General features: G+C 36.5%; 3 protein-coding genes, 1 long non-coding RNA gene and 1 pseudogene across 7 annotated transcripts in view; 3 read left to right on the top strand and 2 right to left on the bottom strand.

The window, feature by feature from the left end:
* Positions 1–32,965, bottom strand: part of PRKACB (protein kinase cAMP-activated catalytic subunit beta) — a 104,823-nt gene extending 71,858 nt beyond the window's left edge. Inside the window, exon 1 of one of the 3 annotated variants that reach the window (XM_019715233.3) lies at positions 32,778–32,965. In XM_019715233.3, the coding sequence (XP_019570792.1) occupies positions 32,778–32,823 (46 nt within the window). In that variant the 5' untranslated portion in view covers positions 32,824–32,965. The remainder of the gene's footprint in view (positions 1–32,777) is intronic. The other 2 variants (XM_019715236.3, XM_019715232.3) reach the window with 2 other exon arrangements.
* On the top strand, positions 32,822–33,827 carry LOC148755702 (uncharacterized). Its single transcript, XM_088789785.1, has 3 exons — positions 32,822–32,845; positions 32,892–33,466; positions 33,588–33,827. Exons 1-2 carry the CDS (start codon positions 32,822–32,824, stop codon positions 33,381–33,383), a joined length of 516 nt encoding a protein of 171 aa, XP_088645911.1. The 3' UTR covers positions 33,384–33,466; positions 33,588–33,827.
* Positions 33,828–62,227: 28,400 nt separating this feature from the next.
* On the top strand, positions 62,228–63,021 carry LOC109436566 (nuclear factor erythroid 2-related factor 2 pseudogene; annotated as a pseudogene).
* Positions 63,022–76,425: 13,404 nt separating this feature from the next.
* On the top strand, positions 76,426–196,869 carry TTLL7 (tubulin tyrosine ligase like 7). Of its 2 annotated transcripts, XM_074335041.2 has the most exons (21): positions 76,426–76,685; positions 120,054–120,262; positions 120,475–120,606; positions 123,236–123,357; positions 124,225–124,292; positions 128,488–128,646; positions 132,914–133,130; positions 137,701–137,865; positions 142,812–142,970; positions 147,717–147,811; positions 153,119–153,266; positions 153,352–153,425; positions 154,590–154,725; positions 159,519–159,605; positions 163,752–163,944; positions 167,586–167,791; positions 168,821–168,955; positions 170,841–170,921; positions 175,873–176,033; positions 182,885–183,058; positions 194,573–196,869. In XM_074335041.2, exons 2-21 carry the CDS (start codon positions 120,238–120,240, stop codon positions 194,691–194,693), a joined length of 2,658 nt encoding a protein of 885 aa, XP_074191142.1. In that variant the 5' UTR covers positions 76,426–76,685; positions 120,054–120,237; the 3' UTR covers positions 194,694–196,869. The 2 variants fall into 2 exon arrangements, with proteins under 2 accessions (XP_074191142.1, XP_074191143.1); XM_074335042.2 differs by lacking the exon at positions 76,426–76,685 and having other exon boundaries at positions 120,127–120,262; positions 120,483–120,606; positions 194,573–194,839.
* Positions 196,870–231,300: 34,431 nt separating this feature from the next.
* LOC148755701 (uncharacterized) lies at positions 231,301–271,680 on the bottom strand. Its single transcript, XR_016018652.1, has 3 exons — positions 271,567–271,680; positions 268,785–268,989; positions 231,301–236,059 (listed from the first exon to the last, which is right to left on the bottom strand). It is a non-coding gene; the product is annotated as an uncharacterized LOC148755701 (long non-coding RNA).
* Between the last annotated feature and the right edge of the window lie 16,678 nt (positions 271,681–288,358).

Below are 288,358 nucleotides of genomic sequence, written 5' to 3'. Positions count from 1 at the left end.
ACTATGACTCTGGATTTGCCTGTCTTTCCAGATTTTAGGTTGGTAGATGCTTTTGTAAGACGAGGAGTAATGGTTTCTAGGTTTATTTTATGTCAGAATTGAAACCAGAAGTCTCTTTCCTGTTTTTTATTCCTGTTTCCCATTTCCTGCCTTTTTGTGGATTATTTGAATATCTGTATATTTGTATAGTTGGGTTTTATTTTTTGTTGGTGTTATTCTAGAGATTATAACATACATACTTCACTAACTTGCTTGATAAATATCCAGGATCAAAAGATATAGGGGAAAAAATGTTGAAAGTTGTATTATCTTGGCTAATTATCCATTTAATCACTGACTAATGATAGGAATGTTAATATTGAACAAAACTGCAAGTACTTTCTTTGTAATTTATTTTTTATTGAGGTAACTGGTTAATAAAATTATATAAATTTCAGGTGTGTGTTATAGTTCAATAACTGTATACTCTATTATATTCTTACCACCAAAAGTCTAGTTTCCATCCATTACCATATATTTGACCCCTCGACCCATTTCCCCCTCCCTCCACCTATCTTCCCCTTCGGTAACCACCATTCTGTCATCTGTATCTATGAGTTCTTGTTGTGTTGTGTTTGTTCATGTTAGTTTTTTGCTTTATATTCCATATATAAGTGAAACTACAAGGTTTTTGTCCTTTTCTTTGAATATTGATATATGAAGACTTACTACAGCTTGCCATTTTATCTTTTGTTTTTATTGCTCTGTAACTTGTTTCTTTTCCCTGTTTCTGTTTGCTATTTTAGTTGGTGGTTCTTTATGATATTTTTCTGTTTCCTCTTTATTTTTGTTTTGTTTCTCAGCTCTAGATGTTTGCTTTGTGGCTACCATGAGGTTTGTATAAAATGTCTCATAGATAAAATAGTCATTTTTCTTCTGATAGCATCTTATCTTTACTTGCCTATACAAGTTGTTTTTCCTTCTCTCCTTTTATGTTTTTGTTGTCACAAATTATCCCTTTTAGGTTGTGTGTTCATTATCAAATTGAAGGAGCTATAGTTTTCAACGCTTTTTCCCCCTTTAACCTTTATCTTATAATTGTTTAACACCCTATTCTGAGATCAAGTTGCATTTTCCGTTTTTGTTTCCTAAGCAAAGTTTTGTGTACTTTTATCTTTTTTATTTCAGGTAGAAAGCTCCTTTCAACATTTCTTGTAATAAAATTCTTTCGTAGTAAAGTCTATTAGCTTTTGTCTGGGAAACCCTTATTTCTCCTTCATATCTAAGTAGTAACTTTGCTAAAAAGTTCTTGGCTGGTAGTTTCTACCTTTCAATATTTTGAATATATCATTCCATTCTCTCCTGGCCTGTAGAGTTTCTGCTGAGAAATCTGATCACCTGATGGGGTTTCCTTTATAGATTACTATCTTTTTTTTCCTGGCTGCCTTGAGAATTCTTTATCATTAACTTCTGACAGTTAACATAATGTGCGTCGGAGAAGGTCTTTTTGCACTGAGATAATTAGGTGTTCTGTTAGCTTCTTCTACATGTACTCGTATGTCCATCTCCTTCCTCAGATTTAGTGAGTTCTTGTCAATTATTTCTTTGGATAGGCTCTCTGTTCCCTTCCCCTTCTGTTCTCTTTCTGGGATACCCATTATCCTTATATTGCACTTATTAATGGAGTCAGATACTTCTCATCCAGTTCACCGTTTTTGTTTGTTTGTTTTTTAAATCTTACTTCTCTCTCCTCTTTCACCTGAATGTTTTCTAATTTCCTATCTTCAAGCTCACTAATTCTCTCTTCCATATGGTCTGCTCTTGTTTCCAATGCTTTCTAATGCATCCTTCATCTCATTTACTGAGTCCTTCAGTTCCAGAATTTCTGTTTGGTTTTCTATAGTTTCAATCTCTTCAGTAAAGTACTCCTTTTGTTCATTAATTTTATTCTTGAGCTTATTGGACTGCTTTTCTGAGTTTTCTTCTATCTCACTGAGTTTCTTTATAACTGCTTTTTTGAATTCTCTATCATTTAGATCACAATCTTCCATGACTTTGAGTTTGGTTTCTGGAGAACTATTTCTTTTTCCCCCGTGTTACCTCGGTTGTTCATGCTGCTTGATGGGTTGTTTCTCTGCCGGTACATTTGCAGTAGTGAGCACTTTTCTTATTTAGGTACCATTTTGATTTTAACAGTTCAGAAGGTTGATAATTGCAGTGTTTTGTTTTCCAGTAGATGGTGCTATAGTGCAAGGTTTTGTTTTCTCTTACTCTGGGGTCATGGGGAGAGGGGGCACCACTATGGTTTGGGAGTCACTGCCTGGGTGACCAGGACAGTGGGTTCCCCTGCTATGTCTGGGTTGTCTAGTGTCAAAGTACAACTGCAGTGGTGGGAGAATGTGACAGGTGGGAACGAAGCAGGGTTCATAAGCCAGCTATGCTGCTAGTTGGTTCCCTATGGCGCTGATGCAGCTGTGCTGTGGCTGGGGTGCCATAGATGTTTCTCCTGTAGTCTGGCTTTCTTCCAGTGATGTGACCACTATGTCAATCAGGGGAAGGAGACAGATTCTTGGATGCTGATGCTGCTGCTTCCCCTTCCCCTCCACTGGGCTGTGGTATGGGACTCCTCCACCACTAGCACATTCACTAGGGTTGCTGGCTTATCTGTCGCAACTAGGGAACCAGGGCAGTGTGAACCATCCCTGTCCTTCTCTCCTCCTGCTCCCCTATGAATTGCAACACTCCCACTTTCCAGATGCACTGTTGTGTGGATCCCTCTGGCATCCTGGTATGTTGAGCAGAGGAACCTTTGTAGGGTTACAGATGACCAACTAATTTGTAGATTTAAGGGGAGACACAGAGGGGTTGTTTCCTTTTGCCTAAGGCTGACATCACTCCAATATCATTTTCTTAAAACAGTTCTGAATAGATAATTTGATGAGAATATTGTAGATGGGAAGAACTGTGGAAACTGGGATTCAAACTAGTTACTTCTGTGACTTAACTAGCTCCTTGCACACTGAGTATTTTAAAGAACTTAGGATTTATTATGTTTATTAATAGATGAGTTTATGACACTTTTTAAGTAATCAGTTACTTCTATAACTCTTGGTTTCCACTTCTGCAAAACAAGGTCATTAATACCTCTCCTGACTATATTACTGATTTTAGGTGTGACTCAAATAATATGACATATGTGAAATTGCTTTATAAATTGTAAATATTATAGAAATGCAGACTGTATTACATTAATAAATCTGATTAATTACTATATGGCTATTATGTATTTAAATCAGATTAAAGAAAATCAAAGTATACTTCAGTATCATTTTTTAAAAGTCTAAACAGTGGAAGCATCCAAACATCTAAATTGTTCAAATAAGATTTTTAAAATCTGCTCTGTTGTAATATTTGAGTGTGTCTATGAGAAAGTGATGGGTATGCCATAATAGTCAATTTGCACACAAATTGCACATGCAATTTGGACATAACACTACAGATCTGAATGGACAGTTCCAGTGACATCTAGGCAAATTTCTCCTAAAATATGAAAGGTGTCAGTTCTCTGTGTCCAATACTGTATAATACAACTTGTATGCCAAAACACTTTTTAAAACTGTGCTTTTTAGCAGGAAGGTACCTATATTATAGAATAATTTTAATGAAAAATAGTTGAGATTCTGAACAGTCTTGGTAAAGTATTTTTTGCATAATGCAAAATTTTGCAAATCAGTTGTCTAATGGGAATAAAAAATTCCCATTCAACATATATTTATCTTTAATATATAATTTTATGATATAAGAATAGAATATATGAAATTTTATTCAAAACCTAAAATGTATTCACTGAAAGTACTTTTAAAACAAACTGGCAAATCTCCAGAGAGGAAAATAGTCAATACAGACAATTAAATGTGTTATTAAAATAACTTTTCAAAAGTCAGACTCCAACAGGGAACAAAAACTAAATTTGGTGTGTATAGTTATCAAACATAAGAAAAACAAAAAGAAATAAAACCACAATACTCTCATTTATATTATAATCAGACACAGTAAACTAGTTCAGTAATATATGGGGAATAAACATTTATGGGAAATGATTGATTGTTCTGAACTCATGCAACTTACCTAATTAAATGCAACTATTAGTAATATTAGCATGTAACGTAACTTTACTCTTTTCTGGAAAGGTAGTTTTGTTTGTTTGTTTTTTAATAATGATACAATTGAATATACCTCCTGCAGAGTTTCATAGGACAGCATTTTTGTTTTCAGTTTTTATTCTTCCTCCCAGCAAATAAAAGCTTTAGAATACTTAGTTGTATTTCTTATACGTATTTTTAAGGAATAGGAGAAAATTAGCTAAGGATATGTTTAAACCACTGATGCACCTGTTTTCAATTTTTGATAGATCACTATTTTCTAACTGTTAAACATAGCCGTTTATTCTACTCTTTGGTTTTTCTCCTTTACATATCTTCATCTCATGTACATATGTACACATTCTATATTATAGTTCAGGTAACATATACAGTGGAATTTATTCCATTTCTTTACATTCACTCAAATAGGACATACTGGTCATGTCTTGCACCAGTGAGATTTTACCAGTGAATATTTCATTCCTTGGAAGAATGGCGTATATTTCCAGAAATGAATTAGCTTTATTATCTTTTCAGAAAATTTTCTGTTGTTAGTGTAATGCGCTCATTTAGAAGCTTGAGTTAAGTAAGTTCCAAAGAACTTAACATACTCCAACGTGCATTTTTACCTAATTAACAAAGAAATAGAGAACATACAACCACCCACAAATATATACTGAGAATATGTAATGTTCAAGCATTGACTTACAGAGAATGTAAAATAATTATGTAAACATAATTACCCAAGAAATTTATAAGTTAAGTATAAATTTAAAAATTTATAAGTAAAATCTAGTAATATTTACCGTATGTAACTCAAGATTTATATGACAAAATTAAATACATAACTGTAGAATAGAAGCAATTTTTTCTATATACGTTTGTGGCTTGAGATAACAAAATAACCCCTCTGATACACTAACCCAAACACGTTAGTGAATACTTGTCACTATACCAAAAAATCCAAATACTTGATCTATATGGACGACATCACAGGAGGTATAAAATCAAAATTTGACCATTTTAGAATGTCAACATCCTTGACTATTAGTATTTCTTAGGGGACTTTAAAGGACTAAAGGGATTTTAAAGTACCAAAAGACCATAGAGAGAAGAAAGGGGAGTTCAGTGTATACTAGATATTGAGGAAAATGAAATTAAATATGTAAAAATTGAGGAGGGTTTTGGAGGATAGGTATAATTTAGATAGACCAGAAGATGTAACAAGGGCAATTCAAGAAGCTAAAACTGTATGAATGGAGGCGTGTAGGTAAAAATAAATATGACGTGCTCTATTCTCCCCATTCACTCTTCCTTCTCAGATTAAGAAATAGGAAGAAGGAAATAAGAGAAGATATGACAGAAAGTAACTTGTAGGGAGAGGGCTACTTTATATAGGGTGGTCTACAAATATCTGAGAAATGTGACTTTTCTTTGAGTTGCCAAGACCTGAAACATAAAAAGGAACAAGTCGGGGACTAATGGAAGAAGAATATACCAGGCAGAAGGAATAATGAATTAAAGACTCTGAGAGAGGAAGGAGGCAGAAACAATATGACTGCTGGGCAGAGAATGGATTGGGAAATGGTCTGCATAGGTTGAGGGTAAGAGTGGAAGCAGGGAAAACAGTTGAGACTACTGCACCAGTCCAGGCAAGAGATGGTGGCCACTTGAACAGAGATTGTGGTGGGAGAGAGAAAAATGGAAAAATTTCATATATATTTTGGAGAAACAGGAAGATTTGCTGATATATTTAATCTAGAGAATGAACAAAAAGAAGTTATCAAAAATAATACCTATGTTTTTGGCTTGAACATCTGGGTAAATAATGATATCAATTGAGGGAAGGGGGAAGAAAGAAGAGGTCGGAAGCATGTTGTCATAAAGGCCTATTTATCAGACGTCAAAAGGGAGATTTCTAAAAGCGCGTTGGATATGAGTCTGGAATACATCATTACATTCTAAATTGTATTTTAATCATATGCATATCTGTTATCAACTGTTTTACATTTCTTGTCCAAGAGAAGAAAGAATGGCTTAAATTTATTTTGACTATTAAATGAATCCTCCTCTCAACGGTGACTGAGTCTGATATGAAAACCACAGGTCACAGTCTGTGACTTCCTTTTCTTTCCAAACTCCCACTGTCTTAGTTCGACTCTCATCATATTTGTCATATTAGTAAAACACAATCGTATTTCTAAAACACAATCCTATGCCATTCCAAAGAATGACTTCCAAACGACTTCCCCTGGCCTACAAAGTCCAAACCCTCCGCAGTCACCATGGGCCTTTGCCAACCTTAAACAAGCCTCCATTTAGCACCATTTCACCAATTTATAACTCAATAATAATACAAACTTAACTGCCATTTTTTTAGTACAACGTGCTCGTTATTAACTCTATGCCTTTTTACATACACTTCCTGCTTTGGTTCAAAACCATACTTGAAAGTTAGACAATGTATTCGTGATCGGCAGAATGTCCCCTGCCCCCATTTGTTCCACCTATTCCCTGGAACCTGTAAATATGCTATAATACACAGCTAAAAGGATTTTACAGATATAATTAAGGTTACTAATTAATGACCTTAAAATAGATTCTTGTGGATTATCTAGGTGTGCCCAATCTAATCACATTAGCTCTTCAAAACAGGGAACTTTCTCCAGGTTGAAGCAGAAGAGATCCAGGGCAAAAGTTCTCAGTTTCCAAGCATGAAAAAGATTCAGCACCCATTGCTGGTTCTGAGATACTACAGCCCCCGTGCAAGGACCAGTGAGAGGCCTCCAGGAGCTTAGGGCAGCCCTCAGATGACAGCCAGTAAGGAAACAGAGACTTCAGTCCTATAACCACAACAAAATGGATTCTGCCATAAATATGAATGATGTTGGAAGTAGATTCTTCCACAGAAACTACAGGTAAGAGCCGTTCAGAATTCTGACCTGCAGAATATGTGACAATAAAGGGGTGCTGTTTTAAACCACTAAATTTATGGTAGTTTGTTATGGAAGTAATAGAAAAATAATACAAGTCTTAAACGTAAGATGACAGGGGTGGGAAAAGTGGCACTATTTTCAAAGTACTAAAGTTTATGAAATATGAAATTTCTAATCATGGTTGGCCAATGCACACTCTCTCTGTAGCTCTTATAGCCCTTTATGTAAATAACAACTTTCTCATTGAATTATTTATTGACTCACTAGCCAAGATTATGGCCAGATAGCACAATGTTGAAATCTCCATGGAGGGACTTTCTAAATATCTGAAACAGATGTGAAGAAGATGGAACATATCCCTTCCACTCCCACGGCCACTACACAAATGGAGTCACTCCTTTCACTCACATAAGAATCCTCACCAGTGCAGATAAGGGCAAGCTCCAGGCCTCAGGTATCTGACTGTCAGAATGGTAGGTCTAGTTCCACAGAACAGGGAGGTGAACACAGGGGGCTATAGGCTCAGACAGCAACATTGCAAGTGCCCACCGAGAAAAGTACAGTTGACCATTATCCAGAATTATCATGACGGAAGCCTGGTCTTCCCCACTAAAATACAAATGCTTGAAAACCTCATTCTTCAGATGATGTCTGACAAAGCATTCTGGGTATGAAAGGCAATACCCAGAAAGGTTGATATGAAAGGTTGTTTCCTCAAAACAACCTACCTTGAAGATGAGTGTTATTATCTCATTTTTCCAGAGGCCAGAGGCACAGAGAGGTAAAATATGTTGTAAAAGGTCACAAAATTGTAATATTCTATATTCTATTTTAATTCCTTCTGCCTACCTCCCCCAAGAAGTGTATCATACCTGTTTGAAAGGAATTACATTTTCAAGTTTTAAGCTTTTACCAAAATCTTTTTCCAATAAATGAAAATACACTGAAGAGTCACAAAACCAAGGACATAAGGTACTAAGATTTCACTAACATACATATGGTTTCTCCTTTTATTTTAGAGCTCTAAAAAGTGATTGTTGAACCCAACATTAGTTTCTCTGTAAGAACTCAGCAGTGATTTCAGTAACTTGCATTTCTATATCACTCTCCAAATAATGTACATATCGTGACTGTAATAGCTAAAAAATATGATATAGTTTTAATATCAAGTAATATCTGAAAAAACTGTAGTATTGTGGAAAAGCCAAATGTAGTTATAACTACATAACTGTTGGACGAAACAGCCCCACACATTATCAATGTGGTATCCTATTCAATAAACACTAACACATTTTAGAACTAAGAAATAAATATGAGCCCAAGGTACTAACAATACATGATAGATTAAACTGACCCCATTTGAAATCTCCCAGGCCTAAAAATAAATGATCTGGTGTCAGCCACGACAGGGACAGTTAGATACTTAGTTCATACCAGCGTAAGATATGGAGTGAGCCAGAAGGTGGCAGAATGGGTCCATTTAGGCTTCACATACAAATCCAGAAATATCTTTTATTATCATTACCTTAGGTTTCAGCAGTATACAAAAACTCCCACAATTTTACATCCATACACAAATAAGAATTTTATGCACTAGAGATATGCAAGAGCATTATTTCATATGTACAAATGAAATTATAAATGGCTATTAGCCATTTTTAAGTTTTGTTGAGATATAATTTATATGTCATAAAATTAACCAGTTTTAAGTGTACAATTCAATGTAATTTTTTAAAGTAAATGTACAGAATTATGGGATTACCACCACTACTTAATTTTAGGACATTTCCCATCACCCCAAAAGGAACCTCATGCCCATGTGCAGTCCCTCTCGATTCCCACCACTAGCCTTGGCAAATACTGCTCTACTTTCCGTCTCTACAGATATTCTTTTTCATATAAGTGAAATGCAACATGTGGTCTTTTGTGTCTCACTTCTTCCACTTAGCATAAAGTTTTTGAGATTCATCCATGTCATAGCATGTATCAATACTTTGTCATTTTTTATTATTGAAAGGTATTCCGTTGTATGGATATGCACATTCTGTTTAACCAGTTGAGTTGTTTCCATTTTATGGCTATTGTGAATAATGCTGCTCTAAACATAGCAAGTACAAGTTGTTGTATGGACATATATTTTTATTTCTCTTGGATAAATTTCTAGGACTAGAACTGCTGAGTACAATAATTTAATGCTTCACAATTTGAGAAATTACCAAAATGTTTCCAAAGTGGCTGCACCATTTTACATTTCCACCAGCAATGTATGAGTTCAAATTTCTTCACATCCTCGCCAACACCTGTGTTTTGTTTTTTTTTAATACGTAATTGTTTTTGTACATGTTAAATGTTTCTATTCAGAAGATACCTAAAATTTCTTGGGAAGTCTTGGGTCACAGTTTATATCCATTTTCAGTTTTAATAGATACAACCAAATCATCTCAGGGGTGACTATCCCAATTTACACTCAATATGCTTGCCATACATGATATTATGTGACATTCATCTTTGCTAACCTGGTGAATGTAAAAAGACATTTCATATTAAATCACAGTTCATTGATTACTAATGAAATAAAATACATTTTCATATGTCAATTGATCATCTGAATTTCATCTTTAGTAATTTATCTATTCATATTTTTTACTATATTTTTCTTTCCTTCTCATTTATCTTTGTTCACCTATAAAATATTTTTTTATTCTGGATATTAATCCCATCAATTTTATGCTTCCTGTCAATCTCTTTTCTTAAGGAATTTGGAGCACTGTCTTTTCAGAGTTCTGTGTAAAAACATTTGTCCAAACTACCAATTAGAGTTCTATGAGCCTTCATTCCTATGCGTAAAAGCTTAACTATCCATCTTGAGATTACTTTTCATTGGTTTCCTAGGAGCCCTATGAAACATGCATACAAGTACGACCTCTAGCTGCCTCTCCTGGGAGGACATGTGAACTAGGCTCCCCTTCAAGGATATGTACCAGTCAGGTTCTTGGTTGTAAAGCTGTAAAACAAAAACTGATGTTAGTTAATTTAAGCAGAAAAGGAATTTATTAGATGGGTAAATTATAAAATGGTTAGGAAGACTGGAGAACCAGGTTAAGGCAGAACCAAAGGAGGCAAGCCACAGTTGAGAAGCAATCCACTTAGGACACTGTTGTAAAATGGACACTCACTTCCAACGCTGATAACAATGCCACCAATGGATATTTATTCCTACACCAATATAGTCTCAATTCTACAAAATAATCTCCATTTGATGTTGTGTCTTTGAGCCAAGTTCACAAGACCTACTTGCAATATTAGTTTCTCATTAAGACATTGCTTCTAATAAAGCAACTAAACCCAGTGCATAAAATTGAAGTACGTAGTTGCAGTTATCTCCAGGGACATAATTAGTCTTCTCTACTACCCAGAGAGTATTTTGATGGCTATATTCCCAATCTTATATTAGGAATAAATAAAAAATCAAAATTATAAGCACCAGTTAGCACATCATTCTATAGGGTCAATAATATTTAGATATATCTAAGTTGTTATGGTTATATTTAAAAGAAGTATCTCTCTGAAAAGCATTTCAGATCTATCCTCTTTTGCCTATCAAGAAACTATTCATTTATTTATTATTTCCTGAGGGCCTAATATGTGCCAAGCACAGTACTATACGCTAGATTTCAATGAAGAGGAAAAAGACATTATAATTCAGTGGGAAAGACTGTACTATTAACAAAAGCAGCACGATTCTATGAAAACATATAAGAGGAGAACTTAATCTAGTGTGGGGAGATCAGAGAGCAATTTCCTGAAGACGTAATGACTGACATGAAATGTAAAGGATGTCATGAAGGGTTAATTAGACAAAGGGAGAAGAGATAAAGAGATTTCCAGACAGTCAACATTATGGATACAGGACTTATGAAAGAAAAGTATGGGGTGAATTTGAAAAATTATACCTTAAAAAGAAGCACACTTACCAAGTAAAATATGATAAAGAAATTGCTAATTATATATGTATACTATTTATATTCCAGGTTAATTCCTTTGAGATGTTTCTATAATAATGAAATAATGGAAGAAGAGATCATGTACAGTAAATCTTCTATACTAATAGAAAATATTACTATAGATAACCCCAAGCAGGAAACAGCAAAATCCTTTTTAGCTTTGAATTAACCCAATATATTTTTCCCATTGTAAACTGATTTGTTTTGCTCAAACTAAAAAAAAACACGTTAATTTGTGCTATCTTAGTAAACATTAGCTAGCAGTACAGAATGAACCATTTTGTATTTGGGGCACACTTCTAAATACCACAACTTTGGGTGTTCAAGTCAGCAACAATTCCAATGCAATCATAATAGCAATATTTTATTGTGTCTTAGAAAGTACTATAAAGAGTTATAGGAAGGAAATCAAACAAGATAAAAGGGCCAAATCATGACAGGCCATATATGCCATGCTAAGAATAATTCTATTCTATATGCAATGGAGCACAATAAAAACATTTTAAGCAGGAAGTAATTAGATCAGATTTGAGAGACGGTTAAAAAAATTGAAGGTAGAGAGACTGGCTATGCAAGCTTGGAAAGAAATGATAAAGACACGAACTTGGAAAGAAATGATAAAGACACGAACTAAGCTAGAAGCAGTAACATTAAAAATGAGGGCACAAATCATTGATAAGACCCAATCACCAATGAGAGGTAGGGATAAGAAAAATGAAAAAATCTAGGATGACTCCCAGATTTCTGGCTTCTATGTCTAGAAAGTTCCTCATTTTCACCAAAAAAGGGGATGCAGATTTAGGGAAAAGACAATTTCCTCAATTTTACTTTCAAAAGAACACATCCGGTATAAGTTAGATATGGCTGAAGAACAGAAGAGAGGAATGTGTTGGTACAAAGATGAGAAACACAGGAATAGGAAGTAGTGGCAGCTGAAGTAAATGAGTGGATGCCTCATTTGGGAAGAGTCGGAAAGCTCTATTATAAATAAAAAAGCTCATAAACAAAAACAACTCTAGGATCACTGATGACACTTGCCAGAACAGGTAGGGATAAAAATCAAAGAGAATTTGACGTGTAAACAGAAAAGTAAGAAAGTGGAAGCTGTGAAATTAGCCTATTAATTGAGAAGTTTGGTTTTGAAGGGAATTTGAGAAAAAGAAAATGATAGCATAGATTAAGTTTACGTTTTCATATTATTTTCCAAATGGAAAAAATCTGAATATACATATAATGTGTGTATATATGTATACACAGGTTATATACCCTGTTTCCTCAAAAATAAGACCTAATCAGACAATCAGCTCTAATGAGTCTTTTGGAGGAAAAATTAATATAAGACCCGGTATTATTATATTATATTTATTATATTATATTATATTATATTATATTATATTATATTATATTATATTATATTATATTATATTATATTATAGACCGGGTCTTATATTATAGTAAAATAAGACCGGGTCTTATATTAATTTTTGCTCCAATAGACATATTAGAGCTGATTGTCTGACTACGTCTTATTTTCGGGGAAACATGGTATATACACATGAGGTCTGACAATTAAGTTCAGGAACATGTTGCAATGATGTTGCTAATCTTTCCTGATATCAGAGGGATTATTCATTATGAATTTGTACCAGCTGGACAAAGAGTTAACCAAATTTACTCCTTGGAAGTGCTGAAAAGGCTGCGTGAAAAAGTCAGGCGACCTTTACTTTTAACCCAGAATTCATGGCTCTTGCATCACGACAATGCACCAGCTCACAAAGCACTGTCTGTGAGGGAGTTTTTAGCCAGTAAACAAAACACTGTATTGGAGCAGTGATTTCTAATCACTCCTACTCACCTGATCTTGCCCCCAAGACTTCTTTCCTTACCCGAAGACAAAGGAAATATTGAAAGGAAGACATTTTGAAGACCTTCAGGACATCAATGGTAATATGACAACAGCTCTGATAGCCATTCCAGAAAAGGAATTCCAAAATTTCTTTGAAGGGTGGACTAGGCGCTGGCATCAGTGCATAGCTTCCCAAGGGGAGTGCTCTGAAGGTGACCATAGTGATATTCAGCAATGAGGTATGCAGCACTTTTTCTAGGATGAATTCGTGAACTTAATTGTCAGAAGACAGTAGAATGGAAGAATTGAAAATATGAATAGACCTTTAAAAGCACGATATCAAAGACAAAAACTGTAAAATAAAAATTTGATTTCATAAAAACAAATTTTTGTAAAATTTAAAGATAAATAGGAAAAGTTTGTAACCTATATAGCCAGGAAAGGGTTAATAATGGTAACAAATAAAGGCATTCACAAATATTTCAACAGAATATAAGCACAGGATGAGAACAAGTTATTCATTAAAAATACAAAATTACCAATGAACATAATGTTAACTTTGCTGGAAATAAAATTAAATTTAAAATATGACATGCTGTCTTTTGCCAACAACTAACGTTATAAAAGTTATCACTCATTCTTGTAATGTTTCAGTGAAATGGACACTCATGTTATTTGTACAATTATGTGCATGGGAAATGTGTATGAGAAATCTTAAAAAATAAATCAACAAGAATATTAATCTCAACACTTAATATTTTTTCAAAAAAAGAATGAAAACAAAAATGCCCAACGATAGCAGCTGCCTTTTAAAAAAAGATAACACATATCTATACAATGGAACACTATGTAGTTATAAAAAAAATGTTGCAACATCCACGAAAATGACTAAAGCAAAAAAGGAAGGAAAAACCAAAAGTTGGTGAGAATGTGGAACAGCTCTTATACAGCGCTGGTAATAATGCAAATAGGCATAACCCCTTTAGAAAAGTATTTGGCCATATTTATTAAATTTGAATGTCCACAACTAGATATACTCTCAGTAGGAATGCATATGTATATTCACCAAAATACATGTAACAGAATGTTTATGGCAGCACCATTGATAATACCCCCAAATGGAAAATGATCACATCCCAACAACAGAATCGATAAACTGTAATATATTCAAACAATAGAATACTAGAGAAAATGGACAATTCCCAACTACACTCAACAATAAGGATGAATTCTACAAACTATCAGGCAAAACAAAGCAGACACAAAAGAGCACATACTATATGATTACATTTATAAAACAGGCAAAACTAGTCAATACTATTGGGAGCAGAGAGAATGGTTACCACTGAAGTAGAGTTAAAAAATCAGTTCTTACGTATTATTTTAATAAATTTAACATAATGGATGTTAATGTAAAAAGAATTATCCCACAGAATATTTGACTATATGTAAAAATTCAAACATAAAAATGGAAAAAAAAAATCAAAGTATAAGTCAGTATGTTAATATGGATGGCAGGTTAGAATAACGATCAAAAGTACAGACTCTAAATTCAAGACTCCCTGGATTTGAATCCCAGTTATGTGAGCTTGGGCAAATTACTTAACTGCTTCAGTTTCTTCACCTGCAAATGGGATTCATAAAAGTACAGACCTCACTGGGTTATGAAGTAGATTAAATAAACCAGAGTAAGCATTTATAATAGTGTCTGGCACATAGTAATAAGCACTATACTATCATCATTATAATCCCATTTTTTGTTAAAACTCACCCACAGTATTTTTTAAAGGGCTACATAGTAGTCTCATCTTATCCACGGGGGATAAGTGCCAAGACCCCCAGTGGCTGCCTGAAACCATGGATAGTACCGAACCCTATATGTACTAAGGTTTCTCCTATACACACATCCATTTTTATTTAAAGGAAGCATTTTCCGGCTTATCCAAATTGCCAGCATCACTACCCTTGTGCTTTGGAACCATTATTAAATAAAATAAGGGTTACTTGAACACAAGCACTGTGATATGGAAACAGTTTGGTAACTGAGATGGCTACTAAGTGACTAACGGGCAGGGAGCATATGCAGTGTGGACACAGAGAACAAAGGGATGATTCATGACCCTGGAGGGACGGAGCTGGACAGCGTGGAGATTTCATCACACTACTCAGAACGGTGCATGATTTAAAACTCATGAATTGTTTATTTCTAGAATTTTCCATTTAATATTATTGGAATGCAGTTGACCATGGGTAACTGAAACCATGGAAAGCAAAACTGCAGATAAGGGGGGACTACTGTATTGAAGAAAAAATGCTACTGACAGTGGTTATCTTTGAAGGGTGGAATTTGGCTTGAGATTTTTTTTTCTTTTTCTAATACATAAGTAATGATAAGTGGAAATTTTCTTTCACTCTCTTAATAGTTATAGGAAAATTCATTTGTTGCAAAAAAATGCTTTGATAAACTCACTCTAGGTTAAAAAAAAAAGCCAAGTGTCAGTACCTCAATGTTACATTCTGTTAGGTTCTCTGTGAAAGGGAGAAGTTTCTCTGCGTATTAAGGAAATGGGAAGGAACTGGATGTTCCAGAAGAAAATATCCAGAAGGGAGAAGTGACCAGGGTAATTCTGTTCTAGTGAATAGTCCAGAAAGACCTCTAATCAATAGTGCAATCAAAAGGAACTTTGAGAAAAAAATTGAACATCTCATGAAGACTAAGTTGTTTTACCTTTTGGTATATTATATAAATCATTCTGAATTTCTTTTAAGAAATTTTCAGTCAGTTGTACTTTGTTAATTAAATGCTTTCATGTGAGGGATTTCTCTTACAAAATGCTCAGAGAAGGTCCCACTTGAGATTTCTTTAAATAGTGCCCAGCTGTATGTCACATGCTAACCATAACTGGGCAACTATTATAGGCAAGTTGCTAGGGAATAAACCTGCATTACATGAAAAACCTACAGGTGCAGACAGGTTTGCTAATGATGGAAAAGGGGTTCCAGAGGATCCTCTGGAAAGAACGGGGACGTAGGCAGGTAAAAATATGAATGAAGACAATGGTTCTTCCTATCTCTGTGAAGTTGGGCAAGTGACAGAATTTCTCTGTATTTCAGCTCCTTCATTTGTGTTTCAGTTGTCTATTGCTATGTAACAAATACCAAAACTTACAGTTAAAACAATAACTGTATTTTGCTCACAATTCTGTGGTTCAAGTATTTAGACAAAGTACAGTAGGAATTGCTCATCTCTGTCTGCAGGAGTGAGGGCCGAGCTGGGTGGCACAAGCAGCTGGAGGATGGCTGGAATAGCCCGACTGCAGCACATATCTGGCATCTCAGGTCCCCCTGTTGGCTGAGTCACTCACTCATCTGGCTTCAGTTGAAGGCTGGGCTGACTGACTAAAAAGGCCTAGGAAAGCTTCATTCACTTGTCTAGTGCCAAGTGCTGCTATTTCATGCAGCCAATCTCTCTCACTCTTGCTCTCTTGTCTGATTTTTTTCTTTCCAAGTGGCCAGTTGGGCTTCTAACAGCATGCTAGAATAGTCAAACTTCTTACATAGCACTGGCTTCTACGAGAGCAGAGGCTCTCAGCCCTCTCAAGAGCATAAGCCTGGTATTGATCCAGAATCACATGCACTGTATTTTATTGGTTAAACAATCACGAACCCAGCCCAGATTCAAAGGGGCAAAGAAATCAACTATGCCTCTGAATGAAAAGAGTAGTTAACTCTGGAGCCTTCTCTGCTCTATCAGTCTACTCTCTGGCCACATATGATTTACACTCCTCTATTTTCAAAATACTTGTATACTCAATCCCTCCCAAGACTCCCAAAATTCTCATCCCATTATAATATTGGCTCAAAGTCCAAGACCGAATCTGAATCAGGTGCAGATGTAAATGGGGATCCTCAGATCCAGTTTCTCGGATGCAGCTCCTCGGCTATGATTCTTTTGATCTGAAGACCAGTGAACTAAGATTAAGTTATCTACACAACACACACCCAATATACAGTGGTGAAGCAAGAAGAGGAGGACTGCAATGGGAGAAATTCAAAACAGGAGAAAACAACAGGCACATAATAGTCATAGGTCAATAGCAATTCTGAAATCCAGTTGGGAACAAGTCACCAGTTCCTTGATTAGCCCCGGGAGTGGTTCTCCAAGTCTCTTAGCTCGACTTCCTGGCCCCTTGACTGCATCTCTGAGTCAGTCTTCATTTTCCGTAAGAAATGGCCTCTATTTAGAACTGAATAGCTTCTCAGCCTGCTTCCTTCCATAGGGGTTGAAGGCGCAGAGGGTTTTTTTTTTTTTCATTACAAACTCTCTGCCCCTTTCAATCTAAGTGATACAATTCCTTTTAAAACTCTGTGGGTTTCTTATTATCAAATTATAATCAACTCCAATAGACAAAAGCCACATTCACATTTTTTTTCTGAGAAACCGTTCTCTATCCTGGGCCTCATGTAAGCCTGCAATGGGACAATGTCTTTATTTCTAGAAACCCAAACTGTCTAATTGAGAGGGTCTGTGAGGCACACACTTAAGATTTTTATAAGCCTTTTAGTCTAGTTGAAGGTCTATGACATATTACTTTAAATTTTCTATGTCTTAATAATAGATTTTACAGCATTTTACATTTTATTTATCACAAGAGGATAAAAAGGTAGACACAAATAAGTATTCTATGTATCTATGTATCTATCTATCAGAGAATTCTCTTTCATTAAACAATTATCTCATCAATTTTATAGGCTTATTTAATAAATTTCTGACAGAAACCCATGTTCAATTCCTGTTAGAATTTCAGTGAATTTGGAAAGAGATTCTGTAGTGTGTAACTCCCTTGCCACGTAAAAAGTGCTAAATTTTATGTTCACAGTAACTAGTCTCAGCATAGGTTTTCTGGTTTCATCATTTCTGTACTTTTCATGTTTTATTTTTAAAGATTTTATTGAGGAAGGGGAACAGGACCTTATTGGGGAACAGTGTACACTTCTGGGACTTTTTGCCAAGTCAAGTTTTTGTCCTTTCAATCTTAGTTATGGAGGGCGCAGCTCAGCTCCAGGTCCACTTGCCATTGTTAGTTGCAGGGGGCACAGCCCACCATCCCTTGCGGTAGTTGAACCAGCAACCTTGTGGTTGAGCGGACGCTCTCCAACGAACTGAGCCATCCGGGAGCTCAGTGGCAGCTCAGCTCAAGGTGCCGTGTTCAATCTTAGTTGTAGGGGGCGAAGCCCACCGTCCCTTGCGTGACTCGAGGAGATGAACTGGCAACCTTGTGGTTGAGAGCCCTCTGGCCCATGTGGGGGAATCGAACCGGCAGCCTTCGGAGTTAGGAGCATGGAACTCTAACCGCCTGAGCCACCGGGGTAGCCCTGTACTTTTTATTTTGAGGCTTGTGCTTATTTTAAATTTTTTACTTTACATGCAATATGGTTTATGTATCTTCTGTGGTGGGGGAGTGGAGTTGAGGTAGTAGGAGTGATCAATAAATAAATGAAGGTTGAAAATAAAATAGAAGTTTCCATTCCTGGCTTGGGGAAAAAAACACTCCCCCACCCCCACCCCATCCCACATCTTAGGGGTTAAAAAAAAAGTTGTCTGTGATGATCAGTTTTATGTGCCAACTTGGCTAGTGTATGGTCTCCAGTTATTCAAACACTAATGTAGGTTTTGCTATGAAGGTATTTTGTAGATGTGATTAAAGTTCATATTCAGTTTACTTCAAGTAGAGAATCTGGGTGGGTCTGATGCAATCAGTTGAAAGGCCTTACAAGCATAACTGAAGCTTCCCTAAAGAAATTCAGCCTGGGAACTGTAGCTTCAGCCCGTGCCCCAGAGTTCCTGCTTGCCCTTCCTAATGGCCTGCCCTGTGAATTTTGGACGTGTCTAACCAGACCCCACAAATTGATGTCTATTCCTTGCACTATATCTCTTAATATATATCCTACTGATGCTGTTTCTCTGGTGCAACCCTGACTGATATACTGCCTTATAGGATAATGAGTTTACCATCACTGGAAAGATTATTATGAAAGAGATGCATAAATGAAAAAAAACATTTACAAGTTTTTAGAAAAGTAGCCAATATGGCATGCGGTTAAGAACACAGACTTTAGAATCAAACTGCCTAGGTTCAAATCCCTGCTTTACTGCTTACTAACCATATGGCTTTGGACAAGTTACTTAACCTCTCCGTGCCTATTTTTCTCTTGTATAAAATAAAAGCAATCATAGTTTCTACCGCAAAAGGTTATGAAGTTAAATGAGGTATTATACGTGTAGTACTGACAGCAGTGCCTGGCACATAGGCTAAGTAATATTCTAAAAAGGTGACAAGTATGTAGACAAATCTTCTAAGGGCCCTTTGGCTTCTAGGCCAGCTTCAAATTCCAAATTTTTAAAAGAAAATTACCATCAGCATTTTAGGGGAGCAGTATAACATAGTGATTATGAAGGCCTAGAATCAGATCAACTAAGCTACATCACACAAAGCTCTGCCAATTAACTACCTGTGTGACCTTTTTTAACTATTCTAAGCCTTAGCTTTCTTACTAGAAAAAATGATGACAATAATAATATCTATTACATAGGGTTATTGTGAGAGAGATATACGCTGTTTTATGTAATTTTTAAAAGTTTTGAAGGATAACTCTAAAATTTCTCCCTGAATTCTTCCATCTTTTTATTCTGGGTGATCCTGAGGTTATAAATATAAATCTTCTCCTTATAATCTAACATTATTCCAGTACATTAATTTACTGTTTCTAGTTGTCCATTGACTGGAACTTCACACTCAATAAAAAAATGTGCCCAATCTATATAAACAGTGGTTAAGGATTTACCTTAAAACATTATAGTTACTACATATTGATCATCTAGGTCCAAGAGAAACACCTCATACACAATTTCTAAGTCTCACAACTCAGCATTCTCTCGCCATTTTGCAGATCATTGGCTACACACCATTAGATAAAAACTGATGCCATTTAAATACATTTAACATACTGTCTTTTTATCTGAAAATTACATTGTTAAAATCAAAATTTTAAGTACTTCGCTAAGATTTTTAATAAAAGTTTTAAACAGGCATTATAACATGTACATATTTCTTATATTTAACACCACGCATAAAATTGGGCCACTTGTAGTTCATTTAATATATATGTCCATTTAATATCTATATACTCTAATCTTTCTAATTTAATATCTATATTCATTTGATATGTATATCCCCACCTTACCCTACCTTAGACACTCACTTCAAAAATAGTACCCTAGACCCATTTCATTCTATCCTGTCTCTGATCACCACCTATCTTTCTTTTTAGCTCACTCCCTTTAGTACCGCTGGACCAGCTGTATCTTCAGACCTTACCAAGACCTCCAATCAGTTTTACTATACTTCATACCCTAATTCCTTTTTACTCCTTAAAAAGTATAAATTCAAAGGTCAAGCATTATAATCACCTCCTTGCATACACTTTCAGTCAGTTGCCCCTCTCTCATTTTAACATTTTTTTTATGTTTTTATGTTGTTACACACTGAAGTACTTATAGGCAGACCATAACTTTCAAACAAGTTGTATTCTAAAAGTTGAACTGCATTAAGTGTAGGTTATGTTCTCTGCATGATGAATGTAAGTAGCTATAACATAGGAAGGGAAAAAAAGAATACTTTCTCCTTTTTAAAGAAATCCTGGCCTCAGGCTTTACCACACATTTAAATTAATTACCTGCCTGGCAACCAAAGGCAACTGAAATGGCCACATTCACAGGCCAGTTCACTTTAGTAGGTGAGAGATGAAAAAGGGGGAAGGAAGAGACTGTAGAGTCAAAACTCAAAACTGAAAGTTCAAGATAATTGAGTTCACATTTGTATCACAAATGACAAGAAGACAGGTTAACATAAAAGAGAAGAACACACAATAGCATAAGGTTCCTAGGAAAGCAGGAGGGGATGGGGTCCAAAGTAATGGTAGACGGACTGGCCTTGCAGAGAAAGATGTAGAATGTGGTGGATTTTAAAACATGTCAAAAACTTTGAACTTCCATCAAAGGGTGGAATCTAATTCATCTTCTTTCAAATATGGACTCACCTAAATGACTCACTTCTAATGAACAGAATGCAGGAGAAGTGACACTGCTCGTCGGCTGAGACTAGGTCTTGAAAGGTGATACAACTTCCACCTGGCTCTGTCCTTTCCTCTCCCTTAGCACTCAGCCACCATGCTATAAGAAAGTACAAGCCACACATCGAGGCCATGTGCCGGTGTCCCACGTAAAGTTCGCACTATCCACACATAGCACAACAGGAGACACATGAATGATCAAGTCTCCAGGTGGTTCTAGGCCTCAGCCTTTGAGCTGAGCTAGTTGTTGTTGAACAGAACAGAGATGAGATGTCCTTGTATACAGCCTCTGCCCAAATTGCACCTTCCTAAGCAAAACAAATATTACCACTGTTTTAAGCCACTAAATGTAGGAGTGATGTGTGATGTAACAATAGATAAATGGAACAAATAATCTCTATTGTAAGAGAATAACAAGATGAGCTAAGTTAAAATACAAAATATGTGGATGTTTGACAAAGAAGTTGAAGGGTTCTTATCTGATATATTTTTGTTTTCCTTGTGAAATATGAGGCATAATCATCACTGAGAATGAGAGATAATGGGGAGTTCAGAATTATAAAGAGAAGAGAATGAAACAGAAATTGTGAAGAATGGGAGACAGACTGAATCGGATAAATGTGGTAGAATTGTCAGGTCATGTTGCCAGCCCATCTGAGGCTGACTTCATAGCGCCCTTCTATGTGGCTTTCTCCAGCAGTGCTTAGCTCTGGGCTGAAAGCACTGAGAAATCAGATAGTTGAGTTTATCAGTTATATTTTTGTCAGAAAGATGTGATAAAAAGACAAAAGTGTAAAGGATTTTAGGAACTGTGTAATCTAAACTGGTTAAGAAGGAAAATAAAGGGAGAGGGCTGATGGATGAATAGATGAGAGGATCTGACACCGAATGATCAAAATGGGAATATTTAAAAAGCAAGCAAAAAGGAGAGGACATTGTAATCAGAGAATGGCATGCCTTCATTGATGATTCTTGAGCAGTTAACAAAGACGGCAAGGTTCTTCGTCAGACTGTTTATCTGCACTGACATAGAAAGAAGGGGACAGAAGATAACTGTGGTTGAGGAACTGAGACGCACTGGTAATGGATGGGTCATCCACATAGAATTTGAAGCCACCTGTGATGAATACAGGGCTCACAGTGTAGAGAAAGACTGAGCCAGGTGCTACAGTTTTTGGTGAATAAAGAGAAGTACGCAATCGATTGGTAAATGACAGCAACAGAATGGGGAACGTCCCGCTGAATGGTACAGCCTTGTCTTGGTCTGGTCAGGCTGATATAACAAAATACCACAGACTGCATGGCTTATAAACAACCAAAAGGTATTTCTCACAGTTCTGAAGAGTGGAAGTTTAAGATCACGGGATTAGCGGACATGGTGTCTGGTGAAAGCCCACCTTCTCACTGACAGTCATCTTCTCACTGTACCTCACATGGTGGGAGGGGCAGGGAACTCATTCAGGCCTCTTTTATATGGACACTAATCCCATTCCTGAGGGCTCTGCCCTAATCATGACCTAATCACCTCTCAAAGGTCTCCTTTGTAATACTATCACCTTGAGGGTTAGGGTTTCAACCTACGAATTTTGGGGAGACACAAATATTCAGACCATAGCAGGCCTCAAAAGAGCAGGAATTTTTCAAGAGGTTGGTAGCATAATAGTTTCCCTAATCCAATGTCTTCCTACCTGAAGCCTGAGATCAGTCTCTCCCTACCAATTAAAAGTGATATAATTTTGATATACAAATGTCGAATAAATGATGTGCTAAGAAGAGAGGAAAAGAGGTATCCTCTTACCAACTAAATCAACTACTGTACCCAAATAGTCAATATATTACAGAGAAATTACCTGCCAACTGAGGGGGAAGAGGAGTAAACATTTCTAAAATAGGCTTGAATTTTTTATATCATTTAACTATCCATGATTTCAGCTTCCACTATGAGCCAGGAATTATGCCAAATTCTAGAGATTAAAACACTAAACAAGATAGATATTGTCAAATATGTTAATGCATCAGTCATCATTGTGAATTCTCAATTAGTGCGTATTTCTTTTTAAAAGAGTCCCAAATTTGATTCAGAAACTCATCTGCAAAGCTATAGAGCATTCCTGAATCTAATTTACATTACAACCAAAAAGTAAAAAACCAAACTATTACTATAGGAAACATTCTATACTACACCTCTTACAAAGTTCTCATTTACTTATCTAAATCTTCCACTAGACTATGAGCTACATAATGACAACTCTTTATCTCCCACTGCCCAGAATTTAAAAAAAATAAATGAATGAATTATAACAGATTAAAATATAAAATGTTAAGCTATACCTCCACATCAGGGGCGAGAATTTATCATTTGCATTACAGTAACAAACTACAATATTATCAAGAAAAAGATTTATTGGTTAATATTGATGATTCTTTTGGTAGCTGTAAAATCTGAAGGGGTGACAAAACCTAAAAAAAGTAAAAGAGCATTAAGTTTTTCTAGCAATTGCTAAAGATACTATCTGAATTTATAAGTACAAATATTTTTACCTTTAATACAAATGATTGCAAAATCAGTTAAATACATTTATTTTCTAAGCCTAGTTTATCAAGGTTTGACTGTACTTCCTTTTATTTGCTCTACAACCAGCTTTTATAAAAGTTTTGAGATTAGCCCATGGATTCTAGTTTTTCAAATTTAAGGGAACAATGCTATATTTTCTGTCTTGATACTACTTGATGTATACACTTCAATCATGCAGCTCTAATCTTTCTAAATTGAAGAGTTTTGTTGATTTTTTTTTTAGTTTATCCTCATACGATAGATCTTCCATTCTTACTTCTATTACCTGCCCTTGATCTTAACTTTCTCTGGATCTGCCATATACAAAATATCACAACTACACATAGTGTGCTAGGGGTTTCACATTAAAAGTAGACCACAGCCTCATTATCAGTCCCTTAACCACGTTGTCTCCTATCCCCTTCTTGTCATGTCATTTCAGACAGACATTCTTACCAAGAGCCTTGCCGTATTTGTTAACTGCTCAAGAATCATTTATTTCCAATACACTCTCCTGTTGACCAACATTCAGATAGTCCCTTTATCTGTAGTAGAACATGAGAACATGACAGTATCTTCAAAGATCAATACAGTGATTCATAAATTCGTTTTTCAGGTCAAAATGCAGAGACTATCATTCTTTAGGTACAGATAAAACATTTCCTTAGATAATTACCTTATATTTGCTCACATTGGGACTCATTTCTACCTACATTATTTTGTGAGAACCTTCTATAATTTATGCCCGAGTCTTGCTCCTTTTCAAATCTATATTCTTTCATTTCATAAATACTCATATATTGGAATCACTTGATTATAAAGGTGGAAGAGACCACAGACTCATTATCAAATCCATCTTTCTCAATTTCACAGCATAGCTTGGAGATATTAAAACACGTGTCCAAAGTGAAGTAACAGAATGTATTAGGAAACAGAATTTAGATTTTTCTTACTCTAAGTTCATGTTCTTTTTATTAAATTATATCTTAACTTATTAATATCTATTTTTAAACACTCCAGCGGAAGAAAACTGATATTTATTCAATACATGTTAATATTATATTTTACATGTTCTTTCCACTATACCACATGACTATAAAGCTCAATAGGTTACAGGATGCATACTTGAATTATGATTGTAATATTTTACCTGACTTTAAATTATTTTGTGTCTTTAAAAGTTATAATGTTCTCATCAGTGCATTTAGTAGGTATAATTCCTAATTTATAGATATTATAAATATTGTCAGATATTATAGTTCTATAGTTTCTAAACATCTGTCCTTAAAAAGGAGGAACAAAATGAGGATGAAATGTGGAAAAGACCCGTTGACCATCCAAGATCATTCCTGCCCCCACCCCTCTTGGCCAGGAGAATAAAAGACCATCCACATATAAAACAACCAGATAAAATTTCTCAGAAATGTCACAGGTACCCCAAGTTTAATATGCCCCCCCAAATCTGCTCTTCCGCTTGTATTTATTTCTGACTCCATTATTGGCATCACAACCCATCCACGAAATGCAGAAGGTAAAAACTTGGGAGTCGTTCCCAATTCCTCCTTTTCCTCATTCCCCACATGCTATCAGTAAAGTACAGTCTGCTCAGTTTTCCAAATTTCTCACATTTCAGATCCTTTCCTGCATCCCTACCTCTAGCACTTTGATTCATAACCTCAAAGCCCCTCATGAGGGAGTCTTCTAATTGATCTTCCTGCCTCCACTCCACTTGTTCCATGGTGACTCACCTTCACATTACCACCAAAGTCACCTCTCTAAAACCCAAATTGTATCTCTCCCTTATTTCAAAGTCTGTAACAGCTCTCTAATGTTTATAGGGTAAAATACACTCTTTCTTTTATATTATATGGCCTCTATCCATATCTTCAGTCTCATCTTTTATTATACAGTCTTCTCTCTTCCCTATAACTAACCCCATCTTCTATCATTTAGCCATAATGGACAACTTATTTCCTTTTCCTGAATATGCCATGTTGTTTCACACCTTTGCATCTTTGCTCACTCTGTGCCACCTCTACCCAGAACCCCTTTCCACTGTAATCCTGCTGTTGAACATTTACCATTTCCAGTGCTCACTTCAGAGCTTACCTCCTCTTTGAATCTCACCTTCCCACCCCAATGTAAATGACCATACTTTCCATTGGTTCCCCCACTGAACTTCCATGAAAATATTTGTAAGTTTTTTGTTTTCTGGTTTGTTTGTTTTTTGCCATTAATTTGTTAACATGTCTGTCTCCCTCTTCTGGAAAACAGACACTCTGGAGCAGGTACTGTGTCCTGTTTAATCTTTAGTTTCAAAGTCTTGCTTAGAGTCAGTCGTTTAGAAGCTCAAGTATGTGGAGGAATGAATGAACAAATAAAGAAAAGAACCATATAGGATACTCTTGAAGGAATATATTTTTAATTAAGATAAAATGCTCAAAATTATATGGTACTGACCTGGGTATATTTATCACCCATAAATTCCACATTTTTTTATTTAACACAATTTTTTTCATTAAAAACTTAAAATTTACTTCCCCCGAGGAAATCTGGTCACATAGATGTACTAATATTTATTATCACCTAGATATAGAGAGAATTTTTTGTAAATTATATTAGGTTCGTGCAAAATTGCAGTTTTTGCAATTATTTTTAACCTTTTAAACCGCAATTACTTTTGCACCAACCTAATAATTGTTTTATTAATTTAATGGCATATCAAAATGATTTATGGTCAACTCCTGACTATCTGACAGGATCTTAACAACTATCCTGGCTTATGTGGGATCTTTACACGTGCTGCTTCTGCCACTCAGCCATGGCTCACTTTTCTAAGCTGCTCTCATGCCTCTAATTATCCTGCTACTGAAAATGAAAAGCAACAATCTGTCTTTATCTAAGTGGAGAACACTGACCAGGAGAATAAGAAAAATGGTTCCTGAACATGAGATAATTTTATAAAGTAGATAATATGCACAAATGAATCACAGAATCACAAAACTGGATGACATAACATGTCTTTATCATCTAAATAGTGTTTCTGTTTGTCTTGACTTTCTTTTTTTCCTTTTTCTTATTTTTTAACCCTAGGAAGACTATTCCTAAGTAGTTCTGTCAGTCCACTGAATTGGAACAAATATCTCAAATATCAGCTACTGATTTTCCTTTAAAATAAAAGTCTGTAATTAAAGATATGAGTAAGATATGAGATCACTAAATTTGCTTCTAATCAATATTTAAATCTATAAAAATTTTCAATAAGAATATATTCACTGAGATTCAGTATTAAAAGCTACAAAATTTTAATTCTAGTAGCACCTAATAAATTAACTTTGTAGTTAACTTTACAGATTACATACAAATTCCCAAACTATAATCATCTATTCACTAAGTTTACAAACGCTTATTCAGAGAAAATGCTGAAGAAATAAGTTAATTCTTAGCTGGAAAAGATAAATCCAGCATTTTGTTGATCTACACACATTTGTGAGGATCCACAAATTCCCAAGATGTTGGGAAGATGAATTGGAATTTTTATGGAAAGACAGCTAGTATGTTCTACATCCGTGCTGTCCAACATACCAAGTACTCATAGCCACACGTGTGTTAAAACTTCAGTTCCTCAGTTGCCCTGGTCACATTTCCAGTGCTCGACGGCCACATGCAGCTAGTGTGAACCACATTAGACACCGCAGGTAGGAACAGCTCCATCACGGCAGAAAGGATGATTGCACAGTGCTATTCTACACCATGGCTAAAACGCTAATTTCTAAATACTTTAAAAATGTCAATACAAGTTCAAATAGTAATTTTTTGGTTGGCATACATTTACGGATGAGAAGACATAAATAAATACAAATAGTAACAAAGACTTTAAGATATAAAATTAACTTTATATGGCTTAATTTGAAATTATACCATATTGAATCTGAAAAGTAATTTAATATGGTTTTTTAAATATTAAAAATTCAAAGTAATTTAATCCCTCTTCCTCTTTGTACAGATGAGAAAACTGAATCCAGAGAAAGGTACAATAAAAAAATGAGTCTCACTGAAGATATTTAATATATCCAAATAAAGTCACTACTGAAAACAACCAACATTTTCTATAATTCATAATAAACTGAAATGAAGTAAAGTATAAGCTATGTGTCTTAGAATCAGCTTTTCCACTGGATACAGAAGCTGTTTAGCACAGTGGTTAGGATTTCAGGTTCTGGGGTTAGGCTGCCTTGGTTCAAATGTTGCTTCTTGACTTACCAACTATGTAACCTCAGGCAAGTCATCTCGGCTCTCTGAGCCTCCATTTCCTCAACCATATAGTGGAGAAATAACTCAACTACTCATAGGGTTGAAAAGATTAAGTGAAATAATTCATGCAAAGCACATAGGGAACCTAGCACATAGTAAGCCTTCAAAAAACGTAGTTGTTATGAAACTCGCATTTTGGTTGAACCTAGTCTCCTGGTGACTTTCTTTGATTAATTTCTATTCACCTTAAGTTCTTAAGACAGAGAGATACTCTGGGAAACATGCAAAGATCGTTACATAAACCCTAGGTTACATGGTGGCTCTACTACTTGCAGTCATGAGAGAATCTGCATCCAAAACACTTCACCCACAGGCCTTAACACCTTTGCCATGAGAGTGTAATAATACAAAGCTCCACAGGCAACCTGTGGGGTCTACATTTTTTTTAATGAAATAAATAAAACTCCTCCCAGGTTAAAATAAGTGGCATGTGTTTTTCTTGTTGGTGACTGTGGCTAATTAAACAGTGAGAGATTGGATAAGTAAAACAGTTTTGAATGACAAGAATTTAAAACTTCTCAGAGAATTATATACTCATAACTTCTAAAACTTTATGCTTTTGTGTGTTAGCTGAAGTTTAAATAACTACATTTAAATTTTAAAATGCATATTTTTAGAGTAATTTTTTAAAAATACACAAAACAAGTATGTAATGGTAAGTTATTCTTTCATTAAGTTTTAAGACATATCAATACAAATTCCTAGTTCACTATAGTACAATAGGTACCTAACTTAACGCTGTCTCCAGAAACTGTGGAAATGAGAATGGAATCTCCCTAGCTTACAAGTCTTACCCCAGAAAGTGTTTAATTTTAAGAGCAGAGGAATAGGTTTCAATAGAGTACAACATAAGCACCAGATGGTCAAAGCCAACCAGGATCCTTCTCAAATATCTTTATGCGCAGCTTCATTCTTCTGGAATATTTTTAGAACTAAATTCCAGGGTCACCTGTATAAGACATGGTCCAAAACAAACCTCAAATCTCAACCAACCTGATATTTTTAAATCAGCTTTTCAAATCATTTTCCTATTGGTAGTTTTTAGAATTCTAACTTCACTTTCCACAATGTTAGCACTAGTACTGTATTTCGCTTTCCAGTTAACTTTTATATGTATATTTTCTCTCTTACACTAAATAGTAAATTCCTTGAGTTTTTATTCACAGGGTCTTCAACTGAAACTAATACACTTGGTAGACATTTTGAAAATATATGTATTAATTGATTATTTAGTGATACAGAATGGAGTCAGGGCACCAGAATCTATTTCTTACTGTGATATCACTATTAGTATGATCTCAACTCCAGCTTCTTCAGAGATCAGGCTCTTTGGCTTTGAAGTGTAATCATTCCAGCGATTACTTACATTTCTAAAACTTTATGCTTTATGTGTCTATCTGCTGAAGTTTAAATAATTACATTCAAATTGTGAAAAGCATATATTTTCAAGAGTAATTTTTTAAAAAAATACACAGAACAGTTAGATATATAATAGTAAAGCTGTTCTTTCATTAAGTTTTAAGATAGTCAATAACATTTCTTTGTTCACTACAGAACAGCAGCAGCAGTGCCTGATAACATTGCTCCAAATAAAAATTACAAACTGACCAACATGTGACATTTCAAATAACTGTCCCCATGAGACATTATTTGCTATGTTTTTTTTTTTCACCACTTTCAAGATTTATTCAAACTACCATAATGACCTTCAGTTTCCATTAATAAACTTACATAAAAAGTTGGCAAACATCCTTAAGAAGTAGGCTGTCACTAACAAAGCTTAGGAAGGAATTTATTCACAGGAATAATTTAAGTATATTTAGATAAACATTTAAAGCTTCCACTCTGTTTTCTATAAATATTCCAAGGTTATCCCATAAATATGAGCTTCAAATTAATACTGTCTAGGGGAGAATTGGTTTGGTAACTTAATAAGAAACAACAGAAATACAGTAGTTCCCCCTTAGCCATGGCAGATACATTCTCAAGACCCCCGGTAGATGCCCAAAACCATGTATACTACTGAGCCCTACATATACTATTTTTTTCCTATGTACCGTGTTTTCCCAAAAATAAGACTGAGCAGGACAATCAGCTCTAATGCGTCTTCTGGAGCAAAAATTAATATAAGACCCCGTCTTATGTTATAATATATTATAGTAAAATAAGACTGGGTCTTGTATTAATTTTTGCTCCAAAAGACGCATTAGAACTGATTGTCCGGCTAGGTCTTATTTTTGGGAAACATGGTATACATACCTACGATAAAGTTTAATTGATAAAGTAGACATACAGTAAGAGATTAACAATAGTCACTAATAATGAAATCGAACACTTATAACAATATACTGTAATAAAAGTTTTGTGAATGTAGTCTCTCTCTGTCAAAATATCTTATTGTACCATACACACCCTTCTCTTCTTGTGATGATGTGAGACGATACAATGCTTATGTGAAGAGATGCAGTGAGGTGAGTGACACAGGCATTGGGACATAGTGCTAGGCTACTATAACGGTTATTTGAACACAAGCACTGTGATACCATTGACAGTAGACCTGATAACCAAGATGGCAACTAAGTGACCAATGGGCAGGTAATGAATACACTGGACAAAGGAATAGTTCATGTCCTGGGTGGGATAAAGTGAGATGGCACGAAATTTCATCATAGTACTCAGAACGGCACAAATTTCAAACTTATGAATTGTTTATTTCTGGAATTTTCCATTTAATATTTTCAGAATGTGACTGACCAGGGTAACTGAAACCACAGAAAGCAAAATTATGGATAAGGGGGAAGTACTGTAGATCACAGCTGAGTCTATTATCATTATTAAAAATATAAACACTGTATAGGCCAGCACTTGCTAATAAAAATCACTGATATGATTCAATTACTAAGCACACTTTTTGTAATACAAGTAACACATGTTTTAGCTTAAATTAATATAGCTTTAAATTAAAAGGGAAAATAACGCATCAGGAACAAATAATTCTTTTCACTTTCTATATTCTTTATACTTTCTATACATTTAGTTACTACATTTGTGCAATTTTAAAAAACAAAGATAACAAAGTTCTACCTCTACATTGGTTTTTTTAAATCTCCATATCACATAATAAGGTGTTTCTTGATGATTTGCATGATAGTACATCCAACTTTTCTGTAACTCCTGAAAATTAACACCAAAACCTTACTTGTGAAACATAAAGCATTTAATCTGATCTCACTACTCATATTAAACAAAATGAATGACTAAATCTTTCCAAATCAATTCTGCTTTAATACAGAAAAAGAGTTATTTCCTTCATGCTAAATTACAAAATTGGCCTAAAACATGTTACAAACATAGAAGCATTTAGAGATACTATTTACACAAACTAGAAAAAATCTTCAGACATTCCCTCAAGTGTGCTGTGATGTAATTTACTCATGGTGCTATAACAAATACCATTTGTTACTTGGTCAGTCTGAATTTTAAAATCTGAAATGAATCTGACAAAGGCAAACCATTTATTTATTTTTTTATACAACAATCCTGATACATATATAAAGGGCAACCAAAGTTTTGCCACCCCAAAATGTGCCTTTTGGGATATTGATTCTAAACTGGTTACTAAGAAACAAAAGACTCAGAAAAAAGATCTTTGGCCCTCCGGCTTTATCTGCCTAAAGGTATTCAGATAGAAAAACCTGCTTAAAGGAAGGAAGCATCATAATATAAACTAAATGTGACAGACAGGGAGAAAAGCCTGTTTCTTAGACTTCCCTCTCTGCCCTGTTGTTTCTGGGTGGCCCAGCAGGAATTTGTTTACCACCTTTGCTTTTTTTTTTTATCTACCTGTAAGTAACCTACTTTTCCTTTGAAATCCCAGACCTCTGCCCCTTTCTCTTTTATCCAAAATGGCATATAAACCTCAACTGCCCAATGCATCTTTAGGTCTCTCATCTTATGGCACCCCCAAATGTAGATCCATAACAAATTTTGGAGATTTTCTCCTGTTACTCTGTCTCATGTGAATTTATTAGCAGTTAGAACTCAGAAATTGGGAGGAAAACTTTTTTTCACCCCCACTAAATATATAGATGGATGGATGATGGATGGATGGATATTCGTATAGCCCTGTTTTGTGTAAAGTGTGCTGTGCCTGCACTTTCAGCTCTCAGAAGAAATCCACCGTTTTCTGTAAGCTCTTCAACTCCGAGTGACCTTTAAGTTTTACAGAGATTGTAGCAGATTCTTGAAACTCTTAAGAAAAGGCAAGTCTGCCTTGTTTTCTTTCTCTAATGGATAAAGTTGCTGTTGAGTCTTATCGTACTTTCCATTCCTGATCTGAAGAGGGAGGATCTCTAAAACATAGTTGCCCACTCAGGATTAACCTCACCTGCGGGGAGCTAGACTAGCAGCCTTCACCTTGTGATAAGGTTTGGTTGCAACCGTGATGGAGGGAAAAGAGCCAATTCTGCCCACAGCACTACCTGTAGCTCCCAAAGAAGTGGCTGGGGGGTGGGGAGGGAGCAGAAAGGGTTGGGATGGTACAAGGGACTTCTTTATCCCGACCATATTTGGGGAAGTGTTTCAGAATGTGTGAGTCCCCCTCGCTCTAGTGAGACAGGGACTCGCGAGGACCGCACTTTTCCCTCCTCTCTCCATCCGGCCCTTCGCGCTCAGCCCTCAGACCGGAGCTGGGGGCAGGGAGGTGGAGGAGGAAGGCAGCTGGTCCCCAGGGCCCCTTCCAGCAGCAGCTCCCTGCGGCTGCTGCGAGGCCTGGACCATGCCCGCAGCCTTAGGGCACCGACCCGGAGGGAAGCTCGGTGCCCCGCCCCGGCCCCCCCTGCGGGTCCCAGGACCCGGCCCTTGACTCACCGCTCTCCATCTCGCTGCCTTTCTTGGCGGTCGCCGCGTTCCCCATGACTGGGCGATGGAAAGAAGGGGTCAGGGAGGGAAATCGGGGCTGGGGCCGTCCCCGCCGCTCCAAAGGCTGAGGCAACTCCCGCTTCTGCACCGGTCAGAGCGGTGAGTGTTCCCGGTGCTGATGCCCAGAGTACCGGCGGGAAGACGGGGCCGACTCTGAGTGCGGGGCTTCAGCGAACTCCTCCGGCCGGGCGGCAGCCGCGGCGGCGAGCAGACACTCCCCCTTCCCCGGCCCCGCCCTCCCCACGCGCCCCCGCGCGCCCCGCCAGGGTCCGGGTCCCTCTCCGCCGGCGGGCGCGCGCACCGGAAGTGACGTACAGGCCCGGGCCTCGGAGGGCCGACCGTGGGGGATCGGCCTGGGGAAGGTGGACCCGGGTGGCCCGGACAAGCCAGTCCGCAGCCCGCCGAGCCGGATGTTGTCGCCGGGGTTGGTGTTCGGAGGCCCGTCCCCGAGATGTGGGTGGCGACGGGAGAACCGTTAGCTCTGAACAACGCGTAGCCTGGCGTCGCCAGAGTCCTGGAGCGGAGCCGCCCGAGGCCAGGCAGGGGTTCGGGTAGCTTCGTGCCCTTCGTCGCGGCGGCTCCTCGTTCGCAGGCTGCCTGCTACACACAGCCCGTGCTGCAGAGAACCGCACCGTCAGGTAGATCACTTGGCGAGGGGACATCCCCCGTTCTCGCCTCTGGGCCATTAGGACTGGTCAGCATCAGCCGCGGAAATAACCCCGTCCCTACGGTGATCAGGATCCTCTCGTCACCTTGCAGATTCAGGTATTCGCCGAGTTCACCACGTTGTCCTCCCGGTTCTTCGGCAACAGCCACAAGCCTTTCGATGTTTTCCGTGCAGCCTTAGCTCGCGGTGGTTTGGAGGGATTGGTCTCGCAGGTTTTGTCAGACATCTCTGGCGGAGATGAAGGAAAATGCTATTTCTGCAGGATGTCTATTATGTTGCATGGTTTGTAGCTTTCTGTGTCGATATCAAAATAAATGCATTCCCAATTGGTAGTTGCGTTTTTATTAATATATATCTTAGAGCACTTAAATTTGCGAATAGCTGTACGTATTGGGTTATTTATGTGGCATTCTAGTGTTTGTTGTTGTTGCATGTTCCTTTGAACTTTGCGCTGTATTTATTCCAAATTTAGTGTAGAAAGATTTCAACTTCCCGAGTGGTAGGGGCCACATAAATTTATTTTGTATCCCCAAGGCAGTACATGTCTAATGGATACCTGTTGACTTGAAAGTAAGCCAAGGAAATTTCTCAGAATTTAAAAAATATATATCTTTCATTACTGATAAAAATGGAGTGGCAATGTAGAAGTTTGTCAGTAAGCTTTTCCTGCCATTTCTTATTACCAGTTCTGTTAAATCATTTTAACAGACATTTATATCACGTGCTGTATTCCAAGTTCGATACTCACTTGATCCTCAAGAACCCTATAAGACATGTTGATTTAATATCATTGTTTTACTTAAGAGCAAACTGAGGCACAGAGAATTTAGGCATCTTACCCAAAGTTACGTAGCTGTTATCTGGGGATAGCAGGATTTGAACCTAGGTAGTGGGGTTCCACAGTCTGACCTTTTGTCCATCATGTTGCTCAAAAGCCTGTGGATGTGGTGGTAAACTTCTTTATCCCTATCTGAAATCCCATTGACTTGAAAAGATACATGCACAATAAGTTTACTTCTTGAAGAAATTCATTATATTTTTTTCTAGGTTTCTATTAAATCCAAATAATATGAAAGTAATAGAAGAAAGGATTTGGACTAGATATTATGAGATTTTGTGTTAGCATGCAACAGTGTTGCAACACTGAGGCACTCCTCCTTTCAATCACATTTAGTTTTGTTTTGTGGATGTGACAATTTGCCCTGCATATATATAGAAAGTTCAGTAAATAGCATTAGGCCAGATACCGTGTTTCCCCGAAAATAAGACCTAGCCAGACCATCAGCTCTAATGCGTCTTTTGGAGCAAAAATTAATATAAGACCCAGTCTTATTTTACTGTAATATAAGACTGGGTATAATGTAATGTAATATAATACCAGTCTTATTTTAATTTTTGCTCCAAAAGACACATTAGAGCTGATGGTCCGGCTAGGTCTTATTTTCGGGGAAACATGGTATATACCAAATTAAAGACAACTTTTTGATATACTCTGTTCTAGATGGTATCATAATAGGATCGTGGAATACTCATACTTTACATATTTGGGTGAGTTTTAAAATGTATGCCTTTTTAGAGACCAGCTTTAATAATAAAATAGTGGTTATATGCATAATTTGTCCCTTAACATAATTTTGAATTCTAGGTGTCTCATAAGAGGGCAGCCATCTGTTTAGTAAATCATTAATTTGCAAAGGAGACAATGATTACAGAGTTAGATACGTAATAACCACATCCTGGAAAATCAATAAGCAAAATATTCAGCTTTACAAAATTTTTCCCTTTCTCAATTTAACTTTATCGTTGGTTAAGAAAGTAAATTGTTAATCAAGAAGAAGTTGATCAACCATTGGAAATATTTTGCTTTTTTCTTATGCTATTATTTGTTTCTTACATTAGTTTATCACTGCTGCTCTGATAAAAATATTTTAAAGAGTATAGTTTCATAAATAGTTTTTAATTAACATTCACATTTAGTTGTAATTATATAAAAGTTCCTTTTCCATTATTAGAAAAAAGTTCTCTATAGGAATTATTTTTTTATGTAGCATCTAAAAGACTGTTTCAAGTATTTTATTTTATTTTTTTTTTACATTATAGAAGAGGCAGACATTTCATTAACTGTCTAGTTATGCCTGAATGATTGCAGATTGGAGCTTGCATGAAGCAATTGCTATCCTTTGCCACTAATAACTTTGCTATAACCTAGACATGTACAAAGATAGAACTATACCTTTTTTCCCTAGGAAAGCAGATGCAGTAAAAAGAGTGTCATACAGAGAAAAGACTTTGAGTCCCCTTCCATGTAATATTTTACCTAATAACATGCAGCACTATTTAGCAGGGGAAAACTGTACCCGTGGTAGTTTCTTTGAAAATAATCATCCTTATATTTTTTAGTACTTTATAAACGTAGTTTCACATGCCATTTTTTTTATCTGATCCCCACAACAAACTACATAAACAAAACAACATTACATTAGCTCCATTTTACAAATGAATAAAACAAGAAATTCAAAGAAGTGAAGTAACAAAGCCAAGGTCACGCAAATGGTAAGTGGCAGAGCACTAGATTATATGCCACCTCTGTGATACCAGTGTAATCTCAATTCTCCTTAAGAGTAGGTTCTATTATCCCCATTTTGCAGATGAGAAAATTAGGGTTTAAGAACAGCCTCTCCTTCTAGAGTCAGCTCTTCACTCGAGCTAGAAAGTGGGGAAAAAAGTAAATTATTATTTATTTGTAGTTTTTACTTGTATTATCAACTTGATTTCCAAGTCCTTTTAAAGTAAAGCACCCTCAAAAAACCTCTGTATGTCAGAAATACTTGGTTTTCATTTACCATCACTAGGACAGATAAGCTGGGATTGAAAATTATTGGTAAATGTGACCAGGTGATTTTGTTTTTATGTTGTAATATACATCAAATAAGTACAAGTGAGAATTTATTTAACAATCATAAGATGATTTTGAATGACAACTAGTAAGTTACATACTCTAATATTTCATTACTGTACTGTATTGCATGCCCTAAACCAAATGATACCACATTAAATATTAGACAAAGGGCAGAATAATACTTCTGAAATGAGGAAGTAATTTTATAGGTAATAAATTACAAATATGATAATTGTTCAAATCATTCTAGAACAATACAAAGTTTTCTTATTGGGAATAATTCTGATCCCTTTGTTCAATAACAAATATTACCTGAAGTTCGGTATTCATCTTTTTGGGTATTCCCTTACAGATGAGGAGACTAAAATAGTTGACTGTGGTTCAGTAATCTGCTCAAAGTCAACAAAAACGAGCAATTCTACCAGAGCAGAATTGTAGCGTATCCCTTGCATAGTGACTGGAATACAAACTGAAAACATTAAGGGAAAAAAAGGCAAAATATTGGAGGGAGAACAAAACCAACATTTTTTTCCTTTCTTAGTATGTAATACACTTTCTGAGAAAAGGTATATGTCTGTTTTGGATATTCTGATTTTATTAGTGTGTTTTATCAAAACTATGGCTGACTTTCTGCTATTTCAATTTTGTGCTATGCATTCTTTGACAGTAATTGTAGATCAAAAATAACACCCAAATTTACAAAACATTTGCTTGTTCATGAAATCAAACAGATAGGGCAAGAGCTTTCATGAAAACTCTGCTTTGATAATTGAATTTCATCTCTGACCAAGGTGTATCTGGCCCACTAAATTAAAATTATTTTCATGTTAATGATAGTGAAAAACCAGAGTGGTTAGAAAGGGTTTGAGCTTTGTAGTAAAAAAAAATCTGAGTGCATGTTATGGTATGGTTACTATGTCTGATCTTCACATAAATTATGCAATTTCCTTTGGCCCTAGTTTTCCAAGATGTGAAGTTATATGGATTAAATTAAACCACCTATGAAAAGCACCTAGGATAATTTTTGTTATATAATAGGCAATAAATGTAACCCTGTGCCCCAACCCCAATAATATTCAGTGTTTTCTTGTATTTATGTTTCAACAACAATCATTGAACAATCATTGAACATGTAATCATTTGATTACAACAAATTTAATGAATTCCTACTATGTGCAAAGCATGATGGAGGTACAAAGATGAATAAAATCTATTCTCTGCCCTCAAGTAGTTTTTGTGTAAGGCAAGATGGACATGTAAGTAAGTAATTATGTAAAATAAAATTCACTTTGTATTATAGTATAAATATAAACAAATCACTGAGGAAACGTAAAGGGAAGTGCTGCTAAATCATTAACCATATAGAGAATTTACATTAGATTTTGTGGTTAAACGGGTGGGGAATATCCTTGAGAATTAAGACCAGGATGAGCGGAGGCTTGCATGACAATTTTCCAAAGATCATACCAGTTTAGATGTTATAGAAAGATGGTATGAGAGTTGCAAACTTCCCACTGGAAATTAAGCTATTATCACTATATCTACTGTATCCAGAGTGATGTCTAGAAAAAAAGTAGGTGCTCAATAAATATTTGTTGCATGAGTAAATAAGTGAATGGTAGTTTCAGACTAGATCATGTTAATGTAAAGGAAATCGTAACGTGCCGTTTAAAAAATATGGACTTTGTTCGCTATGCAATAGAGAACCATTGAAGATATTTAAAGAAAGGAGTAATATAATCCCACATTTTATTTAAGCTAACTTTGATAGCAGTGTGATTAATGTAATGGATGAACAGATTGGCAGCAAGCAGACCTGTAAGGTAGCTGTTGTGATAGAAGAATAACGTGAAGTTATTTAGTATTAATAGTACAGCAGCAGTGGAAGAGAAAAGAAAGGAAGCATGTGAGACATTTGAATATAAGATCAATAGGATTTCTTAACTATTAGGGTTCTTCAGCATAATACAAATGTTAGATGCCCAATTCAAACTGGCTTAAGAAAAAATAAGCAGAATTTATAGGGTCGAAGAACTGGAAAGTCGAGAATGGATATGACATTATGCTTAGATAGATCCAAGAGTTCAAGGCAATATACCTTCACCTATCCACCATAATTCCATTTATACATTGTTCTGGCAGACAGCCTCTCTCCACGTGACAGATTTACGAGTATATACTCCCACTTAGCGACTTAAAGCAGTGCCTTCTTTCCCAATATCCATATATTACAAATATATGTATTGGTTCTGTAGGGGTCACAAGAGCATTCCTATGAAGACAGGAAGCTGGCTATTGTGATTGACATGGAATAAGAGAAGTGCAATTTTGTAGAAGAAATTTTCATGCAGGGTAGACAAAAAAGAATAGATGCTCAATACAGTGAAAATAATCAATTTTCCATCCTGGATGAATCGATAACCTTGGGAATGAAGGAGAGGAAACTAGCTTCTTAATTAATGAGAGATTTGTGGCTTGGGTCATACAGAGTTTGAGCAGATAGTGTGACATCTATATGGGGATGATGAATGGGCAAATGTAGAGTTAGATCAATACGGGAGTTGTGAATACAGTATAAAGATGAGAGTCAAAGCCACAGCTCTAAATGAAATCTCACAAAGAGAAAAATGCAAAGAAAAGGCAGCTAACAATGGACAGTTATAGAACAGAAGAAAGGAGTCCTAAAAGAAACCTGGAGTGGTCAGACAAGTTGAAAGAGAACCAGGAAATGCAATCACAGAGATCAAGAAAGAAAGAGGAGTATCAATTTGATTGATTGCATGCTAGAAATTAACTCTAGCTAATATAAGCAAAACAAATTTACTGGCAGAATATATAGATGCTTGTGGAAAGGAAAAGAATGCTGAAGAACCAGGCTTGGCACACTCAGGAATCAGGAAGCTCCAAAAAGTGAAAATAGTGGTTGCTGCATGACATTTCCCATGAACTAGCCAATGGAACAACAACAGCATTCATAATATTTTCAGTCTTGTTTCTTATCCCACAATTCAGTTTCTAAGGAGAGAACTCAATTGGCCTACCTTGGTTTAAGTTTCTACTTCTTATCCAGTAGAAGGCAACTGATGAGCAGTTTCATGAGACTCATTAATCGAGAAGCAGAAATTTCCCAGTACGAAAAAAAGATGAGAAAAGTCAAACACTCAATAAAACAACAATATTCACTACAGAGGATTTATTTAACAGTGTTAATAAAGACTAGTATTTCTCCACAGTGAGCTGTAATGGACTACCCCTCTCCCCTCCAAAACATGTGGTGGACTTTGTCATAAAATCATAGATTTTTTTGTTGTTAATTAAATCTTCCAGAATATTATGTTACCTGATGCGGTGGAATAATGAGTTTAGCAAGATTATGTGATACCAGGTCATTTTAAAATAAATTGTATTTTTGTATTTCAGTAAGAAACAATTAGAAATTGAAATTTTAAAAATACAATTTACAATAGCATAAAATATATGAAGTACTTAAGAATAAATCTGACAAAAGACGTGCAAGACCTATAAACTGAAACCTATAAAACATTTCTATAAGAAGTTAATGAAGAACTAAATAAATGGAGAGATACACTGTTCATGGATCAGAACATTAAGTTTTGTTAAGATGTCAATTTCCCTAAAATTCCTCTATAGATTCAATACAATCCCAAGCAAAATAGTAGCAGTTTTGTTTTTTTTCTAAAATTGACAAACTGATCTTAAAATCCATATGGAAATGCAGAGGACTTGGAATAGATAACACAACTTTCAAAAAGAAGAACCAAATTGGGAGACTTTATACTACTTGAGTGAAAGATTTATTATAAAACTACAGTATATCAAGGTTCTCCAGAGAAACAGAACTAATAGGATATAGATATAGATATCATATATATAGATATAGATATAGATATAGATATATCTATATATCTCTCTATATATATATGAGGAGATTTATTATAGGAATTGTCTCACACAGTTGTGGAGGCTGAGAAGTCCCACAATAGCTGTCAGCAAGCTGGAGAAACCAGGGAAGCTGGTGGTATAATTCAGTCTGAGTCTGAAGGCCTGAGAACCAAGGGAGCCAATGTGGTGTAAGTCCCAGAGCTCCAAGGCCCCAAAACCAGGAGCTTTGTCATCTGAAAGCAGGAGAAAAACGGATGTCCCAACTCAAGAAAAGAGAATTCACCCTTCCTCCACCTTTTTGTTCTATTCCAGCCCTCTACAGATTGGATGGTGCCCACCCACACTGGTGAGGGTAAGCAGATATTCTTCATTCAGTCCACTTGTTCAAATGCTAATCTCTTCTGGAAACATTCTAACAGGCATCCCTTAGCCCAATGAAATTGAAACATAAAATCAACTATCATAAACAGTAATCAACAGAATGTGCTGTTAGTATACAGATAGACAAGTAGATCAGTGGGACAGAATAGAGAATCCAGAAAGAGAACTATACATATATTTTCCACTGATAATCTTGACGAAGGTGCGAAAAGGTAAAATTACGTATTCAGTGAAGAAAGGTAGTCTTTAAACAAATGGTTCTGCACCACTTAGATATCTGTATTAAAAAAGAACTTTGATCCATGTCACACTATATAGAAAAATTAACTCAAAATGTGTCATATATCTAAATGTAAACAAAACAGCATTTTCTTGTTAGATTTTGTTACTAATTTCTAGTATTGTTGCATTGCTGTCACAGTACATCGTCTATTATTTCACTCTCTGAATTTGTTTAGATGGACTTTATGGCCAGTTATATCAAATTTTCTACATGTTACAAGTCTGCCTTAAAAGAACTCTTCCATAACAAGTAAGAAATCAGTTCCGTGGCAGTGTCTCCTACTGTCTGCCCTAAGTTATTAAGCTCCCTCATTCATGGATTCCTCATTGCCTTAGTAATAAAGTATCCTCGGAGCTCTTCCAGGAAATTGAGTCATGTGGTGGGTTCTCCAGTCTCACATTAAATATGTGTTCAAAATTCTCTCACCTGGAGCCTTCTGAGTTTGTCTTATTCCAAAGCATTTTTAGTATCCCTACCTTAATGTAGGCGTCGTCATGTCCAAGCTCAACATGCCATCTCAACCCATATTAGGACTGACTGGCTTTAGGAATGCTTGCCAGAAGATTGACTTACAAGGCATACGAGGATATTCCCCATGTAAATAAAATTTCTTCTACCCAGTCTTATAGTTCCCCACCTCTACGATCACCAATCTACTGCCACAGGTGCTGCCTTAGTTCCTGCAAGTACTTTTTAACCAGGACCTGAAATCCCTTTTGTGTATAAGGTGCAGTCAATTCTTGTTGTGTGAGGTAGTTATGTTCTATAAAGTCACGGAACCATTACTCCTAGGGTAGATACAGGGTTAGATTCCTGCTAGCCTTGGTTCACAACATTTTCCTTAACTGATCAATACACAATCTTGTTTTATGTGTGTTGCTATTTAAAGACACCTTATATAATATATATGGTTCATTCATTAATATTGTGTAACTCATAACTGAATGAAGCTAATCAAACACACACATTGTCTCCATAAGGCACATCACAGCTTCTTGTACTCAGGAACACCAGACAGCATTTCAGAGTTATCTTTGGGTGTCCTTTGAAATAGTAACATCACCAAGATAAATAACAATGTGAACAACATGGCGCTAGATAGACTGGAAAAAGAACACTCATATAAAGTACATATGAGCTGAAACAAGAAGGCAGAATGTATGTAGCCTTGCTCAGCCTCACCTGGGTATCTGTACGATAAGCCGCCCCAGTTTTATGCAGCTATGCATATGTCATGCGGGGCAGCCTGCAGGGACTCTGGTCCCGCTCCCCACATAAGAACGCAGGACATGGTGAGGCCAAAAAGGAACACCCACGGAGCCATAGGTAGGGGAGTCATACCACTATAGTCTCACTGGAGGCTGGATTCATACAATGTGCGACTTGCTGTCCGCTTTCTGCCAAACAACCGACTCTCTCCTCGACTTCCCTCGACTCCCCTCGACTCGACTCCCCAATGTAGCTGCGACAGTTATATTAGTGGCCAATGGCTCAAGGGCCACAGCTGACGGCCAACTAGCCACAGCTGATGGCCATCTACTACCCGAGCCAGCACCTTTCCACATGAGGCCGAGAGCCTGGAAACTGCTCTGTGGGGCTCTGTTCCCATAGCATATGACTACAAATACTCATGAAATTGCTGTGGGTATTGATTTGGGGGTCACAAATAAATTTTAGCAAGTAGGTGGATTCACAAATATAGGGTCCATGAATAATCAGGACAGACTGTATTTCCTTCTCAAGCAGGGACTACGCCTCCCTGTTCAAGGCGATGAGAAGTGGAAAAGCTAGATTTTGAAGATGACAAACATTACCTTTGAGGCACACGTCTCAGGTGAGGTTCTTGCAAGATTTTTAGCTAAGGGGAGACAGCTGTCTTCTAACAAGGTGCAGGGATCTGTTCTGTTCAGAGTATCCTGGTGATATTAGTTTCAGACTTGCCTATGGGTCTTAGGATTCCATCCTCTTCCTGTTAAGGCCATCTTAGACATTCCATCTTTATCACAGCACTGACATTCTTACAAACAGATCTTGAGTCTAGTTTTTTAATAGGAGACCAGGATCACCTTAAACACTACTAGTAAGTCACAAAAATATGGATTATTAGATGAATAACTGAAGCTTGTTTGTTTCTCTTCAAGGCTTCTAAAAGAGTTAACAAAAGTCAGTCAAGTCGATCGCAACTCTACAATCCTTATAATTGCTATTGTCCCCATTCCTTTCAAATCCCATAGCTATCCTAGAACCCAATGTTTATCTTTCATCTTCACCCATCCCAATTCTAATTCACCACTGATAAGAGAATAGCCAACAAAATTCTAAAATGAAAAGCAATAAGAGGTAACTACCTTTCATTATCAGCTGTTAAAATATATTTTAAAGATAAGGTGAGTGTTGTTGGCGTCATGATGTTATATGACATCCCTCATTTTTATCCCCCCACGACAACAAATGTTTTGGTGTCCATCCACTAATAAAAATGCCTTTGTGGGGACTGTGGGATCTAGCACCATTCTCCAAGTGACCCAGAAGGAGTCTTTCCCACCTGTGCATCAGGTAATAGGTAGACAGACCTCAGTCCTGGCTTTGGACACTGAACTGGCTTTTGTCCATGAACCAGCTCCAGCTACTCTTGACCTCTCTCCAAGAAGCTGATTTGGACAATCACTCAAGGACAAGTGAGCCTTTGTTGAAGACCAGGTTTCTGGAAGAGAATACCCAGCACTCCATTAGAGCAAAAAATGTGTAAGTTTGAACACATTGGAGTGAGTAAGAGGAACAGTTTGACTTTATCTTATCTCTCAAGGCAGCACAGGTTAGGGCCAAGAGAGCTCTTCCTAGGCCCATGATTTCTCCTGTGGGGTAAGGGGAAATATAGGCCCAGCTATATTGGCGGTGCCAAAGAGGCTCATTTCTCTCTTGTCCCATCCAGAGTACTAAGTGGAAAGCTCTATGACTGAGAAGTGGAATGAGTTGGAAAGCAGCACATACCCTGTTTCTCTGAAAATAAGACCGAGTTAGAGAATCAGCTCTAATGCATCTTTTGGAGCAAAAATTAATATAAGACCTGGTATTATATTATATTATATTATATTATATTATATTATATTATATTATATTATTATATTATATTATATTATATTATATTATATTATATTATATTACACCTGGTCTTATAGTAAAATAAGACTGGATCTTATATTAATTTTTGCTCTAAAAGACTCATTATAGCTGATTGTCCATCTAGGTCTTATTTTGGGGGAAACATGGTAGAAACTTTGGAGGGCAAACAAGGATCCTACTAACTGCTTGGTGGACCCCATCAAGAAGCCCATCCATGAACCTGTGGGAAAGCCCCACTGATGGATCTCCCCAGTTGGCCCATGGACAACCCTAGCGCCTTGTGTGCCTCACCCACAAACACACCCACTAGGTGGCCAGCACTTTGCATGTGCTGCCAAAGGCGACACACCTGAATGAAGATTCATTCAAGTGACAGCAAGCTTTAGAAGATGACAGGTGAACATGCATAGAAATCAGGCCCAACTCTGCAGAACAGCGAGAGACCACAAACTTGAGCTGTACTACCACCTTTAGAAAAACAGAAGAGAGGCTGTCTGCACTTAGCCTGGTGCTTGTAGCACCTAAGAAGGGCATACAAGCTCAAGGATTCTGCCACAAGAGGGGGCAAGAAGCATGGAGCAACTATATCCATAGAAGATCTGAGAAAGACTCAGAATCCTAGCAGGGCTGATGGAGAGTACTTTTCTCACTGAAGGAAGTTAGTAAAGATTGAATGAGGTGCTGATACTTCAAATGCAAAACTCCAATGGACATGAAAAATCAAGGAAACATGACACCATCAAAGGACCACAATCTTTCAGTAGCCAAATCCAAACCCAAAGACATGGAGAGCTACAATTTACCTAATAAAGAAATCAAAATAGCTCTTTAAAGGAAACTCAATGAACCACAAGAAAATACAGAAAGACAATTCAACAGAATCAGGAAAACAATACACAAACAAAAGGTGAAGTTTAATAAAGAGGTAGAAATCATACAAAAAAACCCAAACAAATTCTGGAGATGAAGAACTCAATGAATGAACAGGAAAAAATGCAATAGAGAGCACCAACAACAGACTTGATAAAGGAAAGAACTGGTGAGATTGAAGACAGGAACTTAGAATTATCCAGTCAGGAGAACAAAGAAAAAAGAATGAAAAAGAGTGAAGAAAGCCTACCTGATCTATAGGATACCATCAAAAGGGCTAATTTGTGAATCATTGGAGTTCCAGGAGGAGAATAGAAGGGGGCAGAAAACTTGTTTAAAGAAAGAATGCTGAGAACTTCCCAAATCTGAGGAAAGATTTGAATATCCAAATTTATGAAGCTTATATATAAGTAACAAAAAAAAAATCAATTTAAAGAAATCCTTTCCAAGATACATTATTATAAAAGTGTCAAAAATCAAAGACAAAGAGAGAATCTTGAGAGCAGCAAGAGAAAAAGAAAACCTTGTAACTTTCAAGGGAACCCACATCAAGACCTTCAGCAGATTTCTCTGCAGAAACTTTACATGCCAGAAGAGTGTGGGATAATATATATTCAAAATGCTGAAAGAAAAAAACTGTCAACCATGGATGCTTTACCTGGCTAACCCAGCCTTCAGAAATAATGGATAAAGACTTTCCCAGACAAATGAAATCTGAGTGAATTCCGTACTACTAGACCTGCCTTACAAGAAATACTAAAAGGAGTTCTTCAAGCTAAAATGAAAGGATGCTAATTAGTAACATGAAAACATTTGGAAATATACGGTACACTGCTAAAGATAAGTATATAACCAAATACAGAATACTCCAATACCATACTATAGTGGTGTATTAACTCAAGTACCCAGTGGATGCCTGAAACCATGGATAATACTGAGCCCTATATATGCTGTTTTTTCCCCATATGTACAAACCTATGATAAAATCATATTTTAGGCTTAGTAAGAGATTAATAATAACTAATAATAAAATAGAACAATTATAACAATATACTGTAATAAAAGTTATGTGAAGGAAGTCTCTCTGAAAATATCTTATTGCATTGTACTCATCTTTTCACTTAAAGGAAGCACTTTACGGCTTCTCTTTGGCATATCCGAATTACCAGCATCACTATTCTTGCATTTTGGGGCCATTATTAAATAAAATAAGAGTTACTTGAACACAAACACTGTGATACCGCAACAGGAAAGGAATGATTCACTTCCTGAGTGGGACGGAGATTACATCACATTATTCGGAACAGCGTGCAATTTAAAACTTATGAATTGTTTATCTCTGGAATTTTCCATTTCATATTTTCCAACCATGGTTGACAATGGGTAATCTACTACAAATAAAAGGCGACTACTGTACAGCTAGAGTTTTAGTAGATATTATATCAAGAAATAACTTGTCATAATAAGAAAATTGATAATACTGTTCAATACAAAATTTATCTTACATTCCAAATAAGATAGGTTAAGTGACCTTTCTTTCTGGTCTAAATCATTGGCTAGGTCAAAGTTTTATATTTATTTACCATGGCTCAGAATTTGAAGGACTCTTCTCAAAAATGTCTTCTTTAACTTAAGCCAGGTCACTACAGTAAAGGCAAGAAATTTCTAAGCATATTATGTCACTTTCTTGCTTAATTACTTTTAGTGATTTCTCACTGTTTATAAACTCCAAACTCCATAATCTTCAGTTCAGCTGCACAGGAATTAGTCTTTGGTGCTCCACGGAGAAGATTCAAGAATGATGTTTTGAAACGGCCGGGGGCCATCATTATATACCAGGTACTTTCAGTGCAGAGAGCAACCTGATTGAAGATTCAATAAGCAGAACTACCTGAGACTGGAGTGCAAAACATGGGCTAGAATATAGAAGCTAAGTTGGGTGGTGTTAAATTCTAGAGGAAATATATGGCTTTTATTATGACTTTTAGTTGGATTGGTCTGATATTTAGAGACTATTTTATAGACTCTAGAAAGGGAAATATGATTGAAAAATTCTCCTTTCGGAGTGTGGTTCACACTATACTGTGCAGGTTAGGTTGCCCCAGCAACTGTACTATCTCTTTAAGGTTTCCAATTTAATAAAGTAAATCGGAAACACTAGAAATTATTTGTGGTTGATTTAATTGCACATATCTATTCCTTTTATACTGCAGTTCTGATGAAAATGAGAAGGCTCATATATATATATAGTCTCAGCAAGAAAACTCGCAGAATATGATGGTGAACAATCAATATAATGTCTTCCTGGATCCATGCCCTTGTGTCCTTTTTAAACATTTTCTCTGAAGCTTTAAAATAAGAATCAAGATTGATTTTTCACTCTTCTTGAAGTGTGTGTGTGTGTGTGTGTGAGAGAGAGAGAGAGAGAGAGAGCGAGAGAGAGAGATACTAAATTTTAAGAACAATTACAAGGGCAAGAAAGGTTTTACTTTTTGGCCTTGGTTAGCCTAGGTTCTGATTAGGAAAAATGCATTTGAAACTCTCATTGCACTATTATATTAGCTAATAATATGACAACTTGCATTTTTTGTAATACTCTCAAATGCTATGATATAATAATGAAAAAATAGTTTCACTGGAAGTAAAATTGCTATATTCCTGGGGCTTAACAAGGTCAGGAGTTCTCTTCAATTAAAGACATGAAATATTTATCAGAAAGAAGATCCAGAGGGAGTTTTGTGATGGCTTCAAAACACTAGTTCTGATTTCTGAACTCTAAGCTTATTATTCTTTTTTATTTTAGAAAAATAAATTAACAAAGTAATTGAGTTAAATAGTTTATCTTGTTCTTCTAAAAATCAAAAAATATCATTTTTTTCTTTAGGGACTAAAGATTTGGCCCAGATAGTTGTGAAAAACAGAAAAATATCTCTGGGCTTCAAATAAGAGGATCTGAATAAATCCCAAATTCACGACTAACCCTCACTTCCCTCATCAATAAAATTGCTGAAATTAGTGCCGACTTCGTGGTGTTGCTGTGACGATCAAAATGGGATGAATCATGCAAAGTACTTAGCACAGTATATGATACAAATTAAACATTAAATAAAAATGTTAGTTACTTCTTGCCAGCGTTGTTGCCGCATCTTTTGTACCAGACAGCGTGCATTCAGAGAAGAAAAACTTCTATGAGATATATAGAATAAGAAGTTTGTTGTATGGGTTAGACCTTACACAAACGTAGAAGCTAGTCAAGAAGTCTATGCCAGACTTTGTGGCCTTTGTGCTCGGTATGGGGCCTGAAGTCACTGTAGGTTACTTGGCCTGGCAGGTGAAGAGAGCTGATGAAAACTGGGAGAGAGCAAGAACAAACTAGAACTTGCAATGATGAACGGAAGCCTGGAGAACAAACTGGATTTCATGAGGATGCTGGAACCTCAGTGGTGTGAGGGACCTGCTAAAGAAGCCGGTGTTCTTTGCCGTGGCGTTTCACATATCTATTGCCCAGGACACTCGGAAGAGTTGTGGGGAGAGCTGGAGAAGCTGCAGGCCCTGTGGTATCCCACACCCACCAGGTTAACTAGAATATCAGCAGCAAGTATGAGCTGCCACACTGCCCAGCACTGTACACTCAACTTCAGAACACAAACATAGCAGCATTAACATGTTTTCCACCATACTAATTTTGAACAAATTTCTCTTGGAGCCAACGCCAACCTGAGACTACACAGGACAGGGGATTACGAGAAACGTAGATCCAGCGTAGCTAAGCTGAAACAGTAAAAAGCCACCATAGTTCATCTCCTGTCAACTTGACATCTGTACACACTTCTTTATACTTCATGGTCAAGTAAAGATGGGAGCAAAATCATGCTTCTACCTAACATGCAGATATCTCTATCCCAAATCATGCAAACCCTCTCTCCAAAGAAAATACAAATTCTCCTTACACATTTTGGATCATGTCCATTCCTCTTCAAGCTGAATCAAACACATTGTGGGTATCCTCTAACTTAAATTCTGAGATATTAGCCTATTATTAATACATTTATGTTAGATAATAGGAGACTAGGAGAGGGTGAACGATTGGTTAAAATATACACAAACATTCACATCAATATAATGAAGAAGTATTCAAAATTATTAGTGTTTGTTTCTACAACTGGTTATAAGTTATAGTTGTATCTATAAATCACCTTTTGTACCCATTTGTCTTGTTCAACAAGTACCTTGGCTGGTCATGATTCCTTCTTTGGTGGGTGATTCCAACTTTCATTCCTGAAGGGTCTGGTCATTAGCAGCCTTGCCTTTATTGGGTTGTAGTTTTCCATTGACTTATTTAAAACAGCTTTGTTGAGGTATAATTTGCATGCCATAGATTTCACTCATTTTCTGTGTATGATTCAAGTTTAGATAATTTCCATCATCCCAAAGAGATTCCTCACGTCCCTTTGGAAACAAACGCTATTCCCACCCTTAGAGCCAGGCAACGACTAATCTACTTTCTGACTCTATAGATTTTCCTTTTCTGGACACTTCATATAAACAAAATGATAAAATATGTGATGTTTTGCATCTGGCTTTTGAAAAGTGGCATAATGCTTTTCAGAGCCATCCATGTTATAGTGAATGTCATTAGTTCTTTCCTTTGACTTTAACTTATATCACAGTACATGAAAGTATTAAGAGTTGCTCTCCTGTGATGTTCTGAATTCCAGACATTCTTCCTTGCCCCATTGTAGAGTAACAACACAGTGTCCCCTTCATAGTCAAATCAATCACCCCAGTAATTCATTTAACTCTCTTTGTTGATTTACTTGCAAAACAAACCCCAAGCAGGCAGGAGACAGTCTCAACTTCTAGTTTAGTGGAACTATTCCTGTGCCCCTTGATGGAAATATGCTACCACTGGGAACTAAGAACACTAGACCAGCAGAGCCCAAAGTCATGGACACTAGAAGCAATAATTTTCATAGAGGATCACAAAGGAAAACGCCTGTGTCAAATGGGAAAATATGCAATGCTATATATATATATTTGTCAAAATATCCTCCATTTTTTGAGCCATGTAGAAAAGTTAGCAAAAGCTCTACAATTAAAAACCATGACTATATATGTAGCTCCAATTTGCCGAGTCTGTTTGCATGCCGTTGTCAACTCTGATAAATTCACCTGGTAGAGGTGTAATGGCCGCATGGGCCCAGGAGCTCTGAGTTGATTGGAAAGCACTGTTCCCTTTGCACAATAACAGAGTCACAAGGCAAACAAAGATGTTACTTAAAATTTTTGTGTATTATTTGTGATTTTTGCATTAATTTTGATTTTTAAAAAATATTACATCAAAATATTTATCTTGACTACTAAATTTTTTGGCACTGCCTTAAATTTTGCACCCTAGATGAGTGTTTCACTCATCTCATCCTAATTCTGGACCTGATTAGAGGTAATATTGAGGGGAAACATTTCCATTTCAACTAATTGAGACCTATAAATTCTTAGAAATGAGAAAGACAGCCTCATTTAATGGGTCACTGATTTCGAACATATACTGCATCCTGTAGGACATTGCCTCGGGCTTGCAAGGTGTTGTTATCTAGCTGATGCTTTTAACTGAATCTTCAAAGGACTATTCCACCATTCTATCAGGCCAGCTACTTCAGGGTGATGGAGTACATGGTAAAACCAGTGAGTTCCATGTGGCCCATTGCCGCCCTTTACTTGCTATAAAATGAGCTCAATTGTGAGAAGTTCTATTGTATGAAATATGACAGTGGTGGCTGTGGCAGAAGCATTGTAGGCAGAGAAGGCAAATCCACATCCAGAGTGAGTGTCTATTACAGTGAGAACAAAATGCTCCATCTCCCATGATGGAAACAAGTAATATAATCAATCAGGAGGTTCTCTGATCCCTCTGGGGACTGGTCCCATTTTGGGGCTCAGTGTTGGTTTCTGCTGTTGGTAGGTTACTTAGCGAGATCAGCCTTAGTGATTAGAAGTTCATGTTGATAAGCAAATACGTAATCTCCATTCCTGCTGCCTTGGCTAGTTTGTCATGATTGCATTGTGTAAGGATGATGTGGCTAGGGAATGAGGTTGACTGATGGCCACAGAATTGGTCATCATGTCCACTTGATTATGAAAAGCTTTTCCCGCTAAGCTTGTTCTTCGATGAACACTTAACCTGGGACCAAATATCTTGACTTTCAGAGACATCTATCCACGTACCTCTTCTCCAGAGATCCTTGTCTTCAGTTCTCCAGTTGTGTTCCTACCAATTCTCTGACCTTCCAGCCAAACCATTAGCCACTTTCCATGATTTCCACTTCTGGTATTCCAGGAAAAATGAACAACCAGATACACTGGTTAAAGTTCTGCCCACTGGAAGGATTCCCCTTCAAGTCCACCCAATGTGAGGCTACAGTTCTGCAGTTGTCCCCTGTCTACTTTTGTCTAGTGTCAGCATATCATACAGAACCACATGTAAATCAAACTCCTTTTTCCCTAAGTAAACTGACTATGGAACACCCCATAAGAGGAAGGAAGAACTATAGCAGGAAGAAGAGCCATGGGTTTATGGGTTACTGGCTCATGCAACTCAGTTGTACTTTAAGGACCTTCTCAAGATCAGTCTCATATATACCATATATATCACTTCGACTTTATGACAGAGTGCTATTGTGCACGCCCAACATTATGACTTGGTAGATTAGACAACACTCAGTTCACGACAGGCAGCTGAGTTAGTATATTACTTTATGGACTCTGGTAAGTCAGTATTCCATCTCTGCTAGGGCCCAGTAACAAACCAGATGTTGTTTCTTGGAAGAAGCATAGTTATACGCCAAGAGTGGCATAACGTTGCTCCAAAATCTTAAATGTCTGCCCTGTAATTCATTTATAGGTACCTGTCAAAAACTCCATGCGGTAGCCCTGTCCACTACATACACTTTAAGCACCATCACCTCTGCTGCGTCAGATGAGCTAAGTGGCAGAGCAGATTGCATGGCAGCCTGACATATTCGAGTCTTCATTTCTTCTGCACCCCACTCAAAATTGGCAACTTTTCCAATTACACAGTTAAAAAGTCAGAATAGCATACCCAGATGAGTATATGTATTACCATTCAAATCCAAAGAAGCCCACTGTTATACTCCTTTATTAGTAGTGAGGGGACCAGATTCACCTTGGAAGGGAGAGCTTAATACGTCCCAGGCCATTGAAACCCTAGCAATTCATTGAAGAATCGGCCTCTGAATTTTGGGGAATTTATATCCCATCACTTGACATTCATTCATCTGACCAAAATGTCTACAAGGATTTCTGCTTTCTGCATACCAGGCCAATCATCATGATATCATGAATGAAATGGACCACAGCAATGTCCTATGGAAAGCAGAGGCAATTAAGGTCCCTGAGGGCTAGGTGTTGGCCTTGGCTGAAGAGTTGCTATAACCTTCAGGTAGGAGCATGAAGGTATATTGCTGGCCCTACTACCTGAAAAGAAACTGTTTCTGATGGTTTTACTAACAGGTTTAGGGAATAAAAGCCTATGCTCGTTTAAAAACTTGCGTACAAGATACACAAGTTTTATACTAGCAAAAAAAAAAAAAAAAAAAACTTTACATGCAACAGGAGCTTCAAATGAAGTTCACACCTGATTAAATTTAGAATAACCTTGTGTCATTTTCTAAGGTACATCTGTCTTCTGCATGTGTCATGTCATTCCTATGCTTAAAAAGCTTCAATGTCTCCCCGAGCCTGCAGGACAAAATCTGAAATCCTTAGCCTCACATATAAGAAACGCCTCATGTTATTTTTTTCATGTTTTCTTTCAAGAGTTTTAAGGCTTTTTTTCTTATTTAGTGAATTGACTCTATTTTGAATATATTTTTGCATGTGGGGTAGGTAAATATATAATTTTTTTTCATGTGAGTAGCAAATTTTTTCAATATTTATTGAATAGTCTATCATTTCACCAATAACTTGTTATTCCACCCTTGCCACATACCAAAATTTCATTGGTGCATCTGTTTCTGAGTTTTTCATTTGGTTCCATATATCTGTACTTTAATACCTATAATTTTATTAAAAGTCTTGATGACTGGCAGCATGTGTTCTATTTGCTTTTTAATCTTTTACTTTTCTATCCAATTTATAATCAGCTTGCTAAATTCTGTTGAAATGCTTGTTGGAATTAGATTGCAATTTCACTGTATTTACAGATTGAATTGGAGGATAACTGATATTTTCAAAATATTGAATCTGTCTATCCATGAGCGTGGTATCTTTCTTTATGTATTTGGTCCTTAAGTTTTATAACTTTCGCCATAAAAACTTGCACAATTTTTGTTATATTTTTCCTGGTACTACATGGGTTTTATTGCTACTATATAAAATTTTAGGAGTATTACACAGGAGTATAAGAAAATTTCTATTATTTATTGATAAACTTTAAATGTTTAAAATCACAGTCTAAGTTGTAAGTTCACTAAAAAGTTGAAAAAAATTTATTTTATGCAGTATGTTTATGTGTTTAAAGCAGATACTTGGTGTATCTTCCACATCAGGTCAGTTTATCATATTTACCACATTTCTATTATTTGGGAATTCTTTTTCTTTTCTTGAAATTATTTTCTTTGCTCCTAAATTCACCATCCACTGGCCTAGGATTCATTGCCTCAGTTGCAAGGAAAATAATGTTCTACACAAAGAAGTTTATAGAAATGTTAAGTGGAATTTGTTATACACTCAGCAGGCATCACAGTCTGAAACTAAAGAGCTTTTGATTAGCAAGGGCTAGGCCTTCAGAGGAAAGTTATTTTGTTTTGATTTCTAAAAAGATTTGGCTTGGATTATCAAGCCAGAGCCTACAGGACTAGAGCAAAAATATTATAAAAAATAAATGTTGAGTAGGGCATAATACAGACTATGACATTAGTTCCTCACATGAAGCACAGAAAATAACTGATAAAGAGTCAGTGTATCTACAAGAGAGTCATTACAGCAGGATGCAAGGGAACCTAACAGCAGAAGGTAGACCATCCAAAACAGGAGACCAGATGGAGGGTTTAGCTGAGTTTCAAAGAATCAGCAAGCCTGTGAGAGCCAAGATGATGCCTGGAGTAATTATCCAGTCCTACTTATTCTCAGACATCAAACAATAAGCTACATCATTGGTGGGGGAGGCAAGGAAGAACCAGAGGGCATCAAGAGAACCAGACACCCCTCTTCCACTATTATGATAATGGCTAACATTTATTGAGCATTTGCTATGTACTAGAACCTGTTCTAAGCATTCACATGTTATATTTAATTTAAGTCTAATGACCTATGCTATTGGTAATGTGATTATCTCTATTTTAAAGATGATGCAATGAGGTACAGAAAATTTAAGGTCACGTGGCTAGAATTTGATAGAATCAGAATCTTATTTTTTGTATCCAGACACTACTGAAGGGAGAAATGTGAGGAGAAAATCCTTAAGAGGGATGAAAAGCTAGATGGGGGTTTGAATTTGAAACTGACTGATTTTACATCCTGAAGAAAATTACTCCATGTAGTCAGGCTTCTCCAGAGAAACAGAGCATGTATGTGCATGCACACACACACACACACACACACACACACACACACACACTTCATTATTTATTTATTTATTTATTTATTATAAAAAATTGGATTATGCAATTATGAAAGCTGAGACGTTCTGCTGTCTTCAAGTTGGAGACACAGGAAAGCAGGTGGTGTAGATCCAGCCTGAGTCCAAAGGCCTGAAAACCAAGAGTCAATGATATAAATCCCAGTCCAAAGGCAGGAAAAGATGGATGTTGTAGTTCATACAGTCAGGTATAGAGAGCAAATTCTCTCTTACCCTGCCTTTTGTTCTATGTGCTTCCAACAGATTGGATGGGGCCCACCCACACTGGGGAGGGCAATCTGGTTTACTCAGTCTACCAATTCAAATGTTAATCTTATCTATATACACCCTCACAGACACAAGAAGAAATAATGTTTTACCAGTTATCTGGGCATCCTTAACCCGGTCAAGTTGAGACATAAAATTAACCATCATAAGTTTACTCCTTTCCAACTTGACACCTATACACATAGCCTTAAACTATAATCTCCAAAGACAACATAAAGTCATAATTCCACCTACCATGATATAGCTATCCTACATACTGAAAATGCACTGACCCAGAAAGACATAAAGTCCATGAGTGACATTTACTCTTCTCCTCAATATTCCATGACTTAAATACTATTACGTCATATTAACAATACTTAAACATTATGATAATAAGTCTATACATCTTATGTCACTTGATAAGAGAATAAGAGAGCAAGGAATATAAAGATATTTGCTTAACATATATATTAATACACTATTATTTATAACAAAATAAGGAGGAATACTCATTATAGCCCTCATTTCTTTAACTAGTCACATGGTTGTAGCTGTTATTTATACCTAACTTTTCCCACTACCCATTCTGCATTCTCTTGTCTTCCGAAAGCAGCTCAGCTGGCTATAGTTCTTTACCTGGTAAAATGACCCAAAGCTTCTTTCCTGAAGATTTGGTCCATTATTCCTGCCTGGATTGGATTCTTGTAGTTTTCCATTGACCTTAATTGCAGGACAGGGCAATACTAAAAGACATCCTAAGGTATCTCTTGTATCCAGAAGTACTATTCCTTACTTCCACTGTGGAGTTGAAGTCCAATTTCCCCTTGGTACTCAGGATCAGTCACCTCAGCCAGCACAGTAACTCCCTTCTTTGCCTGTTATTTCAGAGGCATGAGGAGCTACAGTGGCCTACAAAAAATTTAAGCTGCAGTCTTAACTTTCAGTTCAATAGAATCATTGTTGTGCCTCCTGGTAGAAGCATTACGCCCATTGGAATTAAGATCTCTAGGCCAGCAGAGCATAAGGTTATGAGTACAGGAAGTGAAAACTTTGGCTAGTGAGTCACTAAGGGTAATAGTGAGTCATGCCATTCTCATTTTCATCCCCTGATTCCTGGGCCCATGAATCCTAGATAAGGGAGAAACAGCACCACATATTGGATAAATATATACAGCCTTCTGGAGAACCTTGCCCCAGCCTGTAAAGTATTGCCACCTAGCCGGCACCGTAACTGAATTTTTAAAATGCCATTTCACTGTACTATCAAACCAGCTGCTTCAGGGGTGGGGAACACGGTAAGACCTGTAAATTCCATGAGCCTGGGCCCATGACTGTCCTTCTGCTGTGAAGTGAGTTCCTTGATCAGAAGCAACGCTGTGTGGAATATCATTGCTGACGGATAAGGCACTTTGTACATCCACAGATGGTAGATTTGGGGGAGCATTGAGGGCAAGGGAGGCAAATCTGTATCCAGAGTAAGTGTCTATTTCAGTATGAACAAAATGCTACCCTTTCCAGGATGGAAGTGGTTCAATGTAATCAATCTGCCTCCAGGTGGCTGACTGAGCACCCTGGGGAATAGTGCCATATTGGGAGCTGGTGTTAGTCTCTGCTGTTAGCAGATGTGGCTCTCAGCAGCGGTGGTAGCTTGGTGAGCCTTGGTAAGTGGAAGCCCGTGTTGCTGAGCTTATGCATAACCGTCATTTCTGCTACTGTGGTCACTTTGCTCATGAGCCTATTCGGTGATGACAGGGGTGGCTGGGGAAAGAGACTGATAGCCACAGAATGAGTCATTATATTCACTTGATTTTTAAAATCCTCCTCTCTGAGCATTTACATGGGGGCACAAATACACAAATATCTCTGCGTTTTTAGCCCATTCAGAGAGGTCTATCTACAGATCTCTTCCCCAAATTTCCTTTTCACCAATTTTCCATATCCCTGACCATCCAGCCAAACCATTGGCCAGAGCCCATGAATCAGTATATAATCCCATATTTGGTTATTTCTCCTTCCAAACAAAGTGAAGAACCAGGTGCACTGCCCAAAATTTGGCCCGGGGAGGATTGTCCTTCAGCACTGTCCTTCAGGGATGTGCCAGAGATGGGGCTGTAGTGCTGCAGCAGCTTTTGGGTGGTGTGTGTATATTGCGCAGAACCATCTATAAACCAGGCCTGAGTTGTCTCTTCCTCCATCGACTAATGACAGGGAACTGGACATGAGGCCACAGGTACAGACTGTAAGAGAGAACAATGTAGCAGGAGTGGGGCTCATGGGCATTTGGGCTACTTCTTCATGTTATTTGTGCCTTCAGGCTCTGCATAGGCCCAATCACATATATGCTACTCCCATTTGATTACTCCCAATTTTATGGCTTGGTATGTCCGATAACACCCAGTTCATGAAGGGCAGTTCAGGTCACCTAGTAACTTGAGGGCCCATGGTTAAACGTTCAGTGTCTATTAAAGCCTAGTACCAGCCCTAGAGCTATTTCTCAAAAGGAGAGTGGCTAACAGTGGAGAATAGCAGGGCTTTATTACAAAGTTTTAAGGACCTGTGCTTTGATTCACCTATAGGGACCTATCTGCCAAAGGCTCCAAACAGCATTCCTATCTATCACTAACACTTTCAGCACCACTGACCCTTCAGTATCATATGGCCCAGATGGCAGAACAGCTCATACACCTGACTGGACCTGTCGCAGAGTCTTGTCCTGTTCTGGGCCCCTCTCCAATTGAACAGCTTTTCAGGCCACTCAGTAAAGGGACCAAAGTAACACACCCAGGTGAGAACTGTTGCCTTCAAAATTCAGAGTCCTACTACCGTGTTTCCCCGAAAATAAGACCTAACCAGAAAATAAGCCCTAGCATGATTTTTCAGGATGACATCCCCTGAACATAAGCCCTAATGCATCTTTTGGAGCAAAAATTAATATAAGACCCAGTCTTAGTTTCAGGGAAACACAGTAGGTATGTGACTCTTTTTTGGTTGTAGTAGCAGCTAGATGCAACAACTTACTCTTTACTTTAGAAGGGATATCCCGGCTTGCCCTATACTGTTGAACCTCTAGAAATTTCACTGAAGCAGAAGGACCCTGCGTTTTTGTTGGACTTATTTCCCACTGTCTGGCACACAAATATCTTACCAACAAGTCTAGAGCAGTAGCTACTTATTGTTCACTAGGTTCAATTAGCAAAATGTCCCCAGTGTAACGGACTAGTGTGATATCATGTGGAAGGGAAGGGCAACCAAGATCCCTGTCAACTCAATTATAACACAGGGTGGAGAGTTGATATACTCAGAAGGTAGGACAGTGAAGGTGTATTGCTGGTCTTGACAGCTGAAAGCAAACTGCGTCTGATGGGCCTTATTGATAGGGATGGAGAAAAAGGCATTTTCAGATGAATAGCTGCATGTCAGGTACCAGGGGATGTATTAATTTGCGTTCTCCCTGTTTCTTCACATGGCTTTCCCTGTATTTCAGTGATGAGGAATTTAAATCATGGCCTATAAAAAACATTTGGCTAGAAACATTTGAATGATCTGGAAAGAATTAGCCTAGAGGAGAGCAGACAAAGGAAGAGGAGAGAGAAGCATAGGGTCACAGAGTAGAATTAAAACCACAGGCTATACGAAGCTAAGGGAAAACAAATTCCACTAAACGTAAGGAGGAATTTTCTAACACATAAGGCTGTCTCAAAATGAAATAGACTAACTTGGAAAGGAACGAGTTTCTAACCACTAGAGCTGTTTAAGCATAAGTTTGTCAGGGATATTATATAGAATATCCAAGTGCCATACAGGAAATCAGGCCAAATGACATTAAGGTCCCTCGCAATCCTGAGACATTTGATAGTCATTGTCCCCACTTTGAATTTTGAAGATATGCAATAAGAGTCTACCATGGTGCATATGGAAACCAACCAAAGATGCTTAAATGATTATGTATGAGAACGTGTAAATAATCCACATGGTGGAGTATGGAGCCAGAAAATATCAAAGCCCCAGTTGTAACAGTCCACTTTTGCTAGATATGCCGGAGTTACAAACAATCCAAAAATCTTGGTGCCTTCCTACAACAAAGGTTTCTTTCTTACTCTTATTACATACTAGCTGAAGATTGACAAAAATTCTGAACCACATCCCCTTATCTTGGTGTCTATGATGAGAAAGAAATCTGTCTCTAGACATAGATGGAACTGTGAAACCACATGAAGGCTCTGAAAGCGGCTTAGAATTGGCATCGCCATTTCCACTTCATTTCATTGGTCACAGCAAGACATCAAAAGGGCAGGAAGGATAGCCCTGAAAGCGAGGAAATATTTTGACTATATTTGAGCATACTATATCAAGTCATGTAGTCATGGTTTGAAATTTAACAATTCCACGCAGTGAAATAAATGACTTCTAGGGAGTAAGAAAAACCTTTTTATATGTAGCATTTATTTTAGAAATGCATTTTCTTAACAAAAGACAGAGCAATCTGAATAACTACTACCTACTTCACTACAGAAAGAGGAAATGAATCTCCCCGTCATTCACAACAGGTTTTTTTGCAGAGTTGCAGGAAAAAGGGATACCGTTATATTTCTTCATTGCCTGTGAAGAAACATATAGGGATATAAATATCCATGGCTCCTTAAATATAGTTGATAAAGGCTTTGTGCTTTAAAAGTAGAATTTTGAATAATTAATCACAAAGAAAGAGACTTCTCTGTAAGTTCATGCCCAGAACTGCTTGGATGGTGGGAGTTTTGACCCTGTTTCACGTGGGGACTGTGCAGCTGGGGGACTGAGGAGCTGGTGGTAGAATTGACCAGAATGAAAGAGATAAGAAGAGGGAAGATTTCCAAGGCTCTTTCATTTCAAACTAAGAGCATATCACACTAAGAGTCTAGACTGACTTTGAAGGCTATGGAGAATTAATGAAGATTTTTAAGCAAGGAAGAGGCAAAATTGATTATATTCATATTATTAAAACAAAACCACTCAGACAACAACATGGAGGATGGATTAGAAATGGGACAGAATTTGAGGCAGGACTATTAGAATTAATGTTAGCTAGAAGTGAACGGTCCTGAACCTAGGCTAGGAGCAGTAGTAATAGAAAAGTAAGAACAAATGGAAAACTATTATAGAAATAAAAAGAATAGGCCTTGGTGACTGATTGGATGAGAAGTCTGAATGAGAAGGAGAACTCCAATGATGACCACATTTTGGGCTTGGTGCAGCTGGGCAAATATTGTGAAGTAGTTTAGAAATGCAGATTTAAGTATTAGTTGCTACATTCTAAATTTGTAACCTTGAGCAAGTTATTTTATCTTCTTGAGTCTCCATTTCCTCATCCATAAAATTGAGCTGATAATGATATTTTCATCATATTGTGAGAAGTTACATACTATTACCAGTGTCAGATTCAGAGATCCTCTAACGCACTTTAGAGATTGGGGACATGTTAAAATAGGCCAGTCGGCCATCCAGACTGCTATCTTATTAATACTGTGTTGCCGGAATGCACAGGCCACATGGAGAACAGAGCATTAATGTCTCTAGTCTTGCTGCAAAATGGATATACTATACTTAAAAATGCTTATACAAGAAAGTTAAACACCTTTTCTTTCATGTTGCCACTGTGTCAATTCTGGTTTGCCTCACATATATTAATCTTGCATGACTTCTTTTCTCTCTCTAGTTCCTTACCAGATGTCTTTGAACATGAGCATTCACCCACCTCCAGGTTTAGTAGATGAAGTACTCAGAATTAGTATAGATCTTACACATTCACTAGGGAGAAATGGTGACACATTTTGGGATTAAATGGTTTGTTTAATAGAAAAGGAAATTGCATACAAAGCAGGCAGTAAAATTTAAAATTTTGGATCAACTATGACTATAAACCCCAATACTTTAGTGGGGAATCAAGCATTGATATCAGTCTCCCAGCTGTCGCCAGGAATCCTGCAATTGGTAATGTAGTCCTGCGTTGCACCAGAAATTTCTAGTTTGCAGACTAGCAAGCAATCTCTTGTTTATCAGAGACGTCAAAGATGGAGCTTCATAAAACTTTCCTGGGCTTTTGCTCCCATCCTTCCTCACCAAATGGGAGGAGGAGAAGGGAAGAAAGAAAGGACTGGGGAAGGAGCAAGGAGCAAGACCTTTCCTGGGGAGCTCTAGCATGTGTTCCATAGCCCAGCACGCTGATATTGGACCAGCAGCCACGCAATTGCTGCTATCTCAGTGAGATGCGGATTTGATTGACATAATTTGTATCAAAATATAAATCTATGGTAAGTCATGACACGTATAATTTTAACAGTTATAAAAGAATATGAGTTGGCAAAACAGAAGAAACTTAAAAAGGAATGACAAAAACAACCCCATGAGGGGCAAGAGAAAGGTTTTTTTTGGCTCAGTTACGACTAGATACTGAGTTTCCCCGAAAATAAGACCAGATCTTATATTAATTTTTGCTCCGAAAGACACATTAGGGCTTATGTTCAGGGGATGTCATCCTGAAAAATCATGCTAGGGCTTATTTTCTGGTTAGGTCTTATTTTCGGGGAAACACGGTAAGAGAAGGTTGTATTCCTCCCAAGTCAAAGAGCAGCATACTCTCCCAGCTGCTCCCACACCTCTGCGGGCAGATGTTCCAATTTGTAAGACAATGAGGTGTCTGCAGCTGTGTTTCCATCCCTTTTTCATGATGCTTCTAGCTTCCTTGACAGAGTATTCTCCATTACTCCAAATCAGGCTCAATTGCCTGAAGCTTCTGTGTTTCTATCAGCCTTGGCTTATACAGTGTAATGTACGGTGATAGGATAGGATCAGACAGGATAATTATAATCATACAGCAGAATATGATTATGTTTGGGAGGAGGTATGAGTTGCTCCAAAATTAGTGTCTTAACGTTTGAAATGACAAGCTGGATCACACCAGCAATGCTCCTAGTCCAGAATCTACACTGATGAGAAATTGACAACAGTTACCATTTCTATACATCAATCTCTTCATTGGAAAAAGAAGTAGGTAACTATAACCTAAATTTTCTGGATTTTGAGGATTCCTTTGCTAGCATCCTCCCCACGAAAACCCCAATCACCTGACAGACAACTCTTTAAATTAAATAATAATAAATTTGAATTTGTTATAAAAAGTGATAATAAAGTAAAAAGTAATGTGGTGATTAATTTATTCTCTCTTCAGTTCAGTACGAAGAATAGCATCCCCTTCTTAGCTACTTTCAGCCAATCTCTTTCTAAAATGCTAAATTATATTGACATTGATATCATTAGTAATATTGCTATTTCTGATCTATCACTTTATAAAGTTTGCAGCCAAAACTACCACCCAAACTAGTGCAATTTGATGATTCTGACGCTTGGCATTTCATTGAACACAAGTCAGAGCGTCGCATGGCATGACAAGAACACTCAGGGGAATCCTCCATCTATGGAGACACACCACATGGCTTCACTGAATCCGAAATGGAATAGACAGACAGAGGCCCTGGAAAGACCACCAGGGTGGTCCTCAGACACAGCAATCAAATCTTCTGGGGACTTACAGCATCTCATCTCATGATCTTGGGGCAAAGCACTCTAGTTAGTGATGTTGGAATGTAAACGCATGAAAAAAAGAATTGCCTGTAAATCCTGTCATAATAAACCCACTCACAAAAGATAAACATTCAAGCTTCCTGTAATCTCATTTCACAAGAGATGAGCTAAGGGCAAAAGCTCTCCATATCCCTTTCCCTGTAGAATAAATCATTAATCTCCCCATTAATTACTTCAATAAAAGGATGTCAAAGGAGCAATTCAACAAGACTCAACTTGCATTAATTTGAGATATACATATATATTGGAGGGGTAAAGATAAAGTGGTGGCTCAGAATTAGAAAAGAAAACTGGAAAATGCAATAGAACGAGCAAGATCTGAATCACTGCAAAGATGAATTTTAAAATTTGCTCATGAACAAGGGAAAAAAGACAAGAGCTTCTATCACTAAAAATCTTATGTCTTGAGGCCTTCAGTTATGATACACCATGGAGATGGAAAACTTTATTCTCCTAGTTAACACTCACTTCAGCAAACCGGAGATGACAATGTATCGTTTGTTCCCCAAAGTAGGAAGCTAGCCAGACATTAAGAAAAACTAGAATTGGGAGGATTTTGCCTTTTCTGAACTAGTTTTGTTTGTATTGTTATAATAAAGCTCCTACTGTGAGGTGCAATGCAGAATCAGGCACCTGGGATTTGCTTTAATCAAGTATGGTAAGTGGCAGACACAAATGGTTGCTATGAAGGAAGTTTACACTTACAGATCCCTAGAGAGAGAAGACACAGCAAACCCCGCAGGGCCAAATGGGTAATGCCAAGGTTGGTCAGGAGGCAAAGGGAGAGGGGGATATGAAGGCAAGAACCTTTATTGTGGTTTCTGGAGGAAGGAACAGGTGAGGCAGAGTAAGAAGGTTTAGGATTAGATCGTTTGAATAATTTCAGCAATCTGTGGAACATAGATGCTAGTTGTCTGATACCTGGTCCTGAGGTCATTAGGGCAGGTTAATAGTGTCCCTGAGTGTGAGAGCCCATTAGAGGAAGTGGTTGAAGGTGTGGGCTCTGGATTGGTCGGCTGCATATGAAAGACATACTGGTACCATATTTCCCTGAAAATAAAACTGGGTCTTATATTAAGTTTTGCTCCAAAAGATGCATTAGGGCGTATGTTCAGGGGATGTCCTCCTGAAAAATCATGCTCGGGCTTATATTCCGGTTAGATCTTACTTTTGGGGAAACATGGTAGGTAAATTGCTTGCTATCTCTAGGAATTAGCTGTTCCTAGGGAAATCCTTCCAGGTTCAGCGAGGCCCCAGATGCCAAAGCATCAGAATACAGAAGCTAGAAAACATGGTTATTACACAGAAATTACACGTTATTTTACACGTGGTTATAACACGTGGTTATTACACGTCACACTTCATAACTGACTCTGAAAAAAAAAATACAGCCAAAACTTCATATTGAAAATATACAAAACTCTGAAAAACGTTGAAGTTCTCATCAGTATGTAGAAGCCATAGTTTCATTTTTACTGCCAATTTACTTTCTTTAGTACTATTTGGAGTAGTTCCCATATAAGTGTAAATACTGCAAAAGTTTTTATTTATGCTTTTCTTATTTCTTTTATTACATTCACAAATTTATATAATGGTACGTTTTCTGGCTAAATGCAAATTATAACTGCTATGTACTTAAAAAATATATACTATATGAACAGAAAATGGCATTTTTATATTAAATTGTTTAACTTTGGCAAAACAAACAAACAAACAAATAAAAAACAATAAAAAAAACCCCTCAAAAACCTGACACAAGTAAAAAAAAAAAATCATGACTGTTTATTTTTAAAAGATCATATTTCCAGGTCTTAAGGTGACTGTTCAAATATGGCTCAGAAATAAATGTCATTCTGTCAGGAATATACAACCTCTCATACAATCAGATGTGTCTAGGGATAATAAAGCAGTGTCCTTTGTTGGGTCCTCCTCTTCTTCTAGACCTCTTAAGTTTGGAAGGCCTTAGGCTCAGTCCTTGGACCTTTTCTGCTTCTGTCAGTATCCACTCTCTTAGTACTCTCAGGTAGACTCATAGCTTTCAATCTCATCTATATGTTTGTAACTCCCAATTTTATTTCTCAAGGCCAGAAATCTCTTCCAAATTCCAAACGCATACATCTAACTTTCTACTTCACTGCTCCACTTAGATATTTATAAACATCTCAAGCTTAACACATCTGAAAATGGAACTTGTTATTGCCTCTCCAATCCTCCGCCCCACACTACTACCAAACTTTTGACTCCAATATGCTTCCACAGATCAGTTAATGCATCGCCATTCCTTATTTTCAATTAGTCAGGATGAATAGGGCTTCTTGACTCCTCTCTTCCTCTCATATCCACATTCAATCCATAAGCAAATCCTTCTGGAGAGTCCTGTCCAGCTTTCACAGCTCATTTTTTTTTTTTTTTTTCCTGTTGCAAGTTTGGGAGTCTGACAGTTGTTCCAAATGTCAAATAGTTAAAAGTTGATTTAGTCAGAGTTCATAGCCTTTTTGGCAATATAATTTCCTCACAAATATAGATGGGGCTCATGATCTATTTCTCTGCTGAAATTCCTCCTCAGGTTATGTATGTTCTCCAACTTTTACATTTGATCTTTTAAAATATTAATTATAATTATTTTAAAGATTCTGTCTGATAGTTGCATCATCTGGGTCATTTACGAGTCTATTTCTGTTGATTATTTTATCTTCTCTCAGTAGGTTGTTTTATTCTTGCTTTTTGTTCTCAATTTTATATTGACTACTGGACATGACATATAGGATAGGAAAGACTAAGGTACATAGTGTTTGTTCCTGGATATGGCATCTCTTCTTCTGTGGGACCATTCATGTGGATTTGAGTCAATATAGTCAGGAATTGAGCTGGATTTGGGTATCATTTTTGCTTTTGTTATCTTCACTGTACTATAGGCTTCAAATTCTTTCAGCAGTTGAACTCCTTGGGTTTGGGGAGGGAGACAGAGTGCTAAAGGGTTTCTCTCATTGTTTCTGCTCCTCCCTCAGCTTTCAGACTGCCCACAATCTTGCCCTTCCCCCAATAGTAGAATGCTGTTGTGGGGGGATTCTCTGTTGTCCTGTTCCAGTCTCATTCTTTGGCAGGCCAACACAACTGGGCCTTGGAGGCGAAGCTTTCTCAATATGTCTACACATCCTACCAGTGGCATTGGTCTTGTGCAGGAGTTTCTTGCCTTTCCCTAAGTGGCAGTTTTTCCTCCTCTCCTCCAGAAACTTCTACTCCTTCCTTAAATGTAATCAATCTTTGCCTCTACCCTGTAGGCAAGAGGGTTTGCCTCCCCTCCCCACAATGATTGAAGGCTTTTGCTTAAATGGAGAGAAGAAAACAGGGAAGTAAATAAAGCCTTGTGTCCATCCTCTAACAGCTTCCCATTACTTCCTCACACCTGCATTAGTGAGGTGGCTCTCAGATCTCCTGCCTTGTCCCCAGTCTTTCTGTGAGTACCCTGTGTAGGGCCATGAGAAAAAGCTGGAGGGTGAGAGCAATTTCCCATCGTTTTGGGGATGTTCAACTATCCTACACTGATGCATCATCCCACATGTGTCTTTAATTTTTTTTTTAACGTTAGCTCCTTTTTTTTTTTTTTACCCACTTACGTTGTGGCCACAGGTTTTCCCTACTCTGTCATGGGTCAAAAAGTTCATCAGTTCCATCTCTTTTTGAAAGAGCATGTCTCTCTTTGGAATTCAGATCACTCAGTTGCTTTGTGATCTCAGCTCTCTGAAATGATCCAGGAAAGTTATGATTTTGTAGATTAATTACCTCTTTTCTCATTATTAGTTTTAGTGTGATAATCTTTATAACTTTGTACATTCTAAGTGGAAGCTGAAGTATTATATTCTTCAGTTTTAAGTAGTAGAAATTAATTCTGGCTAATTTAAGCAGAAGAAAAACATATTAATACTGGGGAATTAACAAAATCCACAGGAAAGGTAAAAAACCAAGTTCAAATTAGACAAGAACCAGGGCAACTCCAATGGTCCATGCAAAAAGGACAACTTATCCATCTTGTTAGGGTATGTTTACTGGAAAGAATGAATTCCAACTGTCCTAGATTCTCAAGATTCAAAGTGTTGGGAGAATTTCAGATTGTTCATTTTAGTCCTCATGCTTATCTCTTGGTTTTATGAAGACACTGTGGTTATACAAATAGAAGATAAGAATGCACCAAAGTAAGGGTTATATCACTGGAAAAGGATGAATGGATTCTGGGAGGGCAAGAAAAACAATTTTCCACTATGCCTATAGATGTTGTTGATTTACTGATTACAATTGCTATAATCAAGATTTCATTCATTTGTTTGCTCAACACACATTTATTGGTTATTTGTTCTGTGCAAGGCAATGCTTTTGTTGGAATTACAGGCAAATAACCACAAAATAAGAAATGCTTTATGAATTAAATTATTAATTTTGTGACATGTTTAACTCTGTTTTGGTTGCTTCCATGTTTTTGGTTTTATTCTTGAATATTTAGATAACCATAAGCATCTAAAATGCTAATCTATTTTGTTCTGGCAGTGAGTTATAAGGGAAGAGTAGACAATAAAACTAGGGAACCTATTTTTACTCACTAAAAACGCAAAAATCATCATGTGAATTATTATATGATACTTAAGAAAAGAGATAGAATAGCCTTTGGAAGATAAATGCTCTGTCTAGTATCAAAAATACTTTTGAAATCTTTGTACAATTAGATGAATTACAATAATTTTTATGCATATTTTGAGAGTTTTATGGGATCTGTTAGTCTTGGCAGTGACTTAAGACAAATAAGCAAGGTCAGAGGCAATACATAAATATGTTTGATAGAATTATTTCTTGTGAGTCAGATTTTTATTCCTTGTTCTTCTACGGAAATTACTCTTCTTGCAATCTGAGAGTGGGTGAAATGGCTTGCAAGTTTAATTTTGCATTATTTGCTTGGCAAATGAAATGGGTATCCCTAAGAAATTGGCCTGGTTAATAAAATGTTCTAAGTCTGGGATACTTGCGTCCACAAATGGTATCGAATATACTATTAATAACTTCTCCTCCTTAATGAGGCAATAGAGTGGAACGGTAAGGACGAGAGCTCAAGAATCAGGAAGACCTAGATTTAGACAAACTTGGATTTAAGTCTCACTCTGGCAATTTCTAGCTTTGCAACACGGGAAACTATTTACTACCTTTAAATTTTCAGTTTCGTCATGTATAAGACGGGAATAATATGATCTCTTCATAGGATTTATATAAGAATTAAAAATGAAGTATTTAGTGTAGTGCATTTACTTACAAAAATGTCAATAAAAAAATAACTATTATTATTAGCTCTCTTACCATAATAATCTACCAGGCTCGTCACCTCTCTGGATTGTGTAGGTTGAATTATTTACATTTTTTTTTTCTGGAGATCAACTTGATAAACTTGAAATCCTGTTATTAAAATATTGATTTACCATAATTATCAATCAGAAATGTTATAGTCTCTCTTAAAATTACCTGATGTACAAGATATAATTATGAAAAGGAAGGTATCTGTCATTGGGAGGAACAAACAGAAAACCTTAAGCCACACCCTTGACAGAGTGAATAAATGGGGTTGGATTGGATAGGAACGACCATGTTCCTTCTGTAAAACACATCACTCATGTGTGGGAACCTCGCACAAGACTGAAGATAACTCTTTGTGCTTGTGGACCTGACAAGTTTGTGGTCCCTCAAATCCAATTATAAAATCAAAAAGCCATAATCAGTAGGACAAATATTTGAGGGTTTTTATTTTTTAATCTGCTTTGTTGACTATTTATTTTGAACCATTTCTTCCTTAAGTGACAGAGGAATGACACTGTGGGTTATAAGCTGGATGAACTAGACTTTAGTCCTTACACTTTAGTCTCTAGCAGATGGTCCTATGACTCAGTTTCCTTTTCTGTCAAACTGATAAGAAAATTATTTCCTTAAACTTCAGCATCTGTTGGAAAACGGAAACACAGTAATTATAGCAATTACTATTCCTACTGTCTTTCCCCATATTTTCTAGTTTTTTCCCCCACCTACTTGTGACGTACCCTGGAATTCCACTCTGCATGTTCCTCAGTTATTTCAGGGAGAGAAATGGGGATGGTAGAGAGTTGCCTGAGAATTTAGGATGCCCAGTTATCATAAAGAATTTGCCATTTTCCTTCCCTTTTGTTTGAGCTTCTAAAAATCAGAGTCTGTTGCTGCCTCTGGTGCCACTTTTACCCAGTTTGCTGGTATTGCTGATGCTTGTGGTAAGTTAGTGTCCTCTGGTTCCAGCTGAAATTAGGAAAACAAATAAGCAGCAACAAACCCCACATTAAACAAAACTAAACACATCTTTGTCATGAAGGTCCCAAATGTTACTGTTTTGTGTGTTCAATGTCTTCCTGAGTTTCCAGTAAAACAGGTTTAAGTTTTTCTTGAGGCCTCACATTCCTAGGACTTGAACCTGAGAGCTGGGCTAGAGGACAATGTGAGCAAAAGATATCAAACTGTACTCAAATTCTGCACAGAGGCATGGTTACTGAGACAAGCTTGTGTGCTTGACTTTTTCTTTTTTTTTTTTTGCCTTAGGAGGAATTCGTTTTTACCAGGAAAATCTTCAGTTCCTCATTGGATATATTCTTGGCAGACATTAGTTTTCCAGACAAGGCCTAACCAAGCTTCAAAGCATGGACTACCTAGGCTCAGACAGGAACCCCTAGCTTCATTGTCCTTTATGTGTCCTTTTTATAATATGAAAATAGGTGTTAAGACATGTGATAATGACTAAAACAGACAGTGTGTCTCTACGCAGGTGGAGCCTGCAAAATGGATAGATAACTCAGATCAGATACCCACTTCTCCTGTGTCAACATCTCAGTATCACCTAAGAACTCCAGAACCATCATCCAGTTCCAGGGAAAATGAGGACAGATCTGGAATTGACTGAGGTGAAATCTTTACTAACTAATGAAGTGAGAGACTTAAATGAAAGTTAATTCAAGTTATAGAAAAATGCAGTTTAGGCCTAAGGGAGATTTTAGTCATATGTTACCATGAACACAGCTCCCTTTTCTTTTATCCTCAGCTGTAAGCTATCTGCCTCTCAAAAGCCTAATGGCTGCTAGCTTTTTCATGGGCAGCTGATAGAAGTGAGGTCTCAGGCTCTGATGGGGTTCTAGCACAGGGAAATTAGTTCAGTGCTGTTTCCCTTATGGGATGGGCAAAAAACATCATCAGGGAACTAGTGAGGACTAAAAGCAGTAGATTTGGGCAATGCTGGGAGGTCAGAGATCTGTGGATCTCCAGACAGAAGACAATGTTGGCTCAGATCTTCTTGCCCTCACAACTCTAAGAAAGAGCTACACAGAAAGACGGATCTCCCTGTTCCCTAGGCTATGGAAGTACCAGGAGACCTGAGAGCAGCAGCAGGGTCTGGCAGACTCTGCTTTAAATTACAGGCGACGGTAAGTAGAGATAGCTTCATATTTCATGGTCTGTGAGATTCCTGGTCATTTAGCATCTGAGCACCAGTGAGCTGATATAGGAAAATAACCCAGGCAATAGCTAAGAGAAGAGCAGTCATCAGAACAAACATGCCACTGATAGAGTGCAGCTGTAGGAGACAGTGACATTTTGAATTGAGATTTAAGACCAGCATAAAAAACATTTTTCCTGAAATTGAAAACATAGCTTCCAAAATAAAATAAAAAAGAAATCAAGAGAAGAATTGAAGAAGATAGTCTCTATTGAAATCTGAACCAGTGGTCTGAAAAATCAAGTGCTAAGAAATATCTTAAAGCATAAGGAAACAAAAAATGAACCTGAGAAGGAAATGGAAGTCAGGTCCAAGGGACGTAATTTGTATGAAATTTCAAAGGGAAGAGAAAGAACAAATGTAAATTAAACTATAATTCAAACAATCAGAAAAAAATTCCTTACTTTAATACCTAAGTCTGATAAAACTCCTGAATGCTAAGGATATAAAGGAAAATACCACAAGTTTCCAAGCATTTATGAACAAATTATCTACAAAGGAAAAGATATCAGACTTGCATCAGACTTCTTATTTGCAACAATGAAAGCTGGAAGCAAGAATGAAGTTCTATTCACAGATTACTTTCAGAATAGAACCACAACCAAATAATTCAATACCTGGACAAGATATCATTTACCCCTTAGCACGAAAGAAAGATATTTGAAAATATATGAGAAAAAGTTTACTACTTATTTACTTCATCAGAGAAAATCCACAAGAAAAGGCTTTAACCAAGTAACACATAGACGAGGATAGAAATCTCAAGATGGAAAAAGATGAGGAGAGAAGTATAACTGAACTGTAGGAAAGAAAGAATGTGGAAAGAGGAAAGTATTCCAAAAAGCTTGTCTTATTCAACTGGAAGAGGAGAAACGGGAAATATAAGATCTTGGTAAGGAAAATAATAGTATCTTGCATTTATATTATAGTCCAGTGATAATACTTGAGAGCAAGGGAAAGGAAGATAACCATTAATGAAAAGAAAAAGAAAAAAACAGTAGAACTTGCAAATAAACAAGGGTGAATGAGTGAAATTTGATGAGATTGGCAAACATAAGATAAAGGTAAAGGGGAAAACAGCATGGAATGATGCATGAGTAAAAATAAAATGGAAAGAATAATGTCAAGTATATCAGGCATTATGTAAAAACATGATTTGACAAACATTCTCTTATTAAAAAAGACTTAGATTTATTTTTTTTAAAGAGCAGATTTTTGCTCTCTGCAAAATACACAGTTAAAATACAGTAAAATAAAAGAACAACCAAAGGAAAAAAAAACTCAACAAAACAAAACAATGAAATTGCATAGAAACACAGCAAGAGGGACAATATTAATAGCAAATAATGTAGAACAGAATGTTAAAAGCTCTAAATAGGATAAGGACAGACATTGTGAACTGGTTAAAAGCACTGTTTTTAGTAAACTAAATAAGAAACTAAATGCACAAACAATACTTTTAGGACTAGAAGGGGACATTTTATTTAAATTAAAAAAAGAAAAGGAATGGAAAGTTCCAGTCAAGATGGTGGAGCAGGTAATTGCTGTGCTCACGTCATCCCAGGACCACATTAGAGTTACTACTAAACTGCAGAACAACCATCATTGAGAACCTCCTGAAGTCTAACTGAACAGAAGACCTATAACTAAGGACATATACTTTATGCTAAAACAATAGGGACCAGTAAATCTGAACTCAGAAGAAAATACATTGCCCTTAATTATGAATTCAGGAAGAACAAGAACAACAAAAACAAAAGAAAAGAAACTTTGAAAAGAAAATTAAGTGATAAGTGTTGAAATTATTAAAATAGATAAAATAGCAGAAAAGAACAATGAATTCAAAGATTGATTCTTTAAAAGACCAATAAAACAGATAAGTATACTGTGAGACTGACTGATGAGGACAGGAGAATGAAATCAAAATTAGACAAGATTAATCATGTGAATGTAGGAAAATGATTAAAAGAATTCTAAATAAATATTAAAGGCAACTCTGGAAAGTACCTTAAAAAAAAAAAAAACCTACAAGAAACAAATGCTTTCCTAGAAAATACATATACATTATCACAAATGACACAGACTTAGTGAAAACTTGAATAGACCAATTATTATAGCAGAGATTGGAGAAGTGATTAATGATCTCCTATTGAAAAAGGCAGAAGGCAGATTGATTCACAGTTGAATTTTTAATCTAACCATTAAAAAATAGAAAATTTCAATATTATTTAAACCATTGTGGGTCTTAGAAAAAGATAGAAATTTCTTGAGTTAGTTTTACGAAGCCAGAATACCTCAAATACGGAAGCCAAAGAAGGAATGCAACAACAACAACAATTAAAAGTGCAGGCCAATTTCACCTATGACTGTAAATGCCAAATGTTTAAATAATATATTAGAGGATATTGTAGAGAAGTGAATCAAAAGAATAATATGCCATGACAAAACAGGCTGTATGAGAGGAATGAAAGGGCGGTTCAATTCCAGGAAGTCTATCTACATATTGATTACATTAAAAATTAAAGGGAAAATAACCTGACCATTATCAATAGTAGTAAAAAGACATCAGATAAAGGTCAAGCAACCAATCCAAGGGAAGCTCAAAGCAAAATAGGAACAGAAGGAAATTACTTATATAATAAAGAAAAACCTACCAACAAACATTATCTTAAACAGCAAAAATTAAATCTTTCCCTTAAAACCAGGACTCAGACAGGCAACACTATAATCATATTATTTGTGATTCTAGCAAATGTAAATATAATAACTGATATAAATAATGGAAAAAGAGGTCAAGTTCCTGATGCCAGTGATATGTTTTCTTAGAAAACCTAAGAAACTCTCATGAAAAAAACAAGTAATAAGAAAATTTGTTGTATTGGATGAATACAAAATGAATTACAGAAATACAAGTCTCTCTCTATTCAGGCAAAAGCACCAGAAAATGGAATGGAAAGAACATTTCATTCAAAAGACAAATGATAGAAAATAATTTGGTATATATTCATCAGAAAGGTGCAGAACATATATGAATAAAATTATAAAAACATACCTGACAAGGGAATTACAAGACAAACTATGAACAAACGGAAAAGTCTGTTATCATCTTGGGTGGAATGTTACTATTATAAATGGCAATTTTTCAAAAATTAATGCATACATTTAATTCTGTCCTAATTAGACTCTTAATATCACTGCCGAAATAAGGTTTAACAATCATCCTAAATTTAACAATTATCTCCCCTCCCCCCAGTCTCCCTCATTATGACAGAAAATCCTCAGCTGTGTCTCCCAGGTGCTCAGAAACAATTCCACTCATGTTCTACTGCTCTACACTCTTTGTCAAGTTATCTTGACCCGGTATTGGTCACCAGTGTCCTTTATGAGAATAGGCCTTTGCTGGGCAGAGCCCTTCTGTATTGGTGGCAAAGCTGCACAGAGGTCTGTGGCATACTGGGTGAGAGAATGGCCCGCTCTCCAACTCTGTGCTCTACTTTGTCACCAGGGCCCAAAGTAATATTTCTTAGATCCTAAATACCACAAAGTCATTTGTGAAAAGGATTTCTCAGTTTCTGGCTCTTTCTTACCCAAAGGGCTCAAAACCACTGGAAAACTTTGTGGGAGAGCAGGGAATATAGGCACCACAGCACTCCCTCCATTGCTTTTGACAGTTTTTCAAGGCCACTGGCACAAAATTTCCCTTTCCTTCATTCAGAAACATACGCTCCAGTAATGTCAACTTATACATATAGACAGATGGCTAGAGATGTCACCAGTCCATCAAGTTTATAACTGATAAGGTTCTAAATCACAATTTGGTCTCAGGTGGACCACCTAAGACCTCATCCTCTTTTTTTTTCCCAAGTCAAGTTGTTGTCCTTTCAATCTCAGTTGTGGAGGGTGCTATTCAGCTTCAAGTTGTTGTTCTTCCAGTCTTAGTTGTGGAGGGCACAGCTCAGCTCCAGGTCCAGTTGCCTTTGCTAGTTGCAGGGGGCGCAGCCCACCATCCCTTGCGGGAGTCGAACTGGCAACCTTGTGGTTGAGAGGACACGCTCCAACCAACAACTAAGCCATCCGGGAGGCAGCTCAGCTCAAGGTGCCGTGTTCAATTTTAGTTGCAGGGGGGCGCTGCCCACCACCCCTTGCGGGAGTCGAGGGATTGAACTGGCAACCTTGTGGTTGAGAGCCCACTGGCCCACGTGGAAATCAAACCGGCAGCCTTCGGAGTTAGGAGCATGGAGCTCCAACCACCTGAGCCACCGGGCCGGCCCCTCATCCTCTTTTTTTATATCCCTGTCAAACAGACAGAAAATACTAATCGCAAAGGTATCTTGTCTCCTCCAGTTCTGTTCCTTCATTGTCTCTTTTTTAAAAGGAAATAACTGTGCATGGAGAGAAGAATCACACATTTCTGAAGCTGAGGCCCTCCTGGCCCCAAGTCGCAGCTGCCTGGCTTCACTGGGCATCAAGTGCCCAGGCTCATCAGCAACATGGAGCTCTGGGGATTTCTGCCGGGATGGTACTGATGTGTGAGTATTTATTTAAGAAGGTAACATAATAACAATGACACAACATAAGGTAACAATTTCATTTTATTCCTTATTTCTCAAAAAGCTTCCTTAAGATGGTGTGAGATTTAAGGCCCTGTTACTTCTCTAAACTCTGCTAAGGTATATGACATTAGGTCCATTTAAAAACTCTGAAATTGGAAGAGTAATAGTAGAAAATATATTATAGTAATAATAGTTTAAGTGTAGTATGAAGTGCAATATAGTGTAAATGATAGTGAAAAACGATGAACAAATAGGTAATGAAGAGTTCCTCCTCACCCTCAAATGACTCTAACAGTACATTTCTGACATTGATGTTGCTAAGCTAATTCTGGGGGAAGTTCCAGCATCTTCTTTCTGATCCCTATTCTTAACCTAAGGGTGGTGATGTCCATCTTAGATACTTAAGGATCCCTTTCTCCACCATGAAACCTAGTTTTCACAAAGGGAGTTTAAACAAAAAGGAAGGCTAAACATTCAAGAAATACTCAAGTGCCAATCATGGACGTGATAAGGCTTAGGTGTATGTTTTCCAGAGGCTTTCTAGATGAAAGACACTTGTCAAAAACTCCAGGTTGCATTGCCTACTGGGCCACTCATAATCTGAGATGTGAATCCACTACAAATCTCTGAGACCAGTTTCTTTCTCTCTAAAAAAAAAATAAATAAATAAAGCAACAATAAACAATATTACCAATTTCACAGGAGGTTTTAAAACAATAAATAAAGGAATAAAACTGGAAATACTCTCAGTACAGTGTTTACTCCATAGTAGGTGCTCAGTTTATGTTAAAATTATATTAATTTACTCAAAAGAGCACTAAACCTGTATGGAGAGAAAATGACTTTTAAAGGAGAAATTTCATATTGTTTGGGAGGCATTTGGAGGTTTTTTTGTTGTTTTGTTTTTCCGCTCTTAAATTACATGCCCTTTTTTTCACCCGTTCTATAATGAAAACTATACATTTGTCTCCATCTCCATCATGGTCTGAAATTAACCTGTGTCGCCTGGGCCGGGGACCACAAAAGTGCTTTCACAAATATCTAAGGGATGATAGCGTGGGAACTTCTCTCCAGGTGTATAAAGTTCATTTCATGTGAGGACACGATTCCATCCCCATTCCCAAGACACTAATCTGTGAAATGGTGAAACAATGAACGTCAAATATTTTTCAATTTCTTTGATAATCTTTTATAGATCTGTATGTTAAAATGGTTTCCTAAATCTACATTTTCCAAACTACTGTGGTTCAGCGTTTTCAGAGCTGTAACGCTGTGATTCCAAATTGTCTCTCATTTCCCGGTATCTACCAAGGATGGGGACCACTTGATTTTATTTTCTAACTTTCAAGCTGGCCTTGGATACCCTTTTATTCTTTACTCCACAAAGATGCTGGTATAAAACATCTGAGGAGTCCCTTCAAGGACTCAGGGAGCCCCGCTGATATGTGGTAAGACTTGCACCATGAACTGGCGCCATAGGGCTCCACGATGGAACAGGAGGTGGCACGAAGCCAGGGCGCAGGCCAGCACCCTTTAGCATCTCCTTAGGCAGGGACACCGCCCAGGCGACACCGCCCAGGCGCTCCAGTTGCTAAGTCTTCTGTTTGCCGCGTTCTAAAGGAGCTTCGAGCCGGACCATGGCAAACCGGGAGGGGGGGTGCCTGGAGAAGCCAAAGGACTGTCTTCAGTCAACAGCCAGAAAAAGCAGTTGCTCCTCAACTGGTACCCGCTGTCCCCAAGCGCTGCCAGAGCAGAGGGTGCTCAGGATTCCCCTGGTCCTTGGTTCCTCCCAACTGTCGTCGCCCCGACGCGGGCTCTGCCCCAGCTCCGCTCCGCACGTCGCGCACCCCCGGTCGCAGCCCGCGAATGGTCTAGCCCGTCGGTAGCCGCCACCCCCTTAGGCAGCGACAGCTGCTCCAGCTGCTGGGGGTCGAGCGCCAGAGCCTAAGCGTTGGCTGCTGCGGGCGGTGGGTGGGCGGAGGGGAGCACCGGACCACCGGCTCAGGCTGCGACCGGGGGCGGCCTCCCGCGGGAAACCGGGACGCGCGGGAGCCGCGGAGACACCGCTTTCAGCGGGGAGGCGAGGACCCGGCTGGGCTTGTCTCACTCGGGTGAGTACCTGCTGCCCTGATCCTCCCCGAGTCCCTCTCACGTCCCCACGTCCTCGAGGTCTCGGCCCCCACCCGGGACGGTCACTGCTCTGCGGACTCTGTGCCCCGCGGGAGCATCAGTACGGGGAGCTGCTGCTGTTAGTGCTAATGATTCAGCATCATTCGTGCCCCAGAGGTTTGGGCAGAGTGGGGGAGGGAAGGGGACGAGGTCAATTACTGCGCTCTCACCTCAGTTTCTAGGCTCCAGGTGAACCCCCCTGCGGGTGGGATCTGGTGGCGTGAACAGGGAGGCTCCCTACTGGCTTGTTCTGAAATTCCGTCCTTTTCCCACAGCCTGGTACAAACCTCCGTGAGTGTGCAGTGCAGTCTTCACAAAGTGTGTCAGATTAGTGTCTTTTTCACACATGTGAGTGAAGTCTAGGGCCGTTGTCCATACCTGTGTTTCTCTACGTTTTGCCCTATTGGCTGTCTAATTCATGCCATCATCCACTTAATTTTACATTGCATAGCATTCCCCCATGTATGAGAAAGATGCTGTATCAAAGTTGTTGTGTATTCAGAACATGTGGGTTTTGATTGGTCCTGACATAGGAGGAAAAGATTTAAGGTAGGGAAATAACACTTTCAGAGCCTAGGCATATATGTGGAAGGTGAGGAGCAGGGAAGTTAAATAATGTGCTCAAGGTCACAGAACAGGAATCTGAATACAAGTCTCCCTGACCCTAAAGCCCATGGACATTTCACTGTATTAAGAAGTTTTTTTTTAATCTAAGTGTACATATATATAGTCTATTAAACATAGAATTGATTTTCATAGGAGAATCTCAAACAACAGCAACAACCTATAAACTTCCTGTATGTGGAATTATTGTTCTTTTAGTATTAAAGTAAGAGCATGCTTTGAATTATGTGAAAACAACAACAGCAACATATTTTCCAAGAAAGCATACGCCAAAAGATAATACTATCTAGACAACACTGCATAGGAGAGCCAGGTCATAACAGGAGATGTCCAACACATTTTTGGCAGTGATACATGGTGGATGCTCAAGTGTTGGACAAATCAGGAAAGTTAAAAAAAAATCTGGATATCTTTTTCTTTTTTAAACTTTAGGAAAACAATTGCAGTAAAAACAGTTATCTAGTTCATGGGGTGTGTGACTGAACTGTTTTTATGGGGTTGTCACTCCATTATAAGGTGACAGATAAACCGAGACTGATAATTGTTTGATTCATTACAGTTCTGTGATTTGGCATAGCAGATGATTAATTCAATTTTACAGACTAAGGAACTGAAATACAGAAAAGGTTTAAGATCACATACTTGTAAGTGGTAGAATCTGGATAAGCATTGACGCTTAAAAAAAGTATGTGTGTTGTAGCAAAATGTAGTTCTGTAGAGTGGGAAACTGAATTGATTTGTTTTTGCCCTGCCCTTCAGAGTCAACAATTATATGGACCTTGTGTGCTCCTTTTGCGAAAATAATGGAAGCGAACTCTTGTTAATGTCTCAGGAGGCAGGTTGCTATAGTACAAATTGCACATTGTCTCTAAGTACTGGAATAGTATTTGATGGCAGACAGGGATATAGTCATCTTAGCTCATGGTTTCTAAGTTACTGAACCATTTGCAGTGGAGAATTCTTCTTCTGTAAGTTAATGGAGATATTGACAGACTAAAGCCCACTGCCTAAATCAAGCCGTAAAATGTAGGCACACATTTATGTTTGTTGTTCAGACAATACCGTGAGAGAAGTAGGGTCTTGTGATGAGTCTTAAGTTTGATTCTGAGGAAGTCATTTCTTTTTGTTTTTCACATGACTGAATCTTGGTGGGGCATCTTGCAGTCCAATCTGTTTAATCTCAAGGGGGACGGCAGAACTGGTATGAACGAGTAGGCAAAAAGACAACACCATTGCTATTTTTCTCTTTTTAAAAGAAAGTGCATGTCCTAGGGATGGAAGGTTAGTAGGAACATTTTAAAACAGGCAACACATTTTATTTAGATAACATCACTGAGAGTGTGTATTTAATACCAAGTTGGCTTTAGATCTCTCTCTCTCTCTCTCTCTCTTTCTCTCTCTCTCTCTCTCTCTCTCTCTCTCTCACTGTATTTGTTCAGTGAGTACTGTCTATGGACCATCTAAATTCTCGACTTCAAGGAACTTAAGTCTAGCTGGGGAGATACTTACTTACACATGAATAATTAACAAAATAATTAGAATTGGCCTAATACCAGAAAAAGGTGGTGCAAACTTAAGTGCTATCTCAATGCCTTAAGAAGAAGGAAAAATTGTGGAGGCTGGGGTCATCAGAGGTTCAGGAAAGTAGTCATGGATGGAAGTGAATTAAATAACAGAGATGGGAAGGATTTCGGTAGGCAAAAAGAAAGCCTGACAAAGAGGTTCAGCTGAGAAGTACACATACACTGTTTGGATACATGGTGGCAAATTACAAAGAACCTTGAATATCAGGCAGTGAAATCTGTTCCTTATCTGGTAATCATAGGGAACTAGTGTAGGTTTCTAAGTAGGCCAAGTTTCTCTTTGGCTCCTTTTGCTCATATTCTCCATATTACTTGCTCGAAGTGCTCTTCCAGAAAATGGAATATATCCTGAATACTGATATTAAAAGGACTAGTTTTCAACTAAACCGAGAAAAAGTTTTTATGCAAGTAAAACTTTTTCCAAGAAGTTTGCCTTTTTAAAAGCTTTCCCTCTCCATTATAGAATTATGAACAATTTGGAAATTATAAAACTATAAAAAGGAAAAAAATCCTTACTAAAGTCAGCCATGATTAATATTTTGATGTGTTTTCTTACACTGTTTTTCATGCATAATTTTAATAATGTTCTGTATATTACCTTTTACATATTTTTACTTTAAATTTTATAAAATTAATTTTCACTTACACTTGGACAGTGAACATTTAAAATGCCTACATAATTTTTACAATGGTTTGATCTACCATAATTTCCCAATCATTGCTCATTCTCATTCTATTATTATTGATAGTAGTAAATGAAACTGTGAAAAACATGTTTACTCACAAGCTCTTTTCTGTATCTTAAAATGAGTTCCTTAGAATAGAGTCTCAGAAATAAAATTTCTGGGTTAACAGGTATGAGTTCTTAGTTTGACTTTTTTTTTCTTGGGACATAATTGACAAATAACATATTAGTTTGAGGTGTGAAATCGAGCGAGTCAAAAGAGACTATGTACCCACCCATGTGTGCCGTGAGTCTCTGAGAACTACTGACACCGGGGCTTTGCAGTGGAGAAAGATTGGCTATTTTATTATGAATGGAGCCATCCAGGAGACCGGGAAGCTAATGCTTACAAGCCCAAACTCCTGGATGATTTACAGACAAAAGATTTTATAGAACAAAAATCATGACTAATCATAAATAAGGGGCTCAGTGTCCTGGGCTGTACTGATTGGTCACTTCTTATACAAGCTTCAGCAATATGATTTATTCAGCTCCTGGCGGCAGCCTGTCCTGGTCCTACGTGACTATGGCCAGGTGGAGAGAGAGGTCTGTAAGACATCTTGGGATTGTGAGTCAGTGACCTTATCTTAAGGGCAGAAAGAAAAGAACAGCGCTATATGTTTAACGCTTAACAGGTTACATTCTTCTGTTATCTTAAGCAGAGTACACTTTCTAAGCTTGCTTTAGAGGCAGGCCTACAGGCCCTAGGACATGACTACATTCCAGTGAAGCTGTGATTCTTAAGGGCTAATTTAATGAAGTTAACTATTAATAAAAGCTAAATTCTAATATACCTGGTCTGTTATGATTTGCTGTTGGTTTCAGGTATACAACATAATTATTCTATACTTGTATATATTGCAAAATGATCACCACAATAAGTCTAGTTAACATTCGTCACCACACATGCTCTGTTTCCCTGAAAATAAAACCTAGCCGGACAATCAGCTTTAATGCGTCTTTTGGAGCAAAAATTAATATAAGACCCAGTATTATATTATATTACATTACATTATATTACCTTACATTGTATTATATAAGACCTGGTCTTATGTTATAGTAAAATAAGACCGGGTCTTATATTAATTTTTGCTCCAAAAGACGCATTAGAGCTGATTGTCTGGCTAGGTCTTATTTTCGAGGAAACACGGTAGTTGTAAAATAGATTTTTCTTGTGATGCTTAGTTTGACTATTTTATGCCAGTTTTGACACTCTGCTCGATTCTGTATGTTCTCTTTGGAACATTTACATATTAAGCATAGGATGGTTGCATACTAATAATACTCAATCTAGTTTACTCTTTCAGGCCCCCTCTTCTGTTGAGGAAAAAGACTCCCTAAGACTGAGAAAAAGACTGGGAGAAAGGCAGGCAATTGGGGCCACTGAGGAGAGAAGATGTAAATAAAGTTGGAGAACAGGTTTGGTGAGTGAGCAAGAGTTTACAGTCAGAGAAGGGACATGCGTGCTAGACTACTTTCTGGTCCTAATCTTGTATTTGGACCCTTCCTTCTTTCAATATCTGTCTCTTGCAAACTTCAGCTTCTTCCGTCCTCCTGCATCAGATTCCCAGGTCTCCAGCGTCAGTATCCTGTCAGTGCAACGCATATGAACTCAGTCTTGCCCGCTAATTTGGAGAATCCACATAGGTGAGGACAGGCATTCCAGACCTCCCAGTTCTCAACAGAGGTCCTGGTTACAAGGTACAAGAATGTGTGACGGATGGTGAAGACTCCCCTCCCACACCCCATGCGTGTGACTGGAGAGGTCCTTTGAGAACAGCAGTCTCTGGAGACACGTAACATTCCCAATGTCCCCTCCAGGCATTTAGATACTCCCCTCTCCTTATTCACAATATCCTCCATCCGAGGAAATTCCTCTCATGGAGGAGAGAGACTGTGCCTCAGTTTCCCCCACCAGTTGTAGGGACACATAGTTCTATCTCCTCAGACAAGCACATTGGCCAGGTCCCTGACAGGCTTCCCCAGCATCTCACCTGAGCTTCCTCCTGGTCCAGCCCCCACCCTCCTTGGAAAGCCATTGAGGCAGAGAGGCCATTCACTCTCTGAGGACTGCTGGAAGGGGAGTCGGGATATGAACATGTCTTGAGGTCATGAGTAGGGAGTAGAGAGACAGGCTCTTATATGATGTAGTCCTGGGAAAACTGAAAGGAAACAATAGAAACTGAAGCATCGCATGACAAACAGATAAGAGGCCCCCCCCTCCCCCCTTTTCAGGACCTGACAGATAATTTCTGGTGGAAGCTGGACACTGAGGTAGGCAGAGTATTTTGGACAGAATTTGTCCTGTGCTTAGTTGGGCCTATTAGTTAAAGCAGTTTGCTTAATTCAGCTTTTAGAAGGTGGTCAATCTATTTCTATTCCTCTTAGGCATTATATGTCAAAATTGAACTGGGCTTAACCAGTGGTTTCTCTAGGGTTAAGTTAAAATTGAAAACTTTGTATAGGCTTGCCTATTGATTCTCCGCTATCTCTTATTTCCCTTAGTTCCCATTTGACATTTATCTGCTAACATACTCCTGCCCAAGATACATATCATAGTGGACAAAGCCAAGGTGTTGGGATTGTTTAGGCTTTGGGAATGTGATAAATACATATTTCCCTTTTTTCTTTCACTTTTTATTTGCAAGCAAGTGCTTGGCCTCTGTGTCTTTGACTACTTTGAAGGTTTGGAGTTAAGTGTCATGTGATCACTGGGGGTCTTTGGGGCTGAGAACTCTTTCATTTTGAAATTGATGATGTCCTTGGGCCACTGGGTGAACTGAATTATCCGCATTGCTTGACTTTTCTAAATTGGTTATGGCACCCAAGCTTTCAGACTTCTGTGTTCTTTTTGTTTCCCTGCCTTGTGAAATGGAACATTATGTTTCTCAAAGGACTATTTTGAACATTTCTCTCTTTTACCCACTACTTGGCAAAGTCTGAACTGGTGCCACATCTAATTTAATAAGATGTTTGTAGCTTGTTTTTATAAAAATTCTCCTCTCTTTATTAGTGTATTTGCAGTGAAGTTGACTTTCTTAAGTAAATTGAGCATTTGTAGGTTTGGAAGATGGATCAGTAGTGATCCAGGCAGCAGCTTCAAGCTTATTTCAAAGCTCTTGGTTGATTAGAATTTTGGAGCGGCTTAGGTATACCTCTCATTTAAGGTACTAAATCTTTCTTCTTTTTTTTTGTAAGAGAAGTGGTGTCACTTAAAATTTATTTGTGTAAAATCTGCTTTAATTGATGTTCTCATACTAGGTTTGATTGACTTTGTAATATGAATGGTCATACACAGGGAGATTGGTAGGAAGAGTTAGCAACTGTCTATTTGCTTTGGATCATTGCATTTGATAGGAAATGTAATTTTGTTACCACCACTATCATTTAAAATCCTTTTCTTCAAGGTACTTGATAAATAAAATCTGTAACGATGTGTGACATTCATAGTGATTGCTGAAAAATCAGGACAATAATTTTAGCACACGTCTCAGTTTATATTTAGAATCAGTCAGTCTGCAGTTACCCAGCAAATATGTGGTAGCTGCTCTGTGGAGAGGAAAGAGTAATTGAACACTTGCCATAATCAGTTTTATGTACATGAAACCAGATGGGGGCATTTTCATTTAGCTTTAGGTTTGATCACGTCCAAGATGGTCATATTTAGTTACTTAGCACTCCTCAATCTAGAATGCTAAAGATTGGCAGATATTTCCTCCATTTTAATACTGAAAAATCAAGCCGGAGAGAGAGGGGGGAAAAAAGAAAACAGGCAAAATTTACATGAAGGATCGTAGTAGGATTAGAAACTGGTCTATAGAAACTACACCTCTTAGAAACTAATTTTGACACTAGAAGCTGGTATTTACTGTTTTATGTAAACAAGAGGGTAATCTTTATTAACTTATTGGATAGTTTTGATGGTTTGACTTATTTTAGGATATTTGAGGAAAAAACTAACTTGTCAAATTTACTGAATACTTTTTCCTAATCTCTGACATCTACTTTTAGTCCACATTTGCTTCATCCTTGGTCAACATACACATATTTCAACACATTATTTTTGAGAAATTGAAACAGGATATTTCTGGAACTTGCTACTAAACGAAATAGACATATTAAATATTAAGGAAAGTTTAAAGGGAGGAACCCTGGCTTCTTAAAATCAAACAGACGCTATATTTGTCGAAAAGCTTTTTCACTTGTCAAAAATCAATGCCAAATGAGCATTTCGGGCAGAAAGTAAAGTTTGCTGCTACATATGCACAATTACAACTTTTTCTTCTAGTTAATATTTTGTAGTACTGGTTATTTTTTTGTATAATTTTTTATTGTGTTAAAAGACACATAACACGAAATTATAATGTTAACCATTTTTAAGGGTACAGTTCAGTAGTGTTAAATATATACACATTGTTGTGAAGCAGACCTATAGAACATTCAGATTTTGCAAATCTGAAATATTTCATTTTCTTTGGAGCGAACTGTAAATGATACTGCATTTTAAATTTCTGTTTCCATTTCTTTGTTTTCATATAGAAATGTAATTAGTTTCTGTGTTGATCTTGTATCTTGAAACCTTACTGAATTCACATTTTGGATCTAGGATTACAGCGCCTTGGAGTTTTTGGTGTTTTTTTTTTTTTTTTCTTCATAGACAGTCATGAGATTTTTTTCTGTTTTATGCATAAACAGTAATGTCTTCTGCAAATTGAGACAGTTTTATTTCTTTGTTTTCAATGCATATGCTTTCAATTTATTCTCTTCGCCTTGTTGCAACAGCAAGAACTTTTAGTATTATGTCAAATAAGAACAGTGAGAGTAGATAGCCTTGCCTTGATCCGAGTCGTAGAGGAAAATTACTCGGTGTTTTACTATTAAGTATGATGCTAGCTGTAGGTTTTTTGTCGATGTTCTTTGTTAAGTTGAGGAGGTTCCCTCTCTATTCCTAGCACACTGAGACTTTTTATCCTGAATAGATGTCAAATTACATCAAATGCTTTTTCTCTATCAATTGATATGGACATATGATTTTTTTTTTTAAAGATTTTATTGGGGAAGGGGAACAGGACTTTGTTGGGGAACACTGTGTACTTCCAGGCCTTTTTTTCCAAGTCAAGTTGTTGTCCTTTCAGTCTCAGTTGTGGAGGGTGCTGTTCAGCTTCAAGTTGTTGTTCTTTCAGTCTTAGTTGTGGAGGGCATAGCTTAGCTCCAGGTCCAGTTGCTGTTGCTAGTTGCAGGGGGCACAGCCCACCATCCCTTGCGGGAGTCGAACCAGCAACGTTGTGGTTGAGAGGATGCGCTCCAACCAACTGAGCCATCTGGGACCTCAGTGGCAGCTCAGCTCAAGGTGCCATGTTCAATCTTAGTTGCAGGGGGCGCTGCCCACCATCCCTTGTGGGACTCAAGGAATTGAACTGGCAACCTTGTGGTTGAGAGCCCGCGCTCCAACCAACTGAGCCATCCGGGAGGCAGCTCAGCTCAAGGTGCCGTGTTCAACCTTAGTTGCAGGGGGCAGAGCCCACCATCCCTTGGGGGACTCGAGGAGTTGAACTGGCAACCTTGTGGTTGAGAGCCCACTGGCCCATGTGGGAATCGAACCGGCAGCCTTTGAACCGGCAGCCTTTGAAGCCGGCCCCTGGACATATGATTTTTTATTAGCCTGTTGTGCATTGATTAATTTTTGAACAGCAACAACATTGTTCCTCTTAGGCAACTGGTTTGTTTTTCTCATGGATGAGCTTTTCCATTAAGCATTAAACTTTCTGTGTTTCCCTCTTTGCCTGGAAGATAGAAAACTCGGTATTAAATGTGGGACCAGCCCTAATAGACATACAGGATTTCAGAACATGGGTTTTGTAAGCTAATGTCTCCCCTAGCTCACATCATCTTTTTTTTTTTCTTACTGATATTCTCAGATTATTTTTCATCTCATTTTAGCTATTTAACAAAATCTTCTGAAAACTCACCAAGGTGTACATTTTACCATGTATGTAAATTATACCTCGATAAAGTACTGGGGAAAAGTACAAAAGAAAAGCCATCGTTAATAATCAAAATCAAAGGACAGTAATTAAAAGATTTCCTGTACTCTCTTAGAGTCAAATCCTGACCAATCGTTCTGCATTACTTCATCCTTGGATAAGTCATCACTGAGTTAATAATATTATTCTATGTATTATAATTTATAACTTAAAATATAGTTATGGGTCTATAGACATAGAACCCAGAGTGAAATTTCTGTTATAGTTTCATTTAAAGTGGCTTCAGTATAGTGTAATGTAAAATGTCCTCAACATCCTTACAGTGAAATTCAACAGACCTTGTTTGGCTGTTTTTCATAGTGTTCTTCAATATCGGCCCATGGTGTGACTCTGTGTCCTTGGGGGAAATAACCTCTGAAGATTTTGATTATTTTCTTCTCTAGCATCAGAATAATATTTGCCTTGAGAGCAGATTATAGTATGTGCTCAATAAATGATTCTTCTTCTTCTTAAAGCAGTTCTGTTCAGGTGGTTGTTACCAGCATCGTGGGGTGACCCAGGTGTATAGCTCTCTGATGACCTGGAGTGATCCCGGGAGGGATGTTACAGTATCTCAATGACACTCTGCTATCTTTTATGTCGCAATTCTTTCATACATATTTTTCATACCTGAGATTTATGAAGGGTAATTTGTTTAAGATTTTATTTCCTGGAAATTACCTGCTATTACTTGTTTTCAGTTAGGTAAAGAATCCTATGATTTGAGAGTCTGCTGGGCTGAGTGATAGGAGGACTTTATCAAATATATGTATCAAAGAGAGGGCCAGGGCACCTCTGCACTACAGTGGGCTGAAGAAATGACCTAGACATGCTTTAAATCTTCCCCCAAATCAATTTTGCGTTTGTTCAAATACACAGAAGAGTGGGTGATGGAAGTTTCAAACTTATGGCATGAAATGTAGCTCCAAGTGCCCATTTCAGCTAGTGCAGTATTATGTACAAATAAAAGAGATGGAGCTACCACTTCCACCTCTGTTACCAGACCAATATATTTTTTCTAGAGTGTGTTTTAAACTATCTGTTAAGTCTCTATCAAGGGAAACTTAAAAAAAAAAAAAATGTTGGGGTTTGGTAAAATCTCACTGTCAAAGTTGAAATAGGCCCAGGATGTTTTTGAACAGAAGAGTAAAATTAGTTTGTAGTCATTCTGAGCATTCTGAGCCTACTAAGGTTTGCTGCCTTAGTAGTCTCCTCCAGTCAGCTGCCAGAACCATGTAATGGGTGTTTGATTTTTTTTTTGTTTTTGTTAATTTTTTTTAATTAAAGTTTATTGGGGTGACAATTGTTAGTAAAGTTACATAGATTTCAGGTGTACAATTCTGTATTACATCATCTATAAATCCCATTGTGTGTTCACCACCCAGAGTCAGTTCTCCTTCCATCACCACATATTTGATCCCCTTTACCCTCATCTACCACCCCCTTTCCCCCTTACCCTCTGGTAACCACTAAACTATTGTCTGTGTCTATGAGTTTTTGTTTCTCATCTGTTTGTCTTGTTCTTTTGTTGTTTTTGGTTTATATACCACATATCAGTGAAATCATATGGTTCTCTGCTTTTTCTGTCTGACTTATTTTGCTTAGCATTATAATCTCAAGATCCGTCCATGTTGTTCCAAATGGGGTGTTTGAGTTTTAAAAAAATCTCTTGAGTCTTCGTTAGAGTAGAATTTTCTTTCATTAGTAATCCCTTGAGAATTTGCCTTAAGCACGTCCTACAATCTGCACACATTTTTCACATCATTAAAAGCCTCTGGGGCTATACATGGAGGACTAACTGAGGCTTTCTGTGGTATCTGATCGCAGGCTACTGAAGCTAGTGTATGGTTTCATCTCTGTGTTGAGGGCTCACAAGAGAAAGAACCCAGACGTTTCCTATCCAAACTAATTCAATGAGGTCATGCTCTTAGGTTTGAAGTAAATTAGGTGCTTTTAATATGTGTTAAACTAATGAATGAATTAGAGTCAAATTTATATCCTAGCCCCCAGAAGTGTCTTGAAATAATATGCAACTAATTTGATAATAACATAGCCAAATACCTTTCGTATCAGAAATTTCCATTTTCATCGCTGCCAGATTAGAGTTTCCAGGTTTAAATGAATGCTCATTTATTTATAATATATACATTTTATCATTTAATTATTAATTATTAATTATTAATATACATTATTATATTGTGTGTTATAATAATATGTAAACTATAATTCATAGTTACATCTCCTTCTCCAAATACCAAAACACCTCTTGCTTTATTGGAACGCCTTCTGGTATAATTTTGACTTAAACTGATCCTTTAAAAATGAATTATAAAATGAGTTACAAAAATCAGTTATGAAGCTATTTAAATTTTAAATACTAGATTTTTGCCACCTAATTTATTAGTCTTGCTTCCATAGTTGAGATTAGTAATTTCTCACAGGAAAACTAGACGAGTGTTTGATTTTTGGCAAAGAGCATTTCTTTCTCCATAACATGTAGAATCTTCGGTGTGCCATTCTAGAGGGTGATTGAGTCGTCTTCCTTTCTTTCTCTCTGTCTTTCTTCCTATGACTGTCACTTATGTTTCATTTGAGTTTGGGATAGGCTTCTGGTATAGGGTCCCTTTGTTAGGCTGTATCCTCTAGTTGTGGGTACTTGTTTGCCAGCTAAACGGATTGGGAATATGAGGGAAAAAAGCCTCTCTGGTTCCTCGGGTCCCCTGGGTACATCTGTGACTCCATCTCCCTTCCTGACTGGAGTCTCCATCATTTTCCCTGATGGTCCACGTCAGCAGCTGCCTCAGATTCTGTGATAGGTGAAGGGTTGTTATTTTAACTCTGCGATGTTTAGTTATGTATGTGCTAGGTGAGATAGATGTTATGTAAAACCCAATGGACTAAAATGAGGAAAATAGGAAATACTTTGTTTGGTTATAGGCTACCTGGAGGGATTATCTTCAAAGTACAAACTATTCAGCATAGTATAGGTGAAATAGTCACAGAGGCCTTGTTAATGGAATTAAATGAACAAGGAAGACATTGCTGTCTTCTAAAAAATACCTAAATTGTCCAGTTTTGGGACCACAGTATGGCTTTGCAAATTATTACTGGCACTGTCCCCTGCTGGTTCTTTTTCTGGACTAAAAGAACCACGTTTAAATTGAAATTCATCTGGAGCAAACTGAGTTTTGTCTATTCCAGTCCTTCTGACTGTGCTCCAAGAGGAACTATTTGGCACATGACCAGTTTTTTTCCCTCTTTGGACATCCTCAGTGCTGTAGATGCTGCAGCCTGTTTTTCCCGAGATGAATCAGCAATGCCGTCTGCCAGTCCGCTCCAGCTACGGTTGGCTCTTGGCTCTGACAGTTGGGCCGGTAGTGGTCAGTGAGACTGCATAAATAGAAGATCATAAAGTCATTTAATATGAGCCCAAAACTTGAAACCAAAAAATGGTATGCGATTTTGACATTTTAAGATTGTATAAGTTTGTAACTAGGAAATTTGAAGGTTCACGTTGCAGGCGTGAAGACTGGCAGAATTTTTCACATGGATTCCCGAAATAGATTTTTATGGAGCATGATCTCTGGCATGCTTTCAATTTTAATTCTCATTCCTGTGCTATTACAGTTTAAAATTGCTTTCTTCTAAGGCTAAATAATTTTAGTTCTATTTCAAATTTATATATCAGTAAGTAACTGATACTTACTATATAATATCTGTTAAAGGTGTTACTTAGATTACTGTGATAATATTGGACTTTTGTCTGGTTAGGGATATAAGATTAAAACCGTATATTTGTAGATATACGTATACGTATGTGTATATAATATATATTTTTAAAAGACTTTTTTAGTCCCAGTAGTTCAGTAAAGTTAAGAAATGGGAAAGACATGATAAAATGCCTTTATTTATGAATATAGACGATGAAAAGAGTTTGATGGTGTTGAGATCAAGAGAATAAATGGTTACTTCTTCCCTTTTGACTGGTGTTTTAGCAAAAATGTTTTTTTTTTCCCCATTAGCATTCATAAAATGGAAACTAACCACAATTTATTTAGTGTATTTTATTTGGTAAGTGTTCAACAAATATATTTAGTTAAAAGCTAGTATGGGAACAGGAATAGGAAGAGTCAATTTAGTATTAAAATAGAAAGACTAGGCTCGTATAACCAATCAGTGTAGGCTAATCCAGAGAGCTACTTTCAAAGTTTATTTTCCCTCTCCTTTGATGTAATCTTTGGCAAAGCAGAGCATCATTCAGACCTGGTGTAGAGAAAGTAGATATTAAAGTAACTCTAATGGTATTTGTGATCATTCAGAAAAGTGGAAAATGTGATTCATTCTTAATTTAGATTTTGTATCACTAAAATTTCGTGAGTAAAATAATGGAGAGCTGCTGTATCCAATTAAAAAATTTAATTTCCACCATGTATCAGGCTCTGTGTTTGGTTCACATTGCTCAGAGAGACACTGCCCATTCTAATAAAGAACTTTAAAGTAGATGCTTTAAAAATACAATCCAATGTGGTAGACACTGTAATAGTGGTGATGCACGCGAAGGACAGTTAATTCTGCCGAGGAGGTAGAAGGAAAGACCGGACGGCTCAGCTGAGCTTGAAAGCTGGGTAGAGACAGAAAACCTCACAGGATTAGAGAAAAACACAAGTAAGTGTGTGCAAATTAGAATATGAATGACATTTTCAGGGTTGTCTTTTTAATCTCATGCTTTTATCTCTAGTTAGAATATGTTTCAGACATATTTGGTTGTAACTCATGGTAAGAAATATGATTTATTTCTTGTCATAGTATATACACACACACACAGGAATAAAACTTTCAAATCTCAATGCTTAACAGTTAATACTTTTCCTACTACATGCAATGCCTCCTGGCACTATTATTATTTTCATCTAATTTATTCTATCATTTCATGTAAAAATGCTTATTCAGTCTCACTAACTTGATTTCGTTACCCTACTAGGTCATGGTCTGTATTTAAAAAGAAAACAAACAAAAACCTGTACTAGAGCTCAGGATTCGCAGTGAAGTCCCTTTCATAACCAATGTGCATATTTGCAAAGAAACTGTTTGTCTCTTAGCAGGGTTTCAAGATTATAACAAACATACTGATCACTCTAGCATATTTGCAGTTCAGAAGGCAACATGGTATATAGTGTGCAAAGGTTTTGAGAGTTGGACAGACTTGTCCAAGTCTTTGACAAGTTACTGAATCTGAATCTGTTTGCTCATCTGTAAAATAGACTTACTAAAACAATCTATTCGGACTAAATGAAATAACACATCTACTTAAACAGTGGTTCTCAAACTTGGCTGTACATTTAAATCACATGGGAGCTTTAACAAATTTATGTGTTTAGGCTGCATCCCATACTAATTAAATTGGAATGCTTGGGGCTGGGGACCCAGGCGTTTCTTTTTTCTTTTCTCTTTTTTTTTTTCCTTTCTGAAACTTTATACTCCTTAAATGCCAAATCTCTATATCCCTCACTCCAGCCCCTGGCAACCACCATTCCTCTCTCTGTTTCTACTTGTTTAAATATTTTAGATTCCTCATAATTGTATCATGCAATATTTTCTTATATGACTGGCTTATTTCATTTACTATAATGTCCTTAAAGTTCATCCCTATTGTCACATATGGCAGAATTTCCTTCTTTTATTTAAAGCTGAATAACATTCCATTGTATGTATACACCACATTTTCTTCATCAAGTCATCTATCGATGGACATTTAGATTTACACATCTTGGCTATTGTGGATAATGCTGCAATGAACATGCAAATATCTCTTTGTAATCCTGATTTCAATTGTTTGGGTAAATACCCAGAAGTGGGATTGCTGGATCATGGGGTAGTTCTCTTTTTAATTTTTTGAGGAACCTCTGTGGTGTTTTTCATAGGGGCTGCACCATTTTATGTTCCGACCAACAGTATGCAAGGATTTCAATTTCTCCTCATCCTCACTAACACTTATCTTTTTCTTTTATATAGTAGCAATTCTAAGTGATATCTCATTGTGTTTTTGATTTGTATTTCTCTGATAACTAGTGATATTCAGCATCTTTTCATATACCTGTTGGTCATTTGCAAGCCCTCTTTGGAGAAATATCTATTCAAGTTTTTTTGCCCATTTTTACACTGGTTTATTTGTTTTCTTGTTATTGAATTGAAGGAGTTCCTTATATATTTTGGATATTAACTCTTTGTCATATATACGGTTTGCAAATATTTTCCCCCACTCTGTAGGTTGTCTTTTCACTCTTTTGATTGTTTCATTTGCTCTGCAGAAGCTTTTTAGTTTGATGTAGTCTCACTTGTCTATCTTTACTTTTGTTGCCTCCGCTTTTGGTGTCATATCTAAGAAATCATTGCTAACACCACTCTCATGAAGCATCTCCCTTATATTTTCTTCTAGGAGTTTTATACTTTCAGGTCTTACTTTAAGTCTTCAATCCATTTTGAGTTGATTCTTTTGCATGTGATATAAGATAAGAATATCTTTTATTCTTTTGCATGTGGATATCCAGTTTTCCCAGCACCACTTGTTGAAGAGACTGTCCTTTTCCCATTGCTATTCCTGGGACCCTTGTGGAAGATCAGTTGACCATATTTACTTTGATTTATTTCTGGGCTGTCTCTTGTTCTAGTGGTCTATATGTCTATCCTTTTGCCAATATTATACTATTTTAATTACTGTAACTTAGTAGTATATTTTGAAATCATGAAGTGTGATGCGTTCAGCTTTCTTCTTTTTTAAAAATTGTTGGACTTTTTGGGGACCTTTGTAGTTCCATATGAATTTCGGAATTTTCTTTTCTATTTTTATAAAAAATACCTTTGGGGTTTTGATAGGGGTTGCACTGAATATGTAAATCATTTTGGGTAGTATGGACAGTTTAACAATATTAAGTCTTTCAATCCATGAACATGGGATGTCTTTCCATTTATTTGTGTCTTCTTTAGTTTCTTTTATCAATGTTAATATTTTTTTAGTATACAAGTTTCTCACGTCCTTAGTTAAATGTATTCCTAGATATTTTACAGGCATCAGTATTTTTAAACTCCTTTGGTGCAGTCTGTGTTGAAACACCTGCTTGTAAAGCCTGTAGAACAATGTGTGGAACATCATAGGCATTTGATACATGTCTGATTCCTTTGATTAATAATATCAACAGTAATGTATAGCCAACTCTTTTGTGGTGCTTACTATGTTTTAAGCATTTTGCTAAATAAATACTTTTCATGTCATTCAGAAAATACTGTGCTTTGTTTTTATTATTATTCTGTCAAATGATAGAATAACACGACTGAGATGAAAAGGGCGAACACTGCTTATGAGAGAGGAAAATGGCTACATTTAATCATTAGGAGGTTAGTTACCATGTAATTATTTCAGTGAATTAGAGGAATTGGCTTTCATTGAACAGCCTCACGAATATAGTTTGAAAACTTTAAAAAAAATTTTGGATTCTGTTTTATACCTTAAACAATGACTTTACAGGGCAGGTCTTAACAGATCACGTTGACACAGATAAATACCTCAAACACATACAATTCTAATTGCAGCAGAAATATATTGATGTTATGTGCTAGATTGTATCTGGTATATATTTTCTAGATAGTGCAAAACGTGAGCCTTAACCTACAAATGCTTCTGCCATATTATCATTCACTTGACATCCAAATCTGTTAGGCTTAAGTTCATGATGACAAGAACATTTTTATTAACAATGTCTACATTTTTTCCTATATTAAATAGATATATTTAGTAGTTTTCTGGTATGCTTTTTGCTATTGTTGTTTGTTTTGATTTTGGTCTTGGAAAGCTTATTTATTATAATTATTTTTCAGTATGAGTTTTCCAGAATAATTGCTTTAACAAGAACATCCAAATGAATGACTTATTTCAAATATATAATTTATTAGTTTTCTTCCCATTTAATTAAGAATTTACTCATTCTTGTTAAAATATTTAGTTTCTAATAACAGCTTCTATAACGGGACTGAGAAAGCATTCTTTTTCCATCGAGGTATGTTTTCCTTATACTTAGTACATGTTTGAAATGAACATTTTCCCCGTGTCAAGAAAATGGTTTCTTAAATTGCTACATCAACTTAGATGAAATGCATGCTTATCTTACTTTTTCCTTCGTGCATTTTCTTTCAACCTATTTAATTATTAAAATAATTGTAGGATAACTTTACTTTTAAATTCAAATGAGTTAATAGAGGTTAAGGCTCTTAGAATAGAACCTTAATACATGTTTCTCATTGTCCACTGCTGTGACTTACAAAAATGCCTAACGCAAATGTATATTATGGTAGAGTTAGGTATTTGCAAAAGAAATGAAAGAATTTTAGAATTTTAAGTTTTGTGACTGGATAAGAGTTTGTATTTCTGCCTGTCAGTGCACCTAAAAATGAAATTCTTGATATGCCAAGTGGCATTGTATGTTCAAAATTGAAATTAGATATTTAACATTGAAGTGTCTGATTTTAGAAGGAAAAATGAGCTTTCTGAGGTGTTACAGATAACTTAGTTTAAAAAGCTTTTATTAAGGATGTTAAGAAAATTGAAGAATCGGGAGCCTAAAGAAGTGCTTAATCCTTTTTTAGCCTTTCTAGACACAAGGTTACATTCACTCAATAACAATAGAACTATTTTTTGGGGGGGAAGTATTAGTAGAGAATGGAGGAATATTTTCTGAATGTAGATTTTAAATGGATTATTTGTTTCCAAAGCATTCCAATATGATAAAACCCATTCTGGGAATAATCCACTTGGATTAGATTCTGCAATTTGTGGGAAGTATCTAAACTATTGAGTTGAATCTTATGAAGACTGATAATGTGTTGTCAGTATGATTATTTGCCATGTGGTCTCATTCTGCTGTATTCATTCTCAAATTATTTCCTTTGGCATTATAAAATTGTAAGAGTCTTGTGATTGAAAAATTAAATGTAGAATGTGTCACACAGATAGGTTTTAGGACAGCATTGTAAGAGGCTGTGTGATTTACTTAGGTTAATGACTAAGCATATTTTGTAGAGGCTAATGAAATCATACGTTCCTATGTGACTGAAAACACTGGCTTGATTTTGCTAGGAAGGAAAATTTAACTCTCAATCCTGCCTCCCATCCTCTTTCTTTTGCTTTTCTCCTTTATTCATATCTTCCTTCTTTCTTCCATTTCCTTGTGAAAAATTAAATCCATCCTTTTGACAGACTTCCATATAAAATATGTTATACAATGCATTTTTTTTCCATTCTAGATTTCTTTTCATTAAAGTGATTGAGATGTGTTAAAATGATGTTAATTAAAACCAAGTCAGGGCATTGTTGGTCCTTAGCATGTAACTATGTGTTGTTTAAGGCACTGTGCTATGTCATCCCATCACCTTTATTGACTTTTTAAGATACTGCTCATAGAGAGGTTACTGTAGAGGTCAGTCATGGTTGGAGCGATTTGGTAAATCTGAATGTGGATAGCAATACAGAGCCAAATTTGGGGGTTGGCTGCAGGGAAGTAAAGATATCAAGTTTTAAAAAAGCAATGAACTTGGTGTTGGACCTGGGTTCTAGCTTTAGCTGGTACTTAATGTGGCCTCAGACACGTCAACAAACTTCTTAAATCTCAGTGTCTTCATTCGTCAAATGAAAAAGCAGTCCTATTAAATTGACCTTATAGTGTTACTAAGAGTAAAAGAATTTAGAGTGTGAATGCCAAAGTAAAATTGCTCTTTGTGTGCGTGGTAGGATACTGGTCTCACCAATTACAACAATGTAACTTCATCTGTTCATCTGTAAAATGGGAATGATGATGTTGACAATGTCACAGCGGTTTTTGTAAACATTATATGAAATAATCTCCATAAAGCATTTAACATCGTATTCGTCACAGGGCAAATATTCATTCACTCATTCCACAAGTATTTGTCAAGTGCCTACCATGTCCCAGGTGCTTTTCTAGGTGCTTTTGGGATACACCCGTGAGCATAACCAAACGTAGTCCCTGTTCTTTGCAAGTTTATAGGCCAGTGAGAGAGATTTCATTAAAAATGTATAATTACTATGATGTGAAAGAAAGGTACCCAAGCTTTGAGGGCACTGTCAGAGAAGGTGGGCTCTAACTAGACAAAAGTGAGGGAGAGAAGAGGGGGGACTTCAGTCAGAAAGCATAGCATGTATAAAGTCTGTGGAGTGGGAATATACAGTGGGAGGTTTCGGCACAGACAGTGAAAGGGAAGGTGGCTCAGAATCAGGCTGGAAACACAGGCACGCTCATAGGCATTTGTATGTGTTCGGGGTCCCATCAGAGAAGCAGAACCACTAAGAGTGATGTGGGATAAGATATTTATTACCATAGGGATTAGAAGAAGTCTACAGAGGGCTTATATCTCTCTTTGCGTCTGGTGGTAGCTCAGCAGGGTTGGCAATCAGAAAGCACAACTGGACATGCACTAGAACCCACTAGGACAAATTGGGACCCACAAGAGCACGCTGGAGCCTGTGTCTGACTCTTGCCTCCTCCAGTCTTGATGGCGTCAGTGACTTCCAGGAAGAGCCGGCATTTTTTGCCACAGAACTGCACAAGTCCATGGCCCAGGGAGGTTAGATGGCCAGGATCCTGGGAGGCTGAAGAAGATCTGGCAGGAGCTGGAGGCTCAGGTGCTGCCTTGTGCAACGAGGGGAGCAAGCAGACTAGCATCAACACGTACAGGCCGCGACAGTACATGTCCCCTATGCTGACCATCAGAGTGTAAGAGCCACAGCTTTCCTTCTGCCTTCAAAGTTGCGTGCAGACTTCTGTTGTGGCCAACTCTAACCTGAAACCATGCAGGGAAGCGATTTCTAGGAAAGATCGTTAGCTAAATTGACTAGCACCCCAGGTTGTTTCTGGCTATGAGTGGGCTTTTGGATTTCATCAGATGAGCATTTAAAAGCCATCAAAGGGGTTTAAGCCAACGAGGGTGGTGGGGGCAAGGGAAACAGGAGAGGAACAGGAGAACATTTGTGATCAGATTTGCATTTGGGAATCTGCATTGTAGAAAATGGATGGCAGGGGACTAAGCGTGGATATCAGTAGATCTATTAGGAACCTAGTGTAGTGGCCCAAATGAGAGATTAATGGTGGCTGGGGCTAGATGTGGAGGTGAAGGGGATAGAAACAAGTGGATGGGGTCCAGAAATATTCAAAGATGAAGGAAAAAGAACTTGGGGATGGAATTGCTAGGGGTTGGGGGACAGGAAGATGCCGAGATTATGAGTTTGCTTTGGCTGTTTTGAGTTTGCAGTTGTATTGAGAATATACAGATGGAAATGTTCAGTAGCAGTATGCTATTAATATTAGTTATTGATATAGTGGTAGGAGCATCCGTAGTAGTTGTTAATATTGTTATAATATCGTTGACTTACTTTCTGGATGCCTGAAACATTTCTGGTTTATTTATGAATACTCAGGGCACTGCTCGTTCCCTGGCATAGAATAGGATTAATTATTTTTATATCCTTCCCTTACGTTCCCTATATGTTGGCATAATCACACATTTTCTACTCTTTTTCTAGGGCTAACCCCTCTACTTTTGTTCATTTTGATCTCCTTCTGTCTCCTAGAGGACCATCATTAAGGGGTCAGTAGACTTTTCTGTATAAAGTCAGATAGTTTCTATTGCAACTTTTCAATCCTATCTTTTTAGGACAAAAGCAGCCCTAGACAATACATAAACAAATGGAAGGTAGCTACATTCAATTAAATCTTTATTTACAAAACAGGCAGTGGCTTGGATTTGGCCTGTGGGCTGTAGTTGGACTCTTATGCCTAGTGTACTAGGTATTTCATTTTTTTTTTTTATTTTTAGTTGTTTTTAATTCACTGGCTCTCAGATATATTCCAGTTTTTTCTAGCATATCCCTCCCACACCCCATCCTCGCCATCAAAAAACCTTTTGTTTAGTTCTTCTTTCCTCTAAGCTATGATGCCATCATTCTTTTCACATTACTTCTTGAAGGTCATGTCTTCCTGCTTTTATCTAGTAAACCCTTAATAATCTGACTTTACCTGTTGCTGTCTCAAAAATAATTATAACCTCCACTCTTCTAAGTAAGATGACTGCTTCTTGATCTTTTTCTTTTTTGATCTTTCCTTCTGTAGTATTTATAGGATCGCTTGTACTATAACTTTTAAATACTATACCATGGTCTCCCTTTGACGTCAGGGACCCTGGAGTCGCCTCCTTCTATGTCTGATGGTTATATGTCACTACCTTTTAAAAAACTGAGGCAACACGCACACAAATGTCTATAACATATATAATGTAAATGGAACAAATCTTAAGGGTACAGCTTGATGGATTTTTAAGTGTGCATACTTGTGTAGGCATCGCCCAGATCGAGATACAGAACACTTCCAGCATCCCAGAAGGTTCCCTCATGACTGTTCTCAATCAATTACTCCCGATCCTGCTAAGAGGTAGCCTTTATTCTGACTTCTAATACTTCAGATTTAGTTTTTCCTGTTCTGGAACATCATATAAATGAAATCATACATAATATATGGGCATACACTTTTGTGCCAAGCTTTTTTCACTGATCATTATGCTGTGGTTGTGGTAGCGTAGCTGTAGTTCATTCTTTTTTTATTGTTGTGTAGTTTTCCATGGTATGAATATAGTACAATTTATTCATTCTACTTTTAGTTGGTATTCATTGTTAGTTGTTTCTGGTTTTGGGCTCTCATTACTGAAACTATTTGAACATTCTTGTAAAAGTCTTTTGGTAGCCTTATGGCTTTATTGGAATTGTTGAAGTTTTGAGATAGAAAATACCACTGTTTGAAATGTCTAAAGGAAAAGCTTTCAAAGTATAGATCTGGAGTTTTTATGGAGAGTTAGGAACTAGAGGTAGACAGTCTAAGTCCCTTTTTCCCATCATCCCCTCCACCACCTTTTTTTTTGTCTGCCTCTTACCTTTTACTTTTAGAGTGGGTAGGGCTGTTTATGAGTTTTTACAGGGCAGGGGGACTGGAGAGGGCAGTTTAAGAGATAACAGGCATCAAAACTTTAACAGCAAGGACTTAACTAAGGACTGTCTGCCAAGAACTCGAAGGTAAATCTGAATGGGCTCTAATAAAATTGCAGGGTCCAGATAAAGCTTTCAAGGATGGGGTACAGAAAAAAGAGCCTAGAAAACTCAAGCAAGTTAAGTGATGTTGACAGAGAATGAAGGGTTTCATCAGTGTGGCTTTGAGGCATATTCTGTAGATGTGAACCACACATGACTTTATCAGTTCCATCAAAATCGCTTCAAAAAAAAAAACACCACAAAAAACACACAGCAATCTAAGTAAATATAGATACCTGCTCTCCAAATACAAGTAAACAATATTAGCAAGTATAGTGTACTTGCTGTGCGGTATCAAATCTCCTCGCATCGCCCACCAAAACAGATTGCCATTCCCAAATCCTTCATGTAGAAACTGGATTCCTGGCCTTGAGTCACTGCTGATATTTTAACTTGGTTTTTGTATGATAGCTGGGGATGACAGGTGGTCTGTTGGTTGAATTTAAAGACCATGTTTGGAATGGAGCCATCATCAGGTAAGTGATAATTGAAATCTCGGACACAAATAATGTAATTTAGGGATAGCTGTTGAGTAGATGCCCTCAGTGTCCTCCCCGTATCCCTGACACCTTACCACTTCTTATATTCTCCCTACTTCCAACTGCCTACCAGTATCTGCTTTTCTTTCTCCAAGGGCTTTCAAGGATTTTTCTGGAAGCCATGGGCTTAGAGGCCTCTTGCCTTTCCAGGCCCGCTTACCCCCATTTAATCTCCCCCCCGACCCCAGGAGCTCTGGAAGTGCTATGGAATTAATACCCACCCCACACCTACAGCAGCTCTCAACCAGTGATTGATCCCTGGCTTGGTTCATTCTGAAGCCCTTGTGTTTAACGCTGGTTCCCAGAGTTTCCTAGTGGATGAAGCTCCAGCTGCCCCAGTGTAGCTGACTTTACAACACACACTTAATTGGCTGTCTTCCCTTCCTTGTCTACTTCCCTGCTCCCCTACCAGTGTTTTCTGCATTTCCCAAAATAAACCACTTGTATTTGAATCCTCATATTAGACTTTGTTTCTGAGGAATCCAAATCTAAGACAGATCTCTTGGATAATACCTGCAACTATAAAACGGAGAGAGGAAGGACGGCATTTTTTTTTTTTTTTTTTTTTTTTGGTTAGCAAATATTTTAATTTTCAACTGCTTCCTGAAATTTCTATTTGGATGTGCAGTTGATAATCTGAAACCTGACCAAACTGAAATCAGAACTTAAAATTGAACAGTGTTCCTACATTGATTAGGAACAGAAGATTTTTCAGATTTTATCTGTGTGCTTTCTTTCTGTTCATATCTAAAGGGAAATTTTTTTATAAATGAATTCAATTTGCACTGGTGTTTCTAATTTCCTCTGATTTGGGGTGTGAATAGCACCTCACACAAATATAACTTGTACTGTAACTTCACCACTAGCCATTTTTATTTGATGATCTAAGACTTGGCTTGAATTCCTGGAATCTGGGGTTGATTAGTTTACATTTTGATTTACTCTAGAAGTTTTCACCTCAGAGGTAGGTTAGCAAATATTACAAGAACCAGAATAAACACAAAATGTGGTCATTCAAAATCAAAATCCTGTGTAATGCTTAGGAATCAGTTTCTTTCGGAAGTAGCCAATTTTATAGATTATTGTAAGAGGTTTTTATTAATATTGTATAGTGAAATTCTTTCTGGCATATGATTCATAATTGATGGTTTTCATAATTTTGCTTTAAAATATTCTGAAGTTTCAAAAAACAAATGCAATATGACATATAAAGCCGATGGATAGTGAAGATAATAACCCAATGGAGGTATATTTATTTAGGTTTAATAAATTAAAGCAAGTCTTCTGCAATTTTATCATTCATTCATTCATGGTAAAATGAATGATATTATTTAATTTATTGTGAATCATTCATAGTCTTGCTCAAATAATTATGTGCTTCCCACCCCAGTAAAAATTCTTCATTCTTCAGTTTTGAAGACCACACAATAACCCATTGTTTGCCTATATCATAATTTGCTTAATTTCTTTATTAAATACATTTCAGTTATTTTCAGTTACAGGTATTAATAGTGGCTTGATGTACATTCCTGTTCACAAATATGCCTCAGTATTTTGGATGACTTTATTAAGATTGATTTCTAGAAGTGGAGTTACCAAGTCAAGAGCATAAACACCTTTACAGAGTTTAGGCTTTTGCTACACTTTCTATTAATAATTGCTTTCTAGAATATTTTCTTTAGTGAGACAAAAAAAAAATTCGGCTACCTTAAAATAAATAGACAAATAAATTGTTTTGTTTGATTTCAGTTGTAGGGATTTTAATTTACTGTGCTCAGTCTTTTAATGTTAGTAATACTAAAGTCAGTGGGTTGTTCTTAAAATGATGATTTATGTATATAAAAGTGATATATTTAATTTTGTCTTATGTGAGATGTTATTTGTAAATAACATTTCAAATTTAGTAACGTAACTGTGACTGGAGTCAGTATAATCAGAGAGTAGACTGCAAACTTTAACCATTGTCTGTCATGACTAGCTTGTTTTAATATATTTATGTCCTCTCTCTAAACCTAAATATTTCATTTATCAAATTAGTCTATTACCTACATGGTCATTTCATTAAAAGTAAAACTAAGAAAAGTATGTAATCAGGAAAATACTGATGCTTAAATATCATCAAATTGCTGTTCTTGATACATTTTTAAGAATATTGATGTTTACTTTGAGAAAATAATTGTAAACAAAATGAAATTGAAATTTTTTTACAGCAATTACTTAAAATTATTACTTTGAGAAATTTTTATGGAGTGCCTACTGTTCTCAGAATATATTCAGGTGTTTCTGTATTCAAGGCGAAAGTACTCTAGTATATATTTTTGTTGTTTCCCATTATGAATGAGCAAGCATGTTCTCATTCTGAGAAATAAACATCTGTTTATCTTTAACTCATTCTTGTCATAAAGGATACATTGTATAAAAATAAGTAAGATACAAAATTAAATAAAGGATAGACAGGAAGACTTTCTGTATACAACTTTAATGTTCATTATTAATTCTCACTGCAGTTTACACCTCCTTGGGTGAAGGAAAATTCCACTTGACAGTTTTATAGATTGAGACTACGAAGTTCTTATCCTCTTAGTGGGTGGGTGAGGAGCAGAGTAATGAGTAAGGAGGGCAGAGAAAATGGCAGGCAACTTCATTTTCGGATTAGGTGTGATGGAGGTAGGTACTCATGACTCTAGTGTTTTTGTTTGGTTGGTTTTGGTCCAATAGTGAGTGTTATAGCCAGGATCAAAACCCCAGGCAACCGCGGTGATATTGGCCTTCCTTGGTTATTTCCCACTAAGTTTGTGCGCTTTTCGACAGTACCCATGGGCATAGTGCTTTTCCCCACTTTGCTCCAAATAGGTCAGTTCCTACAGGAGCCAGGCTGCTGCTTTTCATGCCGTGTCCAGTCCTGGATGAACTACTGCACTGACGGAGCTGGAGGGTGGTGGTGTATGAGGACGGCTCCAGGAGAAAATGCTGCTCCCACTGTTCTTACCCCAAGTTTAGTACTTTTTCTTAAATAACAGCTTCTCCATTTCTTGTATGCCCTTTGATCATTTTCCAGAGTCCTGAAATGGTTGTTTTTGACAATTTTGTGCAGTTTTGTCATTCTTTTTTTGTTGTTTTTGAGGAGAATTACTGAGCCTCCTCATTCCACTATTTTGGAAGTTCTGCATTCTGGGTCCCATTTTAATTGGCGTGTTGAAAGTTACATATATTTGAGTGAAGCCTGAATAGAAAACCTATACAGATCATGAATGACCTAAATTGTGGTTGTTGTTATTTTTTTCTTTTCTGGGCCCAAAGCTTTTAGAATTTTAGACAGAGCAAGAAGGAGTCTTAATTCTACTTTTTCTCAGATTAGTAATTGGAAACATAGTGCCTTGTGCAGTTATCACACAGGTTGCTCGTGTCAGAATTGGATCACGCACGTGTCAGTCATTGCCGCCCTCCCCCTGTGCAGCTGCCGGTGCTGATGCCCTTTCTCTACAGGCTCAACCCTTTGCCATGGAGCTAATCCCGCCCGGGTCAAACAGCACACACAGGTTCTCAGCCCTGCTCAAGAGTGAGATCTGATGGAGTTGTGCTGCCTTGAACCAGAAGCTTGGGAAGGGGTCTAGCAATCTTACTCAAGCCCTTCAGGGCATTCTGATACAGGAGATTCAAGTTTGAGCACTGCTGTCATAGATTAAAAGCTCAAAAGGTGGTTGAAATTGTCGTTAGTTCTACACACTGGAAATTTTGTTGGCCAATATGCAGCTATTTCTCATCACAGTTACGATCACATTCATTGTAAGACACATCATTGGTTTATTTACTTGGGGGAAAAAAAAGAAACCCTCTGCAATTTCAACTATGAAATGATACTTTCTTAGTATTATAATTTTATTTTATACATGCTGAAAGAGCCTTTTAAAGGTATTATTAAAATTATCTTTGCTTCATGTGTTCGAAAAAGGGAAAATATAAGTAAAATAAATCGATCAAGGCATTCCTTAAACTTCTTCTCATTCAAAGACAGGCACACTTGAACCTCTTCTTTATTCATTGTCCATGTTTCTCCATACTCGGTGTCATCAAGAGTTGGTGATGCAACATTTCTTAAAAGAGTGTTCCATTATCATTTCTGGGTTTTTCTCTCATCCTCTGATACTGATTCTGCACATTTTGATGTGTATGCACAAGCAATGATAACTATATCAGGACAGCTTCCTGGCTGACGGTGATTACAAGATGCAGCACAATTTTAGATGCTTTTGAATATTATACAAAACAAAACAAAACAGTATGGCTTTGAATCAAAGAAAAATTGTGGTACTTAAGCAATAGTCTATGTTTGTCTACTCATTTCCTCACTTCTACTCTAGAGATTAATCTTATAGATTATCCTTTGTACAACTGTCCTCATCTATTCTTTTTATAATAATCTAGCATCCTTAGTTTAGGCCTTGGTTATATTTAGGTTGGTAGATACATCTTTTCCTCCAGAACTTTCTTTCCTTATAGAGTATTTGAAATCATATTTTTAATCTCATGAAGCGTAGCTGACCCTATGGAATAATGAAAGTATTAGTTAGCATTCTCTAAAGAAACTTAACCAATAGTATATATATGAAGAGAGGGATGGAGAGAGAGAGAGAGAGAGGCTAAACGAATGAATGTGAATGAATTGGCTTATGTAATTATGGAGGCTGGTAAATCCAAAGTCTGCAGGGTAGGTTGGCAGGCTGGAGACCCAGGGAAGACTTGATTTTGCAGCTCATGTCCAAAGACCGTCTTGGGCTGAATTCCCTTTTTCTTGGGGGACCTCAGTCTATTTTTTCTTAAGGACTTCAACTGATTAGCTGAGGCACACCCACATTTTGAAAACGCCAAGTGCTGTGGAGAATGCAGAATATATACACTGTAGAGAAACTTACATTCTAGTTGTTTAAAAAAGGCATTCAAGGGACTATTTAATCAAATAACAGCAGAAAACAATAATGTAGGTAGAGATAGTATTTAAAATTGCATACCAAGTGTATATTGCTGTTGTAAGGTTCATCTTTCCATGTTCTTAATGAAAGCAAATTTATTTTTCTTTAATAAATTGACCAGGAAGATATAAATGAAGCTTAGTGTAATAATCAGTTAGTCTAAGTTCCAGCAATGTGCCACAGTCACCAAAGCCAGTTCTGGACAGAAAGAGATGACAATTTTGCAGTACATTGATTAAAATTGTTCTAAAGAATGCACAATTTTTCCTAGTAAGGCTTGTATATATGAATAATTTTGAATGCTAGATAAGACTGAAAAATAGTCAATCCAAATCTCATGAGGCACAACTGAAAGTCAGCTGTGTTGATGTAGTATAAATACTTTGTAAAACTGAGGTGCATGTGGATATATGATTACATATCATTTTGTAGATATTTAGGGTCAACTTTCATTCCTGAGTATATTTATAGTTGATATAATCAGTGTGCCAGTATGTTTTGGTTAAATTCTTGTCTTTTAGGTAGTTTGGGATCTGCTAAATCACTTCTCTGAAATAAAAATGTGTGTATGGAAGACAAGACACATTTTATTTCTCTCTCACTGGAGCACCTAATAAAATGATGAGCATTAAAAATGTCTCTTGCCTTAAATAGAAATATAATGAAATAGTAAAGGGGTAATTAAACTTTTAAGCAGGTTTGTGATACATCCTTATAATATTTGTTTACTGTGTGAGAAGAGAAGATAGAGGTCAAGAGAAGAAAGAAAAAACAAATTTGTCCTGTTTGAGAGTGCAGTATCTGTGGCTATCGTATTACTGTGCGCTAGTTAACTTCAGGCGCCAATTCTATTCTGCATTCCATTATTGTTTGTTAGAATGAAGGACAAAAATAGTTGTTTTCCTCTGCATTTCTAAAAAAGGACTGTTTTTCACAGCAAAGATTGTGGTGCCGGGTAGATACAGTATTTTTAAAGGTCTGGAATGAGTTTGGGGAAAGAATCTTATTTTAAAATGAGCTAAACTTATTAAAATACCGTTGAATTTAATTAGTTTTGTTAATAGTGGGCCTGTTAAATAAAGACTCTTAGTACTTTATTTTTTTCCCAAAGGTTGATCACCTAAGTTCACTTTACACCTACTTTAATGACCTAGAAACAAAATAGCCTTATGATTCTTTCCTTCCTGAAGATCTTGTGGTCATATGCTCAGCTTATAGAGGCGTTCAGAGCATTACACTGTGTTTCCCCAAAAATAAGACCGGGTATTATATTAATTTTTGCTCCAAAATACGCATTAGGGCTTATGTACAGGAGATGTCATCCTGAAAAATCATGCTAGGGCTTATTTTCCGGTTAGGTCTTATTTTGGGGGAAACACGGTACAATCTGGGCCTGTGCCTTTTCCTTTTTCTATATGGATTTTCTAAACTTTGCATGACTCTCAGACCATGGCTGAATTTTACTGGGATTTAGTTTAATGTAGAAGACTTTGATAAATTTAGAAGAATATGGTAAATTTACCTGATTCTAGAAATTAATATAATTGAAAATTTCTTATTTTAGGTTTAAAAACCTCCTACTGAAGAACTATAACCCTCTGATATTGTAGCTCAGTAATTTAGTTCCTATGTTCCGAGCTCTGTATTTAAGATTGAAGTCTATGTAAATTAAAAGAAAATTTTAAAGTGGCTGCCTAGGAGTCACTTGTTTCATGGAGGAAACATGCAAGGAAACCTCTTCTTACTTCACTTGAGTTATGTATGGCATTTTATGCCAGGACATTTTGAAGTAATTTTCTTTACTTAAAAACAAAATTAAAAATGGAGCCTAAGTTCTTTATTATTTGTATTGGTTAGGAACCTGGTTCAAGCAAAAAAAAAAAAGCAATTTTCTTTGTTTACGTTACGGAACGGTTCAGGAATCTGTGATCTTTCTATCTTTCTGCCTCCTTTATGTTGACTTCATCAAGATGGGGCTAGCAATGCAGGTATGTATCCTCTCAAGATTCGAATCCAGCTCAAAAGAGACACTGTTTCTTTAAGAGTCTGAATATGAGTTCTGGGCTTGACTCTCGCTTGTCCTAGTTGTATACTGTGTTCATCTTTGAACCTGTTCTGTGTAAGGGGAATGGGATTCTGCAGTCGTTTTAGATCTAAGCCATTTGCCCAGCCTTGGAGCTGGGATAGGCATCAGCTCTGTCCAAAGCAGTGGAATGAGAGCAGGGAGAGTAGTGCTGCACCAGAGAAAATTCAGGTTCCTCTTCACAGGAAATGGGTGAATGGAGGCCATGGCAAAAATGATTAATGTCTATAAAGTCATCGTGATGGTGACTTTGCATTTAGGCTGGTGTGTCTTTTTCAAAAACCAAAGCAGTAATTTCTTGGAGTACCATGTCCATGAGAAAGCACAATTTGCTGTTGGTAACAGAAACTTAAAAAACAGCAGTTTTATAAGATGTAGGTTTATTTTCTTTCTTTTTAAAAAAATTTTTTTTGTAATTAAAATTTATTGGGGTGACAATTATTAGTAAAAATATGTAGATTTCAGGTGTATAATTCTGTATTACATCATCTATGTATCATATTGTGTTTTCACCACCCAGAGTCAGTTCTCTTTCCATTACCATAGATTTGATCCCCCTTACCCTCATCTACCAGCCCCCTCCCCCCTTACCCTTTGGTAACCACTAAACTATTGTCTGTGTCTATGAGTTTTTGTTTCTTCATTTGTTTGTCTTGTTCTTTTGTTGTTTTCAGTTTTATATACCACATATCAGTGAAATCATACCATGTTTTCCCGAAAATAAGACCTAGCCGGACAATCAGCTCTACTGCGTCTTTTGGACCAAAAATTAATATAAGACCCGGTATATTATATTTATTATATTGTATTGTATTGTATTGTATTGTATTGTATTGTATTGTATTGTATTGTATTGTATTGTATTGTATTATATTGTATTATATTGTATTATATTAAAGACTGGGTCTTATGTTATAGTAAAATAAGACTGGGTCTTATATTAATTTTTGCTCCAAAAGACGCAGTAGAGCTGATTGTCTGGCTAGGTCTTATTTTCGGGGAAACATGGTATGACCCAGCAATCCCTCTCATGGGTATCTACCCAAAAGCTCTGAAAACATTATCCATAATGATATATGTGTTCCTATGTTCATTGCAGCTTTATTTATGGTGGCCAAGACATGCAAACAACCAGTGTCCTTTGGTAGATGAATGGATAAAGAAGATGTGGTACATATATACAATGGAATACTATTCTACCATAAGAAATGATGAAATAGTACCATTTGCGACAACATGGATGGATGTTGAGATTATTATGTTAAGCAAAATAAATCAGACAGAAAAAGTCAAGAACCATATGATTTCACTGATATGTGGTTTATTTTTTCTGGAGGTAGGCAGTCCAAGACGGATGTAGCATTTCCATGACAAAACCAATGTAATTTTGAACTATTGCAGCTCTTGCAATCACATTTGCAGTGTCCACCAATTTTCACCCTCCCTTTTAAGGTGTTTTACTAGAAAGTCCTGCTCCACAACTTCCAATTCCACATCATTGGCCAGAACTTGGTAACATGGCCATATATACCTGTAAGGAAATCTGTGAAATGTAGTAGTTTAGATAGGCACAATGCCACCCCTGACAATATCCCAATGGGTGTCTTGTTAGAAAGGAAGAACTAGTGGATGGCTATTAGGTAGGTAGCTAATAGTCTTTCGACATGTATTAACTTATTAACTGGTATGAATGACACAGGAGGTTTATTCAACAACCCAATGAATTTTATACATTTAAGATTTAAAACTCATTTTAGAGGTAGATGGGACTATAAACAGTGGAACTAATATATATCCTAAAATTGGTAACAAGGTGTCTGTTGAATGAACATCAAACACGGAGTTCAAGGAAGAGTTGACGATGATGCTGTTTTATCCATCACTTGGATGTTTGGCTATGTAGTGACGCCTTGACCAAGATAAGGAACGGAAGAGAAGCGCTAGCTTTTCAGCAGAAGTTAAAGAGTTAAGTTTTGGACATTTAAAGCTATAAATGCTGGCATCGGATGACATTCCGGTGATGTCATTTGTTCACCAGCTGCACATTTTGATATCTATTGTGTATTTTCTGGCAGAGAACAGAGAACTGGATATTTTAGAAATTCTCTGCTTCCTTCAGTTCCTCTCTTTCACCTTGTGATGTAGGTTACTAAAAGTTAAGGAGAGTTGGGTCCAAAAGTCCTTCAATTCCAACTTTACATTAGAACAGAGAAGTCTTTGTATAGTCAAGCATACACATAGATTGGGTGTTTTGAGGATGTGAAATTCAACTGTCTTAGATTTGCTACAGTTCTTTGTTAGGGTGAAGGAATGAGAGGAGACACATGGATTTACAAAAGGGAGTGATATATTCAAAAGTTAATTGATAACGTGATATGTTATTCCTAGGGAGTGCGAGACTTCTTTTTTAGACTATTGGAGAATTATGTAGAACTGCAATATTGTTTTCTAGGAGAAATGTACTCAAAGGGCCTTTTAACTCTACTTAAGTTAGCATTTGGTGGTTATAATGTGAAATGACCTTGTCTTCTGTCACTTCAGTAACTGAATTATATAGCTATTCTTGCTTTGAACTGCATTTAGTTCAACATTTATTGAGCGAGCTTTTTGCCTTTTTTATTATCCTAAATACTGGAAATACAGCTATTAATATGGGAAAACTGCCTTCAAGGTATGCTGTGTTATTATTACCTATTTATCAGTTCCTATTTTTTCATGTCATACTAGCCTAAATTCCAAAGGCAAGATATTCCACAGGGATTAGTGGAAATTGTGTATGGATGCTATGACTTAACCATTATCATTGAACAAATCCTAATCAGGCTAAGGCAATTTGAGAAATAAATAAGCATCACATTAGTGGGAGCTACTGTTGCTCAAGGTCAATATCAATTGTTACTAGAATGAAGAAACAGTTCTGTTTATTCTTACATAATGTCACACCTGGCTCCCTGTCAGGTTTTTAGAAGTGGCTGATCAAATGTTTGTTTTTTTTGTTAGGTCTAGAACACATTACAGATCTAGCTTTTGAGAATATACGCAGTCTGAGAAAGAGAAACAAATGTTTCTATGTTCGGGGAGTAAGTAGCTTCTCTAAAACCCTTTTAATTTGTACACACAATGAGTGGTGCCAATGTATTATTGTTATGACAGTTGTTTGGGTGATGTCATTTGTTCACCAGTCAGGCAGCTGGGCATTTGTCATTTCTTGGCAGAGATCATAGAAATAGGAGCAGTTATTCTTTGGAAAGGATCTTTCTGTATTTAAAAAGCATTTTATTTATAAAATAGAGGTTTTCCTCATCTCCAGTGAATCACTAATTCTTGTCCTATTTTCTGTTTTGTCCCCATCTATCCTTTTCTGCATATATAAATCTGAAATCATCTTACCCCTTAAAGTGGCTCTTCTTTCTGCAGGTCTTCTCTTGGTAAATGGTGCCGTCTTTCTACCCAGTTCTCCTAAGCTAGAAATCTGCAAGTCATTTGACATTACTTTTTCCTTCTTGATCACCAAGTTCAGTTGCCATTCTGTAGTAGCAGTATTCTTTCTCTCTGTCTCTGTTCTTCTACCCGTCAGACTCTTGCCATCTCTCTCCTGGACTTTTGCAACACTCTCTAAGACTCCCTGTTCTCCACTCCTGCCCCTCTCCCCTCCAGCCCCCCTAATAACTGCTAGTGTAATCAATCAGAAAGAAATTTGGATAATGTGACTCCGCTGGAAGTCCTTCAGTGACCTCACATTGCTTATCAAGGTGAGGATCAGACCTGTGTTTCCAACAGTGTGACTTAGAACATGATACTTCTAAGGAGACATACAGTGGTTCAAACAAAAGTATTTTGGCTATTTCATGCCTACCTATTATTTCAAAAAGGTAAAAGATGAGAAAGATCTATTCATTCTTTATATTAAGAATTACATCTTCAGTATGTACCCGCACACAGGTGCTCACTCTCTGTAGAACAGGACTGGCTATTGCACCTTCCCCCTTTCTCTCAAGAGGGATTGGACTTGGTGTTTATCATTCCTGTGTATGAAGTTCTTTACGCTTTTATTTCATATGTATTAATTCCTAAAATCTATATGTATATCTCAATGTATATCATATATTATAGTTTTACATTATTTACCATTTTATGTAAATGATATATACTACTGTATGTATTCCCCAATACATTTTGATCTGCATTGTTTGTGTGATTTATCATGTACCGTGTTTCCCTGAAAATAAAACCTAGCCGGACAATCAGCTTTAATGCATCTTTTGAAGCAAAAATTAATATAAGCAGGTCTTATTTTACTATAATATAAGACCGGGTATAAGATAATATAATATAATATAATATAATATAATATAATATAATATAATATAATATAGTATAATATAATACTGGGTATAATATAATACTGGGTATAATATAATACTGGGTATAATATAATATAATATAATATAATACCGGGTCTTACATTAAGTGTTGCTCCAAAAGACGCATTAGAGCTGAGTGTCCAGCTAGGTCATTTTTTTGAGGAAACACGGTAGTTCTAGTTCATTTATTTTCACGTGTGTGTAGCACATTCATTGTATGAGTATACCATAATGTTTTTATCCTCTTGGTGATGTTCATTTTTACACCTCCCATTTTTCAGCCATTCATACAAAGTGTTTTCAGATGAAGCTTCCATGCTCCTGGCCCAATACTTAGGAGTAGAGGGTATGTTAGTAATTTCTGTGGTTGCTGTTAATCATACAAGGTGTGATAAAAAGATATGGTAAATGTTTAAATAAAAAAAACTTATTACAGTAAAAGACACATTGCCATTAATCCCCCTCACAATACTCCCCCTCAGTTCAAGCACACTTATGCCATCATTCTTGCCACTTTCTGAAGCAGTTCTGGACGTCCTTTTTTGTGAGTGTCTTTGCTTCATCCTCCATCATGACAACACTCCATGTCACACACATCGCTTCTAGTACGGCAATTTCTGTCACACAACACTACGGTGTGTCCTCATCCACCTTATTCACCTGTCTAGCACCGTGTGACTTCTGGCTCATCCCCAAAGCCAAAATGACCATGAAAAGTAAACATTTTCTATCTATTCAGTTCATCGAGGCAGCCATGATGGCAAAACTAAAGACAGTCACGAGAGAGGACTTCCAGAACTGCTTCGGAAAGTGGCAAGAACTATGGGATACGTGTGTTTGAAGAGAGGGGGAGTATTTTGAGAGGGATGAATGGCAATGCATCTTTTACTGTAATAATTTTTTTTTATTTAAACATTCACCATATCTTTTGATCACATCTTTTATGTTCAATGCTTCTGGTAGATTGCTTATCTTGAAAATGAATGTCTTATTACTCGGCCATAAAGAAGAATGAAACCTTACCATTTGCAATGATATGGATGGACCTAGAGAACATTATGCTAAGTGAAATAAGTCAGACGGAAAAAGACAAATACCATATGATCTCATATGTAGGATCTAAAGATTAGAGTAAATGAACAGGCTTACCAGAAACAGTCTCAGAGATATAGAAAAAAAAAAACTGAGTGTTGCTAGGTGGGAGGGGGTTAGAGATGGGGGAGAGTGTGAGAGGATTAGAAAGCACAGTCGTAACCACAAGATTGTCCTTGCAATACGAAAGACAGTTTAGGGAGTATAATCAGTAATGTTGTAAAGATTTTGTAGGGTGTCAGATGGTCACTTGTCCTACTGGGGAGACCACTTCATGGACAGCGTAGGTGCTTGACTGCTGCAGTGTACGCCTGAAGCTGAAGCTGTATAATGATGGGTGTCGACTCTGATTTTACACACACACACACACACACACACATACACACACACACACTGTATTCATGGGATGGGGAGTGCAGCGCAGGTAATGGGGTCAGTGGAACTGTGGCGGCTGTGTGTGATTTCGGAGGGGTGGTAGATTGGGGGAGGAAGGTTATCACTTTGTGAGGGTGTAAATATCTACCTATTACATTGTTTTGTATACCTGAAACTACTAATAAAAAAAATAAGGAAAATGAATGTCTCAGTTGCTCAGTATTGGTAGCTGGTTTGGGCTGAAGCAAGGGGTATAATCTCTTTCTAGGTTAGCAAAACCTCACCTCACTCAGCAGGGCAGTCTGCAGCAGCAAATGAGATCCTTTGTAGCAGATTTCTTCCTTTCCAGCTGCTCAGAGCCTCTTGGCAAATGCTTTCTCCTCCACTTGTTGCTTGACCAGGTGCTGTCTAAGCCATCCACATGGCTCTGCTTCAAAAGGCCAGGAAGGAGGGAAAGGTCACCCACTTTCTTGGAGTTTGCACATGCCACTGACCCTTGGCCCTCTTGTCCAGTGGTTCTCAAACTTTAGCCTGCGTCAGAATCACATGGAGCGCTTGTCAGTTCTGGAAGTCCTCTTTCGTGAGTGTCTTTACTTCATCCTCCATCATGACAACGCTGGGCCTCACCCCCAGGTTCTGAGGCAGAAGATCTGGGGTTGGACCTGAGAATATTAATTTCTAATATGTTTGGTGATGATGCTTCTGCTGTTCCTGGGATGATGCTTTGAGAATCTCTGCTTTAGGCCAACATTTCTCAACCCATTAAATTAAATTTAAATTAAGTTTAAATTTAATTAATTACTTTTTTGACTTATTGAACCTCTTTAATATGAAGATATAATTTCACATCACCTAAATGAATTTCATAATAATTTTATAATTTTTACATGTTATAAAGAAGGACTTTAAGTTAACATATTTGCGTCAGCGTATTACACGTTGAGGTGTAGAACCTCACTACCCAAAGTGTGAGCTGTGGACCAAAATACCTTGAAACTTATTAGAAATGCAGCCTCTCAGGTCCCACCTCAGACCTGATGAATCAGAATCTGAAGTTTGACAGTTTCCCCAGGTGATTATTATGCTCATAAAAGTTTAAGAAGCAGCTGGCCTAGGGCTCATATGAAATCCAATCCTAGTAATATTCAAAACAAATAAAAATACTTCAGATTTTAATGTTCAAAAAGTGGCGCATGTCATTCCCTTTCATTTTCTGAGTTTCTTGTAAGAAAAAGTATCATTTCTTTGAAAAGAAATATAATATATCAAATTTGGTTTGGGGACTGTGCTAAAATTTAGTGATGTGTTATAGGACAAAAATGGAAGGAATCGTATTCATGTTTGGAGATATTACTAATTGAACATGAAAAATCAACTGTCTTATTTTAATAAGTTTCATGAAATAATAGATTTCTGACTGCTACTTGCAATAGCTTCTCTATAAATAACACATTATGTATATGGAGAGTGTTTCCCCCCAAAGTAAAAGCTTAATTGGATATTGGGTATAATTTTTGCTATATTTATTATTATTTTTTATTTTTTTGGAAGTAGTAGAAACATCTTTCATCAGATAATTACAGTTTAGGAATTCAGAGATGATTGTCTTGAGGCAAAATTGCCGAATTCTTATCATTTAAAAATGTTCTTATAACGTGTTTTAATATCATTGTTCATTATATCTCTTTTCTTTAAATAACTGTCAATGGGAATAATAACAAGATAACCTTTTAGGGTTGTGAAGGTCAGAGTTTCATATGTAAGAACCTAGAACAGTGCCTGGCACATGGTATGTTTTGCAAAGTGACTGCGTCCTCCTCCTCTTGTTGTCTTCGTCCTCTTCCTCACCATCGTATTACAGTCCACAGCCACTCAGGATAGAGAAGTTTAATATCTAGTGTGTAAAGCCAATGGGTAGAGTCTCAGCTATTTTTTTCCAGGCAGGGAGAATACTATAAATGGAGAGAGACCTAGAATGTAGTGTCTAGGGGTCAGGGTAGCTGGGTTCAAATAGGGAGTAATAAAGGTTGGAGCCTGCCATGGTTGTCAGTGTTACTTTTTTCCTACTGGTCACTTGATGTGATTGCACTTCCTAACTCATTGGCTAGGATCATGTGGCTTTAGGCCACTGAATTACGAGCAGAAATTTTATGTGTCATTAGTTGTCTGTGTGAGATCTTCCAAAACTTTCTTTACACCTGGCATGGTGATTGTTAGGATGATGGCTGCTCTGACAGCTTGGGTTCCTGCGTGACTGATGTGTGAGCACTCCTGCCAGGCTTCGGTTGGTGTGTAGCATGATCAAGAAGTAGACCTTAGTTGTTTAAAGCTCCTGGGATTGGGGGGTTGTTTATTATTAGAGCCTATATTGACTAATAAAGATTTTTTTTCTGATGGGTTTTGAGAATTGAAAAATACAATAGGATACTAAATGTGGAAGTGGGGTGAGGGTGAGCTAGATGCCAAAAACTGTGACACTAGAGGCTTACTAAAGAGAGTCATCAAATCTAATGTCAGTACTGGAGACACGAGGTGGAGGGGTTGGGATCTTCCTCTCGACCCCCTACCCCATTCAGAAGAGTAACACACTATCAAAAGTATGTAAAACGAGTTATATACATTGTAAGACATGTTTGTTATTATCCTTGTCAGTGTGAGAATAGTAATTTTAAACTCAAGGTAGAAAATAAATACAGTGCCTAGGAAAAGCAGGATTTAAGAGAAAGAACTATGTTGGAGGGTTTAAACATTGTTTAGTACCACGGAAAGTTGTATGTTTCCCCACTCCCTCCCCATCACACGTTCACATTTACACATTCTTACATGCCCATATATATGTGCACATATGCATGATATTTTAACAACTCCAGTTGTGATAACAAGTCATTCCCCTCCTTGAAATATCACCTTCCCAATGAGACCCGTCTGGGTACAATATTGAACATTGCAGTCCTTCTTCTTCCTTTCCCTCCACGTGCGGTGTCTGTCCCCGTAGTCCCAAAGTACTTAGCATTTTCTTTAGTTTACTTATTTCATATGTTGACTGTTATTGTTTGTCTCTTCCCCTACTAGAATTCAAGTGCCACAAAAAAAAAGACATTTTTTGTACATTTTGTTCATTGAGAACAGGGCTGATACATAACAGTATTTGTTGAATTGCAGTATGTTTATGAAGGAGAAACAGGAAGACAGTCTGAATAGGGAGAGCTGCCTAGGTGTTCCAAGAAGAGAGATGAAATCTGATGCAACTTTGGGATCTCAACCATATTTTAAACAACAGTTTGATTCTCTTGCTCTCATTCTGTAGCTTATAAAATAGTTCAAGTCAAGCAGAATTAAGCTTCTTTGTGAAATCTTCAATATGTCATGTTTAAAGACTTGAGTTTTGAAGGTGGCAGAAAAGGTAGGAAGGAACATGGCTTTAGAGAAAAACCATTTCATTGTCGCCTGATAGCTGTAACTTTGGGTAAGTTACTTAACCACAGAGTCTTAAATTTTCTCATCTGTAAAACTAGAATAAAATCAGGGCATTTGTTAGGTGGACTAAATACAGAGATATCTGAAAGTGCTTAACACACAATAGGTACTGGCTTACATTGGTTTTCTTTTCCTTCCCCTCCTCACCATAAAACAGCTTTTATTACATTTTTAACATTATTTTACATGTTTCCAATTTAGCCTTAATTCTAGTTCCCATTGACCTTTTGATAAATTATTTTAGTAATCTATAGTGAGATAAAATTTTACAAATGTTAGGTTGGTGCAAAAGTAATTGCAGTTTTTGCAATTATTTTTAACCTTTTAAGCCACAATAACTTTTGCACCAACCTAATATGTGCAAAGAGAACCATATACAGAATTCACCAGAGCATGGATTTTTGGTGATTGTTGGGGAAGGTCTGACTTTCTGTCGTGTTACTGACTCAAAAGATGTTTTGTTTTCTCGTCATCAAAAATATCAACAATGCTATCTTCATTGGTTGGCATTATAGGCTTTCGGGCTGGAAAGAACCAATTCCCTCCTGTTCCATATTAAGAAATTAAGTTATGTATCTGATAAGTGGTATAAGTATAAGAATTCAAATTGAATTCTTGTTCAGTGTTCTTTTTACCATATTATGCTTTTGTCTAAATGAAATTATTTTCATCTAAATGAAATATACAATTTAAAGGGTTTTGTTATTAACATGATAATGTTGACGTGAACGTTTATCACATATGTTTAACATTTTGAATAGGCAGTTCATGCCCAGGGCACTAAAGGGTGTACATAAAAGTAAGTGTCCTTTAGCTCCGCCCCCAGCCACAACCGGCCACCACTTCTCTGTGCGTATATTCCATATATTCTTCTATCATTTTACCCAAATGTAAACTTTTATGTACTTTGATCTTTTTTCACTTAAAATTGTAAAAGTAATATATTGTAAATGATATGTATTTGCTTCTCATATCTCCATTAACATCGCTCCTTACTTCCAGCTGCTGTTAATTAATTAAGTGGTTTTTCAATTCATGAACAAGTGCTTACTGAGCACTGTGTCAGGCACTGTTCTAGGCTCTGTGAGCGGAGGCGTGAACATGATAGAAGAAAACCACTGTCTTCATGGAGCTTACCTTTTTTTGGTTTTGTGGTTGGTGATATGATAGGGGTACAAAGAACAGTCTCTATAATAGAGCCGAAGAGGTAAATAAGATGAATTTATTCAGACATGATCCGAGGAAGCTTTAAGGAAAAAGTGGAAATTTATCTGGATTTCAAGTGATGGGTGGAACTGGGGAAGAAAGCGTACTCTAGCACAAGTGTATTGGAATTATATTTTTGTTGTTTCAGGCTTGTGTATCTATTATTTTGCATAGTAGCACTTGAAGTTCTACATTCTAGGTTACCATTTGCCTGAAATTTTGGAATGGCCTCTTTGTTTGCAAAATAAAATTGTTTCTTTCTCTTAGCAATCAATATCTGCATATCTCCTAATTCTTTTACTCAATTTGTTTAGTTGAACTAGGGGTAGGATTTTTATAGATGATTCGACCTATTTTTATAGTTACAAGAGTTTTCTTCTTTGATTTACTTTTTTCTTATGATTTTATATGTGTTATATTCTAATTAACTATTATTTGCTTCAGTGCCATTATGTGCTTACAGCAGAGGTTGTCAACCTGGGCTGCACACTAGAATTATTTGGAGAGCTTTAAAAATACTGATACTGCGGCCCTACCTATGTCTGAGGTGTGGCCTGGGCACCAGGAGTTTCAGGAGCTCTTCAGGTGATTCAACTTTGCAGCCAAGCTTCAGAAATCATTGGCTTTCAGTACTTCAGAAGTAACTGAAACATGCTTTCGGCTTTTGGAAAGTAGGTAACCATGGCTAATCTGAGTGTTGTGATCAATCTCAAATCTCTTGCTTAGAATAAAGTGAAATGATTAGAATTGGGATGGCAGGCTCAAGTCCTTGACTTTGTTAAAGCACTTTTATTGTTCACCAAACCATACATGGAATTAAATAAAGCGTATATATGGATAGACTAATTTTAAGCCTTCAAATTCCTATGTAGATAGAGGGAGGGGAAACAGTTCTTGTTTTGATCTCTGTACAACTCAAAGTCATTTGGCTCATTATTTAAGTCAGAAATTAACAAGTTTGTTTTTAGAGCCTATAACAATTACTAATTTGTTGTTAGTATAGTTAGGCAAACATTGTTCTCAGACTCTTGTTGACTTTGTTACCTACTTTCAATGTAATAAGTACTCTGTTACCATAAGAGGATCTTTGTTTACTCCAGTAACAAGATGTTGGTCAAGGATTTGTAAACTCAAACAGTTACCTCCCTGAGGTATCAGAGAGCTTCCAGAAATAAATCAAGTTGAACTTTAGACTATTCTTTTCTTTTATTCTGAAAAAATCTAGTCTATTTCCAGCTTGGAATTGGGAGCTGAGATCAGGTCAGGGATGTTTACTGTGATTTCACTGTTTGGTTTGAAGTATTCTGAATTCCCTGAATGCACCCATATCTTGAATTATGTACAGAAATAGGATAGCAAACTCATTTTACATCTAATATAGCATATTAGCATGATGTCTAAAAATAGCGGGGCTTAGTGAATAGGTGAATAATGTAATCAGAATTGGGTTCAAATCCTAGGCTTTCTATTTATAAACTGTGTTACCTTGATTTATTTAACTTATTAGCCTTAGTTTCCATATCTGAAAAATTGGGGGAAATGATACCTAAGTTCTAGATTTGTTAATGAGGTGAAATATTTTAGATTCTTAACACGTACCTGCCCACAGTTGGTCTGTAATAAATAATAGTTTCGTAGTTTTAAGACTGAATTATTCTAGGAATTATTCTAGTAAAAATGATACCTGAGAACAAATTAAGCTCTAAATTTTCTTTAGTAATGAGTCTAATTAATAATGACTGTTTGGGGTGATGTTTATAAGTCATAGTTTATGTAGCTGAATTTCTGAATTTCTAATAAACCTGATAATATCTTGACATCATACCTTTGTTTATCATGGTAGGTTTTCTGCTTTTTCATTATGTTTAGAGACATATTACAAGAACTAAAAGATTCTTACAGTATGAAGGGAGAAATTAGAAAGTTGTTAGTATAGACTGGGCAGTATAGTATATAGTAAGGGCATAAATTCCTAGGTTCATACAGATACAATGAAAGCACAGATGAAGTGTAATATAAGCCATATTGAAGTGTAGCCAAATCAAATGAATTCATTCATTAAAAAATATTTGTTGCATTCCTTTGTGTGCCCACATAAGATCATCATAGCAATGACTCCTCCCATTTTCTGCCTTTCAAAATTGCTGTCATTTTTAAAGGCACAGTTCAAATGTCTGTTTTATAGTGTACCTACCCCTCTTCCCCATCGCACACACACCATTAAAAGGAATCACTGTTTTCTGCACTCTGTCAGCATGTGACTTTTACCCTGGCACTTATTTCACCGTTCCGTTTTAAAAACATTTAAGCTTATGGCATTGTTTTGGAGGTTATATGGGTTACCACTGCCTTTGACATCAGAGACATGTTAATTGAATCTCCACTTTGTCACTTAACTTTCTTTGTAAAGAATTTCTCCTTTCTGTGATCTAAAAATTTACTTACCTGTAAGATGGGATAAAAGCTTCTAATTCATAGTTTTATTGAAAGATTAAGTAGTAAAAGTAGCCTAAGATAGTAAGTGTTCGATAAACAATAGTGAATATTGTTATTGTTTGTGTGTGGCATGTTATTTATTGTATGTAAATGTGATATGTGACTTAAATAAAACCTCCTCCTCTAGACTGCACACATTTAGGGAATCATCTCTTGGCATTTTGTATAAGGTTTAATACATTAACAAATGTTTGTTGATTAAATACATTAAATACAATAACACTATCTTCACTTTTATGATTTTACTCATATGTGGGATATAAAACTGAAACAAATGAATAAGACAAACAAACAAAAACTCATAGACATAGACAATAGTGTAGGGGTTACCAGAGGGTAAGGGGGAAGAGGGGCTCTAGAAGAAAGAAAAGGGGGTCAAATATAGTGATGGAAAGAGAACTGACTCTGGGTGGTGAGCACATAATGTGATATATAGATGATGTATTGTAGAAATGTACACTTAAACCTATATAATTTTACTAACAATGTCACCCCAGTAAATTTAATAAAAATTAATAAAAAGATGCTATTCTTATCACAAAAAAAGAGTTGTATTGGCATATATCAATACTTTGTTATAAAAGTTTCTTTTCTAAATGACTTTGTTTTGAAGTCTGTACAGGTATCTTCTTATCCCATAACGTCAGTGCCCTGAAATCCGAGTATTCCACGAAGGTAATATGATAGGAACTTTCAGTGGTTTGGAGCTGTATCCTACTTGGACTGATGTGGGCCTTCCAGATTTCCTGAGCGCTTGGTACAGAGCACACACTGCTTGCTAATCGACTCAGGCAATAATGCCATCTCTGCCTCAAGAAAGAGGTAAGCAGATCAACTTAATCACATTATAAAACATAGATGTATTATATATCATCATTGCTAATGTTTATAAGAATTAAAAATTAATTGGGGACTCTTAAAAAAGAACTAGAACTTGTAAATTTACCTTTTTTTGGGGGGGGGCATTTGTGTTCTCAGGTATGGAATTTTTGTTATTTCAATGATGTTTGGTTGGTTTACATTTTTTTTTAAAGTTATTCAGGGACCCTCTCCCCTGGATCTGAATACAGAATTGCCTTATCAAAGCACAATGAAAAGGAAAGTCAGAAAGAAGAAAAAGAAGGGAATAATTACAGCAAATGTTGCTGGGACGAAGTTTGAAATTGGTAGGTCTCCTCAGAATCATGAGATTTTTCATACATGTTGGAAAAACTAGATTGATGTTGAAAACAATGTAGAAATTCAGAGAGATATAATTTTTTATATGATGGGTTTTAAATGCTTTCTATAAAATTTTGCTTTTTATGAGATATTTAACATATCAACAATCAAATTGAACATCAAAGTAAACTAAAAGCTTTAGTTATTAATGGGGATGATTTTGACTAAACTTAATTTTAAATTCAAGTATAAAATAATAAGAACATTAAACAAATTAAAATGTTCGTGTAAAATTTGAGGTTTTTATTAAACAGTGAGAACCTGACTTAAAGAGTAGAGTAAAAATATATTTTTCTCTATGTTTAAAAAATTATTTTGATGATGCTATTACTTTTTATTAATGAAAGTCTAGTTTTTATATGTAAACAATATTTATAATATAAAGAACAGATAAGAATTGTTTTAAATTAAGATACTTTGACCAGCATTGTGCAACTCATTATGAATATCATAAGTACTCAAATAATATTCCTCTTGTATTAATAATTTTGCATTAAAAGAGTTGAAGAAAGTCATAATCATAGGAACCTCAAGGATGTTAGTTATTCTTAGCCTTATTAATCTTTGAGAATCTCATTTCCATGTATAGTAGCTCACCAAAGTTTATCAGCAACCAATGGACTATTTCATTGGAATTGAATATTCCCCCAATATTCTATTCCAATGGGGGTTCCTCAGAAGAAAAGACTTGAAGCAAGTTGGTGTGAAAGGGTGAGACATGAGCTATTCAGGGTTTATTTACAGCATATTTTCTAGGGTGAGAAAACAAGAGTAAGGTGACCATTGTAAAAGTGATTGATGGATGGTGTTAACTTACCCCCTCAACCTACTTTTAAGGTTCAAAGGAACCTTGGTTTAAAGGAGAGTGTGTAAGTGCCATTTCCTCTCACTTTCCCAGGAAGTGCCTTTCCCAGAGAGGCAAAGTTGCATTATTCTTCATACTGATTCCGGTTCCATTTCCCTCATCAAGGTCTTCCCAGTGATTTCTGAGAGGCCCTGAACAATATCTCTCGTGCTCTCAGGTACAGGTCTGCTCATGTACCTCATCATTGTTTTATGCTTGTGAGCCGGTTAAAGGAGCCTCCCGGGCTGCGTCACTGTTGCCCTGGCCTCCCCTATGAGCTCCGGGTGGCACAGCAGCTCCTGAGCCGTCAGGACGCTAAAGCTGCCTGGTGCTCTGTGGCAGAGGAGAGAGAAACAGCCCTTTCTCCAACTCTTGTCACCTGGGCCTTCAGAACAACCCCAAGTTTTACTGAGCTTCTCCTGGAAAACAGCAACTTCAGCTCAACAGCCCCTCCCCCGACCTCATCCGCCTCCAAGCACTGTTCTCCTCTTTCATACCTGTGTTCTAGACAGGATTACATAAAAAGTCCTTTCTTTGTCCTCAGCCAAAAAAACAATCAAGAGTTCCTAGGACTTGAGACCCAACAGGTGTCTGCGCCTCTGTTTCATGCTTGAGCCAGATAAATTCAGTCCACTATTCCCCTTTTCTTTTTAAATTTTACCTCTCAATTACAGTCGACATTGAATATTATTTTATACTAGTTTCAGGTATACAGCATAGTGGTTAGACATTTATATAATTTACAAAGTGAACCCCTGGTAAATCTAGTACCCACCTGGCACCATACACAGTCATTACGGTATTACTGATTATATTCCTTATGCTGTACTTTACATCCCCGTGACTATTTTGTAACTACCAATTTGTCATTTGATCCCTTTTTTTTTTTCCATTTCTCCTCATATTTCGGGTACCAGTAAAACTAATACGTTTCAAAATAAAATACTGAAGCATTGCTATATAGTCACGCCATTCTATTAGACTTAGAATTCTTTTGGAACCCAAAATTTGTTCTAAGTATTCTGCTTATCTTTATTCTAGATAAGAATAAACTTGACATTTATTGGAAGAAAAATGTCAATGTTTTAAGTGGTATCTAAATCAGAGAGGAATATATATAGTTTGTACTGAAAAACAAGCTTTTCTCCGAGCATACATTTTTTTCAGTAGGGTCAGAGGGTTTTTAACAAATAGGAGGGCCAGTTTCAAAATCTCTGCAGTGAATTCTGCTTTATTATTTCCGGTCCTGAGTCAACCTAACTGACTTGGTTTTAACTGATATAAATAATTTGAAATTGGGAAGTGGAAAGTATAGAGTAGGTCTAATGATCAGAGGATATTTTTACCTTTTCCCTTTTGTATTTAGCCTAAGGTTACAAAAAAGCCATCAAAGTACATTTTCCTGACTAGAGGTATTGTCTCAGCTGTGTGTATGTTTTTCTTGTGTCATGAATAATCACTAACCTCTTTAGCAGTTTTATGTACCTGTTAAATCTCAGACCATTGAAACTAAGTATTTTGAGTGCAACATGAAAACAGTCCTCAGTTACTGTTGAGCATAATTTGGCCCTTGATAAATTGTGACTAAAAATAAGGTTTTGCAGTAACTAATGGCTATTTTGCCAATAAAGTACTTTGAGCTAAAATTTATATATAGCTAAGAATGTTTCCCCAATGAATATGTTTCAGAAGTATTTTACTTGTGGTTTAACTTAACCTTTTACTTGCAGTTCGTTTAGTAATAGATGAAATGGGATTTATGAAAACTCCAGATGAGGATGAAACAAGTAACCTTATATGGTGTGATTCTGCGGTTCAGCAGGAGAAGATTGCAGAGCTGCAAAATTACCAGGTGGCTATTAATCATGACCAATTGTTGCTCATTAGCAAAGTTATATGAATTCCCTTATTATTTTCTTTAGATCGGGTTCTTAATCTGTTGACCTGTTAAATTTCAGTCCTAACTGACCTGAATAGCCTGTTTTGTTGCTGTCCAGTTGTGCTGATTCTATGAAGCCTGCGTCCTTTCAAGTTTAACTTTTAACCTCTTTCCATATTTAAAGAAGGAATGATACAAGAAAACTCTTTTAGGCTGGTGCTTTGCATTGTACTTAAAGATGAGTGATGGAGAATAGGCTGCATAGAGAGATCAGGATGTGGAAATATCTTGTAGTGTTGGCTACGTGTAATCTGTCTTCATTCTTTTATTTTTAGGATGTAATACAAACATATTAAAAATAGACATCTAACTAAAAAGTCAAATGCACAGAATTTTAGACAATTGACATTTTGTATAGTTCTCCTTCATCTGTTAGTATAAAAAGTAATACAAAATTTACTGTAGGGAACAAAAGAGTCCATTTTCACCAGTTTTTCTACAATGCATGTCTGTATGAATATAGTAAATTTAGAATACCAAAAGTAATTTTGACCTTAAATTATCACTTATTCAACACAGAAAATTATAACTTTAATATCTGTATAAACACCTTTTGCTGATTTCTTTAAAATTTTGCAATTTTATTCTCTGATTTCCATAGACTCTTTAATTCATTGCAGGTCATTTAATTTAAGTATTTTACATTAAATATTTATTTGTACAAGTCAGTTTATTAAAACATGAAAACTCATGTTTTAATGGATGTAACTGTATTCTAGTATAAATGAATATATTCAGTAAGTCACTGAGAATATTAATGTTTACCTTTTTATTTTCCAGAGGATCAACCATTTTCCAGGAATGGGGGAGATCTGTAGGAAGGATTTCTTAGCAAGAAATATGACCAAGTAATCTTCATTTTCTTGTAATCGAGAAGACTTTTTCGAAATTTACGTTTTAAGTATTACAGTGCTAACTTTCACAAGGCTACATTGATTTGAAATGATGTTTTGATGGAAGAGATAGAATTTTAGAGCTAGCAGGGTCTTAAAAGTTCTCGGGTTCTATTTCTCCACTCTGCAGAAGAGGTAACTGAGAATCAGAGGAATGAATATCTTGTACAAAGTCAAATAAATGTTAATAGCGGAGCTGGAGCAGAATCTTGGTTTCCAGAACTCAGGGTTCTTTTTACTTTTTATTCAATGTCTACTTACTTATTTTCAGTTAAACTTTACAGGAACTACTCTTGTATTATATGCCGTGTGTGCATGTGTGTATTCATACACTGGTTATTGAGCATATAGTATGTCCTAGGAACTGTAGTAGATGCCTGAGTGCACACACATACACATAGACACATATTTATGTGCTCACCCAGGGATACTCATGCAGATATATTTATCTCTGAGACTACTATGTAGTGTAACAACCTACTTTCATGGGAAAAACTGTTCACGGTTACTTATTATACCAAATGAGCTGTAGAATTTTTATGCAGTTTATGTTTCTGTTGATTAGATTTTTTTGTTTAAGAAAGTTAAGTGATAAATTGAGAAAAATTTTTGAAAAGAAATTTCTTTTACAGAGAAAGGTTGGTAAACTTGTATGTGTGATTAAAGAAATATTCGTATGTATCCATGTAAAAGTTTGTACATCTATTTACTCAACAGATATTTTTTGCATGTCTATTTTATAGCCTAGAGACTGCTAACTTTGAAGTAAACAGCATAAATAAAGCCTACTTCCTGCCTAGAACTCACATTTGAGTAAGGGAGAAAGACTGATACATACAATACAGTTGGTTGTGCCACATTAGAGTAGTCAGTGTATGGTGGTGACAAAGATGGTGGGAGACATTAGTTTTGGGAGGACAGGGAAGGCTTTCTGGAGAAATTAAGTATAAGATGGACATTGAAAAATGTATAGGATTTCACCTTTGAGAAGAAGGCAAGGAGATGGAAGGCAAAGACAACAGTGGGAGAAATATATGGAGACTTAAACCAATATGATATGTTTGGGGAATTTTAGGCGGTTCCTGTGGTTGCATAGGTGTTGGGAGGCTTAACTGGAGATGATGCCAGAGATAATACAAAGGCCAGGCTATGCATGACATGATATTATGTTTTATTTAATCATTGATTCTTTAATTTCTTTAACTACTTAAGAAACATTTTTGTTTATACTGAAATAAATGAGTTATTTAATGGGTTTAAGCAGAGAAATATGTTTTAGATGATCTTGGTGGCAGTGTAGATAATGGATTCAATGAAAGTTGGACTAGAGGGAGAAAGCCCTGGAGGAGATGAATGTCAACATGCAGTGAGCAATAGTGAGCATCTAAAAAACCAAAGGAGAGAGAGAGTGGGAATGGGGAAGAGAATATAAATCTGAAAAATACGAAGGAGATAGAATTGATAGGACTTCAAAACTGCTATGAAGTGAGAATTAAAGAGAAGGAGGAGAGAAGTCTCCAAGACGACTCCTAGGTTTCTGGCTAGGAGTAGGATATTGTGTAGGTGTTATGATCGACTCACATAAAGATTACAGGAAGACTGGGTTTCGGAGGAGACAGAATTACCTCTGTAAAATTTTAGACACGTGTTTCATTTAAGGCATTTATTTTCACTTAACACATATTTATTAAATATCTGTTATGTGCCAGGCACTGTGCTACGTTTGGGCACACAAGGTGATCAAAAGCCGATTCATGGCTTTTACAACTTGGTTTGCAACTGTGTGATAAGTATTATAAAATCGAGGCACATGGTGTTAAATCAGTCCACAGTGAAGTCTAACTTAGGGAGGCATTAGAGAGTTACTCTGAGGAAGTGAATGGAAGCTGAAATATAGATGATGAGTAGGAGTTTACTGGTGACGATGGTAAGTTACAGCCTTCTGGGCAGGAAGAATAGCATGGGCTGAGGTCATGTGGTAGGAGAAAGCATGAATAGTCAAAGTATTGAAATAAAGCTAAGAGTAGCTGGAGCACAGAGATACTGGTGGGGAATGGGGGAGAGATTAGCTGAAGGGTGATTTTTAGGAATATGCTCTTTGTTCTAAATGCCATAGGAGACGAAAGGGAGATGAAGTTGGTAATATGACCAGATTTGCATTTTGAAAAGATCATTCTGGCTGCTTTGTAGAGAACAGAAGTCTGTATGGATGGGAGAGTCAACAAGCTGTGGCAAATATGCAATTTCTCATTCTGTAGAACCCTTGGAATTCTCCTTGTGGACAAAATAATCTTCTAATAGAAAAACAGTTGACCTAGTTAACATACCAATAAAGTTAACTAAATCATATGTTTGATATAATTTAGTAAATCCATGATAGAGCAATGAGCAGAAATTATCCCAGATTCCTAAATTCCTAAGCAAGACCACATTTCTCTTTTGAAGGTTTAGATTTTTACATTAAATAATTTGTGCTAGATGGAATAAAGTATTAAATGGAATAAAGTATTTCTCTTGAATATATGTGGGCTTAATTTCCCCCCAAATATATATGTAAAAGGATGTTATTCATAAATACTACATGGTCAGTTTTAAAATACAAAGGGTACCAAAAACATGTATACACATTTTAAGAAAGGAAAACTGTATTAAAATTGTAATACTCAATATATACCAATAACAAAAGATGAATACAAGTTAAATTTGACTTCTGCAATTACAAGAGTGCTCAAAGTGGTTACCATCAGCGTCCAGACACTTCTGATTATGGTGAACTATTGCTTGAGCAACGTTGACCAAAGTGTACACTTGTACACATATTTTTGGTACCCTCGGTATATTATTCCATATACCGGGGGTATAAAAATATACTCTCAGTATATTTTTAACAATGTTGTTAAAAATATAATAAATATATTTAAAGGTGCTGGAAACAGAAACAAAGACATTAGCATTGTTATTATGTTTCCTTTAGATGTGTGTGTGTGTGTGTGTGTGTGTGTGTGTGTGTTTCAAACTAGTCAATGTTATCGTATTTTGTACTGAGATTATTTAGCTTGTTGATTTATTCTGGATTTGAAAGATGGATTTGATAATTATTTCCCTTTTCATAATGGAATTATAACTTCCTTACAGAGTTCAAGAGCACTTGAAATATGATAACCATATGAACCTCCAGTTGTGGAGGCCAAGTGGCTTATGTATTCCATACTCTAGTCTTACAATATAGGCCCTACCTCTGTGTATACTATATACTATGATTCCATTTTAGTTTTTTCTAATTTCATTTGGGAACAATATCTGCTTAGCTATAAAAGACTTGCATACATTTATTTAAAAGGATGTTTTTTTGAAAGAGATTTTCTTTAATAGATAATATTTTAAAATGTTTCTTCAAATTCATTTTTATTGGAAATCATTATATACAAAATGGTTAACATTTGGATTCATCAAAAGTAAACATTTTATGCCTACTATTATCTGTCAGTTATGTATGTATGAAGCGTGATTTATAGCAAATATAAATATTAGGACATCCACTGTAGTCATAAAATTACATGTACAGGCATATACAGTTCATATAAACAAAACCTCTACTGACTCAAGGCTTCACATAATGTTCTCAGAAAAGTAGTTAAACTCCAAAAAACACTGGCATAAAAGGCCATCAAAACTCCCTGTGCTTGACCAGGGGACTCAAATCCATCTTTAAAGAAGCAATCTGAATGACACCTGGCTGTGAAGCGTTTCCTACTGCCCACCCCCATCCCTGAGGCAGAGTTAAAGACTCTTTGCACACGTTATCTTGCCTTAGAAGCCTTTATTGACCTATCAGTTCCTTAGGGCAGAGACCATATTTATTTATCTCAATATCCTCAGTGCTTAGCACATAGTATATACTCAAATAAATGTTTGATCTAATATTATATGTAAGTTAATACATTGGATAGATAATTGTGTCAATTTTTTTCACTGATGTATCCCTAGGTTAAGTGCCTAGCACATAGTAGACGTTTAATAGACATTTGCTGAATGAATAAATGAAGAAATAGAGGGATTTAAATCCTTATAATAAATGTCAGTAGCACAGAGAAAGGAAATTTACGGAAGTTTGAGTAGAAATTACTTTTATATTATCTCTAATTTACAGAATGATCAAGTCCCGGCCTCTGGATTATACCTTTGTTCCTCGCACATGGATCTTCCCTGCTGAATATACACAATTCCAGAACTATATGAAAGAATTGAAGAAAAAAAGAAAGCAGAAAACTTTTATAGTAAAACCAGCTAATGGTGCAATGGGTCATGGGTAGGTATTTTTCACCCGGAATATATAAAAAAAATTTGAGGGGAAAAGAATAAATGTGAGCATTCACTCATAGTTGAGTACTAATAGAAAAAAAAATAGGTTTCTAATTATTGCTGTTTTTTGGAACAAAATATTTAATGAGTTCTTTTACCCTGTCACACAGGCTTCAGTAATTCAGTTTAAAAATTAAATCAACAGGTTGTAAGACTTTAATAGAAGACAGCAAAATAAAGATGTTTTTCAATTTTTTAAACATAAAATATGTCTTTATAATAATTTTAGAATAAGCATGGAAAGTAAAATTCAGTTGATACAATAGAGCTAAATTGAAGAAAAGAATAGAAAGGAAATTACTCTTTTCATTGAAATCTTAAAGCAAAATGTGTATTTTTGCTTTACAAGTAAGTTTTTTTCTTTATGTAGCCATGGTAATTGGATTGAAAATAAGTAGAACAAATTAAGCTAAAGTACCAAGAACTAGACATGCTAGCTGAGAATAAATTATATAAGTTATATTCCTGTTTCCTTTTGCTTTTTTATGTTAGTTTTCTGTAATATACTTTTTAAAAGAAAATGTGGCTGAGGCTGCTTTTAATAAAAAACACATGAGTCATTTTAATCTTTTGTTTTAAATGCTGTGGGGGAAAAATATTTGGAAATGTAGCTGCCAGGTAAATTATTATTCCAAATTTCTCTTTAACTTTTAATCATAATTTAATAATTTAATCAGACATTATTTTAAACTGTGGTTTAGTAATTTTAAAGATAAAGTTGGTGTATTAATGGGAATTTAAATTGTTTAATGTAAAGTTGGTTTGCTGTATGTTAGTATCAAAGGTAATTTTTTGGGGGAGGAATAATTGAAGTTCACATTTTTCTCATTTTAATGTTAAAAATAATGTTGAATGTAAAATATATATATATATATATATATATATATATATATATATATATATATACATATATTTACATTTAACATTAAAACATTATAAGTATTACTATGATTTTACAACAGTATAAAAAATAGCTGAAAAAGCATACTGTGCCAGGGTTTATCTCATATAATGCAGTAGTAGATAGTTAAAGGGTTCCTCTCATCTATGCAGTATATCGTTTCTTTGCTGATCTTTTTTTTTTTTTTCCTTTGCTGATCTTATGTTTGGTTGTTTTATCCATTATTGAAAGTGGGATATTGAAGACCAACTACTATTATTGAACTCTCTATTTCTTCTTTAAATTCTGTCAGTTTTTGATTCATATATTTTGGAGCTCTGTTGCTAAGTGTATATAATTTTTATAATTATTATGTCTTCTTGATGCATTGACTTTTTCAAGTAATTGTATACTGTTCTTCTTTGTCTTCAATAATAATTTTTTATCTTGAAGTTTGTTTTGTCAGATCCCAGTATGATCACTCCAGTTCTCTTTTGGGTTACTGTTTGCATGAGATATCTTTTCCATTTATTCATTTTCAACGTATTTCAGTCTTAGAATGTAAAGTGAATCTTTTGTAGACAGACTGTAGTTGGACCATTTTTTTTTTTTTGAATACGTTTGCCAAATCTTGTCTTTTAATAGGGGAGGTATTCCATTTGAACTAATGTAATTATTGGTAAGGAAAGATTTACTTCTGCCATTTTGCTATTTGTTTTCTATATGTCATATAGTTCTTCTTCCTCAATTCCTACATTTCTGCCCTCTTGAGTATTGAATAATTTTCCAGTTTATCAATTTAATTTCCTTGTCATTTTTTTACTATACATTCTTGAGTCAGTTTTTTTTTTAATGGTTGTTCTGAGATTACAGTTAACATCTCAATTTATACCAGTATTGTTTGGATTAAAATCAATTGAGTTCCAGTAGTAAACAAAACAAAACAGAACAACTTTGCTCCCCTATATAGCTATGCCCCCCTTTATTGTCACAAGTTACATCTGTATACATGTGTGCCTGTTAACATAGATTTATTATTATTGTTTTATGCAGTTGTTTTTAAAATAATATAGGAATAATGAAGAGCTACAAACCTAAACTACACTAATAGTAACTTTTTTATTTACCCATGTAGTCACCTTTATGTGTGTTCTATAATTCTTAGTGTGGATATTATTGCTGTCTAATGTCAGTTTGTTACAGCAGGAAGGATTCTCTTTAGGATTTCTCATAGGCCAGGTATACTAGCAACAAATGCCTTTAGTTTTTGTGTATTTGGGCATGTCTTAATTTCTCCTTTAGTTTTGAATAGTTTTGCCAGATATAGAATTCTTGGTTAACAGGTTTTGTGTTTTTTTCCCCTCTTTTTCTGTCGGCTCTTTGATGATGTTATTTCACTGTCTTCTGGCCTCCATTGTTTCTGATGAGAAGTCAGCTGTTTATCTTATTGAGGATTCCTTGGGTATGATGAGTAACTTCAGTCTTGCACTTTCAAGATTCTTTGTTTGTCTTGGCTTTTGATAGTTTGATTATATGTTTTAGTGTGGATCTCTTTGATTTATCCTACTTGGGTTTCATTGAGCTTCTTGGATATGTAGGTTAATATTTTTCATCAAATTGAAAGTTTTCAGCTATTGATTCTTCAAATATTCTTTCTGCCCATTTCTCTCGTTCCTTTCCATTTGGGACTCCCATTATGTGTGTGTTGGTATTCTTTGTGGTATCTCACAGGACTCTTAAACTTTGATAATTTTTCTTCATTATTTTATCTTTCTGTTCCTCAGACTAGTTAATCTCAATTCACCTGTCTTCCAAGTTTTCTAATTATTTTTTTGCCTTCTTAAATCTTCTGTTTAGCCCCTCTAATGAATTTTTTGTTTCAGTTGTACTTTTTAACTTCAGAAGTTCTGTATGAGTTCTTCTTCCCTCCTCTCTTTAAAAAAGTCATTTCCATTTCTATTGATATTCTCTATTTGGTGAGATAGTATTCTTATGGTTTCATTCAATTCTTTGTACGTGGTTTCCTTTAGATCTTTGAAAAAATTAAATAGTTGATTTACATAGTTGAGTCTCTGGTAAGCCTTATGTCTGGGTTTCCTCAGGACCAGTCTCTATTACTTGGTAATTTTCCTGTGTATGGGCCATACTTTTGTTTTGCTTTGTACAACTCATAATTTTTTGTTGAAAATTGGACATTTTAAATATTATAATGTAGAAACTCTGGAAATCAGCTTCTCCCACGCATACAGGTATTGTTTTGTTATTATTGCTGCTTGTGGTAGTTGTTGTTTATTTGTTTAATGCGCTTTCTGAAATAATTTTGTAAAGTCTGTATTCTTTGTTGTGTATGGCCACTGAAATTCCTATTCTGTTAGGCTAGTGGTCAGCTAGTAATTGGACAGAGATTTTCTTAAACACTTGGAACCAAAAAAATAAATTGCTCAATCCTTGCAGATAGTGTGTGTGTGTGTGTGTGTGTGTGTGTGTGTGTGTGTGTGTGTGTTGGAGCATTCCTTCAGCACTCAATTAGGCAGTTCACAACTCTGCCTTAGCCTCAACTTCCTGCTTGTGCCAGAGGTAAGATCTTAGGGCCTTTTCAGGTCTTTCCTGTGCATGCACCTAGCCCTGGGCATGCTCATAACCTTCTAGATTCCTAGAAATATGTCAGATTTTCAAAGCCCTGTTCCTCAAAGATTCTCATTCCTCAGTGTTTCTTCCCATTTTTTTTAGTTAGTCTGTTGTTTTTCCCCAAATGTTATTTGTTGCCTTAGGCAGCAGGGACTAATACATTTGTCTTTATATGTATGTTTTCCACAATTGCCTCCCCAAGTATTTGCCTCAGCACTAGGAGGATTCCTAGTTGGGCAGGTTAGAAGCTTGTCCTTTGATGTCCTCCAGTGAGCCAAGGGACAGGTTAAAATAAAAAACACAATGACCATTATAAGAATAAGGTCTGTCCTGCTCCCTCTAGAACCAGCTGCTGTACTGGCAATATGGGCTGTTGTTCAAGGCCATTGCTGACCTGGGTTTTGGGGGATCGGACCAGAGTAAGGTGAAATACCACAGTGATTTTCTACACCGATTCAGCTTTTATTTATTTTTTCTTTATTACCTGATCCCTGGCTGTTACAAGCTTTTGGTTAGTTTTCTGTATTCCAAAATAATTGATTCTGACAAAATTTTTTTTGTGTGTGTGGCTATTTATGGCTTTTGCGGAGGAACAGACTTTGGTGTTACTTATGCCATCATTTGCCTCTTGAGTAGTAACTATAACTTTGTAAACATTATGACTCCATATCAAATTATTCCTTTAATTTTTTTTCTTTAAACTTAGGATTTCTTTGATAAGAAATGGTGACAAACTTCCATCTCAGGATCATTTGATTGTTCAAGAATACATCGACAAGCCTTTCCTAATGGAAGGTTACAAGTTTGATTTACGAATTTATATTCTGGTAACATCGTGTGATCCACTGAAGATATTTCTCTACCATGATGGACTTGTGCGAATGGGAACAGAGAAGTACATTCCACCTAATGAGTCCAATTTGGTAAGTGATACCTGGCAAAATCTATGATTTTATTCATTTGTTCAATATGTACTTTTAAAAGCACCCATTGTGTATATAGATTATATGAATGAGAGTCCCTTTTCTCAGGTTTTTATAATCTAGAAGAATTGTATACACAAAGAAGACTACTTCTAATTTATAGACAGCTTTGTGAAAATTACAAAAAAGAAAAAAATGTTTCTGCTGCAGGAAAGCTATTTAGGGAAAAGTACCACCTTTGGGTGCTGTGAGCACAAGAATGGATTTCAAAGCACACATATGTATGTGTGGCCTTGCATAGAAATAACATGTGCATATGCAGTAGCTTTGTATTGAAATGAATTCAAAGCACATATATGCATGCAGTGGTCTTGGGTAGAAATGATTTCTATAGAAATATAAGCAAAAAAATGATAAGCCATTGGGAAGTACAGATAAAGTGTTACGGAGTTGAGAATTGGGATAGTTTGTGCTTAGCTCCTCACAGAAGAGGTGGTATTTGAGTAGGCTTTATATAAGGGTACAACTTAAACATGTACAATGTGGAAGAAAGTATATGAAAGAGAGAAAGCAAGACTTATCAGAAAAGAGAGTTATTTACTTTTGTTGAAATAGAAAGAAGATTGTAAATTTAAATTGACAAAATGCAAAGTAGAGCCATAAATGGGCTCTTTCAGTGTGATTTTTAAGTCTATTAAGTGGAGCTTTTTGTAGATATTTTTCCATTAAGTTTTCCTTTGTGTAGCCATAACATATTGATGAAAGTCATAAGTGTAATTTAGAGTTGATGAAGGACAAACTAATTATCATAATTTATCATGAAAGTCTTAGACTGTATAGTTTGTGAAAGAAACTGTAATTTATTATCTGTATTTATTAATTTATTATTAAGTAAATTCTAGCCCTGTTTTTGGATCTACTAGCAAAAATTACAATTGTTACAGTATTGTTTCCATTTTGTCAAAGGCCTGGTTATTGTTCTCCAGTGTTATGCACATAGTTAACAATATTAAGAGTGGTTACCATTTTCAAAATTAACTAATGACTTACCATAAATTTTGCTATGTTTAATGAACTGAAAAATGTTGTAAACCTGGCAAAGGAAGAATAAGGGAACTGTCAAAGTTTTTGCAGGAAAGGAAGATAAAGGAAAGAATCATCCCTTTAAAGGTCATAAGGTGTCATATATCCAGTCACCAAGTAATGTGTGAACTCTAGTGCATTCTAGACATTGTGCTGGTTTTGGAAAAAAACAGTAACCAAGACAGATACGGTGCTTGATCTCACAAAAGCAACAGTCTAGTGGGCAGGCAGAAAATAAAACTAGCAATTAAAATTCCTGATAGTAAGTGTAATGGTCAAAGAAAGTGAGGGTGCTGTGGCAGTGCACAGCAGGACATCTAACCCAGTTGGAGATGAAGGTTAGAGAGGGAGTTTGTACAGTGAAATCTGAATAATGAGGGGTTAGCCAGGTTGGGGGTCGGGTGGGGTGGGATGCAACTCGGGCAGAAGAATAGCCCAGAGGTAAAAGGGAGTGTGGAATGTCTAGAGAAAGCAGACGCGTTCAGTATGGCTATAGCACAGACTGAGAAGAGATGGGTATTCTGATACGAGGAGGGAGAGTCCCGGAGGCTAGATCGTTCAGGGCTTGTAGACCATGTGTAGGGTTTTGGAATTTAACCTAAGAAGGGAAGCATGAAAAGATTTTAAAGAAGGGAAAGAAGGAATGAGATTTGCATCTTCAGAAGGTCAACTGGTCTATAGAGTGGGGAATGTGAGATGGGAGTGAAGATGCCTGGGAGAGCCTGGAGTGAGGGAGACAAGAGGCTGTATTCCAGTGTAACCACATGTGAAGGAGTAGTAGTAGGGCAGCACTAGGAATAAGAACACAGATTTAAGATGTATTGATGATAACCTGGATAACGTTGATATAATATACTGACACTTTGGGTTTGTAGAATGAGGGAAAAGGAGAGAGGAACTAAGGATAAAACTCAAAAATATTGGCATGGGCACTTGTGTGGATGGGATATTTTCAGTGTGATAGGGAATACAGGGGCTATTAAAAGTTCTGCAGAAAGCTGATGTGTTTGGTTTGATATGCCTGTATGACCTCCACATGGATCTATACTATAAGCATTTGGATATGTAGTATCGGCCTGAAGTTCAGCTGAGAGAGCTGAGCAACAGGCATACTTTGGGTTTGTCAGCGCATAGATTATACTTAAATTATCGGAGTGGATAAGAATGGATTATATACATGTAAGCAGATAGTCATGTTTTGAGAAGAAAGAGTGCGAGAAGAGATAGGAAAGGTTAAGACTTGGAGTCTCATTTAGATGATAAAGTGATTTATTTCAATATCTTAAGTTATATGTATGTGATTTGCTTAGGAAATCATAAAGAAAGATTGGAAGGCAGGAAATACGGCTTCTAGTTTTCACTTTGCCTAGTGCTCTTGAATCATGTAATGTTCTGGCTTTGGTTTTTACATGTATGAAAAGCAGTGTTCTCCTACATAAACATAAGTGTTCCTCACCAACTCTAAAATTTCATGATCAAATTCCTAGCTTAAGATATGAAAAAATAAAAAAAGTGAAATACGAAATTTTATCTAAAGTGAGATCACTTATGTAAAAAGGTAAGTTTAAGAAAAAAGTCTGGAAAAAATAAACCAAAATGCTCTCATTGGTTGTTTTTGGATGGCAGACGGCTGCATATTTTTTTCCCTTATTTCTCTTTCCAAGTTTTTAAATAGTGAGCATGTATTTTGTAATGAGCTATGTATTTTTATAAGAGATAATTACTGATAAACTACGTATAAGGGGATCATAAGAGAGTATTTCAGACATTGTAATATAATAAACATTTATTTATTGCTACCAGTGTTGCAGTCACCAATCCTTGAAAAGTTTAGTATATCCCAATTCATTATGTTTAGCCTATATAAGTAGAAATAGGGTGGAGAATAGTTGATCCTTTTCATCCCTTGCAGGTTGCTATTTGGTTCATAGCCGCTGTCACTTCTCCTAAGGCAAACGTCCACCTGGCAATGGACTGTTTAGAAGGAGATTTCTGTCAAGGTAGATGTGAAACTGTGGAAGTTTCAGTCCTACTTTAAAGATAACATTTTAGGAAAAATGCGTGTGATACGGAATACATGGGTTAGGATAGCTAGAGTTTTCATTACTGCTATTATTATTTATTTTAGGAAATTCTTGCCAAATGCAGAGATCCTCAAAAAATTACTTTCCAACCTTTTATAAGTTAAAAAAGTGATTTTTATTTTGGAAACTAAGAAATGTTATATTTTGATTATTTTTTTAATGAAGTATTTAAAATTAGACAAGCATAAGGTTTATGCTCTTTCTTTGAAATATCACTTAATTTAATTTTTCCGAGTTTCGTGTGTCTGTCTTGTTCACCTTTGTATCCACAGTGCCCAGAACAAGTTCCTGCCGATAGGACATAGTGATGGCTCCTTAAACATTGCTTAATTAATGAAAAAATAAATTCTTAATTAGGGTGGGCACATGGATTAGCAAACAACATATATCTCAAACGAGGAGTTCCGCATATTTGCTTTAAAGATTTTAAGACTGTAGACCTAAGTAACTGCAGTGAAAATAAAATATGTGAATATACTTGCTTGTTAACAAACCAGTATATTCATCGTGTGCATGAAGTATACGAGTATATTCATGGTGATGCAACATTGCTGTCTAAAGTAATCCCTGGATGTAGGAACAGGAGCGTACGATTTACAGACTTGATGAATGTTTATGCTAGGTTGCTAAGGAGCTATTCGACATGTATTCATTGACAATTATGAGAAGTTTTAAATTTGGGATTCATTTTCAGGTTTGAGGAGAACAGTATCAACAAACATAAGGCTATAAAGAGACTAAGACATAAAAGTCCCAATTTGGAGCACTTTAAATGTAATGTTAATCATTCAGACTCTGGACAGTCTGGTGTGGTTGCTTCTGTTTGCTGACTGAGTTCCCACTGTCTCGTTAACCTGTTAGAGTGGCCTCCTCGCCAGCATAGGAGGGCAGAGGCTGTTTGGTAGTCCTTGCCTCTTGGCTTATGCCACTTACTTGAGCTTTCATTCTTTTTATTCTTCTTTGAAAATACAGAGAATGCTGTCTCCGAAAATTCCTTTCCCAAAACCAATTTGAGTAAAACCTGTAAGTGACCTAAAACATTAAAAAGAAACAAATGGACAAAAACAAAAGAGCATTTTTCTTACTTAGCAATATGTAGTTTCACATTTTCATTTAATTACTCTCTATATTCTTTTTATTTTAATACTTTTTATGATACATACAGTATTTTGAATAATTTATAAAGTAATTCTTTAGGTAACTACATTCACAATCTTTTTAAGGGAAATGTGCCATCCCAATTAATTTGAAAAGTATCTAAGTAATCATGAGATGGTCAATCAGTATATTTTAAACTTTAAAATCATCTTTCATCTTTGCATGCTTTTTCTTTTTTTCTCTATGAAACCTCATGATTCTAGAGTCTCATAGGTGATAACAACTTTGGTTCTTATTTGTTGCAGACCCAGCTCTACATGCACCTGACAAACTACTCTGTGAACAAGCACAATGAACATTTTGAAAGGGATGAAACTGAAAACAAAGGCAGCAAACGTTCCATCAAATGGTTTACAGAATTCCTACAAGCAAATCAGCATGACGTTGCTAAGTTTTGGAGTGACATTTCAGTAAGATTATATCATTCCACAATTATATTCTTTCCTGATATTGCTTTAAAGGATCATCAAGCATTTTAAATAAAAAGCAGATTACATTAGGTTGAACAGATAGAGTGTTTTCATAAAGGAAGTGGAATTTGTTGTGGACCTGGATAGATAAGTAGTGTTTTCACTTCTAGGGATGGGAAAGAGGGAATTCTAGGTGGAAACAAGAGCATGAGTAAAGGTGTGCAGGTATGAGAGTAGTGGTCCAGGTTGGCACATATGGTATTTGTGGGAAATTCATGGGTACTGAAGGCTGGAAAGGTATGTGGAGGCCAAAATCAAGGCTTACCTTGGCATGCAGTAAGGATTCATTCCTTCCAGTTTTTAAGGTAGGAGAGTAATAGGGCCCAAGATTATGAATTTAAAAGGTAAATCTGAAAAAGGGTGTAGGATGGGTTAGAATGAAGACCAAAAAGTAGGTAGAGCAGGGCACTTGGGAGTGATGTAAGTGGAAAGAAAGGCCTGAAGTCAACCACAAAAAAGAGGTGAAAATGAGGTAAACATTGGAATTAACTGAATGTCCAGAATGAGGGGGAAGTATTCAGAGATTCCTCTGCAGGATTAAGGAGGATTTACAGGGAGAATAGCTGTGGCATTTTTGAAACACAATAGGGAGGAATTTATTTTGAGAAGAAGATGTGGAGCTTAGTTTTGCAGATGAAGGAAAATAATTCTGTTTACTTAATTGTTTATTCATTCATTCAGTAAACACTGTTAACGCTTAAAATAAACCTATCTCTGGTTTATAATTTGAAGATTTTTAAGACACAGCTCCAATCCTCAAAAAACTTAAGAGTTTGGTGGGAAAAACCCTCACATAAACTTGTTAATGAAATGCAATGTAGGAAGTACAACAACAGAGGCATTCATTGAATTCTGTGGGGATGTAGGAAAGACCACACCTAGTAGCTTAGGTGGGAACCAATAGGAGGGGGGCTTCCTGGAGGCAGTGACACCTGAACATGTGAAAGTCCATGAGGCGATGATGGTGAGTTCTACCTGAGCTATGCTGAACCTGAAATGCTATCTCAGGTAGAAAGATCAAGCAGGCAGTTAAAAACATATGTTTGGTGTGCAATTGATATTTAAAGCCATGGCAGCTGTGGATGAAACTCCAAATGGTAAAGGTAAAGAGCATAAAGGAGGCGGATATGAGAAGATAACTTTGGTGAAACAGACCCTTTATTCATCCTAGCAGATATATCAAAAAGAAGAGTGTGTATGTTGAAAGTACTTAATATGATTAGGGCTATGTAATTTGATTTGGATTTCCTTGGGGGACGAATAATATATAATTTAATGACTATCATGGAAAATGGACATGAAAGTTCGTAGTTGGTTGAATTTGGTTCTCATGAGAAAATCAGAAAAATCGGCGTCATTATATTTTCCTTTTGTTGATTGTTTTGTTGGTTGATTTGTTTTTTATGCCTTACTTTTTATATCACGGAATGTAAATCCAAAGGTTCTTGAACGAGTGTCAGGCAAGTAAAGCGTGAACTGGTCTGGATAGGAGCAAGTAGGGTGTGCTGGGACTGTGGTAATTTCAAGAGCGTAAGAGGTCAGAAGGGCATAGACACCACTCGGCACTGGCCTGTTCTTGCCACATAGTGTTTTGGGCCCAGTGTGGTTCATTCTTCTAACTTGTCAAAAGAAGCCATAAATCCCCTGATTTATAAATATTGGCAACACATTCAACATTTTAAAAAATGTACGAGCTCCATGAAAAATGTTTGTCATCTGGATTTTGTTAGATGTCCACCAACTTAACGTTCTATTACATCTTCCTGAGAGACTGAAATACATCCAAACAAGAATTTGATTACAATAATTCTGTGTTTATTTATATTTGTATTTATTTTAGCGAGGCCAATTTTGTGGAAATTCCAAAAAACGTTCTAATAATGACAGATTTATTATCATTGTGGGTCAGAAGCATCAGAGTGGGGAAATTTATTATTTTTAGACTGTAGCTTATTGATGGAAGCTCATAGACGATACTACCTGGATGATTTAATGAATGGGTCATTTAGCTCATTGAGACCGATGAAGTTTTATATACCCTCTGATATTCTTTTTCCTTGGCTAAATTTTTCACTTCCATATGGGTTTGGTTCATCAGGGAAGTCTTTGTGAAAAGGTGGAAGCTGTTGGGGTGCCGTGGTGAAGAATATATATAGAGAATTAATTAATCAGAAAAAAAATGATTGTCATTAGCTTTATATACATTGGTTTTACATGGTACTTTCCTCACGTAATTGAATTAGGAGAAGATACAGAAGTAAGACTAATACTACTAAGAGGGTGTGGAAATTACCTTTTCTGTTGGAGCCTAAAGTATTATTTTCAGATGTGATCTAAACGTGGACAATGTGAGCCTATTAAGCTCTGACAATTTCATGCTCTCTGCTATAAATGGCTGACTGTAGCATCATTCTTGCCTACATTAGTTAGAATGTATATTAATAATCTATAAATAAACAGTTAGTTAACACTTAGTAAATTAACTTTTCAAAGTACATTTCTTATAAGTGTCTTGTCAAATCTGTATTAATGTATTTACTAATTTGTGTTTATTAAGAATTACATATACCAGGGGTGTACAAAAAATGTATATAAGTGGACACTTTGGTCAACGTTGCTCAAGCAGTAGTTCACCGTAATCAGAAGTGTCTGGACACTGACGGTAACCACTTTGAGCACCTCTTGTAATTCCAGAAGTCAAATGTGACTTGTATTCATCTTTTTTTTATTGGTATATATTGAGTATTTCAATTTTAATAGTTTTCCTTTCTTAAAATGGGTATATATTTTTTGGCACCCTCTATTCTTTATAAAGATACCTGTTTAAGGTGAATCAATGGAATAATATGAAAAGAGAATGACAGGAGGAGGTGGAGAAGGCAATCATGTAGTACATTTTTATCTTAATGTCATAGGTTACAAATTTCATGAATTTAACTTAAGATTTTTTTCGATGACCTCTTTTTTTGGAGGGGGAGGGGAATTTCTCTAAAAAGTAGCTGTCTATATCTGAAAACTAACATTCCATACCTTCTATGAAGCACAGAGATGTATGCTTTTGTACTAGTCGAGAATCAAGAGAAAATCAGACCATGGAGATTAAAATGATTGTAGTCATTCATAAAACCATCCTTCCTGAATGCTTTGTATATACTTTAGGTACAAATCTACAATTCATATTTCAAAGTAATGTCACTATGTTGGAAATTCTCAAAAGCATTAGTGGATTTTGATATGCGTTTGGTTATATCACTCTTGATTTTTACATATGCATGCAATCTTGCCTTTACATTGCTAAAAGTGTGTTTCTTTTATGTAGGAAGAAAAACACAGGTTGGTAATCAGGGTCTATTAATTCATATTCACTTTTTTCCCTCCTGGATGTCTTACTTCACACAGACATTTACTAGCCGAGGTCTTAACTTTTTTTCGTACTCTCCAGAGGTTTCAGTAATATTTCCAAAGATTTATATGAAATGGCTTTTTTCCTTTCATCTTTATATACTTTGGTCTTACCATTAATTTGTTATTTTGAATGCAGTTTTCTGAGAACAACCTCTCATGGCATCTCTTACACTTTTTCCCAAATATCATCTGGTTTGGGATTCTGGCTAACAGTGAGGTTAATTTCTGTCTTCCATATTTTTCTCCATATAATAAATATTGCTCTCACCAGGTAGTGGAAAGTTTATATGTGACCTGATATACGAAATGGACTTCTAGAGGAATGACAGAATGACTATAACAATAATAGTCAAGTTGCTAACACTTATTGAAGGTTTACTTGGTTCTAGGTGCTATACTAAGAGTGTTTCATGAAGTCACATTTTGTTTTTACACCAGTCTTTTGCAGCAGGTATTATCGCTTATTGCTAGTCTACCTTTGGGAAAAATGAGACTCACAAAGTTTAAGCAACATGGCTGTGGTTGCAATTCCTGCAAGTAGCAAAGCCAGGAATAAACCCAGGCAGTCTGACTTTAGAGCCAAGTTCTTAACTGCCGTGCTATGTTGCCACTGGCTCTACAAAGGCAGTTAAAAAGCAGTATATTCTAAGCAAAAACCAGTGAGACAGCTTTTCAACAATCCGTAGCTTGTTCTCAAACTCAATAAAATAACTTTTTGCTTTACTAGCATTAGTAATTCACCCTACTAGTATTATGTGTCCTCACAGAAAATGAGGATAGCTAGTTCTTCAGTTGATTGTACTTTCATCTCAGATAAACCTTATGAACTACAAAATCATCACTGCACAAAGAAACTCAACTCTCCTAGCCCTTTCACCGTTTGTCTAAGTGGAGGTTCTATAAATGTTGTGAAATTCTCACTGGGATTTTCTTGCGTGCCACTCCTAAACTGTTCTGTCTGGCTTCTGAGAAAACTAGCCTATGATCCTACCCTTACTTATTTAATAAATACAAGCCACATGTATCAATTTTGATTTACTTATTTGTTCGCAGATGTTTTTGAGCATCTACTAAATGCCAGGCACCGTTGTTGGCCCGGGGAATGGGGTTGTAAATGAGACAGACAAGGGCCCTGCTGGAACAAAACTAGATCAGCTGGTTCTATGCTGTCTAGTGATGCAGTAACGAATGATGGGTGGGTGACTGCATTTGACTCTGGAGTCAGAGAAGGCCCCTCGAATATCAGGGAGCCAGACATAGGAATATCAGGGGAAGAGTGTTCTAAGAAGAGGGGCCCAGAGAAGGTGAGCGTGGCTGAAGCAAAGTGGGCAGGGGAAGAGTTGGATGAAATGAAGTGAGAGCTGGGCAGAAACTTGGCCACAACGTAAGTCTAGACTTTATTTCCACAGATGTAAATGAAATAACAAAGAAATCAGGCATTTTCACCTTTTAAAAAATTTTTTTAATCACTCTACTTATAGGAGTTGGTTGTTAAGACTCTGATTGTAGCAGAGCCTCATGTGCTGCATGCATATCGAATGTGCAGACCTGGTCAACCCCCAGGAAGTGAAAGTGTGTGCTTCGAAGTCCTGGGATTTGATATTTTGTTGGACAGAAAACTAAAACCATGGCTTCTCGAGGTAAGACATTTCTTTAAGAAGAAAGATAAATTATCACTGGTCTTCTGTATATAAACAAATGCTCTTTAAATGTAAACTTGGCAGAGTCGTTTCATTAACTGAGCAGAAAGAAGCCTGAGTAGAGTGTGTTTGATATTACTTTTCCCAAATTGGTATTGAATTCTAGACCGGGGATTTTGAATCTATGTGTGGACCTGTTTTTACTAATTTGTTATCTACGTATTTTCTCAGCCTCACAGCTTCTACCACTTCATGGCTTCTGCAGGTTGCCTTTTCTCTCTCTGTGGGTACCTGGGCGTCAGGACCGTAGCCTCCCCATCTTCAGTGTGTCTCCCCTTCAAACCCTCCAAGAGAGAGAGGCTCCAATATTTCATTAATCAGTATTCAATCCCTAACACCCCAGGGAGCATGAATTCCTATGGCCCTATTATGTGCCTGGGGCTCCCCACTCCTGTCCAGCCTGTCAGCTGTGTGCCTTTGGGTGTCCTGCCCGTCCCTGATATAGGCAGAGTTAGCATTATTTTACTTTTATTTATTAAAGGTCACTTAACTTGTGGAAAATATAGATTCATGTAAAAAAGAAGTAAAAATGATCTCTGTTCAAGATTTTTATACCTTTCCTCCTAGTCATATTTATGTTTATATTATACCCAGAAGAAACCTTAAAAGTCATGTGCTCCAGTAGTGCCTCATTCAGCAATTCCCTCGATGCTCCCTGACCTGGGGCCGTAGAATACATGGCCATGAAATAGTGTGTTCAGGAAACTTTATCAGGAAAATAGCACATACGTAAACACTTAGTGTTTACTAGCTTAGTTACATTTTAAGGAACATATTGCATAGAAAGCAAAATCAACACCTACCTTTCATTTTAGGTTGCCTCAATCTTTTGTTAATGATTTAGAAGTTGGCTGTTAATATCTGTAATATCAAGGCTTGCAAAAGCAAATTGAATGAGTAATAGGTGAGATGAAAGCATTCAAAATACATTTTTAAGGAAATAACACTTTTCCAATTTGAGGGCCAATGGTTTTGTGTGATTTTTCAATCTATGAGCAAATATTGTGTATAATATTTCCAATCAAATACAGTTCTGTCAGGTGTTCAAATTTTGCTTCTACTTGGGTACTAAAAATAAGATAAACGTGAGGAATTTTACTTATCTTTTGCTTCCTCCATTCCACGGATAGGAAAGCACTTGACTTCACTATGGGCCCTTCACCTTACTAATGCCTGCCATTTTCTTCTTTAGGTTGACTATTTTGTCTGCAGTCATCCCTTCCTGTTCTTAGCTGTATTTTTTTTCTCCTACCCCTACCACGTGTCTTTTATTCTTGACGGGGTGGGGAAAAAGTGAAGGCACATGCATGAAGATGGAACTGAGAGGATAACAGGGAATAATGACTTTATAGATATTTAATTACCTGTTTTAAAAAAGCATTTGCCTAACAGGAGTTTTGCCTTAGCTTGGTAAATCAGAATTGACTGAATGGTTGAATTCTTTATTTTTTTAAAGGCTCAAGATGCCATTGTTTGCATTCATGTTTCTTCATACTCTATTGTCTCCATCATTTCCAGATCAATAAGAACCGTTTAAAAAACTCCACAATAACCAATAACTAAATAGCATCGTTTGCGTTAACATATTTTTATTTTTTATTCATTCTTTCATAATTTCAGGATCAACCAGAACCATTAAAAAAAATGAAAAAAACAACTCCACAATAACCAAAAGCTGTGGATCATGACCATTTGTTATATTAAAACATTTAAAAGAATCTTATTTACATCATGCTTCTTTTTCTTCCAGCTGCATTATTGTGGTTCTAATGTTGTTAAAAACCTTTTGGCGCCATCAAGTGGAATAAGGTAGAAGGTGCTTCTGAGACTGTGATAATTTAGTTCACTGGAATAATTGCTAGCAATAGTTTGTAATCGCAAATTGCAGAAATTTTCAAGCGTAGAAAATATTTTTTTAGGGAAAAATGTGGAAATTTGGTGGAGTATGAATTTATGGCTAATACTTTAAGTATCCTCTATTAATTTCAATAAATCATTGTGCCAGGTGGTAGAGTTGTAAGAAGAATGAGACAGAATACTTGTCCTGGTCTTGTGGGGACTTTTATATGTATTTTATTATAATATTATAGTAGTAACTATAAGTAGCGACCAGGGAACCAGCACAAACAATAGAGTGATTAATCTCTCTGTTTACATGTGTGTATTTGGAGTTAAAAAAAAAAAATGTTTGCAGAAGAATGAACACCTGCGCAGGATGTTTAAGGCTGTAGAAGGTGGGGTAGAGGCTGGGGGCTGGGAGAGATGGGGTGGGGTGGGGGGGAGTTACTGGGCAGAGGGAATAGCACTAATTTAAGAGCACAGAATCTATTATGGATACTTTGATATGTGCATGAAATGATTGTGTTTGTTTTGGTAATACAACTATGGTTCGGATGACTAATAAGTAGTATATTAATTTAATTTGCTTTTCAGTAATTCTCATTTTTGCATGTGTTTACAAGCTGCTGAGCTTTAAGACTGTAATGTCTGCTAGGTTTTGCCTGTTTTAGGTTGGGATAGGAAATGAGAACTAAAGCCGACAACATTACAGAGTAGATTTTTGGCCTAATTTTCAGAGCTTAACAGCTTTTTGTTATTGTGTCATCCATTTGTGGTTCTTCTTTTGTTTTTTTCTTTACCTTTCTCATAAAATGTAAAAAGAAAATCCAAAATGTTAACTGAAAAAAGCTTTTCTCCCTTTTCACATACTAGTTTAATTGTGTGGGTATGTTTTGTCATAGACCAATTTCTTTTATATGATAGTAGGGGGAAGAATCTGAAATAGGTAAGAGAGAAGGGTCTGAGATTGTGTTGTACAAAGACCTTGTTACCATCCTGGCGGAGGGATATGCCTGGCAGAGTTCCAGACGCAATCTTGGAGTGGAACACCTAAGGAATTTTGTACAGATAGGAACATTTCAGTGAACCACTTAATCGTCAGTTCTTAAATGTCTGGTTTATTTTATAATCCTGTTACATGTAGTAGCTGAACTATCATTGATTGTATTACAAATTCCAGAGATTTGAGTCAGTATGGGATAGTTGAAACTCTTTTTTAATATATAAAATACATTACTGTATCCTTTCTCTGCACTTGTAAGAGGAAACACTTCGAGCTTTGAAGTAGCAGGTTAATGAACTCCCTTTCTCAAATATACCTCGGTGTTTTTACAATTACCAAGCTACTGCCTTCCTTTTGAGACCACATCACACAGGCAGGAATATGTTCATTTTCTAAATCAGAAATCAGAAAATGAATAATACCGTATGGCATATCTCCATAAAAAATACAATTTGGCATGGCATAAAAAGACTTCATGCATCCATCAAAGTGATGGCATGGAAGATTCTCATGATGTATTGTTAAGAGAAAAGCTTGAGTTTTAGAATAGAATAATTAATACGGACATGTATTCGGAAGGTAAAATGAATATTATAAATATGTGTCCCTAGCGAATATCTAGAATGCCATTTCTCAAATGGTTAACAATACACTAGGTAGTCAGATTACAGGTGATGTTTATGTTGTTTTTTTAGCTTCTATTTACTGATTTTTCTGCAGTGATCCTGTACCACATTTCTAATGAGAGTCATTTATATTCCTGGATGATTTAAGTATAATGTGGCATTTCTGTTCAGCTTTCAGTTGTAAAATGTATGCCATCAATTATCTTGTGTCATGTGGTGATGGATTTGTATAAGACGACCCTCTTCTATGACTAGTAGCATACGTGTTTTTTGAGATAGCCTGTGGGGTTAGTTGGTGGTCATGAAGCTAAGCTGCATTTTTGAACTCAGCAGTGTTCTAACCAACTGACTTAAGTAAGTAATTTTCTTAAACACCTCCTATTCCACTTATATTTTCATAACAACAACAAAGCTCAGGAAAAACAAAGACAAAAGCAAAACTCCAGCTCTTGAAGTGGTGGTATATTGTCTAATGGATTTCAGGTACAAAGAGTTACTTCTTATTTTTCATCTTAATGAAATCCTGGCAATGTCAGGAAAGTAGAACAAACACAAATGGCTCATTTATTCCCGTGAGTCCTTATACAGTTAGAAAAGCTCATAGAGGTTAGTTTGCAGCTACCCTTAATGGTATCTTCTGAGTAATGTGGTCAATGCCTTTGGAAATGGACGCTGATGATTTCTTGTTTGATCCAGGTAGAAAGCAACAAAGTTTATTTTTTAGGTAGCAATAGATGAGATTATCCAGAAGATCTGAAGCAGTGAAAACAGGGCACTGATAGTTTCTATATGCTAAGTACATAAGATACATGCATATAATTATTACTATACTGGTCACATGCATATTAATTTTTGTTACATTATTATACAGGATGAATCACTTTTATGTCTCAAAACTTGAAACTTAGAGTGCCTGGGGTAATGGGTCGGACAGAGTGGAGAGGAGGGAGAGGGCAGACATGCTGACTGAAGACCCTGAGCCCAGGCAGCAGGGGGAAGGGAGTGGTGATAAGTCAGTTCCCATGCAGTGCCTTCACTTAGGGTGGTGGGGAAGGCAGCTGTGGCCATGGTAACTGGGCGTCTACCATGGAAAACTCTGAGATTTATCGTAGAGTCCTTCTAATGGTTGGGGATTCCACATCAGATTAACAAATATGTATTGAATATTTATTGACCTACCAACGTTTGGCTACTCATTGTTTTCTTTGTAAATTTTAGATCAATCGAGCTCCAAGCTTTGGAACTGATCAGAAAATAGACTATGATGTAAAAAGGGGAGTGCTGCTAAATGCACTGAAGCTACTAAACATCAGGTAAAGTATTGCCTCCATCTTTGGGATTTTTTTCCCACCACATTTAACATAGAATGATCATTTGTACTTAGGATTGACATGTAATCTTTTGTATTTTTTACTTTGAATTTCTTGATCCCATTCTTCAAACCCATTTAGTTTTTTGCTTTTTAAATACCTTTTCCTCATTTCTAGTGCAGTTTTTCTTTCTGTCCATTTAATGCTCTGAACCTATAGTAAATATGGTTAAATTACAGTGTTGATATAATTATTTAATATAGAGTATGAGGTTGAATTGGAGAATGCCTTAGGAAACCCCCTGGATTCTCTTTCTCACCTTACAAGAAGAAACTAAAGCAGAGAGGTCATTCAGAAAGTAAAAACAAAACCACGTAGATTTCCTCCTTTCTGTCCAGAGGTCTTCGCATTATATCCTGCTACCTGGGTAAACAAAAAAGAAAGGCAGTTGGTAATTGAGGATTAACCTTCCCATTGAAAAGCATACACAGGATTTCCTTCCTTTTTAAGGCCAAATGATATTCTATTGTATATATATGCACCACATTTTCTATGTCCATTCATCTATCGATGAACGTTAGGTTGCTTCCACGTCTTGGCTATTGTGAATAATGCTGCAATGAACAGGGGAGTGGAATATCTCCTTGCATCCTAATTTGAACTCCTTTGGATATATACCCAGAAGCGGGATGCTGCTTGCAGTGTGCATAATAATGGATGGCAAATATACAAAATGCTGTTATGTGGGAAAGCTTTTGGCTCATTATAAAATAAATCTGTTAGAAGTTTAAACTGGTCATGAAGTAGTGAGTTGTCTGCCATTATAAGTATTCAAAAAGCATTTAGGGTATTGGATTAAAGGACCTCTGAGGTCATATAAGATCAGTGATTTTATGATTTCAGTGGATTGTAATTGTCATTTCAAGAAGTCTAGAAAAACTGTCTGATGCTTCCAAGTATTTACTTATTTTAAATGTTTCCAAGCATCTAGCTGATGCCTGATTGAGAAGTGCCTTTATATGGAAAGCATCATTAAAAAAGAGCTCGACATACAAACTTGTTTAGAAATTTTCATAATGGCTCCTTTTGCCTGATCAAAGAATGATTTGCCTAAATTCTACTGATATTTGAATTATTTCAATTATGTTAAAAGAAATGAATAGAAAGGAAAGAGATGTAGAATGGGAATTTTTTGTTTATTTAGCTAATACAAGTACATCAAGTATTTTAAATTATTTAAGCAATAAGCCTATACTTTTTTTTTTTTTTTGCATTTAGTGTTATTGTGCAGGTAGGCCTTGTATTTTTTTTTTTTTTTTTTTGGGCATGTCTTTTGAATTTGCCAATGATGGTACAAAAATCAGGACCTTATCTACAGATGTTTTTGGTCATCTTAAAAATGAGATATATACATTTAAACTGAGTAGTTTCCAGACTTAAAACTAAGGGAGAATTGGAGTTCATCTTTATTATTTTTGTTAGTGTTGTTCCACTAAGGAAATTTGGCACAATTCTTAGCATTTAGAGCACATGCAAATGAAGTTTAGGTTGCAGATGCCTCTTTTCTCTCCAACCAGATGGAGAACTCCATGGGCATATATGTGTTAGGTTTGTGTTTCACTGTTTCTGGGTATGGGATGGGCACATCATGAGAACATAAGCAGGATCAAAGAACACTAGGAAAATTCTTGCCTGTTTATTAAATATTATTGAGTAATTGTCATATGAATTACTTTAATTTTGGATAGGATAAATTGTTCCATGATTCTAAAAATTCCTATTTATATTTAATTTACTCAAACTATTGCAATGTTTGTTTTTTCATTTGTGTTATCTTTCTACTCAAGAACCTAAATGGATTTCTATTGCCTATACTTAGTCTTAAGCTCCTTTCATAATATGACTTAACCTTAGCTTTTCTATCTTAATTTGCTATTTCTCTCCAACTCAAACTGTTTTAGTTAAGCTGATAATCTCATTATTTTTCTCATATATCTGGCCCATTCTCACTGATAATTTCTTTTATTCCTTACCCTAATGCCTTTCCTTTACTGCCTGTCACTCAAATCCTGTCTCTTCTTATGATATTTTCCTTTTAGCCCAAGTTAATCTTTTCTTTCTTTGAACTCCAAGAGGAATTATAGTTTGTATAATACATGGCTTATCACTTTGTTTACTCTCTGATGCTCTGTGCTGTTTTACTTGGACTTGGCTGATTTTTCTTTTTGATTTGATTTAAGCTCCTTGAAGTCAAGAAGTATATACGTTGGTATTCTACCCAATTTTTAATACAATGCTTTACGTATAGTATGGCTCTGTATATACCTCAAAGTTCATTTTGTAAATATATACTTTTCGTCTCAAGGAAACCCAAAAAGAGTGTAGATTGCTCAGGGTATTCCATCACAACCCCTGGGAATACAGAGCCTTATATCGAGGGGTCAGAATTGATCTCCTTTGTATTTAGATGGCACAATATAATTTGAGTTCAAATTCAAATAATTTTTCTGAAATATTAAGATTGGTGTCTTCAGAGACAAGAGAGCACAAATGGAGCTATGTGCAGAACAGGTAAAAGAATAATAAGTAAAAATAATAACAAATAGTAAAATAGTAATATGTAAAACAAATTTTTTGATAATAAAAAGAAAATCCAGTTGTATAGTGGGAGTATTCATGGGTTGATAAGAAGAATCTTTTCTTCTCCATAAATATTATACAGAATCCTTAAAATAGAGTCTAGAAAAGATAGTCATAGTCCCATGAATTCTGTGGGTCTGAAATACTCTATTTGTTGATTAGATTAGATTACCTGGCCCTTATTTAGAACTACTTCATTGACTACAGGTATATGGTGTTTGTAGCATTTAACACTACCCTGCCGTTGGAACTCTATTGTCACTGGCTGCCTTTGCGTTCTCTGAGTTCACTTAACTTTGAGTATTCCTCTGTCTTCTCCTATGATTTTACTTAGTTTCTTGCCCCTATGTGTCATTGTTCACTGTGTTCTTGCCCCAGTCCTCTTATCTTCTGTTTCAGTCTCATCCATTTTTGTGGCATCGTTTGTGAGTCAGATACTGGAGTCCCAAATCTGTACCTGTGTGTAGTGAGGTGTGTATCGGAGCTCCTGTCGATAGTTCTGTCCCACTCTGGAGCTCCAGTCTTGTATTTGCAGCTCTCTGCTGACCATGTACAATGGGTGCTTCTGGGCTAATAGGGGCTCAGTAAATACATAGTGAGAGTCACCTGGCCAATGAGGAAGTAATTAAATGAATGAAAGGATAAATGTCCTGATGACACTTTAAATTCAATATGACCAAACTTGAATTATCCTCTCCTTCAGTCATATTCCTCTTGTTGGGTTTCTCTCTTTTTTCTAAGGATATGAGTTACCTCCAACCCACAAAGGCTAAATCTAGTCAGATATTTAATGTACATTCTTAGCCTGTGTTGTACTAGAAGCTAGAGATACAAAAATGAGTAAAATTTCCTCTCTTTCAGTAGCTCAGTTATTCAGAGGGACACTATATGCTCATAGAAAAGTACATACAATTATAATCACTCAAACCGGGTTCTGTCCTTCTTTGCTTTGTGAGTTAATGGCAGAACCATCCACATAAGTGTCCAGGCTAGAAAGCTGGGAGTTATCTTTAACTCCTTCTTTTATTATGAATCAACTGAATCCTGTCAATGTATGACTGACTAATACTTAAATTTTTAGTCTCTCCAAGTTTAAGGACTTCTCATTTCTCTCCTGGATTATTTTACTGGTTTCTTTTCTTCTTCTAGCACTAACCTCCACCCCATTTTGCAGCTTCCACTCTGTTGCTCTGCAAGTCATTCAACAAATGTTTACTGAGTGTCCCCCACCATTGCAGCAGGTGCGGGGAATTCAATATCTACAATGATGCCTAGATTTCTGGCTTGGATCACTTTTTTGACAATACATCATTTATTTACATAAAATTTTTAAGTGAGAAACAGGTTCAGAGTGATGGAGGAAGGTAGAAAGAGAGACAGTTTGGTTTTAAACATGCTAATTTGGAGGTACTTTGAGTCCCAGGCGAGTGGTTAAATGGGAAAATTGATATCCAGGGCCCCAGAAGATAGAGATATCTTTTGACTGGCATCCATGTACAGATTGCCCTTGAATCTAATGGATGAGAGCGCACGGTTGGAGTGTATATATTGAAAAGTAAAGAGGGGCATGGGCAGAGCCCTGAGAGATGCCAGCTTTGAAGAGAGATTTATGAACTCTGATATTCTCATCACATTGTTACCATACTATCAGATAAACTTGAGACATTGCATCGAGGCATTTCGATCTTTAGATTACATATAAGACCGTGATTGATCTGGCCCTTGAATCTCTCGCCCATCTGATCACTTTTTGTTCTTTTCCCTGCCATGGAGTTAATTTTTCTAATAACGCTTGTGTGGTGCTGTTTCACATCTTTATGGTTGTGCATGTATTCTCATTTAAATGTACATTTAGCTTTGTCCCTCCGGTGAATGTCATCTCATTTTTAAAATTTTGGTAAAATATACTTAACATAAAATTTACTACCTTAACTGTTTCTAAGGGTGCGATTCAGTGGCATTAAGTACATATACATAGTCGTGCAACCATCACCATCATCATTCTGCAGAACTTTTTTCATTGTGCAAAACTGAAACTGTACTCATTGAACAATTCTCTACTGATTGCACCAACTGCATGGTAGGGAAGACAGAGGAAAGAAGTTCAGAGGAAATCTACCTCACAGCAGGGTTTTTCCTATGAAAGTCAGACAGCTGTAACTAACTTTTTGTGATTGGGCAAAAATGAGGACTATGCAGATGTTTTCAAATAAATAATGATGGTTAGGCTAGGATTTCAGTCAGAATTGAAGATACACTAAAGAGTGGACAGTGTAAGTGCGAATTCTTAAATATAAATGGAATTGGTTGGAGTAGGAGAAAGGAACCAACATTTATTAAGGGCTTATTAATGTTACCACAAGTTAATCTTTTTAAGGACTGTAGGAGGGAAACACTGTTATTATTTAATAGACTCAGCAGGTAATTAACCCTAGATTGTACAGCTAGTAGCTAGTAAGTTGCTAAACTGTTTCCATTTTATCCTGTTACCTTCAGAACTTCTATTTACTATATTTGATAAACTATTAGATGAATATAATGTATGTGAATTTATAATTTAATAAACATTGATTCCTAGCCTCTCTGTCTCCTGTTCTGCTATTTCTCCTCACAAGGTAAGAGCAGAGCTTATTTGAATTCTAGAATATGGTCTTGTGTTTTATATTTTAGAACCAGTGATAAAAGGAGAAACTTGGCCAAACAAAAAGCTGAGGCTCAAAGGAGGCTTTATGGTCAAAATTCAATAAAAAGGCTCTTACCAGGCTCCTCAGACTGGGAACAGCAGAGACATCAGTTGGAGAGGCGGAAAGAAGAGTTGGTATGAAAATTTTGACAACACACATGCAATTTGAGTTGCATAATTCATTATTCAGATTTTATTTGTAAAATTTCTTCATTTCTAGAAAGAGAGACTCGCTCAAGTACGAAAGCAGATCTCTAAAGAAGAACATGAAAATCGACATATGGGGAATTATAGGTAACTGCTTCCTTTTTTTATAGACTGTAGAAGTGAAGTGTCAAAACAATTAGTCGATATTTTTTAACCTCTTAGGCTTCTTTTAGGCACCGTTTATTTCACTCTGCAAAAGTGCTTTCCATTGAATATCTTTCCAGAGTGAAAACATCGTCAACAAGTAGGTGGTTTAGACTTGGGAGAGCTGCTAGCCAGTCTCAAGGGTGGTTGTGTGAGGTCTTTTAAACCTAATATTATCCTGTGACCTCATTTTATAATGTGGTATTTTAGTAATGTGGTGTTCTTTCTGTCAGTTCAAGGTGGTTGCTGTACTTTGTTTTAAACTCAGATGTGTCAGGAATCAGGCAAATACTGAAAAATGTTTGTAGTAGTAGGTCTGAGACAATAGGAAGAGTGTGGCCTGTACTGAACTGAACCACCCCCCCGCCCCCCCCGACACACACACACACACACACACACACACACACACACACAGTATCAGCTTTGACAGGATAAAAGGGGACTCCTTAAGCTCCTCTTGTTCATAGAAAGACTGCCTCTTCTCCCAAGCTTTGACATTAGCTCAGCAGAATTAGGAGGATTAGGGGCCACAGAGCTTCTTGCGTTCATGGTAAGACAGTCCTTCCTCGCCTTAACACCATCAGCAACAGTGATGAGAACACATTTCCTATTACCCTGCCTCTACCCAATTCTCTCTACCAGAGGGGCAGATTCCTCCACCCCCAGAAAAGATTATCAGGATTAATCTCTGCATTCTTGTGTACCTCAGTAACCACACTAAATCCTAGACTTCCGAGTTAGCCCGTATCACCTAAACTGTCTCCCCTAAAGTTCTGTATTTCTCCAATATGCACAATTGCAATTATTTCCCAACCTCCTCCCTCCAACCAAACCCTTATACTACATCTTCTGGAACTGCATGTTCAATAATAATTCTCTAGATAAACTTTAATTTGCATGTATGACACGTGAAAACTTATGAACTTTTCTATTCGTGTTTATTTCTAGCACGTAGTAAAGTTACTGGCCGAGTAGGTGGTCAAAGATTATCTATGGAGTTGACCTTAACTCTTACACTATAATAGCTTTTTTCGAACAAGTTGTTTTATCTGATTTTATTGTAGGCTAATTTTTTTAAACAAGTTGTTTTATCTGATTATATTGTAGACGAATTTATCCTCCTGAAGATAAAACACTACTTGAAAAGTATGAAAATTTGTTGGCTGCTGCCTTTCAGACCTTCCTTTCAGGAAGAGCAGCTTCATTCCAGCGAGAACTGAACAATCCTTTGAAAAGGATGAAGGTAAACAAATAAGTGTTTATAAAGAGAAAAATGAATTAAGGGAAAAAATACGTCTTTAAAAACAACCTGCCTTAGTCCCACTTATAAAAATATTTTACTTTTAAGACGCACATCCCTTCCATTTTAGCAGTTGGTAACATTTTGTAACCAACCAAGTGATTTCAAAAATAAGATGTTGTCTAACAGGACAAATTATTCAGTAGAGAATGTTGATACTATGTTGCAACATCAATTAATTGTAATAAGCATGTCTTATAACAGATATATGTATATGTAACTGAACAAAAAAAAATCCATCGAACTTACCAAGTGGTTGGTGATGCTGTCATTATTTGTGTTGTAACTAACATTATACAGTATTTTTTTTTCCTGATAGTGCATAGACCTGGCATATTAGAAGTAATGAAAACACACACACACATGCACACAAGCACCTCCCTACACACACACACACACACACACACACACAGCAATCAGTTACCTTATAAAAGGTCTATCAGTTATCTATTGCAGCATAATAAACCACTTCATTTATTTCATTGTTCTACAGTCTTGGCTAGGCTCACTTGAGTGGTTTGTCTGCTTGTCTTGATTGGAGTGAATATTTATCTGAAAGGTCAGCTGAGGCTGGCAATCCAAGACAGCTTCAATTTACATGTCTGGTGCCTCAGTTGAGATAGCTGGAACATCTGGGGAGTTAGCTGGGTGGCTCTTACTCTCTACTGTATTTCCCTGAAAATAAGACTGGGTCTTGTATTAATATTTGCTCCAAAAGACTCATTAGGGCATCTTTTCAGGGATGTCTTATTTTTTCATGTACAATAATCTACATTTATTCAAATACTGTCATGTCATCTTCTTCTGGAACATCGTCATAACATACTAAATGCGTCTGTCTGGCTGACAATCTTAACTGGGGCTTGTTTTCAGGGAAACATGGTATGTGTTCTTCTCTCAGTAGGATAGCTAGATCTCTTAATATGGTAGCTCGGGGTTCCAAAAGGGAGAATTTCAAGAGGACACGCCCAGTGTGCAAGCGCTAATCATGCCTCTGCTTGCATTGTGCTTACTAATGTCCCCTTGGGCAAATAACTTTTGTGGACCTGTTAAAATTGTTTGTACTTTACATTACTTGTCACCTCTTTACAGTGATATACCCCCAGTATCCTATTACACTGAGTGATTCAAAAGTCATGATAAATATGGTCTTTTCATTCAGATCTGCAACAGGTTATAAGGCACTTTCAAACTGTCTAGACCTAAGAGATGGAAGCAGAAAGAACATAGTATATACCCCAATGCTCTTTTCTCCCAAATTTCCCTTTTGACATTTAGAAGTTTGTTGTTTAAGTGCTATATGTTAAAATTTTGTACTTTTATTTTTGTTAGGGATTTCTAGTTTAGTTGATTGGTGTTAGAAAGCATATTCTGATTGCAAACTAGTAAAATGAATTGAGAATTGCTTTATGTCTCAATATAGTACTTATTTTAGTGAATGTTATAAGTCTACATGGAAATAATGTGTATAGTACAGGTGTTAGTTATAGCGATTTACATGTCATTTAAGTAAATTTGGCTAGTATTATTCAAATATTCTGAATCTTTTTTATTTTATTTTGTTTTATTTTTTTGGCCTACTGGATATAGCAGTTACTGAGAGAGATTTGTTAAAACTTCCAACTGTGATTGTGGATTTAATTCTATCAATTTTTGTTTCATATACTTTGAAGTTATGAAGGTGTCTTCTTAATGAATTCACCTTTTCTATTTCATGCTTATGAAATGTTTCTCTTTCTCTTGGGTAGTACTTACTGTCTTAAAGTTTACTCTGTATGATTAATATAGCCACCCTAGTTTCTTACACTTACTGTTTGAATGTCATATTTTATCCATCCATCCATTTATTTTCAAGTCATCTATGTTCTTATATTTATATTTCTGGCAAATAGCATATAGCTGGGTCATATTGTTTTAAAATCCAGTCTTTTAATCATTTTACACAATTGCTGGTATAGTTGGGTTTATGTCTGCCCCCTGCTCTTTTTTCTCTATTTATCCCTGTGTTTATTATTCTTTTTTGTTTGTTTTCGCTCCCTTTCTTTATTGTTTTGGACACATAGACACATCAATTGAATCAATAGGATGAGATATTTTTGCAAACCATATATAGAATAATGAATTAATAGCCAAATATGTAAAGAATTCACACAACTCAATAACAGCAACAAAAAACACATCTGATTAAAAAGTGGGCAGAGGAAGTAAATAGACATTTTTCCAAAGAAGACATCCAAATGGCCAACAGGTATATGAAAAGATGCTGTACATCACTGATCATCAGGGAAGTGCAAATCAAAACCACAATGAGACATCACTTTACACTTGTTAGGATGGCTATTATCAAAAAGACGAGTGACGAGTATTGGAAAGGTTGTGGGAAAAAGGGAACCCTTGTACATTCATGGTGGAATGTAAATTGGTTCAGCCACTGTGGAAAGCAACCATCTAGGTGCCTGTCAATGGAAAAATGGATATAAATGATTTGCTATATGCATACAATGGAATATTGTTTTGTGATGAGAAGGAAGGAAATCCTGTCATTTGCGACAACATGGATGGATCTTGAGGACATCGTGCTAAGTGAGACAAATCAGAGAAAGACAAATACTGTATAATGTTACTTATATGTGGAATTTAAAAAAGCCAAACTCTTAAAAACAGAGGAAAATCATGGTTGCCACAGGCTAGGTAGCTGAGTGGAGTAATAAGAGATGTTATCTAAGGTTCCAAACTTGCCACTAGTAGTAAATAAGTCCCAGAGATCTAGTGCACAGTATACTGAATATAGACAATGATGTTGTATTATAATCATTAAACTTGCTAAGAGACTAGATTTTAATTATTCTAACCTCAAAAAAGAAATAATAATTATAGAACTTGATAATTATTGATAGAGGAGCGAACTATCCCTACAATGACAATTATACTCCACTACGAGTATATAAATGTATCAAATCATTATGTTGTACGCCTTAACATAATGTTATATGTCAAATATGTTTCAATCAAAAAATATAATAAGAAATATTGAACTGGGTCCAGGCTGAGTTAAAGTTTAGTTTGCCTCTGATTTCAAATGCCTTGGGGGTGAAATCTAGTCAGTGTATGTTGCAGGCCTCCTTCTCTCTTGGTATTTAAGAACAGGATGACTACAGAGAATTATTTCTGGCTTTGCAATCCATGCCTCCATCCTCCACTATTTTCTACTCACTCAGATTGCTACCAGAGAGACCGAGGTGAACAGAACCAGCTCTGTGGGGCTCCTCTAGATGTCACACTAGCTCACATGACCGTATGACCATAGAAAACTCCGTTGGAGTCTCTTTATCTCAGCAGAATCTCTGCCTGTTCTAGACCTGATCTTTGCCCAGTCTTTGTCCTGACTTGACAAATGACCCCAATGTAGAAAGTGGGCCACTCATCTCTGCCAACCTAGGAATAACATTTCCCTCTTTGGTATTTAGTTCCCTTATAATACATTTATCCACAGCTTTCTGATGTCTTAAAAATACGATTATTTAGTTTACCTGTCTTTTTCTAGCTGTTATGATGAAAGTATTGTCTATTATGACCTCCTTTCTCCTAAACAGAAGCAGAAGTCCATGGGTTTCTTTTTAACTATTTTGTGCCTTAGGATTCATGGTAGGGTTATTATTTAATCAAACTTTATAACAAGAGTCTTTTGGTATTTTAATAGCTAAATTTTCCTACATAGGTATGATGAGTAATTTATAAATTTCCATTGCACAGTGAGATTTCTAGTTGTATTTTAATATCTAAGCTTACCTACATTGATATGAAGAGTAACTTCCATTGCACAATGAGGTTTCTAGTTTCTTCAGAAATTTTTTTAAAGAGGCACTGAAATGTAAATCATGTAAATCCAGATGCGGTGTTTTTATTGATTGAACAAACAGCTCAATGAAACATTTGATTCTTTCATTATAGCTATTACACTCCTACTGCTCTGGTTTGCTCAACATTCACTTGGAAGTTATGTATTTATAACTTTTCCCTTTGATTTCAAAATGACTCTAGAAGAGGATAAAAGAAGGTATTAAGCTTATAGAATGAAAACTTTACATATGGTTCTGAAGATACTTTTGTGCAGTAGTTAAGTTTTGAAAGTGTTTTATTAAATTGTGCCCATTAACCAAATACTAATATTAGATTGTTAACTATTAGGCCAATCATCAGTTTTCTGTCTGAAGTTGTAATATTATTTTGCACTAATCAATATAGAAATGATTCATAAAGTTGTGGTCTGGAAAATTAGAGTGATTTTTAGAAATTTTAAAGTGTCTCCAACAGGCTCATTATTGACTTATTTTACTCTCAGATTTTAATAGTGTGAAAAAATGTAAGGGTAAATTTGTTTATGATAATACATAATAGATTTTGGCTATGAATTATTTACATTGTCAGATTTTAGTGAAAATGTCTTCAAGAAAGTTTGTCATGACCCTTTATTACTCATTTGTTCTGAGCAATCTTTATTAAATACAGAGGGTGTCAAAAAATGTATACACATTTTAAGAAAGGAAAAAAAACTGTATCAAAATTGTAATAATATATACTGATAACAAAAGATGAATACAAGTCATGCATACATTTTTTGTGGCACCCCCAGTAGTTTTAGGAATCCTTGTACACTATGTTTATGGAGATTGATGAATTCAGAAAACTTCTGGAGCCCATTAATTATCACAATTTTAACGAAATATCTTTTTCAGGAGGAAGATATTTTGGATCTTCTGGAACAATGTGAAATTGATGATGAAAAGTTGATGGGCAAAACTGCCAAGCCTCGAGGACCAAAGGTGCAGTACCTCTGCTGTTCTTAGTATCCAAGTCGATGCGCTGAGGAGCATTGTTTTTCCCTTTCTGTTTCTCACTACAGGAATGACTGGTGCCATTTTCATGGAACTGTATGGACTATGTGTCCAGTACAGATAGAGTAGGGCAGATGATCTCATTTCACACACTTACAAGTTTTGTTGTGTTTGTTTCCTTCATTTACTGGATTCTTTTTCTAAAGCTAGTGAAATCCTGATGAGTCAGGGCCTAGAGGGAACTAGAACTAATACCCTTATTCTGTCCTCAGTATTAAGTTTTGCTCATATCTCTAGACATATGATTATCAGAGAAGTATTATAGATAAGGCAAATCGTGACTCTAGACATCCTCATCGTTAGCTGACCCAGCAACACTAAAATTGTGTAAGATAAAGTCGGTAGAGTTTCTAGGGTAAATAGAAAGCTGTCATGCAGGCAAAAACGGCATGTGTTTGCTTTACCTTTATCTGCTCTGTGATTATGACATCCATGTGTTCTTCTGTTATGTGTCAAAGTCCTTGCTAGTAGAGTCGGGAAAAGTTGAATTTGTAAAATCTTGGAAACTTTTTTCATTCTGGTCTTTTTTACTTTATGTTTCAACAATATTAACTATCTCTATATCCTTATACACATCATGCTCTGTTGTCCTGTCATGCTTTTTCCATGCCTCTGGAATGCCTGCTTATTTTTAAAAAATCATTTATTCGGAGCTTGATCAATTAGAGACCCCCTCCTAATCCAGGTGAACCATTGCTGCCTTTGTGAAATCTTCCCCACTCCCTCAGTTAAACTTAGTTATTCCTTCCCCTGCTTCTCCTGCTGTACCACAAATAACACTTTTATAGAATAGTTGTGACAAATAATTGCTTGCGTGTTTGTTCTAGTATGAGCTTGTAAGTTCCTTGAGGGCAGGAAGTATATTTTCACCTTTACAACTTGAGCACCTCGTACTGCATCTGGCACTTAATGGGTTCTCAAACACCATTGTTAAATCTGTTGAATGTGTCCACAAAGACCTCCCTGGCTAATGGAAGAGCAGATAGGCAAACCAGAAGCTAGGGTATATGGTGGCAAGTACTATAATAAAGGGAGTGAAAAGTGCTGCAGCAGCATAGAGAAGAAAGGGATTGGTGGACTGCGGATAGCTTCACAAATGCCGTTTGAACCAGGTCTTGAAGAATGAGTCGTGCTATAAATATTTAAGATTGGTGGAAAGAGGTAAAGGGGTAGAAGGAAGGAACATTAAAGGCAATCACATGAGGCACGACACTACACAGGGTGTGAGAGAAGCACGAAGACACAAGTGGAAATTCTCAGAGAGTAGAATGGTACATGATGAACATGATGGAGACCAGAGACTTTGGATATCAGTCAGACACTGTTCTTTTGAATTATATCCTCTCTATTGAAGAATTGTGGAAGACGTCATTGATAATTCCTTTGGAACAAACATATTTTAGAGTATCTGTAAAACTGAATACCTTCGTGAGTCTGCTTCATGTTGGGAAACACTGGGAAGTTTCTGAGTTTTGAAATTCAAGTTTCTGAATTATTGAAATTCAGCAAATTGTACGTGAGACAATTAGGGGGCACAATATTCATGGCAGAATGGCAACTGCAAAAGCCCTGAAATGGCCTTCTGTGCATTCTGTTTTCCTTTGCTACATCAAATAAGACTTATCATCCAAGCCAAAATGTAACCTACCGGAGGGCAGAATTCACATTGTGTGTTGTTTTCCAACCCCTTTTTTTCCAGGCAAGTAGTAGGAATTAACAGTTATTTGTTGAAATGAACCGAATTGGTTAGTTCCTGTAGTTATTAATACCAGCAATATTTCAAAGTGGTTGAAAGCTGCATAATAAGTCTGAAGTAAAAGTGTTTAAAATTTGATTAACTTTATTTACATTGAAGGTCTGGAGTGAGCCAAACTTCAAAGCAGACTTTCTTTTTTAGAGGGATGCTATCACATGCCAGACATTGATTTTCAGTGTCTTTACTGGTAGAAGAATAATTGAAGATAATCAAGATTAAATGAGATTTGTACTAGAAGAAAAAAATAAGTTTTCAATTATTTGAGAATCTAAGAGATATTAGCTATAAAAATAATAAATACCACAAAAAGTGTTATCATTGTCCTTTTATTCAGCTGAGTAGTAGGTACATGGGTATCTGTTTTATTATTCTTTACACCATTTATATATTTTTAAATTTATGACCCAGTTAATAATAAAATTGAACATAAATGTAAGTGGTATGGTTTGCATCATAACTCAATGCCAGTTTACAAATTCCGTTTTGTAGTTAAGGCATTGTTTAGAGTTTATGCTGCTGTGACTTATTAATTATTGCCTGAACAGTGTATTGGTCAAAAAGTCCCAAACGTATCTATGGCACAAAGCTTCAGCTATCCGTTTCCCCTTGTGATTCTTTATAGGGTCGAATAACTCATTATGTAGTCAAACTCCCTAAGCAAAATAAAAGCTGTTTGCCTACATGAAGGAAGGCACTGCTTGCAAGCCTGATTGTGCCAGTGTTTCTTTTGGGTACGCTAGACTTCTGAAGAAACATCCTTCTTCTAGAATTCGTATTCCCCAAGACTGTTGAAATGTTTGATGATTGTGTTACTGGTAAACGTTTTTATGCATATCCCTTTGAACATTGTTAGTGCTCAGTAAATACTAGACTCTCGAAAGGAGAATATACATTTAAACACAAGTTGGCACCTTAGTGTATTAAGCTAGTTCCCTGGCTTTGGTTATTTTTCATCCTTTGCAAAGGCAGTAACGTTAAGAAGATCACACTTTGGCTTACTGTGTATTCCAGGCACTTCATGAAATGCTATTCCTCTCTTTACCTTTCATCCTACACTGTAAAATGAGAGGATATATACCTTATTTCAGTGAAATCCCATGGTCACCAAGGAGTTCATTATGGTGTATGCTAACATCAAGACATTTTCGTTTGATTTAACAGAGAATAAGAAACATGTATACAACTGCGGGAACTTTTCCCAGCAGGAATAAGGGGCATGTGGTGTGTGTAATAAATAGTCTCTTAAAATGACTAAGTTACAAAACTGTCTTGTTCTTGCTTGTGCATATTCTTTCTGAAGTGAAGCTGTCTCACTTATCTTTTATTCTTTCAGCTGGTATCATTGGAAACACTTTGGAAGGTTTGAAGACAAGGGATTCTAATGGAAATATTGGAACATAATTGCATAGCATTTGAATCTTTACAGATTTACCCTTCTGCATGGCACCAATCCTCTTAAAAAAATTCGCACCATACTGATTTTTACATTATATCACTTTTTTTTTTTTAACGTAGCATGGGCAATAAAAAGCTATGCTATCCTATTATGGCCAGACCCTATGTGTCATAGTTAGGAATCTTCTGAGAAAAGATGTGTAAGTTGTTCATAACCAATTTGGCGAGTGGATAATTTTTTTATTTGTAAAAAATGTTCACAGCAAATTAGACATGTGAGGAATACCTTACTTCTTTTTGTACATTATTTGAGTAAATAGGCTCATAGGCTTCTACTTTAAAATGTGGCCTTTCTGTACCTACAGTGGTTTATCTTATCGTGGTTTATCTGGTTGTTGCTTTCTTGTTCTTTTGCTTCTCTTGCCCCTCCTTCCCCTCCTTTGCTCCCCTTCCCTCTCTCTCACAAGCATGCATACATATTTACTGAGTGACTGAACATTAATGATACAACAAAGGTACATATCTGAGTCTTGATGAGTAATGAGTAATCTCTCTTGTATGGAATGAAGAAAAAAACCGATTTATGTTTCTGATTTTTATATTTTTATCTCAAATAATTTTCATTTATTTTGTTATTCTTTGTTTGCTTGTTTGTGATACACTGGTCCTTTATTCGAATTGTGTAGAAACAGCATTTTCCTCGTTGTGACTGAACTATATCATTTAAACAAGACTGTTTTGCAAAAACAGAACTATTAGTGAATTGCACTGTAGGCTAATGGCAGCACTGTAGGCATAGCACTTTGGGGGATTTTTAGTGAGAAGCAGCAAGCGTAAGTGGGAAACTGAAAATAGTAACTAATCATGTTAATAAGCCTTTTTATTTGAATTGCGACAAAATAACACCTTTCTCTCTATTTTAGCCTCTGTGTTCCATGCCCGAGAGTACTGAGATAATGAAAAGACAGAAGTACTGCAGTAGTGACAGCAGTTACGATCATAGTAGCAGCTCTTCAGAATCAGATGAAAATGAAAAAGAAGAGTACCAAAATAAGAAACGAGAAAAACAAGTTACTTGTAAACAGTCCGATCACTACAAATTAATGCAACAATCCAGTAAGTTAATTTCTTCTCATTTAGTTGTTGTATGAAGACTTATGGAACTGAAATTATGGAACTCAATAAAAGGACCTTGGGCCAGATGAACCCTTGTCATGTGTGAGGATATCTGGACTCTATCCCACTTCCTGCCCTAACCATCCTGCCATCCCTTTTAGGGTCTGCAAGTAGAAAACAAAAGGGTTGAAAGAAGGGTCGCTATAGTCCATTCTTCTATTTTTCATAGTTTTTGTTAAGTCCTAGATTTTTGCATGGATTTATAAAATTTGCCTCGTGGCTGATCTGCTGATTGCATTCTTTTTAAAGCTAATATATTCTCTCATTCCATTTCCTGCTTTCCCTAACTCTGTCACTCATTTTGTTGTGTATTATCTACATTTTAAAATGTGTGTATCCAGGCATTTGACTTGAATGTGTGTGTTAGCCACACAATTATGACATAGTTTTGTTTCCTTCCATTTTCATCATAGGTAAGCACTTAAGTCAGAACTTCTGGTATACAGGAAGTATGCAGAAGACTAACCTACCAGCTTCTCTCTCTCCTTCCTTTTCTGCTTCCTTTTGTTCTGCTCCTTTATTTCTTTTCACCTTTTCTTTCTTTTCCATTCTCTTGTCTTTTATTCCTTCTTCAATCCCTAATGTTCACTCCTGTTTTCATGATTCTTCTTTCATTCTCAAATGTCCAGTGTGGGGTCGCTGTTTGCCCAGGCTCAGTTGGATACCCCTTCCTGATGCTGCCTCCAATGCAAGACTTCCTCTTAACTACTGTCTCTCATATCTCTGCCTTATCCTTCATTACCCTAGGGCTCCCCTAGAGGGACTGGTTCAATGGTGCATAAACACAATTGTGAGTCTGTTGATCTCCAGCAATCGTTTAATATGTTAGCTTCCATGATAATGTGTATATTTAAACCTGACCTTCCACACGAATGGCAAAATGCATGAGGAATACAGAACTAACAAAGATTTTAGTGGTCTTTTATTTACTTGCAACTTATTCCATAAAGATACCCGCTAATGTTCCTGTCTTTGAGGGTTCGTGTGTTTGAAGGGAAATAATGTAGTATTATGTTCCATTTCATTTGTTTCATTGTTTACTCATTTAAGATATGTTTATTGAGCACCAGTTCCAGAGTTTGTAAGCTATTTTATCAGTTATTTCCTTTTTTCTTAAAGACACCTTAAGTACTCTGTGTAAGTGTGACTGTTTCTCTTTTGGAAGCTGGGTTTGTTCTGCTAAGATTTTGTCCATTTTTTAACCCCTATTAGCTAATATGTGCATCCATAACAGCATGAACTAACAGAGGATAAAGGGTAGGGCTGAAAAAAATTGCTCGGGTCCCCATAGCTCTGAGATTATTCTTCGTTTGGAAATCAATAGGTTAATAAATTGAGATTGGACAAATGGTATATAAGAAAAATGTCTTTAAGTGTGAATTATCATTTTTATGTTAGTCGAATTTAATTAATATCTTTTTCCTTATTACTATATTTTATTTTTATAGTCATTAGTAATTGCAACAAGGATTTCACTTTGTTTTATATTCTCTCTTTAATCTTACAATAAGGAATATCATAGCCACAAACCCTCCTTGAGTTTTCTGTCCAAAGTGATGCCAATGACAGAGGACAAAATCCAGATTATGTGTAACACTTTCTGTTAGTTAACTTAGGAAATTCTAACTTGTTGTAGTTTCAAATAATATATTTTGGTTTGATATAAGGTAGTCATATACAAAACTATAAAATATTTTTTCACATAATTTGTATATGCAAGTCAAAACCATTTTTTTAAAGAATTTCTTTCTTTTTTCAACTTTTTTTGTTGGGGAATATTGGGGAACAGTGTGTTTCTCCAGGGCCCATCAGCTCCAAGTCGTTGTCCTTCAGTCTAGTTGTGGAGGGTGCAACTCACTGGCCCATGTGGGAATTGAACCGGCAACCCTTTTGTTCACACTCTAGCCAACTGAACCATCTGGCCGCTCCCATTTCCTGTTAATCTACCTAAATATCATTGGCATGTCTAGGTACTTATTTATTGTCTGAAATTCCAGTGTATGCAGGGGAAAAATGTGATTCTTTGGTGATTCAAGAGAAAGGATATTTTCCTTCTATATGTATGATCAGATTATACATGTCTCAACCATCACCTTAAGCCCTGAAAGAGGGCAGGGCTCAGGAGTAAGTTGTAGTACATGCTTTTGGGTACTTTCTTAGTGGAAGACTGACCAGTGGTATGTATGTTCCCCACACAGCCCTTGTCGAGAAACACTATAATTTAAATAATAGTGTGATTTTCAGGTTCAGAAGAAAGTTCCTAGTTGGAACAAATGGAAATTATTTAAAACATTTTGTATAGCTTGAGTGAGTATACTTTTTTATACTCTTTAGAACCAAATGAGGAGTATTGGGCTTATTATCTATACAAAATATCCTTTAGAAATACGTCCTAAATATATGGTTTATGTCCATTGCCTTTATAAAGGTTTAAATTTTTTTCAACAGCTAATGAAGAGAAGTATTTGGGTATTCAACCTGCCTTCATGTGAGTTTTATTAAATTACTTAATTAATGTGGATTGATATATTCCCCAAGCAAAGAGAGAATATAGAACAGAGGATATATAAAATATGTGAGCTAAGAAAGATATAAATGTTGATAATATTGATTGATATTCTATTTCCCTTTGTCAGGAATCAAAATACCTGGACTAGTTGGTTCTCTCTTTTAAATATTCTCAATATACATTTGGGAAGTTATTCTATGGTTTTCTCTACTTGTTTGTTCTTATAACAAGCCTTTAAATCCAGACATTTTTTTCTTCACTTAAACCATTTACTATGGAATTTAAATCTAGTGTTTTTATTCTTCTCTCCTGTGAATAAGAAGACTGTATATGTCTAGTTCCTCTCTCTTGTAATAACCAATTATATATTTAAACTCCATTGAGGTGATCTTTGTTTTTCTTCTCTTTTATTTTTTCTCATGGGCTCAAAATTCTATAACTCATCTATTTATCCTGCCCATTCTCTAGACTCTTTTCGATTCCTCCCGATGAGTCTTGCCGTAAAATATTCTGTACACAAATTCTAATAAATGACCAGTCCAATCCCAGGGTATGGATAGTATGGTTTTATATAATCCAGGGATAATGGCTAGAGAGAGAACACTGGCATTAGATAGGTCAGGATTTAAACCTGAGCTTGGCTACTTTCTTGTCATGTGACCTTGACAAAGTTCTTTCTCTGAGCCTCCAAGTGATGGAGGTTCCTCCTTCAGAGATTTCTGTGAAGATTAGCATAAAAGTGTAGCACCTAGTAGGATGCCTGGTTTATAGAAGATGCTACGTAAGTGTTTTTCTATCTTGTCTTTTATGTCATGTTTCAAGAACAGAACATTAAAGTACTGTTTAAGTATTGTTCTCATGATAGCCATTCGTCATACATGACAGGGGTTCTGCACCAAGTTCACTGTTTAAATTGAAGAATTAACTCCAAACTCATGTTTTCATGCCTATGCTTTGACATTTAGTGCCACACTGCTACTCTGTGGTCTGATTATTCGTTTATATAGATGAAATACAGTGGGAAACTTTCAATAAGGGCTGCTATATTATCCCTCTTCTCCATCATGAATAGGCTCCATAAGGCGTTCATTCAGTTGCCCTCGGTCAATCTCTTCTCAGTCACCTTCCAGTGTGGACATCCGCCCCTTTACTGCTCAACAAATGATATCAGCATCCCGGCCAACTTCAGGGTCTCGGTCACATTCCTTAAACCGTGGTTCCTCCTACACAAGGCATCTGCCTCATAGTAATGATGCCAGCTCTACTAACTCTCAGATGGTAAGTCATCTACCTCACTCCTTTGAGATTATAGGAAGCACTGCACTCAGGATTAGGTGGCAGAGAAATCTGCTGGAAGGAGGACAGAATGAATCTCAGATCCTTTCTATCATGCAACTCATGGTCTCCTGGGGTTTGGATTAGTCAATCTATCCTAGTCTGTAACTTAGTCCAGACTCTTAAAAGGCAGACTTAAGTATATCACAAAACTTGAAGATGGACACTGAGAATAGCACTTTATTACCATGGAGTAGGATAATTTTTGTTGAAAATCATCTGAGTAAATATATGATTTTGCAGTGTCTTGTGCAGTATATCTGTAAATCTGGGGAAATTTTGTTGTATGAAAGTTTTTCCTTAATGGGACTATTAATTAATAGGTTAAAAAGTAAGCCATTGATAAATTATCCTTAGGACACTGAAGGACAACATTGTTTATGTTTTCTGTATATTAAATTTACATATAGTATTCCCTTAGTATGAATCCAAGATTCAGTATTGAACAAGTCAGTGAATTTATTTTGCAACCAGATTTACTTGTAGATGCTCAAATAGATAGCTTCAAGTACCTTCACATAGACCAGGGATTTATTTAATTTGTTTATTTAATGTGGATGATGTTTCCCAGTCAAAGAGTGAAAAATATAAAGTGAATCAATTTCGCTTGGTGACAATGTGTGTTGTTTTTTGTTGTTGTTGTTTTTTCCTAATCAAGAATTGCCTAAGGTATATAGCAAATGAAACTTTTGATCAGGAAGTCTTTTTTAAACACTTATATTTTTATTTTAGTATTTTGAGCTAAATAAAATACAACTGTGTGGAAGTTTGAAAGACACTCTTGGAAAACCACACCCATTTAATCCTAAGAATTTAATTCTAAGAATAAGTGTAAACAATTGTTTTCTTCCTTTTTCACTGTTTTTTTTTTCAATTAAAAATGTATCATTTTTACCTAGAAATATCTTTCAGATTGTAGTGGCACAATGAAATAAGACCCCCTCCAAATATCTGTATTCTTTCAAATTTAAGAGTGAGTCTTTGCGGCAACTGAGAACAAAAGAACAAGAAGACTATCTAACAAGTCAGACCTTATTTGTTCTCAAGGACATGAAGATCCGGTTTCCGGGAAAATCAGATGCAGACTCATTACTTCTGGTGGAAGATGTGAGTATTTGATGTATATAAAACTCCAAGGAGCTCATACCTTTTTATTCTTAGAATATTAAGATTTATTTCCTGATGACATTATTCTGACAGTAAACTTAACTGATGTTCTTTTCAACCTCCACAAGCTTTAGAAAATACAGCGATTATTTAATTATGATTCATGAGCAGTGAGGTCACATTTATAATCAGCAATAAAAAATATCTTTCAGTGTATAGTCCTATTTTAATGATGCAACTGTTACATAAAGTGAAAATAACTTATGTTAAATAATTCTTGGCTTAACAATTAAAGAAATATCAAGTTAAACCTGCTTCTATAAAGATTTAGAAAGATCTAATATAGAATGAAATGCAATGAAAAGAAGTGGGGCCATAGGCATAAAATGTCAAGAATATTTGAATATGACACTCTGAATGGTTTTGGTCAAATTTTGAAATGGCTTATGTTGTGTGTATTTTTCTTGTTACACACACCACCCAGTGGAACATTCTAAAATGGCAGAGTCCTAAAATTCACATTAAAGTAAATGACTTCTTTTAATTTAGAAAGAAGGTGCAGCCATTTAAATGTTTTTGGTGAAGGAACATTTTTTCATTCAAAGTTCTATTAATATTTCTTCATTCAAACATTCTTTTCAAATTGTCATTCTTAGGCAATTCCTTAGTAATAGAACTGTGTTCTGGTTTCCATACACACACACACACACACACACACACACACACACACACACACACACACACACACATTTTTTTAATTTTTCTAGAGAAGAAAGCACCATCTAGTGGCCAGTTATAGGATAAAAACCACAGCTTTGCACTCAGCTTTTTCACTTTTTATGATTACTTTTGTCTAAAGCAACTGTCTAGAAACAAACACCAAACAAATAATAAAATGACTTTCTTAGTTTAAAAAAATCAATAATGGCATTTCTATTTTGTAATCATGACATAGTTGTAACCATAGCCCCCACAATTATGCATTGTGTTGTTACATATTTTTTAAAAAGCGAAAATGGCATATTCTTTGCAAATGGGCTACTATTTGTTACATCAGGGGAAGAGGAAGAAAAATGAATGTTAGTTGTAAAGCATTATGATAAATATGCTTTTATTTACATGTGGTCTTATTCAAATTATTTTCTAAGCATAGCCAATGACTTCGTACCAGACATGTTACTTATACTTTTTATTTATATCTATATTAGTTTTGTAGCACCTTTTTGAATCAAGTAGAGGAAAAATTAGATAATCAGAGAGTTGAACTAATATTTGTTGCTAATGTTTTTGTTCTATAAAGAACATATATAGGTTTATATAATTAATAAAATATAATTAACAACTATATCAGACATTAGGTTGTGTATGATGTGTTCACTATGTGCAGCAAATATTTTAATCTGTTTGCTATAGTATGTATTAGTAGAATATATATTCATAAAATTTGCAGGTTTGCACAAAAAACAAAACAAAGGGATAATAGAATCGTAATTATATACATAGGCCATCTTCTAATGTATTATTACTAGATATTCTGTTGTTGTGGGTGATGTGGTACAGCTTTTGGAATTAAAATGGAAAATCTAAGTTTTGGGTTTCTTTCCAAATCTTATGTGCCTGAAGACATTTGACTTTCATTCATTAGAGATTGTATGTTCTTTACAGCAAGAAGAGAAAACTTTGGATTCAGATGGCTTCTTTACCTTATGTTAGAAATCTTTGCCTATGTCGTTATATGAAAGTAGAAATTCTTTATTTCAAGTAATGTAATGCTTTCATTTCACAAATTCACTGATAAAATTGGTTTCAACCAAATTTATTTACTTTTTGTTACTTTTGAGGAAAATTCTAGATTAAATTTCTTAATGTTTCTTCCTCACAACAGATCATTGATAACTGGAAATATCATAAAACAAAAGTGGCTTCATATTGGCTCATAAAATTGGACTCTGTAAAACAGCGAAAAGTGAGTAATGCCCCCAAAACAAGTTTGCCCTTTTGGACTATGTATTAAGCTAGGATCATTAAACCACATTCATAGTCAACTATATACATGTTCATTTGTTTATACATTTGTTCAACAGACATTTATTGCATACCTGTTATGTTTTTAGGCATTGGTTTAAGTTCTGAGGATAAAAAAGTGAATTGAAAAAAACAGCATGATCTCACAGAGCTTACAAAAACTTGAATGGAGCAGGTTCAAGAATGAAAGGTAGAGAGGAAAAAAAACACAGCTAGAACAGACATTTTTTCAAGGAATGTTGCTGTATAGAGGAAAGTGAAATGTGGTGGTCGCTGGAGTCTGCCCCCGTATGCCTTCAATGCCCCCGAATCACAGTCTCTCCACTGGATCCTAGAGTGAGTGCCTGTTATTGAGTTGGTCTGTGTGTGGTCCCTTTAAGAGGATGTCTGGGTTTCCTGCAGCCTTCTGTCCCACCTGGATGGTCAGAATCACCACTGTTTTTCACAGCCAGATGTTGTAGGGGCTCCTCTTCCTGGCACCAGTACTCTGGGCTGGGGAGTCTGGTGTGGAGCTGGTGTCCGTCAGTCCTTTGGGAGGAACCTCTGTGGCCGAGATATCCTTCCTGATTTTCAATGGCCACATGGAGGTTTGTGGCCAGCCCATTTCATGTCTCCATTCCTCCTCCATTCCTTCTACCATGGCTTCTTTTTTATATTCTCAATTATAACACTTCCGTTCAGCTAAACTTTACATGGTTCTCCAGGTTGACTGTTCTACAATTTAGTTGTAATTTTAATGTGTTCATGGAAGGAAGCCCGCACAGTATTTATCTACTCTGCCGTCTTGGATCTCTCTCTCAGCTAACTGCACTCTTAGAAGCAGGTTAATTCAAAAGGCATGTCTCTATGGCTGCCACAAGGACTGTGTGGGATGTTATTTAATTTGACAAACATGTATTGGTTGCCAGTTGTTTACAAGAACTATGATAGGCACTTTTGGAGATTTGGAGAGTTTTTTCTTCATTCATTTATTTATTTGCTCATGCAACCATGCATCGAACAATATTAATGGAGGTATTACCGTGTCCTAAGCACCATTTTAGGTGTGGAATGCACCAAACCTGTTTAAATCTCTTAATTCCATTTAGAGATCACTGTTGAAATGATCAAAGAATTTACTGGTTGCTCATTAGAATGTTGTAAAGCTCTAAGATTATAATGCCATGCACACAAACTCTTCCATGTACCTCATTTCAAATTTTCCTTAATGGCTATAAAATTTAAAGGTCATGGATATAGGAATTAAATACTGAAAGAACCCTCCCGAGGTGAAAATGGAAATAGCTAATCTTATTTAATGTCATGTTGTGGTAACTCCACACTTGAATAATTTAACTTTCTGCCAAGAATGCAGTTGCTTTATATTGTTTATATGGATATATATGAAGTATGAAAATATTACAGTGTTGGTGGTTTGTGAAAAATGCCAAATTTGATGAAAATTTGTTCCTCTGATATGATGTCTAGGCATAAACTAAGATTGGATGATGACGAAAAAGAAGTAGTGATATTACGGTTGTACTATATTTGCATGTATTTTAAGGTTCTAAGAGATCCTTGTTTGTCAAGTATTTTTTTCTCTAAACAGCCATTTCTTTTTACTACCCACTGTGGTTGCTTCTGCATGTTTTTTGACGTTATTGTTTTCCACCTCTTTTTCATTTGGACTGACATACCGTGTTTCTCCGAAAATAAGACCTAGCCGGACCATCAGCTCTGGTGTGTCTTTTGGAGCAAAAATTAATATAAGACCCGGTCTTATGCTGTACAAAGCTGATCGTTTTGCGTCAGCAAAGATGCCTTTACCTTGTAGCCATGGCTGCTGCATGCATCATTAGTACAGCATGTAGTAATTTTAATGTTATTTCTAAACCTCCCTCACCTCGTGCCATTATTTTAACTTAAGACCAACTGTTCAGCCATATGGAGCAGTTCATCATTCAGCTTCTGTGTTCTTATAAAATACAAATTTGTCTGTGCGCTATATTTCATATTGTAAAAACAAATCTTTTTATTTTATTAATGTTTTCGTTGACTGAATCTCCCATTTATTCTTTTCCCTTGAAGAGCTTAATGTGGAATTGGGATGCTTTTAAAAGTCACAATGTCAGGAAGTGTATACCTATATCCTATAGGTTTGTCTCACTTGAATCCACAGGTAAACACAAAGACACCCTGCTGACCATTTGTTTTAGTGTTTTACAAATTACTTATCTTCCATCCATTTTGTTCCAACCTTAAAGCACCCAGAAACCCAAAATAGCAATACAAATAAAACTGGCACTAATTTATTTCATCCCAGTCTGTTTTTTGACTGCCTGCTCTACTTTCCTAACATTTTTCAGTGGGTGTTTTCTTAAAGGTGCAGTCATTGTCTGCCCATCTGTATAGCCTTTAAACAAACTAGTCCCTCCCTACTCCCTGGCCCTGATGGAAGGGGCGCCTGAGCAGCCTTGTTTATGCCCAGTGACTCCACCAACCTTCCCAAGTATTACGTGACTAGAAGTGAATTTGAATCTAAGAATAGACAATTTGATTCTCTTCTGGAATTTTGCTGCTGGCACCTAGACAGATCAAATTACTTATGAGGTGTTGAGTAATGGTTAAGAGCTGTCTATACATCAGCGCGTAATCTTGGCTAAGTTACTTGTCTACTCTATGCCTGAGTTTTCTCATCCATAAAATGACATCCAAAATGTCATAATTAATTAATTGATGACAGTCTTCATTAATTAAACAGGAAATTAAAATAAAGTCAGATATTACTATTAGGGAAGTACTGGGCATTAAGGGGTCAACCATACAATAGTTTTGTGGCAGATAAAAATCTTCCTGAAGAAGTGATGTTGAGGTAAGATACAGAAATTCACCAGGTGAAGAGATAGGAGAAGACTGTTCCAAGCAGAGGAAAGCTAGGTGAAGGCCCAGAGGAGAGATGAGGGATTTGAGTTCTTGCCCCCTTCGTTTGCATGTCCTCATGCCCTCCAAATTACAGGTCTCCCAAACCCACTCCTCTCCCCATGACCAGAGCTTCCCTCCTTGAGTGGGGGTTGGGAGGTGGAAGGTTATGGGGTGGAGAGGGCAGAGAGGTGGGATTCCTTTACAAATGAAGGCAAAGAGAAGCAAAGAAGAATATATGTTCCCAGTGGGATCCTCTGGAAAAGAAGGAGCAAGCTCCTGGGATGCCCAGACCATGCTAGTCTCACCAGTCTGGGAAATCACTCCTCAGGCAGAGATGCTTGCTGGGGCCTAAGAGTCCTGAAGATTTATCCTCCATTCGCGTGTGAGAGGAAACATTAGGAGTGGAGCAGAAGCATTCCCCACCCCTAACTCCCTGGCCTCTTTCTGAAGTTGCTGCTTTTAGTCATGGAACCTCTAGAATTCTGTCTAGAATTAGTAGTCCTCGTTTCATGATGCTGTCTCATTAGAGTGTCCGTATATGGCCTGCTTTTATTTAGTGTCTCTAGTGTCATTATACCATATGTGAACCCAGTACCCAAAACAAAAGATAGGCTCTTGGCAATAACCTGTTATCTAACCAATGGACTCCCCTCTATCTCCTTGGCTTCCATGTCTCAGGTAGCCATTTTCCTGAATTCATGATTTACCAGTCCCTTCCTTTGTTTCTTTATGTATTATTATATCTATGTGTATTCCCCATAAAGATTTTTAAAATTTAGTGTTTCCTTTCTATTTGTGTTATTAAAAGTGTCATACTGTATGTAATCCCTGGTATGTGTTTTTTTAACTTACCATTATATTACTAAGATGTGCTGTGTTGTTGTCTGTTGTATTTCATTTACTTTGAGTACTTTATAATATTCCAAGGGAATGAGTATGCCACTCTTTATTTATTCACTGTGTCCTTGATAAAGCATAGGGTTGCTTCCAGCTATTTAGAATTATAAACAACTATTTGAACATTGTTATACATGCCTGTTGTTTTTAACCTATGAGAGAGTTTCTAGGTCACAGGATATGTGAATTTTCAACTTTAGGAGATAATGTCAAGCTGTTTTCCAGAGTGACTGCAATAATTTGTACTCCCACCAACAATGCCTAAGAGACACTGTAGATCCCTATTTCTCTAGCACTTAGTATTGTCAGACTTTAAATTTTTGTCAATTAAATGGACATAGAATGATATTTTATTATAGTCTTAATTTTTATTCTTTATGTTTATTGGGAATATTTATTTCCTCTTTTGTGAAATTCCTGTTCATGTATTTTTGTTCATTTTTTTCTATTATTGGTGTTTATAGTAACAATTTATTAGACATTCATTATATATCCCTGATTCTAATCTTTTGTTGGATGTATATGTTTTGAAAATATATTTTCTCAGTTTGTAATTTGATCTTTTATTTTCTTTAAGGTATCTCTTGATGGCCAGAAGTTCTTATTTTAATATAATCAAAATCTATCAATCTTTTATGGTTCCGTACTTTTTTGATGGCTTAAGTAATTTTTTTTTAACCCAAGATTTAAAAGATACCCATCAATACTTTCCACCTAGATATTTAATGGTTTATTTTTTAAACTTAAGATCTTAATCACTCTATAGTTAATTTTTATTAATCGAGTGAAGTGAATATTCTTCTTTTTTCATAAAGACTACTATTTTTAAAATCCCATTTGTTGATTTATATTTAATTTTAATTTTAAATTTAATCTCTTCTTACTACAGTCTGACCTGCCACCTTTGTCATATAGCAAAGTTCAATGAATGCATGGATTTATTTCTGAACTTTTTATTTTGTACTTCTATTCTGTTAGTGAGTGAATCAGTAAGCACGTGTATGAGTGTGTATTCATTTTAAAATTATTTTCATCTTTGTATTTTAGACACACACATACACCTAGATTTTGAAATACTTTGGTTTTCCCACTAGGTTTTGGACATAGTAAAAACAAGTATTCGTACAATTCTTCCACGCATCTGGAAGGTACCTGATGTCGAGGAACTAAATTTATATAGGATTTTTAACCGGGTTTTTAATCGCCTACTCTGGAGTCATGGCCAAGGACTATGGAACTGTTTCTGTGATTCAGGGTAAGTGCTAAGTTATCTTTTATTATTGTCCTTTTAAATATTTTACTGTTAGTTATAGAGGTAGCTCAATAAAATGGGTGAATTTCTTTAATAATCTCTTAACACGTTGCGTACGGATCACGAGAATCTTTGTTTTTTTCTGAGCCATGCGTTAAGGACGGATAACGAGACTTCTCGTTTTTACTGTTGACTCTTTTTAGTTTGCACATTTTATTGAATTATTTGTGTTTCGTTAATAACAAAGGAAGCTGCTTTCTGCAGTATCACACCAGGAGGGATTACTAACATCATAGGTGAGTAAATCCTAAAAAATTCCATAGAAAAATAATAAATGACATAGAAGCATTTACGCTTTAAAGAGAAGAGTGCATTTTAAAGTAGTTTCTTTTAAAAACCTGCCAGAACAGAGGGGTATGAGGGATTTAAACCCCGCCGTACGCAACGTGTTAAAATATGGAATTTTTACTATGTGTAATTTTTAACTATAATTTATAACAGTTAATTTAGAATCAGATGGTAATTATGAACACAACACCACCCAACTAATTTGAATTCAATGGAGAGAAGGTAATCTTAATTAATGAAAAGTGTCAATATCCAAGGTTCTTCATCTGTTGCCTTTAGGTAGCCGAATTCCAAAATTATGGCTGTATTCCTGCTCCTCTGCAGCATTTGAGTCCTGCCAAAGTTATTGTGACTCATTATCATTTTAGCCTCAAGATATATAAAGTCAAACATTCCACACCTTCCTTTTATTCAGAAATGGCTTCTCTTTTGGACTTGTCTTAATCCCATTGTTATTTTCCCAATCATAGAAGTTTAATATCTCAGGGACATTTACATCTTACTTTGCGTTCAATATCTTTATTAGGTTATTTGCTAAATCCTGTGAGTTTTTCTGTCACATTCCCACTGTGGCTACTCTAGATTGTTTTTCATTGTTCTTAACAATTATTAAGTACTTACTGCTGTGTTAAATACTTTTGGAGATACGAAGCTGAATCTGACATAGATCCTGCCCTCAAGAAACTTAAAAAATGGTAATAGCGAACACGGTACAACTTATTTGGGCCAGGCATTGTTCTAAACACTTTACATGTATTAAGTGGTTCAAGCCTCATAACATCACTTTGAAGCAGATTCCCTGATTATCTCCGTTTTATAGACAAGGAAACCGAGGCACTGATAGGTGCTAAGCTCCTAGTAAACTGGGATTTGAACTCAGTGAGCCTGGCCCCAGACTTCATGCTCTTAATCAATAATCTCTGCTGTCTCTGGTAGACAAAATAAGAGATATATGAAAGCAATGATTATAAAAGAGACAGATATAAAGTATTATAGGATTTCAGAAAGATGGAGTCTTTTTGGTAGAAGGGCTAAGTGAAATTAATAGATTTCTAGATATTTTTGCCCCTAGTTTTTGCTGCCCTTAACCATCCTATTGTCAGCATCGTTTCCTAAAATCTCTAGTGATTTCCCTCAATTATCATTAAAGTATAGACTTCTTATCTAGAGGTACAAGACTCTCTAATGTGCTGGTTCTTTCTTTTTTCTACAGTCGTCTCTCTCATTACTCTCCTACTTGAACTGTGTTCCAGAAAAAACAAACTCATCATTTTTCAAATATCTTAAAATGTGCACTTTTCTTTCTCTGAGCTGTTGGCGTCACTGAATATCTGATTGGGCTGCTTCTAAACTCCATTCCTCCAATCCCCCTTGCATTATTTAAACCCTATATAAAGACCCAAACTACGTACATTTTTTTGTAAAACCTTAGCAGACTATTGTAGCCCGAAATGACCTCTGAATGTCCTCCATTTCAATATTCTAGTCATCTAGAACTGAATCATTTATACCATTTGCAGACTTATTCTCACCACCATAATTTTCCTCAGCTGCCATTCACCAACAGGGAGAATTCATATGGTACTCTGAGTTGTGATGAAATCTGAGAATAATCTTGACTTTAATTTATTTCTACAGAGACTTAAGTGAAACATTTGAACTGTACTCCATGGACCCTTAGTTGATGTAGAAGTTCTCTCAATGTGAACTCGTAATTGGAATTTTCTTCTTCTGTTTGTTGATCCATTGGTTGGAATGCCACATATGAATCCCAGCTACTCTCCACCATTGAAGGCAGTGAGATAGTCTGCTACTGAAATTGGTGCTGATGGCTTTGAGTCCATAAGATAATCTCTAATGGCAGACCTTAAAGATGCTCATTAAGTGGTGGTTCTTTGCCTCTAAGGATCCTCTTTCTTGAGCTATTTTGGTTATATAACTCCAACTAGTTATAAAATCTTCAGAATCCTTTTCTCCTGTTCCTGGCACAATGCTCCCTCCCCTCAACTGTCTCTCATAGTATCTATCACTGCTAGTAATGATGATGAGAGTAACATTTATTCAAGGCTTACTAAGTGGCTGGCACTGTTTTACATATTAAATATTAATTTTTACATTTTTTCAATTACAGTTGACATTCAATATTATATTAGTTCCAGGTGTACAGCATAGTGGTTAGACATTTATATAACTTACGAGGTGATCCCTCCGATAAGTCTAGTACCCACCTGACACTATACATAGTTATCACATATGTGTTAAATATTCTTATAATCACCACTACAATATTTTGAGTAATCTGTTATTATTCTCATTGTGTAGATAAGGAAATTGAAGCATAAAGACAGTATATAACGTGCCCAAGTTCTCTTAGTAACTAGGTGAGCCTGGATTTAAACCCAGTTTGTCTGAGTCAAGAGCCCAAGCTCGTAACTCCACTTATCTGTGCCTCAGTTTCCTTGTCTATAAAGTGGAGATAATCAGAGAATCTGCTTCAAAGTGATATTATGAGGATTGAACCACTTAATACACGTAAAGTGTTTAGAACAATGCTTGGCCCAAATAAGTTGTATTGAGTCCCCTTAAAGCAGCATTGCCAGTGGTTGCCAAGCTTGCTTTATTGCAAGTCCATAGCATGAGCCAAATCCCCAGCCAACTGGACCTGGGCTGGTGGAGTGGGAGTAGCTTTGAGTCCAATTTGATTTCCACTTACTATCCATTTCTTTAAAAACTTGATGGTTTGTAGAGGTGAGTTTAATACTAGATTTTGTTTTGTAGCTTTGCAAATAAGTTCCTTAGGCTTCCTCAATTTAATGAGGTTACATGGTATTGTGTGTGTGTTATTCTCAGTTTGAACTCAGAATAGTTCTACTTATCTTTGGATCATGTCTAGTCAATGTTCACTCCTTTAACTTTGGCTCAGCAGCCTAGTAGTCAAGGTAAAAATCTACTCTTAGCTCTGTTACAAAGGAAAGATTTTAATGAAAGGTACAGCTATCTTTCACAGTTCGGTATGAAATCTTGGAAAAATATAATCCAAATAACTCTGGGTCACCTTGATTCCTGCGTTTACCTGTCAGTACCACTAACTAAGTAAATAAACCATTGCCTGTCCACATGCAGAAATATCAAAAAATGTTGTAGGTATTTGTGGCAGGTTTCTCTAGAATTTGCCCAGTGGTTTTACTGCTGCATCACATATAAAACCTCCTTATCTCTCTCTCTTATTCTTCCAGGCTGCTGAAGTCCATGCTCAGACACCCTTTTATTTATTTTTTTAATCACATGCAGCCCCCTGGTGTTATGATGCCCCACATTCTGGTATTCCATCCAGGGGAATAGCTCTTGGAATAATCCACATGTTTTACTGGGAAAGGGGAAGTCTAGGTGCTGTGGGACTCAAACCAGGCCTGAGAGCTCAGGAAATGTGGCCAAGGGAAGGAACATGTCAGCTGAGATTTGCAGGAAGAGGAAGAACAGGAATTTGCCGATAGAGAGGAGGATGCAGCGGCTAGTGTGGGAGAAGGAATGCTTTGTTTGGAAACGCTCTCGCCACTCCAAACCCTAATGCGTAAACTCCAAAGAAGAAAATCTGGGGGCAGGAAGACATTGTTAAGAATATTCTAAGGCAGTCTGTTTCTAGGTTGAGTTATATGCCTACTTGAAAACGTATGCGTAACGTGTGGACTATTTAAAATGATGTGAATCTTATTATTCGCATATCATTTTCATTTCGATGTGTTGTTAGTACTTTTCAGCTCATTAATCTTTCTGTTGCTGATTATCCAGTTGGTATAGTCCAGATTTTTTTTTTTTTTTACCTTCCCTTCTCCCTTCTTGCACTTAACTTTGGGCCACTCAGTTCTCTATTTGGACTTTACCAGAGAAGAAGAAATGAATCAGTTTCACTTTTTAGATAACTGCTTTATTAAGCATTTTGATGAGAAAGGAGGTGAAAATTATTGGATTTACTGGATTATATAAAGCTTTTCAAGTCTTGGGATTTCATTAATAACTTCCCTTTGTTGCCAGAGGTATTCAGTATTCTGTATCTTATTGTTACGTTACTAAAAAAAAAAGAAGAAATGTAATTTAAAGTCATTTCCTTTTATGTTTCTTTGAGGATTAGGGAGTGCCAGAAAGAACTTTTTAACCATTTAATTTTCCTTTTTGAACTCATGGATTTTGGCCCTTTCATGTCCTTGGAATTTAGATTCAGAAAACAGACAGATACGACCCTGGGTTCTTTGATAAAGGCACTCGTATTTTGAATTATGTCTACATCCTTTCACCTTCTTAAAAAGTGTGTGTTGGTATTGAAAATTGTGATACTATAGTGTCCCAGAGGCATTTCACATTTACTCAGCTATGCCAGGCGGTGGGTAGGAAGTGGGGGACTCAGTATGAAAGGTACGTTTCCTCTGTGCATGGGGTTTGCCATTAGCTTAGTACCAAATGAAGCAAGTTCTATTTATTTTCTTTTTTCTTTATGAGGGGTTCTGGTGTGTTGACAAATGTAGATAATAGAATACAATGCGGTCTTTGGCTAGTGGTGGTGAACATGCCCACCAAAAAATAGGTAAAGGACCTTGATTCATATGTTTATGTTAAATATTTAAGGAAGAATGGGAAGCCAAAGCTGCTCATGTTATAACTCACATATTACTCAGAATGTTCCATGAAATTAGAGTGTTATAGAAGAAGCTCTTTTATCTTCCATTTTATTTGTTCTTTTCTTACTTCTATATTCCAAGTCAGAGAAAGAAAAATTATCATGATGTGAGTGACCTGATACTGCATCTAATCAAATGGTTCCAAAGGATCAAAATTATAAATATATATAAATTGAAAGGGGAGAGTGGTGATTGAGCTAGACTTTTGTAGAAATACCCAGAATCCCAATGGAGAGAAAAGTACAAGGCAGACAGAACACAGGATGTTTTTCTGTGTGTATTTGTATTTATATGAAATTTTTATTTCTTTGGGCCCAGACATGTAGGGCCTGCTAGATTAAGACATATTAATTATAAATATATTCCATAATTAATTGATGTTCTCCAATATTTTTTGATCAAATTAGGTAAATTGGATATATATACATATATATGTATATATATAGAGAGATGTATATATGTATATATGTACACCTATATATAGATATATATACATATAAATATATATAAATGTATATATTATATCTAGTTTTTCTTATATTTAGTAATAAGTTAAATTTTAATTTTAGAGTTAATTTAACAAGCATATTACTGGCATACTACTATTTAGTTCTGAACATATCAGAACATGGAAGAAAATTTATTCCTTTTAATCTACTCATTTGAATCTTATTCCTTTTAAGAAAACCCATCATTCACTGATGACATGCTATCTTTTGGGGACCACATTTCTCTTGAAAAAATAAACAGTAGCCTTTCTATGAAAAAATACCTTTTGGAGTTTCTAAAGCATTTTTTAAAATTCCAAAGAGATCAAATATCTACAGAAGATTGAAAATAGAGTCTTTGAATTTCCCATTGGGAAGTACATTTCTTCAGAAAAATATTTTCTTTAATATTTTTTTCTTTCTGAAAATCTACTCTTTTCTCTCTCTGAGGGTTAAGAGAATTGGTTTATGTAAAATGAGACTTGAATCATTACCAAGTCTCAAACCAAACTTTCCCCTTGAGAATTGAAAAAAGTTTCATTTACGCTAAGGAAATAAGTCTCTCTTGCTCTCTCTCCCTCTCTTTCCCTCTCTTCTCTCTCTTTTGGTGGTGATGGTGGGGTGATGAGGTATTTCCTGATTTGGGCCATGACAGTAAACTTAGGAATTGTAAAACACACACAATTGAAATTTACCAACAACACGTGCACTACTGCGTGGTTTAGTATAAGCTGAGTGCATGAAAGGAGGGAGGACACCACCTCGGGATTGCAGTAGGGTAGTACGTGTTCAGATAACATTACTTCTAGGGTACAGAACCTGTGCTCTAGGCATATCATAGACATAATTACACCTGAAAGTGTTTTGAAAGGGGTGGTTATGATCGAGGAATTAACCTGAATTCTCCTAGTGCAAAGAGGTGACAAATTAATTTGCAACAACTTTTTAATACGTTTATGGGATTATTATTAATGTAAAGGTAAATATAGCTTCCTAGAAACCTAAATTCCTAGAATACCTAATCTTTGAGAAATTAGCTCAGTATATTACAAATGCTTTAATATAGAGTAACTCAAGTTTTTAGGAGGTGTTGGGAAACCATCCTATCAGCTACCCATAGTGGGCAGCAGTAAAGTCTTTAAAGACAAAGCCTATGAATTCTATATTGTGTTGTTTAATACAAAGACTAATTTCAAAATATGTATTTATTTTATATCTTTCAACTATCTCTAGTCACTTCAAATGTGTGAGCTCGTTTCTATTATTTCTTATTGCTTGGTACGTGATATAGCTGGTTGCCATTTTGAACAGCCTCATGAGGTCATGTCTGTTTCCATGCCAACAGATCCTCTTGGGAGAGTATTTTCAATAAAAGCCCGGAGGTGGTGACTCCTTTGCAGCTCCAATGTTGTCAGCGCCTGGTGGAGCTTTGTAAACAGTGCCTGCTAGTGGTTTACAAATATGCAACTGACACAAGAGGATCACTCTCAGGCATGGGTACTGATTGGGGTAATTCCAGGTACTTGTTTACATTTCCTAGAATCTGTGAGTTTCATATGACGTAATGCCACAATGCAGTTTGAAATCGGAAATCTCTTTTTGCTTATATGTCTAGAGAAAAAGCTAAAGGCTAAAAATTCATATGTACTATTATCTACAAAATACTTTTCATTTGCAATCTTTATCTTTAAAAGATCAAACAAACCTAAAAGTGACAGAAATAACTAACCTACATGAAAATGAGATTATTTGGTTTACATACTTTTGCTTTCAAAAGTCAAGTAAGAGCAATAAAAAATGCTAATAAATTTGTTTTCTTTCCCCAGTAGGGGTATTTAAACATCCTTCAGCCTAACAGTTGAGAAAATGCCTTTAGTTTATTTTTTATTGTTCAGTATGCTCCTTCTACTCCCTTCATCACCAAACATATCAGTGGGAGGTAAATTTTGTTAAGTCCTATTTAAAAATTGAATTTTTATAAATATTGTCCAGTGAAACTAGGTAGTTTTCCAAAAGCATAAAAAATAATATAGTTTTTAAGTTGCAAAAATATACAGAGTAAATAAGAAGTACATTTTAGCACTTCTCAAGACAATCATAGTTTCCATTAGAAATTAAGATGAATATGTGACTTTATTTTCAGTATATGTGAGTTGTAGTACTCAGGATAGAAGAGAGTAAACAATGACTTTGAAAAAACTAAGTGATTGTGAAAGATGATAAGATTCAACTAACAGTTAAATACGTGTAGACAGTGGAGAGAATGAAACCACCATAGCTTGGGTTTTCTTTTTGAAACACCTTGAAATTGATCTGTTTATTAAAAAGATCATGGGAAGTTTGAAAAAGCCAACTTTCAACAAAACTAACCTGAAACAGCAGAATGGCTTCTAATTATTTTTCACAAAAAATATTGAGAGATGTATTTTTAATCTCCGCTCGTCCTGGATTCTGTTTTTATACTCTTGCGATACCTTTAAGCTATTTTAACTCTGCCTCTGCAAACAGAAGCTGATTGATCACAACAATGGTAGAGGTAAAGTTAGCTGTTTCTTTTTAAAATATGTAACTATGTAACTAGGTAAAATATGTAAATATGAAAGCTATATTCTGCAGTTTTAATGGTTTGAAGCAAATTATTGAAATAAAACTTACATTACTTTCATTAATATTTCCATATGATTTAAAAGAATGACGGGTATCTTTAAGACATTACAACACATAAATGAAGAGGCTTTTTTTTAAGGAGTGATACTCTGGGCATAATCAGGAAAACCTTAAATTCCAGTCTAGGAAGGATGGTTTTAAACTCTTCAATGTCGTTCTTGCAATTCCAGATTTCATAACTATTTCTCGTGGAGGGAAATCTTGTTAATTTTGTGAGTGGGCAAAATAGGCTGAGTCTTCCTGGTTACGCTGGAAGAAGAACTTATACCTTACAGTTACTTCAGGCCATTTTATTTTATTCATATCTGGTGGTCAGAAGAGAGATTCCTGACCCTATAATCTTGAGTTTTGGACTTATGATTAAATATTCAGTATAACCCTAGTATGGTGATTTATAAGCATTTAGGTGGGGTTTGGGAGGTTGTCAGTTAACACACCCTTTATTCCTGCCCAAGTTCAAAACCATTTGATAGAGAAATATAGGCATCAGATGATGCTTCATTACGAAGAAAAGCTACATTGAGGGACGTGGTGAAGATGAGAGAATTAAATGTACCCATTCAGTTAAGGGAAAAGCTGGATCAACCCAAACCTTCCACTAGCACTACCTCATAAAGTCTAAGTCTGTTAGTGTTGGTAGGAGAGCAAGTAAGAATGCATCCTGTCTGCAGGTAGGCTCATCCAAAAAGAGAAAGGGGCTGTGCTAAGCATGCCAGGTTCTTTCTTTTAAACCGGCAAAGCACATATCTCACTTCTGGTGAGATGCCAGAAAGTTTCCACTGGTGGAAGTTCTTCTACATAGGAACACAAGGAAGAGAGAGAAATAAACATGTTCTCCTAATACCTAGCTATTAAAACCCAAGTCAATGTCACATTTATTTAAATATGTGGGAAAAGTGTCTTTATCTTCTTTCCCTTGTAAATTAGGAATCTATAGCATTTTACTTTATATGTAGAAGTCACTTAATTTGTAGAAGTCACTTATTAATATATTGATAAATTTCATTTATGAAGTATACTTAATAAAATATAAATTATATATAAATACCTATAAATAGTCCTAATATAAATAATTTATGCAGTATACCTAAATACTTTATGAGGAGATACATATTTGGCTAATGTATCTGTAAAATTAAGAGAGAAGAAAATAGCACTAATAACATCAGTCAGGTTTATGACCATGTTTGTCTTGATCAAAGACCTACGGGATATTTCTTAAGAGGCTTTAAAGAGTATATGGCACCTATTACATGGAAGGAAGTGGCCTTCAACCTTGCAATCTCAGAAAAACAATAATTTATAGGCACACCATGTGAAAAGATATTTCTCAGAGGTGGACTTGTAACTAAGCAACTAGAACTGATATATAAAGCCAAATGGTCAAATATATATATATGGTACTAGAGTTCTTGAGAGCAGCTCAGTATTTCACTGTTACTAGAGTTGGGAAGCTTTGGGATCTCCAAACACTTTCTAGACTCAGCATCTCTGTGTTTTTATCTTTCATGTGCTGAGCTTCCATACAATCTCATATCATGGAGTGGGGGTGGGGGTTCCATGGCTAAAAATATTTTTAAAAACAACTGAGTTAGAACTTCTGCCTTTGGTAATAGAGCACGAGGTATTTGGACAAATCATCCCTCTGGTGACAACTAGAAAAGCTGAACAAAACACCAAAACATTCTGATGCTTGAAGACATCAGAGAATGTTAACCAGGTTACTTGTTAATGAGTACTTGTTAGTACCGAGTAGTGCTTTTTGACAGACTCATGGGCCTAAGGGAAAAAGTAGGCGTCCAGGGTCTGCAAATGTGGGGGCCATGGTAAATACCCTAGATTCCTAGGAGTAAAAATGTTCCCAATATTTTGCAAAGTAAAATTTGACAGAATTACAGGTAAAAACAGACATGTCTACAATCACAGAGGGAGATTTTAATATATTAAATTTTTTTTCCTCAAACATAGAACATTTTAATAATATGATTAACAGATTTAACTGTTGCATGTAAATCCAATAACCTCAGAATACAATACAGCAAGCACACCAGGAACTTTTACAAAAATTAACCATATAGTGGAATATTAAAACATAGTTCAACAAATTTGAGAAAATTTAACTCAGACCAGGTATTTTTTTTCTGACCACATCATTAAGCTGGAAAACAGTAACAAAATATAACCAGAAAATTCATACTTTTGACAGAGAAAATACACTTTTAAATAACCTATGACTCAAAGAAGAAATCATAGTAGACATAAGAAAATATTCTGAACTGAATGATCATGAAAATATTACAAATAAAAACTTGCAGTGTGTAGCAAAATCATTATTATAGGGATATTTATAGACTTAAATGAATATATTAGGAAAGAGAAAAGAGAAAAATTAAATGAGCTAAGCTGCCATCTTGACAAGTAACAAAATGACATTAAAATAAACCCAAATAATACAGAAAAAGGAAATAAAAATGAGAGCAAAAGTTAATAATACAGTTGTACCTTGACTTATGGGGTTACGTCCTGATAAACCCATAGTAAGCTGACAATACTGTAAGCCGAAAATACACTTAATACACCTAACCTACCAAACATGATAGCTTAGCCTAGCCTACCTTAAACGTGCTCAGAACACTAAACGTTAACCTATAGTTGGGCAATTATTTTGAGTTTCATTTCAAGAGTAGTCGCCTTCACCTCTTCTCACCAGAAGCAGGAGACACAGATGGGCATTTTGTAGACATGATGGGATGTGAAAACACAAAACACAATATCCAACAAATGCTGGCAATACAGTACACTGTAGAGTATCGGTTGTTTACCCGTGTGGTCATGTGGCTGATGGGGAGCTACAGCTCGCTGCTACTGCCCAGAATCACAAGAGAGTGTCATACAGCATGTCACTAGCTTGGGAAAAGACCAAAATTCAAAATTTAAAGTACGGTTTCTACTGAATGCATGTCACTTTTACACCATCATAAAGTCGAACAATCGTTAAGTTCAACTCATAAGTCAGGGACTGTCTGTATAATGCAACAAACAGAATAAAAAATATCAACATGGCCAAAAGTGTGTTTTTGAAAAGACTAATAAAATTGATAAATAACTAGTGATCAAGATAAATTGATAAATAACTGATCAAGAATATAAAAGACAGAAGTTAATATCTAGAACAAAACTAGAGACATTACTACAGATCTTATAAACATTAAATATTTTATAAGAAAATATGAACAATTTGATGGTGATAAATTTGGTAATTTAGATTAAGTTAACAAATTCCTGGAAAAACACACATTACCAAAAGTGACATAAGACAGTATAGAAAGTCCTTAATAGTCTTAACTATTAAAGAAATTGAATGAATAATTAAAAGTCCTCCCACAAAGAACACTCCAGATTCATATGTCTTCATCATCCAATTCCATTAACCCCACTCAGAGAACAGAAGAGGAGGGAACTTTCTCCAACTTGTTTTATGAGGCTTCCATACCTTTGATACTACAACCTGACCAGGACATTATGGCAAAGGATAATGACAGTTCAATCTCACTCCTGAATATAGATGCAAAAATCTTAAATAAGATATTAACAAAATGAACCCAATGACTTTAAATAGTATAATGTATCATGACCAACTTCTGCTTATTGCATCAATTTACGGGTGCAGTAACATTAACAAGTGATCGATGTCATTAACAGAATAAAAGATCATTTCAAAAGATACGGATAAATTACTTGATAGAATTCAATGCACATTCATGCTTTAAAAAATGCTTAGCAAGCTAGAAGCAAAAGAGAAATTCCTTAATCTACTAAAGGATAACTGCAAAATATCTACAACAAACATACCTAATTGGTGAAATGTTGAAGCCTTTCCATTTGAGACAAAACTGCCTGTGACTACCATTTTTATTTAGCATTGTACTGGAGGTCCTGGCTGGTTCAATGAGGCAAGCAAAAAAAATAAAAGCCATTAGATTTGAGAGAAATAACTAAAACTCATTACTAGTGGATATGACTAAATTCATGGAAATCTAAATAAATCTACAGAAAAATTATTAAGTAAATTACACAATTTTGATGAAATCGAGGTCAGGATAAGGACATCAATTGTATTTTTTCTATATCAACAACAGCTAAAATATGAAATTTAGATATGATATCATTTTTAATTGCATCAAAGCATAGCTAATACTTAGGAATAAATGTACCAAAATTGTGTAAGACCTTTATGCAGGAAAATGTAAAAATTGAAAGATATACCTTATTCATCATTGGAACCAATATTATTAACATGTCAATTGCTCTTAATCAGTATGTCTATAAATGCAATGTTATCCTAATATAAAAACAAAAATTTCTTGGGGGGTGTGCAGTATTTGACCAAAATTATTGTTACATTTATATAGAAAAGCAAGGGGCCAAGATTAGCTAAGAAACCCTTGAAATAGAACAATAAAATGGTAGGATTTATGAACTACAGTATACTAAGTTTATAATAAAGCTAAAGTAATTTAAGACAGTGTAATATTACTAAAAGGATAGGTAGACCAACGAAACAATTCAGAAAGGTCATAAATAGACCCAGGCATATAGAGAGACATGATTTATGATAAAAAGGGGTACACATAATTTATGACAGGTGGGAAAAGGAAGTTTGGTTAAACAAATGGTGCTAGGACAATTAGATTTCCAAATAATTTTTTAAAAAAGAAAAAAAAGAAAGAAAGAAACGAGTTTATCCGCACTGTATGTAAAAATAATGTAAATGAATTGAGTATACAGACATGAAAGGCAAAACTAAAGGTTTCAGAAGATAATATATGGTAATATTTTTATGACCTTGAGGTATGCAAAGATTACAAAAAATAGGACCAAGGAGCAGATCGTAAATAAAAAGATGAATTTTACTATATTAAAGTTAAGAACATACATTCATGCATCAGAAGACCCCATAAGAAGGTGAAAAAACAAGCCTCAGAGTGGAAGAAAATATTTGCAATCCATATAAGCTAGAAAAGATTCTTATACAGACGAGACAAGAACTCCTCCAAATTTCTCAGAAAAAGACAAAACCTTCTATGGAAAAATGGGGAATATAATTGAAGAGGCTGTTCACAAGAATTTAAAAACAACAACAACAACAAACAGACCAATAACCAATTGGAAAAATATTTAAGCTAACCATTAAGGAGATGCAAAACTGCAAAAACACTGTGTACTCAGAGTTGATGGGAATATAGGGAATATAGAGAGAATAATGGGAACTCTGACACTGCTGGTGATAGTGAAAATGGGTACCTCTAAAAATAGTTTGGCATTACATATCAAAGTCTACGCTTTCTATATCTATTCTGTTACCAGTAATTCTGAGTAGAAATGTCTGCACATGTGCACTAAGCCATTGTTAGAATGATCATAATAGCGTTTACTTATAATAGCTGAAATTGGAAACAACCCAAATATCTATTCATGGAAGAATGGACATCTTTTGTAACATCCACACGATGAAATATTATACAGCATTGAAAATGACCAAACTGCACGTACACATAACAACATGCATGAGCCTCAAACATAAAGTTGAGCAAAAGAAGCCAGACCCAAAGGAATACATATTTCATTTCATTTATTCTAAAATAAAAAAAACAGGCAAAACTAAATTATGATGTTTATGGAATGTGTGCTTGGGTAAACAAGGAAGGAATTACCATGGAAGTCTGGATAGTGGGTAACTTTATGGGGAGGGAGGGTGCTGTAATACAGGGCTCTGGGGTGCTAGGTGAGTTTAGTTATACTGGGTAGCAGTTATACAAACAATAACGTCATGACATTCATTAAATTGGACACGTAGGTGTTATGCACTTTTTGAATTTGGGCTATACTTCACAATTAAAAAGCTTTAAAAATTGAGTTAAATATGTGGTACCATTATGGCCTGAGGCTAATATAGCTTGATACGTCTATCTCAGAACAGGGATGGTCTTGCTAGTGAGCCCAATGTTCATAACACATAAATAATATTTTACCATGTGCACTATTTCATTGGCTCTGTACTCTGAACCAGGCATAGCAGAAACTACTGGACTCTCCGTGGATCAGAAAACATGGCCAAAGAGGCTAAATGGCTTACCCAAATCCACATTGCTAGCATATGGCAGAGGTAGGCATTGAAACTAGGATTCCCCCACCCAAAAAAAAAAAAAAAATGTCAAGGTTAAAAATACAGGACGATGCACACCCACTAGGGTGGCTATTATTAAAAAAATGCAAAATAGCAAGTGTTGGTGAGGATATTGAGAATTAGAACCCTTGTGCTTCGCTGGTTCAGAATGTAAAATGGTGTGGCTGCTATGGAAAGCAGTTTGGCAGTTCCTCAAAAAGTGAAACATAGAATTACCATATGCCCCAGCAATTCCATTCCTAGGTATCTACCCCAAAGAATTGAAAACAAGGACAATAGCAACATTGTTCACAATACCCAAAGGTGAAACAACCCAAGTGTCCATCAACAGATGAATGGATAAATAAAATGTGGAATGTACGTAGAGCGGAATATTCAGCTTATATAAAAAGCAATGGAATTCTGATGCATGCTATAAACAGGGATGAACCTTGAAAACATGCTAAGTGAAATAAACCAGACACAAAGGGCCAAATATAGTATGATTCTACCTATCTGAGGTATGTAGAATAGACAAATTCATAGAGACAGAAATTAGAATAGAGGTTACTAGGAACTGGGAGAAGGAGGAAATGGGAATCAGTATTTAATGGGTACAGAGTTTCTGTTTCGGATCATCTAAAAGTTCTGGAACTAGATAGTGGTGATGGTTTCACAACCATTGCAAATGCACTTAATACACTGAATGGTACATTTAAATAGTAAAACTAGGAAGTTTAATGTTATGTACATTTACTACATTAAAAAAAATCAACAAAAAACACAGGACAGATATTGTGATGAACTTTGTTTACCTTGTGTTCCCCAAATGAGGAAGCTGACTTTATTCTGGTCTTACTCGAGGAAAATCTCAGAAGGTGATTTAGCTTAAGTTTTCAAGGCTAATTCCCTAACAGTCTTGGAATGCTTCATGTTTTAGAGATCCTCCATGGTCAGCAATAAGTTGGTACATGACAGACCAACCAATTCTTCAGCAAGCAGGAATTAGATAAATGCATTATTTCATGTCTATACGCTGGATATGTGAAGATATGTAGAACTAGCCTCAGAGATGAGTTAGGGTATGTGTGTGAAGCAAATAAGGTAGTGTGAGGTATTTCCCCTTGCTATAAATTAGCTACAAGTTAGCTATTTTTGTAATCGAGAGTAAGCTGGAATAAAAATAAAGCTGTAAAGTTTTCATATTTTGTGCTGCTTTAACACAAATTCTTTAGATATAGTCTATAAATCCACTTCCTACAGATATTCTTTCTGCTAAAAAAAATCAAATTTATTATTTAACTTCGTTGCAGAGAACATTTCAAAAATAATCTTTGATATTTAGCTAGTGTGGGATTTCCCAAGAGATACTAAAGGAGATATTAAGGCAAATAATCCACTGAGTTTCCCTGTAATACTTTAAAATATCCCACAGCACTTGCTTTAGGGAAGCAAAGTATTTCTTCCAGTGTGATTTCATATGCTTTTCTGTGTTCATACTGAACCGCTTTTTTTTTTTTCAAGTCTTAAAAATAGCTTCGTTTTTAGCTATTTCTGATTCTATTTAAAAAGTTTAGGTTTGTGGATATATAATATTTTTCTACTTTCTAGGTTCTATTTCATATTTCTGAAAAACATGAGTGTAATTGTACCCATTAGTTTTAAAACTGGGATTCATACAGAGAAATGACAATATATTGTAAGTTGCTAGGAGCACTGAAGCTAGAGCCAGCCCACTTGGATTTGAATCGTGGCTCGGCCACTTCCTAGCTGTGTGACTGTGGGCAAAGCCATTTCACCCCCGCATGCTTTAGTGTGTTCATCTATAAAATAGAACCTACAATAATATCTACCGTGTAGAATCGTTATGAGAACTGAGTTAATATTGTAAAGCAATTGGAGTAGAGCTGGGCACATAGATAACACTATTTAAATATTAAATAGTGTTAAATAGTAAAGTTAGCTGTGACTCAGACTTTGTTTTTATTTTTTCATCTGTGAAATGGAGAGATGTGTAACTCAAAAGGATATGTGAATGTTATTGTAACGTAATAGTGACTATTGCTTGGAAATTCTTCAAAAGAAAGTTGGTAGAAGTTACTGTTTACTATGATAATTATCAAAGTAATCAGAATGCATTTTCAATGGAAGGTAAAATAACTCTTAACTAATAAAAAAAGTAGGTTATGGTCAAACTCCTTATTTATTTTTTTGCACCTTTGCCCTAGCTATAAAGGGTAGCTTTTTTAATGGCAGAAAATAATAGATTAATCATCATGACTCCACTAGATCTTGACATAATAATTAATCCATATAAATTACCTGAGTGATATTAAGAAAATAATTTGTATAATCTGTGATGTGAGAAATCAATTGTTTCATTATTTATTGCCCATTGTGCAATTTTGCTTTAATTTGGTTTGTTGTATGTTATTTTACGGCTCTATTAACAATGATTTGAGCAATTTTTTATAGTTTGTGATATTAGGTAATAGATTAAGGGGATATTATTAGATAATTTATGATAAAATGATGCTTATGAATATTATGGATAATTCTGCCATCTAAATGCTGCATACAATTTGATCATGAATCTTCTACAAAATTTATATCAACCATAAATATAATTTTCCATTGACATAGAGGTATAGTAGTTATCAACATTATTTAATATAGACTAGGTAGCTGATAGTACCCTTGGCCCTGAATTTCTTAATATATTCATGGAAGTATACTGTTGCTGGAAGATTCTAATGTCAAGTGAAGAAAATAATATAAATGATTTGATGCTCTGCCATTGTTTCGAGACAATTGCTAATTACAAATTTGTTTCTGTTGCTACTTCTGCTCTTGGAAATTCCTCATAGATGTCTTTGTCTTGACTTTATAGCATGTCCTTCTCATTACCAGGACTTAGACTTTTAATAGTAATGTTTATTTGCATTTGCTCATGTGGATTTCCTAGATCATTTCTCTCTAGACATATAGATTGAGATGGCCTAATGCTAATCAAAGTTTTTCCAGAGGAAAAGAGAGTTTACAGGTGCACATTTTTATTTGCAATTATTATTATTTTTTGAATTATTACTTGCAATTCTTAATCTCAAATCTCTGAAAACTGAAAAAAAGTAACCGATGTATTGGCAAATCTGACTTGAATTGACATGAAGTTATTTATAGTCTTTATCTGATTTATTGTGAACGTTTATACATTTTGCTATAGCAATATTAATGTTTTGTTTACAGGGTGCTGTCCCAAGGCCCTGATGGAGATGTTACATATAGCTTATATACTTTATTGTCCTAAAATCTGGAAAATTTGTGTATTTAGAAACAGAAACACATTTGTCAGCAAGGGTTGCGTATGACCTGTAATTGTGATTGTTTTTGGTTTTCTGTAATCACATGCACTGTTGTCTAAGACTGTTAGATTTATAATCTAGTTATGAATAGTAATCTTTAACTTTTTCTTTAAGATTACCCATAATCATAGTACATCGATGACGTATTAAATTATAATTAGTGGTTCCAACAGCCTTGAATAAAACACTTACTGGTAATGTGGCTAGCCACATTCTCATGCCATATGTTTTTAAAAAATATTTGACTAGCTTTTTCTGTCAAATAATATTTGACACACATTATTTACAAAGATTAATGATGAATTCCAAATTAACATGAGCTACATAAACAGTTTTCCAGCATGTAAGTACAATGGCTCTTTATGGGATGTCTTGGGATACTAAAATCATATGTTGCTTCTATGTTCAGCCTTTTGGGTGAGGCTTTATGACCCTTTCCCACTCCCCCACCTCAATCTGGGAGAGGAAATCTTTTTATATGGATTGCATTTTTCTTTAATTAAAATTTATTGGGGTGACTGGGTAAAGAAGATGTGGTGTATATATACACAATGGAATACTACTCTATCATGAAAAAGATGAAATAGTGCCATTTGCGACAACATGGATGGATCTTGAGATTATTATGCTAAGCAAGTGAAATAAGTCACACAGAAAAAATCAAGAACAATATAATTTCACTGATATGTGGGATATAAAACTGAAAGCAACAAATGATTACATTGTTTTTATAGTATCATTCCTCATGAAGGATATATAAATTATTAGCCACATAATATGCTAGTAATGGATGTTAATACAATTTTCTTGTAAAAGTCTAATTGTTTATTATTTTTAGGTATTTACTACCAGGGAGTACACAATTCTTCATGAGAACACCAACCTACAACTTGAAATACAATGCACCTGGAATGACTCGCTCCAATGTTTTGTTTACACCCCGATATGGCCATTTATGAAACAGAAGGGAAGCTCGCCATGGGTTATGCATAATAGCAATTAATTTCCCCCCTAATTTAAACATGCAAAGAAAGCGACCATTAAGTGCTGTTTTATGTATATATGACATATATATGTGTGAAAATATATACACACATGCACTCAACATGTATATTTATTATAATATATGAAAGAAGAATTAGTAGAAAACTGGATATAAGACTTAACCCTTCTGGAAATGTAATAAACCATGTTAATATTGTTTACACAAATATGAATGTCTAGAATTTGCTAGGTTTATAATTAATACCTTCCTACTAGAAATGTTATTTTTGCTGCAGAGTATATAAAACAGAATTGATCTGAAGATCCCATTACAGTGTTAAATTATTTTCTAGATACATCTTTTGACTTGAAAAAGCATTAATAGTATAATGCCGTATGAATTTCTCTTATGTATAGAAGCCATTTAAAATGAAAGAAAAATTAGAAGCCTGATGTTGCTGGATGATAGCATTAAGTATAAAACGGGTTTAGCATTACTGTAGCACACTGTAAAGTACTATAAAAATCCCAACCTGATTCTTCAATATTTTTATTCCTCATTTTGGAACTATAGCTACTTATTGTAACGTACATTTTCAGTAAGGATCTAGTAAGATCATATTATGGTCTAAAATGGAAGACAATCCAGTTGGTTAACAATAAAACATAAACTAGCTTTTCTTTTTCTTTTCACCGTGAGTCACATAAAGAAACAAAAAATGATGATATGACAAAATCTTTTCAAATAATTTTTGTATCTGATATCACTCACTTGTATTTGGAAAGTATATCTCCATGGGTACTTATGGTCAAATACAATTTATTCTGTTTCTCAGAAGTAGAAGAGTTGACATTTCAAACTCATTTCAGTGTTATAGGATAATGTGTCACAGTTATTTTGTAAGTTTTTCAATGTTGAGACCAACTTATATTGCAAAGGCTAATATAGAGTCTCGCATTGCACCATAGAAAACCATCTAAATTATTGCAAATAGGAGATTTTGATTACTAGGTATTATTAGTCATGATGCACTCTTGACAATTTTTTAAATCAAAATACAGTGTGAAGTTCCTTTTTGTTCAAAGTTATTATGCATAAGTTTCATAGCAGTTCACTTCCTTTTCTTGCTTACAGTTTCAAAAACAGTGAGTGAGCTTTCAGTTTTCCATGAAAATATTAACATCACTATCATTGACATGGAAATCCTTAGAAATTGCAATATTCACCTTTTAGAAGTTTGTTTAAACTTCTCCCAAAAGATTTATTTTCTCACAGATGATAATTATTTTAATTATTTACAAAATTCATGAATGTTTTATCTCCTTTCATTGTATGAAAAGCTATTTCCAGTAAATCAAGAAATGGCCCCAAAGCAGAAGAACTGAGAGAGGCAAACTGGCCTGGTTTAATTAACAAGCTGGATAATTGGCAACCCAAAGTTGTAAGTTAGATATACTTTGCTTTTAAAGCCATATTCTGAGACTGTCTTAGGCTAAAATAGGTTATTACCTAAATTATTGATAGCTACTTGGTTCTTTATGACTTACTTAACATCCAAATCCCAATTGATAATTTTTCTTGCTAGATGTATCCCAAAGAAGAATTTATTGTCTTTGTGGCAAAAGAGAGAGAAAAAAAAAGTCAGGATGAAGTAAATTATGGTGTAACTTAGTGTTTATGACTCCATTTTGTGAATTCTTAAGTATGTTATAGATTTTTTAGAATAAATAATACAAACACTGGGATATTACAAAATCATTATAAGAATAATCAGTAAGTAGGCATTTTCATGGAGTATTTTCAGTCATTTTTCTTTTAAATTCAGAGTTTGTCCATGAATGAGACACAATTTCAAGTGTCTGGTGTGTGATATCAACAGTTTGTTGGCCACTCACATGCATTAATTTAAATAAAAATGGTTATTTAATTTGCTAGAGAGGGTGGTTTGGAACTTCTGTCCTTAGTTATGCAAGAGTAAAATTTTTTTTTAAGACAAAAAGAAGAATGTCCAACATGTAGATGAGCCCTCTCCCCCAGGAAAAAACAAACAAACAAACAAACAAAAAAAACACAAAATATTTTTAAATCCAAGAGTAAATTTAAATGTATGAAACTGCCCAACTAATTGATTAAAAAATTTTATTTCTCTAGCTACTTGTCTGCCTTTTCTTGAGCACTAGAATTTTATTGCCCACATTTGCCTATTTATACTGATCTAGTTTGATATGATGGAGTTTGTGAATAAAGCCATGTGCTCGTTATTTATATATACTATATATAGTCTATGGTTGCTGTAGTGCTTTTCCCTAATGAGAAACTAAGAAGAGAAGATGCGGTGATAAAGCATGGAAGTTTCTAGACGCCATAGAAATGTTATACAGGTATTAAATATTCCTTAGTTTTTATTATAGATGTTTTTATTCATGGAGTTAAAACATATCAGTATAAGTGATAGTACGGGTCTGACTCTTTCTTCTAGGAGAGAAAATAACTTTATCTGAAAAACTCCAGATGCTATTCAAGCTTATGAAGAGTTTTTAATATGGAATTTGGTTTACTTATGATGAAAGCATATTTTCATTCTGTTATAAAAAAAGTCCTTGATCATTCTGTAAATCTAAGATTGGCATGCTTCCTAGAAATGTGTATGATTGGAATGATTTCCAGAATTACATAAAAGCAACCTTTTTGTTTGAAATCATTATCTATGAACATAGTATGAGATTGCAGATTCATTTTCACTCTAATAATCCAGCATTGTAGACTAGTTGCCATTTGTAATCTGTTGAAGGAAATACTGTGATTCTTACTATGATTATTTTTACTAGCAACACATTTAATTTTACTAGCATTTCACTTACCTTGTATGTAGAAAAATGAAGTTACAATAGGCTCAAATGTGGAAATGGCAATAGTAAGCTCTGCATAGAATGTAGTTGGATAGCCCTGGTTGTCTATAAAATGCAAAGGTCTATACTAATTTTTTGTAGGTCTAAATACACAGAAGGTTTCTACTAATTCCTCCTCCCTAAAACCTAAAATGAACCAAACTCAAACAAAAACCCCAACCTTCTTTTCATCTAACATTTATACATAGCTAGATTTCAGTGGCTTCTAGACATCAAGGAAAATATTTTATCCTAATTCACTTTTTAATTTGAAAAGTATATGATTATAGAATTTTATCTAACTGGAAATTTTAGATGTTTTAATATAAATTAATCCAAATACTTTCTTTAACATACCAAAGCCATTTTGCTTAAAAATTCTTGTTAAATCTAAACATACATACCACTTGACCTTTTCAAAAGTACCAAAAAATTTATAGTTGCTTAAATGCTATTATTTCTAGTTTTCTATAAAGCACCAATTCATTCTTAAATGTATATTCTTTTAAAAATAGTAGCAAATATCTCTAGAAGAATGACAGAAAATAATTTTCTGTTCTATTCTCTATTGCTGATTTACATTTTGAGTCTTAGTTAACTGGATTCTAAGGGTTAAACAATGAAAAGTGTAACTACAATTAGTGTGTTTCAGTGACTTAGTGATTTTTCAAGATTGCTTTCCTCTTTAAATTGAGAAATTTAACTTTTCAAAGACTGAATTAGTTATCTAAATATTTTGGGTGAATATTACTTATGAATAAATTAAAGTTATAGAAATATATTCATGATCAAAATTTTATTCCTTACACTTCCCTTCCTTCCTCCTTTCCTTCCTTCCTCCCTCCCTCCTTCCCTCCTACCCTTCCTTTTCTTCTTTTTTAAAACTTTAGGTTCTCTTTGAAGTTTTGACCTTTGCATGCACAAAGTGAAAAAAAAAAGAAATCTTGCCTTATTTTTGCCTCAGCAACAACAAAAGTTAGATAGTGTGTCATTGGATCTAGTTCAGTTGGTCTGCTGAGATTTTTAAAAATCAGGTTGAAGTCTCTATGCCTAAAAAGCATTGTGTGGATTCATATGAACTGAGGTGTATGGCTACAAATAACAGTCTTGCAACCAAAAATTGGTATATAGAAACTTATTGCACTTTTTGAGATTGCTGCCCTTTTTCTTGGTGTTTTTATTTTTCCTTTTTTCCTTTGCCTTGTCCTAAAGGGGCATATGGTATAGTGAAGGAAAATTATTCAGGTAACACATTCTGCATTAACTGGGCTGTATTATCTAAGAACATCAATCTTTTATTTTATCCCCACTTACTAACTTGAAATCTACTGGTAAAATTGTCATTCCATATACTAATATTTTCTAAATTAGTAAGAAGACTTACCTTACAAAAATCATCAGATAATGCTGATATTTCTCTTTCAAAGGCTAACAGCAACAGTTCTTGGTCTTGAGGTGGTTCATACAATAACTACTGTACTTGCTACAAGCATCGAATATTAATCGATTTGCTGAAGATTCTGGGTTTGAAGATTAGCTTGAAAGCAATACTTTTGCTACCATGAATCATGGCTCAAATGATCCCGATGTGCTTTACCACCTGTATATGAATGCAAATGTTGTTACAGAAAATATGCTTGAAATGTCAACACAATGTGTAATTAGTATGACATTGTCATGCTTTAGCATGTGATATCTGTATGGTGAAGTTATTTCAATTACTCAGATATGTTACTATAATAAAGGATGTTTAACATAAAAAAGCTACAATATGTCATCAAATGGTTATTTCTGTTTTACGCGCGCACACACACACACACAAACACACAGTTTTTAGTAGTAAAAAGAGCTTGGCTCTCAGTTAAGCATTCAGGGGGATGAAATGTATTTTCACAGTAATTTTCTGCTATACAGACAGCAATAGCACTGGGGGGATAACATTACCTGCTATTAGAGTCGGGTCAAGTAAACAAAATGGGTGTAAATTTCTCTCTCAGTGTAGCTGGAAGACACGCTTTTCTAAACTTTAGAATTGACATTTTTATATCTTTTTAGCATAATTGATTACAACAGTATTACTCATCTGAACAGAATTATGTCAGCCTCTCAGCTATGAAGTTCATTTTTTTCAGGAATTTATAATTTTATCTTTGTTAAAACATCATACTAAACCTCAGTGAGAAGCATATTCCAGTCTTATTGCCGTTCATACCATTGTTCTTTAAGATGATTATATATGAAGGAATTAGAAATTTAGTAAGGAAACACTTTGGATAAAAATCCTATTGTGTGGTAGGAGCATTAATGCATGTGTGCCTTCCTTTTTGGAATTGACAGCCAAATGGTATAAATGTTGACTTTTAAATATGTATCTTTAAATGTGTTGTTTTTATGAAGTTAAAGTATTGTATGAAAGCTTAAAAAGTTGAATTTTTGAATCTTTTTCAGTGACAGATAAAGATTGGTATCTCCCTATTTCATCAAATAATTTGTAACATATATATATGTGTGTGTGTATATATATCTATGTAGATATACATAAATTTCATTCAATTAAATGACAGAATCTTTAAATTATAAAATAAATCCTCCCCAAATAATTTCAACTGCCAGAAAACTTCATATAGTCCATGAAAACAAAATTAACATTTAGCTCTTTTGTAGAAAGTAAGATTATAGATCTTTAATTTGGAGACAGTTATCTCTTAATGATTATTCATGTATGTATAGAATATGGTGACAACAATGCCCCATGGTGAAGTAAATTTGGAAAACTTGAGGTGTAAAAATTGGAGTGTGTTTCTCTACTTTCAGGACCTCTCCGAGACTTTAGTATCTTAACATGCATAGAGTCTCCAGCAAGGGGCTAGAATGTGCATCAGTTCCTAAACTAATTTCACTGTGGCACCTTTTATTGAAATGCGTCTCCCAGGGCTAGTCTTTATTGACCAAATTTTGGAAACCATCAAATTAAAACAATTCATTTACTAATAAAGTGGTCAAGGCACTTACTTAATCATTTATCAAATATATACCAATGGTATAATTACGAACACTGACAAATCTAGTGCAAGAATTTACTTGCACTTGTCACTTGAGAATTTGATAATTTCCAGAGGAATATTTGAGCCAGAGTTTCAACAGGGAATGTCTTGGCCCAGGAATGATGCCCACAGATAAATAACCTTAATGGTAAACACGAGCTACGTGAGACAGTGGTAACATATGTGATGTGCAAAGTAATATATATTGCTTAAGAATGTGGTCCAAGCCCTTATGAAAAGATATGAATGATTTATTGTGTCTAACATGATAAAAATTTGTCTTTAATGAAAGTCTAACATCACCCATCAGCAGATGATAAGAGCTTTGTATAGCACACAACATATCTAGAAATACTACTGGCCATCTGAAAGTATTTTGTCATACAAACAAAAAGGCCTGTTTGTGGCTGACAAGCTTCCTTCAAAGCTGGAAATTATTAAAAGTTTGTTGTATTATTTGTGAGCGACAGTTTATTGAGTCAAACTTTTTTTCTGTACCTAAGTTTTTCTTAAGCGGTATATTATATACTTTTGAAGTCATAGAAAGTTTTGTCACACTCAATTCTGTTTTGTCCCATGTGAAGTATTGCCAAATTAATCTCCTTTAGAAGAGATAGTAGATACACTACTATTTAGTATATTTAGGGAATTATTTACTGAGTGGTACTGTAGTGGCCTAAACTAAACTACGGTATTTCCTATAGTTATCAAAAATACTGAAATTTGGCTTAGAAAGCAGTGTCTAATTTGTACAGAAATGGCACCATTTTGATAACTAGAGCAAGGCAGTCTTCAGTATTTGATATAATAATAGAAACATACGGTGAAAATAAGCAAATTCCGTATCTTGTACTAAGAACAGGTGTAAGTGGACATAAACCCTTTAAGTAGTAATTGACACTATTGTGACAAAAACTTTCAAGGATAATGAAAAAACTATATAAATTTATCTGAGCTCTGTTCCATTATACTGTTACTAGTGTTAGAATAAGATAACTTTTAGAAGGTCAAGAAACATAATAAATTTTTTTTAAACCTGCAGTATGCTGGTTAGCAGTAAAAACATTTATATATCTGCATGTTTATAGTATCTCTGATTTAGGGGAAAATATATGACACAATGTATGTGAAAAATCTAGAGTATATAAGCCATTCTAGAGTATATAAATCTTTATACAATCTAAGAAAATACCATTCAGCATTTTACCTCATTTTCATTAAAATGATGAAAATGTGAATTCAGAAAATTATTTAGTCCGTAGGCTAAAAATAGATCATCAAAATCTAATATCATTTTAGCTCTAGTTCGTATTTGTTCAGTAAGTGTTCTACATCGTAATGTGAAAAGTACAAACAAACAACTCAAATCTGGGGAAGAAATTGGAAGTATTTTTTAAAATAAACAAATTTAGCTAATTCCATTATGTTTTTGACTCTTCGCAAACTGAAGCAATAGACTTGTTGCCATGACACATTTACTGAAAAAATATATGTGTGTGTGTGTGTGTGTGTGTGTGTGTGTGTGTGTATAAAGAAATGAACAAGCAAAACTCATAGATACAGAGAACAAACTGATGGTTGCCAAATGGTAGGGGGTTAGGGGGAAGGGTGAAAAAGTTGAAGGGATTAAGAAGTACAAATTGCCAGTTACAAAATAGTCACAGGGATGTAAAATACAGCATAGGTGATATAGTCAATAATATTATATATGGTGTCAGGTGGGTACTAGACATATTGAAGGGATTACTTCTTAAGTTATATAAATGTCTTACTACTATGCTATACAACTGAAACTAACATAATGTTGAATGTGAATTATAATTGAAAAAAATAAAACCACAGTGAGATAGTACTAAACACCCAATAGAATGGCTAAAATTAAAAAGAAAAATAATCCTCAAAAATAAATTAATAATAGACTCCATAGCACCATAACACCTTGCCAAGTAATCCCAAGGCTTTGGGAAAATAAAATGAAGTTTTTTACAAAGATTGGAGTCTCCATTATTTTCCTTATTGTCTTCCATCTATTTTATTGTTTGCTTTCCTACGGTAATAGAAAATACGATGGACTAGGAAGCAGGTGGTGTAGGTTCTGATCCTAGTTCTGCTATGAATTACGTGTGTGGGACAGGGTCTTTGTTTCCTAAAAATAAGGATCAACTTTGTCTACATGAGAGTTTTGTTGTGAGAAAAATAGGAATCAATCGTTTCTGTAATATTGTGATTTCCTCATATATAACAATATCTCAGATGATCAGAAGACTCTACTTTGTGATTCTAAGTCTGGTCAGGTATCATTCATTGGGCTTCAGGTTCTGTAAGAATGGCACTAAGGAAACATATCACCAGATGTTCATCTGTTTCAACAAAAACTTTGTGTACACTAAATTCAGTCTCAAGATCACAAAGTAAGTTAAAGTTTATTCACATAGCTAGGAATTTTAGATAAAATGAAATAAAACTCCTAGATTTTGTTATTCTCAATAAAGAAAGATGGCGGTTAAAAGAGTGGCCTCAGATGCCAGATGTCGTAGGTTTCAATCTCCAGTGCCTCAGGGGAAAATGACTCTTAGCCTCAGTTTCTTCATGTAGGTCTTGCCCTGTATTGTTGTGAGGAAATTAATTGGTATGTTCTATGTGAAGTTCTGAGCCTGGCAAGTACTTCTAAATAAATGTTTATTGTTCTTATTTTTATTTCCACACAATGCCTTTCTCCACCATCCTCAGAGAAACACAACCCTCAATACATTTTAGGACTGAGTGCTTCCAAAGCCAATATGGCATTCTGGGGCATCCTCCAGTTCCTCCCATCACACATTTTCTGGTCTTGCTGTCTATCTCATGCCTCTTGTAACATGTCGATTTTGAGCAAGAGGACAATGCAGTGGTTGAATCCAAAAAGTTCTAACCATTGAAATCTTTGAATAGACATTGAGTAGAAGGGACCATTTTGCAATATATAAAGAACAGTCTTTTAAGTATTTGTTCTTAAAAAAAATGCTAAGTATAAACATCATAGAGTTACCATCCACATGCCTTTTCTGAAACAAGAAGGTATCGAGAAAAATCATAATAAAAGCTTTTAATTGGTTACTTCTAGTTTTGCTCAACATGGCTTGATGAATGTTGTTTGCACCCCACTCCCCCACCCCCTCAAAAAAACCCCACTAGGAATACTACCTGCCAAGTACTGCTAAACTCTGCTCTGGTGTATAAAGAATTCATATTCTAGGTGGAGAGATACATAATCACTACTAGATAATACTAATGCAGACAAATGGTACAATGGAATGATGGGGGGTTTGTGAGAGGATAGCAGAAATCGAGTATCCTGTGTAGAAAAACGGGAGAGTGTCACAAGAGAGCAGTTGAGTTGGGTCTTAATATGTGAGCAAGATTTCCACAGCAAATAAGTGGGTTCCAGACACGGGATATTAGAGGTGAGAGGACTTAACTCAGGGAACAGTAAAGTCCAGCATGGCTCAACATGGATTGGGGTGTTGAAGGCATGAAAATGTAAGTTGGGACCAAATTGCAAAAGTTTTAGATGCAATGCTTAAGAGTTTGGATTTTTCCCTTTACACAGGGGAATCAATGAACATTTTCAATATGGGTGATGAGGAGTTGGAGGCCTGCATTTTATGGTGTTGGCCTCATGGAGGAGGGAGGAAGACTGGCCTTGGAGTGGTTCGTGGCCACAAGGAAAGTAGTTAGGACACTGACTGGTGTGCAGAGAGGTTAGGATGAAGGCCTAAATTTAGGTTGGGTGGAGATAATCCAGATTCAGGAGACATATCTGAGGAAGAATCCTTCAGACTTTTAAACCTATTTTGTATGAGGAATGAAGGGGATAACTCAAGGAATTGTCTAAAACTTTTTAAATTGTTATGAAAATTTTTATTTAGTATAAAAATGGTCGTGTTGTTCCTTTCAAGGCTGCTTTCCTTGCCTATGGCATGTAATTTCATTTTGACAAATATGTACTGAGTATTGGCTGTGTGTTAAGAACAGAGCTAGATACCAGAGAAATGAATTAGTAATAAAATAACATCCTCACTTCCCATAATCTCAAATTCTAGTACAGGAAAACATCATCTAAACAAATAATTATAATAAAATGTACCAAGGCTAAATAACAGAGGTATATGTAAGGAATTCTATAAAATGTTCTATTACTGTTAACATTGAACACCTCTATATAAGGTGAGGGCTTAGCTGTGGTTCCCAGACGGAATGACCCTTAGGGGCATCATGAGCACCATGTATAATGAATAATTTGCTTAACAGAAAGCAGAATTGTGTCTCTAATATTGTAGACTATAAATAGGAGCATAGAGTAGAAAGAGACAAAGAACAGGTTAAGATAAACTTTTTCTCTACAAAGAACTGAATTTTCTATAGTTTTATATTTAATCCAAATGATGAGAGGTGTGTAATAGCTGGTAAGAGCCTGGACTCAAGAGCTAAATTGTCAAGGTTTAAATCCAAGTTCCACCACTTGCTAATGGTATAACCTTGGGTAATTCCTTGATTAATTCCTTAATTAATTCCTTAATACCTTGTTTCCCATTGTCCTTATCTGTAAAATGGGGATAATAATGATAGTACTGATACAGTGGTTATGAAGATTGATTTGTGCATTTTTGAAGTCATGGTGAGATGAAGTCTCATTTTCATTCCTTATCAGAGAACCTTCAGAATAACTGTACAGCAGGTCAGGTGGTTTTCTTTTTTAAAAGCTTTTATTTAAAATACAGCTAACATACAATATTACATTAGTTTCAAGGGCACACAATAATTGTTCAACACTTCTATACCCAAAGAAGTGATCACTATGATACGTCCAGCAACAATCTGACACTGCAGTGTTGTATCACAATGCTAGTGACTATATTCCCTATGATGAACATTATAGTCCCATGATTGCTTGTTTCACGCCTGGAAATTTGAACCTCTCATTTCCCTTTACCATTTCTCCCCATTTAAAATTTTTCAATTACAGTTGATTTTCAATGTTATTTTATATTAATTTCAGGTGTACAGCATAGAGGTTAGACATTTATATAATTTAAGGAGCGATCCCCTATCTGGCTTAGTACCCACCTGACACCATACATAGTTATTATCATATCAGTGACTATATTCCCTATGCCTTATTTTACATCTCCATGATTGTTTGGTAACTACCAATTTGTGCTTAATCCCTTCACCTTTTTTACTCTATTCCCAACCCCCTCCCTTCTATCACCCTAACAAATCTAGTACCCATCTGACACCATACATAGTTATTACAATATTATTGACTGTATTCCTTATGCTATACCCTACATACATCCCCATAACTACTTTGTAACAACCAATTTATGCTTCTTAATCCCTTTCCCTTTATTCATCCACATCCCCAACCCCACTCCCATCTGGCGACCATCAAAATGTTTTCTGTAACTATGAATTTTTTTTGTTAGTTTGTTTTGTTCTTTAGATTCCATATGTAAGCAAAATCACATTGCATCTGTCCTTCTCTGTCTGACACTCCATTCAGCACAGTACCTTCCAGGTCCATCCATGATGGCTCAGATGGCAAGAATCCATTCCCTTCCATGGCTGAGCAATATTCTACTGTATGTATGTACCAACTCCTCTTTATCCATTCTTCCATTGATGCCAAGATACCTCCACATCTTGGCTATTGTAAACAACACTGCAATGAACATATGGATGCACATGTCCCCCTCAAAGTAGAGTTTTGGGTTTCTTCAGATAACATACCCCAAAGTGGGATTACAGGGTCTTTATTTGTATCTTGTTATAGCTTTTGTTTTAAAGTCTGTTTTGTCTGGTATAAGTATTGCTACCTCAGCTTTTTTGTTTATTTTATTTGTTTTCATTTTCATGAAATAACTTTTTTTCATCCCTTTACTTTCAGTCTGTGTGTGTCTTTCAATCTGAAGTGAGTCTCTTGTTGGCATCATATGTGTTTTGTTTTCTTATCTATTCAACCCACCTATGTCTTTTGATTAGAACAGTTAATCCATTTGTGTTGAGAGTAATTGTTGATTGATATGTAGCTATTGCCACTTTATTATTTTTAATTTTGATCTTTTTTTTTTTTTTTTTTTTTTTTGGTCTTAAATAAGTCCCTCAAGATTCCTTGTAATACTGGTTTGATGATAATGAACTCCTTTAGCTTTTTCTTATCTGGGAACTTCTGTATCTGTCCTTCAATTTTAAATGATAGTCTTGCTGGGTAGAGTAATCTTGGATGTAGATATTGGCTTTTCATCACAATGAATATTTTGTGCCAATCCCTTCTGGCCTACAAAGTTTTTGTTGAGGAATCACCTGACAATCTTATGGGAGCTCCCTTATAAGTTACTAGTTGCCTTTCTCTTGCTGCTTTTAGGATTCTCTCTCTGTCTTTCACCTTTGCCATTCTAATTATAATATGTCTTGGTGTGGACCTATTTGGGTTCATCTTATTTGGGACTCTGTGCTTCCTGGGCTTATATGTCTATTTTCTTTACCAGGTTAGGAAAGTTTTCAATCATTATTTCTTCAAACAGGTTCTCAATTCCTTGTTTCTATCTTCTTCTGATATGAATGTTGTTATGCTTGATATTGTCCCAGAGGTCTCTGAAACTATCCTCATTTTTTTTTTTTTTTTTGGATTTTTTAAATTTTATTTTGCTATTCCAATTGAGTGTTTTGTGCTACCTGGTCTTCTAAATCATTGATTTGATCCTCTACTTTGTCTAGTCAGCTGGTGATTCTTTCTAGTGTATTCTTCATTTCAGTTATTGAATTCACTTCTGACTGGTTCTTTTTTTATGGTTTCTATGTCCTTTTTAATACTTGCTATCTCTTTGTTGAAGTTCTCACTAAGTTTCTTGAGCAACCTTATAATCATTTTTTTTAACTCTGTCTCTGGTAGGTTGTTTGTCTCCATTTTGGTTATTTCTTTTTCTGGTTTTTTTTTTCCTGTTCTTTCATTTGGGATACATTTCTTTGTTTCCTCATTTTGGCTGCCTCTCTATTTCTATATATTAGGTAGATGTGCTATGTCTCTCAGTCTTGGCCAGGGGGCCTTATGTAGTACGTGCCCTTTGGGACCCTGGCACAGTCTCCTGGTCACCTGCTTCAGGTGCTACAGGAGTATCCCTTTGGTGGGTTGTGTGTGCTCTCCTATTGTAATTGAGCCTTGATTGCTATTGGTACATCAGTGTTTGGGAGTGACCCTTAGACTGATTGGCTGTGGGGTTTGGCCATGTCCACACCTTATAGGTTGCTGTGCATCAGGCTTATCCCACTAAGTGGGATTCACCCTAGCAAGCTCTGGTGCCTGTTGAGACTGCCCTTTGTGTATGCCATGTGTGGGGCTAATTGGGTGGTGCTCTGAAGCCAAACTCCAAGTATGTTGGTTCTGGGCCTTTTGGGAGGGTCTCCAGTGCATGCACAGGTCACCTACTCTATCTGTGACTTGCTGGGGACTACCTGTAGCAGCTACAAAGTGATTCGTGGTTGTTTACCTGTGCTAAAGTCAGAGACATGTGGGAGAGGCCACGCTGCAAACCGAGGACGGTGTCCACCAGTACTTGGCCTGGGGTGGCTCTGCAAAAAGCTAGAACACTCCAATGACTGTTGTCACCTGCCAGCTCCCCAAAGGTTCAGCCACTGATAAAGCGTTATGTGGTACACGAATCGGGTGAAGCAAGGTCTAAGGGAGTCACTAGAATGGGAAGAGTTGTGGTCACTGGGTTAATGTAAATTCTGGTTTGGTGCCACTGCTGAACCTGAAACTACTCAGCAAAAGTCTCAGAGCACCAAGACCAGTTGGTGCCTGCATGGAGCCTGTGGACTCTGATAGTCCTCATAGAAATAATTCAATGTCAGTGGGGTTGGCTGCTTGTTGAGAAAGTACCTCCAGCATTGGGAGAATTGGGTAGGGCGGGGTCTCAGTGAGTCAACACAGTGGAGCTGTGGAGTTCACCAGGCCAATCAGAACCTGGTGTTGGCCTGTGGGGGCGGGCTCAACACAGGAAATAGGGCGCCCACCACCTGGCTGCACAGGAGAAGGTCCTCACACAAGGAAAATGCTGACTGTCCTCCAGTCTTCCCTCCAACACCTCAGTCACCCCTCTATATGTCTCCAATGCCTCGTGAATCACTCTTCTTCCACTGGAGCCCAAGGTAAGTGCCTGTAAGTGAGTGGGGCTGTGTGTGGGCCCTTTAAGAGGCCGTCTGGGTTTCTTCCAGCCTTGAATTTCACACATATGGTGGGAATCCCCATTGCTTTTCACAGCCAGATATTGTGGGAGCTCCTCTTCTTGGTACCAGTACTGTGGGCTGGTGACAGTGGTGTGGGCCTGGGGTCCTTCGCTCTTTTGTGGGGAACCTCTGCAGCTGAGATATCCCTCCTGGTTCTCAACTGCCATACAGTTGAGAGATTTGAGGCCAGCCCGTTGTGTATTCCTGCCTCTTTTACCGGTCTCGACGTGGCTTCTTTATATCTTTAGTTATAAAATTTCTGTTCAGCCAGTCTTTAGCTGTTTCTCTAGGTTGATTCTTCTATAATTTAGTTGCAATTTTAATGTGTTCATGGAAGGAAGCCTGCACAGTGTTTATCTACTCTGCCATTTTGGATTTTCTCTGGAGGTCAGGTTTCTATTTTATTAAATAAAAACCTTATTGACTTGGTACTGTTTTTAAAATGTTATTTTTATTATATAGTTTTTACAATAGGTTCTGATTCTAGGTTGTATTTAAAACTGATTCTCATATCTCTTCAAGTTAAAAGATTTGTAATGTTGAAAATTGCATTCTCATTGATTGTTCTTTGCAGTGTGATAATTCTGGCTATTTACTGATATGATGATCTTCCTGGCCTCTGAGCAATATTAGAAACAGTCTCATACCACTTTGTATTCTGAGGTTTTCATAATAAGAGAGAACTCTTGCTGCCTTAAGCATTATATCTCCTTTCACATCTTTTCATCTAAATATATACTTTTGTTATTAGTTTTCATTATGAGGAAATACATGGGAAAATTAATTTAAAAGGCTCTGTGTTTGTCCTTGATGTTTGGTACTGTTTATCAATTGCTCAGTTGTGCTGTCACTGTTAGTGACATTGTTTGAGTTATTTAACTGAACTATCACTCAGTCTCTTTCTATTATTTATATGTGATCATTAATAAATATTATATGTTTTTCAATAAAATAGTTACCTTGAGGTATAACATCTTCACGTTGATCCTGGAGGCATAAGCAGAACTGGAATAATAATCAATCAAACTTTCCCTTGATAATCCTCCCCACACAGTGAGCTGTACCTAATGCAAACCTAAACTACCAGACCATGCATTATGAGTTCATTTCAGGGCCTTTGACATATGTGAACTGCAGAAAACTGGGACGCTTTATAGGTTGTTTTCATATCTTCTAGATGTGAGGTCCTGCTTTAAGGTTTTAAATACCATAACAGTTTTTTCCTGAGGTTATTTCTGTAAACTTATGGGCAAGTCTTCCAAGAGAAGGGAAGACTGAAAAGTCCCGGAGGCTTGTATTCCAAAGGTGATTGTAACTCAATGAACACACGGCAAGGGGCGGGGGGGGGGGGGGGGGGGGGGGCTTGGCTTCTGGAACATCATTTTCAAGTTTTGGTCAAACTTGCTTACATCTTTTAATCATCATTCATGATTAAACATCCACTTTATTCAGTCTCATATTTAAAATACAAAAGCACACAAAACATTCACTTTGAGTATGGTAGTTTGATTAGTTAAAAATTTGCCCCAAATTACTGAGCTCTATTTGCGTAAAGAACTGGTTAAAACTTAGGCTGGAGTGTCTGAAAAGATTCTTGATTTGGAGGAGAGAAAACAAAGAAATGCTAATTGTGAACAATTTTTATTCTGACCATAAAATTCTATATATTGTTTGATTTATAAGTAGATTAAAGAGAGTGGGAATGATACACTTTTGTTTAAAGATACTACATTAATTTCAGTCGTATTTTCACTTATATAAAGTTTATTATATAATAACTTCCCATGAGAAGTCCTTTATTCAGTATTTATATATTTGTCACAATTATAAAAATTTGTTTTATATATATGTGTGTATATATATATGTATTTATATGTATATATATATTTATATGTATATCAATTCGCTGATCATGGGAAAGGTCTTATTTTTGCCATGCTCTGTGGCATTTCTAGTGGTGTGCTGGTAAATGTTTAGCAACCAGTCCCCCAAACACATACCCATACACACACACACAGTGTGTGTGCTCAGCAAGCAGAACAAAACCCTGATTTATAGAGTCTGCCAATTTCTGTAGGGTAAATACTCCCATCATGACAGATTCAGCTATCAAAATTATGTCACTGAGCAAGGAGTTGGGAAGTTATGTGCATAATCAGCGCTAGCAAGCTGCTACCAATTAGCCCCAGCAAACTACTGGTTCTGATTTTAAAATTGGTAATCACACAAGTTTTTTTATTTTTTTTAAACATTTGGACTTTTATTACTACTTATGTGTATTCAGTTAATTTTCTCTTCAGATAGATTGTAATTTGTTTCTGCAAAAATGTAAAGGGGTAGAGCACTTAGGAGACTGTAAATATTTTCACCTTCTTTCAGTGAATCAGGTTTCAAAACTGAATTCTTTATGTAGTTAGTGTCCTCTTATTCATTTTCTTTGGTACTTTGTTTATCATAAAACAAAATTTCCTGGGAGTCCATAAATGAAAACATTTGAATGTGTGCTCCAACTGGCTTTTAATTCACATCAATTTAGAAATTCAGAATTATTTAAAGTAGCTCTAGCTGTTCTAAGGTTAGCAATTAGCACTTTAATTTGTGCAAATGGCACTGAAAATGCTGTATCAAAACAGACTTTCTTTTAACAAGAAAATCTTTAAAAAAAAAAAAAGTTAAAAAACCTGTAGCAATCAATTTGAACAGTACTACTTTTTCACCAAGAGAGAGCAACATAACCACACTTTACAAGAAATACATATAAGTGGCCATTTTACATTGTAAGTGATAGTGTTATGTCCATGCTTTACTTAGGAACCTATTACTTTACCTGCCTCTGGACTTGATGGATGAGGTACAGTGATTAGTGAGGGTTATGGCAATTGATGATGCATTCTATAGAGATAATATTTTTGTCTTCAGATACTTTTTATGCACAATATGTTTCTTCTTTAGGATTTCACTTGTCATCTATGTTTATGGGTTTCTGAATACTGACATTGTTTTTTGTGTCAAAAATAGCTTTCAATAGGATACATTTTCTTCATCTGGTATAATGAGGTTAAGTACAATTGCAAGAGTTTTAAATGTGTGAGTAGTGGAATTTTAATTTTTATATTGTTTAAAAATAATTAAGATACATAATATCCAACTTTAGAGAACTGGTATGTCTGGAAATATTCTTTAGGAAGATTTTAGTATTATTAAACATCATAGCAACTCTCAATATCAACAATTGACACTTGACCATAAAATGGAAGTATGAAGATTTCACTAATAAATTTTGAACTTTTAAAGAATTAATTATGATTAACTTTAATTAGAAATTTTGCTGGATTTTGTGACTTAATGTCTTGCCTTTATTTTAGGGTCACTATTTCCTCTCAAGGTTTTCATACTTCAGTAAAATATAATGTCTTTAGGTTGCAGTAACTAAATATTAAACTTATATTGCTTCCATATAACAGCAGGAATACCTGCAAAACATATCAGTTAAAACTCGATAAGGCCAAATCTTAAAAATGCCAGTGACAAATGATTTATTATACTTATTAAACTCATGTTTTATGGATCTTTAGATACTTGTCAACCTCTGGGGGAGCATTTACCAGGGCAAGGGAATAAAAAGGGGAAAAAAAAAAAGGTCATGGCTACAAATAAATGCATTAGTTCTGTGCTTTTAGGAAAGTTATTTTCATGTGATGTCAAATTCAAGAAAATTCAGAAAAAAATTTAAAGTACATCTAAAGCCTTATTTTTAAAAGATTTATTTTTAGACGTCTTTATAGGAAGAAGCTTGTGGATTAAAAAAATTCTGTGTAAATATTTGCACGGTTTCTGTAGCTTGCTGTTAGGGATGTTGACAGGCGTGTTCGGAATGTTAATGCCACAAAGAGGCATTGCCTTGGGTCATTGTACCCTTGAGGTCTGGTTCTACTCTTGTCCTTTCATACCTAGTTTTCAGAAAACAGTAATTATATCTAAAACCCTGGGTCTAATTCTAAACTCGTCAAAGTTACTTCAGAATGTAACAAATATAACAAACTTTATTCAATGAGCTACCTACTTTTATAAAAAGAATTATCCCTAGATATGTGTGTGTGTGTGTGTGTGTGTGTGTGTGTGTATGTATGTTTGTATTTATAACTGCAATATCCCAATTTAAAAAATGCAACTTAGAAATTGTTCTACACATGTAAAAATATTTCACTTTAGGATTCCTTTACACAGAAAGCTCACCTAAAGGATTTAAAATGAAAATTTAATGGTAAAAATCTTGACTTACAGTCTTTAAACGACCCATCAGTCAATTGATCAAGCAACCAAACAGGTATTTACTGAGCACATACTATGTTCCAGGAACTCCTATAAGTACTAGAGATCTAGTGGTAAAATATCTCTGCCAGTGGAAGAATATTCCACTGAAGTTTAAAGGTCCCGGAATAGTACAAGATGGTGTGTTTAAGGAACATGTCAGCATGGCTGGCATGGATTGGGTCGGGGAGGATGGTACAGATAAGGATGGAAAGGAAGGAGCTATTCACACAGCACTTTCGTGACCATAGTGTGGAGTCTGGATTTTAATTTCAGTGGAAAGTCACTGAAGGTTTTAAGCAGAGGATTGATGTGTAGCCATACCTTTTAAGAAAGATAGTTCTTACTCCTATATGGAAAATAGATTGTAGGGTAGCAAGAGTGAATGTAAGATGGTCAGTTGGAGGCTAATAACATTGTCCAAGAGATGATGGTAGCTTTGATTAGGGTGGAAAAGAGGAAACGAAGGTGGAGGTTTAGAATATATTTGGGAGGTAGAACAGATGGACTTGACGGTGTTGGGCATCAGTAAAGGGAAAGAATCAAGGATGTTTTTAGGTGTTTTTGACGTGAGCATCTGCATGTGTGATGATGCTGTTTATTGATGTGGGGAGAAACAGGTTTGTAAGGGGTTGGAGAATACAGAATTCAGTTTGGACATATTCAATTTGATGCTCAAGTGGAGGTGTTGGGAAGGTTGTTGTATATTAAAATATCTATTGTCTCCGTTTTCAAATGAGAGAAGTGAGGCACGGAGAGGTTAAGCAACTAACCCCAAATCACCTGGCTTAGTTTAGTTAGTGGAACTGGTATTAGAATCCAGGAAGCCTAGCTCCCAAGTCTGTACTTTTAGCCCCTCCTCTGTCCGTCTGACCTTCAGGATTGCTGATGTTTAACACTGTTGAGATGAGGTATGAAAGAGAAGGTACATAGAGAGTAGAAAGATGGAGAGTAGAAAGACGCACAGTGAGTACTCTTGCATTAGAGGTGGTGAAGGAGATGAGAATGTAGCAAGGGAGACTGAAATAGAGCAGCCCCTAAGGTCTGAGGAAAACCAGGGGTATGATGGGTCATAGGAGGCAAGAGGAGAAATTATTTCAAGGTAGTTGAAAGCCGCCGAGACATTGAGTAAGATGAGAAGAGAGGTAGACTGGTGAACATGGGGCTGTTTCTGATCTTCACAAGAACAGTTTCAATAGAGCAAGGGGTAAGGGAGCCAGTTTAAAATAGGTTGAACATACAGAGGGTGTCAAAAAAAAATGTACACACATTTTAAGAAAGGAAAATTGTATTAAAATTATAATACTCAATATATACCTATAACAAAAGATGAATACAGTCATGTTTGACTTGTGCAATTACAAGAGGTGCTCAAGTGGTTACAGACCACTTGAGCACCTCTTGTAATTAGCGTCCAGACACTTCTGATTGTGGTGAACTACTGTTTGAGCAACGTTGACCAAAATGTCAACTTGTATACATTTTTTGGCACCCCTGGTATTATAGGAAGCACAATTACTGACATGGAACTGAGAAAGCATCTCATGTTTTTATATATGTGTAATATGTACAGTGAATTGTATTCTGTTGTGAGACAGTAGAGTGGAGAGGAGCATGGATTCTAGAGTCAGACCTGAGTATTACTCCTAAATCTAATTGTAGTTTTGTCATCTTACAACTTTTACATAACCTCTCTGAGCCTCTCTGCTTATTTGTAACATTTGCTTCATGCAATTCTTGGCAGAAGCTCTGCTGTTTACCTGCTGGCTTTTCCTTTTGTAAAATGCTATTCCCTTTATCTGAAATCTGTCAAAATCTCTATTTGCCCCTATCGTCCTCACTATTAACAACCTGCTCTTTATGTTAAGGCTTATATGTATCTCTAAATTTGCCTCGAAACTTTTTTGTGTGATTATTCATATTTTTTCTCTTATTAAATCCTGTGTTAATTAGTTAAAACAAATGTCCTGTCTTTTCATTTTGTATCTCTAAACACCTATCAGATTTTGAGACACAGAAAATGTATTCTGAAAATTTCGACTGAATTCCTTCAGTCCCACTATGCGAGATGAGCATGAAGTCAGCAAGGATGATTGTGGAGGTAAGCAGAGGGCGGGGAACGTCTGAACTGCACAGATGCTCTAGGTAGCAGTGTAAGTGGCACAATCAATTTTTAGTTTCAAGTCCAAATGCAGGCATGTGAGAAAAGAGCTTTAAAATTCTCCCATCACACGACATAGACAGAAGGCAGCTGTCAGAACAAAGGACCGCAGGTCACTGCAGAGAGAACTCAGACGCGTTGTGGAGCTTCAGCAATCTACAGCCACGGCTGGGAGTTCATAAAGTAGATTGGAGGGAGGCGAAGTTTTCAGGAAAAACCAGCTGACAATATATTCACTCAGCACTTCGAGATAGGACTTTAGGCTAAGGCTTAATAATACAGAGTCCCAAAATAAGAATGAATAAGGTGAATAATCTGACTGGTTTTAGCTTATTGGAGTCTCATAAAGTAGGGTGCAATTAATATACTTGTAAAACGTGATTTAATTTTGTACTGGGGAGGTAATTATATAGGGGTATGAAATAAAGTAAAATGGCGATTGATCCAGGTTTGTTCATATGTTATTTTTCAGGCATTACAGATTTTTTCCTTCATACTCATAATCTGCCCATTTCCTGATTTCCTTTAAGGGTATTTTTTTTTCCCTCTCAAATCACTTTATCCTGGCCCACATACTATGAACATAAAAGAAATCGGGTCAAGCCTAATGAAAATCATAGAGTGAAACTTTTGCTATCAGACAATGAGCAGAAATGAAAAAATGAATGTAATCATCCCTCTATTATTTATGGGTTTTATTATTACTGTAGCTCATAAGAATCTGTTTTGGGATAAAATCTAAGAATCTGTTTTGGGGAAAACCTTGAAGCTGTCAGCTTAGAAGGTAGAGAACTTGCTTTCCATCAAGTTCTGCTGACATGTAAAAGGAGAAAATCTTACAAGGGCTACATAAATAATAGAGAAAAAATTTAAGTGTAAAACAATTAAGATTTAAGACCAGGGAACATAAAAATCTAACAAATATAACAAATAAAATACACTTCTACTTAAATTATGAAGAAAAAAGGAATGTGAAAAAATTTGAAGTGGAGGGAAAGAGAGAACCAGAAAAAGAAATATAGACTTCTGGCATTCACATGAAGAGCTACAAAGAGAGGGAGAGAGCATCAGATTTCCCCTCAAACACAGTGACACAAGTATGAATGCAAAGTTTAACATGCACATCCCATTTATGTAGATAAATTGAATAGAAAAAAAAGACAACACCTTATAAATACACTAAATAAAAGAGATTACGACTCCCTAAAGGCAAGGTTTATTTCTCATTTATCTTTGTGTCTTCAGCTTCTAGCACACCAATGTAGAGTCTTAGTAAATGTTTGTTGAAATGTTGAAAAAAAAGAGAAAACAATTTTTTGTTGAATAATATCTCATCTTGTAGCCTACAAAAGTACTTTGTAACTATAGGCATGAATAGAATATAAAAACTGCAGTCACTCCTCAAGGACTATAAGAGATTAACTGAATATTGAAGGTTTTCCACCTATGCTTTAGTCTATTGAATTGGACAGCAATGGAAAGGAGTTGTGACTTGGAATTGTTGAGGTCAGCATTTTGATAGTTTCTGAAGTAATCAATACAAATACATTTCAAAAGACCTTCTGGAAAATTTCTCTAAGGCTGAATGAAATACTTGCTTGTAAATATCTAGAGAAGTGTGGAATGCACAGTGATGTTTTCTATGACATGGTGAATTTTAGGTATTTAAATTTGGAAACTGTATATTACCAAATTCAGTATATAGGGGCTCTAAATTCTTATGTTGATTTGACTCTGGAATTCCTCACAGCCATAAAATGTCTACATATTCTCTGTCTTCTTATTTATTTATGTATTTATTTTTGATAAGGCAAGGAAACTCTCTGACATAACTTATAGGTTCTAGTAAAGAATAAAGTATTCTTTTTATACTGCTCTTAATATAGGAAACCGAAGGGGAAATTGGTTTGAAGCCCAGCAGCCCAGGAAAGCCCATTTTCCCACATGTTCAAGTTGAGGAAGGGGGTTTGATAGATACTTTGAATAACTTGTTGCAAGTAAGATGGAAACTTGTCTTGCTTTATTCTGCCTTTTCCAAATTGTCAGGTGTAACTTTTGTTGTTAGTATGCTTTTCTCTAGGTAAGCCTTGGTAATTTTAGATGTTATCCAAAGAGAAATAACCTATGTGTGGTGTAGCCTGGGGGGCTGCAAGAGGCATTGGGTGAGTAATCACTCAGTACAACCAGAGTATAGGAGCTGGGGGCTGCTGGCCTCTCTTCCCACAATGATACTACTACCCTAAGAAAGACTGCAGGACATGTGTTGGGGACTTTCAAGTGTCTGGAGCTTCTAGACAGTCATTCAGTGGATGCAGATTGTCCACAAAGGATGATTCACCTGGGGCTGAACATGTAAGCACGATCACCAGGTGATCAGTAGACTGCTCAGGTAGTAAGTTCCCCATGAATGGTAATAGAAAGCACAGCTGATGGAATGTCTCAGCGCAAGTGATGTGCAGTGGTCCATTGGATGCTCTTAGAATGGACGTAGCACACTGAGATGGCTTTTTATGCCTCCATAGTGCTGGAACATGTGGCTTTTGTTCTGGCAAAGCCTGGGCAGTTTCTGGGTGCACTGTTTTCCCTCCAGACTCAGGCCCCCATCCTGGTTCTCATTGACCTCTCCCCTAGCCACATTCTCCGTCATTATCGTCTTCCCTCTTCCAGCCCTCTGAAATCTTTATCTCCTCTGGAGTGCAGTAACCCAGCTCTCTTGTGCTCGTTCTAATTAGTGTTTATGGCATAAACTTTATGTCCAGAGCTCCTTCAGTGCTTTGCCTTTTTATTCCTTGCCCAATTCCCCAAACTGCGCTTTTTGAGTTAAAAAAACAAAAACAAAACAAAACTTTTTTTCTTGAAAAATAACCTGGTTCTTGCAAGGAAAAGCTGTAGCTTTCACACTTTGTCTCTGTTATCAGTTTCACAAATCTACTTTAAAAATAAAACACTGAGCATTGGCTGTTTCTTTTCTGTCTCTCCTTTCATTCCTCTTCTAACAAGGCTGATCTGGAGACAAAGAAGGCTATTCATTATTGAGTGATGGGTTTATCAAGATTTTGTGGGGCTTATAGACCCACCTGTGCAGGGAAAAGGGGAGGTATTAAGGCAAGCCTCTGCTCCCATCACTTCATGTCATGCAAATATGAATTTTCTATAAAGTAAGTACGTGTTGGAGGTAACCAGACTCCAGCTGCTTTGATAGGACTGTGTGTGTGTGTGTGTGTGTGTGTGTGTGTGTGTGTGTGTGTGTGGAGAGAGCCGGGGAGAAACTTTGAATGAGATGTGAAATTAAAGTTTCCAATTTAACGGAACCTATTACTACTTGGAAGTGAGTCATAATTACTGAAATAAGACTGACTTTTTGCTGTTGTTTTTGAAAATGACCGGAAAGTTATACAAGGTGCCTGAAATGCCATTAAGGTATGGGAAAGGGGAATCTAACATGTTGCATGGCAATGGTAGGAAGAAAATACAGCTGCTTCCTGTTTGTAATCATTATGTTCAGCCCTTTTAATAAACTGGTTACACATCTATTGATTCTTATGTAGTCATACAGTGACTAATAGAAACCAACACTGCATCTCAACTGCTTGAGAGCTACTCATAGGCAGAGCATGGAGAGGTTCAGATTTCCCAGCCTACAGACAGGGGTGGATGAGCCAATCTGTATGTCTAATGGGTCTATGCCTGGAACCCAGAACTCTTTCTCCTTATGCTCCTCAAGCCCCAGGCTAAATTTGTCAACATTCTCCTTCTAACCTTCTTCTCATCTTATGTTTTCCAATTTCTTTTGGCAAGATCATCCTCACCATCACCTAAGCTTGAACTTGCTTTTGACACCTCTCTTAGCTTTACCGTTCACATTTAAAAGGCCACAAGCCTATAAATCTACCTCTGCAACAATTCTGAAAACACCCCTGGTTAAAGCTTTCATTACTTCTCATTGAGCCATTAATTAATTTATTCACACATGTTGGAGGGCTCCATGCTAATGATAAAGCACATAGCTAGACAGGAAATGCTTCTTATTCTCTGTGCCCTTGTGGTTTGGAGAGTGATGGACTTTAAAGCCGTTATAATGCAATGTGATGAGTGTGATAGTGGATATATGGTGAAGGTGCTATGAAAGCCTGGTGAAAGGAATAGCTAAATGCTTAGTCAAATGGAAAAGACTCGCCAGGGGAGGGACATTTGAACTGATGCTAAATGCAGAGAAGTGAAAATGAAGGGGGAAAAAAAATCAGCCAGCAGGAAGCCATCATGCAAAGGGAGACCATTTGCAAAGGCAGAGAGACAATGGGAACTGCAAGTAGTTCTTTACAATAAATTCCTAGGAGCAAAATGCTAAATGTCATTAGTATTTTTGCTGGGAGAGATGGGGAACACAGAGCATTCCAACAGAGGCTTTAGGAAATGTTGGGAATGTGCGTGTGTATGTGTGTGTGGGGGCTCGCGCGCCCTCATTTGTGCTGGAAGCAGATAATGCAGGAAAGGTAAGTCAGGCCAGCTTTTGCTAACCTGATATACCATGTCCTTTTAAAATTGGCAATGTGGAGCCCTAAGTGGTTTTGAAATAGGGCAGTGAGGAGCATGCGTACCTTTTAGAAAAACATGATTCTAGCAGTAATGAGAAAGTGAGGCAGGTAGCTATTGCAACCTCCAGGACCTAGGGCAGGGGGAGTGAATAGGAAATGAAGACACAAATTGAATGAGAAGACTGAAGGCAGCCAGTGGCTCCACCTGCTGCTGGCTGAGGTCCTGAATCACCTGTGGAGAAGTATAGCTGTATGGATTCAAAGGCTGTACCCCAGAGCCCCTCAGTCAGAATCTACCAAGCCTGACAATTAACCCAATTTGTGAACTATAGTACTAACTGGTTTGCCTTTGCCTTCTCTCCCACGTCCTTTTACACATAGCTATGATCCAGCCTAACCATTTAGGCTGTAGTAGGTCCTGTGAGCTACTACCAACAACCATGAGTGCTTCTTTGCCCGTGTACATGTACCACAACATTTTTCTGGAATGTTCTGCTTCCTACTTCCCTGTTTGCCTAATATCTACGCATCCTTGGAGGACCACTTCAATTGAAATCATATAAAACTCTCCCACATCTTCTCCCTCACATGACCCTGCCCTGCCTTCCCTGGAGTTTAAGACAATAATCTTGTCCAGAGCGGGCCCTTCTCTCAAACTCCAGAATAACTTACCTATAACACACTTATGAAACCATCACCTTCTACTTTGTAATATAGTTACATATGAATTTATCTTTTCTCTTCTCTCAGGCGGTGAACTCCTTATAAAAGGAATTCTGTCTGGCACATAGTAGGTGTTCAGTAAGTAATCTTTACCAACTCATGATTAAAGAATAGTAAGAAGTTTTTTTTTTCCTTTTTAATAGAGGAAGATAAAACAACTTTAAAAGATACAAAACATAGTATTTTAATTAAATCTTTGGTATATTTGCACAATCGAGCAATATATTTTCTGACATTAAGGTCCAAATATATCAATCATATTCATTCCTTTATTTTAAATAGGGATTAAGTCCTTTTCAAAGGAAAACTGTAATCCTTCAATAGTAAAATTTACAGAAATGACTCCCATAATTCTGTTCTAAATGGGAGGGAAAATCTCAGAAAAAGAAATGTTATCGGGTAATAACACCCATGTTATTGTGACCTGTTAAAGCTTTTCAGGGAGCCCATACTAGATAGCTTTGCTATTTTTCCAGTGGACATCTTTATTCCCCCCCCCCCCCCCCCCGTATAGTAAGTTGCTTGCTTAGGGTTTCCTGGAATGTTAAATTATTTCTAGCAAATTACAAGCAATATGGATGAAAGAACATGTAGTATTTCATTTTTGCCTCATTATGCTTTAGATTTGGGAGCTCCAGTTTTGTAAATGATAGCTACGACATATCAGTCCATCTTTACACATGCTCATGCTTGAATGCGTCCTGCTTCTCCTCCCACATGGAACAGTGTCAATCATGATGAACAGCTGTTATTCAGCTACATCCTGTGTCTACAGAAAAGCACCCATAAGTATTTGTTATGAAATAATGTATAAGACTGCAGGAAAACACAAGAGAATTGGTCTCGGCTTTTAAAATAAGCCAACAAACAAACAAACAAACAAACAAACAAACCCCTTTGGCATATTTTTAGGTAGAGTGAGGTAGGAGGTATTTATTCTCTTTTCTCAAGGCTCCAAGTTTCTCGCATTGTTCCTGCTGCACCCCCTGCCTGACCGAGGCATTTGCCATCATCTTCCTGTACCTCAGTTTCTTCATTTGTAAGTACTTCTTACAGTTGACAGCATTTTGTGAGGAACAACAAATAAAAATGCATTGAAAGTGCTTTGCAAGGCTACCGTACTCTGTAAATGCTTAATGATAATAATATACAGTAGGGCATCTTCTCTTGAAAACAGCAGGAGCGTTTCCTTACATAATGACCTGACAGATGGGTTATGGTATCTAATCCCCTTAAACCCCCAAAGCTCTTTGATAGTAGATGTTGTAAAAGGCCAGATTAGAGCGCATGCTGCTCTTTTATTGAGCCCTTTCTTTCTGTATCTATGCCATATTCAATTGCTTCCTTCTCTAAGTACGGTGCATGTTAACCTACTACCTGCAGGAACAATTAGGAGCAAAACTAGAGACTAAAGGACAGTGCACTCCAGTAGGAAAAATGAGTTAATGCTTGTTGTCTCCAATATTAAAAATCCACTTTGGCCTTTACATGTGGCTTTTATCGAAAGTTCCTGCCCTCTTAATTCCTGACTATTAATCTCAAGCTGTGGGTATTTGTCGATGTTGAACATAAGCTGTGTGTGTGTGTGTGTGTGTGTGTGTGTGTGTGTGTGTGTGTGTGTGTGTGTATGATAGTCCTGTATGTGGTGAGAATGAAGCTTTAGTGATATTAATTCTAAACCAGTGAGGCTTACAGAAATCACAGGCAGTTTAGGATATTTGTAACATTTATGGAAGAGTGGGAGCTTTCAATTAGTTCAAAATGAGGAAAGGATGATTAGGAGTTATTCTACTGTAACCTTAATTCAGCTCTTGAACTTGGATTAGACCAAGATATTTTTACATTTCCTCTTTATGCTGTGCTTGTCTTTTGAGAATAGCTATTAAAGTTATCAGTGTCTAAAACCTTTTGTCAGAATCCCTTAACCAAATACATCATCCTTTCTTAGTTACAAAGTTTGCTTTCTTTGCATGCTGGAAGAAGTATAAATTGTTGTGAAATCAGCCATGATGTGTAATCTGTATAATAAAGAAAATAAAGAGAAGCAGCAGCCAATATTATTATTCTTTTCTTTTTTTCTTTTTTTGGCAACTGAGTATATGCCAGCTCTGCAATAAACACTTTAATTACACGATCTCTTTTAATTTGGGCTATTTAAGGAAACCAGGATTGTTTCAAAGGTTTGTCCAAAGACCATCTGAAGACCACCTCCACTTACATGCTGGAGCCTCCCTGTCACACCTTCTCAAGAACCTCACTTCTACATGTGTGTCCTTTTTCCTGTATCTTCATACACTCCCTCTTTTCTGAATCATGGTACAGATATGCTGACATGTCACCTGACTTTTAAAACAACCTTACCTTGACTTTGCATTCCCTTCATGCTCCATTTTTCTGAATCTCTTTATAGCAGAACTTAGCTAAAGAGTTATCCCTGCTTGTTATATCCACTTTCTCTTTTCCTATTCTCTCTCTCATTCTATTTCTCTCTCCTCTTTAACATCTCATACAGACACACACACACACACACACACACACATCTGAATATTCCCCAGCCTCAAAGGCAATCACTGCTCTGATTTTTCATACCTAGATTTGCTGTTTCTGGATTTCATGTCAATGAAATAATAAAGTATGTAGTTAGCTTTTTTTGCTCAACATAATGTTTCTGAGAGTCATCCAAATGTTGCTTTTATCAATAATCCATTCTTTTTGTTATTGCTGAATAGTATATGAATATGCCATTTGATAAAATATGTTCTCTTGATAGATATTTGCATTGTTTCCATTTGGGGGCTATTATGAATACAGCTACTCTGAACATTCTTGTACAAGTATTTTTGTTTGGCATCTATTTTTATTTCTCTTGGATAAATATCTAGGAGAAAAACTGCTAGGTAACAGGGTAGATTTAGCTGTGTAAGAAACTGCTAGTTTTGAAAGTGGTTGTCTCATTTTTATGCTTCTGCCAGAAGTGTATGAGAGTTCCAGTAGCTGCCTCTTCTCACCAACATATGATGTTGTCAGTATTTTAATTTTAGCCATCCTCATGTGGGTGAAGTTGTACCACAGTCTGGTTTAAATTTGCATTTCCCTGATGAGCACTTTGCATGTGCTTATTGGCCATTTATAAATCTCTTTTTGTAAGTTGTTTGTTCAAGTCTTTTTGCCCATTTTAAAAAATCTAGTTGCTTTTGTTTTTATTATTGACTGTAGTAGTTCCTTTTATATTCTGTATACAAATCCTTTGTGAGATGTATGTATTGCCTGCCTTTTCATTTGCTTAAATGGTATATTTTGTTAAGACCAGGTCCTTAATGTTGCTGATTCTTTATGATTAGCGTGTTTTTTGTGTGTCCTATTTAAGGAATCTTTGTGTACCACAAGGTGATGAAAATGTACTTTTATATTTTCTTCTCCAAATTTTATAGACTTAGCTTTTATATTTAAGTCTATTACCCGTCTCAAATTAATTATTGTGTATTGAGTGAAATAGGAGTTGAAGTTCATTTATATTTTTGTAAGGATGTCCTATTGTTTCAGTGCCATTTGTTGAAAAGATTTTCCTTTACCCATTGAATAGTCTTTGTACTTTGGTCAAAAATTTCTTGATCACATATGTACCTTCACATATTTTTTTCAAAGCTTTGTTATGCCTATCTTTACCCTAGTGCCACACACACCTCGCTTAATTACTGCAACTTTATATTAAAGTCTTGAAATCAAGTAATGTTATCAATCCAGCTTTATTTTGATTAAAAGGTGTTTTTTTTTTTCTGTTGTCTGGCTGTTGTAAGTCCTTTATATTATCATATAAATTTGAACATATATATGAGGTCTGAACTTAATTGTCAGACCTCATATGTCAATTTTTCCAAAATGCTTTTGGTGTTTTGATTGGGATTACATTGAATCTAAACACCAATTTGGGTAAAATTAACATCGTAACATTATTGAGTCTTCCACTCTATGAACGTGGTTTATCTCTGTATATTTATTTAGGATTTCTTTGTTATTTCTCGAATGGTTTGAATTTTCAATATACGTGTCTTGTATTTTTGTTAAGTGTATTGCTAAGTGTTATAAATTTTGGTGCCTTTTAAACAGAAAACTTTTACTTTCCAATTTTTTTTTTTTTTTCTGCTAAGATGCAGAATGTAATTGCTTTTGTTTATTACCTTGTATCCTGATTCATCCTCATGTTTCTGCCTGACAGGTGAGTACCTGGAAGTCTTTCCTTTCTTACATAATATGGCTCCTCAATTTCTGGTGTTTGGTTCCTCTGTGGTTCTTTTTATCCTGAGTATTTTGATTGGTTTTATAATATTGTGGTTTTTGTAGTTTGTCTGATCTGCCTTGTTTTGCTTGTTAGGATGACAGTGATGAACTCTTGCAACTTTCTATATCTAAACCAGAAATGGAATGGTCCTTAATATAGTTTTAATATCTGTAAGATCTGGGATGGTATCCCCTCTTTTTGTGTCTACTGTCTTAATATCTTGTTCAGTCCACTAGAAGTTTATTAATTACTTTTATTTTTTCAAACAACTATCTTTTGATTTTGTTTATTTTCTCAGTTTTCTATCTCATTGATTTCTGCTCTGACATTTATTTCCTTCTCTCTATTTATCTTGGTTTTTATTTGCACTTTGTTTCTTAGCATCTTAAGGTAGAACCTTAGATCACTATTTGTATAACAGTTTTCCTTTCTAATATATGTATTTAAACTTATACATTGCCCTCTAAGCACTGCTTTAGTTACATCATACAAATTTTGATGTTTTATTTTTATCGCCACTTAATTAAAATCTGTTTTAATTGGATTAAAACAGTGATTTATTTTTGGCCCATGGGTTATTTAGAAATTTGTTTGTTAATTTAAAAAATATTTTGGTATTTTTTAGATCTCTTTCTTTTATTGATTTTTCATTTACTTCTATTCTGCTCAGATAACATAGTCTATAAAATGTTAGTCTGCAGTTTTTAGCTATTTTTAAAAACAAATGTCAATTACATCGACTTTGCTATTATTCTGACAGATATTTTACTCTGGTCGTTACATCAATTGCTGAGAGAGGGATGTTAAAAAACCTGACTATGATTATGGATTTGTCTATTTATCCTTTTTAGTTTGGTCAGTTTTTGCTTCAGGTATTTTGAAGTTCATTAAGATAGTTATAAGTGCATCAAATCACAAAATCAATAGAGTGAAAAAGCAATCAATGGAAGAGAAGAAAATATCTGCAAATAATATATCTGATAAGGGATTAATACCCAGAATATATGAAGAATTTCTACAACTCCACAATAAAAAATAAACAACCCAAACTAAAAATGGACAAAGGAATTGAATAAATGTTTCTTCAAAGATGATATACAAATGGCCAATAAGCACATGAAAAGATGTTTAGAGAAATGTAAAAGAAATCCACAAGGACATACTATTTCACACCCATTAGGTAGTTATTATCAATAAAACAGAAAATAACAATGTTGATGAGACTGTGGATAAATTTTAATACTTGTGCATTGCTGTTGGGAATGTAACGTGGTGTAGTCACTGTGAAAATCAGTACGGCTGTTTCTCAAAAGATTAAAACTAGAATTACCATATAATTTAGCAATTCCTCTTCTGGGTATATACCCAGAAGAACTGAAAGCAAAGAATTGAGCAGATATTTGTACACTCATGTTCGTAGCAGCCAGAATGTGGAAACAATCTGAAAGTCCATTAATAGATGAATGGATAAACAATATGTGGTGTATACATAAAATGAAATACACTTTATTCAGCCTTAAAAAGAAATAAAATTCTGACATATGCTACAACATGAATAAAACTTGAATACATTTTGCTAAGTGAAATAAGCCAGACACAAAAGGACAAATATTGTAGAATTCCACTTAATGAGGTACCTAGAGTAATCAACTTCATAGAGAGAGAAAATAGAATGATGGTGGGCCGGGAGTGGAGCCAGGGGAAAATGGGAAGTTATTGTTTAATGGGTATAGAGTTTCAGTTGGGGAAGATGAAAAGTTTTGGAGATGGACGGTGGTCATGGTTGTACAATAATGTGAATGTACTTAATGACATTGAACTGTACACCTGAAAGTGGTTAAATGGTATATTCTGTGTTATACATATTTTACCACATAAAAAAAAGATTGTTATGGCTTTATGATGAGTTTACCCTTTTAGTATTATAAAATGTCCCTCTTTATACCTGGTAATACTTCTTGTCTTAAAGTCTGTTCTGTCTAACATTAATATAGCCATACTAAGTTTCTTATGGTTAGTGACTATATGATATATTGCTTGACATTCTATTACTTCCAATATTTCGGGATTGTTATATTTTAAGATTATCGTAGACAGCTGTTTTTTATACATAGCATATAGTTTTAAACCAGACTGACAATCTCTGATTTTTAATTGGTTTAGACCATATGTATTTAATGTAATTATTGATATGGTTGGTTTACATCTTCCATCTTGTTATTTGTTTTCTATTTGCCCCATCTGTTTACTTTTCTTCTTATTTTTTTTCCTGTATTCCTTTTCTGTTTTTTAATATTCCATTTATTTCACTCACCACCCAACTATGGTCACTCTGTTCACTGCAGTGAACAAGCCAAACACAGTTCTTCCTCCAGGTTTTGCCTTTATTATTCCCTCTGTTTATTAAATTCTTCCCTATAGATCCTTACACCTCACTCCCTCACTTCCTGTCTCCTCCACTGTGACCTTGAGAAGCCTTTATTCATCACCCTTATTCATTATCCCTCTGACCTTGCCTTATTTTTCATTATAGCACATTTCACCACATGACAGTATATTTACACTTGTTTGCTAGTTTTGTTTCTGCTCAGAGTAGAATGTAAGCGCCAAAGAATAGACTTTTGTCCTTTGTTTTGTTCATGAATGTATCATCTGCATTTAGAATACTACCTGGTAAATAGAAAGCTTCCAGAAACATTTTTGGAATAAATAGATTAAAAGGACATGTACAAAAGATTGAAACAAGAATATTTAATCATAGTGATTAAAAGGGAGTGTACTAGACCTATAATAATAGTGTCAGCCAGATTAAAACGTAACATATTGAGGTTTGATTTAATTGTTAAAGACTGATGGTATGAGATTGAAAGAAAAAAAAAAGAAAACAGAACTCCTCAATTGTTTTTGTTTCTTCTACGTTATCTGTCAGGGAAACTATTTTTAAAACGAAATGTGATGAAACTGAAATTATACAAGGAAAATAAAGCCAAGGAGACAAAGATATTTTAAGAAAACCTAGATATCCAAATGATGTTGAGCCTTTTAGCACTGATAACTTATACTCTAAACGTCATTTTTCCCATGACATCGGTCATGCTAGGAACCCAAAGACTGGCTGAATAGGAGCTAAGGAAACTAAGCAGAATATTTAAGAACTCACAGAAGAGTTTCTACCATCTGTGGTGAAGTCAGGCAGACATCTAAGTCCCCTAAATATAAGAGAAGATATCAGATTCTAATTCCAGCCAGGACTCTGGTCATGCAAGGAGGCACTCTGAGGTAGCAGAGCAGGGCATGGCAACGGTGTGTAACTGGTAAGTCATATTGTTGTATAAAGTCAGTAACAGAAACATCAGAAGCAGGATCCAGTATTTGGCTGACAATAAAGAGAAGAGCTCAGTACTCCAAGCCTAGTGATTAGTGCCGAGCCTCAGTTCTAGTTAGAAGTTGGGTACATGGGTAGTCAGGTATATACTGCGTAGCACAGAGTCCAACATAACTTACTCCTTTAGTTATTACAAGATCACAGGGTGTGACAGTTACAGACACAATTCGCTACTTGGGAGGGATAGGACTTTGCTGTTATCAGCTCAGGGTCGATTCAAGGCTAATACTATCTGTAACTGGATATTATTTCTGGCACATCTAGGGCAGAGAACTTCCTGAGAAATTGTGGAGGGATCAGAAGACTAGAAACAGATAAATGTCATTTTGGTTTTTCAAAAATTGGGACAGTTTACCAAACACAAGACATGTTCCTTGTCCATATTGCCCCAGCTCTAAGACCATCTTAATATTCTGATGACTGGCCTCTGGTTCCTTCTTGTCCCAAAGACTGAACTCTCTAGTCTTCCAATTATTTGTCCTTTTAATAAATTCTTTTTATTACTTTAGTCAAAGTTGTTTTTTATTGCTTTCACCCAAAAAGCCCTAAGTGATACAAGACTGATATATAAAGCCTGAACGTTTAATCTATTAATTTACAAAAGTACTGAACATTTGCTGGAGAGGTGTAGTCTTTTCCTATAGAAAAGTTCCCTAAGAAGCTAGGATAGTAGAGTATTTTTCTTTTCTTTCTTTCTTTCTTTCTTTCTTTCTTTCTTTCTTTCTTTCTTTCTTTCTTTCTTTCTTTCTTTCTTTCATTCATTGATATTGATTGGAGTGATAATGGTTACTAAAATTACATAGTTTTCAAGTGTACAATTCTGTAATACATCACCTATATATCACACTGTGTGTTACCAGAGGGTAAAGGGGGAGGAGGGTGGTAGATGAGGGTCAATGGGGTCAAATACATGGTGATGGAAGGAGAACTGACTCTTTAACACACAGTAGAATATTTCTTGATGGGCATAGAATTGGAATAAGGAAAACTATACGTGTATGATTAAGATCTTTAATTATATGATCTTACAGTTGTAGTGTTCTCCTCAATATAGATAGACCTGTCAAATTACTATATACATGTTGACCTGATAGGACATCCTGTCTCACAACAGTGTTTGATGAGCACCACCTGTGCATTCCTCCTGTGACTCTTCTTTTTCTTTGCTTTGAAATGGTAGATCCATTTTGAATGTACCAATGTTTTCAATTAGGTTACTGGCAACTGCTATGTCATATAGGCCTCAGATCCCATCCATTTAAGTAAACTTTGTATTCATTCCCCTACTTTGAGAAGAATAACTTTATTTCCATCTTTGAGAATTATCAGAGAGTCCATGAATTTTCTTTTTATTTCACACCTATACCTGAATTTCCCAGGTCACCTAAGATCACGCACGGATTTGTCTTCATTTTGACATGTTTCAGCACATTTTACTACCATGTAATCCTCAAATCCTTAGCCCACATGTGAAGCTTCATGGAGACAGGACTTTCTTTGGGTATATCCACTTAGCATTTGACTTTGAACTGAAGTACACTCAGGGCAAAGTTAAAAGTTGGGCAAGAGAATAAGAAGAAAAGCCATAGACTGGGAACAAATATTTGCTAGAGACACGTCTGACAGAAGACTGCTATCCAAAATATACCAATAACTCCTAAAACTTGACAATTAGAAAATAAGCTACTAGATTGAAAAATGGGTCAAAGACCTTAATGGGCCAGGCATCTCACCAAAGAAGATATACTGCAAATAACATATTGCATGAAGTAGATTGCGAATAAACATATCAAAAGATTGTCCACATTGTATGCCATCGGAGAAATGTAAATAACAACAACGAGATACCACTACAAACTTGTTAGAATGGCCAAAATCTGGAACACTGACAACAGAAAATGCAAGGATGTGGAGCAGCAGGAACTCTCATTGATTGTTGCTAGGAACGCATCACTGTGCATCCACTTAGAACAGTTTGACATAATTACAAAACTGAGTATTTTCTTGCCATATGATTCAGCAATCACTTTCCTTGGTATTTACCCAAAGGAATTGAAAACTTATGTCTGCACCAAAAAACCTGGATATGTATAGCAGCTTTATTCATAATTGCCATAACTTGGAAGCAACCAGGATGTCCTTCAGTAGGTGAATGGATAAATCGACTGTGGTACATACATCCAGACATTGAAATATCGTTCGGTGCAAAAAGAAATGAGCTTCAAGCCATGAAATGACATGGGTGGAACTTAAACACCAGGCTAAAATTTCAAAGTGAAAGAAGCCAATCTGAAAGGCTGCATACTGTGTGATTCCAACTTATGACATTCTGAAAAGGCAAAATTGTGGAGACAGTAAAAAGACCAGTGATTGACAATGGTTGGGTTGGGGAGAGGGATGAATAGGTGAAGAACAGATGAGTTTTAGGGAAGTGAAAAGACTGCGTATGATACTAAAATGATGGATGCATGTCATTATATATTTGTTTAAATCCATAGTACGTACAACACTAAGAGTGAACTCACATGTGAACTATAGATTTTGGGTAATTATGATGTGTCAATGTAAGTTCATCAAATTGTAGCAAAGGTACCACTCTGATAAGTAATGTTCATAGTGGGGGAGGCTGTGTGTGAGGGCAGGGAGCACATAGGGAATCTTTATACCTTCTTCTCAATTTTGCTGTCTACCTAAAACTTCTCTAAAAAAATAAAATCTTTAAAACTCTGAAAAAAGGAAAAGCTGGCTATCCTATAAAAGTTTATCAAATCTATCTGTCATTATTCAGGGATATTCCTAGACAGAATGTTAAATTTCACCACTATTTAGGATAATGGGTTGCATTGGACATGATACAATGAATAAATGGAATTGCAATTTCTTTAGGGTTAGCTGGGTCAGATTGATTTTTTTTTTCTCTTGCCCAGTGTTTGCCTGGAAAGCCAGATATGCTAGATCTAGTTTTACTAATGACTTTTCCCCCAATACCTAATTGCTCTGTAATTGGTCTGCCGTTTATTACAGAATGTACATTATAAGATAGTCTCAAGTTCTGAATATTTATGTAAGAACTTTCATACTTACTGACTCTAGGCCCTCCTCTCAGAACTAGAGAATGGATTCTCAATTTTAACAAGTCAATCAGAGAGTTAGAAGATGAAGAATCAATTGAAAATAATTAGTCTCTTATATATAGAGAATATTAGTCACATGTTTAGGCCAATGTCCAAAGAACATCTACTTGGCATGCTAAAACTATGAACTTTAGTTTTAGCAACATAAACTATTTAGCCATGTGAACACATCAATATTGATTAAATCACATAAGAGATTCACTATAAAGAGGAAAATAGACATGAAATAATAGTGGCAGTATGTCAAATAAGAAGTCAAATCACAAATTTCAGTTCAAGCGTAAAGTGATTTACATTTTTGTCTTCACCTCTTATTAATTGTGTGATCTTGGGCAAGCTGTTTAGTCTTCTAAACTTCATTTTCATTGTCTATAGAATGCGAATAAAAACAGTATTGTTATTATGTTTTGTACCCATAGAATGACAGTGGTATTGCCCTAAGAAAGATTCTGAGGCTGTTTCTTTGAGTTGAAACAGTTTTGCTGCCCCATCTGACAGCCCTCTACTAAGATGTTTACCGGATGTAACAGGATACTGAATTGAACTCTTTCTATACGTCAAATTTGCAGCTAAATCCCCCCAACCAAGAAGAGTAGGCCTCCAATTCTAAAAACAACCTCCCAAAGTCCTACAGAGCCTAATTAAAAGATGGCCAAACTACCATCCTTTTCATTTATATAATGATGACATGGAGAGTAATGGGAGAAGTTCAGCTTAGCAGACAGTACAGTCTTGGAGCACCTACAATCCTCCCCCACCCCACACACCAAATCAAGGGAGGGCACATCTCAGTGAAGCTTGTAAATCTCTAGGGGTGACTGCGAGGAAGGGAGACTGACTTCTTCTCTGCAGGTGGACATCTGTGTATGAAGTGGACTTGCTGATTGAATAAAAGAGAAAGAAACTGGTGAGAGATGGGAATGAAATACTTCCAGGAAGAGTGGGAACGGAAATATGCCTACAGTCACAGCACTGTTTGACCTAGTAGTGGTCTTAGAGTTTCCTTTGGACACTTTAGGCCTCTGTAGGAGCTGGCTGAGTGTGAACCCTTAGCCAGGATGCTGACCAAGTGCTGGGTGTTGGGATACCGGCAGCTGGGAGTCTGTGCAGAGTCAGGCCGGGGCAGATAAAGAGAGAAGGTTGGGAGAAATCCAGAAAGCAGAGAGCATCTCTCCTACAGGAAAGTATGGAGCAAGGACTGAGGCTTGCAGTGTTCTAATCCTTCAATATTATATACTACTACCTATATTTGCTTTCCTTTTTTAAAAAAATTTATTGGGGTGACAATTGTTAGTAAAATTACATAGATTTCAGCTGTACAATCTGTATTACATCATCTATAAATCCCATTGTGTGTTCACCACCCAGAGTCAGTTCTCCTTCCATCACCATATATTTGATCCCCCTTACCCTCATCTCCCACCTTTCTATGGGATTCTTATCTGTAACCACAACAGGATCACGATAATGGTGAAAAACAGTAATCCTTGGCTGAGCACCTTCCAGTGAAATCACTGGAACCCTAGTTCCCCCAAATCCTTCCTACCAATAGAGAAAGTATCCTCTCGTCTATTATTCAGTCCTTTGACCCCCTCCCCCAACCAATCTCCACATACCTCACCTTGCTATTTCTGCTCTGACACTCTCAGCAAGGACCACTATGCTCTGTTGTATCTGCAGTATCATCTTTCACTATTTTTCAAGTGGCTTATTTCCAGTTGTTCTTCAGTCTTGCACCAGTAGTCTCCACATGGAAGTGGGAAAATAGTCTCTTCTAGTTCTTGTTTTGTTCCTTTCTCATCTCTAGTGGCTTGACTCTTCCATGTGATTCAATATGGATTATAAGAATTTTCCTTTAATACGAATGTCACTAAACTGAAACTTAAGGTCATTCATCTTCTGTCACTGCTCCCCCCACGCCCCGCCCATGTCTATGGGTAAAGTGTTGGACTTTCATCTTCTCTTCTTAGGATGGCTTGTTTCCCACATCAAACCATCAGCATCATCCTTCATCCCTTCATCCCTTCACAGTGTCTAACCAGGTGCACTGCTTGGGTCTTGTGGAAAAGCCTCATTCCTGGACAGTTTAGGATCTTAGTCTTGGCAGTCATGCTCCAGTCTTAGTTTTTCTAAGGGTTTCCTGACTTCTTGGGTCTTATTGCACATGAGACTTAGCTGGCCTTCCTCACCAGCCTCTGGGACAAGAAAAACCCACTGGATTTTGTAGTATACATACAGTTTAAACCTTGGTTTTGGGACCCCTCATAAAGCAAATAATTCTTGTAGGTGATGCTACTGGAAAAAAATGGTCTGAAGAAGAGAGAGTGTGTTCATAGCATTTCAAAGAAAATTCTCTCCATTTATTTCCTCTGATGAACCAGATCTTCATAATTCAACTTTACATGTTGAGAAATCGCGAGGCTTTGCTTTTAAACTGCTTTGAGAAACGTCATTAGCTACAGGTGATGGCTACCAATTATTCCTGTTATTTTGCAATATAATGAATAGTTACAGAGTTTAATAAAAGGGAAAGGGCCATGCAAAAATTGTTGACAAGAATAGCAAAATGGAGCATTTCACAAGATTTGTTTTCAAGCTGTTATTTGGGAGATTTCAGTACATCTTCCTAAGTGCTCCAATTTTTGAGCCCTGAGTGTGCCTTAGTTTCAAGATTTTTTTTTTTTTACACTGGGTAAATAGGAGTTTATAGAAAGACCTTTGCATTTGCTGGTTGTGATGAAGTGTTTCTCTCAGATTCATGGAAGGTTATGCCATGAAATTTGTGAAAGATGCTTTCATACTAATTATACTACTTAAAAAGCTGTCTCTAGTTCTTGAGGTTTTTAAAGACAATGACAGTATTTTGAGGATTCAACCATTTTGAGATCAAAGTCCCTATCCTGGGTCATGCTAATTTGAGCAGATATTTTAGTGCTTAGCAAACAAAGATGCACTCCTCAACTATAAATTTCAGTTTCATGTCATAGAAGCCCCAAGAGTATATCTGTCAAAAATGGAATATTTAGATTAATTGGGGCTTTGTGATGGCATCTGACCCAGGAGGACCTAGTCATCCCAGGTAGGTATGGACTGTCCTTCAGAAGACCTCCAGGCATAGAGGTTCCATAACTTTCTTCAGTTATTTTCATCATCTAAATGTCCTGTGCATTTGAGGTCTTCCTTTCCTATTTTTTTTTCCCTCCTAGTGAAGGACACAGCTTTTATACAGCTGGTTCATATCTTTATACAACTTCTCTCTTCATAATAGTCTTGCCCCTCCTTTACCCTGTTTTAAAAAAATGAAACCCTAATTTCTTTATGGAAAATGTTCCTTAATTAAAAAAAGTAAATTCTAGTTCTATATAAATGTAGTAAAAATTGCTACTTACCGAAACCATAGGCAACACCTTGTTTTGAAAAATGTCACTTGCCACTAAATAAAGTTTCAAATCTCTTTTGTAATTAACATGTATTGAGCAGAGCAGTCTTCTTACAAGAGGACTGTCTTCGAGGAAACTGAGGCAGGTGGATGTGAATGATGTGGTTTTCCAGGAGCCTTGTCTCAGGTGGCCTCAGAGACCTGAAATGACACTGATCCATACTTCCATCCTCAGGCTCCCCAAATTACCTAACAATACATGAGGTATGACCTTATATATTTTATTAATGCTTTTATTAATGCTTTGAACTAGTCAATCCCAATGTTTGAGAATTAAATTAAATGTGAACTACTGAAAGACCAATTAGGAGAAAAATAAAGTCATGCCTAACATTACCAAACTATCACACATTTTAATGATCTTGTTACTTTGTGTGTGGATGAAGCTTTTAAAAGCTGAATTTTGCTTTGCAATACTACAAGTTCACAGCTGTACAAGCTGGCTTTCCTCATATTTCTCGATTTATGACCATTCAATGAGACAAAAATTATTTCATATCTAGAGACATTTTAATAAAAGCCGTAAGCATTCACGTCCTTTCTTCAAATGTTTAACAGATGACAGTCTATCATTCTTGATTCTTAAAGAGACAGCTTGCTTTGAGCAGTATGAAAAGCACAAACTTAATGTAAAACAGTAATTGTATATTTCTAGGCCATAGGCTGAAGAGAGAAAAAAGTTAAAACTATGTAATGGTGAACTATGTTATTTTACAGAAATTTCATATATCTAAGAATGCAGTGAAAGCTGCAGTATAACTTACTGAGTGGCTCTTATGTATTGATCGTGATGCTAAGCTCTTTATGATACTTTACAACCCTTAGAAATAGTTATTACCTTCTCTGCTTAGTGCTCTATTAAATAATGGAACTTCTGGAGGAAAAGTGATTTGTCCAAGGTCATTCATTTCATAAGTGATTGAGCTCAGATTTGAACCCAAACTATCTGACTCCAAAGTTATACTTTTAAGCCATCTGATGGCACTTCATTTTCCATCAGAGAAACATCAGTTATTCACTCCTTGAGGTCTTTCAAATCTCAAATGTTTTCCATTTTAAAATTACAAAATCATACACAAGCAGTTTAAAAGGATATTGAGCTCAGCCATCCTGAATGTCAAGCCCTTGTCTGTCCTGGGAGATTCACTCTGGTCACCAGTGTTTCAGAGACACCTATTAGGTGCAGCAATTATATTTTTCCGTTAGCAAAATTCGTAGAACAGTATCTTATTCTAAAGCTTTTTTTTTTTTTTTTTAAATGCTTGGAAGGAGACTGACTTTTCCACTTACTGAAAAAAAAAGTTAAACCTTTACCTAATTTATGCAGAATTGCCCACACCCAGTTTATCTCATGTTGACCTTTGCTCACTAATTTCATTTGTCTTATCCCAGAGGGATTGCTTCTTGATTAAACAACGGGCATGATGACATATGGGCACTTCACATAACTCCAATCTGTTAGAAGATGACTTGGGTATAGGGGAGCTTTGAATATATTTCCTGTCTAAAGATTTTGGCCATTTCTCTCTTTTTTTTTTTTTCATGTTTGATTTTTTTTTTTTTTTTTTTTTTTTTTTTGTGACCAAAAAGTTGTTAGTCCTATGATTCACACCAAATGTAACTTAGAGCTAGAACCATCTTCAGCTTATCACATCTATGGTTTGCTATCTAGAAAGTTATGGCTCTCTCTAAATAATGTAATCAAAACAAAAATAGGACAGTGAGTTCTTATGTTATAATATTCATTTGTCCTATTACTGGAGACTATATATTAGAAACTTCCCTCATTAAAAAAATTTAGAATTTCAAAATCCAGTATATTACACAATTAGGGTTACATATAATTTAAATTAGTATTGAATTTTGAAAACTAACATCCCCTAATTTTCCCTAAATCTTGAAGTTCAATTTATAAATATTACTGTTGTTGTTAAAAATGTAAATTTATTAATAATTAACAACAGTAACTTTGAGCAGGAATTGATTAAGTATTTGATCAACTTAACAAACGAATTTGTCTTTAAACAATCAGTCTCATTTACAAACTTGGGCACTTTAAACTGCAGCTATAAATGTAATATATTCAGTTTTCTTTTTAAGCACTTCAGGTACTTGACCCGATAAGTTTATGTCTCTAATGAGCAAAACTGTCTTGAGAATTTAAGTAAGTCATTTCAGCCTAATAAATTATTAAACTTATAGATATAATAAATCTAGTTCTCTTAAACATTCTAATTCTGTTCACAAACTTAGTCAAAAATCTTACACCTTCAACTTGAAATCATAAGTCAATTATAAATTTTAAATTGAAATCACAAGGCTAATCTGTCAGCGTCTATAATATACCAATTCTAAATCATTACAAACACTTTAAATACTGAATATATACAGATTGTCCCAATGATTAAATACCTATCCTTGAACTTGACACAAACGTATTAATACTTCATCATCTTTGTAATTAATACTAAACCATCCTGGATTTGGAAAGACAATCACTAAGGGAATAGTTTTTTCATCTCCGATGTGGAATCTGAGGCTTTGCATGTTCAGGGTTATTCTTTTGATCTCAAATATGGACACCTGGAGACTTTTTAGTAGTTTCTATGAAAACAAGGACTTCAAGGTCTGTCCTTCAGATGAGGTTAGTTTTGCAACTCCTATCTCCTGGGTTCAAGATATGTTTTTTTGCTATTTGCTTCTGCTTATTTGGTTAGGTGCCAGTCTGTAACAACCCAACAGGGATACAACTGTTAACACTTTGCTCTTTATTTTCTGCATTTCCTGATTAAATTCTAGATGCTTTCCATATTTTTCCTGCCTCTCTGGGCTGCAATAGTCATGGATATTTTAATGACATCTTATTGGAATTTTCATATTTCTCATACTTGTCTGATCTACACTTAACCATAAAAACATGCTAATGACAGATACATTTTTTTTTGGAACTATATTATAAATTGGAAACTAATTTTAGTAAATTCTTGATCAAAGATGAGTAGAGAAAAATCATAGAAGACTCCTTTAATCTTTCTGTGTCTCAATTAATAAATTTTTCTTTTCAATTAGTTTGTGAGTCAAACTTTAAGAAATAGATATCTTCCAAGAGGCTTTTTCAGATATGCCAAAAGCACAAGCAACAAGAAATCGTAGATAAATTATAGATTTTATTAAAATTAAAAACTTTTGTGTGTCAGAGGAAACTATCAAGGAAATGAAAATACAACTTGCACAATTGAAGGAAATATTTGCAAAATACGCATATGTCAGATAGGGCCTAGTATCTGGAATACATAAAGACCTCTTATAACTCCACATCAAAAAGACAAAAACCTAATTTAAAATGGGCAAAGAAATTTAATAGACATTTCTCTGAAGATGAAATGCAAATGTCCAACAAGCACGTGAAAAGACACTCAACATCATTAATATTAGTGAAATGTAAATCAAAACCAAAATGAGTTACTACTTCCTACCCACTAGGATGGCTAGGATTAACAAAAATATGGAAAATAGCAAGTGTTGACAAGGCTGTGGAGAAATTGGACTTATTGTACTTTGCTAGTGAGAATGTAAAATGGTGCAGTCACTATGGAAAACAGTTTGGCAGTTCCTCAAAAAAGTTCAATATAGAATTACCATGTGACATAGAAATTCTGCTCCTAGATATCTACGTAAAAGAAATGAAAATAGATATTGAAACAAAAACTTGAACATGAATGTTTATGGCAGCACTGTTCACAATAACTGAAAAACGGAAACAACCCAAAGTTCATATACTGATGAATAGATGAATAAAATGTGGTAAATCCATACAATGGAGTATTGTTTACTTGTAAAAAGGAATAAAGTGCTGATCTATGCTGCAACATGGATGAGCCTTGAAAGCATTATGCCAAGTGGAAGAAGCCAGACACAGAGGTAACATATGGTGTGATGCTATTTATATGAAATATCCAGAATAGGTAAATCCACAGGGACAGAAAACAAGTGGTTGGTTTTCAAGGGCTGGGGGAGTAGGGGATCGGGAGTGACTGCTTAACGGCTATGTGGTTTCCTCGTGGGTTCTAAAAATGCTTTTGAAGTAGGTAGAGGTGATGGTTGCACAACATTTTAAATGTATTAAATGACACTGAAATTATACACATTAAAATCATAAATTCTATGTTACATGAATTTTACTTCCATTTAAAAAATTACCAAAAAAAGACTTTTTCAACAAATTCCCTGTTTTTTTCCCTCCACTAAGTGTGATATTAAGAATCATATTATCACCTGCATTCTTTCTCATAACTTTTCTGGTGAAATTTGGCCACAAATATGGAGGCTTTCTCATCTGTGTAAGGAGTGAACAATGTTCCATGGACACATTCTGATCCCAGCTATCTAGGAGCAAAGTGGCCTGACTTCCTCTTATACATGAGATGATTGACAACGATGACATCGATTATAAAATTTCTTTGTCATCTGGGCCACCAAGAAACCAGCATCCTCTAATCCTTAATAGTAATTTTACTAAGCACCAAGATATGTTACTCAGGACTGAGATTGGTAAAAATTTTGAAAATATTTCATATGTGACCCTTCCTTCTCCCCCATTTGTTGTTTTAATATCTGTAAATTATCTTTTATAAATGAAATGGATCCATTTTTATGATATCATGCTGTAAAAACACATATTATAAAAACTTACAACACATTTAATTTTAAGAACAAGCTTATGAGATAAATAGTAGTATTATTCTCATTTTATAGAGAGGAGATTGAGAGACAGAGAAATGAATTGGTCAAGAATACTTAGCTAGTAGGTGGTGGAACTAGCCTTCAAACCCAGTCTTACTCCAAAGCCTGGGCATTTAAACTAATGCTTTTCTTTTCTACTTGTCCAAGAATCAGTTTATCAACCCGATCATGTTCTAGATGAAGGAAGATATGGCGAGTGTAGTTTGTGCTCACCAAATACCCATGTGTTTCCCTACACCGCCAGCCTTTTTCCCAGTTGCGCTGAAGCCATGTGACTAATTTTGGTCTGTTAACTGTTGGTAGAAATGATCCGTATCACTTCTAATCCAAGACAGTTAAAAGCAAGGGTGAAGTCTCTATGCTCTTTCTTGCCCATCTTCAAGGCTGGAAAGGAAGAACTTTGAGCCATCTCTGAATATGCAAGGTGAAAACAGTCTGGATCCCTGAGTCACTGTTAGAGGAAAGTTATCCCAACTCCACCCCACCCCTCAAAAAAAGGCTGCCAGACCCACATCAGACTTTGACACGAGTGAGAAATACACCTTTATTATGTTAAGCCCTGAGTTATTTTGTTACCAAAGTATATCTTAGTCTCTTCTGACTGAGGATTGTCATATGACAAATGGCACAAAGTCTTGACCCATGGGACAGAATTTTCCCAAGGGCCTCCTGGTGTCTCCTTATTGATTGTTATGGGTTGAATTGTATCTCCTTCCCAAACTGATATGTTGAAGTCCTAAGCCCAAGTACCTTGGAATGACCTTACTTGGAAATAGGTTCATGACAGATGTAATTAATGAAGATGAGGTCATTAGCATGGACCCTAATCCAGTATGACTGATATGCTTATAGAAAGGAGAAATTTGGACACACAAATATTCATCCAGGAAGAATGCCATGTGAAGATGAAGGCAGAGCTCTACCAGCACAGGAATGCCAAAGAGTGCCCGCAAACCCCCAGAAGGTAGACGAGAGGCCTGGAACCGATTCCTCCTCACCACTGTCAGAAGGAACTGACTCTGCCAACACCTGGATCTCAGACTTCTAGGCTCCAGAACTGTAGACAACTAACTTGAAGCCAGCCAGTCCACGGCAGCCCGAGCAAACTAATACAGTGATGCATGTATGCTGCATCTGAGTGGGATGGCAGTTGTAACGCAGTTACCCCTGGGCAGACTGATCAGCACGCAGCCATTGCACACTCGCTGCTGTGATTCTCCACTAACTGTTAAGAACTACCACCAGCCTCTTAAGAATCCTTTGGGACACTGGATAAAATGTCTCAAATGAAGTAATAATTCTTTTGTTTGCAAAGAATATCCCTTTATAAACAAGCATAGAACTGATCATAGGGTGAAAAACATGTTCAGTGATAGGAAGTATATTACAAATACATAGTATAGACAGAACTTGAGGCCCAACATGATAATTTTGTTATCAGAAATTGAAATTTCTCACTAATAAATTCTTTACCCTGTGAGAAAGGGGAGCCGCGAATGGGAGTGCTCGTTAACACCTGGGAGCTTGTTCAGACACTGATAGCAGACTCGATCTTCCTGGGCCAGGCAGACATAGAGCCCCATATGGAATCCTCTTTCTTTCTTTCTGCCTCTGGATTCTAGCTACTCCCTGGCCTCTCTGAGCTACTCTCTCTGCATCGTAAGTGAAATACCTGAGGTTGGGTCAGAAAGAAGGATGCCTCCCTTGTTTTGGCAACCTGAGCTTGCAAAAGGAATAAACCTTCTCAAATTCCAATCTCAGAAAGGAAATACTCTGGTACAAGCAGCATCCTTATAACAGGTCCATACAATACAAGAAAAACCCTGACATATCTATGTGGACCACAAAATTCCCTGAGGAACATTTTTTTTATCCGAACAAACACTGTAAATGTGGTTAACAAATCACCCAAATCACCCAAGGTGATGTGCCTTGAATCAGAACTGAGCACTCCAAGTCTGTGTGCAATTTACAATCTTTATTATTTTCCTCTCACATTCCTTGAGTAGAAGTAGATTAACCGCTATGAATCATGTTTGCTCCTGCTATTTATTTACTCAGATGGTTTTTGTTCCCTAAACATTTGTTTTACCTGTCTACCTCGTAGGTTCCCTGGCTATGTCTTTCTTCACATACCCTCCAGCAAGGTTTGTTTAGTGAAAGTTGTAAGTAAGTGAGATATTGATCGCCAGGGGGATATTACAAACCAACAGCCAGTCTCTGCAGGGACTCCAGGGAGCATAATGAGCCATAGTTGTTGGCTGGGATCTAAGGGAAAAGGAAATCATTTGAACAGGACTTCAGTTCCCACTCCAGGGAGTACTAAGCTGCCATGCCCATTTCCCCAACTGTGTGCTTCCTTGTGCCAAACAGGGAAAATCTGAGAAATGGAAACATTTGCCTCTATGGCAATACACTAGGTCTCCCAGCTCAGGAAATATCTGCCAAAATAGAAATCCTCACGTTGCAGTCAGTCAACAACCACTTAATGAGCACATCTGTTCACTTCAATTCAGTTATTTGTTGAACTCTCATGTGCAAAGCAGTGATAGGAGCTGTAGAGTTGTAAACTTGAAGCAAATAGAGTCCTGACCTCTGGAAATTCATAAAGAAGAAATTGACTTGCAGATAACTAATGCAAGCCATATTGCAATGAGCATCCTAACCCAATTCTGTTTGATTAAAAAAATATTTATTCAGTCCCTACAAGGAGCATGGAAAGACAGTAGAGGTAAACAATTTCTGGCAAATTTATTTGGGTGGATCACATGGAAGAGGTGGGATATTAGCAGGGCCTGAAGGATAGATCTTTGGCTGATCCAGATGTGTATTCCAAGGTGGGAAGAGTGGGCAAACGCTGCTGAGCTGAGCACAGGATATTGAAGGAATGATGAGGAAGTGAGAGGAGGGAATCCAGGATGCTTGTGGTAAGGAGGGTCCTGAAGATGGTACCTGGAAGTGGGGCATATCCTGCAGGAGATTTCCAAGAGTGGTACAGCAGGTCCTCGAATAATGTTAGTTCAAATCGTCATTGCAGTATAACATTAATGAGATGCCATAGGAACTTAACTCTTGTTTATAACAATTAGCCTCTGGCAAAATTGGGTTTGCTACACGTCATTTTGCTTAAAGTCACAGACCTATCAAAGACATGAGGTGAGGGCTTATTGCATACATAGACCTCTGCTCTGGAACAGTAGCCTGCAGTTTATATAATTTCAGGGGCTTTCTTTAAGAAAAAGAGTAGGAAATTATGAATGTAAAATTTCATATATAAATTAAAAATTATGTAGAAGGAAACAAAATTTTTCTCCAAATTATTAGAGCCTTAAAGAGCTCTCTATCCTCTGAGATCTCTTGAAGCAATTTACCAGAAACATATAGACATGTTTAAAAAGTAAAAGAAAGAAAGGAATGCCTATGACTACATCCTGTCTCCATTCCCTCTCCACCAGTACACTCTACAACTCCCAGCCTGTCCACCACTCCCAGGAGCCTGTTGTAGTCAAGGGCCCTGATGTTTCAACCTATTGGCCTCATAGTAAATCCACCTGTGCGGAAGTCTCTAAATTTTGCTGATTCCTTATCAGTAAAAAGTTTGCATGTACCCTGGCTGTGGCCAGGAGAATGGGATGCCATGTTTAGTCCCCTCTAGGTCAGGTGCTTAACCCGGTGTCCAGGAGGGGAATTTTGTGATTAGCAGTATCTTCACCGCACTCTGAAACATATAGAATAGGGAAGCAACAGGTGTCTGAAAGACCGGAAGTGAATAGAAACTTGTGCTACCCAAATAGCACATGAAGAGACAACTATTGGAAGGTTGTAAAGAGGAGACTGGAAAAGGAGAGGCTTTAGGGTGGAGACCCAGCAAGGAGACTATAGACTAAGTCTGACGAGGCTGGTGATCATGGGAAAAGAAATGAAGGATTAGCAATGAGTACTGCTATGAAGAACGGACTAAGAAAATGTGGACTTTACAGCTTTCCCCACCATTAGTATATCCATAACAGCTTCACAAATAGCCAAATGCCAGCTACTCTTTAAGTGTATATCCAGCTGTTTGAGTTTTATTTCATATCTGTTCAGTGCCCTCGAAGTGAGCCATGGATGCTAGCTGTGACTTGTTTCAAACCCCATAAATATATGCCCACTCCCCAATTCCTGGGTAGAGGTTCTTTCCTTTTTTTGCTTTCTTTCAATGAAGTCACCACACATATTGTCCTTACATATTGAGATGACAGAAAGCTAGTGACTTGATTACTCAAAATGATCTCCTAGGGCAATCTTGGTCTCTTTTTGCAATAGTAACATTATTATTTCTTGAATACCAGTCTCTGGCCTCCTTATAAGTAACAGTGAGGTCAGCATCCATATGTAATGGCTCCCACTCAGACCATAAAGTTTTGATATACTTAAACTAGTCCTTCACCAAAAGTTTGCAGTAAACAACTGGCCTATAAAGCTTTCCAAGAGGGAGGAAAACAGCCGCTCTGTTGCTATAATTATTACTTCTCTCTTCATGATGACCCATGAGGAATATAGTTAAAAAGCAGAGATATCACCTTTCTGTTTTTCTCCATCTGTTTATTTTGCACAGTAAATTGCCAGCTCTGTGTTTGGTATAGGAGTAAAACACTGCTATGCCTCTTATCTGTAACTCTTGAGAGTGCAACAAAACATATACCCTTTAATTCCAACATAATCAAGAATTTACGTCCTACGAACTGCATTTCATTTTTTTCCCTCTCATATGGCTGTTGGTGTTTGGAGTAGTTTCAAGTTGTTTGAGAATGTGCTTGCATCAACAAAATTGGCAATTTATTTCTGCGCACAGTGTAAAAACAGAGAAATGGAAATTCCAGTGAGGTTAATGGGAAACCTACCTGTGGCAGACTTGTTCTTCTGGCCTGTGACACTATTACTCAAAGTATGCTTAATTAGGCAACATGTTCATAACAATATATGCTGTGATCCTAACTGTGGCAGGCCAAGTGCTTAGGATTCCACACCATTTTATAAAACTCAAAACCTTCTCAGCTGAGAAAAACGGATTTTTTCCTCATTACTTGAGACCCAGTTTGGCAATATCAGATAAGCAATTGTGTCTCTGAGTAACATTCAGAGTGGGGCAAGCTTCTTTCTCAGGGGAATTTAGAAAATGGAATAATTGATTGTACTTTGAGTAGTTATGCACTCAGAGATGGTTGAGATGCAAATTAATTCACACATCTGCGACCTTCAATTCAGTTTCATTCAACAAATACTTATTTAGCTCCTACCCTCTGTACCAGATACCACATTATGGGCTGAGTGCTCAAAGCTGAATAAAATATGGTCTTATTCCTGTGTTAGTGCACATTCTGTTGGAGGAGGAAGAATTGTTCATAGATTATTTTAATGCAGTGTTATAAACTCAGTGACAGCAATGTGTATTATACAGGGTAGCATGGGATCGGGGGACCTGACCTCGTCTACAGGGGCTGGGAGGTAGTCGGGAAGGGTTTCCTGAGGGAGGGCCTACTGCAACTGAGTCTCTGAAAAGAAGTAGGATGAAAGGGGGACAATAGAGACAAACGCTTGGTGACATGAAAAAGTGTGGAATGTGTGGGTAATAATAAGCAGCTTGAATTTCTAGCGATTAAAGAACAAAGATAAAGAATGGAGAGATGAGGGTAGAGAAGTAGGCAGAGATGGATTCTGGGGGTGTGTCTATGCCATCCTGAAGCGGTGAAGCTTGAGCCTATAGGTAGTGGTGGGGGGTGGAGCATTAAAAGGCATGAAGTGAGTAACTAGTATGGTTCCCCTTGTGTTTATCAGCCTGGGCAGAAAGGATTTGAGAAAGGAAGACTGGAAGTAGAGGACACAAGACATTATAGTAGTCCAGGAAAGAACTGGTGGGCCCTGGGGAAGGACAGTGGGAGAGAAGATAGAGGGAATGGGCAGATGTAAGACATGTTCTGGAGTTGAAGCTCCAGGGAGAGTTCAGGTTGGAGACGGAGACGTGGGAATCATTACCACGTAGGCTGTGGTTAAAGCCAAATTAAGCATGATTAGCATGTTCACGTGGAGAGTGTATAGTAAGAAGACAAGAAGCTAAGTACAGTCCTCTGGGGGATACAGCTTCTTTGAGTGGACAGAGGGAAAGAGGAAAAATGAGAATCAGCAAAGCGTGGCATGACAGAAGCCAGGTGAGCTGAGCTGGAGACAGTTTAAAAATGAGGCTGAATCTTCACATCTGGCACAGTGCTGCTGGAGCTAAGATTCATTAATTAATTCAACAAATATTTACCGAGTCCCAACTATGTATCATGTATTTGATAGCATACAGCATTTTTCACATACAACTTTCCTAAGATTGACTCGCAAATGACTAGCAAAATGCAAGCGACAAAATAGGTTTGCTGGATTCCACTCTGTCAAGTGTTTCTCTGCTCTTTTGTTTTGGTCCCATCATTGTTTATAGCTCCCCCCCCCCCCCATTTCTAGCTTTAAGATTGTTTTTAAATACAGTACAAAAAGACAAAGACTTCCGTCTGAGCAAGGCATTCAGAAGGGCAATGGCAGAGACGTTGATTGTTGGTGAAATACATTCAATAGAATGAGGAAAGCATTTGTTCTTTTCATTCCTTAAAGTAAGCAAGCTGGACCAGGTGAGAAGAGATTGAGTGTTCCTCACTTTTTAACACAAAAATTGCTCTTCATTAAGAATTTTCCTTTTTGTGCTTCTAGTTTCCTTAATCGATAGCATAAATGTGTCATATTCTTTCGACACTGTCATGTGTATGCATACACTTACTACCTGCTAAATATATGATATGGGACACTAAAACCCGACCAATTTAGGCTCGTCTTCATGTCAGACTAGTATATTTTGCTATTTTAAATCATCTCCTAATATGGCAGGAAAGAACCCGGCTATATATAAGTGGTTAGGGATGTTTTATTAATTAAATAGTTGGTTTTTATCCTTTGGCATGTGCAAGCCACACCTTAAAGTGAAAAAAATCATCACAGATCTGTTGACCAATGAGACTAGTCATTCTTTAGTCAACAGACTTTTGTGAGCAACTTATTAGTCTCCCTATTGGGAGCTAGGGTAACAAACATGGATGAGTTTTACTTATAGCCTTTGAATGATGCACAGTCTAGTAAGAGAATTCATATATGTGAGAGTTCCTTGTAAACTCGTTACCTCCTGGTCCTTTAGGTCTCGCACATCCCACTATGCAGATAAAAGCCAGAAGGAGAGATGGCTCACATGAAAACCACAGCATCTGTTGTGGGTGATTGTTCATCTCTGCCATGGCGTCCTTGCCTTGGTGACTGATTTTAGCTCTCTTCAGATTTCCATTTCTTGCACAGTTCCTGGCTCTGTTATCTGAGTTGGAGGGCCCTAAGCTGTCAGGGATGAGACATTCTCTGCTTCTTTGCCTCATAAGACCCTCCACTGGGAGAAGTGAGTGGGAAGATTCATATTTCTAGATAAACGTTAACATCAGTAATCGTACATTAAATACTAATATAATCACTGCATTCGAGCACTTGTAATTACATGATGACCAATATCTTATTAATTAGTAAAAGACATGTTTAATGTAATAGTCTCAGCAATATGCCCTATTTTTCTTCCTGCTAAGTGTTTATGTATATGGATTTGTTTTTATGATTAAAAATCTTATAATTACATTCTCTTCATGCTCTCAAAATACCATTTGGCTTAAAGAACTGATGTTTTCTCTGGTAACTTCCACATGGCATCTGCTCAAACTACCCTTTCAAATTGCTGCATTAATTTGCTAAATGTTTATCTCTTTGTACTTGCCTTGTGGAAACCTATCTTCACTAGTTCCCTTTCCCCTAAATTTGCAAAACCTCAGCCTGTTCCATCTGGCAATATCATTGTTTTCCACTTGGCAATATGGTGTATTGATTATGAACATGATCTTTAGCGTTTATTAGGCCTGCGTCTGAGTCTCAGTTCTAGAACTTTCTAGACATGTGATCTTGAACAATTTACTTCAACTCTCTGGGCTAGATTTCCTATATATAAAATAAGTAAACTAATGTTAACCATCTTATAGAGTTATTATAAAGTGAGTAGCACGTGTCTGGTCCAGAATAAATGCTTAATAATATCTTCCTCTTTCCCTTGTTATTGTTATAATTTTCTTGGTGTAGTGGGAAGCACATAGGCATTGAAATCAGATGGACTTGTTTAAACTATGTCATTGGGAAAGCCAGTTTCATATCTGGAAATAACAATACCTTACAGTGCTAACGTGCTATTACAAAGGCTAATTAAGGTAAAATATGTAAAAAAAAAAAAAAAAAAAAAAAAATCTGCCATGGTGCCTTCATGATAAAGTGATAAATATTGCTTATCAAATCTTATAATGGGCTTCTGTCATGACTCAATCCCCACACCTAAAGTATCTCTCTTTGTAATCAGTCTCTTGCCTGATCTACACGTATATTTAGTACCATAGAAGGTTTTACTACATGTGAAAAACATGGTCTCCTTGACTGGTTATATGCTGTTAACTAACCATAAAATCCTTTTCTAGTTATTTCTCCTAAGGTCCATGAATAAATCTTTTAAGAAGAGATTATTTTATCTCTAAATCCTCTTCAAATTGTCTCCATTTATGCTGTCACTTGCCTACCTTGAAGCCCTGCTGGGGATGTGCCAATGCATGCATGTATTTATTCACAATATTTGTTATACATCTACTATGTCTTAGGCAGTGCTCTAGGTGTTTGGGATAATCAACAAATAAACTAAACAAACATGTGTTTGCTTATGAAGCTTTTATTCCAGCGGAGGAAGACAGACAATGGACAATCATAAGTGTAAATTACGTCAAACGTTAGCAGTTATATTGATACGTTTTTATGGGAAAAAAAGAGTAAGGAAGATTAAGGAGATCAGGAGTCTGGGGTAAAGTTGCAATTTTAAATAGGGTGGTTAGAAGTGATGTCATTGAGAAGGTGATGTTTAGACAAACATTTTAAGGTAAACATAATTCAGAAACAATTAGAAGCATTTTATAACTCTTACAAAGTTTTATAACTCAATAAAACCTCAATATTTCTGACTTAATTACCTCATGCTTTCATGGACCCTGATCTGCCTCTGTCTTACTTGGGTATCATTATATTATTCTTGCCTCCTGATGGTCTCCTTATCCTCAGCCCTCTTTCTCTATAACTGACAATTCCACACTGCCATAAAATGGTATCCTAAAACCATAGTCCTCGTTGGCAGGACTGTCATGGCCCTGGTATGCTCCTCCAGCTATATCTCTCTATGGAGCCGTACTTCATCCACTCAGCTTCCTGCTCTTTACATGTCTTTGTCTTTGGCATCGTTACCACCAGAATCACCCTTTCGCACATTATACGAGGTTGGACAATTAAGTTCGTGAACTCATCCTAGAAAAAGTGCTACATATCTCATTACTGAATATCACTGTGGTCACCTAAAAAGTACTCCCCTTGGGAAGTTATGCACTGAGGTCAGCGCCTAGTCCACTCTTCAAAGCAATTTTGAAAGTCTTTTTTCTGGAATGGCCATCAGAGCTGTCATCGTATTACCCTTGATGTCCTGAATGTCATCAAAATGTCTTCCCTTCAATATTTCCTTTATCTTTCAGTAAAGAAAGAAATCATTGGGGGTCAGATCAGATGAGTAGGGAGGGGGTTCCAATACAGTTATTTGTTTATTGGCTAAAAACTCCCTCACAGACAGTGCCGTGTGAGCTGGTGCAGTGTCGTGATGCAAGAGCCATGAATTGTTGGCGAAAAGTTCAGGTCGTGTAACTTTTTCACACAGCCTTTTCAGCACTTCCAAATAGTAAATTTGGTTAGCTGCTTGTTCAGTTGGTACAAATTCATAATGAATAATCCCTCTGATGCCCTAAAAAGTTAGCAACATTTCTGCCACAAGTTCGCGAACTTAACTGTCAGACCTTATATGTTTATCAGAAATTGTACTCACCTTTCAAGTCCCAGCCCTAATGCTGTCTCCTTTATGGAACATTCCTATGCCTTGCAAGTCCCCATTTCCCATGCACTTCTCCATTTCCTATGCCCTGAGTGCTCTATGGTGAGAGGATTAGATGGCTGACTTCTCTTGAAATGGTCAATTCTTTGCCTACAGAAGATAGTGCTTATTTATCATGGAATCATCTCAGAGTTCAATGTACTGCTTGGCCAATAGGAGACAACTCTGCTTACTTGAATGTATCAAATTGGGCAAACTACCTATCATCTTTGAGCCTCTGTTAATGTCTTAAAATGGGTTAATGATACATTTTCATGAAGAATAGATAAGTATTACATGAGATAATGTTTCATTATTTGAATGCTTCTTGTGGCTGGCATGCAGTCTGCATTCAATAAATATTCTATGACTCTGACTTTGTTTTCTAGATTGCCTTTTAATAATAATGGAGTTCCATCATCTATCTTATTTTTTTTCATTGCATAATGATTTTATAATTGCCACTGATCTTTCTTTTTTGATTTCCAGAGGAAAACACTCCTTCAGTTTTCTGTTTCGAAATGACATATATTTTCTCTTTTTAAAAAATGAATAAATTTTATTTTTGAAAGCAGCTTTTGGTTCACAGCAAAATGGAGTGGAAAGTACAGAGGTCTTATATACCCCACACATGTACAACATTCCCCTCTCATTAACATCCCACAACAGAGTGCTACATCTGCTACAGTCAATGAACCTACACTGACACATCATTATCACCCAAAGTGCACAGTTTACATTAGGGTTCTCTCTTGGTGGTGTACATTCTATGGGTTTGGACAAATATATAATGACATGTATCCACCATTATATAATAGCATCGTACAGAATAGTTACCCCACCCCCAAAAAATCTCTGTGCTCTGCTTGTACATCTATCCCTCCCCTCTAAGCCCTGAAAACCACTGATCTTTTTACCATCTGCATAGTTTTGTCTTTTCCAGAATGTTGTATAATTGGAATCATACAAGGTAGAGACTTTAGAGATTGGCTTCTTTTACTTAGCAGTATACATTTAAGATTCCTCCATATCTTTTCGTGCTTTGATAATTCATTTCTTTTTAGCATAATAAGTTTTACTGTAATAAGTTTTTTTTGTTTTTTTTTTTAAATAATACTATTCTGACCCAGTTTTGAAGCCATGCCAAAGGCCAGACAGTTCCGTATCTTGGGCAGCTAATTAAATCCACACCCCCTAGTCACCTCTCTTATCAAGCTCGCACACTCTGGGCTACTATACATCAGCCCTAATCACTCTAGGGCCACACACCCGGCATCCAGCGACAGCCCCATGCTCCAGAGCCAGTTGAAATTATTCCAAGAAGTAATATTTATTAGAGCTACAGGTTGAGGGATACAGACTACTAAACCCACATATTGCCACTTACAAATGTTAATCAACCAATCAAATATTTATTAGGCATTTAATATTTTTCTAGACACTAGTAGAGCTAACAAAGAAGTAAATGGCATGGTCACTGCTTTCAAAAGATTCATAGCCTAACAACGTTGAACTTTTATCAAATTTAGCTGCTTTGATTCAACAAGCCACAACAGTTAAAAACAAGGATATCAGAAAATTTTTAGATGGTATCTATGTTTCTGCAAAAGGGACAGTTCAGCAGGCTGATAAATAAGACCTAAGTTGTCCCACGACAGAAATAATAAGATATAGGATGATTCCTCAGACTTGTTTGTGATATTTTAAAGATGCAATAAAATCCAAGGGTTGATTTAAAAAAGAAAGATTCATAGCCTATTTGGAGAGCTAATTTAAATAAAAATGTAATGCTGGCTTTGTGGTACTAAGTGCCATAGAAACTTAGAGAACAGGAGTCCATATGAACTAGAATCATTGAGAAAAGATTCATGGAATAGATGATATGAGGGCTGACGTAGGCCTGGAAGGTCAGATAATTCGTGGCTAGGTAGGAAAGAATAAATACAAAGCACTAGTCAGAGCACCTTATCATTAAGTGCCTCAAGTACTTAATATTTTTATTACATGGCTAGCTCCTCAAGAAGGCAAAACAGACAGCTCCTAGTAAATGGTTGATTTGAAAGGGCCAACATTACCCCAATTTCTGTTTAAAATGTCACTCCTATTGCTACTTCTATTGAATATTTGAGTTCGCCCCAAAGAAAACTTAACTCCTAATGTGATATATTACCATGTTTCCCCAAAAATAAGACCTAGTCGGACAATCAGCTCTAATGCGTTTTTTGGAGCAAAAATTAATGCAAGACCCAGTATTATATTATATTATATTATATTATATTACATTACATTACATTACATTACATTACATTACATTACATTACATTATATTATATTATAACCTGGTCTTATAGTAAAATAAGACTGGGTCTTATATTAATTTTTGCTCCAAAAGATGCATTAGAGCTGATTGTCCCACTAGGTCTTATTTTCGGGGAAACACAGTAGGAGATGGGGCATTTTGGGAGGTGATTAGGCCGTAATCGTGGAGCCCTCATGACTGGGATGAGTGCCCTTCTAAAAGAGACCCCTGAGAGCTCCCTTGCTCCTTCCCCCATGTGAGGACAAAGCAGGAAAACAATTGTCTGTGAACCAGGATACAGGCTCTCAGCAGATACAGAATCTTCTAGCAACTTGATCTTGGATTTCTAAGCCTCCAGAACTGTAAAAAATATATTTCCGTTGTTTATGATTTGACCCAGTCTATGGGCCTGAACAGACTAAGACACCACCGTCGATTTACACCTACCACACCACATTAGATATTCATTCACTTGGCTCCAAAAAACATTTAATCTTTAAGAGACAATAATTAAAATAGAAATGCCTCTACATAGTGAAGAGATGCTTATGATTTAAGTGTTCATCCATTCTTTTATGTAATCCTTAATTTTATTTATTCAACGAATGTGAATATTGGGTCCCTCCTCTGTGGCCGGCATTATGCTGAATCTTGAATATAGACGATGAATAGACTATACTCCATGCCTCAGGTGCTCAGAGTTAGTGAGAAAGGCAGATGTGGGCACCAATGATTACGGTACAATGGAATTTGTGCCATTTTTTCAGATAAGAAAAGAGTGATGGAGGATTGTGGAAGCCATAGAGTAATGGGAGGCTGGAGTTGGCCATGGGGACAAAATAAGGAAGAGGGCTTAGTGTTTTTCTTAATCTTTCCCCCTTTGTTTTCCCTCCTGAACAATTCTCTACAAAGCCTTTAGGGAGTTTAATAGGTGTCTTTGGGAGTGAGGGGGAGCCTCTGTGGTCTTTCCAACCAGGGGAAGGAGGTGTCCATGCAGGTGAGTCACAACGCAGGATGGGACGTGGGAGCCTAAGCGAGGTGAGCAGGGCTGCCCCACAGGAGGATGACCCGTGTAGGAGTCAGAGCGCAAGCACAGAAGGAGGGTTTCTATGTGAAGAGACAGCAGTGGTGGCTGTAGAGTTTCATCAAATAGGTAAATACATTCAGAATGTTGTGGAGCAAATTTTTCACTGCTGAAGAAAATTCCGCATATAGAAATAAGAATGAACTCTGTAGAGTTTTAGAATTGGAGGTTTCAGTGTGAACTCATTACTTTCTCTATATATAAATAGATATACAGAAACAAATATATGAGTGTGTGTTTCTTTTTCTTTTTTTTTTTTTTTTTGTTTCTTTGTGTGTGTGTGTGTGTGTATTTCCCAATTTTGTACACAGAGGGAAATGCTCTGTGGCCAGCATTATGCCTGAGATGCCTGAGAACAGTGATAAACCAATAGCAATGAACATACCAAACACCCAGATCTCTTGCTGATTTGGTAGTTGGAGCAGGGACATTACAAGAGGAGTCTGCATTGCAAAGTCTTGTTCTGGAAACAGTGAAGTGCACAAAGAATGATGAGGATGTGACAAAAGGACACAGGATCCAGCCTGTAGGGGCTCCAACTGGCCAATCCTGAGAAAATTGGGGAGTCAAAATAAATAAAAATGGTAATGGATTATAGCCTTCTGAACAAAATAAGAATCCATGCACTCAAGCTGTTATAAATAACTGAATAAAGACATTGAACGTTTGATTAGGAATGGAACAGCTATATAAGTTGGAAGCAGTTCCTCACAAAACACTTAATTACAAAAAGAAAAATAGTAACTGTTCAGTGGAAAAGTTGGGCAGAAACCATCTTCATTAAGTAATCAATGCTAACATCATCAGAAACAGGAAAAATCAAAATAAAGTGCAACCTGATAAGGTACATGAGATACACAGATCATAATTTCTGTAATATTCTTGCCAAAAGTATAAAAAGCTGATTCTTATCACGAGAACACATCAGACAAAGATAAAGTGAAGTAACATTCTGCAAAAACTGTCCTGTAATCTTCAAAAGTGTTGAGGTCATGAAGGTCAAGAAAACATTGAGGAACCATGATAGATTGAATAAGACTATCACAACTCAATGTGCTGTGTGATTCCAACTGGATTCTTCTGCTATAAAAGACGTTTTTGGGAAACTTGAATGGGACCTGTAGATTAGATGGTAGCAATGTATCAATGTTAACTTCCTAATTTTAATGATTGTATTTGATAATATATTGTGGGTTTTTAAAAATAATATAGGAAAATTATCTTTGTTTATAAGATATATATGAGGTGTGACAATAAATTTCGCAAACTTGTTGCAACGATGTTGCTAACTTTTTTTTTTTTATATATATCAGAGGGATTATATGAATTTGTACCAACTGGACAAACAGTTAACCAAGTTTACTATTTGGAAGTGCTGAAAAGGCTGAGTGAAAAATTTAGACGACCTGAACTTTTCACCAACAATTTATGGCTCTGGCATCACAACAATGCACCAGCTCACACAGCACTGTCTGTGAGGGAGTTTTGAGCCTGTAAACAAATAAGTGTATCGGAATGGAACACCCTCCTTACTCACCTGATCTTGCCCCCAAATGACTTCTTGGGGAAATATTGAAAGGAAGACATTTTCATGACATTCAGGACATCAAGGGTAATACGAGGACAGCTCTGAAGGCCACTCCAGAAAAATTCCAAAATTGCTTTGAAGGGTGGGCTAGGTGCTGGCATGGTGCCTAGATTCCCAAGGGGAGTAGTTTGAAGGTGACAGTAATGATATTCAGCAATGAGGTATGTCGCAGTTTTTCTAGGATGACTTCACTAGCTTAATTGCCTGACCTTGTAGGCTTAGATACTTAGGGATTCAGGATATCATGTTAGCAACTTTCAAATGGTTTAGAGAAAACAGTTTTGTGAAGAGTATACACAACTTTCTACAAGTTGGAGATTATTAAAAAGAAGAAGTGGGGGAAGAAAGCATCTACGGCGAGGCCTAAATGTGTTCCCAGCTAACACATCACTGGAGACTTCTTTGACAGTCTATTGAGAATACAACTACACTACCAGTGAGTTAACCTACCATGGCTCTAAGTGCTTGCCTGGGGCTGGGGGCCTAGAGGTGTGGATTCCAGGTGTGGCTTTGCCATTTGACAGTAGAATGAATGCCTTTGGAGAAAGTACTTGCTTTCTCTGGATGGCTCTTTCCTCATCTGTAAAGTGAGGGCTTGACATAGCTCCCTTCCAGCTCTAAAATTCAATACTGTGATTTCATCTTTTAATATGTTAGAGCTCCCCCACCAGCACTGTGGTGGTCCTTATTGCAAAGTTCTCAGTTCTCCACATCCAGCTACCCCAGGGAGGTCTCTGACTAATGTGGCGCTGCGTAGTTTGGCAGTTTGGTCAGCTTGGCCTGATTTAATTCTCCTCAGGCTGGAGGATTAGTGTTTCCGACATGCCGAGCTCCAGGAAGGGAGTGCAGCCTGGTGTAATAGTACAGTAAGGGTCTTCAGGATCCACCCATGCCCTCCTCTGGCCTGTATAATTCCAGCAGCATGACTAGAGGCTCAGTTAGGTACTGGCCACAGAGAATGTTTCCTTGGAGGGTCTCCAGATGTTAATTCTGGAGATGACGCTGGATCCAGAAGGTGATGAGCCAGATGGGCAACACCGGCCCATGATGAGAGCCTCATCTCTCCACACCCAGCCCCGTCTGAATTTCAGAACGCATGAGGAAAGTTAGCAACCCCCATACACACACATGCCAACCACACATAAAAAACAGTTCCTCCAGTTGACACGTTGCCAGTGGAAATTAATATGCTGTAGTGTGCTGAGAATGCTCTCCAGTTAATAATAACCAGACTTAAGAGAATGAGAACAAGATGCAAGACTACTGAGAAATGAAGGGCAATGATCTGTATGTCATATTTTTTCATATAGCGCAAATTTCCAAATTCTAAGTGCAGTAGATTTTACATATAATTTAACTGGGGACCTTTCTGTCAGGTGTTTGTTATTAAGAATCAGTGATGTGTCAGGAGGACTTGGTTGGTTCAGAAAGAATACCAGCAGGATTTAGGAGTTTCTTTGCCAAATTATCCTAGTGCCTGGCACATAGTTGATGCTCAATAAACATTTGTTGAATGAAGATAAACAGAATATTATATTCACCTGTGAGGATGATGTTCATGGAGGTGGGCTCAGGCAGCTAACTATATTTTTAAAACATTTTGCAATTTAGTTTCTTTAGAATCCCAAACCCGATAGATTTAATACGAATTGGTTAAAACTAATGATAAATGTTTCCTCAAGGAAATAGAGAGCTCAGTCGGAGAAACCATTTTCCACATGCTAGCTGGAATTTTGTTTCCCTTTTAATTTTTTCAGCTCCACCGCCAGGTAAGACAGTTTTGGGGATACTTTCTCCTCCACATCCCACCCTTCCAACCCTGCAGGTAAAGGCACCATAAACTAGAATGATGCTTTCTTACATGAGCACAGCAATTTCTCCAGTGCTGCTCAATCCTGCCACAGGGATGATGGCTTGCTTATAAAGCTTGGGTAATGAATAGCCCAAGATTTATTTTCACATTGATTTAGGACAGTCTTCTCTCTGTCACTGTGCCAAGACCTTCAGCACAACTAGATACTGTGTGAAAAAGCACAAGCTTTGGAGAAAAAACAAATAGCCTGAGCTTAAATATCTTCTCCGTCACTAATCAATTGCGTGGGTTGGTAATTGAGCATATTTGAGCCTCATTTTCCTCACAGCATTGTTTTTCCAGCTAAACAGGATCATATCTGCACAGCTCCTGGCACCTAGTAGGCCTGCAGTGCTGATTTTTTTCTTAGTTAATTTCCTGTGGGCCCACTTTGCCTCTCATCATTTCAGCTTTCTTGGTTTCTGCCTGCCCTTCCCTGTTCCCCCTTTCTCTCTTGGCTAACTGGAGGCAAATAAAAACTCACTAGTTCACCCTATAGTTGGACCATTTCTGTGATGCCGTTACTTACAGTGTCAGCATCGCCTGGTCCATCTCACAGGGAAGGTAAGAATTTGGAATACTTGGAAGTGCCCAAGGGCGCCTTCTGCCAGAACAGAAGTCTGACTTTGAACCATGATGACTTCAATAGAAACATATATTTTTTTTAGGCTCACATTCGTCATTGAAGTTCACATTTCTGGTCAATTCATATAGTCCATTTTAAGAATTTTCTGTAGGGGCAGGTTCGAGTTGCATTGCCTCAGTTTCTGTGGGTACAGAGGATGGAGACACCAGCAATCACTGCAGTTGACATTCAGTACCATGGTCATCTCCAAACACTGAGTGGCTCTTACCTATCATTAATACCATTAGGTATTATGGTCTATTTTTGACAGAGCAGCCAGAGTGATTCTTTAAAATATGACAGATAATATATAACACTCTTGCTCAGTGCTGTCCAGTGGATTCCCATGTTACCTACAAGAAAAGTCAGGGCCTTACAGCCTATGGTCTGAGTCTATGGGACCTGGCTTTGTCTACTCCGCCATCTCATCTCTTTGTCTCTCCCTTGTTTACTGTGTTCCAACCTCAAGGGCCTCTGCAGTGTCTCCAGCATGCAGAAGTCAGGGTTCCACCTCAGAACTTTCCCACCTGTTGTTCCCGATGCCTGGATGCTCATTGTCCCATTTAGCCACATTATTCAAGTCTCTGCTCAAATGTCACCTCTTCAGGGAGGTCTTCCCTGACTACCCTGTCTAAATTAGTACTGGTGACCACCATGTTCTGTCCCTTAATCAACTTGATTTTTTTGACGCACAAACACCTATTTATTTGTTTAAAGCCTGTCTCTCCTTCTAGAATATAAAATCTCTAGAATGTACAAACTGTTATTTCCATTACTGCGGTATCTCTTCAGCTTAGAGTTTTGGGCCTAAAGCTGTCCCAGAGAAGGTGCTCAGTAAATGTTTGGTGATTAAATGAAGAAACAGATTAATTGAGGACTAGCCCTGAGGCTGTTCTGTGGTTTGGTAAGAAAAAGGCTGTGAAACCATTTTTACTTTAAAGACACCGAGACGCTATGTCTCTGTAATAAGAACAACAGCCATGTAATAGCTTCACGTTATTCAACATTAGATGTCTTGCTCAATAGGAATCTGCAAGTGGTTTGTGATCATTTATGTGCTTACAATTTTATCAGTTTTGTCTATGGGAAAAGTTCATTATCTTATTCTAAGGTTATTACAAAGAAAATATGCAGTTTTTAAATTATTATACTGATAGTGCTTCCATCCATTGAACATCGTGTCACAAGAGGTCCTCTTATAATTTTAGTCATTTCCCGGACACATCCCTAAACACTCTAGCCTGACTACCTCCCGCCCCAATTCCTGCCAAACAAATCGAGACAAAGCATCAGGGGGCATAAGGTTGGGATTCTGAAGTTGGGCAGTAGTACGTACGAGACAGGTCTGGTTCAAACACGTGTGGCCTTAGAGAAGTTACTTAACATCTGTGTGCCCCAGTTTCCTCATGCCTTAAATGGGGATAATAAAGTACTTACATTAATAGGTAGCTACTATTTGAGGAGTAAATGAAATAATAATTTGATTAGCATGGAGTCATTAACTCAGTAATCATTAACATTAAAATAAAAGAGCCTAAGTGTTTGGGGCTTAAGAAAGGCAGTTCTTGCTCCTCCCCAAGATTTTCTTTTCTAATATGGGACAAGACATACATTTCTGTAGGGTATGTATTTAAAATTACACCAGTCAGCAAAAATTCATAAAATGTGTCAATATGCAAATTTAAAATGTTGGTAGATTGTTGCTTTATAAAATTCCTTTTGAATATAAGTTCTAATTGTCCTCATAGCTTTCAGCTACATGAATTTGGTACATTCAGGTCTCATCCTTTGGGTGCAGTGAGTGAATCTTTAGGAATTTTTTTTTTTTTTTAGTACAATTTGTACCAGTTGCCTTTCAAAACTCCCTTGTGAGTGGCGTAAGAGGAGTAGTTCCAGTAATAGGCCTAGAGAATAACTGGTTTGCCTGTACATGGGGACACGGGGTCAGGTGTGAGAGAGTTTCACTGGGGGTGGATTCAGACTACAGCCATTTGTGTCACTCAAAGGGAGATGTTAAGAGCTGACATCTTTCTCTTAAACCACAGCGACTTCTCTTAAAGCACACGCAAAGGCATGCATTACTGACCTCACCTAAGTACTAGGGCTATTTTATTAGTATTCCTTTTGTTGAGGATCAGCTTTTATTTGGAGGAAGAAATATACTATTTTGAATGATTACGCCCATCTCTCCTCCACATACACATGTACACATTTGAGGCTAGGGAAGATCCAGCGAGACCAAAAAAAAAAAAAAAAAAAATAAAGATAATCCAAGGACATATCCAGGACATATCCCTGAAATGATCTTGAGTCAACTTTTGAAGGGAGAAATTCCTCCATAACCACCCGTTGTCTCTCCAGGGTAGATTTTATAGTCTGATAGGAAGTGTCCGTGCAGAGATCTGCAGGAGGCCAGGTGTATATCTGTGTGTGGTTGGACGGTCAGCAGGATAAGGAGAAGGACAAGAAACAGATATTAGTCCAACAGAAGTAATTTCCTATTTCTTGCATATCCTCCCACTTACAATAAAAATATACTTTTCCAAATTGCACATCGGCTATTTGCAGTGTCTGAGACAGAATGCCTGGGCTGTGATTTTTTTTCCAAGCAGGAAACCAGGAAATGAGTCATAAAACATTAATACTGCCTTAAAATAGGGTAGGGTGATCCAAAGACGAGCTCGAGTTGAGCACCAGAGGGAAGCTACACCTCCAGAGGCGAAATTTCATTAAAGAGGGCTTGCCCTTTCCCATGGAGAGTTCCGAGTCTGGCTTCTTGAAGCTGGGAGGGCTGTGTCATGCTGAGGGGGAATCCTGGCTGCTTCTCACACATGTGGAGCACACCTCTTCTCAGAAACAGAAATAACTGGAAAAGGAGGCAATCTTTCTATTCTAAACAAAAGGATCCTAACACATCAGCTGGCCCATTGTAAGTGTTTTTGTTTCACAAGCTCAATTCAATTTAGGACCTCACTAATCTGGATATGTGATAACTCAGGAGGAGCTGGCTGAGATACAGAGTAATGGTTAAGGGCACAGATTCTGGAGTCAGACGGATCTAGGTAAGAATCCTAGCTTTGTCTCTTATTAGCTGTGACCTTGAACAATTTATTTACTCTTTCTCAGTCTGTTTTCCCTCTGCAAAACTGGGGCAATTATATCTAATTGTAAAGTAGTTTTGAGGATTAAATGAGATAATGAATGCACTAGAGGCGATTAAAAAGTAAAGTCACATTACATTTCATATTTAAATTGTCCTAAGCCTCACCTTACTGATTATAGGAAGGCCAATTTTCCACTAGATCCCCTTCCCCAAGTTATTTCTGGGAATAGCAGAGAAAATACTTATAAATTCTACAAATTAACCCTTATAGTTATTACTCCTTGGAACGATTTAGCTCTAGATATCTCCTGTAACCTCATGCCATTGTATAACTCACTTCTCTGGATTTGAATTCATTCAAATGAAGCCATAGCTAGCCCATATACTTCCTTTTTGTGAATCAGCAAAAGGCGACCCTTCCAGATAGGGCCACAGTTTCATGAGCAGATGAGACCTTTGGATCAGTTAGAAAATGATGGTCTCTGTATCCAAGTGGACTCCGCCCCATATCACAATCCATGGTTTGCTGAGGGGAGTGCAAGTTGGATCTCTGCCCTCCCCTTTCTTCCTCAGCCAGATGCTTTTAGGCAATAAAAAAACACATACAAGTATGAGCGAGAGCCTGGGGTAGTGTCTGCCTGCACATAACCGAAAATCCCAAAGCAACACTGGTTTAAATAACATAAAGGTTTAGTTGCTGCTCGTGTAAAAGGAAGTAGTCCTTCCAGGGTTGATCTGTCTACTTTGTAGTGTCATTAGAGTCTAGTTCCTGATTTTCTGCTCCGTTATCCTAAGTATATGGCTTCCATTGTCAAGGTCATATAATGGTCCATGAAAGCCGCAGAGCTCACGCTATCTCATACAAGTTCTAAGTAGTAGGAAGGAGGAAGGCATGAAGATGGGCATGGCCTGTGCATAGAAGGATATTTTTTGCATAAATCTTATTGACCAAAAGTTGATCATAGACCACATGCATCTGCAAAAGAAACGGAGACGTCATTTTTTAGCTGGGCACATGGTTGTATGTTGATTCTATTATTGAAGAAGAGGTGAAAATGGATGTTGGGGTTAGTCAATTGACAATTTCTCATAAGACTTTTCTTACTCCCACTTCTACACTGCTCTAAATATGAATCCAGTCACTCCCTTACAATTATCAACCCCTCCTCCAGTTCCAACCTGCTAAGCATCTGATTTAATAAAATATAATTGAACGCAGGAGAGGATAAAGAAAGCAATACTGCAGAGAGCAGACGTCAATGAAGCACATGGGCTCTAGAATCAGATTGTCTGGGTCCATACGGTGGCTGCAGGATAATTGCTTAGCTGTAAAACTTTGTATCTTCTGTATCCCCCTAGCTTTTCTGGGCTTCAGATTTTCCCATCTGCAAAATAATAGTCATGAGTATTAAGTGAGATAGTACACAGGTAGCCCATTTAGTGCAGAGTGGAGGTATTTTTACAAATTAGCACTCTAAAGGTTTTGAGAGCAGATGGGCTATGACATATCTCTGGCCATAGTTTCTTGAAGGACACTTATAACATTGTTAATCCATCCTCCATTCTGTGATGATATTTATGAAGTCCTCCTTAATGTCAAAAGACCCTCTGATCCCTAACTGCCTGCTGAGATTTACCCTTGGTTTGCTCCATCGTATCCTTGAATAGCTGGAAAACTTGCATTTGAATAGTTAGTATAATTCCCATTCTTTGTGGCAAGTGAACATTTCACTTGGCTTACCTTTGTCAGCCATTATTAATCAAAACTAATTGCCAGAAATAAATGGCAGAAGGAAGCCACAACAGGAGTAAAGATAACAATGCATTCAACTCTTTGAGAGTGTCTGCATCTGACTCCCATGTTCCTTGACACACGTGAATAGTACGATCTGCTCTATTGGCTCTCACGTATTACCCACGTGGCCGTGTGTAGACTATATTGGATGGCCATATACAAATGCTCTCCTTCTTGATTTATTTATTTATTTTTTTCGAGTGAAATATTTTAGAGACAACAGAATTATAATGAGTCATTATGGTGGTCAGTAACATTAAATGAGTTAGAAGTATGTATAAAAATTATACTACTTAACTGAGGGAAAGTGAAGAAATAAAACTGATATACACTACAACCAAGAGTGATTACTTTTGGGGTTTAAGGCTGTGATGCCCATTTGAAGGTCTTTGCCTTGATCCCCACAGGTTCCCAAGTAGCAGAGGCCCCAGGTCTCATGAGAATCTCTAGATCTCACAATGATTCTCCCTTCTAACCCCCCCACCGGTGTTGGTTCTCAGCACGTAACATAGTTTGGGCCCTCCTCTGCTTCTGTTCAAGACCATGCTTTTCCTACCTGAGCATTTCCTAGCCAGAGCAATTGGCAAGAAACAAAACAAAACCAAACCAAACCAAACCAAACCAAACCAAAACAAAACAAAACAAAACAAAAAACAAAACCACCATTCACTTCCTTCACTAGAAACTCCTACCCTCACCCAGAGATATCTGACCTCCATTGTCCAGACAAGACAATCACAAAAGTTGGGAGTATATTGCTCAAAAAGTAGGTTGCTTGCCAATTTAAGTAGTTCCAAATTAAGTAATGTGTGGGCTGTAAAATGCAGTCTAAATCCCTATTTTTGGAAACATATTTCTCTACATCTGAAAAGATATATAGTGCAGCTAAAGTTTGATCTAGTTTATATTGTAGTAATAAACAAAATACTTAATATTTTAGTCAATAGCATTGTCATTAAGATTTATAGTGACAGCACATTTTTCCCAAAAGCCATGAATAGAAATTTGCTTTGCATTAGTAAGTTTTCCTCATAATAATCCCAACCTCACACCCCAAAAGGATGTCCCAAAGGTCTCTATCTGGAGAAACGGAAAATTGTCAACCACTCTAGAATTGCACCTCTGCTGTTTTAAAAAGAAAATAAAAAATTCTCTTTCACTGGAGACCTCACTACAAATATATATCTTGGCAGTGATTAACATATGATAAGTGCTAAAACAGTAGCTATTGTTTCTAGCTGCTTCTTTCTAAAATAATACTGTTCATAACTTTGGATAAAGGGCTGCTGTAAAATAAGGTTACAATATTGTAAAATCAAGATCATGCAAGAGAAAAGACCTATGTTAATAACAAAAGGCAGTACGTTACTATGAGTTTTGTTGGAGCCAGACAAGGAAAGGAAACATGTCAAACTTTATAACTCAAAGATGACTAGGCTCACTTATTCTTCAAGGGAGCAATTTTTTCATTGCAGTGCATTCTAAAAGATAACCCCTCCATGGAATCTTCTAAAGAAGGCACTGAGAGACATAATACCGTGTTTCCCCAAAAATAAGACCTAGCCGGACAATTGGCTCTAGCCCATCTTTTGGAGCAAAAAGTAATATAAGACCCTGTCTTACATTATATAAGACCCAGTCTTATATTATAGTAAAATAAGACTGGGTCTTACATTAATTTTTGCTCCAAAAGACACATTAGACCTGATTGTCTGGCTAGGTCTTATTTTCAGGGAAACACGGTATGCAGTTTCCTTGCAAACAGATTTGTAAAATCTATACTAATAGGTTTCATATGGCAACTTCTTGTAAGAACTGAGCATAGCTAAAAGCACAGGGTGTTTGTACAACTTAAGACAATGCTAAGGGCAGCTAGGCTGAAGTGCAGTCTGCTTGGGGAGTAGATCTTGCGCTTGTGCTTTAAGGCTTACTGCTCAAATATTCCTTCCTCTTAGCTGTATTGCAGACATTTAGGATGAACTGTCTGTCTAGTGGTTATTATTTTCAGAGCATGTAATAAAAACCAAAGGAGTAGTTGATAAAGTTGAATGTGACCTTGGATGTATCTTCAAGAAATGTTTGCTGAGTGCATTGAAATACAAAGATAATGTCTGTAAGTACTTAAATACAAATATATATTGCCAAGTCTTTTATTATAAAAATACAATAAATGCAATACAGAAATTTGGTTAATCAAAACATTACTTACACTCCTGTAAGACCAGTATAATACCTGTGGTGATTTTAAATTATATCCATAAATTCTTTGATAATCCTCCTTTCTAAAGATGGAAGCTAATTTCTCTCCCCTCAAGTGAGGGCTGGATTTAGCGACTTGACTCTAACCAGCCAGCCATGTGAGTGAGCCTTCTTGGAAGCAGATGCTTTAGCCCCAGTCGAGCTTTCAGTTGACTGCAGCACTAGCCCACAGCTTGACTGAGACCTCATGGAGACCCAACCAGAACTACCCAGCTCAGTGATTCTCAAATTCCTGACCTACAAAAAAACTGCAGATAATACATGCTTGTTGCTTTAAGCTGCTAAATTTTGAGGGTAATTTAGTTACACAGGAACAGATAACTAATATGATCACCATTAATACCCTTTTGGTTTATTTACTCCCATTTTTTTTCCCCTCTGCTGCAGAGAAGTATTTGCTCAATAGGTCCCATCAAAATGTGCATAAACTCGTCTCTTACGTTTTTTTTTTTAACTTAATGTTTGAGAGGAAACATAATGAAGTGATTGAGAATGCAAACTACGGTGCCAACTTACATGAGTTTGAATCCCACCTCCTTTCTTTCTATGTGATTTTGGGTACGTGACTTTCTTTGTGCCTAATTGTTTTTGTATGTAAATTGGACATGATAATGATACATATAGAGTTATTGTGAAGATTAAGTGAGTTAATATGATTAGAAGAGTGGCTGGTGCAAACAAGTACTATAGAAAAGCAAGTGATTGCCACACCATATGATTATTAACAATTACTTTTCCCTCATTTTTTATTGTGGTAAAATATGCATAATGAAATTTGCTTTCTTTATCTTTTTTAAGTGTACAGTTCAGTGGTATTAAGTACATTCACATTGTTGTGCAACCATCACCACCATTCGTCTCCAGAACTCTTTACCTTGCAAAACTAAAACTCTGCAGGCATTAAATAATACTTACCCATTCTCTCCTTCCTCCAGCCCCTGGCAAACACCACTCTATGTTTTGTCTCGATGATTTTGACTACTCTAAGTACTTCATAGAAGTGGCATCATACAGTATTTATTGTTTTGTGACTATCTTATTTCCCTTAGCGTAATGTTCATTCATGTTATAGTATGTCAACATCTCCTTCCCTTTTAAGGCTAAACACTATTCCATTGTATATATTATACCACATTTCATTTTCCTTATCCATTGATCTGTTCTCGGACACTTAGGTTGCTTCCATGTTTTAGCTATTGTGAATAATGCTGCTACAGACATGGATATACAAATATCTTTTTGAGATCCTGCTTTCAGTTCTTTTGAGTATATTCCCAGAAGTGAAATTGTATTTTTATTTTTTTTAGAAATTGCATTTTTGTTTTAGAAATCTTCATGGTGTTTTCGATAGTGGCTGTACCATTTTTCATTCCCACCAATAATGCACAAGGGTTCCAATTTCTCCACATCCTCACCAATACTTGTTATCCCCTTCCTCCCTTCCTTCCTTCCTTCCTTCCTTCCTTCCTTCCTTCCTTCCTTCCTTCCTTCCTTCCTTCCTTCTCTCTCTCTCTCTCTTTATTTATGTATTTATTTAATTATGTATTTATTTATTTATTTTTATTACAGTCATCCTAATGGGTATGAGGTGCTATCTCATTATAGTTTTGATTTGCATTTCCTAATGATTAGCGATGTTGAGCATCTTTTCATGTGCTTATTGGCCATACACATATCTTCTTTGGAGAAATTCAAGTCCTTTGCCCAGTTTTGAATAGGGTTGTGTTTTTTTGTTTTTTTTTCATTGTTGAGTTTTAGGAGTTTCTTATATATTCTGGATATTAATTCCTTAGCAGATATAGAATTTGCAAATATTTTGCCTTTTTTACTCTGTTAGTGTCTTTTGATGCACAAAAGGTTTCAATTTTCACAGAGTCCAATTTGTCCATTTTTTCTTTTGTTGTCTGTGTCTTTGGTCATATCCAAAAAGTCATCACCAAATCCAATGCCATGAAGCTTTTGCTGTATATTTTCTCCTAGTTTTGTAGTTTTAGGTCTACAATTAGGTCATGGTCCATTTTGAGTTAATTTTTGTATATGGTATTATGTAAGGGTCTAACTTCATTTTCCTTTCTTTCTTTCTTTCTTTTTTCTTTTTTTTTAATGTAGATACCCAGTTTTACCGGCACCATTTGTTGAAAAGACTGCCTTTCCTCCCCTCCCATTTAATGGTCTTGGCATTCTTGTTAAAAATCATTTGTCCACATGTGAGGATACATTGCTGGACTCTATTCTATTTCATTGGTCTACATGTCTATCTTCATGCCAGAACCACACTACTTTGATTACTGTAACTTCACAGTAAGTTTTGAAATCAGGAAGTGTAAGTGTTCCAGCTTTGTTCTTTTTCAGGGTTATTTTGGTCATTTTGGGGTCAGTTTCTTGAGATTCAATACGAACTTTAGGATGATTTTTTTCTATTTCTATAAAATTTTGGGGATTTTGATAGGGATTGCATTAAATCTGGAGATTTAATGCATCTTAACAATATTATTTCCCAGTCCATGAACATGAAATATCAATTTCTTTATGTCTTCTTTAATTTTTTCAGGAATGTCTTATAGTTGTCATTGTATAAGTCTCTCACCTCCTTGACAAAGTTAATTCCTAAGTATTTTATTCTTTTTGATGCTATTGTAAATGATATTGTTTTCTCAATTTGTTTTTCAAATTGTTTATTTTTAGTGTATAGAAATCCAACTGATTTTTGTGTGTTATCTATGAATTAGTTTATTAGGATTTCCTTGTGGAATCTTTAGAGTTTTCTATATATAAGATTACAACATTGTGAAGAGATAATTTTACTTCTTCCTTTCCAATTTGGATGATTTTAATTTTTTTTCTCGCTTAGTTGTTCTGGCTGGTACTTCCCATGCCATGTCATATAGAAGTGGGGAAAGCAGGCACCTTGCCTTGTTTCTGATCTTAGAGGAAAATATTTCAGTCTTTCACCAGTTGGTATAATATTTGTTGAGGGTTTTTCATATACAGCTTTTATTATATGGAGGTAGTTTCCTTCTATTCCTAGTTTTGTTTTCTTTTTTCCCATGAAAGGATGTTGAATTTCCCTACCAATTGAGACAATTGTGTGTGTGGTTTTTTTTTTCATTTTCCTCCATTCTGTTAATGTGGTGTATCACATTGGTCAATTTTCCTATGTTGAACAATCCTTGCATTCTAGGAATAAATCCCACTTGCTAATTATGTATAGTCCTTTAAATATGATGCTGCATTTGGTTTGCTAATATTTTGTTGAGGAATTTTGCCTCAATGTTAACAAGGGATATTGATTTTTAGTTATGTTTTTTTCTTGTAGTGTTTTTGTTTGTCTTTTGTATCAGGGTAATGCTGGCCTCATAAAATGAGTTAGGAAATGTCCCCTCCTCTTCAATTTTTTGGAAAAATTTGAGAAGGACTGGTTTTAGTTTTTTTTTTTTAAATGCTTGGTAGAATTTACCATTGAAGTTGTCAGCTCCCGGGCTTTTCTTTGTCAGGAGATTTTTGATTACTGATTAAAGCTCTTTACTAATTATAGGTCTATTCAGATTTCCTAATTCTTTATGGTCTAATCTTGGTAGGTTTTGCATTTCTAGGAACTTTTCCATTGCATCTAGGTTAGTAAATCATTGGTATACAATTGTTCATAGTATTCTCTTATAAACATTTTTATTTCTATAGAATCAGTGGAAATATCTCCACTTTTTAAAATTTCTAATTTTAATAATTTGAGCATTCTCTTCTTTCTTAGTCCATCTAGCTTAAAGTTTAGTCATTTGACCTTTTTAAAGAATGCATTTTAGTGTTTGTGATTTTCTCTATTATTTTCTATTCTCTATTTCACTTATCTCTGTTCTAGTCTTTATTTCCTTCCTCTTGCTAGATTTGGTTTTAGGTTTTTTTGTTTTTTGTTTTTTTCTAGTTCCATAAATTGTAAAGGTAAGTTGTTAATTTGAGATCTTTTCTTATATTTTGGGGGGGTTCTCTTCTTGAATCTTTGTAATAGCATGTTGGCATCTCGCCTGAGTGTGGACAGCTCCTAGTGGGGTCTTGGAAAGCTCAGGAATTAATTTCAGTTGCATTTGGATGCATCAAAACTCATAACTGTGCCAAATTCCAGACAGACAGGATGGTGGTCCCAGACACCTGGGAATCAAGACACCTGAGTTTAAGTTTTGGTGCTGCTGCTTACCAACTGTGTGACCTTGAGCAAGGTCAAGGCTCATTATTCTCAATTACAAGTTTATGAGATAACAACCTTATAAGGGGTATAATGAAGATATAATGAAATAGCTTTTGTCAAAGTACAAAGTAAAAATATAAATAGTTATTATTTCTAGAACTGTGAGCTTTCCAAAGACAGGGAACTACACCTTTTTCTCCTTCTAGTAACTAAATTCCATAGTAGCTATGACTGTGCTTAAATTACATATTGGGCCACATATCTACCATCTAGCACATAATAGGCATTCAGCAAATGTCAGTTGAATGAATGAGCTAATTACTCTTACCTTGAAGGGTGACTTGTGTGACCTTTGGCAAGACATTCAGCATCTGGATCCCTGCTCTCTGTCTCTCACTGGTGCAGCTCCTTCATCAGGAGGAATTCCTTCAGGGGTCAGCTCTTCCACAGGCAGAGCCAGAGGCAGCACTAATGTTTGCCATTATCACGTGAGAGGCCCCAGGACTTCACTAGATGCTATCCCACTGGGATGACTGAGAAGTAGGAGAAAAACAAGCAAATGAAGTCGCCTTAGCTTGTCTCAGTGTTTCTTCATCTGTTTCTTGTCATCTTTCTTGCTTCCCTCACACACACACCCAGACACCCCCACCCACACACCCGTCTGCTTTCTTCCATCCAGAAAGACATATATGCTCCTCCCAAGTATCATTTTAGGGGTAGAATCCAAAGTCTTCTCTTATCTGAAATTCACTGTGCACTTGCCACTTGGCAGAGCCTGCAAACAGCTCAGTGGGTGTTTTTATAGTCAGCACTAAAAAAAAAAAAAAAAAAAAAAAGAATCACCATACCACTAATAAAATTTTCCTTATTGTTGTAACTGTTGGCAAAGGTAAGTGTCTGGGGAAACTGACTGCCTGAAAAGCTTCATTATGCTGCAAGAATATTTTTGATAGAATTTCAGCAGCTCCTGACTGACTGTCAAATTCACTATGCAGCTTTCTAAAGTCGCCCCCCACCTCTCCCTAATTGTTCCTCAAACTCACACACACAAAAAAAATCTGAGGTCAGTTGTTGAGAATTTGAATCTTTCCAAGTAATTAGCAGGTAAAGTTACCAGGTAGTAGGCAATGTTTGCTTGTAATCCGTCAATAGGGCCTGCAGTGGGGGTAACTGTCATCTTGAGTGTCCTTGCAACCATGTCTAATCTAAAGTGTCAATAGAGAGTTTATTTCTGTCTTTTGTTCCTACTGCCAGGTTGTGAGTTTTCCCTTGAGAATCCAGGCTCAAGGTAATACAGAAATTTGGAACATGTGAATTTCAATGAAAAAATTTCCCCAGCAACTCAAAATATGTAAAAGCATTTAGGCGTCATTCCTCTATCCACATGATTTGGTCAGGTTATATCAAGCTATATATTCAACCTATATATACAGTATCTCAAGATGGACATTCAGCCTTTTACCAAGCCGCAAAGTTACACTTTGCCAAATGGATTGGGCAGAAGAGGGTGCAGATGAGGGTCTTTTAACGCTCACCAACACTTGCTTAGTAATATCAGTGGCTGCTACCACTGCTAGGTTTCTTGCCTTTGACTTACATCTTTTCACTCTTAATTCCTCACTGAACTGTTTTCCAGTTCAAGATAGATTTGCCAAAACGACAGAGCCTGCATTGCATATAGAATGTGCCTAGATTTACCGAGCACGAGTTCAGGAACATATTTTTTTATTAACAGAGTCTGATCTTGGCTGACAAAGTTTTGTGACTGCTCTTGGGATCAGTCGTGAGTTGAGCTGCTGTGAGGTTTAGCTGACTGCTTCATTCTCATAAATACCTTCCTTCTTTGAAGTCCCCTTGATTGGACAAAATTATTCCTTGTTTTATCTTTAAAGACGGGGTCCCATTTTCTTCTTTTCATTCTTTCTTTTCTTTCTTTTTTTCTTTTTCCTTCTGACTCACATATAGAACCAAGATGTTGGGTTCCAGCAGCCAATATGGTAATTCCCAGATGGCTTTTAAGGAAGATTTTTTTTCTTGCCGCTTTAATCATTTAGGTAATGTTCTTTATTTTTCAATACAGGATAAAAAACATTCTAAATAGAATTCAGTGTCATATGCTACCTAATGACTTCTTCAGGTATAGTAATCAATATGGTTTGGTGATTGTTGTGAATGAGACACAAATTTTACTATGAGGTTTTTCTTGGACTTGCTTTCTTAAAGATTTCATTTAAAGTTGAATTGAAAATGCTGCTGATATAACAGCTGGTATTCAGCATTTGTTTTGCATTTGTATCTAATCAAGATAAATAGATTCTCCTTATAAGTAAAAGAAAAACTAGTATGGGGGAAAAAAGTAATGTGCTTGTAACCAATACGTTCTGTTAATATATTTTAACTTGAAGTAAGTCTAATCACTTCTTTATTGGGGAGGAAACATAAGGGCATGCAGAGGAAAGTGTTTTCACATGGCATTGTCAAAGGCATTCAGTTATCTATTTGGCTTTAGTAGGTCATCATACAGAGACCAAGCTTGAGAGAGCAAACCCATTGGAAACTTACCTCTATAACATTTAGAAGATTAAAAATCTTGTCACCTCAACCCCTTTCGTTAGACAGTCATCAATCAGCAAATACGACGTGATCCCTATAACTTTTGGTATCAAAACCAGAACATGTGTTATGAGCCTATCCTTGATATAAATAAGCTACATTGCATACGTCCCACTCTGATGGTGATTCCTGATAAAATCTGATGCAAACTGACAAACGTGTCACAATGTCTAATCCCTTAAACACCCAAAGCTCTTGGACACTAGATGTTTTAAAAAAGAAAATTGAAAAGCATGCTGTTCTCTTACTGAGCTTTTTCCTTCAGTGTCTATAGTGCTTCCAAACCCCTTCCATCTGCAAAGTAATAGGCAAGATGTAAATCTAGGCATTTAAATAGTAAGAGGGAAACAGGAGCTAGATGCTGTTTTCCTGCTGCTAAAACAATAAAATATAAAGAGGTGAAACGAAATGGTCTTGCCTTTCCCCAGTTAAAATCCCAAAGCTCTACCATTTTAATAAGAAGTCCTCCTTCAGAGGAACCCCTCAGACTTGCATACCTGCAGGTTAAAGATGGACATTCCGGATTGGTGTCTGGGAGGGCTGAGAATAAAAGTGGGGGTATTCTCACAGTGAAAGAAATAAGAGCTGCCCCGTAAAGCAAAGATCCTTGCAAACCCACTCCATGTTTTTGAGCTCTGGTCCACATTTCTGGATTGTATAAATCCATACTCAGAGGACGGCATAGTGCCAGATTCCATGGAGGCCAGGAGGTGTGTTCACGAAGTGCAGTGACACCCTTGGAATTGCACAGTTGTGAGGTCTGCTTCTCAGACATTTGGACAACTGCCATGAGGCAGGGAGGGAGGAAATTGGGCCAGTTTGCCTTCTGTTATAGACCAGGCTTTTGGATGACAGGATTCTTTCCAATCAAAATGCCATGGATTACTCCCTGCTGTGAGCTAATAGGGTGCTAATTAGCATATTTCATTTATTTACTTAACTGGGATAGAAACCATTGGGCACGTGGCCCACTTAGAATGGTTTCCTGGGGAAGCCATGAACTGCTCTAAGCACTACCTCCAGGCATTAAGGAAACCAGTTCACAGAAGCACAATACCCAGCGCTCTCCAGCCCCCCTTCTCTTCTCTCCTTCACACCTCCCTCTCTTCCAAACATACACACACAGAACATGCACAAGGGCTGGAGTCTAATCTGGTCGCACTTCAGTAAGAATCTGAAATGAGAAATGAAATTGCATGGACATTTCCAACAGTTCATCTCCCTGGACGCTTTTTGGCAACTGCATGGACCCTCTTGACTTTGTGCTTCACCTGTAATAATGACTCTTGGGCATCAGACGAAGCAGAGGCCTCCTTGATCTCTTTTATCACTCTCGATTTCAGACGAGAGCCAAATGCACGCAGCGAATGAAAGTGGTTGCTGAGTTCCAGGGCCCTCTCTGGACTATTACTTGGGGAAGCTTAAAACACCTGTTTGCCTTGGTTTCCTCCTTACTTAGGAAAGAACTCACTTTTTAATTCTCACACTACACTAAAGTACTTTTACTAAGTACTTTTGGAGTTCCATGCCTGTTAATCTCCCTAATGGCATGTTTTCAGTTTGTTCAGGGGCAAACCATTAACGATGAACAGAAAGCCGCCCAAACCCACATAGCAAAGAGAAGCTGTCCCTGTGGTGGGGAGGCCCATTGTCCTAAGCAGTGAGAAGCAGGAAGCCAGTGCTCTATAAAACCCTGCCTGAGTACACAAAAGAGCTCGCAAGGCAACCTCCCACAGTAGGAGTGTGGGGGCAGAGCCCCAGAAAGTAGTTTCCAGGCTCTCGGCCTCACATAGACAGGTGCTGGCTCAGGTAGTAAATGGCCATCAACTGTGATTGCATGGCCATCAGCTGTGGCTAGTTGGCCGTCAGCTGTAACCAGTGAGCCATTGGCCACTAATATAACTGCTGTGGCTTCGCTAGCAGAGAGAGATTGCTGCTAGGAGAATGGAGGGTTAGCAAGAAGATGGTGGCTGAGCCTGCAAGAGGAGCAATGAGGGTTGAGAATTGTATGGCTCCTGTTTCCTGTGTCTCCAACCCAGCCACCAGAGAGAATATAGTGGTATGACTCCCCTACCTATGGCTCCGTGGGTGTTCCTTTTTGGCCTCACCGTATCCTGCGTTCTTATGTGGGGAGCGGGAGCAGAGACCCCGCCGGGTCTCCCGCACAACAAGGAGTGCTTCTCAATAACTTGGTAGAAATAAATGTGTGTAAAAGGTCTTGTGGTGTTTCTACATCAACCTTCATTCACCAAGGACTCAGTTAATGACACCGTAATCCTCCATACTGTCCGAGCCTAATCACCTTAAAATGATCACAAATGTGTCCTCTAACGCTAAGCAATCACTGGGTCTTGTCATGCTTACTTCCTGACTGCTTCTAAACCATGTCGTCTCTTCTGCTTTTCCATTGTCACTGCCTGGTTCAGGTTTAGGTCCTCTGTCACCTAGACCCTTGCTACCCAAAATATGCTCTGAGGACTGGAGCATCAGCTTTCCCTGGGAATAGGTTAGAACTTCAGAATGCAGTGACTCCCTCAGCCCCAGGGCGGGGAAAAAAATCACAATTTGCATTTTAACAAGCTCCTCAGGTGATCCATCTGCGCATTCAAATTTGAAGACCACTGAGTTAGACTACCATAGGCTGCCATCTATTAGGTTGGTGCAAAAGTTATTGCGGTTTAAAAGGTTAAAAATAATTGCAAAAACCGCAATTACTTTTGCACCAACCTAAATAGTATGTTTCTGCCATCCATTTCCTCCGTCAGCATCCTCCACGCACCTTTTTTTGTGGTACCCAGATCTGATTATGTCATTCGTCTGCTTAAAACTTTTCTAGATTTCTCCATTATCTACAGAATAAAATCTTGCAGCTGATAAAATGTTTTCAGTCTGTAATATCAGGTGGTCCAAGATAATAACTTTAGTTTTGTACATAGAATATAGCTTCTATTTCAGGTTTTCTATACGCTCTGATGGTGAGAATTTCTTTTCTAGTCAATTCAAGATGACACCAGTCATGTTTTTCTCTGTCATTTCACAGTTAAACTCAGTTGATCATGATTTGCCATTGTTTGTTTTCACCTCATTTTCCTGTCATCAAAATTCCTAGGTACTTATGTAGTTTTGTGGCATCACCTGGAAGCTAATTGGCCATTCATCAGTGTCTGTCCCTGTTGGAGCAGGTCTTCAGGCATGGTCTTGGCTCCATGCTGGTGTCCACCCATCAGCCAGATCCCCATGGTTCCACACTGTCCCTGCTTTTATGGTCTTTGCTGCTGTCTCTTGTGGCACTTCTTTGTGACAAAGGGTATTACCTTTGGGCCAGCTGGCTTTCTCTCTTTTTCAGTTAATTTGTGAACCCATCTTGGGGGAATGGAAAGACTTCACTGCTTTTGGTCGCTAAGAAAGATGCAGTAGGGCTGTCCGGTTCCTCTGTAACCTAGACACTCCCACACCTATCTCTGTTATCCTCCAGCAATTGTGTCTGGGCACCTGGGTTTTTTTTAATCTAGTTTTCAGCTTTTCTACTCAGGTCTTCAGCCACCCCAAATTTTGGGCTTCACCTACTGGAACTCTTATCAACTGAAATAATAGACTTCCCTGTATCTTCAGTCTTTTTATAGAACACACCCTTCACTTAAATTGTGCATAGGTTCACAATCAATCGCTCAATCAATCAACACACAAATAAATAGTAAAATGACATCATTCTATCATATACTTATAAAGTGCTTTGTGCATTATAAAGCTCTTTAAAATTCTCCTCCCTCCCTGAACTTAATCAATTCACATAGAAGCCCCGTGAGGTAGGAAAAGTAGATATCCCAGGATATCATCCCCAGATGAAAAAAACCTTACTTCAGAGACGTTAAACAATTTTCTGGAATCATCTGAGGCCTAGAAGGTAGAGAAAAAAAAATAACCTTAAGGACTTTGACACTGGACTTCCCAATATTCCTTGCAATATACCATATAGAAAACTAATTTCTAGTTCTCCCACTCAACTCACCTGGTTTTTAGGCAGATCACTTAGGTTCTCTGCATCCTTGCCAATCCCATTGTAAAATGCTTATGAAAATGCTACTCTCTGCCAGGTAATTGTGATGTGCTTTGAGCCCCGTGGGAGAGAAAACAAACAAAAAAACAAACAAACTGTAGGTAGCATTTGCGTTTCTTATATTTTGTCTACAAATTTTCTCCCACTTTATTTTTACACATCTTATTTCACCTCTTAGATATTAGGCAACTTATTGGGCAAAGACTCTTTCCATACCTTCTTTACATCTGTGCAGTAATTAGTGCAATATGGGGTAGACTCTTGATGCCTAGTCAGTGCATATTTAATGAATAAATAAATAGAATCCTACTCCTGTATTTGCTGAACCATATGAAAGGCTCTGTATCTCTGTGAAGTTTGTGATATGTCTTGTTGCTTTATTCAACAGTGTCTTAAATTTAATATCACAAGCTGTTGCTTAATTTAAACCACTGGTACTCGACTTCAGAGTTCCAGCTGTATCTTGCCAGAGGGTAACACTGAGTTCTCTTGTTGAGGGCAACAGCCTTCCAAATAAATCAGCTGAAAAGTTTCATGTATTAAGCAGCAATTTATTTTTCTCTCATTGAGGAATTTCTTTATTCAGGTGTTAATACATAACTTAATTAACCAATGAATTTACTTATTCACTGATTTATTTAAACCCTTCCCAGAGCGCTCTTTTTGGAAATCTTACCTTGTTTCTCAAGTCTTGATCTAAAGTTTCCATCTCCATAAAGCCTAAGTTTTTTTCTCATTGGTCTCAAATGGATGTAATTCTTTCTTTTAAAAAATTTACCGTAACTTTACTATTTTTCTGCTCAAATTTGAAGTTCTTTTAAGAGCAGAAACAGCATGTTGCTCCTTTTGTGGCCTACAAAATACTGTATATAACGGTCTAGTAACTATTTGAAATTTGTTAACTGAAATAATAAGACATTCTAATTTTATTTTTGAACATGAAAAAAAGATAATTTCTTTTTGGAAATATTATGGCAACTATCAATTAATATTTTAATGTCATAGCCTACTTCTCCTCCTAAGATTTCATCCTAGCAACTGAACTCTCCAAAAACATCAGTGGATATGCTACTTGCAAGAAAATTATAGGAAGAATGTAAAGAAGATTTCTGATACTTTTTTGTTGTTGTTGTTAGTGCCAGACTTCTCTGGCCTTAAGTGATAGAGAAAATTTATGATTTAAAGTTGTTGTTTACATGCTAATTTTTTTCATACCTTGCATTACCAGGGCCTTGAATTGTAAATGTATCCATGTCTGCTCCTCTGAGCATCCATCTGCTTTCTATTGGAAAAATAACTATGGATCTTATAAACTGGTGAGAGGTAGACTGATTGAAGCTCCAAATCAAGAAAGTGTCCCTACAGAGAAAAAGCTACATTTTAAACTAGACACCAACAGTTACGAAATACATAACCCAGCAAATATAGAAAAATTAGATTGGGACCACATTTTCAATTTTAGGGAATACACTGAATAACAGGTGAGACTATCTTCTATATATTATAGAAATTAGATAGGACATGTTTAGGGCAAATAAAAGGCAAAATAGTGTAGTTGTTGATATTACTGAACTAGCTCCAAGGTACAAATGGGCTGGGATTTCCTTGATTTATTGAGAGTTGAGAGCTGATAAGAAATGATGTGACAGTAGGAGTTAAATTCCTAGGTCTGGCTCTATGGGATACACTCTTTCCAAAGGCCCAAGTATTACAGCTGGCAAGACATCTCTGGGTAGATAGTTATGGGCTGAATGTTTGTGTCCCCCAAAAATTCATATGTTAAAACCCTATCCACCAACCCCTCCATGACAATGTGATGATGGTGTTGGGAGGTGGGGGCTTTGGGAGGTAATTAGGATTACACAGGATCAGAGGGTGGAGCCCTCATGATTAGGAGTAATGCCCTTTTAACAGTCAGGACAGCTTGCTTCCTTGTTTTGCTTTCTGTTGTGTGAGGAAACAACAAAATGTTGGTGGTCTGCAACCCAGAAGAGGACTTACCTCAGAACTCGACCATAGCAGCCCCCTAACTCGGAATTCCAGCCTCCAGAACTGTGAAAAATACATTTCTTCTGTTTGTCAGCTACCCCGTCTATTGTGATTTGTTATAGCTACCTGAACAGATTTAAGACACTATCACTTCCTTACTCGGGAGTCCCTTCCAAATAGAATATGGCAAGCAGAATATAAGGGGGATAGTCAGGAAGAAAAGAAACTTTTGGAGGATCAAAAACATTGACTAAAAACCACACTGTCCTTCCCCGGCTTCTTTCTGGAGCTTAGCAGTGTGCGTTGGTTTAGAGGAAAGCCAGACGACCTCTCATGAAACATCCTATTCAGGAATTTCTGTTAAACCATGATCCCATTCCTCAGTTTACCCAAGGATTTCCTAAAGGTCATTCTGAGGATGTGTTATTTCCTACTGTATATAATATTAGGGGAAAGGGCGGGGGCCATAAGACTGTAAGTTATAGTTGCTGTGGTTTGAGAAATGCAGTGAGCTATATAAATCAAGGATGCGGCTGGGTTTGCTACATGCAGAAGTTGGGCCATGGTTTCTCTTCAAGGATCCAATCTGTAATAATTGATTGTTAGTCTAAAGATGGTGAGAAGTACATGGGTAAATCAAAACTTGAAAAAAAAGAAAATAATGTTGTTTCCTTAAGAGCTTGGAGACCTTCTAGCAGCTGCAGTTGAATTTTCTGTAGCATGACAGTCCACAGAAGCAGAGAATCTCTTCATCAAGTAAGGGTGGCAGTGGCAGGTTGGTAGAGATGGAATCTCTCTCATAGTTTTGTCTCCAAAATAGGGCTTGCTTTTAGCCACTATTTTGGAGTATGTGATACTTGTGAAATGGAAAAGGAAAAGTGCTCAAAAAGTGATGACCCCCTGTCTACCCCCAGAAGTCCAGGACAATCTCACTTGCTACAGTCTTATACACATAGCCTGCAATGGGATAAGCTAAGAGGCAATATGAGATGGTCAGGAGTCAGATATCTAGAAGAATACCAACTCAGTTGGAAATAGAGATTTCTAGTACTGAGCTTCTCCGGGCCCACCTCACCATATTGGGGAGTGCACAATATTTAGCAAAAAGAATAGTAAGATCTTCCTTCCTTAGAATGCAGTAGTGGTCTTTGGGCCAAATCAGCAAACACAAAATTACTAGATAAAAATGTACAAAACAGTGGAGAGTAAGACAGAGACCCATGACCCCTAGAGTGACTGAGTGTTTTGGTTACCCTGACGTTGCTTTCTCCATAGCTAATGACATCAAGGGCAGAACTCCCTCACCAGACCTTTTGGTGGACAGATTCTATCCCAGAATTCCACCTCAGAATTTTCAAATGCACGTAGCTTAGAGCTGACCAGAGGTGGTGGCATCAGGTAGTTGATAAAGGCTCTGGATCATGAGGTATCAACTGGACGCAGCATGTTGAAATATCATCAGAACATGTCTCCTTGGTTTGACTGACCATTTGAGATGATGTCCAGTGAGATCTGGAAGGGGGTGAACTTAAAATGTCACTTTGACTCATCACCAGATACAGATGAGGTTGTGGGTGTCCAGGGTGTCTCATTTTGTAAAGACTGTATCTCTTTGGAGCTGCTGGATCACTGGGAGCTAGTAGTGTTCTCAGACAGGTAATGCTCACGTGGCTAACTGGGTTTTCCTGGCAGAAGTAAGACTACCTGTTCTTAGAAAAGATCTTAGATCTTGATAGGAAGAATGGAAAGCTTGATGACATCCTACTCTGAGTTGGTGTCTGTATACTTGTGGAATACCTTGTACTTGGGTTTGGAAAAAAAAACAGGAACATGAAAGGTAAATTCCATATTATTTATATAATCATATTTGTGATATGGGACCAACTCCTAAGGTTTGTTGCTAAACAATCATGCTCAAGAATTTGGGGGGATTAGCATTAGAGTGAGGTGCATGCAGTACTCAGCAGGAGAGGCTGAGTGCTGGCAGCAGATAGCTGATCCAGGGAAAGCCTGGGTTTTTCAGAACATGAGTTATGGGACGAATAAAGACCTGGAAACGAAGGGACTATGGACAGCAGTTAATGGAAACAACCAGTTTCTTGCCATTCACAGCTTGATGGCAATGGTTTCCAGGATTATTGACATCTCAGGAAAAGAGCAAGGGGCTTACGACAGGGTAGAAAGCTAGTAAAATGGCCTAGAATTTGTTCTTGATACCAGCCTTTGACCCTTCAGACTGTGCCTACTCATCTCTGATGCAGGACCAGTCAGCTCACTACTATGAGCATCACACTTCCCTTCCTGGTGGTTAAATACCGGAGTATGGCAGGGCTGGAGCTGGCAGCTTTCTCTGAGGTGGGTGGTACTTCCCTGGAGAGTTCATCTATGGATGATGGTAGCCTTCCCATTGCAGTACAGGAATAGCTGCCCATCTGGAGGTACCTCATTGTGGGCATCAATGTTATGGGTATGAGGAATTAGCAGAGGTTTTTTCTGTCTCTAGGTCATGGTGAGGGTCAACTTTTAGTAGTTTGATTTACTAGCTCCTAAAGGCCTTGATGTCAAAGCTTGGGTTTTCTTTTCTTTCTTTTTTTTTTTCTTTGATTAATGTTTATTGGGGTGACAATTATTAGTAAAGTTACATAGATTTCAGGTATACAATTCTGTATTACATTATCTATAAATCCCATTGTGTGCTCACCACCCAGAGTCAGTTCTCCTTCCATCACCATATATTTGATCCCCCTTACCCTCATCTACCACCCCTCACCCCCCTTACCCTCTGGTAACCACTAAACTATTGTCTGCGTCTATGAATTTTTGTTTCTCATTTGTTTGTCTTGGTCTTCTGTTGTTTTTGGTTTATATACCACATATCAGTGAAATCATATGGTTCTCTGCTTCTTCTGTCTGACTTATTTCGCTTAGCATTATAATCTCAAGATCCACCCATGTTGTCACAGATGGTCCTATTTCACCTTTTCTTACTGTCGAATAGTATTCCATTGTGTATATATACCACAACTTCTTTATCCATTCATCTATCGAAGGACATTTTGGTTGTTTCCATGTCTTGGCCACTGTAAATAAAGCTGCAATGAACATTGGAGCACACGTGTCTTTATGAATAAATGTTTTCCGATTTTTTTGGGTAGATACCCAGGAGAGGGATTGCTAGGTCATATGGTAATTCTATTTGTAATTTTTTGAGGAACCTCCACACTGCCATCCATAACGGCTGCACCAGTCTGCATTCCCACCAACAGTGTATGAGGGTTCCTTTTTCTCCACAGCCTCTCCAACACTTGTTACTATTTGTCTTGTTGATTGATGATAGCCATTCTAACTGGGGTGAGGTGATATCTCATTGTGGTTTTTATTTGCATTTCTCTGATGATTAGTGATCTTGAGCATTTTTTCATATGTCTATTTGCCATTTGTATGTCCTCTTTGAAGAAATGTCTCTTCAGGTCCTCTGGTCATTTTGCAATTGGGTTGTTTGTTTTTTTGTTGTTGAGTTGCATGAGTTCCTTTTATATTTTGGATACTAGCCCCTTATCGGGGGCACTGTTTGTAAAAATCTTCTCCCATTCAGTTGGTTGCCTCTTTATTTTGTCGATGGTTTCTTTTGCTGTGCAGGAACTTTCAAGTTTGATATAGTACTATTCATTTATTTTAGCTTTTATTTCCCTTGCCTTTGGAGTCAAATTCATAAAACGCTCTTTGAACCCAAGGTCCATAAGTTTAGTACCTATGTTTTATTCTATGCAAGTTATTGTTTCACATCTTATGCTTAAGTCTTTGATCCGTTTTCAATTAATTATGAGATTTGCTGAGGGTTTGTCATATACGGCCTTTATTATGTTAAGGTATTTTCCTTCTATACCTATTGTATTAAGTGTTTTAATCATAAAGGGATGTTCTATCTTGTCAAATGCTTTTCCTGCATCAATTTGGTAATTTTGGTACATGGTGACAAATAGCAGTATAGTTTCATTCTTTTGCATGTGGCTATCCAATTCTCCCAGCACCATTTATTGAAGATGCTGTCTTTTCTCCATTGTATGTTTTTTGCTTTGTCAAAAATTATCTGTCCATATTTATGTGGTTTTATTTCTGAGTTCTCAATTCTATTCCATTGGTCTACGTGTCTGCTTTTCTGCCAATACCATGCTGTTTTGTTTATTGCTGCCCTGTAGTACAAGCTAAAGTCAGGGAGTGTGATACCTCCAGTATTGTTCTTTTTTCTTAAGATTGCTTTGGCTATTTGGGGTCTTATGTGGTTCCAAACCAATCTGATGATTTTTTGTTCTATTTCTTTAAAAAATGCCTTTGGGATTTTGATGGGGATTGCATTAAATCTGTATATTGCTTTGGGTAACATGGCCATTGTAACTATGTTGATTCTTCCAATCCATGAGCATGGAATATCTTTCCATTTCTTTATGTCTTCTTCAATTTCTTTAAGAAATGTCTTGTAGTTTTCAGCATATAGGTCTTTCACATCCTTGGTTAACTTTATTCCTAGGTATTTTATTATTTTTGCTGCAATTGCAAAATGAATTTTTTTATTTGTTTTTCTGAGATTTCATTGTTAGTATATAGGAATGCAATGGACTTTTGTACATTGATTTTGCAGCCGGCAACTTTACTGTATTCGTTGATTGTTTCTAATAGCTTTTTGGTGGAGACTTTAGGATTTTCTACATATAGCATCATGTCATCTGCAAAAAGTGACAATTTAACTTCTTCATTCCCAATTTGGATGCCTTTTATTTCTTTCTCTTGCCTGATTGCTCTGGCAAGGACTTCCAACACCATGTTGAAAAGCAGAGATGATAGGGGACTGCCCTGTCGTGTTCCTGAACATAGAGCAAAGGGCTTCAGTTTTTCACTGTTAATTATGAGATTCGCTGAGGGTTTGTCATATACGGCCTTTATTATGTTAAGGTATTTTCCTTCTATACCTATTTTATTAAGTGTTTCAATCATAAATGGATGTTCTATCTTGTCAAATGCTTTTCCTGCATCAATTCATATAATCATATGATTTTTCTCCTTTATTTTGTTTATGTGATGTATCACATTGATGGATTTGCGTATGTTGAACCATCCTTGTGCCCCTGAGTTGAACCCCACTTGGTTGTGATGAATAATCTTTTTAATGCATTGTTGCATTTGATTCGCTAGAATTTTGTTTAGGATTTTTGCATCTGTATTCATCAGAGATATTGGTCTGTAGTTCTCTTTTTTGCATTGTCCTTATGAGGTAAACCTCTTTGGTATCAGGGCAATGTTGGCCTCATAAAATGAGTTAGGGAGTACTGTCTCTTCTTCAATTTTTTGGAAGAGTTTGAGCAGGACTGGTATTAGATCCTCTTTGAAGGTTTGGTAGAATTCACTAGTGAAGCCATCTGACTTTTGCTTTTGGGGAGGTTTTGGATGACTGATTCAATTTCGTTACTGGTGATCCGTCTGTTTAGATTTTCCAGTTCTTCATGGTTCAGCCTAGCAGGCTATATGTTTCTAAGAACTTGTCATTTCTTCTAGGTTATTGAATTTGGTGGCATATAGTCCTTCATAGTATTCCTGGCTGATCCTTTGTATTTCTGTGTCATCCGTGATAACTTCCCCTTTTTCATTACTAATTTTGTTTATTAGTGTCTTCTCTCTTTTTATCTTAGTGAACCTAGCCAAGGGTTTGTCAATTTTGTTAATCTCTTCAAAGAACCAGCTCTTTGTCACATTAATTTTTTCTATTGTCTTTTTGTTCTCTATTTCATTTAGTTCTCCTCCGATTTTTATTATTTCCTTTCTTCTGCTGACCTTGGGTTTCATTTTTTCTTCTTTTTCTAATTCTTTAAGGTGTAACGTGAGGTTGCTTATTTGGGATTTTCTTGTTTCTTGAGATAGGCCTGTAATGATATAAATTTCCCTCTTAAAACTGCTTTTGCTGCATCCCCAAAATTTTGGTAGGATGCATGTTCATTGTCATTTGTTTCTATGTATCTTTTGATCTCTCCTCTAATTTCTTCTTTGACCTGGTCGTTCTTTAAAAGTATGTTGTTTAATTTCCATGTGTTTGTGGTTTTTCCTGCTTTCTTTTTGCAGTTGATATCCAATTTCAAAGCTTTGTGTTCAGAGAATATGCTTAGTATGATTTCAATCTTCTTAAATTTGCTGAGGTAATTTTATGTCATAATATATGGTCTATTCTTGAGAATGTTCCATGTACATTAGAAAAAAATGTATAGTCTGATGTTTTAGGATGAAGTGCTCTATAAATGTCAATTATGTCCAGTTTTTCTAATGTGTCATTTAGGGCTGCTATTTCATTATTTATTTTCTGTTTGGATCATCTGTCCATAGCTATCAATGATATATTTATGTCCCCTAGTATAATTGTGTTTTGGTCAATTTCTCCCTTTAGTTCTGTTAGTAGTTGCTTGGTATATTTGGGTGCTCCCTGGTTGGGGGCATAAATATTGATGACTGTTATGTCTTCTTGTTTTATAATCCCCTTTACCATTATGAAATGTCCATCTTTGTCTCTTGTTACCTTTTTCACCCTGAAGTCTGTTTCATCTGGTATCATTATGGCTACACCTGATTTTCTCTGGATGCCATTTGCTTGAGTGTCAATTTCTACCCTTTCACTTTGAGTCTATGCTTGTCCTTGTAGCTGAGATGTGTCTCTTGGAGACAGCATATGGTTGGGTTTAATTTTTTGATCCAATCTGCTACTCTGTGCCTTTTTATTGGTGAGTTCAGTCCATTTACATTTAGGGTGATTATTGATATGTGAGGATTTCCTGTCATTCTATCTTTAGTTTTCTGGTAAAACGTGTCTCCATTGTTTCTTTGCCTTTTTGTTGTTGTCTATTATTTCCGTGTGGTGGTATTCTATGATGTTTCCTTCTGTTTCTTCTTTTATTACAGTATATATTTCAGTTCTGGATTTTTTTTTTTTGAGTGGTTATATGTAAAAGAAAGTTTGATATTTAGAGTATTCCGTTTTCTTTAGCACGCTTACTTTCTCCATTCCCATATTCCGGTTCAGGCCTTTACTCTCCACCTTTTTATGCTTTGGTTGCCACAAATTGTCCCTGTTGATGGTGGTCAGATAGCCTCCTTTAGTATTTCTTGTAGTGCAGGTCGTGTATTAGAAAATTCCCTCAGCTTCTGTATGTCTGGAAAGGTCTTTATTCCTCCTTCATATCTAAAGGACATTTTTGTTGGGTATATTATTCTTGGCTCATAATATCTGTCTTTCAGTAGTTTAAATATTTGGTTCCACTCCCTTCTGGCTTGTAGAGTTTCTGCTGAGAAATCTGATGATAATTTAATGGGCTTTCCTTTGTAGGTTACCGTCTTTTCCCTTGAGGATTCTTTCTTTGTTGTTGATTTTTGAGAGCTCAATACAATGTGTGTTGGAGAAGGCCTGTTGGGATTGAGATAATTAGGTGTTCTATTTGCTTCTTGGATTTGAGGATCCAGTTCTTTCCACAAGTTTGGGAAGTTCTCATCGACTATTTGTTTGAATATACTCTCTGTTCCCTTCTCTCTCACTTCTGGTATGCCCATTATTCTTATATTGCTCTTTCTGATGGAGTCAGAAAGTTGGGTTTTCTATATCTTTTGTGTTGCTGGACTATTTGGCAAGTGAAAGAGATGACTCTCTAGAGATGTGGGTAACATTCCCTCACCCCTTGGGTCCTGCCAGTATATCATGGGCTATCTTTTGCAGGCAGGCCACAAGGTTTATCCTTCAGTACTGCCACATGTCAGTGGTCTGTCTTCTGTCTCCTCTGCTTCATGAAAAGACCAACACACGCTGCCTGCTAAACACACACACACACACACACACACACACACACACACACACACACCCTGCATGTACTGCATTCAAACCTGGAACTTAGTACAAGCATACTTCATTTTATTGCTCTTCACTGTATTGTACTTCACAGATACTGTGTTTTTTTTTTTTTTTTTTTACAAATTTAAGACCTTAAAAAGTAAAAAGATTATGACTTCTGAAGGCTCAGACAATGGCTAGCATTTTTTAGCTCTAAAGTATTGTTTAATTGAGGTATGTACATTATTTTTTTAGATATAATGCTATAATACACTTAGACTATAGTATAGTATAAACATAACTTTTATATGCCCTGAGAAGCCAAAAATTCATGTGATTGCTTTATAGCAATAATCACTTTATTGTAGTGGTCTGGACCTAACCTGCAATATTTCTGAGGTGTGCTTCTGTCAAGATGACTGAAAAGTTAAGGGCAATTATTGGCTCAAGTAACTTAATAGTGAATTAATAGGATATGTTTTAAATAAGCTTGTATATGATGCATCAACCATTTCACCAAATACCTGGTTTTGTTGTTTTCCTAACTTCCAATGTTAATTTTAGACCAAGGGACTTTGAATAGCTCCTGAAGCAATATTCTTTTCCTTCCACATCCATCAGGAAGTGAAAACATCTCTTCTTTCCCAGAAACCATTTCCTGTTTTCTCATTGGCCCAAACTGGGTTACATGCCCATCAGTGAACCAATTATTGTAGCTTGGGAGATGAGTTTCACTGATAGGATTACGTTCATCAGGGTCCTTTATAAGTATTTAAACCACTAATTATTTTTGCCATTTTAAAACAAAATATAAAGAAATTTAAACATACTCATCACCTTTGAATAGCTGAATTATTCTGAATTAGAATACAAAATAAATTTTAGTTTCCTATTAATTCCATGAAACCCTAGGTAAAGTATAAAACACTTGTCAATTTGGTCAAATTACATTGTTAAAAATACATATTATAGATGAAGTTGTCTGAAACCACATTCTTCAAAGATTTTGAAATATACTTTATCTTCAAATAGATGTGTGATCTGTCAGATATGACCTATGTGAATCCTGCTTTGATACAGGAGGATGGAGCCGATAGTCTCCAAATCCTTCTGTCTCTACAATACTAGGGAAATGCATAAGAAATAGTTTACATTCTTCCTACTGCCAAGCAAATGGTAAAGCTACACACTTGAAACAGAATGTCTTAGTCTTACAGGTTTCCGTAACAGAATACTACAGATCTGGTAGCTTGTAAACAACATACATTTATTTCTCACAGTTCTGGGAAGTCTAAGATCAAGGTGCCAGCATGGTCATGTTCTGGCGAGGGTCCCCTCCTTGGTTCATCGCCAGTGCCTTCTTCTATGTCCTCACACAGTGGAAGTGGCTAGGCAGCTCTCTCGAGTCTCTTTTATAAGAGCACTAATCCCATTCATGAAGGCTCTACTCTTAGGACCTAGGACTCCCAAAACCTCCACCTCCTGATACCATCCCTTTTGGGGGTTAGGATTTGAACATATGAATTTTGAGGGAACACATTCAGACCAAAGCACATATCTTTTCTCCTATTAAATGGCGTGATGTTAAAGTCCGAGGAGTAGAAAAAGCAGGGTGTGGGAATCCAGAAGAACTAGCTTCTGATTTCTGCTGTTATACACGAGCTGGGTTACTTTGGTTAAATCATCTTAGCCTGTTTCCTTACCTGTAAAATGTGGACAATGATACTTATCCTGTTTCTACCTCATGGATCTGAAAGTGCTCTCTAAACTATAAAAGGCTTTCTGGATGTAAGATATTCTTAATATTACTATTATTTTACAGCTAAATTTACCCAAAATAAATTTATGGCCTTGGCCAAATGATTTAACGTCTTTTACTCTCATTTTCTGCTCTTATAAAATGAGGGATTGAATCAGCTTATCTCTAACATCTTTTCCACCTCTGCTTTGGGGTATTTTAATTACATTATTTTCTGGTGACTATTGAATAATGCTTGCTTACTGGTCACAAAGTTAGGGGGCATGGATTTACAGTGGTCAGTTTGGCCAGTAATGCTGAGGGTCAACTACAGCTATATCACTGATGCAGTGCCATGGAATGTTAGTGATGGCAACTACAATCAACTTAGAATATCTGTTTGGTGCACTGAGTTCGTTTCTTTTTTACATGAAACCTCGGTTGTATATAGGTTTGCAGATTAGCTTATGGACATACTCATTGAGGAAGAATGTGCACAACTCAGAGAACTGATGAGTTAACCAAGAACATTCAACACCCTGTAATTTCAGGAACAGAACTAACATATTTTGATTTCCATGGGGCAGGATTTGTAGTTATTATATTTTCAGTTCTAAAGGAATAACTGAAATAGTGAGAAAATGGCCTCTAAAGCTAGTAAGGAAGAGTTGCTTTTGATGGTGGGAGGTTTTGAAATATCTAGATGGATGGAAAAATGAAAGAGAAGATCAGAGAATTAGGGCCTTAAAACAGGGAACTACTAGGTTTGTGAACTAAAGGAATGCTACTTCAGAATTTTGCCTATTTGTTCATTCTAGACAGGGCTTTTATCTGTTTATATATTCAGCCTGTAAATATGATTCCTTTGGCAGCGATGACGATAATGGTAACTCCTACACAATGATAATAATAGTGAACAGTCATTACAGCAGTTCCCCCTTATCCGGTTTTGCTTTCCACAGTTTCAGTTACCCAAGGTCAACCACGGACTGAAAATATTAAATGGAAAGTTCCAGAAATAAGCAATTCTTAAGTTTGAAATTGCATGCTGTTCTGAGTAGCATGATGAAATCTCACACCTTCCCTCTCGCTCCCACCTGGGAATTGAATCCTGTCTTTGTCCAGCATATCCACCCTGCCTATGCTCCTAGCCCCTTAGTCACTTAGTAGCCATCATGGTGAGATTGACTGTCATGGTATCACAGTGCTTACATTCAAGTAACCCTTATTTTTACTTAATAATGGCCCCAAAGTGCAAGAGTAGTGATGCTGGCAATTCGGATATGCCAAAGAGGAGCCATAAAGTGCTTTCTTTAAATGAAAAGGTGAAAGTTTTCATAAAGAAAAAAAAATGTATTCTGAGGTTACTAAGATTGACAGTAAGAACAAATCTTCTATCCAGGAAACTGTGAAAAAGGAAAAAAAAAATGTGCTAGTGTTGCTGTCGTACCTCAAACTGCAAAAGTTACAGACACAGTGCATGGTTAAGTGCTTAGTTAAGATGGAAGAGACATTCAATTTGTGGGTGGCAGACATAAACAGAAAACATGTTCTGACTGATGTCAACGTGTTGTCCCAGAAAGCTTTAAGCTGATGTGAAGACTTCAGCAATGGATTTTCTTCTGAACTGAGTGACCATGTTCACAT

Source organism: Rhinolophus sinicus, chromosome 14 (assembly GCF_057876585.1).
Source record: "Rhinolophus sinicus isolate RSI-liver-muscle chromosome 14, RSI-T2T, whole genome shotgun sequence".
Taxonomy (NCBI): Eukaryota; Metazoa; Chordata; class Mammalia; order Chiroptera; family Rhinolophidae; genus Rhinolophus; species Rhinolophus sinicus.
Note: the sequence above shows the minus strand (reverse complement) of the source record. Positions and strands in the feature narration are given on the sequence as shown.

What these genes read in the sequence shown, in the direction of transcription:
- LOC148755702 (XM_088789785.1), top strand. Translation starts at nt 32,822, where the DNA reads ATGACTGGGCGATGGAAAGAAGGG. An exon ending in CTGGGCGATGGAAAGAAGGG is followed by an intron (nt 32,846 to 32,891) that starts GTCAGGGAGGGA and finishes GCCGCTCCAAAG; the next exon opens with GCTGAGGCAACTCCCGCTTC.
- TTLL7 (XM_074335041.2), top strand. Translation starts at nt 120,238, where the DNA reads ATGCCATCTCTGCCTCAAGAAAGAG. An exon ending in AGAGGCGGAAAGAAGAGTTG is followed by an intron (nt 153,267 to 153,351) that starts GTATGAAAATTT and finishes CTTCATTTCTAG; the next exon opens with AAAGAGAGACTCGCTCAAGT. An exon ending in ACTGATTGGGGTAATTCCAG is followed by an intron (nt 183,059 to 194,572) that starts GTACTTGTTTAC and finishes TATTATTTTTAG; the next exon opens with GTATTTACTACCAGGGAGTA.